The following is a 250,812-nucleotide window of genomic DNA, read 5'->3' as shown; positions in this document are numbered from 1 at the left end:
GAAAGGATTTTAATAAATATATAAAGAAAAAATATCAGATGAGTATTAGTTAATAGGAAATGTTAAAGTAATTATAAATTATTAAGAAAATATACTTTGTGGTTTTTTTATATATGTTACAGGTTAAATGCTGTTTCTGATGAGTTTAAATTACAGCAAAGAAATATATATAGACCAATGAATAAAAAAGGACTAATTTATGAAGCATTTCTGTGTGGACCAGTTATTTCAATAATTATGGTTTAATTATGTTATAATAGTGATTGTGAAAGCGTTTGGTGTATATACACAAAGAAATTCTATTATAAATTAATAATTATATATAATAATGTGTTGATTCCTATTACTATAAATTAAAGCTAGTTCAATTAAAATACTCGTTCTCTTTCTTCCTTATCCAAATTCTATACATACATAGTAATTAGATATTCTCATAGAATCTATCCTTTAAACTAATTAAATTGCAACTATTTGAAATGTGCAAGTCATAACTATTTGCTTCAATTATTTGTATTATTCAATGCGAGACAAATTGCATAAAGACTCTTCAAATTTCTTATTGATCTGTCACATTCTTTCACATCTTGTGTGACATTTATTTGCCTTGTTTGTTCCTTCTTCTTTTAGTTTTCAACATATACCAATATTTCTCTAGATATTTTCAAATACGCTGAAGTATGCTTATTCTGCTGTCTAATTGATTCTATCAATGTGAGGATGATAGGTAAGCTATTGCTCTATTAAATTTGAAGAATCTAGACACTTCACTTAATTTATTGTACTTAAATGTAATGTTTGGTACTTCATCTACATGATATCTTTTCTTTACATTTGACAGGATATTGTCCTCCAATACATTCATGTATACTGCTGAGTTAATCTTGTTTTCAGCTTCAAATAATTTTCCAACTACATATTTGGATATCCATTCCTAATATACAATACTTATTTTGTTACTCCTATTTGTTGTTGAGAATTATCTGTCTTAAATCCTTAATTTATCTAGTCGCCATATATATATTCTATTATTTTCAGATGATTGATATATCTTACTACCAATTCTGTCAACATTATAATAGGAGTAACAAAATAAATATATTCTATATTCAAAATGTATATCCAAACACGTAGTTGAAAAACTATTCGAAGCTGAAAGCAAAATGAACTCATTAGTATACACATACCTTCTAAAGAACTTTATCTTCCCAAGTACTATGAGAACATATCTCACAAAAGAGATACCAAATTTAAATAACATCATTCAAATGCCTATTTTTCAAATTTAACTAGACAATGGTTTATCAATGATTTCAATATTTATAAAATTAATTAGAGATCAGCAGAATCATCAGATCTGCGTGTAATAATTAATGATTGTAAAATTATTTTTATATGTTATAGACTAGAAGAAAATAGTGCAAAGGAGGCATATAAATGTCATAAAAGATAATATGTAGAAGGATGTGACATATTAATAAGAAATTTGCAGAGGCTCTATGCAATTTCTCTTACAATGAATAATAAATATCATTGAAGCAAATAGTTATGACTTGCACATTCCAAATAGTTACAATTTAATTAGTTTAAAGAATAGATTCTACGAGAATATGTAATTACTATGTATGTATAGAATTCAGATAAGGAGGAAAGAAAAAGAATATTTTAATTGAACTAGCTTTAATTTATAGTAATAAGAATCAACACATTATTATATATAATTATTAATTTATAATAAAATTTCTTTGTGTATATACACCAAACGCTTACACATTCACTATTAGAACATTACATCATAATTATTGAAATGACTGGTCCACACAGAAATGCTTCATAAATTAGTCCTTTTTTATTTATTGGTCTATATATATTTCTTTTCTGTAATTTAAGCTCATCAGAAAACGCATTTAACCTGTAACAGAAATAAAAAAACCACAAAGTATATTTTCTTAATAATTAACAATTACTTTAACATTTCCTATTAACTAATACTCATCTGATATTTTTTCTTTATATATTTATTAAAATCCTTTCTTTCTTTCTTCTTATTTGTTTTTTAAAAATATTTATGTTTCTGTATTTCTTCAAAATACAGATTAATTTAGCTTTTGACAGCTCTTTTGACGTCAAAGGGATAGCCGATCAAAAATTTGACGGTGTCCACTAGAATTCCCTAGATAACCCCTTGCCTCTCTTATCCCCACTGCCCCTCGCCTGACGCAAGATTATTGAGCAATAGTGTATGTAGTAGTATCAGATGAAACGGGAGATTGCTCATGCGAGGTCCCGACTCTTGGCAACTCTGGTCCCGAGGCAATCCCTACCGGTAGGCGGCGCTGGTGTTGGCAAACGCGTCTCAGGTCCATCTAACCCCTAACGCCATCTATCGGAAGAGACCACGAAGCACGAGCGTTAAGCTTAGAATAGGGTAAAACAGATATGCATTGTTGCCAGAAAGCGGACTAAAGAGAGAGCGGAGATATTTTCTCGGACCTCTCTGTCTTTCTCGCTGTTAGCGTCTAGCAGAAGAGTCGAGGCAAAATCTTTCCGTTTCGCTTTGCCGAAAATCTACCAATATTCGATGTTATTTGCATTTGCAGCCCAATGCCTTTATACATGATTTTTTTAGCATATTTATTTATGAGCATTAACTTATTTAAATCAATAATCAATTAAGGAATGCGTATTTGATATATAATAATTATTTTAACTATAATTTCATCGTTATATTTCGCTTATTTCCGTAAAATCTGCATTTCTTTAGTTTATTATTGATTATTGTAAGTCAATGGCCATTAAAAAAAATTTAATCTTAAAAAAAAAAGAAAAGTACCGATCAGGAATCGAACCCGGACCCACGAATCGCCACGCGATTACCTTACCGTCTAGACCACGAGGCTTCTTCAGTGCACCGTAAACAGATAGTCTTCTTAAGGGCTTGAAATCTTCTTTTAAACCATATAAATAAACGAGCAACCGACAGCTTTATTCATTATTATTCTGTCATAGTGGTACACAAATTAAGGAATAATTATATTTTGAATAGTTTTCAAAAGCTTTTCCAATAACCAAGAACGGAAACTGCGAGCGTTGATTATTTATCTTCGTTCTTGGCTATTGGAAAAACTTTTGAAAACTATTCAAAATATAATTATTCCTTAATTTGTGTACCACTATGACAGAATAATAATGAACAAAGCTGTCGGTTGCTCGTTTATTTATATGATTTAAAAGAAGATTTCAAGCCCTTAAGAAGACTATCTGTTTACGGTGCACTGAAGAAGCCTCGTGGTCTAGGCGGTAAGGTAATCGCGTGGCGATTCGTGGGTCCGGGTTCGATTCCTGATCGGTACTTTTCTTTTTTTTTTAAGATTAAATTTTTTTTAATGGCCATTGACTTACAATAATCAATAATAAACTAAAGAAATGCAGATTTTACGGAAATAAGCGAAATATAACGATGAAATTATAGTTAAAATAATTATTATATATCAAATACGCATTTCCTTAATTGATTATTGATTTAAATAAGTCAATGCTCATAAATAAATATGCTGAAAAAATCATGTATAAAGGCATTGGGCTGCAAATGCAAATAACATCGAATATTGGTAGATTTTTGGCAAAGCGAAACGGAAAGATATTGCCTCGACTCTTCTGCTAGACGCTAACAGCGAGAAAGACAGAGAGGTCCGAGAAAATATCTCCGCTCTCTCTTTAGTCCGCTTTCTGGCAACAATGCATATCTGTTTTACCCTATTCTAAGCTTAACGCTCGTGCTTCGTGGTCTCTTCCGATAGATGGCGTTAGGGGTTAGATGGACCTGAGAGTCTGAGACGCGTTTGCCAACACCAGCGCCGCCTACCGGTAGGGATTGCCTCGGGACCTCGCATGAGCAATCCTTGCCGGTAGGCGGCGCTTCGATCCCATCGTTTAATTCGTTTAGCTTCCTGCAGCTTCCAGATGATTATGCCCTCGCGCTATCTATAGAAACTGATGCGAAACAACACGGCAGAACTTCGAATATGGTAAAACAGATCTACATTAGATAATTTTATATTTTAAGAAAATATTTTTATTTTAGCGTAGAAAGATACACGAAAATAGCATTAATTTGTTAACAAACGAAATTAATAAAAGTATTATACATATACCCTACATTATTAATACAATATCCTTCTTAAATTTAAATATATGACTTCCAGATGATTTGTTTGATATATATATATATATAGGTATCATTATTGCATTGTAGTAATAGATTTTATTGACAATATTGTATTTCTTTCTTATTAGGCGGTGGAATGTCGGAAGCTCCAACAAATGATTGTTTCTTGGAGGAAGTAGCTTCTCTCATAGCGAAGTCAGCTGTGGGCGTAATTTTAACAAAAATAGAGACAGCGACATGCTTCCCCCCACAACGCCAATCTCCACTGTGGGCGATTTATTCACCGAAGAAAATTTAAACCAAGAAAGAGTAGATGATCCCGAGGAAGTTTTTACTGTACGGCTATAAATTTAAATACATACATTTATAGCCACATTATGTCACAATCAATATTCGTGTTTTCGGTTATAGGAATTACTACAAAACGATAAAATACCCTCTTGGGATAGTGGAAGCGGACCGGCTGTGCTAAAACATAGGCAAAGTATGCTTCTGCAAGAAGTTATTATAAATGCAGGCTCCACCGCCTCCACCAGTAATCCCTCGCAGCAGCTTTACAATTTATACCTTAAAAAGAAAATAGAAAAAGAGGAGAAAAAAATAAAAATTTTAGAGCTGCAAGAAAAGCAGATCCAGCTGCAAATCGAGGTGTCAAAAGAAAAATGAAAAAAAGAGAGGTAGTTAACAATAGAAAAAAAAATTAATTGATAATGATAAATATATATATGGTACCCGGCCTTTTGTCCTATAAAAATTTTTCGTAGAGGCATACTTTCTACACATTTCATGAATATGGCTGATCTTCGATAGTCGCGCAAGCGCACACGTCTGACAGAATTAAAGAGGCGAATTTCGTGTTGCTAAATTTAAAATTCATGTTTACAATTATGACAGAGCAATGACAGATGTTTGTGACGACAAGGTTATAATATGAATATCAGATAAGTATTTGATTTTCGTAATTAATATAAACGTTGTTTAATGTAAAAGAAGTTGAGTCTTTGTTTGAAATATGTTACAGGTTTGCTTCTGCTCGTCTTATTATATAGGAATAGATGGAACATGTATACAGGGTGTAATGAATCGACCGCCTTTTCTCGTAACTGGAGGTTCGGGGTGACAAACTGAGTGCACGTGTAAAATTTCGTTCGAATCGTTCAAGAGGTTTAAAAGTTATTTCTATTTAAAAATCATCGTTTTTCAGTCCTTTTCGAACGACTTTAATTGCATAATGGAAAGTGGAGAAAGTGAAAAACAATTGATGAGCACCCAGCTAGAATGTAAAAATTATCGATTGCGTGCGATAATACTTTTGCTATTTATTTCTTTAATCTGGCTATTACATCAATTTTAAAAATAGCAAAATCCTTTTCATTACATTTCCAATTCAATTCAGTACAGTTATCATTGACTGAATTTATGGAAAGAGCGAGAAGACGCAATGAAAAGGAAAGTATCAGAAACTAAGATGTCGCGCGAACCCACTGATAATTTAATAGGAAACGCATGAGGGCATTCTCTTTCTACTAACGAAGCTAAAGGGAATGATTCAAAATCAATACATTGATGAAGGAGAAAACTAAACTCACCCATTAAATGTTCTGCAAGTTCCTTTAAATCGAAGTTTTTGAATAGCTTCAAACTGGCTCCTCGATGATTTCCAGAAAGCACACTATCACTGATTTTGCATTTAAACACTTGTGAATTTAAACAAATTAGGTATTAACCTACGTTTCTTCAAAACACTGGTGAATTTGACACTTTTGAACTGTTTGAAGTAAGGTGATTAAGAAAGTTCGAAACGAATTATTGATTATTCTATCTCTCTGTGTCTCTCTTTTCAGCCTACTTCAAACAGTTCAAAAAGTGTCAAATTAACCGGTGTTTTGAAGAAACGTAGGTTAACACCTAATTTGCTTAAATTCGCGAGTTCTTAAATGCAAAATCAAAGATAGTGTGCATTCTGGAAATCATCGAGGAGCCAGTTTGAAGCTTTTTCAAAAACTTCGGTGTAAAGGAACTCAGCTTTTTATACACAATGTTCAAAGATTACCTGAAAATAAATCATATGGTTTGTGCATTGTTGATTTTCCATCTACAGGGTCTTTTCCTAACAGCGAAGCATAGGAGATTCGTGTTAGTTGACTATAGCACTCGGAATCATCGAATCTGAGAGCGCTGATTGGTCAATATTACGTAGTACCAACAGATAATAGGCCGTTACCAATAGTTGGATACAAAAAATGAGATTCATCCGCCATATTGGTGTGGAGAATGTTTACATGCTGATCGTAGTAGCAGAAAGAGGTGTAAAATGGAAAAATGTCAAATGTTGTCGTTACTAAAGTAAAAATTGAATACTTTGAATGAAAATGAAGAATATTCGTAATTTTCATTCATTATTTTCAATTTTTACTTTAGTAACCTTACCATTTGACATTTCTCCATTTTACACCTCTTTCTGCTAGGATTAGCATGTAAACATTCACCACACCAATATAGCGAATGAATCTCATTTTTTGTATCCAACTATTGGTAACGGCCTATTATCTGTTGGTATTACGTAATATTGACCAATCAGCGCTATCAGATTCGATCATTCCGAGTGCTATAGTCAACTAACACGAATCTCCTATGCTCCGCTGTTAGGAAAAGGCCCTGCATACAGCTTGGCAAAGCACAAATTGGTGTCAAAGTATTGCAGTAGCTTTATATGTAAAGGCAAATATTTTTGTAGACTATCCTTTAAGGCAGTTTTGGAATCTGAGGCTTTATCATCCAAGTCATCATGTGCCTGTCAAAAAGTCTCCAATTTGTTTAGTTTTCAAAATTTTGTTTAGCTGTTAACTCTTCAAATTGACAATGCATAGAAACTAAATAACCAAAGTATCTGTAACAGATAATATTTCTCACAAAGCATCACGTGTGTATTGTAATACATTTTATCCATATTGATAACTTTTTACTTATCTGACACAGATGCGAACATGACCACCGAGTCGACCTCTCAAATTGAAGTTTACAAGCATTCTAATTCTTAATCACACAAGTCAGCCTCCTGAAGCTACTCCACAATGCTGCCTGCCCAAATCTTTCATTTTCAATCAACTTTATTTTTTTGGAAATGCTTCTTGTCGTCTTATTCACAGCTCGATATTTCAGATGCTCCAGAATTATAATTCAAAACAATGTTTGGACCACAATGTAATAATTAGCTGTCATCCATCGAGAGCTCCAACCGACACAGCCAAGCTATATGTAACGCTTCCTGCAAAACATAACGGATTTGCTATTAAGGGTAAAGCAACAGGGCTCCCTCCATTGCAGTAACATAATAAAAATCATTTGTAAGATCGCATACCAAAATAGTCATGTCTTTAGAGCTGGTTTCGCTATAGATTCAGGCCATACATATGGATTTTATAGCAGTATTAAGCTGTATCGCAATAGCCATTCAATGCATATTATTATATGGCATGGAAATTGCTCCTTCCTGCAGCTATACTCCAACAGCAAAGAAATATTTTCCCAGCATTTTGAATTACACGTACCAATTGCTAAGCATCAAAGATCTTTCAGCACTATAACGCTTACTTAAATTTTAAATACAATATTTAAAAATTACTTGACTATGATCCATATACAGCATCTGGACTCTTATCAGTTTGCATCAAAACAGCTTGGACAGAGCAGAGAAAGAAAACGGATATAACCGAACCTCGTATGTAGATATACTCCCTTGGATGAATAAATATACCCGACGTACCTGTAAATTATATTTCTCACAAAGCATCGCATATATTGTAACAAGTTTAACACATAATGATCAATTTATACTTATCTGAAATAGATTCGAACACAACCCCTGAGTTGACCTGTCAAATTTGTGTTTACCTAAACCTTATACTACTTAATCGTACAAGTCAGCCGCAATCAGCCGGCAGAACTTGTAGCGTGGCTACTTTGCAGAACTGCCAACTCAAAATGAACATTTTCAGATTTTTTGTTTCTTATTTGGCAATCCTACTTTCCATCGTAAAATGGCCCAGAGAAGCAGCGATATTATCAGCTGAAATCAGCTATTGCTGCGAAAAAACTGAAAAAGTTAGAGGAGGAAAGGTATAATGTAAATTATAAATTGTTTATACGTATTATTATTTATAATTTTAAATTATTGTTAAAAGTAACCTAACTTTTTATTTACAGAAGTTTTCTTGAATAAAATTATATATTTAAAATTTCAATATAAAGTCACTAAAATTCCATGTTTGTTTTTTATAAATACGTGTTTAATGTGAAAGTTGTTAAATAAAAATAATGTTCATGCCCATTTTAATAATATTTCTCATTTATTTACTTTGTAACTTTACATCATTTAATTGGTACATTTCTTCTCGATTAATTAATATCATTATAATAACATTCTATAAAACATTGAAAAAATACACAATACATATTTCTTCTTTTAATATAAGCTTGATAAAATTTATCTAACTTGAATTTAAATTATCTTGAAAATGACGTCATTTCCTGGATGGTTTCAGTGCTTTCAACGCAAATTTCTGCTTTTCAAATTTTGCCCCGTTATGTTGACTTTTAAACGATTCTGAAGTTGTCTGTGACAACGGCCCTTAAGGAGCTCGTGCTCGTAAGTAAGGGATGTATTCCGAACCAAGCTGCTCGGCTAATGATTTGTTTTTGAAGGTTGGTAATGGTAAGCCAAGCCGAAAGGTGTTCCGAACCTTGCCTGACCCGGCAAAATGATTATGCTTTAAGTTAAATTTGTATGTTAAATATGTCTGGAAGTTCTGGAAAAGTGTTTATACAGCTTATGGAAGAAAATAATAACGTTGTATATGATTTTTTAGTAACCGAAGAAATTTATTCTTTAATTTGTAATGGTAAATGCCTATATTAATTTTTTTGCAAAATTTGTATGTCATTTAATAATTTTATTTTGTTTTTAAAATACTCTTGGTTTAGATCCATCATATGCCAAACAATTTTTACAAAAGCACAAGAAAATGGCAATTTCCAAAAGTCAAGAGGAGAGTATGTGCCAATTTTTTATTTAACAATGTTTACAAATATATGGAAGTATATAAGTTTATTTTTGTTTATCGTATTTCATATTTATAGATTTAGCAAGTACATCTGAAAAATCAAATACAGAGGAGGTTCAAAGCACAGAGCTACAAGAGGAGATAAATAGACAACAAATGTTTTGCATATCCACTGATATATCTAACCAAGAAAATGAGGAGGAGAATGTGGATGATCCGGAACCCAGTTGCAGTAATATTAGTTCAGGTTTAAACATTAAAAAAAAAATATATATATATATATATATATATATACAGGGTGTATCTCTAACGGCGGCATATAGGAGATTCGTGTTAGTTGACTATAGCGCTCAGGACGATAGTAACTGAGAGTGCTGATTGGTCAATATCATGTAGTGCCAACTTGAAATGGTCCGTTACCAATAGATGAATACGAAAAATGAGACCCATCCGCCATTTTGGAGTGGAGAAGTGTTTACATGCTAGTTGTAGCAGAAAGAGGTGTGAAATGGAAAAATGTCAAATAGTGAGGTTACTAAAGTAAAAATGGAAAATAATGAATGGACAGTTCGAATATTCTTACTTTCCATTCATTATTTTCCATTTTTACTTTAGTAACCTCACTATTTGACATTTTTACATTTCACACCTCTTTCTGCTACAACTAGCATGTAAACACTTCTCCACTCCAAAATGGCGGATGGGTCTCATTTTTCGTATTCATCTATTGGTAACGGACCATTTCAAGTTGGCACTACATGATATTGACCAATCAGCGCTCTCAATTACCATCTTCCTGAGCGCTATAGTCAACTAACACGAATCTCCTATATGCCGCCGTTAGAGATACACCCTGTATGTTCTTTAATTAACGCTAGGCTGATTCCATGTATTTGTTCATGCTTAGATAGGAATGTTAGACATCATTGGTCACTAAATGAGACAAAATTATTATTGCACATATTCTCAGAAATTAACGAAAAGATACAAACTAAAAAACTTACTTATTCTAATGCATGGAAAAGTGTTGCAGCACAGATGAAAGCATATAAATATTTTTTTACACCATCGCAGTGCTGTGCTAAAATTGAAAACTTAAAAAAAATGTATAAAAATATTGTTGACCATAACCGACAAAGTGGAAATTCACGTAAAACAATGGAAAATTTTGACGTAAGTTCTATAAAAAGTAAGATAAGGTGTGTATTGACATTTTAGTATTAAATGTATTCTTTTTTACAGATATTAGATAAAATATTCGGTAAAATGCCATACATCAATCCTGTTTCGACTGCTGGGACAAGTATTCCTCTTAGTCAACATTTGGAAGATAATAGATTCAACAAAGGTAATTAATGATTATATTATTTTGCTGAGCGCTTAATACTTTCTCTGAAGAATTTCAAATGCAACTAAAGTTGTTGATAAATTTTCAGGTTGTAAGCGAAGCTCAGTGAATGATCTATTAAGTGAAATCGTAGAGCTTATAAAAAAGAAACTTGAAATAGATAAAAATTACAAGCAAGAAAAATTAAATATACTAAAAGATATTAAAGATAAATTATAGGTAATTTTAAGTGGACCAGGATACAAAATACAATTTTACTATTATGTTTAAACATTAATATTCTATTTTCAAATATTATAAAGTTGTTCTAAAACAAATTATACATTTCTCAAAGAATACAAATTACTTTTAATTTCATCACGCTTACAAACACCTTCTTCTTTTTGCTCTCTTGTAATTTCTAATGGTCCTTGATCTTCAACATCATCCATAACCAGAATTGGATAGCTTATTTCATCGCCTCTTAATAGACATACATTATGAAGCACAGTGCAAGCAATAATGTAAAAAGGTATTAGGTCTGTCCTCCTCATTGGTAGTTTATCCAGAAGAAACCTCCATCGTCCTTTTAAAAGACCTATTGCTCGTTCTACAATTATTCTACTTCGAGATAACACATGATTAAAATGTGTTTCTTGAAGAGACAAGTGGCCATTATCCTTGTATGGGACCATTACACATTTTTGGATTGTATAAGCTGAGTCCCCAATCAGGTGTTTATTACCAAAATAATTATCCATGCATCTTTGTTGGACTCCAGAATATTTAAAACTTCTCATGTCATGGACTGAGCCAGGCATACCAGCATAACAATGAATAAACTCCATTTTTTCATTACAAATTACCTTTGGAGAATATAATTTCAACAAATATAACAAAATTACAATATGTTACTTTCAAATATGTCTTACTTGTAGTTGTATAGAGTGAAAGCCTTTTCTGTTGACATAAGCATTTGAATTTTCTTTTGGAGCTGCGATTCTCACATGCGTTCCATCGACAATTCCAATTACTCCTGGAAATCCATATTTTACTGCTATAGCATTAGAAGTAGCCTCTACTTCTTCTAATGTTGGCCAACGAATAAAAAAGTTTCGTAGCTGACATAAGGCTCTGACCACTCTTTTCACAGCTCGCCAAGCTGTTGCATTACCAATGTTAAATTTGGTTACTACGGACGTAAATAACAATAAATAAGTAGATTTATATATAAATTATTAACACATTAATTATTTAGTGTAAATACTCATCTGTATGAATCAGGAGTTGCTAGTACATATAAAGTTATGTAGAGTTGTTTCTCTGCTGAAATAACTGGTCCATCATTATTTATATTTTTTAAATGTGGCTTTAAAATATCCAATAAGAAATAAAAAGTAGACCGGTGCATTCTGTAATTATAGGGATGTTTAAGTTATTAATAGCAAAATATCTTTCATATATCTATAAATTACCGGAAATGTCTCTTAAACTCTTCATCATGGTAAGCATAAATTACATTCTCCATGAGATTAATTACTCTTGGTCTACTTTCTTTAGGATAATTTACGTTTTTGAAAATAAATTCAATTTCTTCCATGTCGCTGTCACTATCATCAGAGCTTGATAAAATAGTGTCAAGCAGTACAACTTTAGCTCCTCTGTTCATTTTTATAATATATCTGAAAAAAAGATTTTTTAAAGTAAAATATTTTATTTTTTTATATTATTTGTTTACTACCAGACTCCTTTGTAAGGTTATATTAGCTTAAGTGTATTTTGTCCAGTTAGGTTCGGAACACCTTTCGGCTTGGTTTACCATTACCAACCTTCAAAAACAAATCATTAGCCGAGCAGCTTGGTTCGGAATACACCCAAGGTTTACTGGGGGTGCGTTCACGGAGACGCTATCAACGCTACTGCGCACATATAGGACGTTTACGTTTGTGATCTGATCCAGATCACACTCCAACCTAACCGCAGAAATGCAACGTCGAAAAGAAATTACTAGATGGATCAGAGGCTTCCGCGTGAGCTCGATCCGATCCGATCAAGAGATTCAGGGGGTTGGTGATCAGACTGATCAGACAGATTTGGCTACTGCATTGGGGTATTACTGACGTACCAACAGCGAACGGCATTAACATAATTGAAGTGACAATAACTATTATCCAAAATAATTTTAATTTAAAAATATATAAAAAAGATAAGCTGATATTATAGAAAGCAATTATATTTAAATTGACATAAGCTTAAGGCATATTTTTGAAAATTCTTTGATATGGATATTGTACAAAGTGATAGAATTAATATTGATTTTTTTCTTTAGATTTATGAAATAGAATAATGAATAGAAGTTGACAATATAGCATAGGTATATTAATGATATAGAATAAATAATATCTGAAAATATTTGCTTTTTTAATTACTATTTATATGTAACACATATCAGATCCATGTAAAAGTGTAGATTTTACTTGTTATAATAACTTAATTGTATAAATATGTTTAACGTATGATACAAAAATAAATTGCATTTATAATACTTGAAACGACAGTATAGACTTAGCTAATACATACTATGTGTCAAATAACAAATTACCCACTTTATACATTTTAGTAATAATTTAAAATTTTTCATTATTTGGAAAGCTTATAATATTTCTTTCTGAAGTCATATTTGAGCAGTGTCTCCTCTTCACAAGTGCCTTATCAAGAATAAGCATAATTAGTGGAACCAATTGTTGAAGGCATATTACATATGTAAAGGACTACGCATGGGGTAAAACCTTTTACGAAGAGGTGATATGACTATATGTATGAGCTACCAGAAATAAGGAAATGTACTATTTATGTCTTCGTAAAAGGTTTTACCTCAGGCGTATTCAGATTACATGTATAATATGCCTTCAACAATTAATTCCACTAATTATGCTTATTCTTGATAAGGCAATTGTGAAGAGGAGACACTGCTCAAATATGACTTCAGAAAGAAATTTTATAAGCTTTCCAAATAATAATAAATTTGTAATTATTACTAAAATGTATAAAGTGGGTAATTTTTTATTTGACACATAGTATTAGCAAAGCTTATACTGTCGTTTCAAGTATAATAAATGCTATTTATTTTTTTATCATACATTAAATATATATGTAGAATTAAGTTATTATTATAACAAGTAGAATCTACACTTTTACATGGATCTGGTATGTGTTACAAATAAATAGTATTTAAAAATCAAATATTTTCAGATATTATTTATTCTATATCATTAATATACCTATGCTATATTGTCAACTTCTATTCATTATTCTATTTCATAAATCTAAAGAAAAAAATCAATATTAATTCTATTACTTTCTACAATATCCATATCAAAGAATTTTCAAAAATATGCCTTAAGCTTATGTCATTTTTAATATAATTGCTTTCTATAATATTAGCTTATCTTTTTTATATATTTTTAAATTAAAATTATTTTGGATAATAGTTATTGTCACTTCAATTACATCAATGCCGCTCGCTGTTGGTACGTCAGTAATATCCCAATGCGGTAGCCAAATCTGTCTGATCAGTCTGGTCACCAACCCTCTAAATCTCTTGATCGGATCGGATCGAGCTCACGCGGAAACCTCTGATTCAACTAGTAATTTTTTTTCCGACGTTGCATTCCTGCGGCTAGGTTGGATCGTGATCTGGATCGGATCACGAACGTAAACGTCCTATAATGGGTGCGTTCCGAGTCACGCATATGCGCGCAGTAAGCACTTAAATTCTATAATAAATGTGACATAAACTGTACATTCTATGCGCTTCATGCGTGATTTGGAATGCACCCAATAGGCAATTTTCTCTGCGCAGTAGCACAAATAGCGCTAAATAGCGTCTCCGTGAACGCACCCTGGGTATCTCGTATATTTTACTAAGGTGGGGTGGTAACCCTGACTACCGATGTTATGTAGACAAGATGGAGCAGCCAATGAAATATTGCGATAAAATTTAAACTTGTTAATCTAGTAGAAAAACTGAGAAGAAACCAGTACAGTGCATCGTCAAATCGATGGAAGTAATTGCTACTTTATAGTCAAATTTTTTAAACAAAAATGATTATTTGTGATGCATACATATAACTAGAAACTGTATATTGCATTATATATTTCATATCTAAAAAGAAAGTAACATACATATATCAAGTTTGATCCAAAAGCAATTACAATACTTATACTTTGACAGGTGACCAACGATGCTCTTGATTGGGCACTGTGAAAATAAAACAAGTTTTCGCTTTTTACAAAAAGAGTGCCAACGAAGATTATTACACATATTAAAAATTGGCGTGTTCGGATAGTATTAAAATATGAATTTTAAATTAGATTAATCCATTTTATAGACTAATTTGGGCGGCGCCTAATTTAAATAAATATCATTTTCACTTTTTCAAATTTACACAAAGAATGGAGGATTCTTTGTCTAACTATAGATCAAGTATACCGGGTAATTTAGGCTTGCAAGGTTCTGCTAATTTACGGCCAAAGTTTCAGCCAATTCGTATAAAAGCTTTAATGCATTTTGGGGAAAGCGATGATGATGAGAGTGAAAAGAATGCATCAGACTCCGACCAGGTTGAAGAAGATGACCCACAGCCTTTGGAAGATAATAGCTCACTTGAGGATGCGCATGAAATAAGTATTGATATTCCTCATAATAACTCTGATAAAACATTGAACAATTTGGAAAGCATTCCAGAAGTGTCTCATAGTGATACTGCTTCTCCAGATACTATCAAGTACTCCAATAAGATATCAAATGAGAAAGAAGTAAAGCAAAGCAATCAAAAGGAAAAATATAATGTATTTTCTACTGCAACATGTATTTCAAATCCTGTATTGCACGAGTCTTCCATACCCTTTGTACAGAATAATGTGAGCAATAATAAAAATGAAACTAATGATTCCATCAGTAGCTTACCGATATCACAAGATAAAAAAGAGCACATACAATCTGATAATTATGTAGAAGGAAGCATGCCCAATTTTGCTATTAAAAACAGATTATCATGTAACAATCAAGAGCATTTGGAAGATATTAAACCAGATGTAATCGAAGAAGGGGCTTTTACTATGCAGGAAAAGCAAGGGTACAATAAATTATAAATGGTAAAAAGTATATAGTCTATAAGTAACTGAAGTTTGCTTTTAACTTCTAGGCGTTTGGTAAACGAAACTCCAATGAAAAATACACCATCGATTTCATTACGCCCCCAACCATGTTTATCCCATAGAAGCCTGTTTACAACACCCCAAGATAAGGAAAAATGTACTACTTCTGGGAATATTGTGAATACTCCAGCAACAATTCTTTCTCATTGGGCGCAACATAACATGAAACAAACTCCGCTGCAAACAAAAAACTTTATTAGTAAAGAAAATGAAAAGACTCCACACATATTTGCTTCAGGATCTAAATTCTCATCTCATTGTGGTTATTCCAGGTTCGGTTCTTTACTTTATATGAGTATATTTATTACCATTATTACTACTAATAAAAATGTATTTGTTAGGTCTGCAACTAAAGATGTGAGACGACCATTAACAGATTCAGTTGGGTTTTCAAAATCAACAAGCAATTCTAATTCAATAAATAATTCCTTAGGATCAAGGTTGCATATTTTACATGGTACTCAGTTGTCAAAATTAGAGGAATCATCGCCTGAAGCTGTAACTATTGAAAAATGTAATGATAAAAAGGAGGAAAATTATACAGATGCATCAAAATATCAACCAACGGATAATGGGCGAAAACAAGAGAAATATTCAAATTCGGAAGAGATAAAAGAAAACAGGCATCCAAAGGTAGCTGATACTATTGAGTTCAATACTCAATCGAAAGGCGATAAAATTTTGATGCCTAAAAATGTATCAAACTGTAAAGTTAATTTAAATTCACAATTTGATACACAACAAGCGTATAAAAACAATAGCAATGCTGTGCAGATGTTAGATTGTAAGAAAATAGAAAGAGAGCCTTCTGTGCCTTCTAAGGTACATTTAGAGCCAGATATGAAAACTGTTATAGACAAAATGTCAGCTACATCATTCCCAACACCGTTTACTGCTGCGAATTCGAAACAAAATAAATCTATATTGATAAAGGGAAATGAATATTTAATACTTGGAGTGCTTGGACGAGGAATGAGTGGGGAGGTTTACAGAGTTCAAGATGTGATGTCTTCCGAATTACGAGCTGTTAAATGTGTAAATCTGAATTGTATGGATAAAGAAGCAGCTCAGGGTTGCTTAGAAGAAATTTCCATGCTTAATAAACTGCAGGCATCATGTGTCGTTAAAATGTTCGATTAGTAAGTAGGAATGTTTCAAGCTTTTTATTTATTCCTCATAGTAAAATTCATAAATAAAAGCAAATAAAAAAATTTTTACAGTGAAATAAAATTTCCTATGGTATATGTAGTAATGGAAATGGGTGATACTGATTTAAGTAGATTGCTAAGGTCAATGTTGCAGCATAAACAGTTACCACTTACAATGATCCTTTATTATTGGACGGAAATGCTTACTGCGGTGAAACATATTCATGATAATGGTAATTTTTAAGCTAATTAACGATATTCGATAAACTTTTAGATATAAGTTCTACTACAAATTTTTACATTTTAGGTGTAATTCATTCAGATTTAAAACCAGCAAACTTTCTTTTAGTCAGAGGGCGACTTAAATTAATAGATTTTGGTATAGCTTCTAGCATGAATGCGGATATGACATCTGTCATAAAAAATTCTCCAATTGGAACATTAAATTATATCAGTCCTGAAGCTTTACTGGATATTGGAGGAAATGATGATTCCCCCAATCATAATCTTAAGTATAAGGTAAAAATTTTCTTAAAATAAAGCAGGGTAATCTTAAGCAAATAATCTTTGAAACTATCTACAGCAATTTAACTTTTGACAAACAGATAACGTTTAAGTCAGATGTCTGGTCATTGGGGTGTATTTTGTACAGTTTAGTATATGGTTATACGCCATTTCAACACATTCGGTCGCAGTACGCTAAAATAAATGCCATTACCAATCCAAAGCCAAATATTCAATTTCCTGTGTCATTTCAAGATGGTTCTAAGCCTCCACCTCCTATTTTAATCAGCGTTATGCGAAAGTGCCTTCAACACGATCCAAAAGCAAGACCAACTGTAGGGGAGCTTTTACAAATTCAATATGTACCGACTACGTCAATCGTTGCTCCTGTGCCTCAAATTCCAAGTAATATTTTGGTAAAAATAAAAAATGCTTTAAGCGAAGAAGAATGGCGACAATTATTAGAGGTAGGATTAGCTCACTGATACTTTTATAAATTTATAATTGTCAAAGGGAATAAGGATTTAATGATTTTATTTCAGACTCTGGAACAAAGGAGACAAGTTTAGTATACACTGGTATAAAGTATGTATATACATATAGAAATCTATATCCACTAAATAACTTATATATAATAATATTCACTACAAGCATAGAGCTTTTGATTGTATTATAATATGATATTATGGTTTGAAATTAAGGTTTATTATGAAAAATAAAAAAGTACAATGTAACAATAGATAGAGTATTGCTCTAAAGTATTTTGTACAACTCATTTTTAGATTGGCTAAGATAAACTTTGTATGTAACCAGAGATATAATTACAAAATACTTATGAGTGGCACCGTATGAAATTACTGCTTTCTTCATTAAACTTCAAGGACTAGTGACTAGTAGTTCAAGTATCAAATACTTGAACTATAACTAAAATAATATCCACGTGATTTAGACAGTAAAATTAAATATTTTTATTGTATAGCTGACGATCATGTGTACAAGTGACTTGCTGTATGACAAGATCAGCTTATAGATTGTAGCTATAAGCTATTAAGCTGCCTGGCTACTAAAACTGAAGTATGTAAGCTTTTTTAACATTTCTCATACATGTGTGAGACTTTAAATAAAACATTGCTCTAATTATGCCCAAAAGATAATACTAAGTACAAAAGTGTCAATTCTTGAATTGTAGATATACAATATAAAAAAATTACAAAGATGCGTATGCAATTTTTTTCATATCCGTGTGTATTTATATATCTTTCAGTATTTAGAATCCTGGTTTTTTACTTCAAATACACATGATCATATAATTATTGCACAATATTTTGGCAATGAGCATACGCAGCTTGTACATATCAATGCATAGTCGTCGTAAGTTGCCAATATTGTAATAATCGTTCCCCCCTAGGTAAAGCCATTGTACTTGGTCTTTCAAAAGTAAACATAATATCTTGCACTTTACTTTTCAATTCACGGTCAAAAATGTGGCCACCTGTACGTTCTAAGGCAGATGCCATGTCGTATTCCACGGATGGCAAAGGGTCTCGTATGAAACGTGCTGCGGTAGCAATACTGGGTAATATGTGCAACTGCAAGGCCCGTATTTCCCATAGGCTACTGAGTAGCGCATTGCTTAATAAAGGATCCCGCTCTTCCATAAGAAAAGGATCTCCAGCACCCTCGCCTATAGCTTCGTTCGACATTACTTCTCCCCCTTGCGGATGATCGATAAGTCGCTTTAATCCAGGATGCCTCAAAAGAAGATTTCCGACAAATAATAAAATTATTAATATATCTTCCGGAGGCGCAACTAAGGTAAGCCGTGAAAGTCTTTTGGCAAAAGCAGCTACCAGAGTTTCTGGTAAATGCCTACAACATAAAACCATGATAAATATTAAAAATTAATATCAACTTCAACGTCTTTTCGCTATTTCAAAGGAATTACTTACGTGGAGCTCAAAAAAAGATCAGACAGGTAAAACAATCGAGCTTTATATTTTGTATGAAAAATTTCTGGCTCAAACATAGAGTAGAGCTTTGTAAATATATTTGGATATTCTAGATTATGCTTGGTAACTAATAAAAATACTCCTTGAAGTGCAAGCAAACCGATAGGACCATCTGCATCCAATGAATCCATTAAGAAGTCTGTTAATAATACTGGCTTTTCTAAATGAGGCATTACACGCTCAAGTAAGACAACTAATAATTGTTTGTGTAATTGTGGTGTAAGCTCCCAATGCATTATACAACCCCAAATTTTGTTTAGTGCTTTTTTGGCACTTACTTGATCCCATTTAAAACCATCTGTTAGAAAATAAAGATCAAATTATAATCGTAGAAAAAAAATAACTTTAAAGTAATATATAACTGTTTAAATATCTTAGAATGAATACTTTTATACGAGCCGCATAATAGTTCCACCACATTATCAGGATTTTTATGATCTTTCTCCGTTGGCAATTGTAATTTATGGATGAGTTCAAGTAGATTATGTATATAAATCTCCTGTGGCTGCTTTTTAGGAGTAAGCGAAGGTAGACATTTCCAAGTATAATATAATGCATCCATGTACCCAGTCATTTCTTGGAAACGTGTGATAAGATTTGTTTGGTTTTTTTCAGGTGACAACAGAGTCATAAGAATAAGTTTTAAACGATGCAATGGAAAATAGTATTCAAATTCTCCTATTGGTTCTATTGGTGCTTTGCCTTCTTCTGCCATTAGTTTCATAGCTGTTGTAAGAGCCTGCAATTGAACTACTGGTTTCCCATTTTCTATGGTCCACAGTAGTTTTGTCCAAACCTCTTCATAGCAGTTTCTCAGCCAGCCGATATAACGTAGTTCTGGGCTAGGTTCTACAGAAAAGTGGAATGCTATTAACTTGCATAGAATGAAGGATTAGTAAAGGATTTATTCGTTCTATAGTAATTAACATTGTTACAATCAATGTTATATGATAAAAATTACTTAAAATGTGATGCTTCAAAGAAGATTTAATTTTGAGAATTAGCGAAGCGATCATAGAGTTACTTTTTGACTTACCTGATATAGTGAGGCTAATTGTTTGTTCAAGATACATATCCCCTCTCTTTAATACTTCAACAAATATTGTTTCTACAGTAAGAAGGCAAGACATCATCAATTCCTGAAGAAACAAAAATTTTAATCAGTGGAAAATCTATTCCATATATTAAATTTGAACTAAAAGTTAATAAGTTTGGTTATCAAGACATTAATAGTATTGACTTCTTGACTTCAGTGATATAAGATTGTACCCGTTTCGGGGAAAACATACACAATCAGGTTCCCACACACGCACATATAATGTGCGTTTCGATGCATGTACGCAACCGCCTCCACTTGTCTTTCTGCTAAAAAAAACGGCTGCAATATTGTATCACTGCTTGTTTATCGAAAACTCAATTTATAATTTCCATGCCCAGTATATTATGCAAAGAAAAAAAAAAACAACACAATTGGCTGTCACAACACTGGCGTGATTTGACGTGCCAAGGCCCAGAGGTATTGGTGTGTTTTTAAAAACGTTACCCAGGTGCATTTGTAATAGCATTTTCCCTTTTGCTAAACATTCTGCGATTGTTACATTATAGAGCGCCAAGTGTAATTAAAGATTTTCTAAGCAGTTTATACTATATTACACGATGATAAACAAGTGTAACCAGGTGTTAAGTTTAAAGTTGTATAACATCGAGTACATTGTGATTTGAACGTTTTACGATGACATTTTTTTGATGTGACATCTACAAACCGGAAAGCCGATCGCGGTAAGCGCATTCACGAATAACCAATCGATACGGGAAAAAACGTATTACTAGACAATGCTCTGCACAGACGAATACTGGAAACCTAAACGTACCTTAACAGTTGAAGACTATAAAATTATGTATATCTCTCATAGAAAAAACTATTAGTTGATGCAATATACGAAGTTATATTTATCAACAGGTTTTTGTTTCTTTTAACTAAACACCTTTGAGGGATAGTTTTTCTCCTCCTAATGGTAACATTTTTCTGTTTAGTAAAACTTTTTACGCTTTTGGGGTATTTCTGTCTATATCGGCTGTATAAGTTGATACTGTCAGAAGTATAATGATTCAATCTTATGAAATAAACAAGAGCGTATATAGCGTTGTTCTTCATTGTAAATAGTGTAGCAAATAGAAAATACTATAAGCAGTAGTTGGCAAAATTTCGGGTGTCACCTAGAGCCATGTCAGAGGAACGTTCGGAAGTTTCAAGTCAAGTCATTCGAGTGCACCTTCGAGCACATTTTGCTACTTTGGATTTCTAAAGCAGATGTAGCTAATTTTAGCTCGTTCCGGGATTTAAAACTACTGGTAGGAATACTCTAAAACTCGTTATTGATCATTGTCGATTTTTTAAGTTATTTATACCCCTCTGCTCTGGTTTATTAATCAGTCAATAGGACAAAATTAGTACCTTGAAATCAATAACATTCAAAGTCAAAATTAGGTTACCTTTGCCCAATGCAAACGATAATAAAAATTCAAAAATATTTTAAACTGTTCCAGTAAAAAGACAACTGATTATTTCATCAACCTAAATGTTATTTATATTTTTAGATTTTTGAGCTTGAATAAGTATACTACTTTCAATTAGAAGCTGTTTTTGTTTGTTTTTCTATTAATTATTGCATCTCATCGTCACCGCTTTCGCTGTTATGGAATAAACTCATAATATAACTTTTATTAATTTGAAGTTATAACGGCATAGCTACGAGCTAGTTTCTTTTTTATAAAAAATCAACATCAAAATTTAAATTAATTTAAATTTTTATCAAGACCTAACGAAGCTGACGTGTTACATGACACAAGTGCTAAAAATAGGGAAATCTGTGAAAAAATCCGAGTAGCTGTTCCGAAACTTTTCGCATCCAATAAACTGCCTAAACGCCATACTATAATGTAATAACCTAACTCGTATCCAATTACATCCACAAAACAGTTTTCAAACACAGTCTAGCTCATTTTAATCGGCGACGGGCAGAGCTAGGCCGCGGTTTCCTAAAGCACGTGGAGAGGACCTGAATCCAGGAACATTTCGGAGACAAAACTTTTAACATATAGAAATGTGTGTGTGTGTGTACATATATATAGACGCATCATGCAACAGATGTGGCGTAAATTGTAGCAAAGCAATTTGGTACTGGAAGTTTTGAGAACTTGAAATGTTAAAAGGTCTATGAGTTGAGAATGTGTAACTGTAAATATATGAAAAGAGTCCATAAAAAATAACCAGTTACTAATAGATAGCGCTGATAGTATACATATGTGCACCATTGCACACTCACATCACTGTATTGTATTGGTATATACAGAGCAAATAGACCTTATTATTTCAGAAAAAATATAATTGTAAGTTTTTGAAACGTAAAAGAAAATAAAATAGTAACTGTAATAACTACTTATTCTTGTCTTAGCATTCCTATACTATCCTTACATTCCATTGACTGAGGATATCGACTAAATTATTGGCATGTTTTCTCGATGCCAAAAACTCCTGAGCTTTTTGTCTCAAGAGTCTTGATGACATTTTTTGCCCTGAGAATGCGCCGGGAAGATCCGAAGTTTCCACCGTCGCCATGATTGCTTATAAGTCAAGCTGCTATTAATGCTGTGTTGCTAAAACTTTGCAATTGCTGACTTGGATATTGAAAATTCAGACTTGATTCCGCTATTGTATGCTAATATCAATTTCAATACTCTGTAATCGATTTGGCTTTTGTACCGCAGATTGTAATGTTTTTCTCAGTTTCTAAATCCGACCTGTTCAACTTTGTTTTAGCTTATTAACATATACAGCACTGGCACAAAAGAACAAAACTCGCAACAAGGTCGTGCACTCTCCGCAGTACATTAGTACAATAATTTCACTGAATTGACTGATTAATTTCACTCTCCATTGCTATCGCCGTCAGCCTGGCGGAAATGCCGGAAATTGAGTGATACCATAAACTACTTAGGAGGTAGTGTCTTCTTCTTCTTCTTCTATCTTTATGAACTTTGCTACAATGAGCAATTATTCACTACATGCACTATGGGTGCGTTCGTTTTTGTGCTGGCAGTACTGGCAGTACTACGTCATCACAGTGTATTGCAATCAACGTTCGTTTTTTAATAAGCGTGCTGCATTGCGTACTGCATACTGTATTTTCGAACGGTTGACAGCAGTTTAGTGCCATTTACCGTGGGGTGGGAAATAGCAGCTTATCACATCGAGTATTTACGTGAGCTATCAGAAAGGAAGAAGGGAAGAGGTCTGTGGCAGCCCTGGCACTGCTCCAACACACCTATGCACAGGTTGGCGGCCCTGACGCCACGTAGCGGGACAAAGTCGCAACTCACGTCCTCGAGAGGCGCGAAATTCAAAAAAGCATAAATTACAGGAGACGTTTAAACGAAGCCCGGAACTTCCGTTCATGAAGGTAGTCCTCACTTTTTTCCGGTTCGCTCGCTAAGGAGTTAGTTCTTGAGGTGAAGCGTGTGCGTGAATATCGAGGTACAACGTGAATCTTCTCAAGCATCGAAAAGATCAAAAATTGCAGAAGTCATTGTGATACCATGGTGCATGAATAAAAAATCATAAAAGACCATTTTACGAATACACGATTTTATTATAACCCACAGGTCTATAGTAATTCGGATTGATCATTAGAATAGATCTTTTTTTTTACTTTGCTTGAAAAAAAAAACTGATAACATTTGTTGTATTCAGTGTGGTTAAAGTAATACTGAAAAAGTCTGAAAAAATTGGGAAATTAATAAGTTAACGGGATCCCTCATGCCTACTTTACCGACAGTGCAAGTCAATAAACAATTAAGTTAATATAATTCAAATGCGAAGCAAATTGAACAATCGGGCATTTGTAGGATAATGTGCCAGTCCTATAACGAGTCAAACGAACTTAAAAACACTCAAATTAGTTGAAAAATAACGCTGTACCATTGTGCCGCGTTCTTGAAGAGAGGTTACTTCTGGTTATTTCCACTTCAAGAACGCGGGACAGTGGTACAGCGTCATTCTTCATCCGATTTGAGTTTTTTTAAGCTGGATTGATTCGTTAGAATTGGCACCTTGTCATAAAGAAGCCCGTTTTTGCAATTTGCTTCGCATTTGACTTTTATTAAACGAATTGTTTATTGACTTGTACTGTCGGTAAAGCACGCGTGAGGGATCCCGTTAACGGGATCCCTCATGCCTACTTTATCGACAGTTCAAGTCAATAAACAATTAGTTTAATAAAATTCAAATGCAAAGCGTATTGAACAATCGTGGGTTTGTAGGACAATGTGCCAGTCCTAACGAGTCAAACGAACTTAAAAACACTCAAATTAGTTGAAAAATAACCCTGTAATATTGTGCCACGTTCTTGAAGAGAGGTTACTTTTGGTTATTTCCACTTCAAGAACGCGGAACAGTGGTACAGCGTTATTCTTCATCCGTTTTGAGTTTTTTAAGCTCGATTGACTCGTTATAATTGGCACCTTGTCATAAAGAAGCCCGTTTTTGCAATTTGCTTCGCATTTGACTTTTATTAAACGAATTGTTTATTGACTTGTACTGTCGGTAAAGCACGTGTGAGGGATCCCGTTAACTGAATATCTTGAATACTGATATTCTGATCGATTGGAAAAGACTTTACATTTGTTTAATGAAAATAGTTTGAAATAAACTGTATTCCACACCATCTTGCGAATAAATTTGTAAGCACAGTTTTTTTAAAAAGCATGGTATTCTTGCCTAGATGGTATATAAGTAATCCTTGGTAACCCATATCATTTAGCTTTTGGACAATTATCATACGTATTTTATTTATAACTTCGTATATTAATTGGTTATTTGAAGAGGTGTCAGTAGTATGTACACAGTGGGAAATTGAATCGTGTGTGGTTCGGCTAGTTTCACTCTGTAATTTAACATGGAAAATGATATACTACACTATAGTTAAAAGCACTGTATGTGTATACGTGATTGAACAAAATCAACTTAAGCGCCCTATGTCCATGCTCTATTTGCGTAAAATTATAGAATTTAATTAATCAAACTGTTCTAGTAAATTATGAGATGTATAAAAACCATATGAATATTTGTCCAATCAAAACCATTTTAGCTTAAGAGATTGTAAATTAAATAAGTTAACTTATACAAATTTTTCGCATTTTGATTTATAACTTTTTAAATAAAATTTTTAGATATTTTTTTGAGTAATATAAAAAATAAAAAACATATTTTTCAGTCAACAGAAGTCGAGATATAATTATTTACCCTTCTTTCATCCCACCGTCGTTCATATTAATGAAAAAAAGTAGTCAAAAGCAAATTTTACTTATATATCCCCCCTAAGCTCATACCTTAAGACTTCAAATTTTGCGAAATTTATTTTCTTAGGTAGACCGTCGTTAAAAAAAAATTAAGAAACGTAAACTTAAGTATTTTTATACATATATATTTGAGCATTTTAACCTTAATTTGACTGGAGTAGCCTACAACTAGAAATCAAAATGAGCGGCAACATACACATTAATAAGAAGGTCTGCGTTGATGGCATTTATTTGCGTGTATTGCCGTGTATGTAATGCCCTTTACTCGTATTTTGGCTGGTGTCGTCTGCTGTACTGCAGCTACACTACCTTTTCAGGCACAGTATTCGCAGTAGGAAGTGACATAAAAAGTTATAAAAACATTGAAGTTTTCAAATGTTGAATATCTGCGACTAAGGCCCGATTCCACAAGACTTGTTTAAACTAGATTAAGTTAATTATGCTATATTCTATGTGACATAAAATATAGCAAAATTAACTTAATCCAGTTTAAACAAGGCTTGTGGAACCGGGCCTAAGCGGTTCTCATTGGCTGCAGTACTCGCAGTAGGAAATGACATCAAAATCATTACGTCATAAAAACTTCACAGTACCGTAAAAGCGCACTGCAATGTATAAACGAACGTTACCTGTTATACTGCTGATACTGGCAGTACAAAAACGAACACAGCCTATATGTATAATAGCCAATAGTATACTAGGTGTCCGTTAAGTTGGCCGGACATAATTGAATAATGGAAAAAAAACTACAGGAGTTGTTTGTTAAGCGTTTGTAGATGTTTGTTATATCAATAAAAGCGTTTGTTAGTTGCTAATTTTTGAGAAAATGCAAAAATAAAAACCAGCGTTAAGTTGGTCGAACATTAATTACTTTTCTTTAGATAGGGTGTTATATCGATTCAGAATCGTTTGTAATTTCTACATATAAAAGAAAAAATGTTTGTTAGTTAATGGATTTGAACGAAAATGAAATTAAAAAATTCACAATTTAGTTCGAGAGCAAGTATAGGTTATATATATTATTCTATTTTACGATTTTTCACCCATATTTTGATAATAAACGTTTGTTAGGTGTTTGTAGATTCTTGTCACACCAATAGAAGCATTTGTTATGATTGACAATTTTTGCAAAAATGCAGAAAATAAAAATCGCATCAGTGTGAGGTTGACTGGACATTAACTAAATTTTGCCTTAAATAATGTAATCACATCGATTTAGGATCGTCTGTAGTTTCTGAAAACATAAGTTACGTTTGTTAAATGTTAATTATGAAGAAAAATCAAATTACAATCATTTCCAATTTTGTCCATAATAATGTAGTATATATGTAGTACATACATATGCATGGACAAAATTGGAAATGTTTGCAATTTGATTTTTCTTCATAATTAACATCTAACAAACGTAACTTATGTTTTCAGAAACTACAGACGATCCTAAATCGATGTGATTACATTATTTAAGGAAAAATTTAGTTAATGCCCAGTCAACTTCACACTGATGCGATTTTTATTTTCTGCATTTTTGCAAAAATTGTCAATCATAACAAATGCTTCTATTGGTGTGACAAGAATCTACAAACACCTAACGAACGTTTATTATCAAAATATGGGTGAAAAATCGTAAAATAGAATAATATATATAACCTATACTTGCTCTCGAACTAAATTGTGAATTTTTTAATTTCATTTTCGTTCAAATCCATTAACTAACAAACATTTTTTCTTTTATATGTAGAAACTACAAACGATTCTGAATCGATATAACACCCTATCTAAAGAAAAGTAATTAATGTTCGGCCAACTTAACGCTGGTTTTTATTTTTGCATTTTCTCAAAAATTAGCAACTAACAAACGCTTTTATTGATATAACAAACATCTACAAACGCTTAACAAACAACTACTGTAGTTTTTTTTCTATTATTCAATTATTTCCGGCCAACTTGACTGAGGTTAGTACTAGAGTGGGGAACACTGTTACCAACCTTCGCCTGATAACTTACTAAACCATGGGGCACCTATCCTATAGTCGTATCAGAGATGAACATGAAACGGGAGATTGCTCATGTCGTGTCCCGAGTCCTGAGAGCGCATCTTGAAATTCTTGAATAAAAGGCTTCATACTCTCAGTTGTGCCAACCTCTCATAATAAAATTATCTATAAAGGGTGGTAAAGTTTCGCCGTCCCCTGCCACACCTGCCACCATTCTTATCTTCCATTTTTCCATGGCCGTGACTTCCGTTATTGACTTGAGTACTGAAAATCTATAGTTTATGTCACGCAAACTATAGATTACTAGTACTCACAGTCAATAACCGCAATAACGGAACACGGCCCATGACTTCAGTCAGCACTTACGCCACTTACGGCTGCTTACGGCTTAGCATAATCAGCAAATGGCGGCTTTCATACGAGTCGTTGGTCAAAAAGTGACAGAAATGCTAAAATGTTCTTTCCATATTTATTTACTAAACTATACATAAATTAGAGACAAATATATTTACAACTAATCACGCAGGCATCAATTGATGCAAATCGTCCATCGTTTACTACGTTCCATGAAATGCTTCTTGTTATATATGTAAAAGAAAGAATAGAGAGAAAATATAATAAAATTCTCAATGGTCTTCTGAGTTTAGTTATTATAATGGGTTTAAATTTTTAAAATATGTATGTTTAGCTGGTTTGATTGGTAATGTATACTAGTAGGTAATAAGTGGGATAAATTTTCTCGTATAATGTATTATTCTCTTTTAAGAATCTTTTAATATTGTTAAGTCTAGTAACAATTATATTATATGTTATTATTTTAATTTGAATATTTCTATTTCTTAAACTTCTGACTGTAATATTTATATACTATTCTAAAATATGCATTTATCCTTTTTTTTTAAAGCTTATTAAAGATAATAAAAAGAAGTATTAAAAAGTCATAATTATTACTCTATTTTAAATTGAGACAAATAAGTTTACCAATGGATTGATAGAGCAAATTATGAAAAATCCATTAGTTTACATAACAGTAAAGGCAAAAAATGTAATTGTACTCACTAGTTTTCCATATCAAATAATTTATATTAACTTTTACACAATTAGCAATATTTAAAAGTTTCTAATAGAAGCAAAATTTATTTATTTAATTAAATCAAAAGTATTTAAGCTCATTGTGTTTGACAGAGTATAAGCTAATAATAATTAAAAAATTGCAGTTTATTGAAATGGCAGAAGAGATCAGAGATAATTTAACCCGAGATGATTTCGATGCTGGGCCATGTAGTTACAATGAAGTAGAGCCTGGTTTTTTTTTAGGAAATCTTACAGCTGCTACAGATATTGAATTCCTACAAGAAACTAAAATAAGTCATATACTTACCATTGATTCTTGCCCTTTACCACGAAATATTCAAGAACATTTTCCAGATATTAGAATGAAGTATGTCCAAATTACTGATATGCCAAGAGAAGATCTTTTAACTCACTTTGAAGATTGTTATGAATTTATCGAGCAAGCTTTAAGAACAGAAGGAAAGGTATTGGTTCATTGTTACTTTGGTGTATCCAGATCTGCCACAATTGTTATTGCCTTTATTATGAAAAAATATAAAACAAGCTTTATGGAAGCTTTTGATCGAGTTAAAGAAAAGAGGCGCTTTGTTGGCCCAAATCCTGGATTCTTAGCTCAATTAAAACTGTATGAAGATATGGGGTTTGCAATAGACAATACAAACATACAGTTTAAGATGTATAGATTGCAAATTGCTGCAGATAAAGTTAGAAAGGCAAGAATCTTACCACAGAGCTGCATTGACTTGATTAAAGCAGATCCTGCATTAACCACTATAAGGCCAGAACCAACTGTTTATCGGTGCAAAAAATGCAGGAGAATCGTCGCTAGCGTTAGCAATGTATTGCCGCATTCCACTCATGAAAAACAAGTTTGGAGACATATAAGCACCAAGCGTACTACAAAGGAGAAATTAAAGGAAAGTCCTGCAGCAGTTGAAAAAAAAAAGGAAGAAAAGAAATCGACCGAGCTTTGTAATAAAACGTATTTTGTTGAACCACTGGCATGGATGCCTGACATAACGCACAATGTTGAAGGAAAACTAAATTGTCCTAAATGTAATACAAAACTGGGTTCATTTAGTTGGGTGGCTGGCTGCCAATGTCCATGCGGTAGTAAAATAGCACCTGCGTTTTACTTGGTACCCTCAAAAGTTGATTGGAGCAATGCTGTGCAGAATGTACAAGTTACCATATAACTATCCCAAATAGCAAGATTGTCTACCTGTAGTGTATTTAAAAAGAGAACTTCCATTTTATAAACTCTAAAATTAGTAACTATATATGAGCGCTCGTATCTCGCTCAAGAAGGATGAGTGTTGTAACACGACCAATTATTGACTACATTCTAATTTTGTGCCAATATATACTTGTGTTGACATTAATATAATCATTCATTCCATTTGAAGTTTGTAATCTTTTATACAGTCAGATTAATGGCAAAAAGTAGCGAGTTCTATGTTGTATATAGAAACTATCATTTGTATGCATGCATTGGTATCTCTCTATGAAATATATATATATATATATATATATATATATTAGGGTGTCCGTTAAAAAGGCATTATTTTTGTTTGTTTGTTAACTATATCTAACTTGGTGTAGAATCAGATAAAAATGAGATTTGCAAGAGTCCAGCCGATTTAGGTAGTAAAAACCCGTGCCACTTAAGGATTTAAGTTAAAAACGGGATTACGCATAGAAAAATGAAATTTTGTGACAATTTGGATGTCATTTCTTCATCCTTCAAACATTGCACACGATGATGTAGCTTTAGTTAGTTTAAGGGTCTCTGAATATGGATCCATAATGAAATTTATCTTTTGACTTGTTACAACCATTATTTCCCGTGTTAATATTTTTTAAAATAACGATTTGCAATAAACATTCGTTATAGCCGCATCTTAAATAATTTCTTCTTTTATACATCGGTATCTCCGCCCCCTTTCGTTCTGACATATCTGAATATGATAAGATTATGTAAACATTTTTTCTATTTTTTTGTAACATACACACTGCCGGTCAAAATTTTAAGACCACTTGAGAAATTTGGTTCGAAATCAGTCACTTCTTTAAACGCGCATAACTTCGTAATGAGGAAGGATACAATAAAATTCAAAAAACCGTTGAAAAGCTGATAAAATTCTACATATAGTGGAATTAACTCAATGCACGGAAAACGTGTATTTATGGAATTACAATTAAATAAAAATGCTGCTAAATTAAAAATTTTTATTTTTTCGTTACTTCAATATAACTTGTTGTAGCACTTGCAATAATTATGGTAATTATGTGAAACTTTGGTGACATAAAGTTCAAAGTTTCAGCTATAATTTGAACCATCAAACGTCACGATATTCATTGTATTTCCTTATTTTCATAACTTTTTTCAGAGTAATGCCGAGAAAAATTTTTGACCAAAAAACAACTGTCCAAGCATTTGAAACAATTTCAGACTGAAGAATCCGTTGGTAATAAACGACCTATTCTACTTGTTTCATATTGCACTTTTATTCAATTAACATAAAACACCATTAATTTTTAAATTAAATCAACAAAAGTAGAGTAATGATTAATCAAATCTATTTTATTAATTCTAAGATTTACAATTATCATATTCCTTTTAACTGAATAAAAGTGCAACATGAAACAAGTAGAATAGGTCGTTTAATACCGACGGATTCTTCAATCTGAAATTGTTTCAAATGCTTGGGGAGTTGTTTTTTGGTCAAAAATTGTTCTCGACCTTACTCAGAAAAAAGTTATGAAAATAAGGAAATACAATGAATATCGTGACGTTTGATGGTTCAAATTATAGCTGAAACTTTGAATTTTATGTCACCAAAGTTTCACATAATTACCATAATTATTGCAAGTGCTACAACAAGTTATATTGAAGTAACGAAAAAATAAAAATTTTTAATTTAGCAGCATTTTTATTTAATTGTAATTCCATAAATACACGTTTTCCGTGCATTGAGTTAATTCCACTATATGTAGAATTTTATTAGCTTTTCAACGGTTTTTTGAATTTTATTGTATCCTTCCTCATTACGAAGTTATGCGCGTTTAAAGAAGTGACTGATTTCGAACCAAATTTCTCAAGTGGTCTTAAAATTTTGACCGGCAGTGTGTATGTTACAAAAAAATAGAAAAAATGTTTACATAATCTTATCATATTCAGATATGTCAGAACGAAAGGGGGCGGAGATACAATAGCGACATATGAAATTGTGTTATTTCACTAAAAAAATTACACAGTTATTGTAGAAATGAATATTTTTTATGTTGAAACGTGGAAATATCTCGAAAAGTATTTAAATGAAAATATTTTCAGACGAAAAATGTTTGTCTGACTTCGGAAATTACGCCTACATGCGCCCATAGAAAGTACGGTTCCTGTCATATTTGTTATAGGATTTAAGCGTTTTATGTGCGCGCATATGCGTAATTCGGGAATATACCTTTTGACTCGAAACAATAATATATATACTGTAGGAGATTAAATCACATAGATTGAATGGTTACCTTTGTGCTATATTATTGTAACATATCGATTTTGCCTAGAAAGTATATACAGCGAGACAAGTTAGCCGGCGTGTTAACGAATGAATTTATCGAGATGTACAAAGATATCATTGGTTTGACCTTGAAAGCTAAATTATGTGTCATCTTGAGAGTATTTTTATTGGAAGCCCCTTTTGATTCTTTCCCATTTTTTTTTTGCATACTTTTAGAGCAAACGTCAAACAGTTTGTCAGAGCATTGCATCAATTTATCGTTTCATTCAGGGTGAGTTTCACCAGTAAGGTCTAACTTAGAGTGATATAATTCACGTCACAGGAACTATACCACTTTAAGTCGGCAGGCAAAAATTCTATCTTAAAATGATATAGTTCCTGTGACGTGAATTATATCACTCTAAGTTAGACCTTACTGGTGAAACTCGAAACTCACCCTCGGTCGTTCCCTATAGACACTTTAATGTGAAATACCATAAAAACGTGGGTTCAACTCAGTTCAACTCATTATAGCTGCGTGGTTTATGGAAACGTTATGCACGTATACACACGTATACACACGTATAATCACTCAACAGCTTCCACTGGCTTCCACTGCTTCTAATTTTTTTAGAGAAAAGATTTGAAAAACGAGTAGATGAAATGACAAATGCATGTGCAGTATTTTAGTAAGGCCTCGCGATAAGCTAATGCAACTACAAAAGTGCCAAGAGTGGGCAATATGAAATAAGTAACGTCATTGAAAAGTTCAAAGATCTAGATTACGAGTAGCCTGGAAATGACCTTTCAAAATCAAATTAGTAGGATTGTTGTGTGCTCTACTAGAATCGAACATATTTCCTCTGAAATACTCACTTTAAGATATTTTAATGTGTTTCGACAGAAGAAATTCCTCCTGCAGTATATCATCATTCAATTTTCAGTTACTTTCTTATTACTTCAATCACTCTCACTCTGTCACATTATAAATGTAATTATTTTCTCAAATAATCTCGCTCACTGTGTCTCGTTCTAAATGAAATGAGATACGAGGTAATAATTGAGTGGAGGTGGTTAAATAACACGAAATCTCTTGTATGCCGCAGTTAGACAAACACCTTAGCAGTGTACAACGTACATAGTACGTAGTCCACATAAACGTGCATGTTTGTCCTAAATAACTTACAAAGAGTATATGGATTGCACAAAATTTGTTGTTATAGGAAATAAGTTATTTGGTTGCGTATGCAATTAATTTACAATCTTTTTAACTAAAAGTGCGCGCGTGTTTGCTCACTTTGGTTATTCAAAGTTAAATATAAAATATATTCCATAAGGTTAAGAATTATTTAGGATAAACAAGATACGTTGAGCACTCTGTATGCTATTTAGTTGTTCAATTTTGACAAAGCTCGTTGATCGCTTCGTTTTCTCGTTATTACTTTATGTTTCGATTAACAAGAAGCGTAATTCATCGTTACCCTGCTTTTATCATTGACTATCTACAGAGTTTTTTTTTTTAAATATTGCTTAAACTTTTTCTGTTACAACAAGTTTACCTAAGTGCTTGTGTATATACGGGTGTTCCACTTAAAGTGACCCACAGCATAGATGAGCATAGATACAAAAACACGCGTATCTTTTTAACTATTCAATTTTTGCGTAGGACCTTTTCTGAGCCTCTTGTTATTTGCTTTGAAAAAAGTTATATGCAAAAATTGAATATCTCTTATAGTTAAAAAGATACGCGTGTTTTTATATCTATGCTCATCTATGCTGTGGGTCACTTTAAGTGGAACACCCATATGCATATATATAAAAGAATTGCGTTTAAATTGTATTAAATTTATCGAGAAAAAAAAAGAAGATAAAAAGTAGGCGATTTGGTGTAAACTGACTCGAGTGCAGTATAATAAACTACGTAAACATTCGAGTTTATAGAGAGATGACTGTCGATAATTCGGAGTGACATTAAGTTTTTGGTAAATTGCACAAAACGTTGGGTTTTCGGCGTTACATACTGGCATGCATAGCCGAATAGGTAGCGCCATAAGGATGTGTTCTTAATCTAAGGGTATTTAAACTCGTTATCGTTGATTCTTCCAAGCTGCTGTGAACGTCCGCTTGATGATAAGAAGGAATAGCCATATTACTTATATTGCCATTGACGAATCCATGGCAGCTAGTAGTGGTCTGTATGTTCGCGTAATGCTGTGCTGATCTCCAATAATCGTTGTAAGCGTACTGGGTAGTAATCTGCGCCGGTTGTACAGACTCCGAATTATTATCATTAGCGTGCATCACTCTGATTGGCCTTAAGGGTAGCGTGGTCTCCATTTCTCTTGTAATTGGGACTCCTCGATTCATAGCAGAGTTCCTCTCGTTTCTTCGAAATTTTGCACGACGATTTTGAAACCATACCTACGGACGAAATTGATCAAAAGAAAAGTATAGTTTTTTTGCTTTTTCTGGGGTAATTCGGTTTACCAAGCGGGTATATGTATGGTCGACAAAAAATTTCATCACGCGAATAACGCTATTCTACTTTTTATAAAAAAAATTATAGACGATATATTTTGCTCTCTATCATGTAATAATTGGGAAAAAGGGCCTCGCTGTACCGTCCTAAGGCAGAGCTGAACAGCCGCGCGCGTGAATGATTAGGGATGAAGAAAAGAACAACTTAAACTAAAATTGTAGAGAATTTTCTAGAGTATAGTTAGCTTAGACGGGCCACGAAGACTAATTTCGAAGCGTTTATTTACCGACAATATATAATATAAGATATAGGAAGAGAAGAAGTAGGCTAAAATATCGGTGAGGGTCCTCCACTGCTAAATCATCATTGGAATCGTTAATTCCGATTGACGCACGAGGGCTGCCAAGCTCTGATTCTTAAACTGCGTTGGTAAAAAAGTGGATTAGTTGAGAAAGAATTGTATGCTGTCTACATACGTTGGATATAGATAGAGAGAATTATAGGGGGAGTGGGGGAGGGGAGGGGGGGGGGGGGTAGCCGGAAGTAGTTGGTACATAGCTCTACAGTACAGGAGGATTGGCTCTAGGTGGATGATGGGGAAACGAAGAGGGCTGCACTGCTCCGCGGAAGGCAAATAGAGGAGAGATGGGTGACTGTGGCTGTGACAGTGACGGTGATGGTAACGACTACGGGACGGCGTGACGGCTCCTGGCAGGCGTGCATGCGTATATAGGGTGAGTCGCGCGCGGCTAGTGCGGTCTTGCGGCACCGACTTACTCTGCACAGTTCGCACTGCACCTAAAATCTTCGCTTGGGAGGAGTTGGAGTGACAGAGTTTTAGGTTAGGATAAATCGAGTTGGAGGAGGAGGGGGAAGGGGAGGAGGAGAAGGAAGTAGAAATACTGCAAAGAACGACGGCGACAGCGACGAATCGTGCATGCGTACATACGTGCATGCACACGTGCTGGATATGCCATGCTCTATGCCAAGAGCAGATGCTGCCCGGTGCCCCCCTCTGGGCTTTTGGTACACGCAACGATCCCGCCAGGCTAATCATAGCTCCTCTCTCTGACAACCTGTCTCCTTCGATTTTCTGCCCAACTGTCCACGCGCTATACTTTTACCATTCCTCTCCACGTCCTCGCTTATACTTCGATCCACCACGACGTACAATGCCTGCAGAGGAGGGAGGGTTCCATCGTTCCAAATCTTTCTCGCTCGCATCCCGAAAAATCTAAATTTACACATCTCCTTATATATATATATATGTGTGTGTGTGCAATGTGTGTAACCGTCGGCACATAGATACGTTTAATGGTTGGTCGAGATGAAGCAATAATTTTACCTGCACCCTAGCCTCGGAGAGAGATACCCGAGTAGCCAGTTCTTCCCGGACAAAGGCATCAGGATAGTGGGTTCTCTCGAAAACCCTCTCTAACGCAGCCAACTGTTGCGCCGAGAACGTCGTTCTGCTCCTTCTAGGTCTCCTGCTTCCCGCCGTTGAAGCACCTTCGTTGCATTCTGCGAGTGAAACGAAATTTTCGCTAATTCAGGTACACAAATACATACACATAGTAAGTCCTTAATTCCCTTATACGATTTTCAATCGGCTAATATACCGGACCAATTGCAATCACGGTTAAAAAAAACATTCCATTATAAAATCACACGCGCGTAATTAAACTATTAATATATAGTACCTATATATACTCACATAAATAAATACAATTATATAAAAATGATAAGGAACTTCCATGACCTTTCGTCAATCTTAAAATAAATATATATCAATTGTGGAAAGTTGTTGCAATTATAATAATTAACATATATGCATGCTAAAGAGCTCATCCGACTCCGTAATTCAATAACATATCAAATTAATTATATATCCCAGGGACGGAATCGGGAACAGTGACTTGGGATACGACGAATTAGAGAAACGGCGGCTCTGCTGTACGAAGCATGTATACGCAGCTTCGGATCTTGGATATTGTATGCATGCGAAATGGGTCCTGCACGAGGCAGAAGAGAAAGGGAGGGGGGGGGGACATCGATAGATAGGATGAATGCGAAATCATTGAGGAAAATGTGTGCAGGCTATATATATACAGTGTCTGAAAAGAGATGCCGCCGAAGATAGAGCGAGGTTCTGCGTGAAAAAAATGATAAAAAAACGAGAGAGAGAGAGAGAGAGAGAGAGAGAGAGAGGAAGGAAGGAAGAAGCATGGCATGGCAATGGCACAATCCCGACGGTCAGGTCAGTCTTGAATGAGTCCTCTGTACTCGAAGGTTCATCAAAGCGGCATAATGCGAGCAGCGTGACTAGCGTGACTGGAGATATATCGTAAAACCTACCACAGATTTACCGCTAAATCATTCCATCGTATGTCAAACTATGAAGAATTGACAAATTTCCAGATTTCACACATTATACACTGCAATATAATATATTTCTATCAGGGTGTTACAATATACCCTGTAATATGGCACTTTCTTGATGCAGTATTGACATATATCTATATATATATATATATATATATATATATATATATATATATACTATCGCTCCTTTTCTCTACCACTATCCTGGCACCAAAATATGTAACTTTTAGTTATTAAATTTCTTAAAGCGCCCGTTCGCGCTAGTAAAATTTTTAATGATGAAGAGAGCACATTGAGAACTAGTCTAGCATGCAGCGATCGAGTAAGATATTTTCGAAAACCCTGAGTGTACTGTAACACCCAGCTTATATACAAGCATATTATCTCGTGTAATTTCAAGGATCGATATATATATATATATATATATATATATATATATGTACACGTAAATGTGAAGGTTATTGTCGTTTTACCCAAAGTGTCTGTAGGAGTAGAAGACAAGAGGCGGGAAACGGTGAAATCTTGAGGAGCATGAGAATTGGTGAGTTGCGCGACTACCGAGCCATTCTCGCCATTTTGATCAGCGTTCCTGCTCAACATTGTGCCTTCGGCTAAATCCGAGCATCGATCATCCCTTCCTCATTCAATTGTTGGCCATCCCAATCTCGTAAGCGTCAAATTAGCCGACGCTTAATTAGCAAGTGTCTCTCTAAATTGCTGCAATTGAAATAAGACGATCAATTATTAAGCGCTCCTTCCGTTTTCTATTCTCGCTCCGATTAAATTTCCGCTCTTGAAATTAATCTCGATCGTTCGTTTATTAGATACGGACAAAAAGTTTTTATCAAAGTAATAATACTCTGCCAATATAACGAAGCCAAACCGTCTCTTAGTTAATTATAGATTGTTCGAACCAACCGACCGCGCGCACGGCTTTAATCACACACACACACACACAACGCAGCCGTTTTTTATTATTTATTTGCTTTCGCGCTTCGCAGGATATAGGGTCGATGAAAAATTTCTGGCCAAAAATGCTTCGATTATGAGGGATCGCGCTAAAGCGCACCACTTTATACGAAATTCTTACACTGCATAATTATTTTTTTACTATTACATATATACCCTGATAATAGGAGAGCGCACACATAAATTTTAAAAACCCTATGTATATGTACATGTACTAAAGGAGAAAAATAGGAGTATTTCCGAGATTAAAAAATCGATTAAATTTATTACACTTGTTGCGATGAAACCTCCACAAGCTCCACAGTGCTCGCGCTTTATTATATTTTTTACTTATACAAACACACATAAACAACTAAACATATAAATAGTGATAAAGGAAGGAGATCGCGCATAAAATTAGAAGGAAAACTTACTTGTCGTTTTAACCCTTTCATTTTCACCGTCTATATATCCAAACGAGTAAGTCATGCAAATTTTTACAACAATTACATCAAAATATGAAGTGATTATAAACCCTCTCAGGTCTTTACAAATGTAGAATACATGAATATTTTGTTAAGTAAAACGGTAAGTTGTCTTAATTTCCAGTTTTTGTTAATCGTTTTAAAAAAGTAACTACATACATATATGTATATATTTTTCTTCCCCCAAACTTCATACAATTATCTTGTAAGTGAAAGGGTCATGATTGAAACAGTTGATTTCAGTGGTGGTGAATCAGTGCATGGGTGCTCTGGGGCTAGAGCCCCCCTTGTGTAAAATATATGAAACATCAAATATATATATATATATATGTATATATAGATTAAAGCCCCTAATGACACGTTAAAAGTTCACCACCATTGGTTGCTTTATAAAAAATTATATGAGTAATCAATAACTTGAATAGCAGTAATGTGCTGAAAAATTATTGCGACAATATTTATAATTGAACATTCGATGCTTTTCATCAATGTTCCCCAATGGCAGAAATATCCCCAGGGACATCCTTAGAACGTTCCGAAGATATCGATCAACACGTACAGTGGATACGCGCAGGACATGCCGAACATGTTCCTTTAACATCGCGTGCTATCAAACATTTTTACAATGTATAAAATATAAACCTGTATGCTATCCAAGGGAGATGAAATCTTTTGCACAAGTTGTGTCAAATTGCACGGCCTCTTATTTCACGCCCTTATACTTATAGTTTGGTATATCCCTCCGAACCTGACGATTTAAACGCTCGCTCTAACACTTTAACCACTAAAAAATTATCATTTCTGTATATGATTCTTATACATCATAGAATAAATTAATGAAAATATTTACGGCCCCAAATTTACTAGTCAACAAATTGAATAATTTTTATAATCGATTAAAGCCTGCCACGCGCTTCTTTCATCAACAAGCTATAATTTTATACACTTTGCACACCCTCTTGTTCGTTTAACACACACACACACACACACACACACTTATTTCCACCTGGATTTTGCCTCTTTACTCTACATCCGATCACTTTACTACATATGAAATCCTCACTAGACGAAATTTAATTCATTTTCTCATTGCAAGTCATACTTTGGCAGAGAAAGAAAATCAGAGAGAAACGGCGTTCTATAATAATTATAATACGATATCGTTAAATCTCGACATAAATTGCGGCAAATAAATCTGTTGTTAATGCGTGCAATCAAAATTACTTTTACATCCTTTTATATACATATATATTTAGAAGATATTGAACGTCTTCCCTCAGTGAACCGCTTGATCGAGTTTCGTAAATTCCCGAGTGAATAAAGATATTTTCGTAAAGAAATAAATCATATTTACCCGCATTACGTTCTCGCCAGAAAATCCAATTATTATTATTGCTCCGTGTTGAAATGCTTTTACCAATCACATTGCTTTTCCTATAATCATGAAAGAGATAGATACAAATATTTCACTAGTTTTGTGTCACTTGGTTCATTGACTTTCACCTTGTGCAAAGCCTTGTCGATTGTACACACAAATTCAGCAAGACAAAAATACTAGTAATAGCAGTGAAGTAGTATTACGGTTTACTTGGGCCAAAAATATTACGACAATCGTGTTTTTTCTTTTCTTTTTTTTTTAACATTGAACATGAAACGCGCGATTTTGGAAATTAGATGGAGAGAGGGAGAGAGAGTAGTTTCAGGAAAAACATCATTTGACTTTGGCCGACGGTATGCCAACTGCCAACTGACTTGGCGACTTAGGATGTATACTTAAAAGCTCTTCGCTTTCTTCTCTTCTGCATCATCCTTCTTCCTCCGTCTCTTTTCCTTTGCCCCTTCCCATTCTTCTACTCACGATATTCCCTCCTAACTCTTGAGCGGTACGGTGCATCGCAAAAGAGAAATAGAGCGTTTTAAGAGTAGGTGGAGATTTCTCGGCAGGCTCCACCTTCATTAGTCGCTCATTGGTTTTCAAACGGTTTACTGTAATTTGCACATCGCGTCCTTCTTTAACCAAATCAAAAGGTGGCATACTTTTATCCCCGCACATTCCTGTTTTTCCAAATCAATTATTTACCAGAGGAATATTATTTCAAACTAATAGCGTTCATTCTCGATCATTTTGCTATGTGAAACTTTAAATAGATATTATATATACAAATATATATGTATATGTAATCTCTCTTTCAGTATCCTCTCTACATTTCATAGGTTAATATATATATATATATATATATATAATTCAAGGGCTAACAAAATTGAGCGGAAGAAAATAAAAAATTTTCTCTAATTAATTCAATATAAACTTTGGAATAAAAAGAAGAAAGAACAAAGAGAATGATCTAACGAATTGAGAGAAAAAACGACAGGCGCTAAAGTTAGGTAGATGGTTTAAATTATCAATGACATTGATAACTATTCTCGTATATAGTACAGATGAAGTTTCACTTTTTTTCTCTTATATTTAGCGGCAAAGATCCCATTACACAGCGCTGAGAGCTGACTACTTTGTACATTATATCTGCCGGGGTCCTCCTGCGGGGCCCGGACGCCGGTTGCCCTGCCGAGTGCCGGGTGTCGGGTGCCGCGCTTCTGCACAAGAGAAAATCCCACCCCTCTCTCCACCTCTTTCCATCCGCTTGTAAAAAATTTTCAACGAAACGTAAGTTGGTATTCTCAGAATATACACTTATTAGTGTATGTTTATAGAGATATGATGAACAATGGGTCTGTTTAAGAATTAACTGCGTTGGTCGACAATTTTTCTACGGATTTCCACGAAAGGAGCTCGTATTATTCCAGACACGTATTTTTGATGACAATTTTCATTAGTGCGATTAATCTTCTTCCTACTATATATAAAGCTTTCGGTGTTAACATGTTTTTTCTCCGTAAATACTGATGCACGAATGTCGCGAAGAAGAAGGAAGAAAGAACATGTGAGAAACACACGAGTGAAATATTCTATGTCATTCGGCAGATTCTCGATATTAAAATGACATCTGAAAAGGTGAAAAATTCGCATTCGACTTTTTATGTACCTATTTAGAATTGATAACCAACTGCACAATATTATAACTATAAAAAATATTTCCCATCTGCTATTTCATTACTTACCTCTTATTTGTCCTTGCCTGCTTTGTCACTAATTTCAACGAATTAATAACAATAAAAGGAGAGCAAAAATGTAAATTATATCTTTTCTTATATTGTTTATTAAAATCATAACGAAAAAAGGAAAATACATAAATATAGGTACCCATGGAGAACCATAATCTGTGTTATTGACTAAAAGAGATTTTTTGTGTAAACTTTATATTGCAATAATGCAACATTTTTCTGACGAGTGTTACATGTTAATATTTTCTAGGCCTGAGGGAAAAAGGCTGCAAATTAAAATGCATTTGAAAAATCAAGGGACATATGTATACTATACAACGCTGTAGCAGCAACTGATAGTTAATCAAATTAGACAGATGTCTTGCCTTAGCTACTGGCATGTGACACATCGCATGGTCCTTTCCTATATTACCGTTGTCATAGTTTAGATATTTTATAATTTTATGTTTTCCTATGACGCAAAAGCTCGGGCTCAACTGCACTATTGACATTCGCACTCGAATCGTCACAACAACTTATATTTATTAAAGGGTGAGCCTCATCTAACACCACGAAAAATTAGCAGATTTTGGGATTTGTTTTCCGGGGTAAGGGACTATATAATCGAATCACTCTTTTTGCTGTTAATTGTATGTATTCTCAAAAGTATTATCATATTTTTTTTTTACTTTAGTTGAGTTGCAAAATAAGTTATTTAACTTTAATGTTAAAGCTTCCGCATAAACATCCTCAAACGGCTTGACGTGTAGTTTCCCTGAGTCAAAAATTCATGTTTTTCTTTTTTTACTACAATCCTAATAAAATCCCCCTCTGGATGAACCTCGTTTTATTGAAAAAAAAATGATAATTTAAACATAAGTATATATCAACTGTGAAAAATAAAGTCTAATTTTGACGATTTTTTTGTTCATCTTTAAAACAGATTATTAAATACTGATTCGTAAAATATTTTTAATTTAAGGTTCATCTATAGGGGAATTTTATTACCTTTAAAACAAAAAACAATTTTTTAAATCGGTTGAAAACTTTTCGAGTTATGCGTCACGCCAATTCGGAAAAAGTGGTTTTGAGAAAAACGCGTTTAAAGTTTCCAGTAGGAAAGAGACTCTCAGCTGACGGATGATAACAGGATCGATAACTATTGACTATAACAAATATTTTTACTAAACTTATATGAAATATAGTCTCAGACAATGTATGAAAACAAGGTTTGATCATACACAGAAATAATGAAAGCTATTATTTCTAGCGGAACAATACGCTCCGCAAGCAATATTATTGCATGACGCACAACTACAAAAATCTCTATAACTATATGTACTCAGTCGAATTTTAATGTAATATTTTAAAGGTAATATCTTTGGGCTATGTCCTATCCATATATAAAAAAAAATCGATTTTAAAAACTTATTAACCCTTTTCGGCCCAAATGACCACTTTTTTGGCACGTTTTTCAAGCTTGAAAATATTGATGAAAAAAAATGTTTGTAAATTAATTAACACATGTTTTCGATGTATTTTTTTGCGCTCTATCCGATGATTTTATTCAAATTTGTGTAAAAATTCATTTAAAAAAGTTATATACTAATTTTTACCAAATCGGCTACGTTAAATTCGCCATTTTAATTTTTTGACCACGGATTTATAATCAGCAGCCTCAAAAACTAGTATATACTAATTTTCACGAAGATTCGAGGCGTTCATGACTCAAAACGGCGATTTTGTTAATAACTTGAATAAAAAATAAATTAAAAATTTCTCCGAAAATGCTGAAAAAATTCTGACCCATTTTTAGGTTAATTATACACATATTTTATTCTGTAACAATTTTTCGTAAAGTTGATGTATTATAACCTAAAAATTTTTGAAACCTTAATATTAAATTTCGCTTTTCGGCCGCCATTTTGGGACCGCCATCTTGAATTTTAGCAAAAAAAAAATACATTCTGAAAGGTTAGACATTCCTGCCACGATATATGTGTGTGAAAATCCATCCCTAGACAGTTTTCTCTAAGTAAATATTCATTTTAGAAAGTACAACGCAGAAAATTTTGCGTTTTTTGGTAAAAATTAGTTTATAACTTTTTTAAATGATTTTGTACACAAATTTGAATAAAATCATCGGAAAGAGCGCAAAAAAATACATCGAAAACATGTGTTAATTAATTTACAAACATTTTTTTTCATCAATATTTTCAAGCTTGAAAAACGTGCCAAAAAAGTGGTCATTTGGGCCGAAAAGGGTTAAACGAGGCTCCCCCCTTAAACGTGGATCATTACGGCATACAGCCGTAAGACACTATATATATTAATATATCATCTAATCAACAGATTTATGAAATATTTAATTTTAAAATAATATGTATATATGGTCAAATAACACACATGTATTATGTATGATACAAATCAAACAGATTGCTTTAGCATACACACAATGTACAAAAGACGTGTTGAATATTTTGTAATTTAAATTTAATACTATGTTAAAATCTCTTAAATTTCTAAAAGTTTTTGAAAGTTGCTATTAAAAAAAAATTATCGAAACAGGAGCAGAGAGCTAAATGTTACAGGGGTAGAAAGTAAAGCTTAAAAAAAATAGTACAGAAACGTATCATAGGGAAATATAAACGGGAGATAAGAGCATTTAGAATAATATGTAAGTTAACACTATAAGCGTTTAGTCACGTTATTAATATTCATCTACCAATAGTAAAAGCAGTAGGTACTTATTTTTACCCGTGTAACATTTAGACTCAGCTTACCTTGCAATAAAAAAGCAGGCTTCCCCAATTAAACAAAAATAGCTATGATCGCCACTTATTCTAACCTTTTAACAAATCAAGGTCAACTTATTTATTATAATTAAAAATATTTGTTCTTAACGCTTTCTTCTGAAATACTTAAAGTTTAAGATATTTAGATGTTTCTCCAAATTTTTTAAGTACACCGTATTTGTAGCAATATTACTGAAATTTGTATACTGAGTAATGCGTTGTGTGTTGTTTATATGGAGTTGAGCTTTCAAGAAGAGGGTAAGACGAACGGTGGCGTCGCGGCGTCTTGACAGGTACAACGTCGCATAGGGCAGCGTCGCTTTAAATGAATTATTATGCGTGCCTGATGCCTATCTCTAACTATATACCAGTTTCTACAAAAATTCTTGTACTTCGCAAACCACTTTCATTCCCTTCTCGCTGCTTCTCTTTGCAGATCAAATTTTTTGCATTTGCCTTATTTACTTAGGCCGGCCGATTTTTTCATTATTTGTGCAATCTACTAGTTAAGGAGAAATTATACGTAATTTTCTCTTTCTCCTTATAAGCCGGTCGCATACCTGCAACACAATGATATTCAAATAAAATATATAACTCTATACGTATATGAAAAAAGTTACCCCACAAAAATGACAAAATATACCGATAAATAATCATATATGTTATAGGCTGTACATATACATTATTTAGCTCGATAAAAATTAAAAACACGAATTAAAACAAATTATGACAATGTTTTACTGCCTAGTATCCCTTATTGCATTACTATAAAAAAACTATTCTGCACTATATTTACTGTATTGCTCATATTTAACGTGTATAATTATTTTTGTAGGCTGCTATATATATATATCAATCTAACGAATTTACACCTACAAAAGAATTTCTTATATTACTTCAAAAATATTAGCAATAATATGAAAAAGTATTATTATACGTTTCCTTTATAATTATTATCGTATCTATAAAAAACTTTTATAATTTCTTTTACTTTTATTAATATATGAGAAGTTACATAACTAATATTTATTTTCATCACACGTGCATGGAAAGTGGCTCTTTTCAGCGTAGTTTACCGGGCCGAAAAAGGGCTGTTTTCACGCCAGTCGCAGCCGCGCATGCGCACTAGAGTTTTGCTTCATTTTCGACCCTTGGGAGGAAAAAAAGTCTTTTTCCCTTGTGCCGAAAGTGAAATCAAACACTAATGCGCATGCGCGGGTGATACTGACGTGAAACAGCCGTTTTCGGTCCGGTAGTTAACGGGATCCCTCACGCCTACTTTATCGACAATACAAGTCAATAAACAATTCATTTAATAAAATTTAAATGCGAAGCAAATTGAACAATCGTGGGTTTGTTGGACAATGTGCCAGTCCTAACGAGTCAAACGAACTTAAAAACACTCAAAATTAGTTGAAAAATAACTCTGTACCATTGTGCTGCGTTCTTAAAGAGAGGTTACTTTTGGTTATTTCCACTTCAAGAACACGGGACAGTGGTACAACGTTATTCTTCATCCGATTTGAGTTTTTTTAAGCTCGATTGACTCGTTAGAATTGGCATCTTGTCATAAAGAAGCCCGTTTTTGTAATTTGCTTCGCTTTTTACTTTTACTAAACGAATTGTTTATTGACTTGTACTATCGGTAAAGCACGCGTGAGGGATCCCGTTAAGGTACACAGAGAGGCAAGATCTGGTTTCAGTCAAATTCACTGCTCCTCCGCAGTGCTCAGCAGAATGTGCTGATTACACGGATATGGCGTAAAGTAGTGTGAGTAGCCCCTACCTTCTCCTCTTGACTGGCGCAGTCAGTAGCCACTTCACACTCATAGGGGCTTACCAGCGATGCCAACCGTAGCATAATTATTCTACGGTAGCATCTCCTTATGCATTTTTCATGGCCATTACCAATAGTTTGATACAAAAAATGAGACCTATCCGCCCAGGGGGGAGACACTCTCATAGGCGAAGTGGGGCAGCGTTATAGTTCCTCAAAAAATCTCAGAGTTCCTAGGTGGCGCTGGTGTCGCTACTTTGACGACGCCGATATCCCGCCATTTTCCGACCGCCATATTTCTGGCTGCTTGAAAGAGTTGAAAGTCTTTTACCGTAAATGTGTATAAAAATACTCTTAAAGTAAAGTTATTTCGACAGTAATTTTAAATACTGAAAGATGTTTGAAAGTTGTTTTTAAGTGTCAGGAGCTACAAGGGCAATTATATAATAATAACTTCAACCTGATTTTCTTTTTTTTGAAGTAAGTAAAGTTCAATGTTATCGAAGGTGTTAGGTTAATTTCAGCATAACGAAATATTAAAAAATGATTTAATTTCTATTTCTTGTTGTATACAGAATTTAGAACCAATGGGCGTGACAAAATCAACTAGGATGTCTAAGAAAATGCCCTAAAACTATTTATGCATTGTGCCAGGATGATCAAACAAAAGCAAGGAGCGAGAACACTTCATTTCAATGAATGTAATTGGACTAAAATGAGTCAAACAAATTAGAAACCAGGTTTGTAAAATCTATCTTTGAATGGTTTAAATAAATATAAAGTATTTTATAAACAATTTGATAAAAATGATGTGATGATGGATTCTTCTGTTTGTAGGCTAAAGAAAAACACTGTGCCACCTTGAAATTTACCATCAGCGCAAGCTTATGAGGATTTGGAAGAAATTATCAATGACCCTCTTGCACTGCGAAGGGATGAAAGTGAAGTTCATCAGGTTTTTAGTAAATGTAGGATGTAAGTGATATAATTTAAAACCTATTTGAAAAGATATTCCATCAATTTGCTTTAAAACCAAAATAATCGAAAGTAGTAAATAGTTTAATTACATATTTCTTTAGAACATCTCATTAGTAATTTTATTATTTTTTCCTTTTTAGCATGAAATAGCACAGTATATTCAATGTGGTATTTTAACATAATTTTCGTGCTTAAATTACTATATAAAGAAAAATCTAAACGAATATTTAATAAAAACAGATTATCAGCTCTTTTTATTTTAACTTTGGTTAGATATTTCTTAATTATAATAATTTAAGTATCAAAAAGTCATGTAAAATCACTACATTGAATATACTGTGCTGTTTTTTGCTGAGAATTAATAAAGTAATAAAATGACTAACGAGATATTCTAACAAAATGTGTAATTGAACTTTCTAGCAATTTGCAACAGAATATACATTGTAGAAAATTGTTTTGTATACCAAAACCTATTTAAATAAAAATTGTCTGTGTCAATGTTATGGAAAAATCAAATGGTCGTTCCGTGATTTATAGGAAGAAAAACGTAAAATCTCTATGTTGCGGGGAAATCATGTTAAAGATAAAATTAAAAAATGAGGCAAGTGGGATGTAAGGTACATTAAAAAATATTTTAAAATTTGAGACGGTCTAATATATATATATATATATATATATATGGTCTCAATAAAATTAAAACAAAATTAACTTCATATATTTGTCATTTAGTAAGTAATACAGAAATGTTCATTATTTCAATCAAAAGCTGAATCATTTTAAGGTTTTTGAATGAGACGAAGAAGATTATTGTATAATTTTATACGAGAGGAATAAAATTAAGATTTAGACTGTTTTTACCTTCATATAAATCTATAGATATATATTTTTATACTTATGATCGATTATGTTAATATTAATATGATAAGTGTAATTTTAATTGTGTAAACTTTTATTTATTAATAGGTTCTATATGATTTAAAGCACCTCTCATGATTTGTTTTGTATTATAATTTTGCTTTAAATTGTGAATATCCACCTAATAATATATACGTTATGTTTTGTATAGGTATGTTAATTTATGATTTTATAATTTTTTCCTTTATACTATTTAATTATGGTATAATGTATGATAAATAGTATATTAAACTTGTTATGTTTGTTTCATATCTATTTTGTCAAATTATTTTATATAATAAAAAACTGTTTAACCTTTATATAATTGTAATTATTTATTTTTAGTATTTTCCTTTAAACTTTAATTTTGAAATTAAATGTGACTGAAAAGCCCGGTTAGTTCCTCCAAAAAATCTCATAGTTCCTAGGTGGCGCTGCAATCACGGCCCCACTTCTTAACACGGCAGTGTCACCCCCCCTGTATCCGCCATTTTGGTGTAAAAGTGTTTACACACTTTTCGTAAATAGAAGCAGAAGGAAATGAATGAGCTGTCAAAAGTAGTGATGATTCGGATTAATTTGTGAAAAGTGTTACTTTGGCAAATAAAAGTGATGATTATAATAAAAAGAGGAGATAGGGAAAAACTTGGTATTCATAAAATTTGTTATTTAATTTATTAACCATGACTGACTCAATGAGAACTTAAATATGTTTTTCTTTGATGGAAATGGATAACATCTGATAGGTCATTGTGTCCACTGGTATAACAAGAACTTTGAATTTGTTGTTACAAAAATACACTTGATTGTTAACGAAGATGGAAACGCTGTAATGTAAGGCTTTGACTGAACTCATTGAGTCAGTCATGGTTAACACATTAAATAACAAATTTTATGAATACCAAGTTTTTCCCTATCTCCTCTTTTTATTATAATCATCACTTTTATTTGCCAAAGTAACACTTTTCACAAATTAATCCGAATCATCACTACTTTTGACAGCTCATTCATTTCCTTCTGCTTCTATTTACGAAAAGTGTGTAAACACTTTTACACCAAAATGGCGGATACAGGGGGGGTGACACTGCCGTGTTAAGAAGTGGGGCCGTGATTGCAGCGCCACCTAGGAACTATGAGATTTTTTGGAGGAACTAACCGGGCTTTTCAGTCACATTTAATTTCAAAATTAAAGTTTAAAGGAAAATACTAAAAATAAATAATTACAATTATATAAAGGTTAAACAGTTTTTTATTATATAAAATAATTTGACAAAATAGATATGAAACAAACATAACAAGTTTAATATACTATTTATCATACATTATACCATAATTAAATAGTATAAAGGAAAAAATTATAAAATCATAAATTAACATACCTATACAAAACATAACGTATATATTATTAGGTGGATATTCACAATTTAAAGCAAAATTATAATACAAAACAAATCATGAGAGGTGCTTTAAATCATATAGAACCTATTAATAAATAAAAGTTTACACAATTAAAATTACACTTATCATATTAATATTAACATAATCGATCATAAGTATAAAAATATATATCTATAGATTTATATGAAGGTAAAAACAGTCTAAATCTTAATTTTATTCCTCTCGTATAAAATTATACAATAATCTTCTTCGTCTCATTCAAAAACCTTAAAATGATTCAGCTTTTGATTGAAATAATGAAAATTTCTGTATTACTTACTAAATGACAAATATATGAAGTTAATTTTGTTTTAATTTTATTGAGACCATATATATATATATATATATATATTAGACCGTCTCAAATTTTAAAATATTTTTTAATGTACCTTACATCCCACTTGCCTCATTTTTTAATTTTATCTTTAACATGATTTCCCCGCAACATAGAGATTTTACGTTTTTCTTCCTATAAATCACGGAACGACCATTTGATTTTTCCATAACATTGACACAGACAATTTTTATTTAAATAGGTTTTGGTATACAAAACAATTTTCTACAATGTATATTCTGTTGCAAATTGCTAGAAAGTTCAATTACACATTTTGTTAGAATATCTCGTTAGTCATTTTATTACTTTATTAATTCTCAGCAAAAAACAGCACAGTATATTCAATGTAGTGATTTTACATGACTTTTTGATACTTAAATTATTATAATTAAGAAATATCTAACCAAAGTTAAAATAAAAAGAGCTGATAATCTGTTTTTATTAAATATTCGTTTAGATTTTTCTTTATATAGTAATTTAAGCACGAAAATTATGTTAAAATACCACATTGAATATACTGTGCTATTTCATGCTAAAAAGGAAAAAATAATAAAATTACTAATGAGATGTTCTAAAGAAATATGTAATTAAACTATTTACTACTTTCGATTATTTTGGTTTTAAAGCAAATTGATGGAATATCTTTTCAAATAGGTTTTAAATTATATCACTTACATCCTACATTTACTAAAAACCTGATGAACTTCACTTTCATCCCTTCGCAGTGCAAGAGGGTCATTGATAATTTCTTCCAAATCCTCATAAGCTTGCGCTGATGGTAAATTTCAAGGTGGCACAGTGTTTTTCTTTAGCCTACAAACAGAAGAATCCATCATCACATCATTTTTATCAAATTGTTTATAAAATACTTTATATTTATTTAAACCATTCAAAGATAGATTTTACAAACCTGGTTTCTAATTTGTTTGACTCATTTTAGTCCAATTACATTCATTGAAATGAAGTGTTCTCGCTCCTTGCTTTTGTTTGATCATCCTGGCACAATGCATAAATAGTTTTAGGGCATTTTCTTAGACATCCTAGTTGATTTTGTCACGCCCATTGGTTCTAAATTCTGTATACAACAAGAAATAGAAATTAAATCATTTTTTAATATTTCGTTATGCTGAAATTAACCTAACACCTTCGATAACATTGAACTTTACTTACTTCAAAAAAAAGAAAATCAGGTTGAAGTTATTATTATATAATTGCCCTTGTAGCTCCTGACACTTAAAAACAACTTTCAAACATCTTTCAGTATTTAAAATTACTGTCGAAATAACTTTACTTTAAGAGTATTTTTATACACATTTACGGTAAAAGACTTTCAACTCTTTCAAGCAGCCAGAAATATGGCGGTCGGAAAATGGCGGGATATCGGCGTCGTCAAAGTAGCGACACCAGCGCCACCTAGGAACTCTGAGATTTTTTGAGGAACTATAACGCTGCCCCACTTCGCCTATGAGAGTGTCTCCCCCCTGGGCCGAAGTGTCCAAAGTGAACTGTAGCCAATAAAACTCAAGAAGAAGAAGACAGCGTAGCATAATTCAAAATGGCGGAGTTGGCAACGCTGGGGCTTACGGCTTTGTGTGCTTGTCCTCCCTGTTCAACTGTTTCTGTTGCAAAAAAGGCCATTTCTGACAACTCTGCTCGTGACTCGTGAGAGAACTGAGTTCTCCTTGTCTCCCGTATAAAGAATATACATACAGATAGGTGGACCAATCGTACATACAGTATCCTAAACCCGAAAGAGAAAACAGAAGTAAACAAATAATATTCCATGCAGTAGAATTTAAAATGGCAGATTTGACAACAGTAGGAGCTACTAATGAGGATAAAGACATGCAGCCTGGAGGAATATCTAAGTCAATAATGATAGGAGAAGTCGAAGATGTAACGCAGGAGGAAACAAATCCAACCATCTCAAGTATATTTAAGAAGAAGATAAAAACAACACCATGCATGAGAGATTCTCTAATCTATGGCATTAATGGCGGTATCGTTGTTGGTTTATTAACGTTTTTGTTTACTAGCAGGGCGCAATTCGCTTGTCATTGTGCTTTCGGAAGTTATATGTCTATTGGAATGTCTTACTTTTGCGGTTGCCGCTATTACAGAAGTACTCAAGATCCATTTACCGACGTAAAACTTGAATGAGGAATTTAGATACAATGTTAATAAATGCAAAAAGCCATAGACTCTTTTATGTAATAAAAGTTGTATGAATAATTATTATCAACTAATTAAAAGGAAAGTTATAGACAAAATCTGCTATATATTATTATTAGAACAATTAAAACTAAAAATATTAGGCAGGGAGCGAACTGAAATAACCGAATAATAACGTGCTAATATAATAATTAAGCTGAGTTCGTTTATATAATGTCAGTACTGAAAACCTATATTTACGCGAAATATATTGTAGAATTTTAGCACTCGTGGTTAATAGAAGCTGGTAAAAGAGATCCTATATTTTGAGGGACGTTTATAAAATACTGCATTAGTAGTGGCATTCAACAGAAGATGAGTTAGGAATTAAACTCTTTTCGCTTCGACGGAGCTTTCCCTAGAATTCCCTATTCACTCCGTCTAGTAATTCTGCGTCCGGGAGCAAATTAAAGGCAGACTGAAGGCAGACTAGGGTCTATTTGTCTAATAGTTAAATTAAATAGTAACGAATAGTAACGATAATAACACAAACATCTATGCTATCGATATTGAACAAAAATTTTATATCGTATTAATTATAGTATCTATTCAACAAAATTAAGAAAAAAAATAAAAGATATAAGATAAATTATTGAAACATAGTTATCTGATGAAAGATTTACAAAAATACAACAAACGAAAAATTTTAAAATCATGGATGAAGTTAATTCACGAATGAATAATATTTTTAATGTATTGACTGGCTTAAATCCTAGTCATGAAAAAGCACTGAAGCATGGAGTTTATAATGCGGTGGCACTTTTCCTTTTGTGTATTATTTCAGCTGCTGGATATGGTTTATATATTGTCTTAAATCCTTTTGTGAAGCCTTTAATATGGGCCTTGCTCTGTGGTGCAGTTTTGTTTCCTTTTAAGTATTTCTTAACAACAGTAATCCAATCATGGTTTGCTCAAATTGAAACATCGTCTCTTCCATTCATTATTAATTTTGTAGTACTACCGATACAAATAGTTAATGAGTCTTCAGAAATTTTAGGTACTTTTTTAAGAACTTATATTAAAACAATAATAGTATCTATATCATTGATATTAGTATCAATGATTCTATATAATTATACACCAAATATATTAACATGCCTTATGTGGAGATTATTTTTATTTTGCAATGGAATAGTGGATCTTTTTATATCAGCATGTAACATCTATATGGTAAGATTCTACAAAAATTTTTTTAAACCAAATATACAAGCATCTTTTTACTTTTAGATTATTGTCATTCTGGTTGGCTATGTGTCCATCATATATACTTATTGGAGCCCAAATAATTCTATTCATTTTCATTATTTATCATTTGTCATCTGGTTCTTATTGAGTCTTTATATCTCAAATATAGTAGGATCATATCCAGTATTTATATTTGTATTACTGCAATCTCTTTATGTAATTGGCTTTTTTTACGAAGTATTGCTAATTATGGAGAATCAAAAATTGCCTTTGATAGAGTCAATATATTTCACCTTAAAAAATAGTACAATATGCACTATCCAAGAAGAATTTGATTCAACAGAAAAAATTAATGACGCAGAGGGGACAAAGGATATATTTAGTCAATCTGAACTAAAATCAACATTTAAGGCCACCATCCCCTCACGCTTTAAAATGGGAAGAAGATCTTTAACATTTGACGCGAATACTTTTCCTCGTATGTTGCAAAGCTCGCAATTAAAGAATAAAGAACGTTATCTTTTAAACAAACTAAAAAAAGAATTTATGCTGTCAATAGATACTGAGCAAGACGAGGTTGATACAAATAAATATATGTATGGAGCTTTGTATGCTTGTGTTGGAATGATTTTCTGGAAGCATAGATGGATGTTGCACTTACTGATAATACCAATATCTTATTATGCAATAAGACAATTTGGGTCCTGCGTTAATCTTTGGAAAGTTACTGGAGATCAACTTATATCCGTTGGTAGAATAGTACAAAATTGGTGCATAGACAGACATCGGGCACTTATACCTGCTAATATTAGAGGTCTTTATAAAATTTGCATTATAGTAGATCAAAAAGTGACATCAATTTTAAAAGGTTCAATTGATGCAGTAGCAACTACTGCCGTAATTTTAGCTTTATTAATTTTCACTATTTGTGCATCAATTTTTATAACAATACAGGTAATTTATATATATGAACTGGTTTAATAATATCATCTTTCATTTTCATATATATATATAAATATTTCAGATTTATGCGGAGGGTATGCATGTTATTCGTATAACCGGAGATATATTGAACACGTCCTTGATGAATAATCCCGACATTGATTGGGTTCCGGAACAATGGGAGCAATCCGTGAACAGCGTATTAGATAATGCTTACACCTATGGAAGGAGTGCAATATCTGATGGCGTAAGTATTAATACAATTTAAAATCAAATTTGCAAAGCTATCGCGTCCTCTTTCTATTGTGAGCTGGTTTATTATTAATGAAATAGTTTGTGTTTTCATATATGATAAATTTACAAACAACTAAATTGCTTTCTATAAATCCATTAAAGTTCTATTTTATTTAAATAGGAGAAAGTAAGTAACTCGGAAGAGGGGTGGGAGGCTTTAGAATTTTTTTTTGTATTTATTTGGAGTGGATTTGAAGAAGGAGCGCCTTGGTCAATATAAAAAATTATCCTTTGTAGTAATCACTCCAATGTGTATATATGTATGAGCGGTCTTAGGTTTTTCTCGACCAGAAGTGGATTTAAACAATCGATATGGAGCGCAAATTCAAATACTTATTTTTATAATTATATTCACTTTGAACATAATAATAAATAAAGAAAAACGTTTCTGCTTAAAATGAAAATTTTGTAATTCAAATTATAACATATATAAAAATTATTTAGTAAAAAAAAATAAATTATTCAATTAGGTAAAAAGTCTCGTGAAAGATATTGAACCAGCTAAAGCAGAGCATATGGAAAAAAAGGTATTAGAATTGTGGGATAGGCTTTACCAAGCATGGATGATGTCAAATGAGCCCGTAGATAAAATTGGACCAACAGTTGATGCTACAGCAATTTATTCAGTATGGGAAAGTTTCAAGGACAGTTATGGGAATACACCATTTCGTACGTAAATTTTGAATGTTCTTAAAATTATCTCCCGTCATACCGATATTACGGCGTGAGCAGGCGTATTGAGGATACAACCTTATTTAAAGATAAATTTGAATTTAATTATAACATTTTCGTGATATAGCGAGAATGTTTTAAGAAAATTCAAATTCTTCTAGGAACGACGCTACACCGTTAATACGCATTTACGTTCTGTAATACATTGTTGCGATCTGAAGGGAATATTTTGTTCAACCACTTTAAATCCAAGCACTATGTTGGTAACTGTCTGGGAGTCGTAGTAAAGAGATGAAATTTCCATCAGATTGCATTACTACTGTAATTTCGCTATGAGGAATCTATTTAAAGCCCACCCGTGTTTTCTTACACTTATTCTTTGCCTACTTTTAGAGCTATTCAATATGACCAGCATTCAGAACTTTGCCAAAGAAAATGTGGTTATCTTAATGTCTGTTTTGGACTCTGTATGGAGTATAGTAAAAGGAAATATGTCTGTAATTTTAAATCTTTTTACGGAATTATTTTATATAGTCTTGATGAGCGGGACAGCAGTACTTAATTTTACACTTTCTATGGTAAAATTTATTAAAATTCATTTAAAATATAAGTTGATTGAATTAACTGCATATTAAACAATTATTTAATAGGTTGTCTTCTTCACTGCATTATTTTATTTATTAAATTCAAGCAGTAAAATATACAAGCCGATTGAAATGATTACGCAATTTAGTCCTATTAGTTGCCACAGGTAATTATTTAAATTAGAACATCAATGAAATAAGATTTGATCAACAAATATTATAAATATTAATTTATAAATCGTGTCATAGGTTTGTTATGGCTCTGCAAGAAGCCGTTATTGGTGTATTTACGGTAACTTTTAAACTAGCATCATTTTTTGGAATGTGGACATGGTTTATCCACAATTTATTTCAAGTTAAAATTGTTTATCTGCCATCAGCATTTGCTGCAATGCTAGGAGCTGTACCATTTTTGGATGCTTATTTTGCTTGCATCCCTGCTACTATAGAACTCTGGTTTACTAGAGGATCAATGATTTCAATATTATTCTTCCTATGTCACTTTCTTCCATGTAATATCGTCGTTACAGAGTTTTATAAAGAAATCAAAGGGTATGCCTTTTCTACTCTTGATCCAAGCATTATTTAGACATTTGTATACTCCTTTTTCATTTTTACAGAGGGGGTCATCCATATTTAACTGGTTTATCAATAGCGGGTGGAATCTTCTGTTTAGGCGTTGAAGGAGCTATTTTTGGCCCATTATTACTCTGCTGTGTAATGGTTGTGATTAATTTAAGTCGTCGTTATTTGCAATCTCCATCAGAGGAGGTTGAAGCTACTTAATGAAAGATACGTTAAAACTTTACATATTCGTCCATCAAAAAAATAAAATGAAATTCTTTTTTAGTTAAGAGTATATAGATTAGTATAAGAGCTATTATTAACATATTGAATCTCGCGATTTTTTTTATTTTCATAATATTCATTATTTATTAAGTAAAATAACTAACAATCTAAAATACTAATGATAATAGCTTCATTTTTGAAAATAGCAGCCGCAGGCGGCATATTAATTTGGCTTAAGCTTTTATGCCAACATTAAAAATTGCTTTGTAAATGTGAATATGTTGATAAAATTTTAAAGCTATAATGTAAATAACTTGACAATGTTGTAAATATAATGCATATTTATATATACGTTTCAATCGTGATATTTTGATATTATTTTAAGATATATTGTAATTTATACAATTTAATGAAAACTGATTTTGTAATATGATTTGATTTTTAATTATGAGAAGTAAATTGTGTGTTCTCTTAAAATAACTGACTTATATACGATTTAAAGCTTAATAGAGGGTATATTTATTTTTCAAATTCAAATATTTGTAAAAATGTACAACAACTCCAGAGTGCATAAGCTGAAAAATAATCTTTAATATTTATTACAATAATTTTTCTATAATGATAATGAATATTTGTATATTCATAAGTATAAAGAGTACATTCAGCGCCCTAAAATTCAATGGTAAGTCATTGCTTTAAAAATTATTTAATAATTATGCAGCTTCTCTTAAAACGGGTAAGTAAAATTTAATAAAGCATTAGTATAAACTGGTTGTACATGTTCAAAAACTTGAAATTATACAAAGATTCCATCAATAATTTTAATACTCTTTCCTATAAAAAATCTTTAACAATTTCTTAATTTTAATTAAGACTATCTTAATTTCTATTTTAAACCTGAATTTTTGTGACACATACTTTATATATTTAAGATTATAGTACAAAACACGTAGCAGTAATATATTGTTGTTAAATTTAAATGTTTATGAAAAGTAAAATGTTATTATGAGAATAATGGGTAATGTTTAGATTCAAGTTTATTATATTCGTTTAAATATAAAAAGAATAAGTAGCAACTTGACACAATTAACAACAATATACAAATAGAAAAGTTAAAATCTCTTGTTCATATTTCTGCTTTATAACAAAAACAATTTTATATGGCTTAACTTATGTAATACCATTTAAAAATGTAGCACCAGTAGTATTTAAGTTATATGTGTCCTTTTCTATCAAATCATAAAATATTTATTTGCACACACAAATTGAGTTTCATTTATTTATGAAAGTAATATAACTGGTATATTTGCATGATTGCTGCCATAATAATTGGTCTTTGATATAAAAAAGATTGCTAAAGGCCAAGTTTCATTAATTTATAGTGTTTTTATCCTATAAAAATAATAAGTTATTTAGTTTAGTGTATTGTTCTTATTTAATAGTTTAGTAGTAAAAATGCCTTATTAAAAACGATATTGATTAAAATGATAAAAATAATGATTGGCAGATCTATAAATTTTATAAAATTAGGTGGACACTATATACTACATTGACATAGTTTGTTTCTATTGATAAAATTGCCTTAAATTTAAACAGAAACAAAAAGTATGATGATAATCCTAGATCCTACTTTAGCTTTCATGTCAGTCTACATTATTGTTTTTTTAATAAAAGGCTAATGCTAAAACATAAAATTGCTATAAACACTAATTATACAAATGCAAAGATTAACCTTTTAAAATAACCAGCACACATAGGATATTAATTTATGCTAATTATTTAGGCATAATTTTTTTAAAATTTTATTGTAAAATCAAATATCAGCTATTGCTTTAATTTATACTTATTGTGACAATAACAAGACCTCAATCACTTCTGAACTTTTTCTTGCAGCCACTAATATGACTATTCAGTATCCTATTTTTAGCTATCTAATATTTTCCTATTTTAACAATTTTTATAAAACATAATTTCCACTACATCGTGTAACCATTTGATCACACTATATAATTACAGCACCCAAAGTTATTTTATATATGTAATGTTTTATAGTAGTAAAAAAATCTTAATACTTTACTTGAAGTTGTAAAAAAATTTATACTAACCTACTCTTATAATAATATTATTAAGTATACATTTGAACGATAAATGCTCAATATTTAAGCAGTCATATGATATTCTAAATTATCTGACTATTAATAATAGAATGCATTTGCCTTTTCAGTCATACTTTTATATGCAGTATAAATTGAAAATTTGATTGTTTAAAATTTTTATTTCAGGCAAGCATTCAAATACTGAACTATTTATTAATTTACTTGAATAAAACAGGAATAAGGAATCACTCCAAATTAATTCCTCTAATTAAGCCCAATCCAAATAATTCATGTATTAGTATTGGGACCTTCCTAAGCGATATTTAAACAAATTCTTTGGTCGCTTATGAAAATAGACTACTTTATGAAACTGAAATTTATTTTTAGGTCATTTCTATATATATATTTATATATATATATAGCAAATTCTCACAGTTCATAAATGTTTCAAGTTTAAAAATTTAAGAACAATTCTAAAAGGAATTAACATGACATGTGTTTACAAATCTTATTTTTGGCTAACTGCAAAAATATTTTTTTTTAAATTTCAACATCCTTATGGCTTACTATGTACATTATCCTGATCATGAACACTATCATGTATTGCTCCACTACCTGGTTTTAAATCTAAGTAAAACATACAATTTGTTCATTAAATTTAATACTAAAATCCATAAAAAATGCATTATAAAATTACTTTCTACACTTACCACTTATGCCTGTCTGTTGAAGCAATGCCACTGCTTCTGCGTATGTGGGTGGAGGAAGTTCGCTAGGACCTTGTCCTTGGGTGATAACATCATAAGGAGGTGGCCCTATATTTCTGATACCTGAAGTACTTGCATCATGTGCACCTGCCAGCTCTTGCAAATGCTGTTAATTAATAAATATATAATCTTTAACCAATCTTATTAGTACAATGAAAATAAAATATTTATCAGAATCCAAATTGTTGAAATTTTAATATTTGCATAAAATACAGAAAAGGAGCAAGAAAAAATAATTTTAATTTACTCTGATCAATCTCCGTTGACGTCTAATCATTTGGAGAACAGACTTTCTTCTAAGATAAAGCATACATTTGACAGCAACCATCAATCCGGAGCAAATAAAAATTGGTCCAATAAGCCACATGTGGCCCAAATTGGAGAATATGTGTCCATCGAAAACATCACCAAGAGCAAAAATTGTAATTGCTGTACCAACAGTAAATAAAACAATGCTTAATGCAAGATAACTGTAGCTAGTGCAGTCGCACCTGCCAAAAGTAGTTGGTTCTTCATAATGTTCATCAATTTGGCGCAAACGGGTACGCACATTTGGAAAGAATGGGCTTTCAAATACTGTAGCCATATTCCATCCGGCGTAGCCATACGAACTTAAAGACACTTCAGAAATTTAACCGAAGAATATCTTTTTTACTTTTGACCAATTATCGCGTATACATATAAATACAGCAGATACAGTATTATCTACCTGTATCTAATCATCATCAAAATTTATTCATCTTGAAAAAGATGAATATGCTTTCTTTTGTAATAAAGGCAATAGGCCACCTTTTTGCTTTTTGCTTTCAGGCACTATACATACATTAGTATACATATGTATACATACATGCATATGCCTCCCACCCCCGCACACAATTCTTTCCATATATGTATACAGGGTGTTTTTTTAACGGTGGCATATGTCTCGAAACCGCCTAGACATTTTTTATCTAAAATTGAAGATTATTTCATAAGCAATAACCTAAACATATATATGTAATATTCATATGAATCAAAAAAGTAATTATAACATTAAGATAAAAATAAAAATTACGAAAATTTTAATTAAAGGTCAATTCGACCAAGTAGGCTAGCTAGAGCCCAAGTCTGACTTAAGTTGGTATAGTTAATGTGACGGGGACTATACCAACTTAAGTCAGACGCTCTAGCAGTAAGTATGCAGGAGGGTTTAGTAATTATACAAACATACATAGAAAAGTTGTCCAAGTATGTACATACATAGTAGGGTAAACGGGACATCACTGGTGACTTGTGAGCCAATAGAAATCCAGTTATTCCCACCCAATTGCTGATCTTGTATCTCTAAACTATAAAAGAAAAAAAAACTACACAGTTTGTGTTACGCAAACTAATACTTTTAGGCTAAGGTTTTCTAACAATTGTCAAACAGTCAATATTTTCGAATGTATTTATCTAGTCATAATCACTCGTGTTTAATTTGTGTCACATAATAATAATTTTGCGAAAAATAAAAGATTTTTTGTTTCCTCTACATTTAAGATGCCACTCTCACCAAAGGATTTAACAAAACTTTTGAAAATATTAGATGAAGAAAATTTAGACACTAACTTGGAAAGCCTCTGTAATCAATTACATCAAACATTTTCAAAAGAGGAACGTTTCAAAGTTGGAACAACGCTACTTTTGCTTTTACAGCATACTGATCTATTGCCAAAGTATGTGCAAAGAATAATAGCAATCACTTTGCTTTTTGATCTCTACAGAGGTGAGCCTCTGGCTTCAACTCCATTTGCCTCTATTTTTGTGCAGATTTTAAAGCCTCAGGGAGAAAACAGTGATGCCATTCCAAAAAGTAATTATTCTGGACATATACCAGCTCTTTCTCAGTGTGAAAAAAGTTTATTGGTTAATTTAATGGGATATAATCACAAAGATATCATTAAGAAGACCCCTCATCAAATAGTGGATGAGCTTTATTTTGCTACAACTCCTGAGATTGATTTAACAAACTTACAGTTGCAGCTGGCTGAACGTCACTCTGAATTGCCAGCTACTAGTAAATGTGGAAATCCTTTAATATTGCCTGATATGGATAAGGCAGCAGAGCCTGATAAAAGCATAGTAAAAAGTATTATTGAGGATATAATTACTGGAGACCCGCCATTGTGCAGTCAAAGCTATTGCCCAGAGTTCCTTAGACTGGCACCTCCATTATTTCATTCTGTGAATGAATTGGAATGGCTTGATGTGGAAGAGCCTTCTCAATTTACAATAGAATATGATACTAGTATGTGCATTTCCAATTGTGCTGGAGCAGAAGCTAAACGATTAATGGGAAAAGCATTTAAAAGTGTTTTAACACTGCAACAACAGCAACATTTAGTGAACGAGCTAGATAGGGATCCAAAGCTAGTATATCATATTGGACTAACTCCAGCAAAGTTACCAGAATTGGTAGAAAATAATCCTCTCATTGCTATTGAGGTGCTGTTGAAACTTATGCAATCCAGTCAAATTACAGAATACTTCAGCGTATTAGTGAATATGGAAATGTCTCTTCATTCTATGGAGGTTGTAAATAGATTGACGACTACAGTTGACTTGCCAACTGAATTTGTTCATTTGTACATTAGCAATTGTATATCTACTTGTGAAACTATCAAAGATCGTTACATGCAAAACAGATTGGTTAGACTGGTCTGTGTTTTTCTTCAGTCACTTATAAGAAACAAAATAATAAATGTACAAGAGCTATTTATTGAAGTTCAAGCTTTTTGTATCGAATTTAGTAGAATCAGAGAGGCAGCAGCATTATTTCGTTTACTAAAACAATTAGAGTCAGGAGATATTGGTGGATTAAATAGGGTATCAAAAACTGAAGATGAATATTGTAATAGAGTATAGAAATACTATTATTTAAATACATTTAAAATAATTATCATGTAAATATACCTTATACCATTCTTTTTCGTTAAAAAATATACAAATAAATGCTAACATGGTGAATCAATCCCAATTTTACTGATAACAAATATTGTATAATATTTATGTATATTCACGCGATAAATTTTTCGCTTATTTGTGAATAGATAATGAACATATCTTTCCAATAATTATAGATTTATTGACTCATGTATAAATTTTATTGCAATACATCAAGTTTTTAATAAACTATCTTTAGATCATAATATAGGACTGTATATGAATGCATACATAATTATAAATCTTAATATAAATATAATAAATTATTGAAGACTTTAAAATTAGATGTACATAAAAATTATACCATAGTAAATTTTATAAAAATAGAAGAGACAAGCAGAGACTACTTCATATAGATTTGTACTATTTTCTAGTTTTATGTAGAGAATAAATGTATGCAATTTTTTCAGATCTTTGTTGATCATTGTATTAATACCATCAAACGTTAATAAATTTCTTACCTGATTTTAAAATCATCAAAATTATACTCCCGTATTATTGAACAAGAACTCGTCTTATTATTCACGAGTCTTTAATAAATGTCAGACATGCAGTATTTATAGTGAATGAAATTGTCTTTGTAAATATTAATTAGTTTCTTAGATAGTGAGACAAGACTGACGTGAAAAATAAATATACAAAAAATGTGTAATTAACAATTGTTTTATCATGAAATATACTAAATCTTTTAATTAAATACATACATGTTACACGCGTATATGTATACATCAATCAGATCATTTTTTATGATGCATTGTATACAAAATCGTAGTGTACACAAAAAATAATTTAAAAAATTTGAAAATACATTTTTTTAATTAATCAGTATTTGATTTTCCATGATTGTGTATATTCCATGGATGTTGAAGAAATACCATATTTATATATAAATATATGTATATATACATATATACATATATGTATATTACAATAATTGTTCCTAATATATTATTTTTTCCTTTAATATTATACAAATTATGAAAACAACGCATTATGTACGGCATTTCAAAGTATTAACAATATCGAATTTGTGAAAAAAAATGGGCTAAACTCAATTTCCGGTATATTTATAAACGCTCCTTATTAGACAATACCACTTAATTGCTGTTGTAAATATTACTTTAAAATCTTCTATACTATACAAACAATTTTTTAATTATTTCTTTCTTTTCGATATTCCATCTTCACATTAATTACGCACACGCTCATTACCTCTTAAAATCTAGCTAATTGATTAAATTTACACAATCAAGTTACAGTACTGGCTGTTTAGGGAAAATATACATAAATTACAATGCATTCTCAGTTCAATTGGATTGCACAATCCTTCAAATTTTTAGCTTTTTTTACAGTTTTTGCGATATTAATCATATTTCGCTTGGTTTTACTCTTAACGGCAAGCGACTTTCTTTTTAAGGATTTTATCTGTCCTTTTATATCTGTCTTCGATAATTTTTTTGTTTTTACAGCTTTCATATTTAACTTGTCCTTTAATTTAACTTTGGTAAGAGATTGATTGTGAAGTGCACCGGGTCTGGCCGACCCGGCTAGCTTATACTAGGCATTCACTTTCACTTTTTTCTTCCTCTTCTTCTTCTTTTTATCATGATGTTGCTGTTCCTGTTTTTTAGCAATGCAGAATCGACAATACCAATTTTCAGTCGTAGCTGGTGGAACTTGCATACCGACACAAACCCTATGATAAAATAAAATTCAATTCGATATTTTATGCTGTTTTGTATTTTGGGTAAAATGTTGCGTAGAGCTCACCAATGATACCAAGCATCGCAAGCGTCGCATCCTACCATGGGAGATCCATCATCCTGGTTTCCGCAACCAGGACATATCCATACTTGGTTTCCTTCTTGATCCTGTAACACTCGTTATGTGAAAAAAATCATATAAAAAACAAAGATAACCCAACCCATCAGTGTTTACTTATGTCCTATCCTCTTGTATAAAAATCAAAATGCAAATATGTGCAATGTGTGGGTGGTTCGGTGTGACATGATTCTATTATTAGACTATTAATAATATATCATTTATGAATAGATATCTTTATCGTTAAATGTTTCAATGAAAAATAAATGATTGATGATTGATTGAAAGGTGACGGTATTACACTTGTCTCTTCTTTCGAGTAATTTTTAAAGTCAATGGAATAGTTTCTGCGATAATACTAATTACTTACTATAATTATTTCATATATTCTTGTTAAATATTACTCTAATATTATCATTGTGATACAACTTGCTGCATTAGAGGTGAACATAGGATAATTTTTCTTTTTCTTAAATTTGAGTTATTTCATTATTTAATATACCTTCTTTCATTTTTTAAAAGGGCAGTGAATTTACTCACCACAGTGGTGGTTGGTACTGAAGCCCCTATAATCTTGCCGTTTTCTTTGTCTTCTTTAGCATCATCCTTTTTAGGAGCTCCGTCCGCTTTCATCTCTGCGTTGTTAAAACCGTTGGTTATATTCCTAGCTGATTTCTACCGAGCTTAATTGAACATGCAATTGCATGCAATAAATTTAATATTCTCCTCTACATTTGGATTATCATGATCTCCTTACCACTTTTGCTTCTTCATTTCCTTAATCACTTAATTATTTTAATACAAGAATTTCTAACATGCACATTCAATTTTTTACAAAATCTATATAGATCTAGTTACTCGATCTTATTTAATCTAATAGAGTAATTTTTTGTGCAGCAAGTGCTAAAGGAAAATAAACCATGCATTCCATGAAAACTCTAAATGAGACACTTTAAAGTATTTTTCTTGTATCATCATGAAACATTACATATGTAAACAAAGAATTATTTAAGTGAATCTTAAAAAAATACTGTCGAATATACTGCTCCTTTTGTATTCTTACCTTAAAATTTGTTATCAATTACATTTAATTGTTAGCAATTTAGGAGTAATTCGAGTTGATAAAACAAAAGAAAATATTATGCGAATCTAACGTTTAATGCTGTTTTAAGAAGAGACAAGTACATTTTATGACTTTTTGTTCTGAATATGAATGATATTAATGTGATGAATTTGTGATATTTGATTGCTTCAAATATACGCTTGATTCTTCATAAAAATACAGAAGAACATAAATTGAACAGAACTATTATAATGTTTCATAATGGAAATAAAAAGCATATATAAACTAAAGAGTGTAAAGCAAAATAGTGATTTTAAATATATAATGAGACTAAGTACGAATAAAAATACTACATTAGTATATTTTTGATCAATCTAATTGAAGCATTGTTTAAAATCAAAGTTATGCCGTCACCACAAATCATAAATGCATATATGAAATAGTATATACAGGATATTGGATTTTCTGGACAAGGTGAAACTTTTGCGTTTGATGGGCTGGGTCTATCTTTATGGAATAATTGTTTCTTTTTATGAAAAGTAGCTGCACATTATAATGTTTTTCTAACAGTGAAAATTTGAAAACTTTTAAACATCGTCAAGTTGATATTAAACATTACTAGTTGCAGAGATAAATTATAAATGTTGTAGATTGTTTATTACTCCTTTTTGAAGATTCTAAAATTAAGGCAAATGTACTTACAAAGTAATACGGTGCTTGTTGTTGCACTGGCAGAGAATTTGATATTTTGATAGGGTTTTCGTATTGAGGAGGAGAAGACTCTCTATAGAGGAGGCCCTTAAAGAGGGATTTCTTGGTTCGGGATACTGGAAGAGGGACACTAGTAAGATTTGTAGAGAAAGAAGTATCTGTAGAAAGAGCAGGGCTTCCATCTAATGTTCCCTCCTCTGTTTTCTTACTTGTTGCCTTTTGCTTTGGCGGCCTCGTTACTAGTGCAGAGATCTTTGCTAATTCTGGACTAGGTTCGCGTTTCGCCTCATCCTCTGGCTTCTTCAGTAGCGGCTTTATAGTACTGAAATACATATCACTCGGTAAAATATTTTGACCTCTTATTTTAAACATTACGACGACTATTATTCAAAAACATCCTACATTTTTTTCATTGGAGCGCTATCTGGTGTTGGCGGCCTTGGAGAATTGGGGCCCAGCTTTAATGTAATTTTAGGAACAGATTCAATATTTTTGTTCTCCTTCTGTAAAATTTTATGCGTTGCGTATAATATGTTAAGAGAGTAACAAAATATACAATTTTACCATATTCTTTTTGTTCACATCCTTCTCTTTTTTCTTTTCTTTCTTCTCTTTCTTGTCCTTAACCTTTTCCAGCTTCTCCCGCTTTTCTGTCTTTTCTTTTTTTTCCTTTAGCTTCTCCCCTTTCTCTTTATGTTTCTCCTTTTTGTCTTTCTTCTTCTTCAATTTATCTTTTTTCTCCTTTTTGTGCTCCTTTGATTTCTGAAATTAAGAAATAATCAAAACTGTATAGATTACTTCCAAAACACAAAAAATAGTTTTCCTTTCCCCTCTGCCCATAAGATTAGTGTGATAAAATGGTTATGTGGGGTTAATTTATAATGCAAGTACCTTATCGTTTTTCTCCAATTTTTCAATTTTTGAGATTTTTGAAGGTAATAATGATAGAACTGATGGAGGTGCATGGTTAATAGTGTGCGCGACAGGTGCAGTTACGATAGGTGGTGCAATCGAATTTCCAGGAGTTTGTATGAGTATTTCTTTGTCTTGCTTAAGAACTTTTCCCATTTTATCAACCTTTTCTTTATCCGGCTTATCGAGTTTTGTAGTTGGAGGATCCATTGTTAAAGATGTCACTGGTTTATCCTGAAGTTTTGGTTTTAATGAGAAATCTTCAGTTTTCGGAGGATTCAAAAATCTTGGTGGTAAAGGCAAATTAGGTATTACTGGATGTGGCCCAGGACCTTTGCCTAGCGGCAATGGATAACCTTGGAACATGGGGTAAGGTATGAGACCTGGAGCAGGAGGAAACGGAGGGAACAAAGGAAATGGTAATGATGGAGGTAGAGCAGGCTCTTTGTGCAGCGGAGTTTCAAGAGCTTGAGGTGTCTTTGGTCGATCCGGAATATCCATCTCCGATGTATCATTTGTTACTTTTGTCTGTAATAATTTCGTTACGCATTAATTTCGCTAATAAAGAAAATTAAAAAGGCATAAAACTAATAAAGAGAAATACCTTTTTTGGACTAACACAATGCTTAGGACTCTTTAGTTTTGGCTCCCTCTTCTTATTAGCCTTCTCTTTCTTTCTCTTCTTTTCAGGAAGAGGAACATTAAGCTCTGGTGTTTTTGGTGTGCTAGGAGTACCAGGGGGGGACATATCATCAAACATATAGACATCAGACGACGGACTATGCAATTCTACCATTTCCCCATCAGGCTGTGCATGAACGTGAACGTCGGGAGTATGCGGAGTCCTTTTGTCTTCTCGTTTAATGTCTCCTTCATTTTTATGGAAGTGTTTTTCGTTATTTTCATCGATAACCAAGCCAGGCGAGCTTTCCCGAGAATCCAATTCTTTAACTTTATGTTGATCAGGTATATCTTTATCTTTGTCCTCCCTAGGTTTCGATATTTTCTTAAAAATATTCAATTTTTGTTTATCAGGCTCCGAAGGTAATTTTGCAATATCTTCCTCTTTTTTATCCAATCTTGAAGGAGGACCATCTGGCAAATCAATTGTTTTATCTATTTTAATCTTCGACTGTGCAGCCTTGGAAATTTTAGGACTGCTTGCTTTTGGTGGTATAAGTTTTGGAGTGGGCGGTCTACTAGAAGGGCCTGCTGTGTTAGCTTGTACTTTTCCACCACCAGGTTTTAAGGCTTTCAATTTTGCTAATTCTTTCATACCAGCTAGTTTCTTCACTTTGCTATCATCAATTTTGTCTGGCTTAAACAAATCCTTAACTCGATTTTTCTTTTTGTTTTCCTTATCAAGTTTCCGATATTCTGGAGCTTTCTTAACAATTTTCTTTGGTTTCTTATCATTTTTTAGTTCCGGTGGAACCATCGGATATGAACTAGGTTGTGGTGAATCTGATCTTGTTTGATGAGGAGTTCTTGCCTCAGGCAGTTTTCCTTCTCGAGCAGGTGACAAAAAACCTGAAGTAGTCATCATAACACTATGAATTTCTCTCAAAGGTCTTCCCTCTTCAACTACTTTTACTCTTTTAACCATAGGACTTTCAAACGACACAGGATCCCCAGGCCGCTTAAACACAACTTGTGGAGAAATCTTGTGAGGGGAAACATTGACGGAACTGTTTCCTGGTGTTCCATTACTAGATCCATTGTCTGGTATACCATTAGTAAGATTTTCAGTTTTCTCAGGTACATATTCCTCTGGAAGAAAAATTAATAACTAAAAATATAAGCATAAATCTTATTTTTCAAGAAGTCACACCTTCAGTATCTGGATACATCGCTGGTAAATGTTCGTGAACATGCACTGGCCTAGTAACTACTTCCCGACTGCCAGGTTTCAGAAAGTTTAAATGATTTTCTCGTGGAATAGGAAATTTTGGAACTGCAATTGGACATGGAGCCATATCCACATTTTTAACATATTCCACTAATTCCTGTACATCAATATTCATATGTCGAAAAGCTAAACCCAAATCATCAAGATTTGGTTCAATTCTTCCTACTAAAATACAAATAAATGGAAAACTTTCTCATATAATATAATTATTCATTACTTACAAACTTCTGCATATTGATGGGTAAGTTTTGACACTCTCAATAAATATTCCTGCATAAGATCGACCATAAATTCCAAAGGTGTTGAATTTATTGAGTGCCAGCCAATGGTCTGACAAATTTGGGCAACGACAACCCTCAAGATACCTCTACTGTATTCAGATGACATTTCCACTTTTGATAATAAACTGAAAAAAGATAATAATGATTTTCTAATTAATTTAAATACTTTAACATTAAATTTAACAAAAAAATTATTAGTTTCTATAGAAAATATGTTTATCAGTAATGAAAAATCAGAATAAGTAGTAATTTGGTTTAACAAACTAAAACCTGAAGAATGTAGTGAACTAACTGTAATGTAACACCTTTTTTACCTTAATTTCAAACGGATTATGCGAAACTTATTTTGATTTAATTATTAAATAAATTTTGCATCGTTAAACTTTAATTTCAATGAACAGTGTGTTTGTATAATTTAATGTAATTAGAGTACTGACTACTCGTAAAAATAGCAAGATATCTGCCACTACCACATCAAACAACAACACAAACGGCACTGATTATGGCGTCCATCCGTCCTGTTCAACACACTTCAGCAGCAGTTCAGGTTCAGAGTAAATTTCAGTCGGAGGATTTCGCCTCAGTCAGCGGCGTCAGCGGCCTCAGCGTCCTCTCCTCGCGCTTCTCGACTCGTTCTCGTCATATTAGGGTCGGTGAAACGTTCGCAAATGCAATGCTGGAAACTTAAGAATTTGAAGCCAAAACAGCAGTTTTCATGTTCGGGATTACTACGTATACAGAGATGAAACGGGAGCAGCCCCCTGACACTCCGTGGCTCGCATGAGCAATCTCCCGTTTCATCTCTGTACATACATACATAAATAACCAAAGATAACCATGTGATTTTCGTCTTTATTATAATAGTTCATGTTCACAGTACTGCCAACCCAATAATATAAAAATAACTACACTGGGTGGTAAAATGTCGCCGCACCGGCAACTGTGCTGCCAACGCTACTGCGCATACACATTTCAATCATTTTTCTATGCGCAGTAGCGTTGGCAGTGCTAAAAGCGTGCTCCGTGAACGCGCCTTTAGTATGCAGCGCAGTGATGCCAGAAATGACTTATGGGTGCTTTCCATCTATAAAGTTACTAGACACAATTTCACACAAAATGTTATCTGGTGCTTTCCATCAATGAATTTATACGACTATTTTTTACACAAGTAGACACAAATGAAAAGCAGAGTTGATTTGGGTTTAACACAAATTCTAGTTTTGCAGCGTTATAATGTTGGTAAGTAAATAAAAAAAAATGTTTTTGTGGCAGTATGGACAGTTATTCAAATCTTGAAATTTGTTGTATGTTACATGTGGCGATGTCAGTAATAAATGATAAGGATTAATTATTATTTGTCTACAATTCATCATATTTTGCATATTAGTAACAATAACTAATAATGGATACATTCACTGATATTGATTTAGAATATGAAGATATAGAAATTCTAGACGATGCGTTGGTTAGAGAAGGTTAGATACTGAAAATAATTTATTAATAAAATATACTTTTTTTATTTGAGTGTCTTCCTCTTTATACGAATAAAATATCATTGATTCTCTTACGCATTCTGTAGTGCCTTTAATAATTGGACCGGAGTATATGCATTGCATGTCAATATGTATATAATAAAATTAATAAAAGTATAATTCCTATAACATTAACATAATATTTTAATCTTTAGTGTCTGTAGTATATTCATTTATTAATAAGTTCTATATGTACAGCTCTGTAGCTAGCTTCAATTTTTTAAATAAAATTACTTTTTATTTAATTATAGGGACGCATGATTTAGAAGAGAGTACAACATTCGAGGATGACTGTACCAAACCAGAAAATTGTAAAAAATGTAAGAAAATTTAGGATTTAATAATAATAATTACTTTAAATATTAAAATAGCATAATTTAATCAGTTCTGATTTTTACAATAGCTGCTAATTGGACAGATAGTGCAATCTTAGCATTAATAGCTCTATACGAAGCAAAGACTGAAATAGGAAAAAGGAAAAGTAGTGCTGTCTGGAAGGATATTTCAATGGAATTGAAAATACTCGGACATTTTGTAAGTAAACCTTTAAAAAATGTTTTAATTAAAAATATTGTGTTACTGTGTGTGTGTGAAATAATTTTTCTATAAAAATTATATATAAAAATGTTTTAAACTGGGGTTAGGTTATTGCTATACTTAATAAAAATGGTACAAATTGTTTTTAGATGGAAGCTGATCAAGTGCGCTGGAAAATGAATGCATTGATAAAATGTTATAAGGAAGTTGAAGATAACAATAACAAAAGTGGTAGAGGGAGGAAAGATTTTAGATGGTATGAACAAATGAAAAATTTATTTGGTCATCGTGAAATTATTAACTGCAGTCACACTATAACGTCAACATTTCCTACAATGAGATTAAATTCTACAGAAAAGCTTTTAAGCAATGAGAAGTTAAAACAAAACGTAGAAACTATGCTACTTCAGAAAAATGACTATACCCACTTGAAGAATAATGTACTACGAGCTAATAATATTAATGCCCTTAGTAGTGGTTGTAATAAAACTATAGCAGTAAGAAAACCTAAAATTGAAAATAGTTCTACTACAGAAAAATTAAATGAAAATGTAACACAGGAGAAAAAGAAATTGCATTCAATGCATGGTACTGGCTCTTCAGTTGCAAGAAAAAAGATTGTTTTGGAAGAGCAGTGGATCGATTATTTAAAAAATAGGAGTCATAAAGATAATGAACAGGAGAAAGTTAACAAATATATTTTAGGAAAGCAAGATGAAAAAATAATTTTACAGAAAAGAATGATTATGTTAAAAGAGAGAGAAATGGAATGGAAAGAAAAAATTGAAAGGCGTAAATATGAATCGAAAATGGAAAGGCATAAAGAAAAGTTAGCCGTTGAAAGAGAGAAGTGCAATCTCTTATACGATATTTTGAGAATTACAAAGGATAATTATTCAGATTCTCTTTCGAAACTGTAGCTTATTTTTTAAGAAATTTTTATTCCTGCATATTTCAAGTACGTTTATATGTATTTCATAACTGAAACACTAGTTCTTTCATCATTTTTTAAGAATAATTTTAAATTGAAATACTCATTTTGTGATATTAAAGATATGATAGATCTCAAAGGAAAACAAATATTTATTTCTTTTTAACAGCTGTGATTAATATTATTTTCCAAACATTTATATGTTTAAATAAAAGTTATGTCTTTGTTTTTAAAGAATTACTGTTATTTTTTATAGTAGGCAAATGTTATATGCTTATATAGAAATAAGTAGAAATTTATATAAAAATTATATGAATGTATTACTAATTATGTACTGTTAAAAATCTAATAAATGCAGCTTAATAAAGATTGATTTAATATATACTATCAGTCTATTCATATAGAAACCAAACTGAACTTATACCTTAGTCTTTATTAGGGCAGACGACACTTATTGATTTACTTTTTTCATAACATTCAACAGTCCAGAATACGTACATAGCACATACTGGTTTATTATTTATTAATTTAAGGTAAGGAATTAAATTAATCAAGTAATTTGCTTTAAAAAATACTATGTGTGTAATTGTTATATATTATAAAATAGTAATAAAACACTATAATCTTTACTGTAAGAACATTTCTTGAAATAGTATGGCTCTACGATCATTATTATTAGAATTTTCATGTATATTAATATTTTCTTCTTCATAGTTTCCTTGCTCTTCTTCTTGCATATATAAATCATCTACAGCTTCACCTTCATTGATGCATATATTGTGTAGAATACAAGCACATACAATCAACTCTGTTACAAATTGCATATTTCGCAACTCAGTGAAAAATTTGATACGCCTAAACCTGCCCTTTAGAACACCAAAAGCTTTTTCTACAGCCATTCGGGTTGATGAATGTAAATAATTAAATTCTTTTTGTTGTAATGAAAGGTGCCCATTATCTCGAAATGGAGGCACTAACCATGGCAAACTAGGGTAAGCAGAGTCTCCAATAATATAAGTATCGTTTGGAAATAAATCTTCTTTACTTTCCTGGGCATGTTGAAATAACGCAGACTTTCTTAATACTCGTGCATCATGTAATGAGCCTGGTTCTCCACAATATATATTTCTAAACACCATTCTCGAGTCCACAACAGCTTGCAAATTTAAAGAGTAAAATTTTTTTCTATTGTAATAGTCTTTTCCGTTATGTGGTGGTTTTTCAACTTTGATGTGGCAACCATCTATTGCACCAATACAGTTGTTTAATCCTTTTTTACTATAAAATCCACGTTTTATGCTATTTATTCTATTTTCGCTTGGCCATTTGATATTATTAACTAATTTAGATAATAACCATGACGTAACTCGTCTAATAACACGGAATACTGAAGATATTGAGACATCAAATCTGTCAGCAATGGTGCGGAGTGGTTCTGTGTTAGACATATACCATAAATATATCAAGAAACTCCATTCAGCAGTAATAACTCTTCGCCCAAAATTATGCTGTGGTAATACTTCTGACGATTCCAATTCATCTACAATACATAAATATGTATTAATTATTAATTAAAACTTTCCAAATAGTAATTATTAATTTTTGATACATACGTATTAAAACATATGCTGTATGCCGTCTTAATCTCAGATGCTCCTTAAATTCTTCATCAGTCCATTGATGTACAGTTTCAATATAATTATCAACGCGATGGCGTCGTCTCCCATTTAATAAAAATTGCAATAAAGGAAACAAAATGTCATCCCTTTCCTCAATTACAGACGACGCATCCGACGATTCGTCATTTATTGCAAGTATATTATTACTGTTACTGCTACCACTGCTATTACTGCTACTACTGCTTCTGCTGCTTCTGGTTTAAATTATTCAATTTTACATTGTATAACCAGTATTCTAAGTTGCTTCTTAATTTAATATTATTTACCAGATTTTAAATATTAAAATAATATATATATAAGATAATATCAAAGCACATATATAAATATATAAGAATTAGTATACCTTTCTAAAGTTATTAAATAACTATTTAAATTATCTACCATAGTGTGTATAATAATTTTTTAATTATTTCATAAAATTTTGTAGCAAATTATAAAGTTCCTCCTGATTGTTCTTCCCGGTGTTTTCAAAAAGTTAACGACACCTATATTCATAATTACTATAGACAGTAAACTTGCATCTAAATTTTGGTTTGAAGAAAGCACAAATTCGCCTATTGAGAGTTTCAAATAGTTTCAACTACAAAACACAACAGACACAAAAGCGTCACGTTGTGATGATTTGTGTCGTGTAGATGGAAAGCACCCTATTTTTTCCACAGAAACAGTTGAACAGGGAGGGCAAACACACAAAGCCGTAAGTCCCTATGAGTGTGAAGTGGCTACTGCGCCAGTCAAGAGGAGAAGGTAGGGGTTACTCACTCTACTTTAGGCCATATCCGTGTGATCAGCATTCTGCTGAGCACTGCTGAGGAGTAGTGAAGTTGACTGAAGCCAGATCTTGCCTCTCTGTGTACCTTAAATGCTGCGTTTACCCAAAAAGTCGAAGCAAATAAAAATCCTTTTCCTAAACTAGTTTTTAATTATTATATAATGCTTATATGTAGCCATTAATTTAGTAGTTTTGTTAATAAATGCAACAAATGCGTTCTTATAATAATAAATAAGCAGTTGAGGTACAGTAAATTTAATGTATTTATATTAACCTGCTAACAAATGCATTTTTTTATTTATTATTTAGTCAATTAAGTTAATGGTTATTAAAAAAACATTCCATGTGTAATGAAAAAATATTAAAAAATTTTAAACTTCGTCAAGACTCGAACACGAGCCCGCCGTGTGACAAACGGCAATCTTACCGTCTATGCTACAGAGCTCATTTGTTATACCAGAAGCAAAACAGCCTTTTAAAGACTGACTACAATTCTTTCACTAACTCGTCATAAACGATCAAGAATTAGCTGCAATAATAAATACATTTATCTCCACAGCATTATTGCACTAAATTTATTATGTTTTTAATTTGAAGCATACATTTTACATGAAGATACGATACTTTAAGGGTGTTCATGCAGTACTCTTAATACAAAACTATTCATATGCTCGATTATCATAGTTATTCGACTACATATAACAAATATTATAATATTACTTAATTAATTTATGATAGTTGAGTATATGAATAGTTTTGTATTAAGAGTACTGCATGAACACCCTTAAAGTATCGTATCTTCATGTAAAATGTATGCTTCAAATTAAAAACATAATAAATTTAGTGCAATAATGCTGTGGAGATAAATGTATTTATTATTGCAGCTAATTCTTGATCGTTTATGACGAGTTAGTGAAAGAATTGTAGTCAAATGTATTTATTATTGCAGCTAATTCTTGATCGTTTATGACGAGTTAGTGAAAGAATTGTAGTCAGTCTTTAAAAGGCTGTTTTGCTTTTGGTATAACAAATGAGCTGTGTTGTGCAGACGGTAAGGTTGCCGTTTGTCACACGGCGGGCTCGTGTTCGAGTCTTGGCGAAGCTTAATTTTAAAAAATTTTTTTTTATTACACAGGGATTTTTTTTTAATAACCATTAACTTATTGAACTAAGTAATAAATACAAAAATGCATTTGTTAGCAGTTTAATATAAAAACATTAAGTTTACTATACCTCAACTGCTTATTTATTATTATAAGAACGCATTTGTTGCATTTATTACTAAATCTACTAAATTAATGGCTACATATAAGCATTTTATAATAATTAAAAACTAATTTAGTAAAAGGATTTTTATTTGCTTCGACTTTTTGGGTAAACGCAGCATTTAAGGTACACAGAGAGGCAAGATCTGGCTTCAGTCAACTTCACTGCTCCTCAGTAGTGGGATTCTGTAACTCTTAGCGACAACTTTCGGTATCGTTAAGTCCAGTTACCGACAGAAATCGCTAAGTGCGATTCTGTAACTCAGAGTCAGTGATGATTGTCGCTTGTAATGTCGGTACTGTCGGTAACCTACCGAATCCTACCGAATAAACGTACCTTTCCTTTTTAAGAAAACTCTCAGTTCAATCTTAGTTAAGCGACGGAGTTACGAACAATTGAAGTTAATATAAATTGTACTAAACCGAATCATTTAGCTGAAAATTGATATTTCACTGAGTTTTTTATTGAAAGGAAAACTAATAATATCGTTATAACTTAACAACGACCGAGATAGATGTCGCTAGAGGTTCAACGGTACTAATATAAAATTTATCCGACGAATAACTTTAATAAACCTTTGCTTTTCCTTGCACGTATTCCACCAAAAACTCACAATGCTCGTAATAAATAATATATACCACATCAACTATTATATTGTGAGTGTTTTTGGCCTCAAGTGGGTGAAACCCCTTAACGACAGCTGTCGGTATCGCTAACTACCGACAGTTATCGCTTGCGCTAACGAACAAGGTTGCCAAGTGTAGTACTTTCGGTACTACCGTAGTACCCAAAAGCGACATATCCTATAGCGTAGTACTATTTTGGGTACTACGCTATAGTCGCTGCTGATACTACTGGTCGGCGGAAATACGTCAGAGGGTAGAGACTGTAGAAGGACCGCAATATAGATATTTCTAATTACTAATTTCAAAATACATAATGCATGGTCCGTGAGCCAAGACAAATGTTAGTATATACATACCACAAGTTATAAAGTAATATAAAGAAATAAAGTGACAGTTTTAATCTTACTGACAGCTGATGTACTGATGGTATAAGTGAATAAATAAAGTGACGAAATTTGTAAAATGTACATAAAAATAATTTTTAAAAGTATATAAAGGACTGAACATTTTAGATAAGTATAACAATAAATTTTATAATATAAAATGTAAGATATAAATATTTTGTGGTACTTTGTGGGATTTTATTTCAGATTAAATTATAGTAATGTGTTTACTACGTCACTGTGCTGAGGATGGAGCTATGCAGATTTTCAAAATTAAAATAAAGGAATAGACTAAACATAATGTGGTTATTGTGTCATCGTTGAGATTCAAACTATGTTAATTGAGACGGATAATAAAATAAACGAGTGAAAAAACTGGGTAAATACAATAATAAATAAAGAAGCTGACAAATTAGATATATAATATAAAATGTAAGATATTTTATAGTACTTTCTGGGATTTTATTTCAGATTAAATTATAGTAATGTGTTTACTATGTCACTACTGAGGATGGAGCTATGTGGATTGAACATTAAAATGAAAGGAATAGATTCACCATATTATGGTTACTGTGTCATCGCTGAGGATCAAACTGTGATAATTGAGATGAATATTAAAATAAACAAGTCAACACATTGGGTAAATACGATACAAATAAAGAAGCTGACAGATTACATTTGTAATTTCAAATGTAAGATTTTATATAGTACTTTTTGGGATTTTGTTTCAGATTAAATTATTGTAAAGTGTTTACTATGTTAATGCTGAGAATGGAGCTATGTGGATTGAACATTAAAACAAAAGGAATAGATTCACCATAATGTTGTTTCTGTGTCATCGCTGATGAGGATCAAACTGTGTTAATTGAGACAGACATTAAAATAAATGAGTCAGCATTTTGGGTAAATACAATAATAAATAAAGAAAATGACAGAATAGATATATAATATAAAATGTAAGATGTTTTATAGTACTTTGTGGGATTTTGTTTCAGATTAAATTATAGTAATGTACGTGTGTTTACTGTATCACTGCTGAGGATGAAGCTATGTGGATCGAACATTAAAAAAAAAGAATAGATTCACCATAATGTGGTTACTGTGTCATCGCTGAGGATCAAACTGTGATAATTGAGATGAATATTAAAATAAAGAAGCTGACAGATTAGATATATAATATAACATGTTAGATATTTTACAGTACTTTGTGGGATTTTATTTAAAGTTAATATATGTAAAATAAAATTTTTGTTTTCTTTTTACAATTGTATCTATATTAATTACTATATGTTGCAATCTCTTAAAATTAAGCCTCTGCTTTTATTAGCAAACTAATAGTTCCACACGGCAGTGATGCCAGAATCAAGCTTTTAGCAACAAAAATGAAGATAAGCGCTAGCCAGCAGGAGTATAGAAAATTTAAAGGGAAGCGGTACAAACACAACTATGCCTGGAGAGCATAGGTGTGATTTGGACTTCAGGCAACATTGGCTTTAGAAGAAGAGCGACTACCGCTAACCGTGACATTTTTACGTGTTATCCGTGTGAAGTGGTGCTGCGTTTACCTGAAAACTCAAAGCAAATAAAAAAGCTTTTCCTAAATTGATTTGTAATATTGATAAAATGGTCAAATGTAGCCATTAATTAATTAGATTTGGTAATAAATACAGAAAATGCGTTTTATTATAACAAATGAGTTGAGGTAAAATAAACTCAATGTTTTTATATTAATCTGTTAACAAATGCATTTTTTTATTTATTATTGAGTCCAATAAGTTAACGGTTATTAAAAAAAAAATTCTTTGTAATGAAACAAAAATGAAAAAATTTTAATCTTCACCAAGACTCGAACACGAGCCCACCGCTTGATAAACGGCAACCTTACCGCCTGCGCTACAGCGCTCACTTGATGTACCAAGAGCAAAACAGCCTTTTTAAAGACTTACTACAATTCTTTTATTAATTCGTCATAAATGATCAAGAATTAGCTGTAATAATAAATACATTTATCTACATAGCATTATTGTACTAAATTTATTGTTTTTAATTTGAAGCATACATTTTGCATGAAGATATGATAATTTAAGGGTAACCATTTAGTACTCTATATACAAAACTATTCATATGCTCAACTATCATAAATTAATTAAGTAATATTATAATATTTGTTATATGTAGTCGAATAACTATGATAAACCAGCATATGAATAGTTTTGTATTTAGAGTATTGCATGAACACCCTTAAAGTATCGTATCTTAATGTAAAATGTATGCTTCAAATTAAAAACAATAAATTTAGTACAATAATGCTATGTAGATAAATGTATTTATTATTACAGCTAATTCTTGATCGTTTATGACGAGTTAGTGAAAGAATTGTAGTCAGTCTTTAAAAGGCTGTTTTGCTCTTGGTACATCAAGTGAGCGCTGTAGCGCAGGCGGTAAGGTTGCCGTTTGTCATGCGGTGGGCTCGTGTTCGAGTCTTGGTGAAGTTTAAAATTTTTTCATTTTTTTTTCATTACAAGGAATTTTTTTTTTAATAACCATTAATTTATTGGACTCAATAATAAATAAAAAAATGCATTTATTAACAGATTAATATAAAAACATTGAGTTTATTTTACCTCAACTCATTTGTTATAATAAAACGCATTTGTTGTATTTATTACCAAATCTAATTAATTAATGGCTACATTTGACCATTTTATCAAAATTAAAAATCAATTTAGGAAAAGCATTTTTATTTTATTTATTCACTTATACCATAAGTACATCAGCTGTCAGATAGATCAAAGCTGTCACTACTCCTTATTTCTTTATTACACTTTATTTTTCCGTATAAAAAACATTTGTCTTCGTTCACGCCGTTCACGGTGACAGGCTGAGAATATAATATATATAATTTTTGATATATTACGTTCTGCATTTAAGATGGCTACTGACGTATTTCCGCTGGCAGTATACTTTGTGCAGTCTGCATTCCTTATATCAAAATTCACTTACTATAGAGCGTAGTACTATTCAAGATGGCGGACTTGGCAACCTTGCTAACGAATGAGCGATTCTGTAACTTTAGCTTTACGACAATAGTCGGTGCAACTCATATTTGTACGATAACGATAAAATTCGTTAAGGTTCTAGGGAAGTTGGTAATATTGGTGTATTTAATACCAACCGAAATATGAATTTTTGTGTTACTTGACTATATCAATTTTGACTATAGCAATTCTTACTATAGCAAAATTATCATATTTTATTTAAAAGAAGTATTAAAACGTAAGTATATTTTAATTAAAATAAGTATTAAAAATTAATGTTTTAACATTTTTTTTAGTTAGACAATGTACAGTTAGTGCCTGTGTGCTATAGTTAAATAATACAATTAATTCTATATTTTAGAGAAAACCTCTGCATATATATATATATATATATAGTTATTTTTAAATATAAAAATTAGAAAAATATTAAATTTTATTTCCTACGATTTTTACTGTAAGCCTTAATTTATAAAGAAAATTTATTGTAAGTACTTTTTTGTGATTTCTGAATATTAATTTAAAAAAAATATTTGTGACATTTATTATATTTACTTTCTCGGTAAACTTCTACCGACGCCTATCACGGTCGTCGTTAAGTTAACGATAGAATTCGGTAGCGACCGCCCTTTATAACGACAATTATCGAAAACTTTGTGTTACAGAACAAGGTTGCCAAGTGTAGTACTTTCGGTACTACCGTAGTACCCAAAAGCGGTAGAGGGTAAAGTGCCATAATATTTTCCTATAGCAAATTTAAGGAACTTTGGGTGAGTAGTTTATATTATGCAGCACATGCCCTCTACCGTCTCATCAACTATAAAATAATATGATATAGTAATGTTCATCCTTCCTTAAACATTTATGTACTGTATGAGGTTAATTTGGAGATTATGAAATCATATATTTTTTCTTTCAGTTACAAAATGTTGACTGTATAATAGTTTTGAAATGCAAACTATTCTTATTTTTTATTGAAATTAAATAAAACTTATTCAGAAAACATACAAACACATTTTGATTATGCATGTCTACACAATTTAGTGGATACATTGACGTGTTTAATATTATCCTTTACTAAGGAGCGAACTCATAAATAGGTAAAACTTGTATGCATGTTTAAACAAATATTTGTATTCCTTTTTTAGTGTTTCTTCGTCTTCAATAAAATAATTTTTTTTTCATAAATTACGTAATGCTTTACTATTATTTTTTATGATACCATATAATCGTTTACAAATTCCCCTTTTCATATTACACAATTTTAATGTTTTCTACACTAAAGCTGAAGATATTTTTGATGAAGAATAATAGTTATAGCCTTTCTAAACACTCGCCTTTGAGAACCTTATAATTTCAGCATCACTTATCTACACCCAGATTTTAACAGTCTAATCTCACTAGTGTTATAGCTGTTACTTATTGTATTTTAAAGTTGCTTTTTATATTCCTCTTTTTTATAATATGAAAAGTAATTAATACACTTTATTTTAATAAATATTTACACAGACGTGCCAAATCTCATTTTCCTCATTTTTAAAAATGGTCGGAGACGATTCTTGTAGATCTTATTGTGTTGTAAACGAACCTGATTTTGAAATTACTCCAGTACATCAGATTTTTTTTTAATTTTTAGCTTAAATAGTACAAAATGGCTTTTTTCGCCATTTCCATTATTTTACTTCAGAGAACGAATTTTGTTTAAATTCCACAATTAAACCATATAGTATTATTCGTTAGCTTTAAAATCCATTTTCAAAACTTATTATACTAGCAGGATGCGATGCAATAGTGGTAATTTACAAAAAGAAAATTTGTTCTCTAAAATAAAAATCATAAACTGAGGAAAACAGCCGTTTTTCAGCCATTTAACTGATATTTCAAAACACCTGATGTGATAGAGAAATTTCAAAGCCATATTCATATTCAGTAAAAAAAATGGAAGAATTGCCCCTCCCCCCCCCCCCCCCTCCTTCCCGTCCATTCTTGAAACTGAGAAAATTGAATTTTCCAGGTCTGTGTTATTGTTGAAGATATAAAGTCGTAGCAAACTATACATATTACAATAATAGCATAGATACCACACATGCTACCATAGGAGTTGTTGAATTGTTCTCATCTTTTCACACCGTTCAGAAAATACTTGTAAAATTTCCTTTATGGCTGCTGGTAAAAATTCCTCCATTTCCTTATCTCATTCTTGTATGACAATTCCAAATATTTTCTTCTTTTATATATAAGTTGAACTTCCTGTAATCATTAAACACGGTATGAGGATCTTAATTGCAGCTTCGAAACTCGACATATAATAATAATATGAAAAATACATTAGAATATTACAAATAATATCAAATCAACAGACCTATTAAAGACACTATCTCAACTAGACCTAAGACTGTATGATGAAATTTTTCTAATTAAATAGTCAAGAGTACTTTCGATATGTAAAGTATTAGTGTTAATCAAGCATATAAACACAATATATAACATGCTATTGTTAGACAATATGTCAAAAATTACTAAGTTGATCTTTCACTCTTTGTCGAAGGGTATGGAAATTATTCTGTGGGAGATTTCCATTCTATGTAAACTTTAGATCAATAAAAAATTGAAGATGGCTTACAATAAATAAATGATTAAATCTGTAAAATAAACAAAATACATCCACAAAGCATACAAAAGATTTATTCTTGAATATGCACTTATTATATACAAAAGATATACTTATCTAAAAGTATTTTTGTTATATTCTTTGTGCATATGCCATATGGCATCAATATGTATAGTGAATGACAGGCCATTTCTCTTTGGTTTTCTTACAGAGATGGTTATTATACTTTTAATTCTTTTATGCCTCAAACTTTCTATATTACTTATTATAATCTTTTAATTTCAGCTGTAAGTATCAATGCACACACATTTACATGAAAACATTTTTGGATTACTTGTGTTCGTAAGTTTCTTCTACTCGCACGCATGCGCACAAAATACATTATAATATAGTCTACTCATCGAAAGCTCCATCCCTAGAAAGTAACTATAAAATTTTATGGCACTTTACCCTCTACCCCCAAAAGCGACATATCCTATAGCGTAGTACTATTTTGGGTACTACGCTATAGTCGCTGCTGATACTACTGGTCGGCGGAAATACGTCAGAGGGTAGAGACTGTAGAAGGACCGCAATATAGATATTTCTAATTACTAATTTCAAAATACATAATGCATGGTCCGTGAGCCAAGACAAATGTTAGTATATACATACCACAAGTTATAAAGTAATATAAAGAAATAAAGTGACAGTTTTAATCTTACTGACAGCTGATGTACTGATGGTATAAGTGAATAAATAAAGTGACGAAATTTGTAAAATGTACATAAAAATAATTTTTAAAAGTATATAAAGGACTGAACATTTTAGATAAGTATAACAATAAATTTTATAATATAAAATGTAAGATATAAATATTTTGTGGTACTTTGTGGGATTTTATTTCAGATTAAATTATAGTAATGTGTTTACTACGTCACTGTGCTGAGGATGGAGCTATGCAGATTTTCAAAATTAAAATAAAGGAATAGACTAAACATAATGTGGTTATTGTGTCATCGTTGAGATTCAAACTATGTTAATTGAGACGGATAATAAAATAAACGAGTGAAAAAACTGGGTAAATGCAATAATAAATAAAGAAGCTGACAAATTAGATATATAATATAAAATGTAAGATATTTTATAGTACTTTCTGGGATTTTATTTCAGATTAAATTATAGTAATGTGTTTACTATGTCACTACTGAGGATGGAGCTATGTGGATTGAACATTAAAATGAAAGGAATAGATTCACCATATTATGGTTACTGTGTCATCGCTGAGGATCAAACTGTGATAATTGAGATGAATATTAAAATAAACAAGTCAACACATTGGGTAAATACGATACAAATAAAGAAGCTGACAGATTACATTTGTAATTTCAAATGTAAGATTTTATATAGTACTTTTTGGGATTTTGTTTCAGATTAAATTATTGTAAAGTGTTTACTATGTTAATGCTGAGAATGGAGCTATGTGGATTGAACATTAAAACAAAAGGAATAGATTCACCATAATGTTGTTTCTGTGTCATCGCTGATGAGGATCAAACTGTGTTAATTGAGACAGACATTAAAATAAATGAGTCAGCATTTTGGGTAAATACAATAATAAATAAAGAAAATGACAGAATAGATATATAATATAAAATGTAAGATGTTTTATAGTACTTTGTGGGATTTTGTTTCAGATTAAATTATAGTAATGTACGTGTGTTTACTGTATCACTGCTGAGGATGAAGCTATGTGGATCGAACATTAAAAAAAAAGAATAGATTCACCATAATGTGGTTACTGTGTCATCGCTGAGGATCAAACTGTGATAATTGAGATGAATATTAAAATAAAGAAGCTGACAGATTAGATATATAATATAACATGTTAGATATTTTACAGTACTTTGTGGGATTTTATTTAAAGTTAATATATGTAAAATAAAATTTTTGTTTTCTTTTTACAATTGTATCTATATTAATTACTATATGTTGCAATCTCTTAAAATTAAGCCTCTGCTTTTATTAGCAAACTAATAGTTCCACACGGCAGTGATGCCAGAATCAAGCTTTTAGCAACAAAAATGAAGATAAGCGCTAGCCAGCAGGAGTATAGAAAATTTAAAGGGAAGCGGTACAAACACAACTATGCCTGGAGAGCATAGGTGTGATTTGGACTTCAGGCAACATTGGCTTTAGAAGAAGAGCGACTACCGCTAACCGTGACATTTTTACGTGTTATCCGTGTGAAGTGGTGCTGCGTTTACCTGAAAACTCAAAGCAAATAAAAAAGCTTTTCCTAAATTGATTTGTAATATTGATAAAATGGTCAAATGTAGCCATTAATTAATTAGATTTGGTAATAAATACAGAAAATGCGTTTTATTATAACAAATGAGTTGAGGTAAAATAAACTCAATGTTTTTATATTAATCTGTTAACAAATGCATTTTTTTATTTATTATTGAGTCCAATAAATTAATGGTTATTAAAAAAAAAATTCCTTGTAATGAAAAAAAAAATGAAAAAATTTTAAACTTCACCAAGACTCGAACACGAGCCCACCGCATGACAAACGGCAACCTTACCGCCTGCGCTACAGCGCTCACTTGATCTACCAAGAGCAAAACAGCCTTTTAAAGACTGACTACAATTCTTTCACTAACTCGTCATAAACGATCAAGAATTAGCTGCAATAATAAATACATTTATCTCCACAGCATTATTGCACTACATTTATTATGTTTTTAATTTGAAGCATACATTTTACATTAAGATACGATACTTTAAGGGTGTTCATGCAATACTCTAAATACAAAACTATTCATATGCTGGTTTATCATAGTTATTCGACTACATATAACAAATATTATAATATTACTTAATTAATTTATGATAGTTGAGCATATGAATAGTTTTGTATATAGAGTACTGAATGGTTACCCTTAAATTATCATATCTTCATGCAAAATGTATGCTTCAAATTAAAAACAATAAATTTAGTACAATAATGCTATGTAGATAAATGTATTTATTATTACAGCTAATTCTTGATCATTTATGACGAATTAATAAAAGAATTGTAGTAAGTCTTTAAAAAGGCTGTTTTGCTCTTGGTACATCAAGTGAGCGCTGTAGCGCAGGCGGTAAGGTTGCCGTTTATCAAGCGGTGGGCTCGTGTTCGAGTCTTGGTGAAGATTAAGATTTTTTCATTTTTGTTTCATTACAAAGAATTTTTTTTTTAATAACCGTTAACTTATTGGACTCAATAATAAATAAAAAAATGCATTTGTTAACAAATTAATATAAAAACATTGAGTTTATTTTACCTCAACTCATTTGTTATAATAAAACGCATTTTTTGTATTTATTACCAAATCTAATTAATTAATGGCTACATTTGACCATTTTATCAAAATTAAAAATCAATTTAGGAAAAGCATTTTTATTTTATTTATTCACTTATACCATAAGTACATCAACTGTCAGATAGATCAAAGCTGTCACTACTCCTTATTTCTTTATTACACTTTATTTTTCCGTATACTAACATTTGTCTTCGTTCACGCCGTTCACGGTGACAAGCTGTGAATATAATATATATAATTTTTGATATATTATGTTCTGCATTTAAGATGGCTACTGACGTATTTCCGCTGGCAGTATACTTTGTGCAGTCTGCATTCCTTATATCAAAATTCACTTACTATAGAGCGTAGTACTATTCAAGATGGCGGACTTGGCAACCTTGTTACAGAATCGCTCTTAGCGATATCTCTCGGTAACTTGATTCAATTACCGAAAGTTGTCGATAACTAGTTACTGAATCCATATAGACGGAAGTTACAGAATCGCTCTTTTCGTTACTGCAAGCGACGGTGGGTAGGAGAATGGCCTAAAGATAAAAAGTCCTAACGATAAAATGACCTAAAAACGCTAACTTCACATTGGTTAAAAGCCGGTATTGCAGATTACCGACCGAATCGTCCGAATTTCCTAAATTTGAGTAGCTGGCAACGCTGGATTGTCAAACGTCAGTAAATAGAGACAGAGGTTATGCACAGTAGGGAAAAATTCTGGATCTGTCAGATAAGTATTTTAAATGAATAAATGAAAATGAATGAATTACTTTGTGGGTATTTCTTACATTTTACAGAAGAGCTACGAGAGGAAACATTTAAAATATTATGATGTCATGGAAGATCAGGAGGTATTCAAAGAATTTGCTAAGCAACATATTTTGAAATATTTAAGAGCCGAACCACAATAGGATTATTTGTTATCCACACTGACAGTCTTTTGATAAACGAGAGAGAGAAGGTTATGCTGCTCGAATAATGTTAGGATATTAATACTGTGCCTGGATTGCATATTGCTGCCAAACAGTTTTTGCTTTAGCAGCCTTCGTGTTGAATAATGCCTATAAACAAGGCATGTTTTTAAGAGGTCTAGTATATAGGGGAGATCATTTTTCTCGTGTAATTTTGGTAGTGAGTATAAACTTAAAACTTTTCAATCTGGAACAAGCTTATGCAGGATTAACGCAAATTACTTGTATAGTTATTTGAGCAAATAAATTCTTTTTAGAAGCTCTATCAAACATATACCTTTTGCTTGGATATAATGTTATATGTTTTTTGTAGATTTGTTGAGAAGAAAAGATGTGAGATTACCTTTCGAACAGTCTTTGGAAACTGCAGAAGCTACCTGACTAATATGGTTGCAATCTCACTGAAGTAAAAGAATGAGATGTCTTGGTGAATTTTGTAAAATACAATTCTACAGAAATGTCTCAGTTACTTTTGATAAGAAGAAAGACCACTTAATTTTATTGAAACAATCTGTGTGTGTGCTATAATATTTATTACTTTTCTTAGATACAATGATGAAACAAGTTTTTGATTACCTGGCCTCTATTGTGGAGAACCTGATTGAGAAATGACTACTACTAGACTCGAGGAATCGAATATAAACCTTACTAGAAGAAATTGGAACATTAATGTAAAGTATTGCATGCTGTACATTTCTCTCTAATAGCAACTATTCATTCTATCATGATAAATACTTTATAATTTTAACTAAACTTTGTTAAATGACTGTTTCAATTTATCATATTATTCTTTAGATTTCACAATTTACCTGATGGAAGAAAAATATGATTAAAGGAATTCTAAACTACTAATTGAAGCATTATAAATTACCAGTGCTATTATTACACGAATTTCCTGAAATAGTTGCCTATAATAGAGGATATACTGAGTGTCCACATTTTAAATGTTGAAAAATCAGGAATTTTTAGTTCCAAAGTAATGACTTAAAGAGACCCTTGATCAAAAAATATATTTTGTGCATTAAGTGGAACTTAGAAGAGTGTTTACAGGTTAAATTTAAACAACGCATGTTCCAATATTTATAATTGCGGTGTGGCAAATTTATGGTCATATATATATGAAGGTAAAAGACACAAAGGTTCTTATAGCATCTGATCATGAATGCCATTCTTAAATATATATATATGTACATGTAGTATATGTATGCATGACTGTTGCAGGACTGCTAATAGGGAATATCCATTCAAAAAAGAGCAATATTTGGATTATTACAGCAAAGCAAGTGACTCCAAAATATTGTGAAATACTTATGGATTTTGGGAAGATAATAGAAGCATATTATTTTGTAAAAACGAATAATTTCATTTTGTTTATTTCATGATGATATTTGTGGAACAGCTTATCAATCTATAATGTCTAGTGACTGCAATTTCTTATTATGTAATTATATTTCGTCCTCTAATTCTGAATCATTTATTTCCTCGACCACAATTATAATTTCATTTGGAATGTCTGGCTGATAATGAAATCCATTGGAGATTGATTGTTGCAGGAAATCGAATACATTCCTTTCAACATTTGGATTATTTATGTCTATCGCTATTAGTTTGTTTAAATTTTCCCATGCGGGGAATATCCAAAGATCCAATTTATTGATTTTAGCCTTTTTTTTATAGGTTCCTCTTTTGAGCTGGTCATATATGACCAAGTAATTTTTCAGGATAATTACCATTCCACCTGTAACATTATTTCTGTAATTTTATAGTTTGTACTAGAAAGCGAAAGCATTATTGTAAGGTATAAAGAAAACAAAATAATTTAATGATACATTAACACATTTAATGCTAGTAAATTAACATTAAATGTGAATTTTTTTTGGATAGAATAATGAAATCTATATTTCTTTAAATCTACCAAAATAATTTTTGGTCAAAGTATAAAGGATATAAGTATATATACTTACAAAAGAAGTTAATACATGTCGGATGGACTCCTAAAGTTTGCTTCATGTATAAATGATAGCGCTCTTGCGCATTGTTTGTTCGATTCGTTGATTGGTATACAGACATAGCATTGGCCCCAGTTTTTATAATCCATTGCCGATTAAAATATTGTAAGAGAGGCGATAGAACTTCAAATATTTCTTCGTCCTCTTCTATTTTATTTATAATTTTTAGAAACGCCAACTCTATAAATTTGGCGGGCAGCAAAGATATATTGGCCATCATTTTAATATAATTTATAGCCAATTGCTTTTTTTGCGGATCTAAGTCATTATTGATGGCTTCATTTATTTTCAATTTTTTAACTTTCTTATTGACACTCTGCAAAAGATCATAAAGAGATACATATGTATATGTAATTATACAACCTGAAAATAAAAGGCGGCTTTCAATTTTGAAAACAGTAATATTAAATTCCTAATGTCGACAATTTTGTAAGGAAAGAGAATAGCAAAACTTGCAAAACATGGAAGTAAAACTTAAACTCTCTATTTAAAGAAACAATTCATTGAAGCATATATGTAGGGATGTGCTTATATTTAACATGGCAAATGACAAAGCGCGAGCATGCACATTTGACAAATATTAAATTTTGTTTCAAGTTTTCGACGATGCCAAATAAAAATAAAATGGTCTAAAGCTTTAATTCCTTGGCTCCTTACTCCAATGACTTTTTTATCCTCATTCCTTACGCATTTATCGTCATATGAAATTCAATGATTTTATTACAAATTAGGTCTAAGGTAAAAGATGAATATTTCTTAGAATTCCGATCGTAAATGACAGTTTACGTTGCTATTTTGAGGTGTATTACTTAAATGTCGCACACTACAATCTGTATAAGATTTTCTATTATATATTTGAAATAAAAAAATTACATGGTGCAAATGAAAATAGCATCCATGCACGCGACACTGTGGAAAAATATTCCGAAGGGCTGAAGTTAGGGCAACTTCATAGTCTGCCATAAAATTAGCAGGCTGCATGTTTGGAGCTATCTTTTGCATTATTAATGAAATTGTCTTAGAATAATTTTCGCAAGTCTTCGATTTCATTAGAGCCCAAGCAAATGGAATTATCTCAAATTTAATTAAAATTATTATAGATGCGTGCAATTACTAATTGTGTCTAATGATACGTGAACTGTATTAATAGGTACAATATACTTTACTTTATTAAATCTTTCGGTCATTACTGATAATATTTGGTACACGCCGACTATCTGCGGCGTTGTTTGAAAGGTGGCATCTATAAAATATTCGGTTGCCCCTTCTGTTAATTCGGCTGCAAAACTCGGGTCACCAAATATTACGGATATAGTTTCCTCATTTTCATCATTGCAAGTAAAAAATTGCAATTTATGTACGCTATTATTATAGGCGAAAGTAAATAATTTTTCCATTTCTCATTTTTTAGCGTTTCCTGCAAATCTGTCAGCTCTTTAACATCAGGTGGATTATAAATTTGTACCCATTTTCTTAAAGAGCTTTGTATTTCATTTAATGGCAAATACTTAATTTCATCTGGAAATCTAATATAATAATTGAAATTACTCTCTGGATATTAAACAATTAACTGATATCTTACTTTTTTAAGCATTCATCGTAAATTTCCTTTCCCGTTTTCAATGAATTTTCAGCCATTTTATGAGCAAACTCTCGTATTGTTGCTTTTTGCAAATATTCTTCCTCTGGTGCATGAATATGTCCCCTCGTTTCTTGAAACAAGCCGTTTTTCAGTGTTGCTTTCCCTAGACATTCTTTATCTTTGCAACGAAGATAACTAAAAAACAATCAAATGGAAATATTAATTAATTTGTCGGAAGAAAATTGCTAAAAATGTTAAATAACATACTACGTACGTCACGATTTCCCTTGAACTATTGGTATATTTTCGGACTGTATGGTAAATGAATCCATTGTGAAATACATTTTTCAATTTTTTAGCATTCACATTTTTCTGTTTAAAAATTCTGTTTGGTCTGGTTCTTTCCATAATTATTTCTGGTGTTTGACACTCGCGAAAAATTAATGAAAAGAAAACAAAAAAGGATAATTGTTATATATTTATTTCGATAGGTTTCTTATTCAAAATTGTATCGAAATAAAGAACGGTATCAATAAACCAAACTTAAAACTCAGTACGGGACTCGCTAAGGATGATATAAACAAACAGAACTCTCTGTCTCTTTCTCTCTGTTCGTCATTACTGAATCGCAAGCTCAGACCTCTGTTTGTTTATATCATCCTTAGCGAGTCCCGTACTGAGTTGAAGTTTGGTTTATTGATACCGTCCTTTATTTCGATACAATTTTGAATAAGAAACCTATCGAAATAAATATATAACAATAATCCTTTTTTGTTTTCTTTTCATTAATTTTTGGCGAGTGTCAAACACCAGAAATAATTATGGAAAGAACCAGACCAAACAGAATTTTTAAACAGAAAAATGTGAATGCTAAAAAATTGAAAAATGTATTTCACAATGGATTCATTTATCATACAGTCCGAAAATATACCAATAGTTCAAGGGAAATCGTGACGTACGTAGTATGTTATTTAACATTTTTAGCAATTTTCTTCCGACAAATTAATTAATATTTCCATTTGAATGTTTTTTAGTTATCTTCGTTGCAAAGATAAAGAATGTCTAGGGAAAGCAACACTGAAAAACGGCTTGTTTCAAGAAACGAGGGGACATATTCATGCACCAGAGGAAGAATATTTGCAAAAAGCAACAATACGAGAGTTTGCTCATAAAATGGCTGAAAATTCATTGAAAACGGGAAAGGAAATTTACGATGAATGCTTAAAAAAGTGAGATATCAGTTAATTGTTTAATATCCAGAGAGTAATTTCAATTATTATATTAGATTTCCAGATGAAATTAAGTATTTGCCATTAAATGAAATACAAAGCTCTTTAAGAAAATGGGTACAAATTTATAATCCACCTGATGTTAAAGAGCTGACGGATTTGCAGGAAACGCTAAAAAATGAGAAATGGGAGAAATTATTTACTTTCGCCTATAATAATAGCGTACATAAATTGCAATTTTTTACTTGCAATGATGAAAATGAGGAAACTATATCCGTAATATTTGATGACCCGAGTTTTGCAGCCGAATTAACAGAAGGGGCAACCGAATATTTTATAGATGCCACCTTTCAAACAACGCCGCAGATAGTCGGCGTGTACCAAATATTATCAGTAATGACCGAAAGATTTAATAAAGTAAAGTATATTGTACCTATTAATACAGTTCACGTATCATTAGACACAATTAGTAATTGCACGCATCTATAATAATTTTAATTAAATTTCACAGATAATTCCATTTGCTTGGGCTCTAATGAAATCGAAGACTTGCGAAAATTATTCTAAGACAATTTCATTAATAATGCAAAAGATAGCTCCAAACATGCAGCCTGCTAATTTTATGGCAGACTATAAAGTTGCCCTAACTTCAGCCCTTCGGAATATTTTTCCACAGTGTCGCGTGCATGGATGCTATTTTCATTTGCACCATGTAATTTTTTTATTTCAAATATATAATAGAAAATCATATACAGATTGTAGTGGGCGACATTTAAGTAATACACCTCAGATTTGCAACGTAAACTGTCATTTACGATCGGAATTTTAAGAAATATTCATCTTTTACCTTAGACCTAATTTGTAATAAAATCATTGAATTTCATATGACGATAAATGCGTAAGGAATGAGGATAAAAAAGTCATTGTAGTAAGGAGCCAAGGAATTAAAGCTTTAGACCATTTTATTTTTATTTGGCATCGTCGAAAACTTGAAACAAAATTTAATATTTGTCAAATGTGCATGCTCGCGCTTTGTCATTTGCCATGTTAAATATAAGCACATCCCTACATATATGCTTCAATGAATTGTTTCTTTAAATAGAGAGTTTAAGTTTTACTTCCATGTTTTGCAAGTTTTGCTATTCTCTTTCCTTACAAAATTGTCGACATTAGGAATTTAATATTACTGTTTTCAAAATTGAAAGCCGCCTTTTATTTTCAGGTTGTATAATTACATATACATATGTATCTCTTTATGATCTTTTGCAGAGTGTCAATAAGAAAGTTAAAAAATTGAAAATAAATGAAGCCATCAATAATGACTTAGATCCGCAAAAAAAGCAATTGGCTATAAATTATATTAAAATGATGGCCAATATATCTTTGCTGCCCGCCAAATTTATAGAGTTGGCGTTTCTAAAAATTATAAATAAAATAGAAGAGGACGAAGAAATATTTGAAGTTCTATCGCCTCTCTTACAATATTTTAATCGGCAATGGATTATAAAAACTGGGGCCAATGCTATGTCTGTATACCAATCAACGAATCGAACAAACAATGCGCAAGAGCGCTATCATTTATACATGAAGCAAACTTTAGGAGTCCATCCGACATGTATTAACTTCTTTTGTAAGTATATATACTTATATCCTTTATACTTTGACCAAAAATTATTTTGGTAGATTTAAAGAAATATAGATTTCATTATTCTATCCAAAAAAAATTCACATTTAATGTTAATTTACTAGCATTAAATGTGTTAATGTATCATTAAATTATTTTGTTTTCGTTATACCTTACAATAATGCTTTCGCTTTCTAGTACAAACTATAAAATTACAGAAATAATGTTACAGGTGGAATGGTAATTATCCTGAAAAATTACTTGGTCATATATGACCAGCTCAAAAGAGGAACCTATAAAAAAAAGGCAAAAACCAATAAATTGGATCTTTGGATATTCCCCGCATGGGAAAATTTAAACAAACTAATAGCGTTAGACATAAATAATCCAAATGTTGAAAGGAATGTATTCGATTTCCTACAACAATCAATCTCCAATGGATTTCATTATCAGCCAGACATTCCAAATGAAAACATAATTGTGGTCGAGGAAATAAATGATTCAGAATTAGAGGACGAAATATAATTACATAATAAGAAATTGCAGTCACTAGACATTATAGATTGATAAGCTGTTCCACAAATATCATCATTAAATAAACAAAATGAAATTATTCGTTTTTACAAAATAATATGCTTCTATTATCTTCCCAAAATCCATAAGTATTTCATAATATTTTGGAGTCACTTGCTTTGCTGTAATAATCCAAATATTGCTCTTTTCTTGAATGGATATTCCCAATTAGCAGTCCTGCAACAGTCATGCATACATATACTACATGTACATATATATATATTTAAGAATGGCATTCATAATCAGATGCTATAAGAACCTTTGTGTCTTTTACCTTCATATATATGTGACCATAAATTTGCCACACCGCAATTATAAATATTGGAACATGCGTTGTTTAAATTTAATCTGTAAACACTCTTTTAAGTTCCACTTAATGCACAAAATATATTTTTTGATCGAGGGTCTCTTTAAGCCATTACTTTGGAACTAAAAATTCCTGATTTTTCAACATTTAAAATGTGGACACTCAGTATATCCTCTATTATAGGCAGCTATTTCAGGAAATTCGTGTAATAATAGCACTGGTAATTTATAATGCTTCAATTAGTAGTTTAGAATTCCTTTAATCATATTTTTCTTCCATCAGGTAAATTGTGAAATCTAAAGAATAATATGAAAAATTGAAACAGTCATTTAACAAAGTTTAGTTAAAATTATAAAGTATTTATCATGATAGAATGAATAGTTGCTATTAGAGAGAAATGTACAGCATGCAATACTTTACATTAATGTTCCAATTTCTTCTAGTAAGGTTTATATTCGATTCCTCGAGTCTAGTAGTAGTCATTTCTCAATCAGGTTCTCCACAATAGAGGCCAGGTAATCAAAAACTTGTTTCATCATTGTATCTAAGAAAAGTAATAAATATTATAGCACACACACAGATTGTTTCAATAAAATTAAGTGGTCTTTCTTCTTATCAAAAGTAACTGAGACATTTCTGTAGAATTGTATTTTACAAAATTCACCAAGACATCTCATTCTTTTACTTCAGTGAGATTGCAACCATATTAGTCAGGTAGCTTCTGCAGTTTCCAAAGACTGTTCGAAAGGTAATCTCACATCTTTTCTTCTCAACAAATCTACAAAAAACATATAACATTATATCCAAGCAAAAGGTATATGTTTGATAGAGCTTCTAAAAAGAATTTATTTGCTCAAATAACTATACAAGTAATTTGCGTTAATCCTGCATAAGCTTGTTCCAGATTGAAAAGTTTTAAGTTTATACTCACTACCAAAATTACACGAGAAAAATGATCTCCCCTATATACTAGACCTCTTAAAAACATGCCTTGTTTATAGGCATTATTCAACACGAAGGCTGCTAAAGCAAAAACTGTTTGGCAGCAATATGCAATCCAGGCACAGTATTAATATCCTAACATTATTCGAGCAGCATAACCTTCTCTCTCTCGTTTATCAAAAGACTGTCAGTGTGGATAACAAATAATCCTATTGTGGTTCGGCTCTTAAATATTTCAAAATATGTTGCTTAGCAAATTCTTTGAATACCTCCTGATCTTCCATGACATCATAATATTTTAAATGTTTCCTCTCGTAGCTCTTCTGTAAAATGTAAGAAATACCCATAAAGTAATTCATTCATTTTCATTTATTCATTTAAAATACTTATCTGACAGATCCAGAATTTTTCCCTACTGTGCATAACCTCTGTCTCTATTTACTGACGTTTGACAGTCCAGCGTTGCCAGCTACTCAAATTTAGGAAATTCGGACAATTCGGTCGGTAATCTGCAATACCGGCTTTTAACCAATGTGAAGTTAGCGTTTTTAGGTCATTTTATCGTTAGGACATTTTATCTTTAGGTCATTCTCCTACCCACCCAAGCGACAACTATCGGTACTCGGTAGTTAGCGATACCGACAATCATCGCTGGGAAGTTACAGAATCCCAGCACAGCAGTGCTCAGCAGAATGCTGTTCACACGGATATGGCCTAAAATAGTGTGAGTAGCCCCTACCTTCTCCTCTTGACTGGCGCAGTAGCCACTTCACACTCATAGGGGCTTACGGCTTTGTGTGCTTGCCCTCCCTGTTCAACTGTTTCTGTTGCAAAAAAGCTCCGAGGGATCCCGTTAACGGTTCTTGCGGGATCTTGCCGCGCCTTTCCTTGTGTTTAATTTTAACCCTACTGATGAATGTGTTTCCTTAATGGATTTATTGTTAACAATTGACAGATTTATCGTTAATACTAGGATATTATATTAAAACATTGTCAAAATGACAACGTCTAAGGATCTTAGCGTAGCTAGAAAAAGTCTAATAACCTCTTTGGGTGATAATGCCAAAATTTATTTTGAGAAAATGAAATTATGGTTTCAAATGAAGGTATGTTTTGATGACAGTAGCCTTTTGAAAGATCTAATCAAATATAGGTTTTTAGACCACGAAAGAAGAGTTTGACTGCGAAGCACGTAACATGATGACAGAAGAACAAGTGCGTCTCCATAATGAATTTCTTTTATGTCTATTTAATAAAGTACAAGGACTAGCTGCCACTGCTCCAATTCGTACTAGTAAAACAAATAACACATGTATATATTCTGAAAGAGACAAATCTATAAAAGAAAAGCGTTTAAGGTTAAAACGAAAATATAAGACTGACAGCTCTAACTTTGAGGTATGCAGTATTTGTAAAAGTATAATGTCTGTGTAGTAATGTTAAATGGTAAAAATTAATTTTTATATTAAAGCCAGCAGATGTTTATGTGGAAGTTTTGAGTCAAATTTCATCACCAGTAGGAGATGAACCTATTGGGGCTAATCGTTCAAGCGCCCAAGAGCTAGTGCTGCCAGACCGTACCTTTGTTCTAGCTAGATTAATGTTAGCAGCATGGGAAAATAATATGGATGGAGCTGAAGAAAATACTGCTCACATTGTGATTGCTGCTACTCAAATATTTATTAAAAATATACTTACTGCAATATTTACGAGAAGAAAAGGATTTAACGTTCGGGATCAATCATTTGTTTATAATATTGGTGAACCTGTACCAAGCTCTTGGAAAAGGAATACTATGTTTATACCACAGTGCTCTAATTACAAGTAGGTAAAAATTTGAAATACTAATTATATAATTAAATATTTCTAGAACTTATAGATTTTTTTTGTATTTTTAGTAGCTTAACTAAAGTAGTGGAGCCAGATGGACAAATACCTGTATCAAAACTTAATATTGAAGATGCAGAGCAGGCAAAAGCTTTTATGTTAGCTTGTTCTGTACAAAATACTCCTTTACCTTTAAAGCCTGTAAGTGCAGCTGATCTACAGCATACTTTAAAGGTATGTTATGCAACAGTTTGAAAAAATGTCTCCTTCATTTGTAGAAATCTGAAAATATTATTTTGTTTAAACCAGGTTCATAAAAACCTTATTGACAACCATACTATTTATGCTACAAATATGGAACGTTCGTATACATATGCTAAACATCCAACGTGGGAAGATATAGAGTCTAAAATGATGTCCGAACATTCAGTCAAATAAGAAAATATTTTTTATGGTAAAGATAATTAAATTATGGTGCAATGACAGCTTAAATTTTCAAATGAAACTTAGAGAATAAATATAGTATGCTTAAAAGCGATTGTTACTTAGAAGTTTAAAATAATTGATTAGATTATGGCAGTTAAGGCCCTAAATTCTAAATAAGTATATATATATATTTTTTTCAACAGAATTGTAAAGTAAGTTTTATTGAAGATATTACAATCGGCAGCACTCTTTACCGATTTTTCTTTCCACTGACATCACACGTACCAACAGTTTCGTTTAAAGAATGGCTGATACATGTAAATATAGGCACCGTGAATATTTCGTACCCACTGAATGCAAAAGGATCGTTCGTCGTGCGCGTGCGATGTTTTCTATAGAGATCTGTTAAAAGCATTAGCATAGCGGTCTTATGCTCCGAGAAGACGACATTGATAATAGTGCCATTATATTTACTTTCAAAATGATACATTAATTGATTGTAAAAAAGCAAGTATTTTATTTATGATCTTGTAGTTATAAGTGACATAAATTAAAATTGTAAATAAATATTACATTATATTTATTTGGTTAATTTATTTCGGTATGCATCTATTTGTTTTATGCGTTCTAAGTTAAATTTTAAATACATGATGTTTGCGATAGAGAATAAATGTACATTATAATGGATTATATGTACTACACAAAAAGCAAAAAAGGCGTTGTACGCATCTTTACAAAAATTACGTTTTGAAATAACCAAGGCGGAAGGAAGATTTTATCTTATGATTAATCGTAACATTAAAAAATGAGTGAAATTATTATAACAGCTATTTTAGCCAATTACAAAGAATATTTACAAACGTGTTTAAGCGGACTTGACGTTATCTCGATAAAAAAGAGATTACAAACATATGATAATAGTCGATACTTGAATATATATTACATCTCATCCTTGAATCAATACATAATCAAGTGCAATATCAAATAGCATAATATTTAGAATGCTACCACAATATTTCCATAATTTTGTAATAATAACATTACAAAATCTCCTTTGTACAATGAACTTATAATATGTACACATGATGCCTTTTTAAATCCTAAATTAAAGATTTGATAATTTGTTTAAAAATGAATATTTCATATGTATTTTGTACGTGTCAAAGCGCTTCCTCCTTTTGTAGGATCCATCATACGATCCCAATTAGTATGGCCCACAACAAAGCCAACAGCGCGTAATTTTTCCTGCTGTTTGCGTTCCTCTAAGTCCGCCCAGCGCACCTAAAAATAGAAGGAAGGGAATGAAGGGGGATACGAACAAACTGATACAAAAAATCTTGACCGTTAACACGTACTCTCTTTTTGCCTGGGGTATCTTCCATGTTGTAATAATCAGGAATTTGTAGAAAATCTTCCATGGTCTGAGGTTTCCCTTCATTTTTCCTTTTCGCCAATCCATCCAATCGATCTATATTGCAGTTAAATTAGTTGTTAATTTTATTGAACTATGATTATTAAATTTGATAAAAATGAAATAAAATAGCAAGTCTTTACTTAATTTATCCTCTGTTTCCATACGCTCCCATTTACTGACGCCCTAAACAGAATTTCCAAATGAAAATTTGTTAAACGACAATAATAATTAGCAAGTTAGGGAAAAACTTGAGTTTAATTATACCGCCGTATCGGAGTTTTCTTCTTGGCTGTCTTGACTATCCTCATTGACCGACGAAGTTTTATGAGTAGCTTCTTGGCTGTCCTCCATCTGAACCTCCGCAATTGTATATTCCTGTAGTATTGAGTTTACATCCAATTTTTGATGATAGCTTGGAGTAGGCTCAAAGAAATCGACGATTTTATTAATTTCATCTTCAGTCCGATTATGAACATTTCTCTTCAAACATAGTTGGACATCCATTTCCATTTCACAGACATACACCTGTACGAAAGTATTAATTAATATCTACGATATAAAATGGTGAAAAGGAAAAGAAAAAAAAAACGGTTGATTTAGAAACTTACTTTAAATCCCTTTGTTTTAGCAAAGTTCCACATTTCTTCATAGTCAGATATTTTTTCGTTAATCGAATCTAAAATAATAAAGTTGAAAAATCCATCAGTAATATTTTTCTTAAATGCTTTAATCAATGATGCTGCATAGCTTTGTTCCATTGCTTCTTCATATTCATAGACCATTTCCTGTAATTACATAGAGAATATAGATTTTTATTATATAGCACATATTTACCAGCATAATTTTCTGATAGAAGGCATAGATTTGATTGAAGAAAATTTACCTTGACAATTGTTTTCTTGCCATTATCATCCACAGTTTCTATTTCTTTCTCAGTAAGGAAATAGTCATCCAAGCTTAAAATCCTGGGTGCTGAGCCGCCATGCTCAACTTCTTTATCCTATTAAGAAATAGTGCGTTTCGTAGAAAGAGCCATTGATTTTAAAAGGAAATTTATATATTTGTAGAAAGCATAAATACTTTGATCAACTTGGAAAGAAAGGATTTTCCACTGCCAGGCGGACCCCTCAAAATGATCGCAATTTTCGAGGGACGATTGAATCGTGCCGGAGGACACAATAAATCCTCCAAAATTGTATAGCTAGGTATTTTGTCCAAATCTGTAGTCTTGGGTTGAATATTATCGGCCACATTATGTTGGCAATCTGAAACACTGCAATAAATAAAATCCCATTACTAAACTCATTAAATTTACAAGACACGTTTCAGCGCAGGTATATATTGGCAAACTCATATAATCCGAATAAAATTTAAATATCTTTTTATATCATTAGACATGAAACTGAGAAAATAACATTTTTGGAAACAACGATGCCACAGACAATTCTCATAAGAAATTAAATTGCTAACAAAAAACGTGATTAAAGTTATGTTACTTTTTTCAAACTTGATAAATAAGAGTAGACGAGAAGGAGGTTTAAGTATTGCTAAACAATTGTAAATGTAATACGATATGCAAAGGTTAATGCAAACATATTTAATTTGTATGATCCTAAGCTTCCAGTATGAGGAAAGGAACAATCGTTTTTCGAGGCTTAGATATGCAACATATGTATATATGCATTCGTATGATGCTCGATAACGAGTTTTCAGTCGAATTATTTTTATTGACGCTTTTAACAAGTATAGAGGGATTTTATAAATAATACAAATAGTGTATTATATACACACACATACATATACTCCATTTGACAATATTTCATATACAAGTGTATCTAGTGGTAATGTAAAGATCCTTCAAGTATATTTTGCTATGGTTTGTCGTGTTTAAATTATTTGCGTATTTAGGAGAAAAAAAAGATTATTCATTTTTCACGTATAGATCGATAAATGGTGAGCATTTAAACTTGAATGTTTCACAAGTTTTTAACAGTTAATAAAAGGGAGCCAAATGAAATAATGGAATTTGTTTCATCTTGGAGAGTGACATTTTTTAAGGGCTTATATGCCGCGTGCGCACTATCCTGCAGCAATTGAAAATGAAAGTATATATTGTCTTTTCTTTTCTTTTTTTTTATTCTTCTTTTAAATAGAAGGAGAAGCAATGAGAAAATACTAGTATTCACCTGTGTTATTAACCAAATATCGAAGTAGAAAAACAGAGTTGTTATTGACGAATATTGCAAGAGAGTGGGCGCTCTCTGCATGCCACGCAACATACCTCATGATACTTCCATGCAACAATCATCAATATTTTTTTATTTGGAAATTTTAATCTCAAACTTTTAAAAAAAAATATTTTGAAAAGAAATATTTACGACATTTTCCACAAGTTAATTAAAGCATTTTCTCTGATCGAGCTGTCGTGCTTTTGTTAGAAAACTGAAAGTTTTACTTGAGAAATAAACGCCAATCATTAGAAAAGTTAATTTTGGTAAAATCTTGTAAGTGTATGTCTCTCTCGAAAAAATGTTTTTTTTTTCAAGACATGGTTAAAATTTCAATTGAAAGTACTGAAAATGATTGGAGCCAGTGCTGCCATGCCTTGGAAATATGTCAACGTGCACTTTCATGGAGAATCATCACTTTGGGGCGCGAGTCGGTTATTTTTTAATATTCATGCACCAACGAGAATCTCTTATTATTTTATACTTCGATATATGCTTCCTAATAGTATAGGTATGTGTGACTACAGTATATTCTCTTATTTCTTTTCTTTCCATCCGAAATTTGAAAGAGAGAGAGAGAGAGAGAGAGAGAGAGAAAAGAAAAACGCTATTTTTTTATCTTTTTCGATGTTTACAGAGGTCTTGTAGGCCCTTGAAAGAATAATTTACGGATGGCTTTAGACTATTAAAGTAAGTTTATCAGCCGTGTAACAGATTTACCAGTATTGAAATAAATCTACATATTTTACTAGAAAATATGAATTTCGTGATGCATTCCTAGGTAAAAATGTTTTATTTGAATAAATGATCATTAAAGCTTTGGGTCTGACTCTATTGTTGTTTCTCGGTTTTCGAATATCAATAATTTCTTATTTCTTGTCTGCCATTGCCACGAGATACTTGATTTATAGCCAGATGTACTTTTGGTAAGCTCTAACACTTTTAAATAAAGAATTTTTGCCTAAGGGTAGTTAAAGAAATCCTTATTTTTCCAATAATATATATATATATATATATATATATATACAGGGTTATTCAGATAAAACGAATCAGACCATGAATATGAAATGTTGTTTAACTTCGTAATTAGAAGAGATAGCAATTTTTGTTATAAAACCTTTCTGAACGCAAATCAAAAGACGCTTCAAAAAGGTCTTATAGCAAAAATTGCTATCTGTTCTAGTTACAAAGGTAAACAGCATTTTATATACATGTTCCGATTCTTTTTATCCGAACAACCCTGTATATAAGACTCTTATTTAAAAATACTTGTAAAAGTTTAAAGTTCAGCTTGATATTTATCATATAGGGGAGACCGGGGTAAAACGGTACCTATAAGGATAAAGGCTTATATTTAGGTTATTATTAAAAAAAAATTGAAAAAAAAACGACTTTGATTTAATATAAATCTTATTTAAAGTGGTGACACAAAATTAAATAATTATTTTTATATTTGATCAATCAAATCTTAACTTGAAAAAAAAACAACAATTTACGGTTTTACCCCGACCCATGGGTAAACTAGGGTACTCCACAGATACAAATTGGATACAAAAAATTGATACAGACTTAGCATGTATTACATGAGAAATTATGTAAATCTTCAATTTTCTAGTCAGTTCATCCTTCATGAGCCCATTTTAAATTTTTTATGCATTGTACCCATCCTTCTTATAATTTTGTTAATGCGCATATTTCTTTACAATAAATACATTTATTAGGGGAAACCCAGGTAAAATAGGGTACCAGGGTAAAACAATAACTCATTAATATAACAAAAATTATATTCCTGATTCAATCATTAATAAAGGTATGAGGTCCGATTTTGCCCCGTACGGTTTTGCCCTTTAACCATACAAAGTGTATTTAAATATTATACAGACATATATCGTATGTAAATTACAAATACGACTAACGAAATTATAGTTAAAAATATTACAAATTAAGTGACTTAAGTGAAAATTTACTCTATTAGTCCAGATTTTGTACTGAACACTTCGAAATTATCGGAAACTTTTAAGAATTATGTGCAGAAATGAAAAATAAAGCGTTTGGAAAGTAATAAAGCGCCAATGTTTACAAATTTTTGCTGACAAATATCTTTAAGTAGCACCATTACATACCTTCATTAATGACTGAATCAGAAATGTAGTTTATGTTATATTAATGGGTCCTCATTTTACCCCGGTACCCTATTTTACCCGGGTTTCCCCTACGTAGCTCAAAGATCATACAAACCATTGCAACTTGACGTCACGCCCCTTTAGAAATAACCTTTAGGTTTTGCCAAAAAAAAGCCTACTCTCTATCTTTCATAATTTTTCACAAATATCTCTCCGCACAAAATCAATTAATTTATCTTTCTCGCATATATACGTAAATATACAGTATATATAATAATGGATTAGCGTATATTTACTAGTACAAGACTGTAGAAAGAATGCAAGTATTCAATAATAAAACTTTGCTGAAAGATAAAATTCAAGGTAGTAGCTAAAATAATTGAGAGAGGGAAGGGCTCCAGTGAACATTTTTTAATCAAACAAGGGATATTTGTTAAATGTAAGTACTTTTATTCCTTTGTGTACATGTAGCTTGAAAGCCAGTTGGAAAAAACTGTGTGTGAGTGAGTGCGAGCGAACGATCTCTTCAGTTTTATATCTCAGCTACGGCAGTTTATGAGAAATGGCAAATATTAGGGGGGAGTTTTGGATGCATATAGCAACATTAATCGGTATTAGGTACTATTAAAAAGTGGCAGGTAAGAATAAAAGATCGCAATCTCTAAAGAATAGATCTGTAATGATGTTAGCTTCGTCGAGAATTCTTCTCTGTGGTTAGTATAAAAAATATGATTCGAAGGGATGATTGTTATTATTATATATATATATATATATATATAAATGGGTCTGGACAAGCACACACGCGCGATAGAATCTAAAAATGCGATCTCACGACCTGAAAACTGTCGCGCCGGGCTTGTGAAACGTAGTAAGTGGTACACGTTTCGACTGTCAGTCGCGTCGTGTTCCACTCACTACGTATCACAAGCCAGGCGCGACAGTTTTCAGGCCGTGAGATCGCACCTTAACAAAGCTGCACGATTCTTGTTTGTCGTTCCTTCGACGCTTTTACATAAATACATGCAGGATTACGCGCAAAAAAATATAGGCTCCCTTTTGTGGTAAACCTTAAACCTATAGGGAAAATTTCTCGTGCACGTGGGTTCACACATTTAAAAATTAGGGTTTCTTCAGCACCACACGAATGTTAGTATAGCTTCGTAGGTGCTAAATGGATGGTATGTTGTACGTATAATAGTGCCTCGAAGGCGGTATAGACATGTCTTTATCTACTTTTATATGTACTTGTCGTCGAGACATTACCGTGTCTCTTGATATATAACGTGAGAAGAAAAAAGCTCCTCCGTTGCGCGTGTGTATCGTATATTTCTCGCAAAGTCCAAAGTCGCAAGTATCATACGCTTAGTCTCTTGAACGAACCACGCACCATCATTTGTCCATTTAATCCAGAATATCTCGCGTCATACTACATACGTAAAGTGAAATTTCAAAGTTTCACGAGGATAATTCATTATGGAATATTCCGCGGTGTCTGGGTGTTTGAGTGTATCTTGTTGGCTATATATAGGACCGACCACGGAAAATGGCGAACCATATCCGAAAGCATGCAGGAACACATCTGTAACTCGTGAAGGATCGATATATTTCGCTTTGCTCTCCTCCTTTTACACGGACAATAGGGGCAGCACGTTTACGCGGTAGGATAAAATAAAAGAGCATCGCTAAAAACAGATTGATTAATACATTTACTCCTTCTCCATTTTCCCTCTATGTATATAGGTCTAATCGGGGAGCGGGGCCTTCTCGTTATACAGGGTGTAACAGGGACCTTGGGACAAACTTTAGGAGGAGTTAGGGGATAAAGAAACAAACATTTTTTGTCGATGTACCTGGGGTCCTAGTGCTTTCGCTGCCAAGATACGAACCGTTGATTTTCTGCGGGGACTGTCCAGTTGATCCATAGGGCCGGGCGGGTGACGCTTTTCTCCCTCGTTTTTCACCGCGGAATTTATTTTGCCGAGATATTGTATAATCTTTCTTCCTTCATTTTGGAGTAGCGATCTTTCCTAAATAATGCACCAAACATGAAAATAGCGCATTCAAGACTTTAATGTGAAGCTAACCTTTTCTTTCACTTCACCGAATCACTTAGCTAGTGCAATGTTTATAATAAATGCTCGATATGTTCACCGCGATTCGAGGCACAAATTACACATCGTTTAATCATGTTAAAAGGTTAGTTTCACATTAGTCTTTAATGCGCTATTTTCATGTTTGGTGCATTATTTAGGAAAGATTGTTAGTCCAAAATAAAGGAAGGAAGGAAAATCATACGACACCTCCGCAAAATAAAATCCGCGGTGAGCAACGACGGAGAAAAGCGTCACCCGCCCACCCCTATGGATCAACTGGACAGTCCCCTGAAAATCGACGGTTCGTATCTTCGCAATGAAAGCAATAGGACCCCAGGTATATGAACAAAAAATCTTTGTTTTTTCATCCCCTAGCTCCTCCTAAAGTTTATCCCAGCCTCCCTGTTACACCCTGTGTATATATATATATATATATATATATATATATATAGGTAAAATAAAGAGCGCGCGCGTTGTACACACGTTGCTCGAGAAAAATCAATGTAGGCTTGGGTGAGAATGATATGGACGCAAGTGGATTTGGGTTGTTGAAAAAATCCTCCTTCCCACCCTTCTATATAGTTTTAGGGTCCCTTCGATAAGAGTAGGAGCGACCACTGGCCAGTGCTCTCGCCGCCACCTACAACTGGTCTAGCTGCTACTATATCACTCTCCGAGGAAGCGTTCGAGAAGCTTCCTCCCCGGTGACCCTGATGACCTCGGTGACCAAGCAGAGCATCGCAGTAAAACACGGGGAGAATGACGTGAAAATCAATTCTGCACGGTTCGATCATATAAAATTTCTCACGACTCTTTTATACAACGTACACTCCGATACGGTTTCTGCACCAACTACAATAGTTTTATCGACAGCACAACCTCTCTATTCTGTATAACTGTGCATGGAGGAAAAGTCAAGAGGGGTTTTCGCCGTCGCGAAAACCGCGGCGCGAGGGCAATTATTCGGACAACCTGGTCCACGACAAAGTACTTGATATCTCAATCTAAAGACTAAAGTCGTGTATATATATATATATATATATATATATATATATATATTAGGGTGGACATAAAAAAATAAAATTTTTTCCGGTGCTTTCATTTTGTTAAGAATGATAAAAAAATAGAAATCAAATTTTTTTAGATTTTTTTGAAGCCGTTAAATGGTGCCGATATCGTTTTTAAAATTAAAAATTTAGATTTATTGAAAACGATTTAACAAAATTATAAATTAATATTATGCTGGATTAATGTTTTTTTTATTACATTTTCTTGTAATTTAACTAAAGGACTTTTCAAAGCACAATATTAATTTATAATTTCGTTAAATCGTTTTCAATAAATCTAAATTTTTAATTTTAAAATCGATATTAGCACAATTTAACGGCTTCAAAAAATTCTAAAAATTCGAGGATCTCTTTTTTTCATAATTTTTGAAAAATTAAAAGCTTATTGGAATTTCGGTTTACATCTAACCTCGAAAAAGTGGAAGAACATCGGATTTTTAACTTTAAAAACGATATCGGCACCATTTAACGGCTTCAAAAAAATCTTAAAAAAATTCGATTCCTATTTTTTCATAATTCTTAATAAAATAAAAGCACCGGAAAAATTTTCTTTTTTTATGGCCACCCTAATATATATATATAAGAAGGAAGACAATTATAGATCAGATTTTCCTCAACGTATCCTCTCCAAAGGGCAAAATAAAGTTTTCCTTAATCAATTTTTTATTGCACCATTTGACAAAATTAAATTAAGTTTTCTTTTCTTGTCTTTTGGAAACCGCAAACAAAAGTTTCATTTAAGGACATATGTCTCGTACATATTTATTTCTCTCACATCCGCTGCCTATGTGTACACAATATGCATGTACATTATAGGACTTGTTATTTAATTAGCGCTCAAGTGCACGAACGTACAACATTGTTTATCTGCCTACGGAAGTAGAAGAGATATCGAATCTTTTATTTTATTTTCTTTTGCTTTTTCTCTTTCTCTTTCTCTTTCTCTTTCTCTTTCTCTCTTTCTCTCTTTCTTGCATAAAACCATTCTGAATATACTCTTCGCTTTCTTAGACTCAATAAGGTAATATGCCATAAAAAAAATTGATATCTCTTATAGTTACGGAGGGAGAGAAGCAATTAAGAGTTTTACGTCGAGCTCATTTGCAGGAGATTGAATTAACTGACAAACTCTCTGTGCGTATATATAGTATGTAGAAACTAATTAAAGAAACAGTGTAATATGGTGGGGAGGGGGCGGGGGCGAAATTAGCTCGTATATATATGTGCTAAAAAATCTGGCGATGTCGCTAAAATGTAGGCTAATTTCTCTTCAGTAGTATAGTTAACATTGACGTTTCATAAAAAACATCATAGTAATGGTTATGACGTATCAATGGAATCACTACCTACTACGATACTAACGGTGATGCGATGAAACAATTAGAAAATATTGTCTAAAGGTCTTTGTCATTCGATATGTCTCTTCGACACTGGTGGGGGACACTTTTAGAATGTCCATTAGCCTCAGTTAAGCAATACTATTGTTCCTTTCTCGCGCTACTATAGTATCATCCAACAAGGTCGACGCTACAGGCGCGCACTTACTCGGCAAGTGGTCGTTCCAAAAGTACCTCCTATCCCTATCCCTATCCCTATTTCTCCAATCCCCGAAAAAGTATAATCTTGGGAAAATTAAAAAAAAAAAGAAAAGCTCATTGGATATTTACAAAAGGGGGCTTCGTCTTTAAATGGCACACAGTCAACCTTCTTTATCAATTTTTCTCGCTTCTTGCGTGGATTAGACAGAAAAGATGAATTGTAGAAAAAAAGTTGCACATATATCCAATGATAAGAATATTAATAGAGATTTTCATGTACTAGGCTAATATAGGATTAATTGTATTTTTCAGTAGTCTCGGAGAGAGTCTGCCGGTAGATTACTTTTTTCACCAAATGTTTTCTTTAGAGTATGTCGCATTAACTTTTGCAAAATTATCGGCTGCAACTATAAAGTTTCGTTTACAGTGCGCACTTTTGTCAACGAAAATTTTCATTATAAATGGAAAGAAATATAAATAATATATAGATTTATAACTATTAGGGAAGAGACATTTATGGTGTAGAGAAACATATATAGAAATGTTGCATACCTGGTTTCCTGAAGGCTTTCTACCGTGCTCTTGTTAGCGTTCTCCTGCCAGTTAAATTTTCCTTTCGATCTAAGAAAATTTCCATTTTAAAAATGATTATAGAGAGTGATATGCGATAAAATAATTTACACACACACACACACACATGCACACGCTCACACACACATACTTTTGTTTTAATCCCATCACTTGATAATTTTATATCGTGATTCTGGTACGGAAGTATACTAACGTTGAAGAGAGAAAAAGAAAATTTTAGTAACAATATTTCACCTTTCATCATCTTTGTAATTTTCTTTGATATCCTTTCGCGACTTGTCCGGCTTGTCCCATGATTTGTCTGTATTAAAAAAAAGAAAAATGGATGAATAAAAAAATTTATAAAAATCTATGAATTTGCATATAGTCACGTAAAGAGAAAAAGTGTACAATGTGTGCGCATTACCTTTATTATTTGCATCGTGATATCTGTCACGCTCTTTCTCATAATGTTCCCATTTGTTCTCCTCTCGACGATCCTTCTCCTTATAGTCCTCTCTAAAATCGTCCCATTGCTTGTCTTCGCGACGTTCTTTCTCTTTATAATCCTCCCTATTGTAACTGTCCCACTTGTTCTCCTCGCGACGTTCCTTTTCCTTGTAATCGTCTCGCTGCTCCTTTTTGCTTCGCTCCGCGTATTTTCGTTCATCGTGTAGCGAATTGACGCGCGAGGAGTTTTGGCCAACGTCCTCGTACTTGCCCATCTTTTCCTTGTGGGTATTGGGGGCCTCGGTGTCTATCCAATGGCGCTTGTTTCTTTGCGGAAGAGGATTTCCGGCCGACGTTACTTCGGAAGCACCGGAATTGTCGAGTTGGTCGTGTTCGGAAAAGGAGGAGGACAGCGGTGGCAACAACGAATCCTTATCCTTGCCTTTCTTACTCCCGTGTTCGTAATCGACCGTTTCACCGATACTTAAATTATCCTCGAGGAACATGCGAGAAATATGAGCATATTCTATGACCTTGGCAGGTACGTAATCCATAAAATCGTCTTGAACGACAGATCCTCCATGGTTGTAATTGAATTGTTTCTCGATGCAAAACTCTTGATTCGGGTTGGGTTTCACAGGATGTCTGACGTCGGTGTTGGAGTTAGGACGCGCATTAACGTCGACAAATTTATTAGGTATGGGAGGGTTGTGAGGTTGAGTCGTTCCTTTCGCGGCTTGACTAGAGAAGGAGCTTTCGGATATGTCGGATGCATTGGATTTTCTGTCCTTTTCAGTTTGCTGCTGATCGCCGACTCCTATCGTTTCGTTGGGTTTGTTCGGGTCTTGGTTGTCTGGAGGAGGAGCAGCTTGTCTATCGAGACCTAGCTTCTCCTTAAAGTTCTCCACATTAGCCATATCAAATTTAACGCTGAGCAACGATGGGATGTTACCGGTCCTCTTATTATTAGGATTGAAGGCTGCTGCTCCTCTGGCATCCAATGGTCCAGGTGCATCGTGAATCCTCATTGGATCGTTCAGACATAACGGTACTCGTGGTCCGAGATTGGACAACGGCCCTTCTTGCGGCCCACGTGGCAGGCCTGCCTTCTGGAGTGGTCCCAGCATACTCTCCGAACTCCGCGAATCGAAAGGTCTGCCAGAGGCGAATGGTCCGGGTCCGAGACCACCGGCACCTGGTAATCCAGGTGCCGGTGGATCCGGATTCCTATTTGCGAATGGTAAATCGTTGAGTCTACGATTACCGAATCTATCGTTGATACGCGGGCTGAATTGACCATCGTCGAAAGGTCGAGGGCATGGACCGAAAGGATCGAAGGACTTGCAACCACTGGTAGACATAAAACGACCACTGTCGTAGCAAGTCGATCGAAGGGACAAATCGAAATTCTTGAATGGTAAATTGTTGGCGTCTCTGGATCCGAAGGGTCCTCCTATCGACGATGCTGCTGCTACGTTTCTCTTTGGCATATTGCGCTGATCAAACTGATGATGGTCCTCGGGACGTGGCATGAGCTTTGAGCCAAAGGGACCATCCTTTCCTTGGGGATTGTTGCTCATCTGATTGAGCGACAAAGGCGTTTTCAAGAGATAGTCTTTGATGCAAGGTCCCTTTGGCTCGTCGACGAAACAAGAGTTGGGAGGTAAATTACACAAGTTGGGAAATTCCGGTGGTGGTTCCATGTTCAAATCTTCCGGAGATGGATCGTTCTTTCCCATAAATGGCAAATCTTCAGTTTTCTTCGCGTTCTCGTTATCTTCCCTATTCTCGTCATTCTCCCCTTCCCTCCTCTCGTTATCTCTCTCGTCATTAGCTTTATCGGCAGTATTCTCCTTGGCTTTCTCCGGCTCGTCGCACAGTTCGTCGAGTTGTATATCTTCGGCGAATTCTGATTCGACCCAAGCAGTAGGTGTCTCCAAGGGGGGAAGAACTTGAGTGGAGCCGGTCAAATCCTCCTTCGAGGATCGTTCCGTATCAGCAATGGCGGCCGTTGTTGAGGAATCAGCCTCGGCTCTGTTAATTTCAGGCTTACTTGAGTCGCCCGGAGTAGGATGATCGGCTTGGTTCCCCTTGGCTTGCTCGAGCATCAGCATCTCGGTGTTATTCGACGGATCGTTTGGTGCGTCAGAAGAAGGAACAGGAGCCATATTCGGTGGTGGTGGACGTTGTTGCGCAAAGTCGGGCGGTGGACCAACTGACAAGTTTTTCGGGCCTTTGTCCAAGGCGTCGATGCGCGGAGGAGCTGGACCAGTGACATCCGGCGGAAATCGCATATCGGGTCTTCCGGGCAACCGGAAGTCTCCGAGCGGACGATTCGAGTCTCCTCCTCCGTCAGAATTTCGAAAGATGCCGAAGCTGTTGGGTCCTCCTCTAGGAGCGAAACTGTCCCCCCTTCTGATATCCCCGGGAACACATCCTCCTCGCCAAGCGAAGGGGGAATCACCGGTGATTCTCTTGAAACTTTCGCTCAAAGAACCGCCACCAGCTCCTCTGCTTTCATAGTCGCCAAAACTTGGCTTGAACACGTTCATAGCCACGCGTCTCTTCTCCATCAGTTTCTTCAGTTCCGGAGACATCATTTCTGCATTACTGAAATCGTTGTTTCGTCCAAACGGCCGTGCATCGCCGGCGGCCATATTGGTTCTCTTATCGTCGAAACGGTCCAAATTACGAGGAGGAAATCTCTCCATGTTCGGAGCGAATCGATCGTTGTCATTGGCGGCAGGACCGCCGAATCTGTCCATTCCCGGTCCGAATCGATTGCCGCCCCCTAAACTCATTCTCTCCGAGTTGGGATTAGATCGTTCGAAGCGGTCGCTGCCACTGCCACCGCCACCCTCGTAGCCTCCACCGAAACGATCTCTCTCGAAATTGTCGCTTCCCATCGGGAACCGGTCACCACCACCACCACCGCCAAATCCGGCACGATTGTCCTCGAAACGATCCTTCCCAAAATCACAGCGATCGTTGCCAGCAGCTCTGGGCCGGTCGTTGAATCCAAAACGGTCGCCGCCGATACGATCGGTACCAGGACCAAAACGGCTGCTTGGAAAATCGGCGCCTCGACCACTGCTCGCTCCAAAATTACCAAAGTTCGAGCCTAAACGATCGTTCCCTCCAAAACGATCGGGCATGCGATCCTTCTCGCTCATAAATGGACCATCCTTACCGCCGAAACGACTGTAACCTGGTCCTGGGCTTTCTCCGGAGACGCCGACACCGCCTCCCCCCTTAAATCGATCGTTTCCTGCACCTAAACGATCCATATCCGGTTCGTATCGGTCGTTACTCGGGCCGAAACGATCGCTTGGATTGAATCGTTCATTTTCCATCGGACAGTACCTGTCTTTTCCTCCGGGTTCCATGAAATTACTGTTTCTTCTAAAAACATCTTGTTCGCTGTTCCCGTCCATCCTACAATTTTCCGGATCTCTCAGAAGAGTCGGTCGTTCGCCGCAACGTCCTTCGAAGGCATCATTCGGACTCTTAAATTGATTCCCCGCTTGATTGAATTGATGACTTCTCGGATTGTTGTAGTCATGGTTGCTCGTTCGAAAGCTATTGTCCATACTAGAAAAGGGACCTGGCTGGCTCATAAGCGGCCGTGGCCCATCCCCGCCGCCGCCGCCACTTTGACAAAATTTATTATCGTCGGGACCAAATGGCCGATTGTCCTGAGCTGGATTTACATTGGCGTTGGCCAACCCTCGTCGCTCGTTATTACCAAAATTCGGGGGTGGTTGGGAGAAATTGGGTTGCGCCATGTTAGCCCCGGCCGGGTTACTCATATTGGGTGGTGGTTGAGTAAAATTTTGTGGAAAGACGCCAGTGGGAAGGTTGGGCGCACCCTGTTGTTGTTGCTGTTGTGGTGGCGGTGGTACCAATTGTGGAGGTGCATTGGAAAAATTCGGCATAGCCATTCCTGGATATTGGCCCGACCACTGTGGATTGTTCCATTGAGTTTGAGGCATACCGGAAGGTACCATAGGAAGATTCTGCATTGGTAGCATCGACTGCATCGGTCCTACTCCTTGCTGCTGTAACGTTGGTCCGGTCATAGAGCTCCCTGGTACAGCGCTGGTAGTAACTTGCGGTGGAGGAGGAGGGGGAGGAGCCAATGTAGCTGCAGCAGTCGCAGCATCTTGCTTAGCATTTAACCCAAGGGTTTTACCAATGCCTAACAAATTATTGATCAAGCCTTGATTCTCGGTGCTCGACAGTATATTCAAGATCTTGTCGCCTCCAGGTATATCTTTCTTCGCCGCCGGTTCTGTCTTTGCAGTAGCTTGCCTCTGTTGCTCACGCTTTTTTCGCATTTGCTCTCTACGCTCGATCAGCTTCTCACGCCACGAAGTCCATTTGGCTTCGTATTGCTTGTACTGGGTCTAAAATATAAATATCATTTAGCGTCTAGCTAATACGATGAATCCGGTTAAGACTAAGTCGGTTGATACGATAGAAGGGTAGCATCGGGCACGCTCCCCTTAAACGCGCGCGACAGTCTTTTCATTAACTTCTATATGCGCACTTACCTTATCCGGATGATTAGCATTTTGTTGCTTCCATTTGTTAAACTGTTCTTCCCACTGTTTAAACTTAGCATCAAAAGTTTTCTCTGCGTCTGTTAATTCATCGCCGTCGAATGTTGTTTTCTTTGCACTACTAGGATCACTCGCGTTATTAGCATTGTGCTTGTCATTCGTGTTCCTCTCACCATCGGGAGGCGGAGGGGGTTGACTAGTGGGCAGTGGTGGATTTGCAGGATAGTTCACATTAGTTTGTGAATTATTTCCGGGCTTAGAGGAAAACATTGAGAGGTCATTCTGATTTGGTGGATGTAAGTGAGATTGTTGATACGGGTAACCTTGATTTGGGGGTAGAGGTGGTTTTTTTGTGTCTTCTTTTGGAAGTGGAGGCGGTAAAGGCGGTGCTTGAGGTGCCAAGCTTTGCGAAGACATTTGGTTCATGGTCTGCTGATACTGAAAAACACATTAATTAGAGATTAGTTTTTAGTATAACCATGCTTTTTAATATAGCCTCAAAATCGTTTATCCCAAATCTTTTCTCCTTTCGATTAATAGTCAAATTCTACTGTCTTGAACAATTTTTCTTTTGTAAATCTTTCGGGACCTACGACCAATGGGAGCTTACTTTTTCACCGTATTGCTGCTGCCACTGTTGATATTGCTGTTGCCACTGTTGCCATTGGGTCCAGCTTTGCTGTTGCGCAGCAGCCCATTGCTCTGCCGTATATCCGCTCGGTGCCTAATTAAATAATATTTTTTATGTCGAAAAATTTAAGAAATTTTACCTCTTTCTATTTCAATTATTTTCCTTCCAATTCTAGTTAAGCAAACAACCAATCATTTCTAACATTTTTTTCCTAATAACGGTTATTCAAATATATACTTACAGGCTGATTATAATATTGCATGTAAGCCTGCATCATAGCTGTAGGGTCTGTCCCTGGAGTTACATAGCCAGCCGGGGGTTGGGGCATTGCTGTTATTGGTGCCCCTGTTTGCATTTGCCATTGATTCCAATTTTGCATTTTCTAAATCCTTTGAGACTAGCAAATAACCCGCTAGTACTTGCTTTTCTCTGTTTAAGGTCCGCAGTCCATTTGGACTCTAGTTTATATTTAAAGAAAACTGTTATGGAATAATATATTAGGTACATTAACATATTATGAAATATTTTAACTATATAATCACACAAGCATATTTTTAACATTGTTTAATATACATTATATATATTTTTACCAGATCATTCCAATAAACAAAGGTATTTCATTCGCACAAATTCTTATTTAAGAATCATAGGAATAATCATTAGTAATATTCACTAATAAATATCTTAATCGCTATTTAAGGTAATTCATAACCATGTGTTATGTGCAATTTTGAGCAAATCTATTGTTTCTCCAGAAAAAGGTAAGTTACCCACGGAAAATCATAGAATAGTATAATTTATTTAACAGTCTCTATTTCTGAGACAATTTGAAATAGATAAGCTAAGCTAATTTGGACGATGCGCTACAACCAGAGAGTTTATTTTACACGTTCTACCATAACTTAAGAATTAAAGTAATACATCTGTATACTTTTATAAGAAAACTTAAGAGCCACATGTTATTAGATTATGCAAGCGTATCAAACATTCTTAGCAGGTAGAACTAGTCTTATCTCTATAATATAATATAAAGTAAACAAAATGTTTCTTGAATTTAGACTTTGAGGAAAAATGATGAAGATTGTCTTAATTTAAGAGCTAAAAGTAGCACCTGGTTATTTTAATAAAAATAATTACTTGCTAATCTTTCAGTCTTTTAGTTGATATTATCCCATTGAAAGATAATTATACCTTTCATAGATAACAAAAATTTAAGTATATTTTCATTTAAAATAATCTTAATGTTTTTTGGGATATAGAAATCCTATGTTGTAACATAATCAATATTAAGCTAGGGAAAATCTTAATTTCACTTGCTTAAGTTAGAGAAATTATTTCACATTTTACAAGTACTGCACAAGTATAAATGCTGATCATTAATTAACATAAGAATATGCTTTAATTTGCAAGTAAAAAATGTAGATCTTGTTTGGTTTATTTTTTTTTATATATAAATATATATTTATATATATATATAAACAATATTATACATTATTTTCAACTTTCAATTAACAATAAATTTAAGATAATTCTAATTTAAAAGAAGAAAATAACATATAATATAAAATATCTTCTACTCTGTAACTTTTTAGTTTTAGATTTGGGAATAAAAGCCAATTCCATTAAATAAGTTTTTTTATTTAGGGGAAAATTCTGCTATTCCTATTATAAAATTATAAAGTTACAGAAAGCATCAGAATTAAATAAGATAAAATTAAGAAGAATAAAATAAAGGAATAGAGCTCTGATAATTATTGTTTTATAATTAAAATTAACAGAAGCTATATTCGCTCTGCAAAAAGATAATTGAAGCATGTATATTTGACGATAATGATATGTATTGCTTATAAAGCATAGAGAATCAATTGGGTTCTTTTGATGAATATTCATTATAATTTGTTGCTATATCAAATATACTTATATACTCTAAGTTTTTATCATATAAATATATACACATATAAATACACACACATATATATATATATATATATATATATATGATAAACAAAAAAGTTAGCTTTGTATAAGTTGTAAAATAGTAAGTAGATTATTTTATGATTATCATATATATAAGGCAACAGCATATTTTTGTGTGTGGTAAATAAATGTATTGATCATTCTCCACTAATAGTCCTGTCAGACATCGTTACCGTGTCGCAGAGCGAACATGGATAATTTTTTGTTTTCAATTTTGGTAAGATATAAATAAATACAGCCATAAATAACGCTAAAAGTTTACACAAAGTAAAATACTTACGAATATCAATGTTGATGATTCTCCGACTATTCGAAATGTGGCAGTGGTCGTCTGAGAGATCTAAAAGCTCAATCTTCCTTCAGCTGAAGATATTCTAATATGGCGTACCCGGAGTGATCAATTTAACCTACACTATCAAATTCTTAAAATGTACTATGAATGCTCCTTGCTCTGCTTTATTGCAAAGATATTTTTAACAGCACAGCAACTCTCTCTTTCATCAATGTTATACAGCAGTACTGCGAATTATTAGATTAAATAAGACGCCGTTCTTCTATTCAAGAAATGCATACAATGAAATGTGATAAACAGCAAGTTTAATCACGGTCGCGTTCGGTCGTGTTCAAAAGTGGAGCGAGTGGAGTACAACACAACTAGCAAGTAACAAAATCCATAACCGAACCGGCTTGCCCTGTGATTTGTGAATCCTGTGCAGTCAGCTCAGCAGTGTGCAGTTCTGTGTGCCTGTGTCAAATTACCACTACCTACCCCAAATCCACCTATGTATATTACACTGACCCACACTGATCTACAACCTACACTAGCCAACTTGACTGCCACTACCGTCATGTCATGCAGGTATTAGGTGGATTAGGCAACAGGACGGCGCGCCACGCGGTCGGCGCTAGTAATTGAGCTTCGGCTAGTAACAGCTAGTAACCTATGTGGCGCTGCTGCTGAATTGCCTTCCGTGTAAAGTGGGTATGGTGATTGGTGGGACAGTCCAATCAACGATGCCCAGTGATGCCAGATTTCCAACAAATCAAAATTGTCTATTTTTTAATTTCATTTTCGTTCAAATCCACCTAACAAATGTTTTTTCTTGTATACATACATACTATATCTAGGCTCAAATTTGTAAACGAAACTTAAGCTTAGCACGGTCTTAACTAAGCAATTAATTGTCTCACTTTTAACCTTCAATACAGTGCTAAGCTCGATCTTCGTCTTAAGAAAATGCTAAGCTGGAGATTCGAGCTTAGGGTGAGTCCGACCAAATCCTGTAATCTAAAATTTTACAATGTAGGATTGCCAATTTGCTGTGAATTAGCCAATCAGCATACGTATTTTCGAAAAATTGGCAATCCTACATGGTAAAATTTTACCTTACAGGTTTTGGTCGGACTCACCCTTAGTTTGGTTTATCAATTCGAGCCCTAGAAACTTACAAACGATTTTGAATCGATATAACACCCCATCTAAAGAAAAGTAATTAATGTTCGGTGCTGATTTTTATTTTTGCATTTTCTAAAAAATTATCAACTAACAAACGCTTTTATTGATATAACAAACATTTACAAACGCTTAACAAATAACTCCTGTAGCTTTTTTCCTATTATTCAATACATGTCCGTCCAACTTGACTGAGGTGCGTTCTCTCAGGGCGCGTTCAGATTAGTTCAGACTTCAGGCTACTCGGGCCGCGGGCGGAGGAGGCATTTCTGGGGAGTGGGACATTCAGTTCGGAGTTCGGACCAGTTCGGACTACTTCAGAGTTTGGACTAATCGGATATCAGACATAATTTGGAGTCTGGCTGGACCGTCTGGACTAGTCTGGGCCAGTCTGGACTCTATTCGGACAAATGTAGTGAGAGTCTGAGAGTGCCCGGAGGCCGCACCGAGAGGCGGGAGGAGTATGTAGTACACAGTGGGAAATTGAATCGTGTGTGCTTTTAACTATAGTGTAGTATATCATTTTCCATGTTAAATTACAGAGTGAAACTAGCCGAACCACACACGATTCAATTTCCCACTGTGTACATACTTCGTTCGTAAGTCTACAACAGTCTACAAAAACAGTGCACAGGAAACTAGAAAAGAAGGAAAATTCTTTGGCTACCTTTATTTAGTTTAGGCGTTTATACTGTTTATAGGACTCGATTGACTCAACTCATTTAATTAATAGACTTTGGATTGGCTTCAGTTGTAATCGTTAGAATTAGCTAGGCTGCTAGGCGCTAGTCGTTAAACTGAAAATAGTAGAATAGACTGCATTAGTCTAATGCACGAACCTCTATACTTTTAATCTAAATTACCAGTAGGGAAATGAGGATGAACGACTTGAAAGAAGAACCCATAAACGAGTGAAATGGAAAAAAAACTTCTTGAAACCCATGCCCTATATAACTATCGGGTTATATCATTGAAAAATTGACGTATAAATTAACATTGAATTCTAACAGAAGCTAAAGTTGAAGCATTTAACACGTTGATTCTTTTGATCTTGTTTATACATTGCTATTAACCCGTCAATGGGCGCGCGGGGTGTCCAGAGCACCCAAAGAATAGAAATCTATCCGTAACTTAGCGAAAAATTTGTGTAGTCACTTACAAGCATTAGCTTTTAATTAATAGAAATAACTTAAAGAAATGCAATAGCTATTATATACCAAAGTGAACATCGCATAGATGATATTTATTGAAAAATGAACTTATGAACTAGTAAATATTTTACATCAAGTAACGAAAAACAAATGGGGTGTTCGTGGAACCCTACGTTCCTATTGGCGGGTTAATTATTGCGTAATAATTATTTTACAAAGAGATGATAAGATCAGTATATACCGCTGTTACAACCTTCAGAGGCAATTGATCACTGTGACTCTAATAAGAAAATGCATGAATGATACATTTGTTAAATTATATTTATTATTCATCTTCTATTTTATTAGGGATGAAACGGAATTAAACCGAATGTCTAATATCATATTATTTTGTGGATATTTCTCTAAGTGTTATTCATAGACAATGTATAACAAGGAGAATAAGAATATATACACGCATCACTTAGACGTTATTCACTCCGAATCCGATAATGTATACGTATATACAGGGTTAATTTTTTTATAAATTATCGTATAAGTCGGTATAAATGGCCGGACCAGCATAACAAAAATTGCTATCAACTCATGAGTTTTAAGAGATCTTACCATGTGGTGGTGCTATTTTTTTTTTTTACAGTTTTCATTATTATTTTATGTAAGCCATTAGAAACTGCAGAGGCAATCTAGAAATTTTTACACGATATGTTTATTGAAACTATCGGATAAGCGGCCATTCTGAATTTTTGGAAGTTAAAATGTGTATGTAAGGAAAGATTTTTTATAGCATACGATAAAGGTATGCTATATATATATATATATATAATAATACGAATGTCATATGGCTATCTGGCCGATACTCTGCAATAAATAATGAAATAAATTAGACGGTAATGTATTTTAAAATTCTATTTAAGTTATGGCGGATACCGTGTGGTTCTAATTTGAAAATGTGTTTTACCAATCATATAGGAATATTTGTGCTACTTGAATTTCAACTACATGTTTGGTGGTATAGCTACTGCAGGCGCGCTGTGGGATATGATATTATGTATTGCATGGTTTATCGAACTCTTTGCGCAAAATTTATGTAAACCTACCAAACAATATATAATTGATTATTTTGAAGACTATCGATATTTTCAATTTCGAAAACTTATAAGTTAGAAGAAAATGTATATGTATATTTTAGGATATAAAAGTGAGTCGCGGCATATTTGGATTCTATATGTTAGCTGTTGAAAATACACAGCATAAAAGAATGACGGGGCGCAAAATGAGATGCAAAGGAAGAAAGAGAGTAGGAGATGGAAAGGGGGAAAAATATATATATATATATAAATAAGGAAAACTGGAATGTATCGCTTACAAGCATCCAGTGTTTATAAGATCGAGCGGATGACTCACAGTCACAGTTTGACTTTTGGAGCATAGCTATCCTTAAGTAAAAGAGTCTCAGTACATTAAGAAAAACATGGTTTCTCTTTTATATTTATCAAAAGTGTCTATTTATCGATTTTATATATTTTTAATTATCTTATTAGCTATTAGTTGTGTTTTATCCAACGCAGCTTATTCACCACCAAGAGCAACTGTAGAACCTTTATATCCGAAAGGAATACGAATATCAATCCCAGGTATATATATATATATATATATATATAGATATTTCAAGTATAACGATATATACATATTTAAAGTGTGTGAGAAATATTTAAGATATGTCAATAAGTATTTTTCTTCAAAATTACAGCAACATTATCGCGTGATAATGTGGGGTATTGGGTAAACTATAATGATAAGAGTCTAATGAAAAAACTTTTTCTTTTATACGATAACAAGTAATGATACTCTCTCTCTTATCTGCCCCTCGAGTTCTTAAAAATGTTACTTTAAATTAGAATAGCAATGAATTTGATAATTTCAAATAGAATTTGTCCTTTGAGAGAAATGAGCATATTTTGTGTTGTTAGGGGGAGGAAATAATTTTTACATAAACTAACAGGTGTGAACCGTTTCAGATGAACATGGAATAAGTTTAGTCGCATTTCACGTAAATTTTAATCAAGATTTTGAAGGATTGGAAGCAGGAACAATCGCCAGAGATATTGTAAAGGTACGCAATGGTCGGTGGAAGTATGAGGATCGAACGACCGAGCTCAAAGAAGGAGATATCGTTTATTATTGGGTCCACGTTGTTTATAACGGACTTGGATATAATTTGATAGATCAGCAGCACCAAGTAACCAGTAGGTTTTTAGCATCTCTTTGCACTACTGTGAAAACTGCATTAATATATATATAAATATAATTGTGCATGGCAAAAATAAAATTCAAACTTGATAAAATCTGCAAAATGTTGTGCCATGTTGCAGAGAATTTAAGTTACTGTATGATTATAGCATGCTATATATACTTTTTCGACAGATTTCTACAACCTGGATGGCACTATCGCCACAAAGCCAACGGTGGCTCCTACCAGTTGCTCCAGAGCTTCGGAAACAACGTGGAAATCAGGGGCTAGAGAGACTGAAAATGTCAATCAGGCCTGTCCTGGAGAATTAATATTTGAGGATACTTTTGAGACGATCAATGGAAGCAGATGGAAGATACTGGAGATATTCCCCGGTGTACCGGTATTTACATTTTTGTCAATTTTACCGGTATAACCGGTTTTGTCTATATATATAATCAGCAAGAATGTACAGGGTGTAATTATATATATAAATGATCGCACCGTTTTGAGCAAAAGGTTTCACGAAGGCTGTAGTCGGGTCACTGTTGCAACGCTTAAAAAGCTCCAATTGATATCGGTATATATATATATATATAGTGATTTTCGAGTGGAAGACGTTTACAAAATTAAATTGTTTCCTTGAACCGCACACCACTATAATAGAGGAAGTAATCAAGTACCCTGTCGATTGATATCTCGATCAATTGCCTCCCCCCCCTCTCTCTCTCTCTCTTTCTCTCTCTCTCGGCTGCAGCAATTCTTGTGGAGACACGCATTCGCAGGTACATGTTCGGAGATCGAATCCTCTGCAGGAAGTTGCATGGTCATAAAATTGGTGCAATGCGAGTGCGATTATTTCGTTACACCTTGTACATATCTTGTGTATAAATGCAACTACATTGACTTTTTTTATAACTTGCGCGTGTGTATCAGGACTACGAGTACGTCATTTATCGGAATAGCAACGCCAATATTAAGATCCAAAATAATCAAATGAAAATAACACCGACTTTCGTGGACGACAATTTCGGCGAAGGATTTTCACGGCGTGGAACAATTATTCTTAGAGAGTCCGTATATTTTTTTTATAATATACTGTATTTGTTGAGATATTACCCATAAATGTATATTAAGGAATGGAAGAAAAAGCACAGATAGAAGAATATGACAGGTCTTTCATCCTTGCAAAGTCTTCGATCTCATTTTGATTAATCCGCCAATAGGTGTGTGGGTGGGGTTCCATGGACACCCTACTTGTTTTTCGTTATTTGACGTAAAATATTTACGACTTCAGATTTATTTTTCAATAAATATCATCTATGTGACGTTCCCTTGGTATACAATAGCAGTTGCATGTCTTTAAGTTACTTATATTAATTAAACGCTAATACTTGTAAATGATTGCACAAATTTTTCGCTAAGTTACCGATAGATTTCTATTCTTGGGGTGCTTTGAACACCCCGCGAGCCTATCGACAGGTTAAGCATGATTTTGTTTGGCTCTTATCGCAAGGATGCTCGATCGTTCTTCGTTGTGATGTATAAGCACATAGCAAACGTAAAGGCTCAAACGAAACTAATTTGTTCACAGCTGTACTGGTGAAGCTGGTACGACGGAGTGCAGGAGGGATGCGCGTGGCTCTTACATCCTACCACCTATAATGTCCAGTCGAATGAATACGAAGGAAAGGTTTGCTTTCCGTTTTGGACGTGTCGAAGTTCGCGCCAAATTGCCACGTGGCGATTGGTTATATCCTCGTAAGCTTTCACTATTATATATACCTCTATGACGTCTCTTCGTAAAAATCCATTAATTCTCTCGCTATTATAATATATTATGTAATCAGTGATCAGCTTGGAAAATGTCGAGAACAGTGGACAACCCGGGAAACAATCGAGCGAAATAAGAATAGCTTCGTCTTCTGGTAACGAGCAACTGACTTCTCTCGAAGGAACAGATTTGAGTAATCACATTTTGTGGGCTGGTGCGTTAATAATCGATACTGTCAATCGACAAGATCCTCGATATACCAATAGAACCAGTTTCCCAAGGAAATACTCGAGGTCTTTCTGGTCGGAAGACTATCATGTCTTTGAGATCGAGTGGAGCCCCATTCGCATCGTATCCAAAGTCGATGGAATAATTTACGGCCAACAGGAATCACTATCACCGTTTGACTCATACGTGAGAGAATTCATTATGTTCTCGTCGCTATACTATCCCATTGCATTAATATATATTATAGAGATTTTTATTCGTAACTTCAACCGCACTCTAAATATTGTTTCCTTTTGCAGTTTTATCTCAACGTAGGCTTGGCCGTTGGGGGTCACAACGAATTTCCCGATCAGTGTAGAAGTGGCGATTATGTCAAACCGTGGCGCAACATAGGATCAAAGGTACGGAAGATCCAACTTGAATAATTAATTTAACGGAACTTTAAGAGAACAGGAATTTAAGTCGAGCAATAGAAAAATATTAATCTCTGCGTTGATTTATAATGTTTCAGGCTCTCTTTGATTTTTACTGCGCTCGAGAAAATTGGTCGAAAACATGGACGAGCGATGATTCGACCCTTAAACTCGATTATATTAAAGTCTTTGCGTTGTAATTTATTTTACACAATCCAATTATCTTTTTCTATTTTATATTTCTCAACAATGTTCCACGTGTGTTTCTTCGTTTAAAATCAAATTATAATTACGATTAATTAACGTAATATCTATCTACATATATATATTTATATATACATATATAAAATGTAATGGAGCTTTGGCAAAATAATACGAGGACAACGACGACAACAATAATTGAAACAATGGCGCGACTCGTATCAATAAAAAGGAACGGAGGATTTCACTGGCGGTGCAAGTCCAAACGATGCTGACGATTGACGAAACTGTTGAATTTTTTGAGCAGCTTGATCTCGTTGAAGCTGTGGAGAAAGCACTGGTTTCCATTGAAATTGGCCTGGACTTTGATTCAGGTGTGTTTTCTCATTGGATCCTAAACCAAGAGAATCAATTAAATTCTGCCCTCTGAATCCAAACTTTTGACGATAGGCATGAGAAGCACGAGGCCCATCCTCTGGCCCGAAAATAAATGACATTTTTTCATTATTCGGATATGCCACCAATCGAAGAAAACTTTGCACTCCACTCGTTGGCAGTTGAAAAATAGCCATTTTTCCTTGCGTCACGAGCGAGGACAGCCTTTCCTGCCATTTTGATGGGGAGAAATCAAAGGACAACGTTCGTCTCGTTCTTCTTCCAGCGTAAGCCTCGCATATTAAAACCTGGAAATGGATGAAGCACTTTAGATCTAAGAGAAAGAAAGGATCTGTATAAATATATATGTATTTATATATAATTATTACGTTGTCTATATATACCAGATTAAAAATGATTGGCTATAAAGATGTGTCAAATGATCAAGTTGAAATTGAATTATAACCTCGCAGTAGTAGTAATGAAGAAAGAGATATAAAAATTGTATCACTCACCAAGCAGATTATAGCGTGAAAATGCAGTTTTAATAAACGCATATCTCTGGAGGCGTCTTACCGATAGAGAAATCAACGGAAAAGTAAGGTGTATCCCATTTGGTTGAGTTGACTTTATGCCGCGCGTACCCCTTTGCTCTACCCCGAATAGTTTCGTGGAATGAATAATAAAACATTGTTCTTTCTCCCCTCTCTACGCTATTGATTTACTTTTGACGAATCGATATTCGTCGAACGAGACAGTTTAACATATATAGGAATAATTATCTATTTGTCAGGCCTCGGGCCAACTGTAAAATTGCCTTAAACATTTCTTATTCATTCAAACGAGAAGCTTGACGAGACATGAAACACGACACACTCTGGCGGTAAAAATATGTGCATGTGTACATATGTTAAAGACGTCAAACGATTGATGCAATTAGTCTCGATATACAACAATTATCCTCTGAATAATATACCGAAAAAATTGCTTGTCTTTCTTGTCACGTTATTATCACGATTGTTCAAAGTGAATATATATCCTCAAAAATCCAAAGAGATGAACAATTTATGCAGATATATTCGATACATATATGAATATGTTTCAATAATCGTGCCATTTTAACCAGCGCGCACGCGCAACACCATTTCATTCGCGATATATATCGAGTTTTGACAATATGCAATCGAACGTAGATACAAACGATCGATGAGAAATGATGTTTCTTGATGAAATGGATCTCGACCCTCGAGGAGTTAGGTTCTCGAACGTTCGAATGATACAGGGCTAGGGTTCAATGGAGATTTTATGGTTAGGGTATGTGCGAGAGAGAGAGAGAGAGAGAGAGAGAGAGAGAGAGAGTGTATTTAAAAAGGCCATGAATAGGAAGGTTGATGTATGAAGCTGAAGGCGAGTATTCTCTGATTTGTTTCCCTTGGGTCAATATGTGTCGCAGGTAGCGTTCGCTTTTTTTTCTTTTTTAATTCACTTTCACTGGCGCGTGTTGCGCCAGGCCAGGCCATGGACGTGGCGAGAGGAGACGATTTCTTCTTGACGACTGTGACGTGTATACATACGACATCACGGCATAGCCCTGCATGTGCGGACTGCGATGCGACTTCTCCGATCGCTATTAAGACGCTGCTTAGTTGTTATTCCGCGAGCATCTCTCTTGGGACCTGGCTCCTCCTATATACTATTTCTATTAGAGTGTGTGTGTGTGCGTGCGTGCGTGTGTTTCTGTCGAGAAAGAAAAGTTCAGTATACTCAACTTTTGCACCCTCCACCATGAACAGTTTATTGTCTCACCTTGTAAGTACAGGATCTACATAATTTGATCTCTTACGATTAAATTTACTTCGGATTCTCTAACAATTACATCTTGTGAAAGCAAAATACAATCCAAAAGAAATATTTATAACTACTAAGTTGGTCTCGCTCAACTTTCATATATGTATATTTAACATTCTTAAATTTATCAAGCGTTATAAATTGACGATTGTTCGCAGGTCCTGCTAATTTCTCTTCTGCTAGTTTTAAACGGGGGAAAAACTAAATCGCAAGCGGAGGCTGGGTTACTCTACGGTTTTATTCACGATCTGGTACAATACAATGTAGCCGGTGTACCTTCTATACACGAGGTATCATATTATTCGTTCAAAAGAACAAGACGCATACTTTCAATGTTTTTCTTTTTTTTCTAATCTATATATATGTGTGTGTATCTGGGATAGAAAACGGAATGGTCGTTTGATCCAGAACTGGGCCAAAAGAGGCGAGAGAGGTACGAGTACGAGAATGGACGAAAAGGCGAAATAGCGATAGAAAAACTTGGAATGGGAATCGGATATCAGGGACCGTGGGGTGTGCCTGTCAAGGAGTCTACCAATCACATTCAATCGTAAAATATATTCCAAAAATGTACTTTCTCTCTACCAAAAATTTCTTCATTCTACCAATTAAATTTTTCTGTAACTCAAATATGCCAACGAACAGGCAATTACAAAACAGTAATAATAACAAAATGCTAAGATATCAACTTAGATAGAATAAATCTATTATTGGTTTTTCTTCCCGAAATCCTAATTAATTAAGTGTCCGGAGAGAGGCTGGAGGAAGATTACGAAAACGTTTCTTCTTCAGCAGTCTCTCGCGGTGAGTTTTGTCAACAAAATGAAACCAAGTGGATAGCCATTGCGTTACGAGTGAAAGGATGCAGCAGCATTGTTTTTGCCTATGCCTTGACTCGAGTGATAATTCGATCAAGGACTCTTCGATAAGAATGTCATATAGGAGCAATGGCTGCGTGTAATATAGTGCAACTCTGTACTGTATACGTGGCTCGGCCCGGGTGATTCTTCGCTCGCACCGTAACAACGTCGTCGTACACACGCTCGATGCCTCGCTGCGCCTTCGGGGGAACTTTCACTTTAAGGCCATCAGTGAGAAAGATCAAGAGGGAATGGTAAGTGGTAACGGAACAGGTGAGGAGGGGGGCGAGGGGGGTGGGGCAAAGAGAACTCGATGGAATATATGTTATTGGACAGATTCAGTACAACTTTGGTGCAGCAATCGTTAGGAAACAGTTGAGAAGAGCCAGTCTTCCTTGCTGCTTAGCACGCTTACGTTTTCATTAAAAAAAAAAAAAAAAAAAACTACGGCTCGAAGAATACGAAATATATAGAATATCAAAGAATAGTGTCGAACACTTTCCCATCCCCGTAGAAAGATTCTCAGTATTCGAGCAATCAACTCACTTACGCAAATCATGGAATATCTCTCTGTGAGTAGCAATTGACTTTCTTCGTGAACATATATACGACGTTCGTTTCTCTAAATCTTATATAACAATTAATTGTGTGTTTCACGATACTACTATACATGTACTATAACTTAAATCAAAGTCGCATAGCAGAAAAATGTCAAGTGTGTTTTCTTTAACGGGTATATACTAACACCCATGCACCACAACTGTTAGACTTTTGTCGTTGAAAATACTTAATTTTTCGCGATAGACTTAAAATTAACAATAAAAATTGAATAATACTCTTCTTTAACGGTCGATCCTATCACCACCCTGTCATTGGAATACCGTCTATCGTGTATGGATATGAAAATTAAAGCGACCTCTTACGCTTGCTCTATTGACTCTCGGAGCTCTCCTCCTTAGCTTCATTGCCGAAAGTTCCGCAACGATTGCGCAACCAAAAGCGCCCAACTTCCAATATTTTGAAAGGTAAGTTGAAAGCTATTATATACAGCCTTAGATACAATTTTCTTCCAGCTGAGGCTATGAGGCTAAAGTTGGAAGGTAGCCCTTCTGAAATAAAATTATGACAAGGATGTAAACGAATTCGTTTCTTTTTCTAGACCGAAATATCGTTATCCTTACTACGATGAAAATGGCAGAGGGAAGCTACTGTACGGCTATGGAGGTCCTGATCTCTATCAATACAGAACTTACAGCGCTCTAGAAGGCATTCATTAGTGCCACTACCACCGATATTTATCCATCTAGTGCTTAATAGAAGATTTCTCCTCTATTAAGGGATAATCGTAAAATTCATGCACAAACGCCTGACAACATTTAATAATGTTTTTACCATTTACTTTTATGAATCGATGAAATTTTAATGAGTTTAAAAGTGTATATAGCAAGCGTGTCCTCACGGAATTAAGTGAAACGATACAAAAGAGTCGGTGGTATATATATAAAAGACATAAGAAAAAACCTCTTTGATAATTATTCAACTGTTAAATTCTCTTCCTCGGTTGCTATTGTAATGCAATATACCTATATTTACTAAATTCACAATAGAACATTTAAAAGAGCACTTAATATATTTAATTAAAATTAGTTAAATCTATAAATGCAATAAACTTTTATTAAGTATTTATCTCTCGATTCATTTTTGTTATCCTTACTCTAATCTACTGCTGATATTGCTCTCTTAAATAAATTAATGGCGGATCAACATATTTTATTAACAAATGTAATTTTATTTTGAAAAACTTAAAAACACGCAAAATTCTTCCTAAACAGAAGCAAGGTGCTCGATGCTATATTGATAGCTACTTCCCATGCGGACACCACTCAAATAAGTATAATCAAAGTGATATCTATATGAACAACAATAGTCATAGAACCAGTCATCTGTACTCTTAAAGTGTTTGGAATGTGAATAATATTGCTGCTAAACGCTATTGTGCTTACAAGTTTTTCCAATCTAAAACTGCACTCTAATAAGTGATTTACTTATTATTTAATCATATATATGCAGTATCTACGAATGGGAGTCATAAAATTTATAAACTGTAAAAAAAGAATTACGGTTATAAAGTGGTAGGTGCATACGTAGATTGCGAATGTAAAGCGACAGCAGACCATTCTAAAGTTTAAAGAAAGCAAGATAACTATGACAAATAAACGACTGTACGAGTCGCATATTATTCCTTTGTTATTCTCCATGATCTTTGTCCGCCTTATAACCGGCAGACTGCAACTGTCATACAAAATCCATTTCCGAATTCGTGTAGAATTGTCCTTCGGATTGTCGCCTTTGCATCTGCCTTTCGAATAACTTCTTTATTTCACTGATTATAAAGACGCTCGATGTAAGGGCAACCAAAAATAAAATATCTGTAAATAAATATTATATCTGCGTGATAAACATTGATATAACTTTCTTAACTAGGCCATCATCACCGGTCCAAGTAATCTTACTTTCCAAGATGTTTCTTTCACGAGACACAAGTTTTTTAAATCTACATAAACTAAATAAACACTTAAATATTTAATGTATATACATTTTCCCTTTTTGTTATAAAAGTTTCTAAACGGCGCTATACGGTGCAACAACTGCTTAACCTAGATCAGTGCTTTGCAATGCTAAGTGCGCTCTGACTAACCACAAATTTATGAAAAATTAAAAGCTTAAACACGGTTTTTTCCGATTTATGCGTGATAAAAAAAAGCATCTTTTTTTTCAAAATCATTCAGATTTTTTTTTTTATAAGATGAAATTTTTCCTTGCAATGTACTTTTAACGAAAAACTACTTAAATTTTTATTTCCGTTCATTGAAACATTCCAAGCGAGGGTGTTTCAAATCTATAAGGAATTAACTTTGAGCAGTTTTTCGGCCATCGTCAATATTTTATAAAATGAAAGCGAATAGTTTCTAACACACTTAATATATTCAGGTTTATTATATAATTTTTCCGCATTTAAAAAACTTTTCCATAATTCCCAAAAAAAAAATCTTGAAAAAACTGTCTCAATTACACCAGACGACGGCCCCTATAATCGATTAAGGGAATGCATTGAGCGACTTAAACACTCATTCAAGTTTATCTTCCAAATTATTAGGAATATGAACTTTTTTGTAGAGATTAAATTTACTCTTTTGACTGTACTGAAGCGGGCTACAAACTCGGTTTCTCAAAATTATAAAAAATAATTTTCATACAAATTATGAATACTTGTAATTTTGTTGGTCATAATAATATTGAAAATTAGGCCTTGTAGCGCGCTAAAGAAAAATTCTATGACTAATTTGAGACCAAGAAGAAACAAATATACCTAAAAATGTGGAAGATTTTTTTGAAAAACTAAATTAGCTATTGAAAGACAAGTTTTACACTGTTTTACCGACGGAGAAGTTCCACACTGCGTTAGACAAGCCGTTTGTTTCTTTTCGCTGCACTATCGAACTAATGCAATTAGTTGAAATAAGACAAACATATGTTTTCTCCACTCTAACTTATTGCACTAGTGCAGCAAACAGCGAAAAAGAACAGACCTAAGGACAGGCCTATTAGCTCTCCTCGCTTTAGAAGGAGTACCCACTCTCTCCCCACCATTCCCCGCTAAACAAACCAACTCTCCTACACACAGCAAGACGGCTGGCTAACGCTGCCTGTCGGTGTAAATTCGTAGCGTAATGCAACAATAAATCATTATTTCTAGGTTTTAGGGTTAGGTTTTCGCAAAACCGACCTTGTACCGCCCTTCCATATCATTTCAGGAGGCTACAGTAAAATTTTCAAAGTATTTTGTCATCTACAAGTATCAAAAAACTTGAATTAGTTGACTAAAGCGTGACTCGTAGCAGCCGACGCTGATCACTAAGTTGTGTAGCGCATCAGCGTCGGCTGATACGAGTCACGCTTTCCTCAACTAATTCAAGTTTTTTAAGACTTGTAGATGACAAAATACTTTGAAAATTTTACTGTAGCCTCCTGAAATGATATGGAAGGGCGGTACAAGGTCGGTTTTGCGAAAACCTAACCCTAAAACCTAGAAATAATGATTTATTGTTGCATTACGCTACGAATTTACACCGACAGGCAGCGTTAGCCAGCCGTCTTGCTGTGTGTAGGAGAGTTGGTTTGTTTAGCGGGAAATGGTGGAGAGAGAGTGGGTACCCCTTCTAAAGCGAGGAGAGCTAATAGGCTTGTCCTTGTCTAGCGCACTGTGAAACTTCTCCGTCCGTAAAATAGTGTAAAACTTGTCTTTCAATAGCTAATTTAGTTTTTCAAAAAAATCTTCCACATTTTTAGGTATATTTGTTTCTTCTTGGTCTCAAATTAGTCATAGAACTTTTCCTTAGCGCGCTACAAGGCCTAATTTTCAATATTATTATGACCAACAAAATTACAAGTATTTATAATTTTTATGAAAATTTTTTTTTATAATTTTGAGAAACCGAATTTGTAGCGCGCTTCAGTACAGTTAAAAGAGTAAATTTAATCTCTACAAAAAAGTTCATATTCCTAATAGTTTGGAAGATAAATTTGAATTAATGTTTGAGTCGCTCAATGCATCCCCTTAAATATTTGCTTCTTTACGTACCTGATGCGTTAAGAGCTTCAGTTTGAAAGACCCTTTGTAAAGGAGGAAAATAAATAACTAGCAATTGACCTATTACAGATAATGTTACAGCAACGAGAAACATCTTGTTACTCAATAGACCAATGGTAAATACCGATTTTGTCTGAAACACGATCGGAAAAAAATACATTAATTAGAACTCTTAAATTTTCTCTAATGACTTATTTTAACGATTGTATTTTATGGCTTTACCTGTGAACGACAACTAAGAGCATTAAACATATCGAAGAAGACGAAGCACGTAAATGTCATTGTAGTATCTCTAGCAGTAGTGCCATCAGTCGTCATCTCACGATTATACACCCAAAGAGTACCAAGAATGATAATACAAGCCGAGAGCAAAACATTAATTATTAGATGCTTTGTTATCATTGGTTCCTTCGTATTCCGTGGCTTTTGTTTCAAAACATCCTTATCTACCGGCTCAACGCCCAAACTAAAAGTTCAACAAGCGCAAGTTACAAACCATATTATAAAAGGATAAATTTTCGTCGCTAAAATTCTACGAAAATTGTATAACCTTTGCGCGGGTGGTCCATCCATAATAATATTGATCCAAAGAATTTGCATTGCATTTAAAGGATTAGGTATTCCCATCAATGTGGCAAGCGCGATCAAAGAGAGTGCAGCTATACTTGTACTTAATTGAAACCGCACAAAGTTTCGAATGTTGTGGAAAATCCCTTTGCCTTCTTCAATGGCAGCTCTGTAAAATAATAATAGTACAAACAATCAATAGGATTTTTTACATCTTTCTATCATCAATATTTGTGAATGTTAGCTTACATAATTGTGCCAAAATCATCATCAACCAAGATCATATCAGCTGCTTCTTTACATACATCGGTACCGTTCTTCCCCATAGCTATGCCTATATCTGCTTTTTTTAAAGCAACCCCATCATTAACACCATCACCTGTCATGCCAACAATATTGCCTTCCCTTTGCAAAGCTTTAACAATGCACAACTTGTGCTTCGGCGTTACGCGATAAAATACGCTTACGCTATTGATCATCTGTTCCAATTGGTGTTCCGACATTAAATCAATTTCATCCCCAGACATTAATCTTGTGTGCATTGTATCCAACCCGATCATATTTGCTACAAGTTCAAATATATTATAAAAAGTGTGTGCAATTAAAGATATAATAAAGTGTGATATAATCAAAGAGTCACTTTCATCCATACCAATTGCAGCAGCTGTTTCCTTTGCATCGCCAGTAACCATTTTAACTTTAACGCCACTGTTTATAAGAGTAGTAACGGATTCCCGAACATGTGGTCTTGGTGGATCGCATATTCCTACAAGCCCCACATAAATAAGATCTTGAAGCGAAGATCCACGGGCTAAACCAATTACTGAAAAAGACAATTGAAGCAAATATCAGCAACCGCAGTTAAATTACCGTAGGCCATCGGTCATCGTACTTAACGAACAGCACCTCTCAACCCTTGCTGACCAATTTCGTAAGCCTCTGTCAAAAATTCCTGATCCTTTTTTTGATTAAGGGGATAAACTTGTCCGTTGGCTGAATATTTTGTGCACTGAGGTAATATCTTCTCCACCGCTCCTTTTACAAAATAAGTTTCTTGCCTATCCTAAGTAACAAAAAAAGGAAAGAGAAATACATGAAATTTGTATACAATATTTTACGATACAAAAAAGAATCTTTAAATAACTAGAATAATTGTGAGCATACCTCAGAATATTTTGGAGTACATTTTACGGCCATCATTTTTTGCTCCGACGAAAACGGATATTCTTGTAATCGTAAATATTTATCGCTGTATCCATACATGCCATATTTCATAGCCACAGCTATCAGAGCACCTTCCGTTGGTTGTCCAAGTAACGTATCATTTTGGATAATAGCGTTATTACAGACACATCCTACTTCTAGCATATTACTGATAGCAGCACGAGCCAGCTCCATATTTTCACATTTCCGTATCCGTAATTCGCCCTTATCATTGTATCCAGCACCAGTAACATCGGCAATGTAACCTTCCGATGTTATAAGAATAGTGGCTGTCATTTCATTCTTAGTTATTGTACCCGTTTTATCAGAGCATATAACGTTCACGCAACCTGTATAAATATAACAAAAGTCAGAAGTTACTTAATTAGGTATGCATAATTTTTTTGCATAAAGTATTAGTGACAAATAATTAGAAAACACACCTAATGTCTCTACAGTTGGTAGTTTCTTTACAATTGCTTTTCGTTTAGCCATCCTCATTACTCCCAAAGCCAAAGTAACAGTTACAACAATAGGTAATCCTTCTGGTATAGCTGCTACTGCCAAACTTACACTTATTGTAAACATTTCTAGTAGCGCTTTACCTTGTATCCATCCAATTAGCATAATAATTCCAATTATACAAAACGAATAAAATGATAGCTGAGTGCCCAAAATATCCATACTTCTTTGGAGAGGTGTTTTTGGAGCTTCTTCAGCTTGCATCATGGTAAAAACTTCTCCAAATTCGCTTTTAGCACCAGTATTAACGACTATACCCTTTAATATATTAAGACCATAACTTATACAATTACAGAAGAGAGCAGATATAGGGTGGTGGTCCCATTTTAAACACAGTATAGCTGACAATTTCGTAAAAACCCAATAAATATGAAAAAAAGTATTATACCTATGAGAGGAACATAAGATGGTACTGTTGCTTTGACATTGAAAGATCGATCGTTCAAAGATCATACTAAGAAAACTTTAATCCCTTCTTTAATGCAGGTCTCGGAAATTTTTGCACATTTCAGTTGTTTACTGTAGTCATTAATAGGAAATCTCTATTAGTGACTATAGTAAATAGCTGAAATGTGCAAATAATTCCGAGCCCTGCTTTAATGGCATCCTCTTTCTATTTAAGAAATATATATGTCCCTGTAACTCATTTTGAAAGCTGTCCGAAACACTCTAATGATCTACCATTTGATCCACTTCGTTTAACAGAGATTTGGATTTTACTGTGAAACGCTGACACAGTCACTACACCCTAACACTCGTATTCTCTCGTTCACTTGGTTAATATTTTAAATCCAAATACCTCCTAAACGCTTGGATGGATTAAATGGCGCATCATTGCTCAGTGGTTTGGCAAGCTCATAATGTAAACAAAAGGAATATTTAAAAGAAAATACAGGTGATGCCATTTAAATAAAGTAAAGTGACCTTGACAGGATCTTCAAATTACCTCTTTCAACATTAAATAAGAAATAGCGCCACCCTATGTCCCCTTCGAAACAATAAAACTTTTATTTGAAATATTTTTTCATTTCTATTTTCCTTATTTTTTTCGTTCATGTATATTTACCATACACTGTTTGAAATGGTTCTACATACATACATATATTCGTCTGTTTCATTTAATTATTGGTACGTTATTACAGTATTTTCAGCCCTTGAAAGTAGTTACGAAAGTGTGCAGTAAAAACATAAACATCGAATAATAAAAATTAAGACGGTACACCTTCCTGGCGCTACGCAATAAATAACGTACAAAACAAACATTTCATTTCAGGCAGTTATTAAATATATGTAAAGATATTCTTGTTGTACACATGTACATTGAAGTTTTGTGAACAAAAAACATTTACAAATGGCAGAGGTATGGCTCGTCGAGTAGTATCCTTTTTTGGAAATCCTCACTGATGCTTTACAAGACATCTCAAGATCTACTTAACCGATTTTTATCAAATTTAAATATTATATTCTATACAAGATTATATACGGCGTAACAGAACGGAAATGGCTCTTCTTTTTTTAACACTAAATTTACGGACTGAGCCAATTTGACTCATTCAAAGGTATTTCAAAATCATAATTTATATGTTAAAAATGTTTTTAATAAATTTTTTAGTAATAAATCTTTAATTTAATTTAAAGTAGAACTAATTTCTATAAATAAAGTTTCAATTTTCGTGTATTATACAAATTATCTCACTTTAGTAAAAATAGGTATAATTAACGTCCGTAAATCTAGTGTTAATTTGGTAGAAATAGCAGCTGTTTGAAAAAAATAATTTGATATTGATAAAAACAAAGGAAGAATTTAACACATTTTAAAATTAATTATTATAATTAGCGGGGTATTCAATCAAAATATCCTATGCTAAACCTAAGATAATCCTAGAAATAATGTGTAATTTCAGTTTTATAAGAATCGGTTAAAAGGGTCTTGAGATACCTTTTCCAGCATCAGCGTATATTTCATTACTCTGAATGATTCACGTATCTCTTTTATTTTTAAATCTTTTCTATTTTTTATTTTCAAATTGTTCATCAAACTTTTACATGTGTGAAATATTTTTTTTTACATACAGTTAACGGCTATGTCAAAAACAAAAAGTTTCTTTTTATATTTATATTTCCAAGGATCATGCGTCAGAATGATGTAAGCCCTTTAAATAATTTTTGCGGAACCATAGCAATACTATTCCCAAGGCTATACTCATATGTATAATTATAGGGTCCATTCGTAGCCCCAGATACATAAAATATATCGAAATAATGGCTAATACTATCAAAAACGGGTTTTACAAAAAAAGAAAAATGTAATTTATTAGAACATTTTGTATCAAGTCGTTAAAACCAGCAGATCTGATCATTTTTAATTTTCCGAAAAATTCATAAATTTCTTAAAGATTAATGAATCTTTTTAAAACTTTACAAACTAAAGCTTTTCAATAAGTCATAAAAAATAAAAAGTGTTTTAAAAAAGTAGAAGATGATCGGGACTCTGTTGACATGGCCTAGAATGCCTATAAAGGTGTATATCAACGACTCGTTTCGAAATTTGAAAGGATTGTAGGAAGATTAATTTTTAGCTACTTTTGTCAATAAACCATAGGTCGCTGAGCTATGAAACATTTTTAATGAAGACTTTAAAAATTCTACGTTAACGATATAACTAACTGTAATCAACACTGTATGTATATATATATATATGTATATAAAATTTAAGTCGTCAGCTTGGGAAATGAACACGCTTAGACGTGCATGGTGCTGATTGGGGCTCTGCCATACCGAAAATCGCAGAATTTTAATATTTCTCTAATAAACTTACTGTAGGCCAGCGATTCATTGTTCACGAACAAAAGTGACTCAAATTTATTATCCCCCACCCTCCCCTGGCCACTGCTGCAACACTTTAAAGTTTTAACATGTCTGATCGTTACATCCTTTGTCAAAATTATAAACACACAAATTACATTTTCTTAAAATTCACATGAAAGAGGAAGGGGGTGGCAAGTCTATTCGTAAAGTTATTCTCAAAATCCCACAAATTTTGTACGAAACATTCTTATCAGTGAATCTTTCTCTTTGACATAGCTGACTGGCAAAAATGACAAAATATATATATATATATGTCCACCCTATACATAATTAAAACTTGCAAAATTTAAAATTAAAATTTAATTACCTTGCCATTTCCACAACGAACTAGAGTTCCCATAAATGCAATATTTCTTTTACTTGTTAATCCATTTGTTTTAAGCAATGGAGTAGTGGATTTTTGGGCAGGCTCAGTCTCCCCGGTAAAACTGCTCTCATCAATAGCTAAATCTATTGCTTCAAAAATTCTAATATCGGCAGGTACTCTATCACCAATATTTAAATAAACAATATCACCAGGAACTAAATTACGAGCAAGGAAAGTTTCTAATTGACCTTCCCTTAAACTAATAGAAATAAATTAGTATAATGAAGTTTAACTTATAAAGCTTATAAAAAGCATAGCTGTGTTACAAAACTTTACAAACCAATGGCAAGTTGGAGGAACTAGTTTATTTAATTCTTCTAATGATTTTTCAGATCGATATTCTTGTACAAATGCAACTGTTACAACTATAATAATGGCCTAGAAATTAAATTATAGCAATAATAATAACAAGTATTATTAGTAGAAAGATATTAAAAGATTCATAATATCATTTAAATTTACTCACCACGGTTATACTAACTGCATCATCAAACTGCTTCATACAGATACTCACAAAAGCAGAACCCAATAATAAAAGGATTAATGGATTTTTAAACTATAAAAGGAAGTTTGAGGTATAATAAATATTTAATATAGATAGAAAAGGGGAAAGTATATATCTACTTGTTCAATATATTTCTTCCAGGTAGGCTCCTCTTCCTTAACCGTAAGTTCATTAAAGCCAACCAATCGTCTTCGGTGATCTGCTTCCTGCCACCGTAACCCTGTCCTTGTATCAACATGCAATTTAGCTGCTACTTCATCTGATCCGAGGCTGGCAGCCTCAGCGGTGGTTAACCACATTTCTGAATCAGGCTTATTGCCCTTAAAAAAAATTAATAAGCCTTCTTCATTACAATGAAATTTCTTGTATAGAACCATATTTGATGCACCATTTCCAAAAAACTAAGTATATTAATTCACCATAAAATGTCTCATAAGAATGTTTAAAAGGCATGTGTAATGTTTGATTTTCTTTTAAAACCAGTGAAAAAATTATTGTATAACATTATAGCTATAGTTCTGTTCTAAGCCAAATTGACAAACTGGTAAAAATCAATAAATGAATGAGCTAGAAAATGTAAAATTTAACAATCTGAGGTACATGTATATTCAAAAACAATAAGAGTGCAAATTTAACAGTATAATAACTACTCGGCATGAGTCTTCTTAACAATTAACTATGGGTATGTTGTCATTTATAGTATTAAATGAAAACAATTGAATTTATAACCTAAAACTAAGCTACTCTATCATTTCAGCAAGACGGAAGATGAATAAAAAAATGATTGATAAATGCATTGTGTTAATTAATTCTTTTCAAAAATATCATTTGTAATGATAAGACTACTTACAAGGAATGATGCAATTTTTTATATCAAAAACCACACGAATTTACCCCTTTTACGCATTTTTAAGATAACATTTAAACTTTAAATGCAACAATAAGCATGGCCGCATAAATGAAATAACTGTGTACTCATATAGACTTCATTTTTAAGTATTACAATGAATATTAACTATAATGTTTTCATCGATTGTTCCAGTAACTCTATTGCGTGCTTTTTCAGAAAGGTTACGCACCCCCTTTCCCAATTTAATCGAGAACTCATGGGGATAATTTATTATACGTTATGGCTCTGTTTTACTCATCAGTTATTTATATCCATCAGCAAAATTTCATAACCATACAATTTCTCTATTTACATTTCTAACTAAATGAATACTAATTAAGTCTTTATACCAATAATGTATCAAGAAAGGCAGATTACTGGGGCATAAATAATCAATAAATCGCAATGTATTTTTTTAAATGTGCTCAGTCAATAATAACTGTCAACAATTCACCTATATAATAGAAATTAAAATATTTAGGAAAATATTCTCGTAAATTTATTGTCAAAATCACTAAAGTTTTATCTTAAATTTAATTAAATATTCATATGTGTCGATTAATTACATATTTGTTACTTTTACTTTGAACTAGTGTTATATAATTATTATTTGCCAGAATAATATATAGAATTTTGTAGCAAAATCTTTTAGTACGGATGTGTCTTTTGAGTGTTTTACAAACGAATGAGACATCAGATCAATAGAATTATAAGACGACACTATATACTTCCTGGAATTGGAAGGATATACGTATATGACTCATACATACACACATACTCACACGCTTTAGAAAATATTATACTGTTCTGCATGCTCAACAATCCGAGACCGCTTTTCAAGTACGTTAAAGAAAAGTAAAAAATATACAAATGGTATAATTATGGACTTATATTTGTTCATGCAATCAGAGAACTATATTGAAATTACTGTATTGTCGTGACTTTGCGTGATATAGATAAATATAATCATTTCTTACAGGTAAGAAATATTCACTGAAACACGTTAAAATAAATAGTCTCACCTTATTTAATACTGTATCCTGGTAACTAAACTGCTGATTCGGCGGACTCTCATGTCCCGAATCCTCGTAAAGCTTTTCATACTTTCCGGTGGCGTCTTTCATCTTCCTCGTTGCTTAATGAATTATAAACTAATCGCTTTAAATATATAGCAATACTGAGAAAAATCGCGTTGTTACAAGTAAATTGACTTGTTCTTATCAGATCTTTCAATCAGGTTCTGGCGTTTCGTCGGCGTCAAAAAATAATCCGCTCATCTTACCATAATGGATTTGACCTAAATTATCAAAATGACATTTATTAACTACAATAATTGTTTATGGCACACAAACAATATTAAAAGAATTTTTAAGAATAGGAAAGAATTCTGTTGTAATATTATAAGAAAACAATACTTCGTCATTCAATAGCTTTTGGCACAACTTCTATATTAAAACTTAATTTTGGTCTAAAAGAAGTTTATAAGTTCGTGCGCCAGAATATTCTAGTAAAGAAACTCCATGTCGACTTCTCGAGGCAGATCGCAAAATCCATCTCTGTCCCCGAATAGCAGTGCTTGTATTTTTGACAATTCAGTAGTGAACGAATTTCCCGCGTGTTTTTACCGGTACAAATATATAGTATATTAATAATACAGCTGGCTGCTGGTAATCTGAACAAGTGTCAAAAGCATTTTATGGCCTCCTTAGGGAAATAGTCCTGAAGAAACATTCCCGAATTTAGATTCAGCGATTACTCTAATTTATACCTTATTTCGATCAATAAAAACAACAATATCGTACGTAAAAAGATATCAGTCGGTTACATTTAAAAAATACTTAAAAAGGCCCACGTAAGCCTACAGACATCAGGCCAAATCGATAAATGATTATAACAATTATTAATTAGAGCAGAAACCAACGCACAACAGACCGATCAAATCAAACAATGCATATCGTGGCCAATAGCAATGATAATATGCATTTCGAATCTTAAATGGAACACTCTTTAGTTTCAACACACTTTTAACACGACCGACGTTCGAATGGTCGAAAAAGTAGGCCGAGAAAAAACACAATTATACGCCACGTGATCCACTGTCATGCAAAACTCTATTCGTAATTAAATAAATCTAAAGATGACTTAAACACGGACAATAAGTGGTCTGTTCGTTTTAGCGAAAATTCTGCTGCACATTTTGCACTTTGTGCACTTTATTCGATGTCAGCTTATACAACGGATAAGGACAAAAATATGAAAAGTGTGGAAAGTGTAAGAATGTGTATCTAAAACGAACAAATCTAAGACCTCAAGCAACATCGGATCGTCAGAGACAGTAATATTAGCTTTTTGCACAGTGACTACCTTACGATCATTTATAGCTGCGAATGCACGACGACGAGTACGACCGACAACAGTGGAAGGAATGACATGACATGACGGGCGACACATACACAGGTCACAGACAGAGACAAGATGACTAGGTGGCGGGTGGCCACCAGTCCACTACTACCAACAATCAAACACACAAACTCAACCAACAATCAACTAAACACGTCCAACGGGGCTCTGTTAGGTTTGGAAGTATGTATGCACATATGTATTGGAAGACCTGAGAATACCGGAATACATCTCACACACTACTCACTTACACGTTACACGCGGACCTCGGCTATCTACATATACACGGCCTCGCGGGCCTCGCTTGCACCAACACATTTACACTGCTCGTCGCTCGATCTCATGAAGCATGTGAGACTAATAGACATGTTTTTAATTATATACGTCTATATGTTACACGCTATAATTACTATATTATATAAAAGCAGTGAAAAACTTTATAACTCGCTCATTACCCCATCCCCCCCTTACGATTTTGGTAATAACATTTTTTACTCAGAATTGCTCTACATACATGAGACTTGCCATCAGGATTTGACTAAAGCGAGCGTCGACCTCTTTAAATTAATTAAAACTCTTCCATCTGTACGTTTCCTTTTCTTTTTATCTCCCGAATTCGATTGTTTAACTGATTATTGCATACACAGAAAATAATGTATAATACCTGCTAATATTATTATAATTTTATTGTTTGTAATGACGAATAGCTACTATGGTTACCTGTCCAATAACGATATTTCCCGCACAGTATTGATTCTGCAAAATATGAGTATAATTTTTGTTGGCATTTTGTTCATAAATAATAGATTTATTAGTAGCTTAGAAAATAAATAATGTACTTATATATATGTATATATAGTTTTGACACACATCTCTCCTCTTTATTTTTTTATGTCAAATTAAATGTTAATGTTTCCCAAAAATTGACCTGGAGCCCCTGGAGGCTGGAAGGCAACCCTGCCATTCTCCTAAACCAAAATAAGTCGAAAACGTCGACAGATGACGCATGGATCGAAAATGATCTAGTAAACCGGAAGTTGTGATTTTGGCGCCGTATCCCGTATGAGTGCAGCGAGAGAAATCTACCAATCGCGTGATCTCTTCTTCAAATCTTTAATAGCACAGAACGTATATACGCTTGCTCATTGGATGAGAGCTATGAGAGTCAAAACATTTTACGGATCTTGCTCTTGCATTGGTTGGTTGCACTGTTTCAAACAAGAAGCAAGAGATTTGAGGCTGCTGTTTGAAAGATCTGCGATTTGCGTTGTGCGGTGACTGGCGAACGGACGGAACGCTTAAGTGTGTGTCCATGCATCTGTGGTGTTTTCCATTGCTTTATATTTAAAATACGGTTTACTATAACATTAATATAATACATCAAAGGAGCCGCATTAAAGCGGAAAAATGTTTCGATCCAAAAGTGGTGTGGATCGTCATGTACAAGAAATTTTTCGCAAGTTGACAAACGAGGACGAGGTAAGGTTATTTTTCTTAACGGACGAACGTTGAGCGCTATCAGCATCTAACCGGGTCCATGTTATCGATCTCTTCGAAGCTTTTTACAAATAAAGTAAAGCATGTATAAACATACAGCTAGTATCTTTGCAATTGAGGCGTCTCCATGATTTTTCCTCTCATAATTCCTATATTGCCAACGTTTTATCCAAGACCTTGAATGATTGAATCGCGCTAGGCGGTATATATAACCTATATAAAACTACTGTGTTGAATCAAATAACCGTTTAATCAGAAATGACATATTGCTTCTTTTACAGAAAATTTTACGCTCTTATAATATTGCAAAACTATATTATCAAGTGGGAGATTATGAATCTGCCAAAAGATACGTTTCTAGTTATTTAAAAGTACGGACAGGATCAGCTGCAGCCTATAAGTTATTGGGTCAGAGTTTGGAAGCTTTAGGAGAGAACCGAGATGCTCTAACTCAATATAAAATTTCTTTAGAATTGGATGGCAAACAAAGCGAACTTGTTCTTAAAGGTAATCGTAAGTTTTAAGGATTTCTTACAATGAAAAATATAAGGAACTGAATATTAAATGTAAGCGTAGAATCGGTCGAAAGTAATTCCTTATGTGAATTAGATCAATAACTCTCATGCGTTTAATATTTGGTTCGCTATGTTTTTCCTGCGAAGAGTCCTCTATTATTATTAATCGTATAAAGTTAGATATGGTTACTCATAAATGTATTTGAACATTGCCTACAGTGTGCGAATTGTTAACTAATATGGACCTACAGAATGATAGCAATGAGAAACTTAGTACAATAAAATATTGGATAGACAGAGCGGACAGTCACTTTCCTCATCATCCTACCATTTTTAAGCTGAAAGAAAAAATGTTAACAATGCAAAAGACGAACGAAAATAGCGAAGACCTCGAGGAGCTTATAAAATGTAAGTAATCTGGCAACTTTATTATTTACTAGAGATAGACGAATATTAATGACGAAAAATGTGATGGTTTTAGCGGAGTTAGCAGTAATGCCATTGGACGTTAATTTACACGTGAAGTTGTTGAAATTTTACTTAACGAGCGATAGGCTCGATGATGCCTTTACGCATGCCGTTAACACCGAAGTACATCAGATTTATAGAAATGACATAACTTGGTATAGAACTCTTTGTGAAATTTTAGAAAAATGCAAAGGTGGTAAAACTTATGATTGGACATTCTGGATATTTTATCTATCCGTGTTGGAGAGATTAGCAGCGTTAACTGTTCGGGAGCAGGGAACGAATGTTCAAAAGTCTTTGCTAGACGCATTGTTTCGGTTTGATCAATGTTTGAATCACGTGAAAGAGAAAGTTTTTACTGAAAATTCCGCATTTTCTTTGAAAATGTTTACACATATGTGGGGACAGCTTCACTTTCATCTGGCTTGCTTATACTTGTGGAAAACAAAACGTGAACAAGGTAACTGGAGCGAGGCAGGACGTATATGCGCGCCTCTCTTTCTTTGGGCTTTAAATACACCTCCGATAAATGCAAACGCTGCAGTTTCGTTGCATGTAAAGGATTCAATAATGAGAGATTTGTTGAAATCACAAATAAATACTTGGCATAGAGAAGCGGCGTATAGATGTAGTCAAGCTGGTCATATTCTTCAAGAACATGCGAAAGGCGACGCAATGAGATTTATGGATAAAGTAAATAAATTTTGCATTGGATCATGGAGAGACCGGATCTACAAGCGAGTTTTCGATAATATTTCGTATCAAAAGTTGATCGGGAATTCGTACTTTGTAAAGCACGAGCCAGATCCTTCGATAAGCCCAATTCTAAGACTTTGCACGAAAAATGAATTAATCGAATACGACAAGGTTGCTGAATTGGTATATCCAGATTCGTTGCACCACCATGTTTGGATTGGCATAAATAGTAAGGTTTACAGTCATGGCAAGGATACTGGGTGTTACTCGCACTACTTCTCAAACGTTTTCACGAATTTACAGCTGACAGTGTCCAACTTGAATCAAGCTGCTCCTGAAAGCTTGAGTCGTCTGGATATCGACGCTTTTCTCAATGCAACAATTGTGTGCTCTTGCGCGGCTCTTCAAGATAAGCAATTGAGTGAATTTTTGTATCCAGAGAGATTTCAAATTTTGCCTGCAGATTTGACCAACACATTATGCACCACTGCGCAAGAAAGATGGTGGTCGTACGCTTATCAAATGTACTCCAAGCGTGAGATAGCTGAAGGGGCGCTCGGAGAGATCAGACAAGAGTTGCAGAGAGGATTGGAGAGCGTTCGTTGCATAGGTAACCACGGCTTACACCCGACGATCTTAGTTCACCTGGCCAGAATCTTTTATCATAAAGTACGATCTCTGAAGGACAAAGATGGCGAGCACAATGATATCGCTGCTTTAGAGGCTCGCTGTGAGCTTTATTGGTCAAATGCCGTCTCGCTTCTGGAAAGATTACAAAACAATCAAGCGATTCGTTCGACAGGAGGTAAACTATTTCATTACCAGGGCAAAGAGATGAACAATACGGAATTAACAAATGCTTTGGAGGAGGGACGATTATTTTTGGCGCAACGCTTTTTAAAAGACAAACAGTACGAACAAGCAATCGATGCTCTACAGGCGCTAAAATGTCCAGAAGCGTCTTTCCAGCAAGGATTGATTTATAAAACTCTGGCTGTAGAATCGGTAGATTCTATGCCCAGAGATAGTTTAACTTCAGAAATGCGGTCGCAGCATGCTATCATGCTTTCGAAAGCTCGCAATTGCTTTTATCTTACGCTGGATCGTTTGAGGAGCCCGGGAATGAATCCGAAGCACCCGTTAAACTCGGAGCTGTGCACCCATATATCCGAAATAGAAAACGAGCTAAGGAGGATCGATCCAGACTTGGGACGAAACGACTCCAATAGGAACGAGTGCGACGGGATGTCGGAGGAAAGCTACTCGTCGGCCCACAGTGGGGCCGAGCAGGCGATAACCAACGTATCGTTCGCGGGTCTAAACAGCTCGATTAATATTTCCAGTCTGCCCCAATTGAACTCAAATCGAGTATCGAAACAGTCGACTCCTTGCAAGCCGCTACACCAGGACATGGTGGAGATATCGAAAAACCGAACCGAGGCACGTCCCAGTCCCGAGAGACTCGACGCACAAATACGACAAATGATGCACACGAAGAACAACATGATGCAAACGATTCTCGAGCAAAACAGAGCTCTGATGGAAACGAATAAAACGATATTGGAGAAGATCGACGAGCTGACGAAGGATTTTGCAGAATTAAAGAAGGAGAGTCAGAGACAAAGGAACCAGCCAACGATCAATCTTAACAACGGTCTTGCGGATAACGATCTGAGGGTCGTTGGAGAGGAGGATTACAGCGATTTGGGTTATACCGTTAATCAAACTGGTGGACCGCCATCTTCCATATCTGGAAATATGTTTGTAACGGCAAATAGAAATCCTTACTCACAGCTCATGTATCCTTCGGCTCCCCCCAATGCTTTCCAAGGCTACTATCAGGGAGGATTAGCATTTAACGATCCAAATGCTCAAACTATTCCAGGATTGTATCCTCCGCACGTTTATCCCATATCACCGATGTACCCCAACAAGTCCAAGATACCGGATAACAATGTACTTCAGCTGGGTCTGTTTAGAGGGCATAACGTGATGCCTCAGTTATCCGAACTCGTAGCGCCACCTACTTGTGGTTTGGTTTCTATGAATCCACTGCAGCCTGCTCAAGGGCCGCCTCTTCAGGCACCTCCTCCTTCTGGCCCACCCGGTCCTCCTGCACAAATACCGGTGCAAATACCTGTGCAAAATATTGAGAAGCCAAAGGCACCGATAGAGACCAAGGTGAAGGATGCTCCTGTAACGAGGGCTCCACCGCCCCCACCACCTCCCGTCAATGTGGTCATCACCGGTTCAGATGCTCTAACTTCCGTTACAGCAAATGCTCAACCACCACAACCACCTACCTTGAGCGTTACGATACCTGCTCAATACAGAGTGGGGGCTGGTGCTACCGCTTCTTCTGTACAATCTCCGTCCATGGAGGAAACCAATTCTCTCCCTCCTCACAGCTACCAAATTTCCATGCCTTTGCAGGCAACCATACCAACTACTGTAAATTTACCAGCTTTACCCACGTCGCTCCTAACGACATCCTCCAACATGACAATTTCTCAAAGACATAATTCAACCACCGCCACTTTTCTTCTCAATTCTAACTCTCCCAACACATCCGGCGAAGCGGAACCACCGGAACACGATCCTATTCCTGATTTCGTCCCAGTGGTACCATTGCCAGATGAGGTTGAAATTACTACCGGTGAAGAAGGAGAGACCACTTTGTATTGCGAGAGAGCAAAGTTGTTCCGTTTCGTCAATAAGGAGTGGAAGGAGCGCGGAGTTGGCAATGTCAAATTGTTGAAGAATTCTCAAGGAAAAGTGCGTTTACTCATGCGAAGAGATCAAGTGCTGAAGATATGCGCCAATCATATGCTGCGTCCGGACATGGAATTGACTGCCATGCCCAATACGGATAAAGCTTGGATGTGGGCGGCGAATGATTTTGCCGACGAGGAAGTGAAACTGGAAAAGCTTTGTATCAAATTTAAGAAGGCTGAAGAAGCGCGAGCGTTCAAGGAATGCTTCGACAAAGCAAAGAATAGCATGGCTCTTTCTACGGACCAGCCAACTACCGTTGATGCGAGGGTAGAGATTGGTAGAGTTGGAGAGAAGTCGGGGGAGAAAGGCTCAAGGACGATAGGATCATCACCTGGAGGAATCGGCAGCGGCACCTCGCTTACCTCCGAAGCTAAAGACTCGGTAAAACCACCGAAGGCTGGAGCGAAAGAAGAGAAAAAGACAGAGGAAGAAGCAAAACCCAATCCATTCTTCAACTTTTCGTTTGGCAAACCACCAACCGACAAGTCCTCCACTTTGGGCACGACGACGACGGTACACTCCAATAATTTTAATTTTACAAGTAGCCCTGGTACCACAGCCGTAACTTTGGTGAACTCGGCGAACAAGCAGGCGACATTGGTACCTGGTCAAGGTGAAAGTAACTCGACGTCGTTTTCATCGTTGAGAAGACCGCACACCCCTTCTCCAGCGACTTTGGTCTCTTCTTTGAAGAAGGAGGGGGAGGGGGTGGAGGAGAAGAAGGAAAAAGAGTCGTCACAGTTACTGTCTCTCAAGGACCAATTTAAAGCAGCACCAGGTTCCTGGACATGCGGGGATTGTTACTTGAGCAACGAAGAATCCGCAGTGAGATGCGTTGCATGCAGCGCCGCTAATCCAAAGGCTCCGGTGCCAACGACGCAGCAACCACTGAGCCAACTGTTCAAGCCAGCACCAGGTTCATGGGAGTGCACGGTTTGCTACTGCAGAAACGATTCGAGCAAAAGAAAGTGTGCCTCGTGCGAGGCACCTTCTCCACTTTCTCGATCGAACGACCAACCCACCAGTGATAAACCATCAGCATCGATCCTGGACAAATCCAAAATGGCGTCTGCCGATTTTTGGAAGTGCGCCAATTGCCAAATTTCCAACTCGGCGATCAACAATTATTGCGTGGCTTGCGATGTCCCGAAGGACCCGTCAATGCCGGTCAAGCCTAAAACCAACAATTTCAGCTTCGCCTCAAACTCCTCCTTGCTACCTACAACCTTCTCTTTTGGAATCCCTGCAGAAACGGCCAAAGACGCTGGAAACGCCTTCAAGTTTAACGCAACGGCACCGTTTACCTTTGGGTCACCTGGAAAATCTTTCGACTTCCAGTTCTCTGCTATAACCGACGCCCAGAAGCCTCCCGTTGCGAGTTTCACAGAACCTGCCACGGAGAATAGTGAGGGTGATGAAGAGGTGGAGGAGGAGGAGGAGGTGGAACCTGAGAGCGACGATGTTTACTTTGCACCGGTGATTCCAATGCCTGACAAAATCGACGTTAAAACCGGAGAGGAGAACGAGGAGATCCTCTACAGCCACAGAGCTAAATTGTTTAGGTATGACGCGAGTACGAAGGAATGGAAGGAACGAGGACTAGGCGATATTAAACTATTAAAGCACGAAGAAAGCAGCAAACTGAGGCTGGTGATGAGAAGGGACCAAATATTTAAGCTCTGCCTCAACCACTTCGTCACGGCTGACTTAAATATTACGGCGAAGGACGAGAAGACCTGGTGTTGGAACGCGGCTGATTACAGCGAAGGGGAGATAGAATATATGCAGTTTGCTTGCAGATTCAAAACATCGGAGATTGCGCAACAATTCAGAAAAGCGGTTGACGATGCTCGGAGGAACCTGAAGAGGGACTCTAGCGACGAATCGAAGCCTCCAGGTGGAAAGCCAAAAGAAAAATCTCAATCGCCTCCGAGGGACATTCAGGTTCTCTACGAGTTGAAGGTGACACCGGAGGAAAAGGCTGCTGCTCTGAAGTATCAGCTTCCGGAGAATTTCTATGCTTATAAACAGAAGGAAGACTGTACTGGTTGCATAGGATGCAAGGAGCCTGCCATACAACTCTTTGAGAGTTCCAGCGATTCCAAGAAATCTCTGAATCTGGCAAATCAGGACAGTCGTGTTACCTCAACGACTACTACAAAAGCTTCCGGCATATTCTCCAATCCTGTCACATCTACTTTTTCCTTCGGAGGAAAGCCAACCTTTGGAAATCCGCCAAGTCTCAACATGTCATTCGCACCAGCACCTCTTGCTGCTGCCAATACGCCAGTCTTTGCGTTTGGTTCCATTCAAAAGGGTAATTCTCCCAATAGTTTCGATAAGTATCAAATGTCCTTTGGGGACAAGAGTCCAGGCTTTGTGTTTGGACAGCACAGTAGTCTTCCTGCTGCTGCTGCTACTTCTCCTCCTCCTTCGACCATTATCAACCAAGATCAATTATTGGATAGCTTGAAATTGTGCAGTCCAAGGACTACGAACAAAGACCAACAATTGGATTCTCCGAATAGTAGCTTGGATTCTGATGAGCAGCAGTCCGTATTTGGTACACCAATAGCCTCACCTTCCATATTTCAAGGGGACAAGAATAAATCCGCCTCCAGCGGCAGATTCACCTTAAGAAATCCAAAATTAGTTCTAACTTCACCAACGAGTGAACAATCAACTACAACCACGTTGTCCGACACTAGTTCTACTGGCACCTTTACAAATATGTTCAGCGGACTAGCGAAAACCACAGTAGCTACCAGTGGTTTTCCAAGCACCGCAACTTCGACATCCGTCAATTCCTCGATATTGCCACCGATATTTGGTACGCCTTCTGGAAAATCTCTTTTTGGAGGCACCGCGACTCAACAATCTGTCAATAATTCTTCAGCAACAACGGCGGTATTTGGTTCTACAACTGCAACTACCACCTCTGCTCCCATATCATTGCCAGCGCTAGGCTCTGCGTCTAATATATTCGGTGGTGCGGGGAAAACAACAGCAGCGACGTTTCCTTCGTCTACTACTGTCTTCAAGGGAGCAGCAACGTTAGCCTCTAACACGTTTGGCACTCAAGCGAAACCTCCGGAGTCAATCTTTGCAACTTCAGCGGCGGCAGTGTCACCACCTTTCGCCAATAAATTGAATTTTTCCAATTCTGAAAATAAACCTGATAACAAGTTGTTTGAAAGCAATACGAATGACAGTAACGTGTTTAGTGCTTTTGCCACTGACGCATCTAAGAAAGAAGGAGAATTGAGTTTTCTCACCAGTGACGTAACATTCTCCTCGCTAATGCCACAAGGAGACCAACCGGAAGGCTTTAAAATAGGTAGGTTCATCCATTTTGTTTTAAATCTTCAACCTCAGTTTATATCAAACCTTAACATTATTTATTAATCTATTGCTCCATTGGCAGATCCAAATTTCTCATTCGCTGGCGCTGGCACGTCTGTTTTTGGCAATACATCTACGACTAAGAAAACCAATGACTCGGGAGAGTTGAAGAAGACGGATGATAATGAAGAAGAGGAAGATTATGATGAAAATGAAAATGACCAAGAGCATGATCCGCACTTTGAGCCTATCGTACCAATGCCAGATGCGATCGAAGTTCGAACTGGCGAGGAAGATGAAGATATAGGTATCAATTTCATGTCTTGATACTCTTCGATTGAAAGCAACATTTTTATGTTCGCCCTCTCTCTCCCTCTTTTACTCAATTAACATTATTTTCAGTATTCTCTCAAAGAGCCAAGCTGTATAGATACACTGCCGACACTAAAGAATGGAAGGAAAGAGGAGTTGGTGAAATGAAGCTTCTGTATCACTCGGGTCGTGGAACCTATCGATTGTTAATGAGAAGGGAGCAGGTGCACAAGCTTGTCTGTAACTTTTTGTTAAAACCAGATATTGACTTTCAACCATTAAAAACGTCCGATCGGGTTTGGGTTTGGGCGGGTATGAATTATATCGATGATAATCCATCCGTTGAAGAATTAGCCATTAAGCTGAAAACTCCTGAAATGGCGAAAATATTTAAGGATGCGATAGATGACGCACAACAAAAATTGCGCGAAAGACAATTAACCCAAGGTATTTTAAAAATGATTTATATCGTTTGTATACGTATCTCACGGTTCATCGTACGTGTGGTTATTTGTGATGTTTATTGTTTTAGACAAAAACCTTGATAATCTTAGTTATGATGAGCAAGAGGCAAACAGTGCGGAAGATGAAGAAGACGACGAGGATGATGAGAGAACGCTAATGTTTGAAAAAAAAGCAACTTTATTGTACAAATCAAAATTTGATACAGAGTGGAACTTTATAGCATTAGGAACGCTAAATATTTATTATGATTCTGAAATTTTCGGTGAAAAAATTATTTTACGAGATGACGATGATAATGTCTTGAGCAATACCATTATTAGCATGGATACTTTGATGCAAGTAAGTACCAAAGGCATGCTTCGAGTATATGCAGACGAAATCGGTGTTAATATGATTTCATAATCTTTTAAAAGGTCAATGAGAAAGAATGCATTTGGACAGCAACGGATTACGCATTAGATCCACCTGTAAAGCGTACGCTAAAAGCCATCTTCTCATCGTTACAAGCTGCGGAAGAAATGTACAGATGTTACGAGGAGGTAAAGGAAAAACAAGCTCAAATGTTTCGTATTTTTGTCTAGTTCCTTTGCTAGTACAATCTCATCTTATTATATCTAATGTTCTGTAGTCAAAATCATTTACATTAACAAGGATATCGCTTAATGATTTTTATAAGTATATTCGCATTTATCGCTGCTTTCAAACTAATTCGTCAATATTTTCAGGGTTTGGACTGTGCGAAAAAGGCTGATATCAGTGATCCAGAATATTATAAGTAAAAAAGATAGCTAATATTAAAGTATGAATTAAAGAATTTCTTGCTGCGTCTGAAAACAGGAAAAATTGGTATTCCTTTATCTTTTTATGTCACATTTATTATTACGATCTGTGGGGCAGGTATAATTGCCTGTATTCTTAAACGTGATTACATTTTACTAGACTTTAAAGAGAAAAGTATTGATATTTAGATGCTATAGCTTAATTGTGAATGATTTGTAATTTATAACTTGTAGCACACTTTTAGTTAATATTGATAAAGACTCATATGGTGATGCTGTGGCTAATGTGTATAGTAAAAGATCAACAGGACTATAGGTTATGTTCTATAATTAATAAAAATATGATAAGTGCCAAGATTTATAAACCATTCTTTGGTCTGCCTTTTTATGTTTTTAAATATTTGTGCATCTATATTCAATTTTTTTTTGACCATATGTTAAATCAAAATAAACTTATTCATTAAAAATGGGCCTTTTTTTCTATTTTTAAGCTAATATGATTAATTTACAAAGAATAATTATTGAATGAAAAAAAAATTGCTGCCATGATTGACAAATTCTTCTGGCATATAGTATATTTTGTATTACATTTGACTGACAAATTGAAAAATATGAATAGTTATAACATTGTTATAAGGAGAGATTTTGATAATTGACTGAAGGATCGATAGTGCAGCTATACCGAAGAAAAAGAGGTTCCATTACTTCCATTAACGGGCCTGATACACGGATAAATTCAATACGATGAGGAAAGGGCTACCGATTGTCATTGTACAGTTTTTTTATTCGAAATGACTGTTCTTAATGATATAGCAAAATGCACTGTGATTCGTGTGGTGTATATAAATGACATTACGCACACATTACAGATACATCGATGCGAGATAGTGTGCAGTACTGCATATGGATATTATCAATGTATATATTATATCTATCGTTAAATTTTATAATTTTTGGAATAAACTTTTTTATTTATGTATACAATTACACACAAGGTTGCGCTATCATTGTGTTGATATTTACAGAGCAGACTCGTACCAATACATACATAAATAAAGCCCAGACCGCCCAAACCGGCGGAACGTGGTTTCCTGCAGGTTGTCTGGGTTTGTTGGTCTCGCACATTTACTCACACTCACGAATCACAGGCATTACTCGCCATTTCTCACTTCTCAGCAGTATAGTACTTATAGTAGTAGTGGTGTCAGTCTGTGTCAGTAGTAGCATTGCAGCAGTACTCCAGAGCAAGACGCTTCAGTCGCTTCGCTTGACTCATCAAGATATCATTGTAGTCTCGTGCTTAAATACGTTAAATAACGCAGCGGATTGGATCTTGGCTTCTAATCTTTCAATTATAATAATAAAAGGAGTTTTCCGTTTATTTAAAACGAGATAGATTATTTTTTTAACAATGTCTGCCACAACAAAAGGTACGCAAAAATTAAATAATATATCTACGTGTCTTACTATTTTTCAAATTTACTACTTCCACATATAACTGTACATTCTAGAATAAATATATATGTTTAATTATTCAAATTGGAGTATATTTAATACATAATTAATGATTATTTAATTATGTATGTATTAACAATGTATCATAATTTCGCAATTTTAAATTCACAAAAGTGACTTTAAAAAAAAGAATATTGGACTTTGATCTTATTTGCAATACGGTATTCCTACAGGGAATGTGTATACCAACACCATGACAGTGAAAACAGTTAGTAAATACTGAGCAGTGAGCACACATTGCGTACAATCAGCGCAGTCTATCGGTCAATTTTGTAATATTTGGCAAGCACTACGTATGCATAAAGTCACAGTCACACATTTTCGCGCATGAATATCGTTATGCTGATGTGACGATGTCCACGATAATACAGTCATGGAACTCTTTATTTAAAAGAAAAAGAAGAAAAGAAAAAAATTATTATTTCTTAAATTCTTTATACGAACGCTTTAAAAATTCTAAACAGATGAATTTCATGACAGCGCACGAGAGTTGAAAAAGAAATCATTTTTTATCCTGAGAAAAGGTTACTCGGAAAGAATATTTCTCGTTAGCTGCGGGATTCAAATTTATAAAACGATGTTTCTAAATATACAGTATTTCTAGTACGTGCATATCGAGAGTATGAATATGCAATTGGGTGTATATTTTTGTAGGTATTTTCATCGTCGCTGCAAAGCGTACACCATTTGGAACGATGGGTGGTGTGTTTGCCAATAAAAGTGCAGCAGACTTAGCAGTAGTCGCGGGAAATGCTGCTATACAATCGGCAGGACTAAAGCCCGAAAAAATTGACAATGTCATATTTGGTCATGTATTGCCCGTAAGTATATACATATATACACATATATAGATCGAATAAGGAAAAGAAGAGATTTTCGTTAATCGTTTATTCGTACAATAGATATCATCCTCCGATGGCGCATTCCTTGCACGCCATGCGTTGTTAAAAATGGGAATCCCGATGGAGAAGCCCGCGTTTGCTGTAAACAGACTCTGTGGATCTGGTTTCCAATCGATCGTCTCCGCAGCTCAGGTAAAATACCGAAGACAAAAATATGAGTCTATATATTTATGTATCAATATTTTATGGAAGATTGAACAAATTTTCAGAGCATCTTGACGGGAGAATCTAGAATAGTTTTGGCTGGAGGAGCAGAGAATATGAGTCAAGCCCCGTTCGTTGTTAGGAGCGTTCGTTACGGTACGACGTTAGGACAAAAACACGAATTTGAGGATTCACTGTGGTTAGGATTGATAGATACCTATTGCAACTCACCTATGGGCATCACTGCTGAGAAACTCGGTGCCCAATACGGTCTCAAGAGGGAACAGGTCGATGAATTTTCATTGAGAAGTCAACAATTATGGAAAGCTGGTATACATATATATATATATATATATATATATACATATATAATTATAACATTGCACGTACTCTTCTTCCGTTCTCTTATGCTGCAATCGCACGTGCGGCCTTAGTAACAAAGTTTAACATTAAAATTTTCTTTCATCAGCCAACGACTCTGGTCGTTTCAAGGAAGAATTGGCAGCTGTAACGGTTAAAGTTAAGAAGCAGGAATTAACAGTTTCCGTGGATGAACACCCAAGGCCTCAGACGACATTGGCAGGTCTTACAAAGTTGAATCCTGTTTTTAAGAAGGACGGTTTGGTCACTGCTGGCTCCGCATCTGTATGTTGAAATTAGCAGTGGCTCGATCACTGTACGCTTCTCCACGGCCTTGACATTATAGGCCAATAAAGTTATCGCAGAGGCTTATTGCAGGGGGTATGCGACGGTGCAGGAGCTTTGATACTGGCTAGCGAGGAAGCGCTCAAGTCAGAGAATATAAAACCTTTGGCACGTCTAATAGGATACAGTATTGTAGGTGTTGACCCCACAATCATGGGTATTGGTCCATCTCCAGCTATCAAACAATTATTGCAAGTCACTGGCAAAAAAATTGAAGATATCGAGCTGGTAGAGGTAATATAATTCTTTACATGTACATATATATAAGTAAGCCTGTATGTGTGTATGCCAATTCCACACATCTTACTTGCGTAAACCCTCTATATATATAGTTTTTTATTTTTTCTTTTATTTCTTACAACACTGTGAAATTTTTGTTAAAATTTATATCTCTTAACGCTCCAATGTTATTATTCGATATAATCAAACATAGACAGTTCAAAGTTTCTGATAGTAAGTGATACTGATTGCAAACTAACAATCATATCATGATTCTCTTTAAATATACTTGGCTTTGAAAGTAATATTCTCTTTAATATTAAAGTAACGAGTGTTTCTCTTTTTCTTTTATATTACCAGATAAACGAAGCATTTGCAGCTCAAACATTATCCTGTATCAAAGATCTAAATTTGGACATTAATAAAACCAATGTAGATGGAGGAGCTATTGCTCTTGGCCATCCACTTGCTGCTTCTGGTAGCAGAATAACAGCTCACTTGGTTCACGAACTTAGGTATAATTATCTTGAATTTAAACAAGAGAGAGAGAGAGAGAGAGAGAAGTCGAATAAAGAAAGATTTTACTATGATTCCGTTTATCGATTCTTTTCCAGACGAAGAAAAGCGGGCGCTATTGGAATTGGATCTGCTTGCATTGGAGGAGGTCAAGGAATAGCTGTTATGGTGGAAGCCCTTTGAAAAGGATAATACACTAAAATAATACTTTCGATCTTCATGTGTGCTACTACTCGTCTATAATATGAATGAAACGAGTGAAATAATGTTAGCTGTAAATAAAATTTTTTAATGCCGCATGCTTCTGAAGGAAATATATATTTTTCTATCTATTTTATATTCTTATACCCCGAGTACTCTAAAACTTTTGTAGTTGTTATTACTTTTTCTTAAATGTTTATACATTTTGTATTTTGCAAGTAATAAGATTGTGGAATAAAAAGAATTCTATATTGAAAGAGTCCGAGGTTTTTCATTATACCTATATACACACATATATGTATATATATATATACATATGTATCTATTGATGCCCTACATGGTACTCTCTAGAAAGACCTGTATTTCGTAAAGTTAATTATTCGTAGAGCTTTGAAGAACGGTGAAAATTGAGTAGGAGGTACGTATAATCTAAAAAATTAAATTGCTTTAATTTCTCACTTTAACACATTATAATAATTTTTAATAATTAAGTCTTTCTCATCGTTTACCCCCATAAATGTATTTAAATTAAGCACCATGATATTTCCTGCGCTTAATCTAAGTGGTCGTTGGGTTCTTATCATCATTATCTGCAAAGCGCGTTTGAATTCATTAGTACTTTCGAACCAATTACACGAGTAATTTGCCAAAGCTAAGTCCATTGCCTGCCAATGAAATACCATTATTTGCAATATGCATTGAACCGCGTGTATATACGTACAGTGACTAATAAACATAAAACAAAAATAATATTCTGTTTAAATACTAGCTATATATAGATATATATCATACGCTAAATACGAACATGAAGATGAAGCTCATTTCCGTGCCAGCAGTAAATAAATATTTGATAAGTCATGCAGCACATGTAAGTCAGCATGCCGATTAAAACGGAAGGGATATAAATTTTCATCTGAAAATAATTTTAACGCGAGGTAAATGAATAGAAATATTTCGATATTTTTTTCGCGCGCATAAATATTCGTCGCGTTATATAAATGGAATAAAACAAAATAAAAGGAGCCTGTAGAGAATAAAAAATTATTATAAAATGTAATATCCGATGTGGTATAGTATACCTGGGATATATGAAAGGCTATTAAGCAGATAATAATACAATTGACGAATAATTGGATAAAAATGACGGTACCAAAGGTGCTCTGTATGTTTCTCGTAAATCTGAATGAAAGAATAATAATATAAAGCATATATAGGCTTCTCTAAATAATTGTCATTATATATTTATATAATGAGGGTATACTCACTTGTAAATAATATTGCTATGCTCGAGACATTTCTTAAACTTGTTATAAATAATTTGTCGACGAACACGAGGAGCGACGAGAAGTTTGTTGACGTTTGACGAGGGTGGCTCCTGCTCCTCGTCGTCGTGAACGAGAGTCAAATTCCATTGGAGCAATTTCAACTGACAGCAAGCCACCGTGAGCAAGCCCGTTACAAAAGTGTCTATGGCTACGTTGTGAAAGCAGGCGATGAAGACACTGAGGCCCTGATGCATCGAGATCACCTCGTAAGCCGGGCTGGCCGTAACGTTCAGTGGGTACCATCCTTCCATCGGCAGTCGCCTCGACCTTCCGGATACCAGATTGGCAACTGGTGCGAAGCCCCAGCAGAGGACCGCCACCGTTCCGAAACTTTGATAAGCAACGTGATGGAAGATCCCTTTCCATGCGTAAGAATCTATTATTTTCTCATACTTCAAATTGTCTCGATTGAACATTTCGCATCTGGTTATATCGAGCAGCCTCCGCAATCTTTTCTCTCGTGCAACGAGAATTATAAACTGTAAGAGGATATATAAAAACTTTCGCTTTAATTATAAATATCAGCTATACCTATATAGGCTACTATATATAACAAACGATTATAAATTAATAAATAATATTATAAAAGTGCATGGATGCATATTCAAATAGCGTCGACTCGACTGCAAAAGAAAGTGCGATGGCCGGGAATCGAACCCGGATCAACTGCTTGGAAGGCAACTATGCTAACCATTACACCACCATCGCGCACTTGTATACATACATCGAGTGGCGGGATTTTCTTCTATTTATCAGCCTGCAACTAACACGTGCGCGCCGTTGAGCGCGATTAATACATAAAGTAAATAAAAGGCTGACCTTGAGAGCGTGAGCAGAATTGGTCATTAGCATGGTAGCGACTGCCACCATTTTCGGCACATCGCCCAGATGTACGAACAAAAATATTATCTCGGACAATAAGACGATGCCCAATAGAAAAGCGAAGCTGAACGCCGTGTAGATGAAGTATAACCAACGGTAGCTTCCTTCCGGTGCAAATGTACCGCTGTAATGAATTATTGCCAGACTGACTCTTAAATGGAAATTCCTATTCTTCGCTTTGCCATCGTCCATTCTTAAATTATAGGTTATATTGTTTACAATCGATCAATGTAAGAACGCACACACGCTTCTTTCGGTCTCTGATTTCGATGCTTACTGCACTGTTATGCTACGCAAGCTCTCGATTCTTAATTCTTATACGCGCGATCCAATTATTCCCGATATATTCCTATATATATATATATATATATATAGGTTATTATTGCAGGTGATTTTTTTTGCCAGGATCTAATCGACGACACGCGCTTCTATCTATGCAAATTGAAGGTTCTATGCACGAGGTTTGGTTCCCTCTCGATCGCTGCTGAGTGCGGCAGCTATTATAGAATATCTATACTGCAACGCTTGTCATTAGCCAGGATCACAAGAACCGCAAGGGTGCAGGCAGAGTCAACTGCAAAGCGAGTGATATATCACAGTGAGAGCCGGAATGGCCGGAATTAAAGGAAAGCAACGCTCGAACGCAGCTTTCATTCTCGGTTAATAATATCATACCTTACCTTAACCTAGCTGTCGTGGTCAAACATCGATAGCTCCTCTAAAATCCCTAATTATCGGAATTCGAATCAAGCTTTGTCATTACATTCGCTTGCCGTAAGTTAATAATGGACTAGGAATGTCTGTGTCTCTATATTTGTATACACATATAACGAAAGACTGGCCATGCAACGTACGCTGCTGTGATGTTTACATTATTGAGAGAGAGAGCTCGTACATTGTTCATTTTATAGTGTCAGTTTATTCGAGTCAACGGTAAAGCTGTTGACGGTCTATACACGCATTTCTCATCGAGTGTACATAAAAGCTTTAAACATGAAATTTCGATACGATACACGATATCATTGTTTTCGTTGATGTTAATGAAACTTCTTAATAACATACATGGGGACCGAGATAAGCCGTGCAAATTACTCGCGAATGCTTCTTTGCCAGTGATTTCTAAACTCATCGTTATATAGATATATGAATACATGCAGTTCTGAATAGAGAAATTTATCGAGTGACTATTGTATATATACACTGAAGAAGCCTAGCGTCCAAGAAGATTGAAAGATTTTCTCGGGGAAATGGAGCAAAACGATTAAACTTTGATCTTTAATCTCTTCCTTTTCGAACCCACGCGTCATATATATATATATATATACCTTATCGATAAATGTACCAGCACAGCACAGCATATTATGTATCGTTGCCACGCAGCGAAGAGCGATAAAATTCAATTAGAAAGTAAATGTTGATCCGAACTGCTACTTGCTAGCAGGGCCACTCTGCCCAGTGATAAGCTCGTTCCCAACGCAAATGCGATCCGTGCGAGTTGTTTCGCTCTAAAGCTGCTGGGATTCGAGTGTTGCACATTTGTAGTCGTTCTATAGAAATCACTCAACTTTTTCTTCCCGTTTCTTCCAATTATTCGCCTATATCGATCTTTTTACTCCTATCAACCGTTACTACATATATATATATATATATATATATATATATATAGGTGAAGATGCATCGCGTCAAGTTTGAAACGGAGACTCGCCTTGCAGCGCGTGCTCGTGCGCACGAGAGATAAACTGAAAGGCTAATCGTAAGGCGATTGGACGTTTATCTCTGATCAGTCGTGCCACTCGTACCACTCGACCATTCGTGCCCCGCATCTCGAAAGCAGTAGCAGTGAGTGAACGAAACATCGTGTACCACTCGCATCGAACGAAATACGAAAGTACACAACCGTTATACTTTAGTTATTCTCTGCAGTCACCCCGCGGTTAATCCGTTCCGACCCCACAATTGTTTACATACAACGATCGCGACGAACAGGTTCGGCTCGATTGCTTCGCGCTCCTAACTCTCTCTTCTAGCAAATATTTATCTCCAGCTGGATGAATTGATATCACTGACGTATAGATATACATATATATGCACTCGAAAATCAAGCTCACTCCATCAGTAGCTCGTGCGTCAAATTCGTTAGAATTTTCACGGAAATTCCAAAAAAGTGATCAAAATAATCATTAATCGTCGATTTATTCCAAATCGTTAAGTTTTCGGATTAGAAAAGAGAATGGCGGATACAGTTCTACTCAGCAAGGATATCCCTGACATTGAGGTAAGTGGTCCTGCACTTATAGTTTTTCTATATATATATATATATATTCTCGGAAACGTTCTCTGGAGAGTATTTACGTTTTTTCTAGCTGTGTATCTTGCCAACAATATTACACAGTTGAGCAAATTTTCTACAAAAACGTATACAACTCGAGTCTTTGAATGTAAAGCTAGGTGCATATATGGTCGAGTGTCGATAAGAGAAAGATCGCGAGCTACGTATGCATGTATATATATATATATATATATATATATAGTTGACGAGATAAACGGCTCTCTTTTCGCATATATGTTGGAAGCTCCATGCGAACTCCTTGTCTCCCCTTACTGCATCATCCCTCCTCTCCTTTTCACATAGGATCGACTAATGGAGTCTAGCTCTCCTGTTTATAGAATATTCTCATTCTAAATCCAAAAGTGAGACCTTACGCCAATGCAGTCCCGTCGATCGTGACGAAGAGAAGCAAAGAGCTGTGGAAGAGGAACGCAAGGGATAAGTGTGACGTAAGTTATCGAACAAATCACAAAGTGCCATTATAACGCCAGTAAAGGCTGGAGTGGCTCAATCGAGATAACAGTAGTGCACTTATGAATCGAGATACTCGTTGGTCGTAAAAAGCCCAGTTATTGCAGCTAAAAATGTAACCTTTCCGCAGAGCTGCTGCGTGTCGTTGACGAAGAATTTCGAGGACATAAAACCTACGACTCTTGGCGAACGCGGAGCCCTGAAGGAGGCGGCCAGATGTTTGAAGTGCGCCGATGCACCCTGTCAAAAGTCATGTCCGACGCAATTGGACATCAAGTCCTTCATCACTTCGATATCGAGCAAGAATTATTACGGAGCCGCCAAAGCGATCCTCTCGGACAATCCACTGGGACTCACCTGTGGAATGGTGTGTCCGACCAGCGATCTCTGCGTCGGTGGATGCAACCTCTACGCTACCGAGGAGGGACCGATCAATATCGGCGGCCTTCAGCAGTTCGCCACTGACGTATATATATATAATTACACGAATAATTTTATTTCTACATCTCTCTACTTTCCTTTCAATTTCTAACCATATAGACCGCTGTCTAACATCCTCCCGTTCAAAGAAACAGGAAATGCACACACTTACCCGCTGCGCACAGTTATCCCGAATTTCTTTATACAATATCAAACCGCCATGATATATATATATATATATATATATACATGTTTCAACGACACAGGTGTTCAAGAGGATGAAGATACCACAAACAAGAATACCAGGTCAAAGCGTGGATCATCCGGAAACAAAGATCGCACTGATAGGATGCGGTCCAGCCTCCCTCTCGTGCGCCACGTTTCTCGCACGTTTGGGATACCTCGACTTGACCATTTTCGAGAAGGAACGTTACATCGGAGGTTTGAGCTCATCCGAGATTCCGCAGTACCGATTACCTTACGACGTGGTCAATTTCGAGGTGGACCTTGTCAAGGACCTAGGGGTCAAGATCCAAACCGGAAATGCATTATCGGAAAGCGATCTAACAATTCAGGTTCGAATAGGCTTGGATTTACCATGATCGAGATACTATATATATATAGAGAAGGGGTTAAATTTTAATATTTCACATTTTACACGCACACTCTGTACAGAAATTACTCGATGCTGGATACGAAGCGATCTTCCTGGGCATCGGACTTCCGGAAGCGAAGAGGGAGCCGATTTTCGATGGCCTCTCGGAGGAAATGGGATTTTACACGTCGAAAACTTTTCTTCCGGCCGTTGCGAGGGCTAGCAAGCCAGGTTTCTGCGGCTGCACCGCTAAACGGTCTCTGCCCAACCTTCGCGGGACCGTCATAGTTCTCGGCGCTGGGGACACTGCCTTCGATTGCGCTACCTCGGCCCTCAGGTGCGCTGCCAGCAAGGTCTTCGTGGTTTTCCGCAAGGGCTTCACCAATATTCGAGCCGTTCCCGAAGAGGTACGTACCCCCTCCCTTGTATCTCACTCAATTTCTTATACGATTATTCGCTATGTGCACACCTACACGTTGGCAGTCAGATAAAAATGTGTAGCAATATACATAAACAAAAAAAGTCCGGCAAAAATGACAAAATTTACCGACAGTCAGCGCTGATATTATGCATATGCATCACTACACATTCTTACCTGACTACCAATGTGTAGGTGTGCACATAGCGAATAATCTGCAATAATGGAACCAATGCACGTGTGTGCCTCACAGGTGGAACTGGCACACGTTGAGAAATGCGAGATGATACCGTTCCTGTCGCCGAGCAAGGTCATCGTGAAAAATGGAAGGATCGTGGCGGTTGAATTCTTCCGAACGGAAAGGAACGATCAGGGGGATTGGATCGAGGACGAGGAGCAAATTGTCAGGTTGAAGGCTGACTTTGTCATCTCGGCTTTTGGTTCCGGGCTCTACGATCCAAAAGGTCGTTGACCTTCCTCTTTCTCTTTTATTTCACAATAATTTAAGAAGAGTATGCCTCTCTCTCTCTAATATACAATAGCAACAGAAATAATAGATAAAAAACGACTTTCAGTTCGGAAAGCAATGGAGCCGATTAAACTGAACAGGTGGAATGTACCGGAAGTGAACGATCGAGACACGAGCACCTCGGTTCCCGGAGTGTTTTGTGGCGGCGATCTAGCTGGGGTCTCGCAGACCACCGTCGAGTCTGTCAACGATGGAAAAATAGCAGCTTGGTACATGCATAAATATATTCAAGTTGGTATATCGATCTGTCTATTTCACCGTGTATATATATATATATATATATGTATACATTAATTGACATGTAATTGTACCGCAATGCGATCTATCGATCGAACCGGCGCCTACCTGACGCGGTATACATTGTTTAATCGAGTGCAGGAAAAGAGTTACATAAATATATATATATATATATATATTTTTTACGATGGAAATAGGAGAGGTATGGCTCGATATTAGCGGACCAGCCTGAATTACCAAAATTCCATTCGCCGATCGACGAGGTCGACATTAGCGTGGAATTATGCGGGTTAAAATTTGCAAATCCATTCGGGCTCGCCTCGGCACCACCCACTACCACCAGTGCGATGCTACGTCGTGCCTTCGAGGCTGGCTGGGCCTTTGCCGTGACCAAGACTTTTGGTTTGGATAAGGCAAGTTTCACTCCTGATAAGTTCTCTCTCACACACATATATCATTTTGCACAAACCACCATCTTAAGGCGAATACAGAAAGCTCGAAAGATACCAACTAATGCTCACGTCTCTTACTCCTCTTTGTGCATTGCAGGACCTCGTGACCAACGTGTCGCCAAGAATCGTCAAGGGTAGTACCTCTCGCCACCATTATGGACCGGAACAAAGCAGCTTCCTGAATATCGAATTGATATCGGAGAAAACAGCCGCCTATTGGTGTCACAGCATCCAAGAATTGAAGCGCGATTTTCCTGAAAAAGTAGCAATTTCTTGCGAGTACACATATATAATATAGATTGAGAGAAAATTCTTGTACAATCGCTCCCTAATTTTCCCTCCATAGATCATTATTGGCAGTATCATGTGTGCGTACAATAGGGAAGATTGGATAGAATTGTCAAGAATGGTCGAAGCTGCGGGCGCGGATGCCTTGGAATTGAACCTCTCGTGTCCACATGGAATGGGAGAGTCAGGAATGGGGTTGGCCTGTGGACAAGTGAGTCGAAAATGCAAAATTTACTTTGAGACTCGTGTGAAAAGAGTAAATCGACCAAAGGTGCGAATATATGTACGTCGAACCTTAACGAGAAATTTCTCAATTTTAGGATCCTCGGTTAGTCAAGGATATTTCCGGGTGGCTGCGAGAAGCCGTTAAAATACCATTTTTCGTCAAATTAACGCCAAACATCACCGATATTGGCTCCATCGCCCAGGCTGCCTACGAAGGTGATTAATCAAGAAATATTATTATTTTGCTTTCGCATCATATATATATATACTTATATATACCTTTGTACCGCTATTATAAAGATATAACAACTGAATCACTCCTTCGTCGAAAAAAAACTATATATCATGGACAAATCTGCTTTTAGTGAAATATTCATCTCGCTCGAACAATCATCGATCGTTGCATTCTTACGTAAAATCGGAGATTAGATCTATATATGGAAATGTGCACGTGTATATACAGGGTGTAACATTGAGGTAGGTCAATAATTTAAAGGGTTATTGGAGAGGTCATTTACACCAACTTTTGTTAATGAATATAGGGTCGCTGAACCCTGAATGAATTTCTACTAGCATTTAAACAAAAATTATGTTAAAAAAATGATACGTCAAATTAAGACGTTTTCAATACTTACGAGCAACTTTAGATTCATTTCCTTCTTAAAACAAGAATATATAAAGATCAGACAATTTGAACATTTATTTTACTTTATAATTAATGTGTGTATGTGTGTGTGACCAGGCAAACGAAATACAGTGGTGAAATACTTTAGTGTAGTGTATATCTAGGATTGCGCATGTGACACCGGGCATATGAAGATATTTTTCCTTTAAGAAGGAAATGAATCTAAAGTTGCTCGTAAGTGTTGAAAACGTCTTAATTTGACGTATTATTTTTTTAACATATTTTTTTTTTAAACGCTGGTAGAAACTCATTCAGGGCTCAGCGACCCTATATTCATTAACAAAAGTTGGTGTAAATGACCTCTCCAATAACCCTTTAAATTATTGACCTACCTCAATGTTACACCCTGTATATATATATAATCAGGGGGGTTGAAGAATAAACAACTGTGCTTTGACATTTGAAAATTTCTTCGTCCCTCCATCAGGTCCGCACTCGATGAATTTTCTTATACATTGCAATTATGTACGGATGAAATATTATTGTTTTGAGCGCAGGCGGAGCTTACGGAGTGTCGGCGATAAACACGGTTCAAGGCTTGATGGGTCTGCAGGCGAATGGGACACCTTGGCCAGCGGTGGGCACTGCCAAATCATCGACCTACGGTGGCGTCTCAGGAAACGCGACGAGGCCACAGGCCTTGAGAGCTATCTCTCTCATCGCCAAAAATCTACCAAACTTTCCGATCCTCGGCATAGGCGGCATAGACTCTGCGGACGTCGCTCTTCAATTCTTGCATTGCGGTGCATCTGTTCTTCAGGTACCTCCCCCCCCCCCCCTCCAAATTCACATGCACCTTTTCTCAACTGTATAATACCTTACGTATATACACATGTGCATGTATATAACTTTGAAATTGTGACATTTTGAATTTTTGAACGACGCTTTTAATTTATGGACGCGTATGTACGAATGTCACTCGATAACCTTGAGACTTTCTCTCTCTCTCTCTCTCTCTCTATATATATATATATATTTATATGTAAATGTATAAACGATTTAAAGGTCTGCAGTGCCGTTCAAAACCAAGACTTTACGGTGATCGATGATTACGTCACTGGGCTAAAGGCACTCTTGTATTTGAAGAGTTTGAATCAGACGAAGGATTGGGATGGACAAAGTCCTCCGACGTTCAAGCATCAAAGAGGGAAAGCAGTGTCTCTGCAGCATGCGCTCGGCAAGGTAACTATAATTGTCAGCTATATAGCTGTCCAGGGAGTCCAGGGGACGCGACGTACGGCTCATCGAATATCAGTTAATTGCTTCCTTTAAATTAAGATAATTAATGTATCAGCTGTTTATTATAGGCATGCAGTTGTCAATCGAACCTGCATGCTTTCGATTCCTCCAGATATGTTTCTCCATTTTTTACAGCACGTGCATGCCAAGAGAATATAATAGTGATGCATCTTATACTGAAAAAAATTGTTCATGGATATTACAGATTGTTCATGAATTTTTATCCCATTAACAGTTGTTCGTGATAACAATAAACTAAATTTATGTATATTATGAATAATTAGAATTATTCATAATATACATAAATTTAGTTTATTGATATCACGAATAACTGTTAATGGGGTCAAAATCTATGAACAATTTTTTTCAGTGTAACTTGTTCTAAAAGTTCTTCGATATCGCTTTGGAATGTATCTTCATTTCTTGCATGGGAAGGGGAGCATCCTATACCTAAATTCATCTGTGAAAATAATATTCTACAAAGATTTTCTTCTTTATTAATTTCATGTATTTGCCATCATCGATCATCTATACGTCCTCTATATATCTATACGTTATTGTTAGAATATTAATTTATTTATATATATGGGGCGTTCCATGCCAAATCTAACACCTTTGGACTTTTGCATTTTTGATTTTTTCGATAATTTTTTTCCTGCTAGTATAGATTAAGGTTAGCCTCCATGATTTTTTTCAAATTTTTTCATGAAGCCATGCGGGAGATTTGAATTTTGGAAAAATTATGGTTTTCGTCAACACTTTTTTTTTAAATACTGATAACTCCGCGAATTATTATCGAAATTGATTGTATTTTTTTTAATATCTTCGTTTTTAAACGTACTTTGTAGTAAAATTATTTCAAAATTAATTTCTTTAATATTGCTATGATATTTTCCCGTATAAACGTAATATTTTCATTTTTAACAATGTTTGTATCGATCGATTTTTTTCAAACTTTTTTATAAAAAACTGTATTTTTTTACAAATTTCAAGACTAGTCTCATAATAGGCAAACTTTGGGAACAATTTTTTTTTCAAATTTTTAATTTTTATTTTTCAATTATTCGTGCTGATAAATACCTGAAAATAGAATTTTATACTGAGCAACTATTATTAATAATCATTTCTCTAACGCCTAGCGATTATCAATTATTTATAGTGATTTGGGATAAAAGATGTACAAAAATAAAGCATTTATTATACTTCGTTGAGTTTTTCTTTTATTAAATATTATGACATTTTCCACAAATTTATATAAATAGTCAATTCGAAATTCAAAGGATACAGTAGGAGGAGCACTATGAGTCTATATGAGTCAGTATCGTCTTTCGTGATCGGTAATCAAATTTGAATTTAAATTAATGTAACTGTAATGATGCAACCAACGCTGATGGAATGTAAAAAATTCCCTAGATATAAAACTGAACTATGTGTGGGAGATTAACTTAAGTTTTATTCAATATTCTTTACAGTTTAATCAGTAAAGATCACTGTACAAAACTTAAGTTAATGTCGCACAAGTAGGTCAATTTCAAATGTAGGGAATTTTTTACATTCCATCAGCGTTGGTTGCATCATTACAGTTACATTAATTTAAATTCAAATTTGATTACCGATCACGAAAGACGATACTGACTCATATAGACTCATAGTGCTCCTCCTACTGTATCCTTTGAATTTCGAATTGACTATTTATATAAATTTGTGGAAAATGTCATAATATTTAATAAAAGAAAAACTCAACGAAGTATAATAAATGCTTTATTTTTGTACATCTTTTATCCCAAATCACTATAAATAATTGATAATCGCTAGGCGTTAGAGAAATGATTATTAATAATAGTTGCTCAGTATAAAATTCTATTTTCAGGTATTTATCAGCACGAATAATTGAAAAATAAAAATTAAAAATTAAAAATTTGAAAAAAAAAATTGTTCCCAAAGTTTGCCCATTATGAGACTAGTCTTGAAATTTGTAAAAAAATACAGTTTTTTATAAAAAAGTTTGAAAAAAATCGATCGATACAAACATTGTTAAAAATGAAAATATTACGTTTATACGGGAAAATATCATAGCAATATTGAAGAAATTAATTTTGAAATAATTTTACTAAAAAGTACGTTTAAAAACGAAGATATTGAAAAAAATACAATCAATTTCGATAATAATTCGCGGAGTTATCAGTATTTAAAAAAAAAAAGTGTTGACGAGAACCATAATTTTTCAAAAATTCAAATCTCCCGCATGGCTTCATGAAAAAATTTGAAAAAAATCATGGAGGCTAACCTTAATCTATACTAGCAGGAAAAAAATTATCGAAAAAATCAAAAATGCAAATGTCCAAGGGTGTTCGATTTGGCATGGAACGCCCCATATATATATAATTTCACAATTCACTCTATAGATCCTACCTCGATTCCTCGATTTTCGTCGCATGTCGGATAAACCTCACAGATTTTTTAACAATAACATACATATATTGCACATTTTCTAGTTGCCTAGATGACCCTACGAATTACTTAACCCATTCGCTGCCAAGCCTAAATTATATGAAGTCATTCCTATTGTCATTTATATTTTGAGTGTTATTGTTTACCAAAACCCTGTTATTTCTTGGTAAGTGCACATATATTATCATACATAATCATTTACAAGCAGAAAACTAAAGACGAGTATACTCGTCCTTGGCAGCGAGTGGGTTAATTGTATATTTTATCTAGGATACTTTTTGTAATACCTCAAGCTTATTACAATGGGCGAAATCCATGCCCATGCAGTGTTGAAAGTTATTTCTTATTACGGATTACGATCAGGTGTAACGACTCTTGGTGTTTTCTATATATATATATATATATAAATTTCTTATATATACATATATTTATGAATAGAGTAATTCTTATAATAACATAACTTGTTCGTACAGCGTGCGTTACCTACTACATAAATATAATTGACAAGTTGTTATACACCGTGCTGAGAGTTAAGACTAATGCACGTGTGTACGGATCGATAGGATATTTCGTCGGACGATAAGCTCTCACCGCGCAATAGAGAAAAAAATGATTTCTCTATTACAGCGAAACTTACTTACTTTCTTTATTTCGTTACAAGGTATCTAATATTTGTAATGTGGTTAACGAGACAATGGACAGATCTGACGACAGAAATTGGATATTTCGTTTCGAAAGAGGAAAGAAAATAAGTGATAATTACATTATTGCATATATATATATCCTTTGTTGCATTACCTTTGCAGAACGTACCTTACTTTGGAGAATATCAGAAGGAGCGAGAGAGGAAGATGGCAGAAATTAAAGCAGCGTCGGATCCGTTGGAAGCGGTACCGGAAGTGACGAGACCGGTCCCCAAGGCGATCGGTAAAGTTCCTGCTGTGAAAGACGTTATAGGGATGGCGGTAGAGAAGCTAAGCTCTCATAAACAACTGGACAAGCAGAAACAAGTGGTTGCTCTTATAGACGATGCAAGTCTTTTTTTTCCTCCTTTATAATTCATTATACATATATATATATAAAGAAGTTGAGTGCTTTTAAAAAACTGTCAATATAAAGAGCACCTCGAACGATTTGCAGGATTTGTGCATAAATTGTGGAAAGTGCTACATGGCTTGCGCCGATTCTGGCTATCAGGCGATCGAATTTCATCCCGAGACACATATCCCAAAGGTCACGAACGATTGCACTGGCTGTAATCTCTGCTTATCCGTTTGCCCAATCATCGATTGCATCACGTAAGACTAAAGAAGCATACGTATAAATCTGCCATAAAACTAACACCAATGGGATATATCTTCTTAATTCCTTTTGCAGAATGGTACCCAAAACGATTCCACACGTGATAAAAAGGGGAATCCCACCTGCGCAGATTTCAGCCTGAATCTTGGAGCTATAGCTGCAGCAAATAGCATATATATATATATATATATATATACATATAGGGAAAGGATCGATCGTTTCTCAAAGTTTTTCAATGTTTTTATTATTATATAGAATGCATGCGCTATGTGAATAAAATTCATCTGCCTACAGCTTGCTCTTTCAATTATCCAGCAATTCTTTTAACAACTTAAATTTGTTAAGAGGTACATATGCAGCTGGGTTAACGATACGCATACTCCGAGTACGTGCATCATCAGTCTTATATTTGCACGCGTCGCGTCATGAGACTTGAAAAAATTCATTCATTGGATTTATTAATTTAAAGTAGCCTTTGGTATATATACAATCAGTGTGATGTAATCATAACAACTGTGCTTGTAAAAGCAAAGGAGCCTGATCATTGTTTTCCAACAATGGGGAAATCAGGATTGTCGAACCACTGTAGACTCTTCTGCTTGCCATAGTCGAAAGTGTATTCCTCGCACTTCCTCTCGCCCAAGATCGCTCTAGAAAAAATAATGCAACGAGAACTTATTGGTACGTGCCATAATACATATATGTATATAGTTTATCGAACAAACTGCAAAGTGCATTTTAGAAGAAATCAATGTTCACTTACTTTCCTTTCGAAGCGCATCCTGTCACCGGATATTCGTTCGAGAAACACTGGGGTCGTAAAATGTTGAAGTAAGTCACTCCAATCTTGTGAGAGATTACCGAATTAACTTTCAACAAGCAACTGTAGAATTTCGAGTCGCAATCACAGCTCGATCTGCATAAATCAATCAATTTCATATATATATATATATATACATATATAAATGCCATGTGCCAAGAGGCGGACCATTATCAGATGGATGATGATGATGATTATTCGTAAGGAATAATTTTCATGTAACTATATATAAATACCTGGTGAAAAGACCATTATTTATCAGGCGACCGCGTTGCTCACCGGTGAGAATATTCTGCTGGCAATTGTCGTGTTCCTTGCAGCAGGCGTCTGTCTTTTTAAACAATCCAAGAGAATCATCGCTAACGGCACCAGCGCCGCACCAATAAGTTCCTGAAAGAGGCAGCTTATTCGATTAGATTGGCTCGATCGACGATCCCTCGCAATATTACTAAATGATAATATTTCTTTAACATTTCGATGCATGCTTTCGATATATATTAATATTATAACTATAACGCGAACGCGCATGCGACAAGTGGAGAAAAGATCAATGCCGGATAAAGACTCGTTAAGGTGAAACCGGTTAAAATGTGCGCTGCACTTGAGAAATACTGTCCTCTCGGCTCTCGGCTGCCTAGTAAATTGAGTAATGACGAGCGAATAGCGATCCCTATATATATATATATATATATATATTATTACAAACATAGCTACATAGTGCAATTATTATGCAGCTGATCAATGATTCCGGAAAGTCTCCCCATACAAAATATAATCCTAATTAATTATTATACTCGCTGCAAGATTCCTATCAGCAGCACTGCAAAGGATCTAAGCAATTAACAGGCATAATTACCCATACTTAAAGACCATTCATTACTACGATTCGAGAAAAACAAATGCTAATCGCGAGGTGCACTATATATATATATATATATATATATATATATATATATATATACTTGTATGTATGACCTACACCCATACCGTTCATACTATCGTCCAAAAGTTTGGAAACAACCAAGTTGAAACTTTTCTATCTTCGCATGGCTGACAAGATTGTGGGATTGACACAGGTACGGGCCTCCTTGCCTCCTTGGCAGCATTCGAAAAGCTTATTTTCAAGGCATTTCCAAACCTCTTTGTGGTTAAACTAATTTAACTTTTCCTTTCACCTTTAAAATGAGCAAAACCTGTACATGATATTGTAATTACTTGAAATATTTATTCACCTTGCGCAGTTGCGTCTACATTCTTCCCATGCACTAATATTTGCAATTATGGATTTTCAATAGTTTTCGATCGAGACACGTGCATAGAGGGAGGAAATCGCTATCGTTTGATCGTAAAACAATTTGTAGCAATTTTTATGATAAATGGCATCATTAAATACTGCGAATAGCTTGGAGATTTCAAATACATCAGGGGGATATTCCAAATGGAATAATTTGAGTTTTTGCACGAGTCTTTGATAAACAATTATTGTTACCAGTACTTAAACATACATTATTTATTATGTCTTGCGTAGAGTTGATAATCTATACTGTCTTATTCGAGTAATATGATCAACGTGTTTTGTGGCATATTTATCGCATACTTATTAGCATAATATACCGATGCTATGTAATTTATCTGTTCTAGTTACAAGATATCTATAGAAAAGACAATCAATTTTCAAATGCTTCGAAAAAAGTATAACATTTCCTTTTTTATCATTTCTCTATAAATTTTTGGAAACTTGCGAGTAACATTTAAGCATTGAAAATACCATAGTTTTATAATGACACTTTTATAACTGTATTTTTTCTGTTTTTTTTTTTTGGTCAAAAGACAGAAATTTCTTCCTATGCACGTCTCGATCGAAAAAAACTATTGAGAAAATCGTGTTAAACCTTCTTGCTCATTGAAACGTACACGTCATTATTCCTTTTGATGATGCATGTAATTGTAAAATGGACAAGTATTTGACATATTTGCTTCATAAGTTTTTGCACATTTAAAAAGTGAAACAATTAAACTATATATATATTGTTAAACCATATGCCACTGGGGAAAAGCCTTGAAAAAATATCTTTTCGAATATGCGTAACCGCATCGACATGCAGAAATCTGTAAAAAAATTTGATCGAAAATGGAAAAATTTCAAGTTGAATCTATCTTCACTTTGGTGTTTCAAAACCTTTGAAAGGTAGTTTGTATTTTAATTATATATGATTTGTGCAAAAAGCGATTACGCAGGACACACTGCAATTTATTTTATTTATAAATTCGATGAACGAGACAAGTCCACCATTTTTTTTTAAGCCTTTACTACAGAGTTATTAGAAATAATAGAGAATTACACAGTTGCCAATCTCTCGCGAGTTACTACACAAATAAGATTATTTCCAATTGGCGAAGCAGAAATTGCCAAAGCAAGACGAATCGGATTAATGGGCAATAAAAGATGAGAAACTGAAAAGGAACGACGGGCCAGCTACAAGGATCGACGCATGCATGATTAACGCGATAAGAGAAAAGGTCGTTCGAGTTTACTCCGCTAAACAACGATTGGGGAGAAAGGACCAAGAGAGAGAGAGAAGAGAGAGAAAGTTACCTGGGTAAACTGCCTTAAATTTGTCCTTGACCTTGTTCAAGAGTTCACCAACTCCTCCGGAACGACCTTCACCGGCAGGCGGAATAATACGATTGACCCCGGGAATCTTGGAAAAGAAATCTCGAACGCCATTCCCAAGGATGTTCAGAGGAATGACGAGGGCTTTCAATAATTTCTCAGCGTTGGAAATCCCAGTCCTTTCCAAGTCGATCGAATTGTCCACATAGTTGTCATTGCTGCTGTTATCGTCATTATAGTCATTCCCCCCGTACTCGTATTCCGCACATTTCGTATATCCGACAAAGGCACATACTATTAAATATACAAATAGTCCTGTTCGAGGAAGATTCATCTTCAACCTTCTGTCGAGTAAAAGCAAGAAAAACCAAACGATTAACAAGAATTAGTTATAACGGTGCTGTGTGTATTTTATTGTCTACACTGCCGGTTATTTTCGACTTTTCGTCAACGTCTTCCATTGGTCGGACGTTCCGCCCTTGTGATAGTTGTGATTCGTGTAGAGGCAGTGGTGGAGGGGGAAAGGGTTCGGAACCAAATAATTATATCAATTTATTACAGCCTATATATTTAAGGATTGCGAGAAAGGGTGGGAAAAAAGGGAAATGCAGAATTTATTGCGCAGATTATATCGCGTTGATCAAAGTTACAATTAGGGAGAATTGCTATATATATATATATATATAAGGACGTGGTATGGGGGTTAGGAATTTTGGCGCGCGGGTGCGCGCCCTCTTAAACAACCTGAGAGAATACCTGTTTGATGTTCGATTGTTAATGGAAGTTGACCAATGCCGACAACCCGAGTGAGTTCTGCGCGTACTGAGAACTTTGGCGCGTCTCGCGGATACTTTATTTCTTGGAGGTACGAGCGCGCGCGCGCGCGTGTAGCCGGAAAATAATCACCCTCGCCTCGTCTCGCCTCGCCTCGCCACACACGCTTAGCTTAGCCTCGCTTCGCTCACATCTGCGTAAATGTCAAGGACACCCCAATGATAAATTGGAAAATTACCGTTTCCAGATCATGTAACGCGAGTCAATATTAATTCATCTACAAATAGATAGTACAAATGAAGTGAAAAACTTGACGATAAAAATTGCACGACAGAGATCGATATAACATTTATTAAAATGCCGCACACTGCCAGCTGCCCTCCCAAAAAGATACCCGACACACGCGGTGTATAATTATTTGTTGCAGTCAAAGAAAAAGATGTCCATAATTCCATGCAACTATGCGCTTAACGTGTTTCTCTGTTACAATATTTCTTTCTAATTGGACACACGTGCGCGCGCGCATGCACATCAATATACAATTATTTTGTCATTTCAATGTCTCACAGCTCGGTAAGAAATAGCTGTTGGAGCTATCTATATTTCCGAAAAATCATTCAACGTCGAGAGAGCTTCGACAAGAAAGTTCGTGTATAGATTAACAGTTTTCTGATACATGAGTTGCGATGATAAATTCAAATCTGTCCGGCCTCTCGGGTAACGCTCAGTTCATTTTGACAATTTTCGGCACGTCCCCATCAAGATTGCGCTTAACGTTCTACAAGCAACAAATGTATACAATTTAACAAAACGTGACAATTGTTCCATTTCAAACTTCAAAATATTCTACGATCAAACGAGTAATATCATGTTTAAGTAAATCATAAAACAACTTGTGGCTTGACAATGTTTCATTAGTTCAAATAATCTTTTTAAATAAGATATTACAATCCTTCTTAAGAACGACTCTCTTTCGTCACTCCTTTTTCCATTTAAATATACGATTGATTCGTGCATTTCACAAAACCGGCGTTCATCTTCTACCAATAAGTAGTGTCCTTGTTCTTAATTAAACTCATCGTTATAATCATGGCCACCAAATCTCTCAACCGTTGCTCAATTCATTTTTGAAAAACTGACCAGTCATTCCAATCGCGATTATTTTCTATTAAGAAAAACTGGACAATTTTACTTATTTTTGCTTAATTTTTAACTCTTTCATTCTTCCAATCCCAAATTTACATCCACTTGGAATAATTGAAGAGAAAAGTTTATTCATGATAACGCTCGAAAAGCTCAAGTTTTACAAACGCTATACGCTTATAAATAAATGCTTGCATGTTAAAATCATTAATAGAAATTCCAATATAAAAGAGTTATCGCGGAAAAAATTATTGCAAAATATTACAAAAAATTGCACTACATCGTCCTGTTACAAATGTATAAAGTATCAGTACCTCATCCAGTACCAAATTTTAATGCCGTTTCCTTCTCTTTTTTTTCTTTTGTTTTTTCCGTATTTGCGTTTATTGCAAAATTGGATTTTTTACAAACAACGTATAAATATATGTACAAGTGTATTATTATTATTATTATAGAGTAAGCAGAAAAAAGTGATACAACAATTCGGAGGTTTGTTCGCGTATAGTCTGTACAACACACGCATCATCCTTCACCAAGTTCCAATATTAATGCGTCCTCACCTTCTGCGATTAGATTCCGCCTTGCACGTCGCTCCTCTAAACGCAGACATCTTAAACAATTTTGATTTTTCTTCGACCAGCAAGCACGATGATGAATAGCTAAACATTTCGTACATGTTATTGCACAACCATCCCATGGAAAAATAACTTCGTCATTGCCACATAGCTCGCAGAGGTGTCCCCTAAATATCGTTTAAAATCAAAGGATTTCTTAATCAAGCACTTTTAAGCGAGTAAGTAATCAAATGCTATTTTATACATTACCTTCCTCGACATAATTCACACTTCTCGGTGATATGACAATGCATGGCTTCGTGCACTGTTCGAATTTCTTCTAACAATTTGCCACTTTGCAGATCAACGAGATCTTTGATCGAGTAATTTCCTGAATTTTCAATCATATGTGATCTCAAATTGGTTTTCCATGGAAGCCCGTTACTAGTAGCTTCTGGGCAGAGAACTAAATATTGCTTCATTAGCTGTAACTCCTCTCTCATTCGCTGTAAATAACGACGCCATGTAAAACAATTTTAACTTTTATTCACTTAAAATAAATGCTACAATAATAATGTACAAATAAAGTACTTACTTTTACAAAAGATAAATCTGGAACTAATGTGAATAACATTGGATTTAGAGTCTCTAAAGACAAAACTGGTCGATTTTCAAGCAATGCTAAAAGCTGAGCAGCTGCTCTAGAAACACGCCGAGGTTCCATGTCCCAGTTTCTAATTACCCTTGCAGGTATGATACACATTGTATTCCAATGACATTTATGACAAAAGTATAGTCCACTATAATCACAAATTCTTGGCTCCGTCCACGTTGATTCTGTTTAGATGAAAGAGGCAGTATATTGATACAAGCTTTTATGCTACATTCAAAAAATTGCTATCGATGAAAAAAGAAACTCCTAAACGCTTTTGGATAAAGCACGACTATATCAATTAACTCTATTCTTTACCTGTATATTTAAATGGGCTGCCAAAGCAGTATAAAGATAATCCTTTAGAGGCAGCTTGCAATTAGAGTAGTAATTGTCAATTTGCATGCGCAACTGTATATAAGATGGAAAATATTTAAATCATAAGTAACTTACTGAATGTTATACGTCTCCTACATTCTGCACAACGATATCCTTGTCCTGAAAGGCCCTTTTCTGGACATATGTCTTTGGTATATGTATAACCATTGGCTTCGCTAGCAATAACATGAACACACATTCGACAAATTGAACTTAAACATTTCCAATGACAACAGAATTTACAATCTATGGAAATAGAATTTAATCGAAGAGTCAATGTTGACAGCCAGTATTATAATTGTATGGGTTACATACCACTACACATGTACCATGATTGAACCACAGTCCAGATGGCCCCGCTGCAATGATCGCAATAAACAGGCCCCGTAGGTGGTATCATATACCTTTGTGGTATTAGATGATGTCCAAAAATTACTTGGGTCTCGAGTAAGCTTTCATCAGGTATTTCTTTTAGTTCTTGCAATCTTAATCGTAATTCAATTAAACGCCTGACAAGCCACCTACGTTCTTCTGAGCATTCGGAACTTTCTAATACCATGCTTTTACACTTCGCTATCATTTCCTCGAGATCAGATGAGGTACAACCCTGATTAAATAATAACAAAATGATAATAGACGATATCTAATTTTTAATCTATTAATTCCATCACATACCTTAGATAACATGAGAAGATGCTCCATAGATTTTAAACTAGCTGGTATTGCACTTTTGCCTCCGGTATTGTCATCTGTTTCTCCTGTTGTGTAATCGGATGATGAAGAATGTGTTGATGGAGAGGATTCTTTATCCTGAATATTTGGCTCCAAAATTAAATCCTGACTGTCATTCATATTTTCTTTAACGTCCACCATATTTCTCAATTATAACAGATCACAACAAAAACAATAATCTTAACTGACATGATACTGCATAAATATCAATAAATTAAACTATATTGCGATCATTGGTTTATTATTTTCTTTATAGATCCAGGCGTTTGGATTGATAATTAAATGGCTCTTTACATGTATGTACGATTGCAATAATTTATTTTTATATTGCATGTAACAAACGGTGCCTATTTTTACGGCATGGTATGTAGATATGTGTATATATAGTGACAATAGGTATGTGGGGTTGTGTAGGGTATGGTGTGTATCGGTGTGCTATCGGTGCATGCATGGTAGTACTAGTATCGGTCGGTGTTCCACACCATTCCACACGGACATTGCTCGGCCCAGCTCGGCCTGCTCGACAATCAGCTGTGAGAATAAGAATTAGCACAGAGAGAAGAGGAGGAAAGAAGAAAATAGTTTTTTTTTGGTAGTTTTCTGCGCTTTGCAGTTGCTTGGGGTGCATTCCAAGGTTGCCAAGTCCGCCATCTTGAATAGTACTACGCTCTATAGTAAGTGAATTTTGATATAAGGAATGCAGACTGCACAAAGTATACTGCCAGCGGAAATACGTCAGTAGCCATCTTAAATGCAGAACGTAATATATCAAAAATTATATATATTATATTCACAGCCTGTCACCGTGAACGGCGTGAACGAAGACAAATGTTAGTATACGGAAAAATAAAGTGTAATAAAGAAATAAGGAGTAGTGACAGCTTTGATCTATCTGACAGCTGATGTACTTATGGTATAAGTGAATAAATAAAATAAAAATGCTTTTCCTAAATTGATTTTTAATTTTGAGAAAATGGTCAAATGTAGCCATTAATTAATTAGATTTGGTAATAAATACAAAAAATGCGTTTTATTATAACAAATGAGTTGAGGTAAAATAAACTCAATGTTTTTATATTAATTTGTTAACAAATGCATTTTTTTATTTATTATTGAGTCCAATAAGTTAACGGTTATTAAAAAAAAAATTCTTTGTAATGAAACAAAAAATGAAAAAATTTTAATCTTCACCAAGCCTCGAACACGAGCCCACCGCATGATAAACGGCAACTTTACCGCCTGCGCTACAGCTCTCACTTGATGTAACAAGAGCAAAACAGGCTCTTTAAAGACTGACTACAATTCTTTTATTAATTCGTCATAAATGATCAAGAATTAGCTGTAATAATAAATACATTTATCTACATAGCATTATTGTACTAAATTTATTGTTTTTAATTTGAAGCATACATTTTACATGAAGATATGATAATTTAATGGTAACCATTCAGTACTCTATATACAAAACTATTCATATGCTTAACTATCATAAATTAATTAAGTAATATTATAATATTTGTTATATGTAGTCGAATAACTATGATAAACGAGCATATGAATAGTTTTGTATTTAGAGTATTGCATGAACACCCTTAAAGTATCGTATCTTCATGTAAAATGTATGCTTCAAATTAAAAACATAATAAATTTAGTGCAATAATGCTGTGGAGATAAATGTATTTATTATTGCAGCTAATTCTTGATCGTTTATGACGAGTTAGTGAAAGAATTGTAGTCAGTCTATAAAAGGCTGTTTTGCTCTTGGTACATCAAGTGAGCGCTGTAGCACAGGCGGTAAGTTTGCCGTTTGTCATGCGGTGGGCTCGTGTTCGAGTCTTGGTGAAGTTTAAAATTTTTTCATTTTTTTTTTCATTACAAGGAATTTTTTTTTTAATAACCATTAATTTATTGGACTCAATAATAAATAAAAAAATGCATTTGTTAACAGATTAATATAAAAACATTGAGTTTATTTTACCTCAACTCATTTGTTATAATAAAACGCATTTTCTGTATTTATTACTAAATCTAATTGATTAATGGCTACATTTGACCATTTTATCAATATTACAAATCAATTTAGGAAAAGCATTTTTATTTGCTTTGAGTTTTTAGGTAAACGCAGCACCACTTCACACGGATAACACGTAAAAATGTCACGGTTAGCGGTAGTCGCTCTTCTTCGAAAGCCAATGTTGCCTAAAGTCCAAATCACACCTATGCTCTCCAGGCATAGTTGTGTTTGTACCGCTTCCCTTTAAATTTTCTATACTCCTGCTGGCTAGCGCTTGTCTTCATTTTTGTTGCTAAAAGCTTGATTCTGGCATCACTGCCGTGTGGAACTATTAGTTTGCTAATAAAAGCAGAGGCTTAATTTTAAGAGATTGCAACATATAGTAATTAATATAGATACAATTGTAAAAAGAAAACAAAAATTTTATTTTACATATATTAACTTTAAATAAAATCCCACAAAGTACTGTAAAATATCTAACATGTTATATTATATATCTAATCTGTCAGCTTCTTTATTTTAATATTCATCTCAATTATCACAGTTTGATCCTCAGCGATGACACAGTAACCACATTATGGTGAATCTATTCTTTTTTTTTAATGTTCGATCCACATAGCTTCATCCTCAGCAGTGATACAGTAAACATACGTACATTACTATAATTTAATCTGAAACAAAATCCCACAAAGTACTATAAAACATCTTACATTTTATATTATATATGTATTCTGTCATTTTCTTTATTTATTATTGTATTTACCCAAATTGCTGACTCATTTATTTTAATGTCTGTCTCAATTAACACAGTTTGATCCTCATCAGCAATGACACAGAAACAACATTATGGTGAATCTATTCCTTTTGTTTTAATGTTCAATCCACATAGCTCCATTCTCAGCATTGACATAGTAAACACTTTACAATAATTTAATCTGAAACAAAATCCCAAAAAGTACTATATAAAATCTTACATTTGAAATTACAAATGTAATCTGTCAGCTTCTTTATTTGTATCGTATTTACCCAATGTGTTGACTTGTTTATTTTAATATTCATCTCAATTAACACAGTTTGATCCTCAGCGATGACACAGTAACCATAATATGGTGAATCTATTCCTTTCATTTTAATGATCAATCCACATAGCTCCATCCTCAGTAGTGACATAGTAAACACATTACTATAATTTAATCTGAAATAAAATCCCAGAAAGTACTATAAAATATTTTACATTTTATATTATATATCTAATTTGTCAGCTTCTTTATTTATTATTGTATTTACCCAGTTTTTTCACTCATTTATTTTATTATCCGTCTCAATTAACATAGTTTGAATCTCAACGATGACACAATAACCACATTATGTTTAGTCTATTCCTTTATTTTAATTTTAAAAATCCGCATAGCTCCATCCTCAGCACAGTGACATTGTAAACACATTACTATAATTTAATCTGAAATAAAATCCCACAAAGTACCACAAAATGTTTATATCTTACATTTTATATTATAAAATTTATTGTTATACTTATCTAAAATGTTCAGTCCTTTATATATTTTTAAAAATTATTTTTATGTACATTTTACAAATTTCGTCACTTTATTTATTCACTTATACCATCAGTATATCAGCTGTCAGTAAGATTAAAACTGCCACTTTATTTCTTTATATTACTTTATAACTTGTGGTATGTATATACTAACATTTGTCTTGGATCACGGACCATGCATTATGTATTTTGAAATTAGTAATTAGAAATATCTATATTGCGGTCCCTCTACAGTCTCTACCCTCTGACGTATTTCCGCCGACCAGTAGTAGTATCAGCAGCGACTATAGCGTAGTACCCAAAATAGTACTACGCTATAGGATATGTCGCTTTTGGGTACTACGGTAGCAGAGATGAAACGGGAGATTGCTCATGCGAGGTCCCGAGGCAATCCCTACCGGTAGGCGGCGCTGGTGTTGGCAAACGCGTGTCTCAGGTCCATCTAACCCCTAACGCCATCTATCGGAAGAGACCACGAAGCACGAGCGTTAAGCTTAGAATAGGGTAAAACATATATGCATTGTTGCCAGAAAGCGGAATAAAGAGAGAGCGGAGATATTTTCTCGGACCTCTCTGTCTTTCTCGCTGTTAGCTTCTAGCAGAAGAGTCGAGGCAAAATCTTTCCGTTTCGCTTTGCCGAAAATCTACCAATATTCGATGTCATTTATATTTGCAGGCCAATGCCTTTATACATGATTTTTTCAGCATATTTATTTATCAGCATTGACTTATTTAAATCAATAATAAATTAAGGAAATGCGTATTTGATATATAATAATTATTTTAACTATAATTTCATCGTTATATTTCGCTTATTTCCGTAAAATCTGAATTTCTTTAGTTTATTATTGATTATTGTAAGTCAATGGCCATTAAAAAAAATTTAATCTTAAAAAAAAAAAGAAAAGTACCGTTCAGGAATCGAACCCGGACCCACAAATCGCCACGCTATTACCTTACCGCCTAGACCACGAGGCTTCTTCAGTGCACCGTAAACAGATAGTCTTTTTAAGGGCTTGAAATCTTCTTTTAAACCATATAAATAAACGAGCAACCGACAGCTTTATTCATTATTATTCTGTCATAATGGTACACAAATTAAGGAATAATTATATTTTGAATAGTTTTCAAAAGCTTTTCCAATAGCCAAGAACGAAGATAAATAATCAACGCTCGCAGTTTCCGTTCTTGGTTATTGGAAAAGATTTTGAAAATCTACATTATATAATTATTCTTTAATTTGTGTACCATTATGATAGAATAATAATGAATAAAGATGTCGGTTCTTCGTTTATTTATATGGTTTAAAAGAAGATTTCAAGCCCTTAAAAAGACTATCTGTTTACGGTGCACTGAAGAAGCCTCGTGGTCTAGGCAGTAAGGTAATAGCGTGGCGATTTGTGGGTCCGGGTTCGATTCCTGAACGGTACTTTTCTTTTTTTTTTTAAGATTAAATTTTTTTTAATGGCCATTGACTTACAATAATCAATAATAAACTAAAGAAATTCAGATTTTACGGAAATAAGCGAAATATAACGATGAAATTATAGTTAAAATAATTATTATATATCAAATACGCATTTCCTTAATTTATTATTGATTTAAATAAGTCAATGCTGATAAATAAATATGCTGAAAAAATCATGTATAAAGGCATTGGCCTGCAAATATAAATGACATCGAATATTGGTAGATTTTCGGCAAAGCGAAACGGAAAGATTTTGCCTCGACTCTTCTGCTAGAAGCTAACAGCGAGAAAGACAGAGAGGTCCGAGAAAATATCTCCGCTCTCTCTTTATTCCGCTTTCTGGCAACAATGCATATATGTTTTACCCTATTCTAAGCTTAACGCTCGTGCTTCGTGGTCTCTTCCGATAGATGGCGTTAGGGGTTAGATGGACCTGAGACACGCGTTTGCCAACACCAGCGCCGCCTACCGGTAGGGATTGCCTCGGGACCTCGCATCAAGGTTGCCAAGTGTAGTACTTTCGGTACCACCGTAGTACCCAAAAGCGACATATCCTATAGCGTAGTACTATTTTGGGTACTACGCTATAGTCGCTGCTGATACTACTGGTCGGCGGAAATACGTCAGAGGGTAGAGACTGTAGAGGGACCGCAATATAGATATTTCTAATTACTAATTTCAAAATACATAATGCATGGTCCGTGAGCCAAGACAAATGTTAGTATTATTGTATCGTACATACATACCGCAAGTTATAAAGTAATATAAAGAAATAAAGTGACAGTTTTAATCTTACTGACAGCTGATATACTGATGGTATAAGTGAATAAATAAAGTGACGAAATTTGTAAAATGTACATAAAAATAATTTTTAAAAGTATATAAAGGACTGAACATTTTAGATAAGTATAACAATAAATTTTATAATATAAAATGTAAGATATAAATATTTTGTGGTACTTTGTGGGATTTTATTTCAGATTAAATTATAGTAATGTGTTTACTATGTCACTGTGCTGAGGATGGAGCTATGCGGATTTTCAAAATTAAAATAAAGGAATAGACTAAACATAATGTGGTTATTATGTCATCGTTGAGATTCAAACTATGTTAATTGAGACGGATAATAAAATAAATGAGTGAAAAAACTGGGTAAATACAATAATAAATAAAGAAGCTGACAAATTAGATATATAATATAAAATGTAAGATATTTTATAGTACTTTCTGGGATTTTATTTCAGATTAAATTATAGTAATGTGTTTACTATGTCACTACTGAGGATGGAGCTATGTGGATTGAACATTAAAATGAAAGGAATAGATTCACCATATAATGGTTACTGTGTCATCGCTGAGGATCAAACTGTGTTAATTGAGATGAATATTAAAATAAACAAGTCAACACATTGGGTAAATACGATACAAATAAAGAAGCTGACAGATTACATTTGTAATTTCAAATGTAAGATTTTAAATAGTACTTTTTGGGATTTTGTTTCAGATTAAATTATTGTAAAGTGTTTACTATGTCAATGCTGAGAATGGAGCTATGTGGATTGAACATTAAAACAAAAAGAATAGATTCACCATAATGTTATTTCTGTGTCATCGCTGATGAGGATCAAACTGTGTTAATTGAGACAGATATTAAAATAAATGAGTCAGCAATTTAGGTAAATGCAATAATAAATAAAGAAAATGACAGAATAGATATATAATATAAAATGTAAGATGTTTTATAGTACTTTGTGGGATTTTGTTTCAGATTAAATTATAGTAATGTACGTGTGTTTACTGTATCACTGCTGAGGATGAAGTTATGTGGATCGAACATTAAAAAAAAAGAATAGATTCACCATAATGTGGTTACTGTGTCATCGCTGAGGATCAAATTGTGATAATTGAGATGAATATTAAAATAAAGAAGCTGACAGATTAGATATATAATATAACATGTTAGATATTTTACAGTACTTTGTGGGATTTTATTTAAAGTTAATATATGTAAAATAAAATTTTTGTTTTCTTTTTACAATTGTATCTATATTAATTACTATATGTTGCAATCTCTTAAAATTAAGCCTCTGCTTTTATTAGCAAACTAATAGTTCCACACGGCAGTGATGCCAGAATCAAGCTTTTAGCAACAAAAATGAAGATAAGCGCTAGCCAGCAGGAGTATAGAAAATTTAAAGGGAAGCGGTACAAACACAACTATGCCTGGAGAGCATAGGTGTGATTTGGACTTCAGGCAACATTGGCTTTAGAAGAAGAGCGACTACCGCTAACCGTGATATTTTTACGTGTTATCCGTGTGAAGTGGTGCTGCGTTTACCTAAAAACTCAAAGCAAATAAAAATGCTTTTCCTAAATTGATTTGTAATATTGATAAAATGGTCAAATGTAGCCATTAATTAATTAGATTTGGTAATAAATACAGAAAATGCGTTTTATTATAACAAATGAGTTGAGGTAAAATAAACTCAATGTTTTTATATTAATCTGTTAACAAATGCATTTTTTTATTTATTATTGAGTCCAATAAATTAATGGTTATTAAAAAAAAAATTCCTTGTAATGAAAAAAAAAATGAAAAAATTTTAAACTTCACCAAGACTCGAACACGAGCCCACCGCATGACAAACGACAACCTTACCGCCTGCGCTACAGCGCTCACTTGATGTACCAAGAGCAAAACAGCCTTTTAAAGACTGATTACAATTCTTTCACTAACTCGTCATAAACGATCAAGAATTAGCTGCAATAATAAATACATTTATCTCCACAGCATTATTGCACTAAATTTATTATGTTTTTAATTTGAAGCATACATTTTACATGAAGATACGATACTTTAAGGATGTTCATGCAATACTTTAAATACAAAACTATTCATATGCTGGTTTATCATAGTTATTCGACTACATATAACAAATATTATAATATTACTTAATTAATTTATGATAGTTGAGCATATGAAGTTTTGTATATAGAGTACTGAATGGTTACCCTTAAATTATCATATCTTCATGCAAAATGTATGCTTCAAATTAAAAACAATAAATTTAGTACAATAATGCTATGTAGATAAATGTATTTATTATTACAGCTAATTCTTGATCGTTTATGACGAGTTAGTGAAAGAATTGTAGTCAGTCTTTAAAAGGCTGTTTTGCTCTTGGTACATCAAGTGAGCGCTGTAGCGCAGGCGGTAAGGTTGCCGTTTGTCATGCGGTGGGCTCGTGTTCGAGTCTTGGTGAAGTTAAAATTTTTTCATTTTTTTTTCATTACAAAGAATTTTTTTTTTAATAACCATTAATTTATTGGACTCAATAATAAATAAAAAAATGCATTTGTTAACAGATTAATATAAAAACATTGAGTTTATTTTACCTCAAATCATTTGTTATAATAAACCGCATTTGTTGTATTTATTACCAAATCTAATTAATTAATGGCTACATTTGACCATTTTATCAAAATTAAAAATCAATTTAGGAAAAGCATTTTTATTTTATTTATTCACTTATACCATAAGTACATCAGCTGTCAGATAGATCAAAGCTGTCACTACTCCTTATTTCTTTATTACACTTTATTTTTCCGTATAATAAACATTTGTCTTCGTTCACGCCGTTCACGGTGACAGGCTGTGAATATAATATATATAATTTTTGATATATTACGTTCTGCATTTAAGATGGCTACTGACGTATTTCCGCTGGCAGTATACTTTGTGCAGTCTGCATTCCTTATATCAAAATTCACTTACTATAGAGCGTAGTACTATTCAAGATGGCGGACTTGGCAACCTTGCCTCGCATGAGCAATCTCCCGTTTCATCTCTGACGGTAGTACCGAAAGTACTACACTTGGCAACCTTGGTGCATTCCCAATCACGCTTGAAGCGCATAGAATGTACAGTTTATGTCACATTTATTATAGAATTTAAGTGCTTACTGCGCGCATATGCGTGACTCGGAACGCATCCTTGGCAAGGTTGCCAAGTGTAGTACTTTCGGTACCACCGTAGTACCCAAAAGCGACATATCCTATAGCGTAGTACTATTTTGGGTACTACGCTATAGTCGCTGCTGATACTACTGGTCGGCGGAAATACGTCAGAGGGTAGAGACTGTAGAGGGACCGCAATATAGATATTTATAATTACTAATTTCAAAATACATAATGCATGGTCCGTGGCCAAGACAAATGTTAGTATTATTGTATCGTACATACATACCGCAAGTTATAAAGTAATATAAAGAAATAAAGTGACAGTTTTAATCTTACTGACAGCTGATATACTGATGGTATAAGTGAATAAATAAAGTGACGAAATTTGTAAAATGTACATAAAAATAATTTTTAAAAGTATATAAAGGACTGAACATTTTAGATAAGTATAACAATAAATTTTATAATATAAAATGTAAGATATAAATATTTTGTGGTACTTTGTGGGATTTTATTTCAGATTAAATTATAGTAATGTGTTTACTATGTCACTGTGCTGAGGATGGAGCTATGCGGATTTTCAAAATTAAAATAAAGGAATAGACTAAACATAATGTGGTTATTATGTCATCGTTGAGATTCAAACTATGTTAATTGAGACGGATAATAAAATAAATGAGTGAAAAAACTGGGTAAATACAATAATAAATAAAGAAGCTGACAAATTAGATATATAATATAAAATGTAAGATATTTTATAGTACTTTCTGGGATTTTATTTCAGATTAAATTATAGTAATGTGTTTACTATGTCACTACTGAGGATGGAGCTATGTGGATTGAACATTAAAATGAAAGGAATAGATTCACCATATAATGGTTACTGTGTCATCGCTGAGGATCAAACTGTGTTAATTGAGATGAATATTAAAATAAACAAGTCAACACATTGGGTAAATACGATACAAATAAAGAAGCTGACAGATTACATTTGTAATTTCAAATGTAAGATTTTAAATAGTACTTTTTGGGATTTTGTTTTAGATTAAATTATTGTAAAGTGTTTACTATGTCAATGCTGAGAATGGAGCTATGTGGATTGAACATTAAAACAAAAAGAATAGATTCACCATAATGTTATTTCTGTGTCATCGCTGATGAGGATCAAACTGTGTTAATTGAGACAGATATTAAAATAAATGAGTCAGCAATTTAGGTAAATGCAATAATAAATAAAGAAAATGACAGAATAGATATATAATATAAAATGTAAGATGTTTTATAGTACTTTGTGGGATTTTGTTTCAGATTAAATTATAGTAATGTACGTGTGTTTACTGTATCACTGCTGAGGATGAAGTTATGTGGATCGAACATTAAAAAAAAAGAATAGATTCACCATAATGTGGTTACTGTGTCATCGCTGAGGATCAAATTGTGATAATTGAGATGAATATTAAAATAAAGAAGCTGACAGATTAGATATATAATATAACATGTTAGATATTTTACAGTACTTTGTGGGATTTTATTTAAAGTTAATATATGTAAAATAAAATTTTTGTTTTCTTTTTACAATTGTATCTATATTAATTACTATATGTTGCAATCTCTTAAAATTAAGCCTCTGCTTTTATTAGCAAACTAATAGTTCCACACGGCAGTGATGCCAGAATCAAGCTTTTAGCAACAAAAATGAAGATAAGCGCTAGCAAGCAGCAGTATAGAAAATTTAAAGGGAAGCGGTACAAACACAACTATGCCTGGAGAGCATAGGTGTGATTTGGACTTCAGGCAACATTGGCTTTAGAAGAAGAGCGACTACCCCTAACCGTGACATTTTTACGTTTCATCCGTGTGAGGTGGTGCTGCGTTTACCTAAAAACTCAAAGCAAATAAAAATGCTTTTCCTAAATTGATTTTTAATTTTGATAAAATGGTCAAATGTAGCCATTAATTAATTAGATTTGGTAATAAATACAAAAAATGCACTTTATTATAACAAATGAGTTGAGGTAAAATAAACTCAATGTCTTTATATTAATTTGTTAACAAATGCATTTTTTTATTTATTATTGAGTCAAATAAGTTAATGGTTATTAAAAAAAAAATTCTTTGTAATGAAAAAAAAAAATGAAAAAATTTTAAATTTCACCAAGACTCGAACCCGAGCCCACCGCATCATAAACGGCAACCTTACCACCTGCGCTACAGCGCTCACATGATTTACCAAAAGCAAAACAGCCTTTTTAAAAACTGACTACAATTCTTTTATTAATTCGTCATAAATGATCAAGAATTAGCTGTAATAATAAATACATTTATCTACATAGCATTATTGTACTAAATTTATTGTTTTTAATTTGAAGCATACATTTTGCATGAAGATATGATAATTTAAGGGTAACCATTCAGTACTTTATATAAAAACTATTCATATGCTCAACTATCATAAATTAATTAAGTAATATTATAATATTTGTTATATGTAGTCGAATAACTATGATAAACGAGCATATGAATAGTTTTGTATTTAGAGTATTGCATGGCCTTAAAGTATCGTATCTTCATGTAAAATATATGCTTCAAATTAAAAACATAATAAATTTAGTGCAATAATGCTGTGGAGATAAATGTATTTATTATTGCAGCTAATTCTTGATCGTTTATGACGAGTTAGTGAAAGAATTGTAGTCAGTCTTTAAAAGGCTGTTTTGCTCTTGGTGCATCAAGTGAGCGCTGTAGCGCAGGCTGTAAGGTTCCCGTTTATCATGCGGTGGGATCGTGTTCGAGTCTTGGTGAAGTTTAAGATTTTTTCATTTTTTTTTTCATTACAAGGAATTTTTTTTTAATAACCATTAATCTATTGGACTCAATAATAAATAAAAAAATGCATTTGTTAACAAATTAATATAAAAACATTGAGTTTATTTTACCTCAACTCATTTGTTATAATAAAACGCATTTTTTGTATTTATTACCAAATCTAATTTATTAATGGGTACATTTGACCATTTTATCAAAATTAAAAATCAATTTAGGAAAAGCATTTTTATTTTATTTATTCACTTATACCATAAGTACATCAGCTATCAGATAGATCAAATATTTCTTTATTACACTTTATTTTTCCGTATACTAACATTTGTCTTCGTTCACGCCGTTCACGGTGACAGGCTGTGAATATAATATATATAATTTTTGATATATTACGTTCTGCATTTAAGATGGCTACTGACGTATTTCCGCTGGCAGTACACTTTGTGCAGTCTGCATTCCTTATATCAAAATTCACTTACTATAGAGCGTAGTACTATTCAAGATGGCGGACTTGGCAACCTTGATCCTTGGTCAAAAATGCTCTATGCATAATACATAGATAGGGTGATTCTCTAACGGCGGGACATATGAGATTGGTGTTAGTTGATTATAGCACCCGGAATGATGAAATCCAAGAACCCTGATTGGTCAATATCGTATAGTGCCAACTTAAAATAGGCCATTACCGGTAGTTTGATACAAAAAATGAGACATATCCGCCATTTTGGTGTAAAAGTGTTTACACACTTTTCGAAAATAGAAGCAGAAGGAAATGAATGAGCTGTCAAAAGTAGTGATGATTCGGATTAATTTGTGATAAGTGTAACTTTGGGAAAGAAAAGTGATGATTATAATAAAAAGAGGAGATAGGGAAGAACTTGGTTTTCATAAAATTTGTTATTTAATGTATTAACCATGACTGACTCAATGAGTTCAGTCAAAACCTTACATTACAGCGTTTCCATCTTCTTTAATTATCAAGTGTATTTTTGTAACAACAAACTCAAAGTTCTTGTTATACCAGTGGACACAATGACCTATCAGATGTTATCCATTTCCATCAAAGAAAAACATATTTAAGTTCTCATTGAGTCATTTGAGTCAGTCATGGTTAATACATTAAATAACAAATTTTATCAAAACCAAGTTCTTCCCTATCTCCTCTTTTTATTACAATCATCACTATTATTTGCCAAAGTTACACTTATCACAAATTAATCGGAATCACTACTTTTGACAGCTCATTCATTTCCTTCTGCTTCTATTTACGAAAAGTGTGTAAACACTTTTACACCAAAATGGCGGATGGGTCTCATTTTTTGTATCAAACTATTGGCAATGGCCTATTTTAAGTTGGCACTATACGATATTGACCAATCAGGGTTCTTGGATTTCATCATTCCGGGTGCTATAATCAACTAACATCAATCTCTTATGTCCCGCGGCCCGCCGTTAGACACCCGTATGTACGTCACTGTTACGTCATATCACATGGATAGACCCTTGAATTTGTGTAGGTATCCCCATCCTCATCAAATGAAAGCCGATCACACCGATGTGGCCTAAAGTAGTGTGAGTAGCCCCTACCTTCTCCTCTTGACTGGCGCAGTAGCCACTTCACACTCATAGGGGCTTACGGCTTTGTGTACTTGCCTCCCTGTTCAACTGTTTCTGTTGCAAAAAAGGCCGTTTCTGGCAACTCTGCCGTGGGGGTTGTTCAGTTACTGGTAGTAAATATGAATTCGAAAAAGATAACATTTGGAAACATATCAAAAAATTTACAAACAAATAAAAGTGAGCCAATACCTCAAACATCCAATGAGCCTAGTACTGGTTTTGGTACATTTGGAAAGAAACCTGATGAAAAGAGAGTGACAGAAATGCTGGTAATACGACCAGAGGATGAAGAGGAGTCTCAAAATTTGGAGAAAATTATGGGAATTACAAGTTTTGGAAAAAAAGCCAAGTCGTTTGATGTTGAAGAAATGCTTGCAACAATCACAAAAAAAATGCATAGTAATAAAGCAATGATGCCTGAAGCAGAGCCTAGACTAATAACTCATACAAATATTAATAAGGATGAGAAGAGTGATAACGATGAGCCTGAACAAGAAAAGGGAGATGATGATTTTATTGGTCCTTCCATTCTGAGCACTCCAAATATACAATCAAAGAATGATAATGTAGCAAGAAGCAAATCTTTTAATGACACGGATGACGACGATGATGATAACAATGATAATGAAGAATCAGATAATGAAGATATTTCATTAGCAGATAAGATTCCATGCAGTCATGAAGTGTCTATGACACATGGGCTAAAAGCAATAACAGCTATTGCAGCTGATCCATCTGGAGCAAGACTGGCTTCTGGGTCAGTTGATTATGATGTCTCCTTTTGGGATTTTGCTGGTATGGACACTTCTTTAAAGAGCTTCAGAACTTTACAACCATGTGAAAATCATCCAATTAAATGTTTGCAATATTCAATTACTGGGGATGTTATATTAGTTGTATCTGGTGCAGCTCAAGCGAAAGTTTTAGATAGAGATGGTTTTGAAAAATGTGAAACAGTAAAAGGTGATCAATATATCACTGATATGGCGCGCACCAAGGGGCACACAGCTGGATTAAACAGTGGTTGTTGGCATCCATTTACCAAAGAAGAATACATGACATGTTCCCAGGATAGTACATGTAGAATTTGGATTTTGTATAGACCACGTGGTCATAAATATATTATCAAGTGCAGAGCCAAAAATGGAGTTAAAACGATTCCTACTACATGTAGTTATAATAAAGAAGGTAATGTTGTTGCCTGTGGTTGTATAGATGGCTCGATACAAATGTGGGATCATAGAAAGAGTTTTGTAAATCCTTCACTGATTTTAAGAACAGCCCATGCCGAAGGTAATGAAATATCCAGTTTAAGTTTTTCATATTTGGGACATAAGCTTGCAACAAGAAGCTGCGATGATACACTTAAACTTTGGGATTTAAGATCATTTAGGTCACCTATATTCCAAGCAACTAATTTATTCTCTAGATATGATACTACAGATTGTATGTTTAGCCCAGATGACTCAATAGTTGTTACAGGAGAGTCCTTAAGTAAGGGACAAGAAGCTGGCAGGGTTTTATTTTATGATACAAATACTTTTGACTTAGTGAAACAGATTTCAGTAACAAACTCACATGTTATTAAAACTTTGTGGCATCCTAAGCTCAATCAAATATTCCTTGGTTGTGGCAATGGCATAGTCAAAGCATATTATGATCCAAAGAAGAGTATGAGAGGGGCCAAACTATGCGTTGTTAAAACCCATCTCAAACAAAAACATATAGAAATTATGTCTACCCAACAAATAATCACTCCCCATGCATTACCATTATTTAGACAAGACAGGCCAAAATCAATTAGAAAACAAATGGAAAAAGATCGCCTTGATCCAGTCAAATCTCGTCGACCCGATTTACCTATAACTTCAGGTCAAGGAGGAAGAGTTGCATCCTCTGGAGGAACTCTCAGTTCTTATGTAATTAGAAATCTTGGACTTAGTAAAAGAATAGAAGATGATCAAGATCCACGACAAGCAATTCTAAAATATGCAAAAGAAGCTGAACAAAATCCTTACTGGATAACACCAGCATATAAAAAAACACAGCCAAAAACAATCTTTGAGCACGAAGGTGAACCTAGTAATAAAAAACCAAAAACACAATAAACAAAAGTGAAAAATTGTAAATATTTTAAAATAACTTATAATAAAACACATGTTCAATGAAAATACACTCTGCGAATATAACTTTTATTCTTTATTCCATACTATATCTAACAATGATTTTTTATATTTTCAAATCTTCAGTTACAATATCATTTGGTATTTGAGTAGCATATTACTGAAATTTCTACGTTATTAATACTTGTAAATTTTGATTTTATTTGTTAGGCTTTCGAAAAAAGATACAAAGTTGTTTCAATAATTGCTTGCATATTATATAAATATGACTAACAAATTGGAAAGCAAGTGTTTTTTATATAGAAATGAATTTTTAAGAAGACGGAAAAGAATGAAATGAAACAGAAACGAATACCACATCTTTGATCCGCGTTTTCGATCTGTTTTTGAGTTTTGAGGGTTCCCGCCGTTAAACCGTATGTACTTACTCATCTGTGACTGGTGTAGTGGGGCGGTAGCCGGTAGAGTACATATTTACATTACCAGACATACATAGGCTGTGTTCCGTTATTGACTGTGAGTACTAGTAATCTATAGTTTGCGTCACATAAACTATAGATTTTCAGTACTCACAGTCAATAACGGAACACGGCCATAGTTATGTCCTACCGGCTGCGTTCCTTTAATTAACTGTAAACGCCCGTAGAGACATGCCGGCTAGGGAATAAAGTCTTTCCGACCTGTCCCTATAATCCCCTACAAGCACTTACAATTGAAATTGGCGGAGTTGGCAACGCTGGTGAAATTGATAGATACATACATACCGGATGTTTTGTTACCCAACCGGCCCTCGGGATCCGGATTCCAGTTGCTCTACGTCCTATAAATTTGAAATTTTAAACGTTGCAGTTTCAACTATGAGTGTCACGAATAATAAGAGTATTAAGTTTGATATAAAATACTCAGGGCACGAAACAGATAAAGGTGATAGTGAAAGTTTGAAAAGTGATATAATGTTTACACTAAAAAAATGGAATGCTGTAGCAATGTGGAGCTGGGACGTGGAATGTGATACTTGCGCGATTTGTCGTGTACAAGTAATGGGTAAGTTATTTTCATAAAAATTATAATAAAACATTTAAGTATACCTATTCGTATAATGCTCTCCAACGATTATTTATGGAATACGAATGATATCCTAATACAACAATGCTCACTGGCTGCAATAGCTCCAAAATAGATATGTCAACATTTTCAGATATAAACAAATTAAAGATGTTTTAATTGTAGTAAAATAAGTTAGATCTAGCAGACAATTCATATTGTACAGTTTATTATAGTAGTTATTACTATTACTAATAACTTTTGTGAGCATAATACATATTTATTTTCATGCTGAAAAAGACACTACAATGTAGTTGTGCCATTGTGGATTTTACAGAAAATATTTCATCATAAAGGACAATATTCCACTGATAATTGTATAGGTTTGCCAATACTAGATTTAAAGTTATCGAACTATAAATCTTATGTCTGATATTTCTGTAGTATTTATTGATAATAGGTATAAAGTCCCATGCATAAAAGTAAATATTTCTAGTTCATTCTAAATGTAATTATGGCATTTCTTCAAACTACAGTTTTGGCCATTAATCTTGAGTCATGTGAAAAGAAGTTGGAGTCAGAGGGGTATAATTTATGTAGGAAATTTGTCAATATGTCAAAGGACTCAGTTTAACCTGCTTTCTGTAATGTAAACAAGAATAATAATTTTGAGAAGTGTACTGCGATAATGACAAAATGGATTTTAACAAACAGCAAGAAAAAACAGTATATTGAATAAGAATTAATTAATAACAAAATGTGAAAGCTATTGTACATTTTTTAAGGAAATGTATATTTGGAGGTTATTCTACTTTGGTTATGCAGTTGTTAGATAGTACTATGAACACAATATAGTGAGAATATGGAGCTGTATTTGTAAATGAAAAAGTCACCTCAAAAATACTAAGGCTCAAATTTATAAACGAAACTTAAGCTTAGCGCGGTCTTAGCTAAGCTCAATTGTCTCACTTTAACTTTCAATACAGTGCTAAGCTCGATCTTCGTCTTAAGAAATTGCTAAGCTGAGATTCGAGCTTAGTTTAGTTTATAAATTCGAGCCAATATGTTGCTAATTGATAGCGCTACCAGTATGCATATGCATATTAGTATACATTAATACTATGTTATTTGTACTAGTACTTAACTAGCGTATAGAATAAGCCCTCTTTCTGATAAGCTTTGATCATAGCAAACAAAGACTTATCTATCAATGAATGAGAAAGCATTAATTTATCAAGCATTTTTAAGTAGATAGTCACCTCAATGCTTTTAACAAAAATAATAATTAGTGAATGTTTCAGCGATTACTGTATTTAAAAAAAACATGTATCATAAATTAATAAAGATGTATGGTAATATTTTGCTTCTTATTAGAAACTAAAGTTAGTTCAATTCAAATATAAAATTTATTTTTCTTTTTCAGACTATATATGCATAATAATTACATATGCTCAGTTTCTATATATGCTTTCAATTATGAAAAATTGTAGTTATTTTAAATCAACAGGGCATAACTATTTGTTGCAATGGCTTTAATTAATTAATGATTGACAGATTGCATAATTTTTATGTAAATACCTGGCTGATCTCCTAATTACTTCCATATCTTTTTATATAAGATTTCTTTACCCCCTTTTTTCAGTATTATTCTAGTTTTCAACATACAACAATGATTCTCTAGATATTTTCAAAGACATGAATCTAGTGATTCCACTGACTAATTATTTTTTTCCATATTAAAATGGTTGGTAAATTATTGCTTTATTAAATTTGATGAATCGTCACTTGAATTATCTTATTTAAATATAACGTTGTAGTATCTCTTGCATAGAATATCTTATTACATTTGAAAGGTTAATGCTCTTCAAAAGGTTTGTGTATACTGCGAGTTCATCTTGATGTCAGATTCAAATAATTCCCTAACTACATATTCAGATATCCATCACCAATATACAATACTAAGTTTTTACTCATATTTGCTGGTAAGTCAAATCTGTCTTCAAACTTTAGTTTATCCAGTTGCAAAACATGTATATTCTACCTTATTCAGAGAACTGAAATATCTTTCCATCGATCGTGATAGCCTCATCCTAGAGGTCATTTTCGCTGCTCAAATATTCTGAAATAAATTCTATTTTTTATTACTACTTATGTTTGTACACTTTGATTTTACCAGCAGCACGATGACAATATATCCAAGCCTCATTTAGTCTTTTACGCTCAATTTTTTTAATATTTATAAGTTTAATTGTTCTAATACACTAAACAAAGGTTGGAGCGGATGTTTGTTCAAAAAATCAAATATCCGCTTAACTCCTGCACAATTTTTTATTCTTATACTATTATTTTTGCTTTTATCACTCAGTTTTATGCTTTCGCCAATGTTCTTTTAAGAACATTTATTAACACTTTGCACTCTGCTGTCCCTTCTGAAGGGACATAATGCTCTCTGTATAATAACAGCGGAGTGCAAAGGGTTAATAATACGCTTGTGGAAATACAACTTTTCAGTAATATTTTATGAATTTCTTTCTGCCTTCCACAAAAAAATAGCTTCTCTTTTTTAATTAACGTTTCATTATTATTTGATAATATTTAGCAATTTAACATTTTAGATAAACGCTTTCGAAACTTTTTAAAGTACAGATCAAAAGAATGAAGGACAGCTGCAAATAGTTTTACATATATTTTGCTGAAACACTCTAAAGCGTTGGAGAAGATTTTATCTAAAGAGTAAACCTACAAAGTATGTCGTGTATTGAAAGAATTGTAATTAAAGGAAAGAAGATAATGGTCGATGGGGGGGGGGGGTGGACAAGAATAAGTTCAGATAATATTATTGAATAGCTGTAGATTAGGGTGTTCTTTAACAAGAGCCGTTTATTTTGTTACAAACAATAAAAATATTAAGATGTCAAGTCGAATGACAAATGCTCAATTTTAACACGTGCCCCTGACTCTCTTATTTCCCACCATTTAACGTTAGATTGCCCGAAGAGGATATTTTGACTTCCAAACGCTCTGCTATTTTCGGTTATATTTTGCGCGCGTTTTTCACCTATTTCGTAGAATATTTTCGCAAAAAAGATGTAAACGTTCTTTACGCTTAATTTCTTCTTTTCTAATCTTTTTGTTATATTTAAATACGACTATCCAAATCGATAGGAGAACTTTCGCAAAAGATCCCCCTTAAAAATTCAGGCTGCAATTGTGCAAGAAATAATTAGCAGACAATATACAAATTTATAATACATAGAGCGAGGAGTGAACCGCTAGTTAAAATTGTGTACACCAATTCCTACATATGGGAATTACAGAGGGAATTACTAAGAAACCTATTTGTATTTCCTAATTTTTGTAATTCCTTACTAATTCCTAGTATTTCACCAGAATTCCTAGTAATTCCTGTTAGAGTTTAATAATTCACGTAATTATGTCAAAAACTTATATTTTCGACATTAATTATTAAAAGCATTTAATAAGAAATAATATTTAACGTTACTTTTCGCATCATGGTAGGCAATCAAATAAACAATTATGAATATTTTTTTATATCGCACTCATTTATTTGCACGTTTTATACAACAGAATCTTACAAATTATAAGTAATAAACAAGTGAGTGGAAAATTTGAAGTTTGTAACAATTTTTGTTTACATACGTTGGCAACTGAAAATACAATATATAAATTCTTTATATTTTTGATAAGTATTTAGTAATAAAACTTATTTTTATATAATTAATAAAGCTAGTGTATCTTAATCATCTAAGAATTGTGGTACAGGGAGCGCATTAACTTGTATTGCTTATTAATAGCAGAGAGATTACGAAAATTCAGAAAAAAAGGACTAGAGCCTAAAATTTCAATAGGACCATAAAAAAGAAATTCTTTATCAACAATAGCTATATCGTCATCGCGTGGCCATTCGAAATGATCCAGCTCCAATTTTAAAAATTTCAACTTTATTTTTTCATCCTGCATATCAATAACACGACCAATATAAAAAGTGTCGTCGTAAAAAACAGCATAATATTTTTTTAATATTACATCCAGTTTTTTAGAAGTATTATCGAAATTATTTTCGGGAAACACACTTTCATGTAGTTCATTTAATTGCAAATTTTCTTTAGAAGAATCTAGACTACACTGATACTTGTCTTTTTTCCTTTGTTTGGTTACATTGCAGTTTTTTCCTCTTTTAGCCGTGACTTTTGTATTACCAACGAATCTTCTCAATCTATGTGTACTAACTTTTCCTTTACAATCATCCAAAAACCAATTTTTCCATTCAATTTGAGTTAAATGTTTTTGCATCCAAGATGTTCTTTTTATTTTTACATCTTCCATTAATAATATAGCTGCCATAGATTCTGATGCATTAGGTGCTATACCATTAATTGGTGTGTATGACTTATTTTTATTAATATTTTGTAATGTTACTTGACTAGAGTTTTGTTTTGCAGATACCACTCTTTTAGATTTTTGTTTGACCGATACCTGTTGCTTATAATAATCTGATAGCATATGTATTATACGCCTATGACCAGGTATTATTTCAAAAATAGTTGCATTGTTTGAATAAATACCATAATATCTTGGTAATTCTTCTTTGCTTAAAATGTGATGTAAATGAGTTCTGGTAAATTCTACAATACCATCAATGTCAGAGTCTTTTATGTTTGACATGATAATTTCATGATCAAAACCATTAATTATTAATAAATTCTTTAATGTTTCGGGAATTTGTAAATTCAAGAAATCTTCTGCTTCATTAAAGAAACTAACCACTGAAGAGATACATTCATTCGATTGAGCTGTGGATTGAACCTCACTAGTTCGAGAATCTTCCATCCGAAACGTGGTTTATAGGTTATCTTGGTTACTTACTTAATTCAAAAGGTATTATAATTATGAATAACCTTTGTAGTAAATTTAATTAGCACTTACTTTAATACCGTAGAGTTATTAATGAAGCTAATGGAGCCGAATTTCATTTCTGAAAATTTAAAACTTTAATATCTTCATCGTTTTGATTTTGTTACGTCTACATTGCTACAGATCTGCTTCTCCTGTGCCGCGCAGCACACAGAACAGACGCACTAGATTCTTTGATGCACATTGCGCCCTCTACGCCTCTACACAGCGCGCTTGAAAACAAAAATTAAAAACTCATTTTAAGTGTTGTAATTGTGTACAGATTAAAACCTATAATGGGGATCCCAAACTCCCACTTTTTTTTACTACGCATTTTCGAATAATTTTTTTACTATTTTCTTGTAATTCCTTGAATTCCTTATAATTCCTTGCAATACCTTATAATTCCTTGCAATTCCTATATAATTCCTTGGCAATTCCCCGAATTTGTACACCAATTCCCGCAGCGGTTTACCCCTCGACATAGAGTAGATATAAATACCTACTTTCTTCTCGAGTTTCAGCTCTTAATTTTAACGAATAGCGGAGTTATGATCTTTTAAAAAAGGTACGAATTTTTTCTAGTTCCAATTTATTTTTAAATAAGTACCAGCTGAATAATGTTCTCTTGGGTATATAAAATATCTGCAGCTTTTTAAGTTAATTGTTTTAATTAAACGCTGGAAATTGTTAATCACACGCACACATTGTCTTGAAATTCCACAATAGTTATATAATGCACTACTGTGTTTACCCAGTAGTCGATCTGTGGACGAACGGACTCTCTACCATCGGTTCGCACACTCACAGACACGTAAAGCGACGTTAGCGTGCGTGAGACAACCCAATAACGGATGGCGGGAAGTCCGTCCGAAAATCGGCTACGCTGCAACTTGGGGTATTCAGAGGACACCTTGGGCAAAGTTGCCAAACATTGCTGCTTTCTTGCAGTCAATTTAAATAAAAAAAGTCATCTATCACAATTTTTTACACGGAATTCATGATTGTTTGTTGATGGGAAAATAAAATTTTTTGGGCCAACTTCGACCCCCCGTGTCCATTGATGCGCGCGGGCTAAAGGAATTTATGAAATAATATTATATTAGTAAGGATACTATTTTTATTAGGATTTCTGTGCATGTGCCGTATTTTTTATACAGGTTATATTTCTTTTCCAGGGTCCTTTATATATATGGTTCCCAAAAAATACATTAGTTCATACTTTGCTAAAATGTGACTCGACATCTTCATCCACTCTAATGTCTTTAATTACCAATTAACTCTATAGATTAAAACTCGCTTTATTTAATTAACGTCTGTTTGATATTGTCATTTCAGTCTCAGATTAAAAGATTAAAACAGAATTCGGACATTTAAAATTATTTTATATAGCAGTTCCGCTTTAGCTATAGTTTAAAGCTGTGATTATATTTTAACAGGTGATTTAATTAAAACACTTAATTTATGTCTTTATTAAATGATTTCTGATTTAATTATAAGTTTATGTTTAATTATATGAATAATTAAGAAATATAAATTATCATGTTTTTTAAAAAAAGTATATGCATTGAGATTTCGAAGGGAACTATTTTGTATACACAATCAATATACGTTTCACTGAACATAACCAACTGAATATCTGCTCTTAAATCATTAAATAATTCATAACTAGCCGCATTAATTATATTCGTGGCGTTGTTGACTATAATGCTTAAGATAATCGACTTGAGGTAGATACTACTAGTTTATAAAATAACAAAAACAAAAGCTATGCATCTAGTCAACAGTGGTCAGTTTTAGACTACGCATTAACAGTAATATTTAACCTTTAGAGGATCGGTCGTTTCAGTCACAATAACAAGTATTCAGGATCAATCGAGCGTGCTGAATAAATCTTAAGTATGTCTATTTAAAGGCCAATTTGTGTTAGTGCCTATTTTTAATTTTCCCGCATCTCTAAAGGTTAATATTTCTCACTTATGTATATCTTTAATTTTGTCTAATATATTGCAATGAGTACCATAAATAAATTCACGCATAATATAAAAGTTAACCGCTACTCTCGCTCGCGTACGCTTTACATTTGGTTTAACTTCTAATTATATTATTTCACATGATCCGTATAAAATAGAAATCTCTTGAGCTACCATATATAATGCTGCTGTACAAGTACGTAATAGGAACTGATCTAATGAAAGAAAGAGAAAGAAAGTAAGAGAGAGCACGCATTATGTTCGATTTTGGTCAAATAATTATACTGCTATAATTTAAACAATTTTTCGAGGTTTTTGTAGCAATGAAACTATATACAAGATGTGTGATTTAAGGATACCAACTGGAAAAATCCAGGAGGAGAATGTGGTTTTATTACAAATGTTCTAAAAAAGGATACGGGTCCACGGTGAAGACAATGCGGGTCCCAATAGGGATCCCCCAACCCTGACCTCCCAACTCGTATAAATGTATAAGCTTGGACGCGTCAAAGTGAGGGGACTGTTTAGGCCCAGACTGGCTTCTCAGTGCGGTCTATAAGGCTTTTTCTTGTTCCTACAAATGGAGAAAATATCGGATTGATCACACGTATGAAATTATTGCAGTTAATTTTTTTAGAACATACGTATCTTAAGTTCTTATCAATATTATACCATTCTATTAACTGTATATTTCCCAATAGCTCAAACATTTATAATTTTATATTATTAGCCAAAATCTTTTGGGTTTGTTAAAGTTTGATCTACATTTTTATATAGGTACGTTGTCGCAATGCTTTTACCCTTATGTACGATTTCAAACATAGAATACTTTTTAATATAATTTAACTATAGACGAGGTAGCGACATTGCGGTGGTATAAAAACGTAGGTCAAACATGAAAGAAACTGAAAATTTTGCCCAGAAATGAAAAATTATAAGTCTGCGCTTCTGGAAAAATTACAATTATTAGAATAGTATAAATAATATTAATGAAACCTTTGAATACTTTTTTTTTTCTAAAGTTATTCAAAACAAAATTTTCACAGGAGTGAGCAATTCAATATTTTCTTCATTTTTAAGGAAAAAATTCCTTGTTGACGTTTACTTTTTTTCCAATAGGGACCGTGCATACCAACACAATGACAGTGAGACGAAAAAGTGTAATGGTGTAAATACATATTATCAGCACAAACTATCAGTGAATTTTGAAAGTTTTGGGGTACCAATTTATTTATATGTATATAGTTACACATTGACACTTCGCTATCATTGTACTTGCTGCACTCTCCCTATATCCCTTAATTTAGAAGCAATAATACATTACTTTTATTATTAAGCAAGTTTATGGTCGGTCGATAATAATTTATGAAAAGGTCCGGTAGGTTGGCATATTTAATACTCGACGGTAAATGTAGAAATAGTCAACACCCCCTTCAGTTTGTATTAGTAACCTAGCGCTAGTGTACGACAGACCGATACCTGATTATAAAAATTGAAACGTTTAGAAATTTAGAAAGTGTAATAAATAAATTATAAGCTCGTAAAATCAGAACTTGATAATTGTAAAGTGTTTACTTATGAATTATGTACATTCTTACGAATAAAGTAATTCTTAACGCGACACAAATATAAGTGCTACTAGTATCGTTAATTACAGCAAATAGCGCTACTAATAATAGTTATATTTACGTTATGCTTAAATTATTTTTTTCATAAGCAATAATTGCGAGCTTGCAAAAGCACATTATTGTGAGTCTTTAATTTATTTATCATATTGCTTACGTATCTCATAATTTCAGTAGTTTTTATAGCCGGAGTATTGAATGTTTGCACACTGACGGTTGATTACTAGACAAACAAAGAGGTGATTACTATTTCCACGTTTTTCATCGAATATTAAGGGTACCAACCCACAGAATGTTTCCACGGATTATGGGCCAATCATAAGCTTTGCATACAACGCCAAGTCGCTTAAAGACATCTTTTAAAAGTCTTTTAGTCAATTGAATGATAAAAGATGTCTGTAAGACAACTTTTAGCCATTTGTGCTTTATGGGCTGTTTAATTACTAAAACAATTAATGGTCACTACTAAGTTAACGGAAATATGAACAAATTTCCTTAAACCATTTATCTTATAATCATCTCCCCTTTCTAAAATTATCTGGTTGGCAATCTTAAAATACCTAGCCTGTACGTATAAGCAGTTTGGATACATGTTATTTGAATATTAAATTGTTGCAAATAATTTTTTTTCTTCAAAAACATCTTTAAATACGGTATATCAATTAATGGCATATTCAGATAGTGTTGCTGTGCTTTTTGCACATGTTGAAGACAATATAATGATCGATTTAAATGATCTTAATCCTACATGAAAACTAAAAAATACTTTTCTATGTGAACAGGAAATACAATCTGAAATTAATTTGGAAATCTTTTTGTTTTCGACAAAAATGTCAATTTTTTTCTTCGAACTTGATTAAAATTTATCATTTTTAATTTTATTACAATTCATCTAGAAGGTATTCATTCTAGCTTCGAGATGAAATATTTTTTATTCTAAAGATAATATAATGAGTACTATCTTTACGGAATATTTCTATGACAGCGATGAATCAAGAGAACAATTTCATTAGTTAATAAGTTTTCTTTTAATATTTGTTTATAAATTCTTTTTTATAATTTAATATGTACATATCATGTATTTACACTGCTCACAAACATAATGTCATTTTGTCATTAAATAAATCGATAAAATTGAGCTACTTTTGACCTAAATGAGATTCCCCTTTTAAGGAAGTTCTTTTCAATAAATATTATTTGCAGTACCATTCTGACGTGTTTCAAATTTGAAATCAATAAATTTCAATTGTGTGTGTGTGTGTGTGTGTGTGTAATTGCATAGTATTTAAATTACTTATACACAGTTAAATAATTGTAGAAAATGAATTATAAACTTGTACCTTGAACAATGATACATTTCTTATTATGTACGTATGTTCCCTTTTACTTTTTAACTTGGTTCTTCTAATAAGAAAATTGTTCTTTTTTTCTTTGACTTTATTTTGATAGGCTTCATTTTAATTGTTTATGTATATTTTAAAACTCAACTCTTTCATTTATCTAGATAAAAAATAAAGTACTATTGTTTCTTATCCAGAGTTAATCTTCTCTTTACTAAAAAGAAGTAACTGTTTTTTAAATACGCTAATCATTATTTTTAAAAATAAAAACGTTGATTTAATGGAATATAATAAGTGTAATAAAAACAAAATTACTTGTCATAAATTGATATTAAAGGAATCTGACAAGTTTTCAATTAATTTGTTTTATATTTAAGACTTTAAACTATTTTATCATTAATTTGCTCACTAATAAATTGGATAGAATCTTATTTGTTTGAAATTTGAAACACACCTTATTGTAGTACAGCAACAGACATCTGTAGACAAAACTGCCCTAAATAGTACTCAACATGCCATTGGCATGGGTTTCATATTAGCAACAGCACTCATTCTTCTCACAGGTCCAGCAAACCTCTTCTCAATCTCCTCGAGAGATCTCCCTCTTGTCTCAGGAACAGCTATTACTACAAAAATAAATCCTGTTAGACAAACAGCACCGAACATCCAAAATGTACCATATGTCCCAATTGCATTAATAATATCCTCATAAGTCTTGGTAACGATAAATGTGCACATCCAGTTAAAACCAGTTGCGACACTAGCTGCTGATCCACGAATTTTGGCTGGCAAAATTTCACCCATCATTAGCCACGGTATTGGTCCAAACCCAAGAGAGAATCCAACAACATAAGCAATCAAACTTATCAGTGGAACCCATCCAAATGATGATACGTCCGTGCTGGTTTCCTTCAAGTAGAAGAATGTGCCAAGGGACATCAATGTTACACTCATTGTTGCTCCACTGATGTAAAGAAGCATTTTTCGGCCCAGCTTATCAATTACTGCAGCTGCTACAAATGTAGATATGAAATTCACGACTCCTACTATTATGGTTGACACATTTTCATCCACACTACTACCTGCATCCTATTAACAAGCAAATTGTAATTATTAATAATAATTTAGATGCTTAAACAGAAATATATTATATGTTAGCTGCTTAATGTTAATCCTTCCAATCCAATATTTCGCACACATTAAGGAAAGGGTAGAAAAATCGTCAAAAGTATTATGGCATTTAGAAGTATTAAAAAAAGTTCAAATACCAAGACTGGACTTATTTTGTAAACTTAATTTTCTCGTTAATGCTAATGTAAATAAATTCGAACAAATTCAAAAAGTATCATTCCTTTTAAAGAATAAATGAAATAGTTTTAAAAAATGTTGATACATCTTTTATCACAAAAAAATAAATAATTGATGAAATTGATTAAAAGTTGTTTTAAATTTAAATAGTTAATCTTTAATAATATGTGCAAGATTCACTGATCTTTACCTGTATTTTTCATCTACACCGTTCATCGTTTACGAATGAATGAAACTTGCAACATTTATATAAGGTATTACGAGTTTATGTCTAAAAATCGCATATTATTACGTATACGATTTTTTCATGAATGGTGTTGTACAAATTTGCAAGTAAATATCTCTTGGAACGAGGAAATGACTTAATGTTAGTAGTTGCTGTAAAATGTTTAAGTTTCTATATCCAGCGTAGGTAAATAGTTGATTTTATTGTTACAATGGACAAAAATTGAAATCGTTAAATATTTGGTTTTGCGAAAAACACAATATTGTTTTTCTATAATTGTATTCCAAACAGCTATCAATATAGGGGAGAGTGGGGCAAAATGATCCCCCTAAGGCAAAATCCATCTTAGTGACGCTATTATTGATTTTAACATAGCAAAAATTTTATGTAACGAAGATCACATATTACTTTACATTTCTGCGTAGTCGCGACAATTAAATTGTTAAAGATGTTTTGTACTAGTCAATTTAAAGTGAATCTTACAAAAGGATCATTTTACCCTCACCCGTGGGGTAAAATGATCCCATGCCGAATAATTTAAAATAATGACTTTATATTTATAGAAACGATAGACAAAAGCTATAATACTTTCAATAAAAAAGTAGAAAAACATATTTTAGTGCTAACATTATGAATTTTATGAAAAGAAAACATGTTATTCAAGTATAATCGCTAAAATCGCGAAAAGCGTGAAAAAAGTACACTGGATCCAATCTTCTCCATAAGCTTCGTTTTTAAACCGTTTGTTGTATGAAAAATACATTCGTTATCATCATCGTTACTACTTTTTGAGCACCGGCTGCTTCCTACCAATGAAACCACTATGAGATCGTTTTGCCCCAAATGCGTTGCCCATCTTTCATTGAATCTTAAAATTTTACCAAAGCCGATTTTAAATTAATTTTAAGAGGAAATAAAAGTTCATACTTATTATTATGATTTACCTAATTGAGCGATTTGAAATGTATCCCAACATTTATTTCCTATACGATTCAAAAATCGCTTATCTTACAGAAAAATGATGAAAAACACATAAATGCCGCTAACAATTTTTTACGTATTCAAGATAGACATTGCAATATTATATTGTGTATTTAAAAGTTTATATTTTAATATTGATTAATTTTTAAACGAATAGTATCAATAGTTTTGATAAAACGCTGAGGGATCACTTTACTCCGAGGGATCATTTTGCCCCACTCTAGCCCCTAATACTCTTCTAAGGCAGATAACTAATGCAGCGTCCGTAATGGTAATCGCATTTTTTCCATCCTAAGGTCGAAAGAAATTTTTTCCTTACATGAAATATTTTCTAGGATATGAAAATTAAATAAAACGAAACAGTATTGCTGATGCGAAAACAATATTAATATCAGAAAACAGAAATTTCGGCCCTGAAAAGCTACAGATAAAATAGTCGTAATTTTAAGCACTTTTAAACAAAATTAGTATTTTTGCTAACGTATATTCCTACAACTGTTTCCAAAAAACTTACTACTTGAATTCTTATGTTAATGACATTGAAGTTTACGAAGAAAATATTCAAAAGAAATTTTACTGTGCCTCCATAGTTGTAGTATCGTGTCTCTACATTCCAAGTAAAACTCATTTAATTTCGGTAAAATTTAAAAATTTCTATAGTACTTTTAAATATAATTTCTTTAAAAGCAGAAAGTCAAACAATTTGTAATAAACTTAGGGATTAAATAATCTTTACATTTTAATTTTTACCGAAGCGCACAGGAACAATTGGGAAAAATAACACTGGAAAAATAAAAAATACTTTTCACGGAATAAACCAGTAACATTTCTTCTAAAGAAATAGGGATTAGAGTCGAAATAAAAATAAATTAGAATTCGTATTAGAGTAAATGCATGGCAGCTACAGTAAAATTATTTGTGCTTGGATTTTCTCTTTAAAAGAAAGTAAATAGAGAAAAACATCAGCCATATGCTGTTTATAAATGTATTGTACTTTGGTATATAAGCCCAGAGAGGATCTCGCTGTTGATTAGTCATGATTGCTCCATCACCAGTCACTATCCAGATCGAGCCTACAGCTACCTGTCAATCGTCTTTCGGCATATGTGCGTTTCTCGGTTTATATTTGTTCGATCATTTTTGCTGAACGGCTTCGATAAATACATAAAAGTGGATCCACACTAGAGCAATTTTATGCACACGATCGCCAGTCGCGCGCGCTAATACTCTAATTTTTACAAGTATTTTATGCATAAAAAACAAAAGAATTCTAGAATATTAGTACACGAATAACTTTCGCGTGTGTGTTCAAAAATGCTCTTGTTCGGATCCACCCTAATATGGCACTATTTTGTTTAACTTAGAAAATCGTTTAAAGGTCATGTGTGAAGTTCACTTAAATTATCCTAAATGATGATCTCTTTTGTTTATTGCACATTTTGTAGCATTATGTGTGAATAACTTTTCTCATATATTAATTTATCATTTCGTTTAGTGATTCATTATGTATTTCGAGTTGAAATTGTATATAGATATGAGTTTAAATGAAGTATTGTACGTCACCAAAACAGTTACGTGTATACGTACGTAGAAAGTGTCACCTAATTTCTTAGAATTTAAAATCGAAATGTCCAGTGAGCCACTAATTTAAATAATAAATTAATATAGAGTTTTGAAAATCTCTCGCGATAAGCTGTAAGAATGTGTAATAAAAAGTATGGAATATTTAAAAAATTGAAATGAACTTGACGTGACCATCACATGGCTTTCAAGGTCAAATAAATAATTCTATTTTGTATTCTTTTTAAAGTCATTCAACTTTTATTTAACACTAGATATACCAGCGATTGAACCAGTCATTTTGACTGGTACCAGTATAAGTGTCAAAAACGCAAATTATTTTTACTAACAACATATATACAGTAATATAAACTTTATAAAATTAATTCTTTTGTTATAACTAGAAAAGTCATGATATTATTACGAAAAAAAAATATTACACGTAGTAGGAATTTTAAATTGAAATACCGAAAACAGTCATTTTGACTGGTCTGGTATATCTAGTGTTAAAATACATTTATCTGCGGAAGTTTTGTGGAAAGTTCGGGGGGGGGGGGTGTCGGATTATATATATATATATATATATATATATATATAGCTCTTTAGGGGTATAGGTAGATTAAATCGTCCTGTTTTTTGCTTAGCTTTTTATGCATGGTGGGATTCTATATGTCCCACCCTATAAAAAAAGACTTATTGAAGCGTTATTAATTTTTTTATTATCTGAGTAATAACTTATGTAAAATAGTCGAAATGAATGTATATTTCTATTTTTTTATAATAAGCAAAAAATCTGTATAACCAGGGTTTCTATTTCCTTTAAAATCGTATACTTCAAAAAGTTAAAATATTGATCATCTTTTATAGTGTATTATATCACAATATATATATATATATATATACGCGTTATTAATTAATTAACTTCACAATTACTGATTAGAAACTGCTTTAATATTTATATAAACTTGCCTCGAAGAGATTGAAAAACTTTTCAGATTTCTGATCTTGTCCACTAGTACTTTTAATAATCTAAATTTCTATATATTAACGAAGCTTGATATAGCGAGGTGTGTATTTGATATGTATTCTTGTCGATATAATTATTTAGTTTGTATGTACCATCAAATGAGGTAATTAGTAACAGTGATGGGGTAATAAGAACCACACTTATAATAGTACGTTTTGGCATTTTACTATTGTCGAGTTGCTTGCTGACCAATGTTAATTATTAAACAAAGATCATATTAATAGAAATTAGTAAGCAATCAGATTACAAAACGTCAAAAACAAACTATTATAAGTTTGTTACTTATTACTCCTCACTGTAATTAATTACCCTATTAGACGGTATGTACCTATACCCTACCTTAATAAATGATCTTAACAATTTTAAGTTATTTGACTATATACAGAATGTGTATCAGCAATTATGCTTTTAATTTGAACCACATATTCTTGAGGATAAACTAAGTCGAAGGGTCATGTACCATTACATTCGTAAATGCATCATTGCTGAGATAAATCAATTTTAAACCGATAAATCGGTACTTCGATTCAACGGAAAAATTACATTACTTTCACTTTCATCGACATTTCCCTAAATATTATCTTAGTTCACCAATGAGGAAACTCATGCATAGTTCTATATGGGAATCGCCGTTCATCCGGACGATAAGCGGGCCAACGCTGGCTTTTGGTTATCGTCTGCTAAGATTGAGCCATCGCTCCGCCAACCATTGGCACTTGTTTTTCGGGAAAAGTCGCGCGTCTGTCTTATCCCGATACTCGGCCATCGATAGGCAACTTTTAACGGGATCCCTCACGCCTGCTTTGCCGACAGTATAAGTCAATAAACAATTAGTCTAACAAAATTCAAATGCGAAGCAAATTGAACAATCGAGCGTCTTTAGGACAAGGCGCCAGTTCTAACGAGTGAAACGAGCTTAAAAAAACTCAAATCGGATGAGAATTAACTCTGTACCATTGTGCCGCGTTTTCGAAGAGATGCCACTCTTGGTTATTCCCACTTGAAGAGCGTACAGCTTTTTTCTTCATCGAATTTGAATTTTTTTAAGCTCGTTTGACTCGTTAGGACTGGCACCTTATACTAAAGACGCCCGTTTGTTCAATTTGCTTCGCATTTGAATTTTATTAAACTAATTGTTTATTGATTTGTAGTGTCGGTAAAGCAGGCGTGAGGGATCCCGTTAAGCCGTGTCTACACTTGCAAGTGAAGAACGAAGTGAACCTCGTGTTGCAAATCCTATCTACATGTCGATGTCTCTACGTGGCACATTCGACTAAGCGCTAACATTATCGACGAATGGACAAGTATTGACCTGATACTTGGATAACGATTGATGCATATCATCGGATCATTTGCCATGTTCGACCTAAAAATACAGAAGTACCACAGGACCAATCTAATTGAACGTGAGCCAATCATGGGCCAAGCGTGGCCCGATGGAGAAAATCCTAAGTGGTGTGTGTGTGTGTGTCCAATTTTATAATGTTCCTCCTTAAAAAACTTTTAATGCCAACTCTGATGTAGAAAGAAATATTTTAAAGAAAAGTTTTTTTGGTTTAGAGTGAACAAAAGACGGTATTACATTGGCTTAACATTTAATTTAGTCATTTCATCAATATATATATATATATATATATAAAGGTAAATTTGAATATTTAACAGAAATCCGTATTTTTGCTTACATATTCTTGTAGCTTAACTCGAGAGCTTTCCACAACACTATTAATTTACAATTTTATTTAACCGTTCACTGAATATTACAGCTGCAAATTGGACAAAGTTTAGCTAATTTTTCCGGACTAGAGTGTGCGTGACCTCTATGGATGTATACGCATAATCGCTCAGCTCTGCATACAATTTTAAATCGAAACATCTAGCTAACAGCTAGATGAAATGGTTTCATATTTCCATATAAGACTTGTGGAAGCTCTTGCTATGAATTATACGAATATGCAATCACACATATGAGAGGTTCCATTTAAAAAATTCAAATTTACCTTTGTAAACGCTTCGAGTGAATCTTCAAGATTAAACCAATCGTACCATCTTATGTCTCCCTCAAAAGTCAAAAAGAACTTTTGTCTCATAAGTTTCTTTCTACAATCAATAATAATTGTTTTGGTACCGAATATTTTTCTAAATATATAAAAAGATAACTAAATTATAGTTATTTTTATAAGACACTTTTGATATTTTATTTCGCGCAAATTAAGATACGTGCTGAGACTCGAAGGTCGATGAACTTGTTGCGCTGAAGGTTATTGAGTACACGATCGCCCTGCATAGCAAATTTAAAAGAGAAAATAGTTCATTAAGACAGGACCTTCGAGCTAAAGCTATAATTCGGTGGTCAAATGACCGTTTTTAAATGTAAACACGCGTGTATAAAAAATCCAGGGTACTTTTTACGTCAAGATGGGACACCTGGCATAGTTATTATTTAATCATTCAGAGGTGATCTATACATGGACGAATTAAAACTGGTAAAATAGGAGCGATGCTCTTTAGCTGAAGAGAGAGAGAGTATAAACCGAGAGAATTTTTGCAAAAGTACTCGTCTTTAGTTACGTTTGTTACCCCCCCCCCCCCCCCCCCACTTTTTCATCCTTTTTTAAGCGAACTCTAATGAAAATTAATAGGTATGTTTGTGATTATATCGAATATTTAATGAATTACATTGTTTCTATTGCATTGTTTCCAATAAAGTTAGCCTTTATATCAATATATGTACAGGGTTAGCGAGATATAATGCCTCAGACCATGGACATGAAATGCTGTTTAACTTCATAATTATACGAGATAGCAATTGTTGCTATGAGACCTTTTTGAACGCAAATCAAAAGACATTTCAACACTTCAAAAAGGTCTTATAGCAAAAATTGCTATCTCGTATAATTATGAAGTTAAACAGCATTTCATGTCCATGGTCTGAGGCGTTTTATCTGGCTAGCCCTGTATTATGTATTCGAGGTTATAAATAGCAACCCTATCTTTAATAAGTGGAAAATGGTAATAACGACTGCATTTTCCAGAGATACATACGTAAAGATTCTCCTTCGCAGAGGTGCAAAGTAATCATGCAAAAGATATTTTAGGCATAAGAATGTAAAATTATAAAGATGAAACAATTTAATTTTTTTTAATGGAATCCTATATTTTTATTGTACATTCTTATAGCTTATCCAAGGGTTTTCGAAAACCGTGTATTGATTTTCACTTTCATTCACGCATTTATAAGATACTTCGAATTGAACTTGCAGATGGCTGTGAGTTTGCTTGAAGTAATAAGCGGAACCGTTACGCATACATACACATAATTGCTCACACCAATGTATATTTTCAAATTTAAATATCTGATAAATGATTGGATGAAATTGGAAATTAGTACAAGGTTTTGGAAATCTATTCATATAAGGTAGAATTTGCGGTAAAAAACCTAGTGATTCATTTAGACAAGCCAACGTGGCCTTTATAACTTCTAGATTCCTCTTCATTTAGAACACTATTAAATGTTTATTTAAAGTCATCTTCGAAACAAAATTTACGTGTTTTTGTAAAATTCTATATCTATTAATATTTTTCATTTATTCATGGTTGATACTTTTGAAAAGTTCATCCAATATAAAAAATGTGCAAAAATACTTTGCAATATATTGGAATTTTCGCGGATATTTTGACATTTAAATAACATTGAAATAAATTATTTTATAAATTTATCGGTCTGCCTAAGAAACACAAATCCTACAATTTCCACTTTGAGCCACCATTCCTGTATACATTTCAATAATTTTACGAGAACTTTGGAATATTGCATAATAAAAGTTAATTATGAAGATTTGGAAAAATTCGTACATAATACTTTTTCCACGACTTACAAAGATTTCACTACTTTACACGCGCTATTTTTTATCAATTTCCTAAGAACGTAACAAAAAAATTAAATAAAAAGAAAAAAATATCCTAGTCCACGTGCTTGGTAGTTTTACGTGGAAACCTTTACGAATAAAAGTAGGTAATAACAGAAAAATTCATGATGCACTTACCCTAAAAATTTGAACCGTGTAAAAGATTACAGCGTTAATACCAGACATTTGCTGGAAAAACATAAGTCCCAATGAGATCAGTAGAGGTTTGATATGATTGCGTTTAAACAATTCACCAAGCGCTCCTTGCGATGCATTTCTTTCACTGTCAACATGCATTTTCTCAATCATGGTAAGCTCTTCTGTAATGTCCGTTTCCTTTCCACGTAACCATTGAAGAGATTTTCGGGCCTTCTTTGTTTTTCCTTTGGAAATGTACCATCTTGGGGTCTCAGGAATCATAAACATCAAGGCTAAAAATGGTATAGGCAAACTGGCACCGAGCAAAGCAAGAATTCTCCAATCTAAGTACATGCCGGCAGCAAAACAGAGTAAAATACCTGTAAGAAAAGATTAAAAACATTATTTTATTATTGCAAAATGTTCAACTTTTTACAGGTGATTCCTAGTATGAACTCTTTAACATTCAAGTATTTTTTGCCACATTGTAATGATTGTTATCCATTATAATTTGCGGGTACACATAGTGCTACATTTGAATTGGGCAAAATTCTTTTTTATACCCAAAATGACACATAAGCGTTGAAAATCAGGATAAGTAGTGACGGTACCGCGAATCATGGCATATCGCACGATTGAACCTCGTAGAATGGTTTGCAATAATATAAAGAAAATAAGTTTTAATGATAATATGCTCGCAGTTTGTAGTGAACAACTTAAAAAAAAAAAAAAAAAATGAAATAATGGATTGAATAATATTTTTTAAGTTAAAAAGACGACAACAATTTTAGGGACGATTTTGTTCAATTTTGTTGTTCAGCATTCCCTATAATTTGATTTTATCCTTTTTTTTTTTTTTTTCATGTTTACTATGAACAAAATATCTTAGAAACTCATTTTAATGAATTTTTTAACCGATCTACGAGATTCTGAGGTGCACTTTTTTGCCAACTTTTCATTTGCGAAGCCCTAACTAATTCACCTGTTTTTCAACACTCATGCAGATTTATCGACTAAAAAATTATTTTGTGCAGTCCAAATGCACAACGATATACCAACAGACTATGATAAACAATACTCATTAATATACTGTGGATCTTTATGCAAAAATAAAAATATTGAGAAAGTTCTTCCTGAAAGTTGTTGGTTTTACGAATGTAATATTTGGTTAAATTGTGTTACAAACTGATGCAGTTGAATGAAACAACTGGAGATACTAAAATTTTATTATTTATTTCGAACCAATAAATTAAAACCAAATCCATATTTGAGAATGTATTCTGGGAGCCTAAAAATTACTCTCCCTTATCAAATAAAAGTGGAAACTACCTTAGTTTTAACGCGTAGCGGGATTCCCATCGATAATTAAAAACATCACTTACCCGTATTACCAAAAGCAGTTGGCATTAATCCAAGTGTTCCACGAACTTCTGCTTGTATCGTTTCACCCAAGTAAACAGGTAACGATAAAGATGCAATTCCCACGCAAAATCCACACAACGCTCGCCCAATTAAGATCATTGACACATTAGTTGCCAAAGCAATTAATAGCCAAGCTAAAATATTTTTGATTCCATTAATTTTTCTACGAATTAAGGAATATGACGAAGATTGATTTTGGATCTCACCTCCAATAAACGGAAGAGCCGTCGCAAGGATTGTATTTCTTCTTCCTAAATATTCTATACATGGACCACCAGCTATGCCCCCAAAAAGAGCACTCAGAGGCATGATAGAACCAATCCACATACCCTAAAATTAAAATCACAATGTTGGAAGGCAAATTCAAAATTTACAACGATACATCGTTGAATCACATTTTCGTAAGAAGGACGATACTGTCTCGTCGATATTTTATGAATGATTAATGACACATGAATTTTAAACAACAATAAACTGCTACAAATTACTCAAAAGATCAAAATAAGTAAAATTGTTATATTCCTATCCTATTCATAAATATAGTTAAATGATACTTAATTTTATACCTTTGCCAAACTTTTAATTTTTAGAAGCTTTAGGAATTTATAACGTAATATCCAAATCTGTAAACTATTTCAAAGATTATTGATATGATTTTAATAAATGCGATGTTAAATTTAGTGACACAAAGAACTATTAATCATTGACGGAATCGAGTTTTAAACGGATGAATTGAGAGTTAATCTTTAAACTTTTTCTATAGAATTTCATGTGGACGCAAATATTTTTTCAGATTTATATAGAAACGCTTCACCTTGTATTATCAATAGCAGCGAAACAAACTTTCATGTCCGCTATAGAAATTTATATTGATGATAAAACAGTGGCGTGTCCTGCGGCCCGATGAATTAAAACCGTTCTCAGCAAGGTTCAGTAAATGACCATCAATCAGATAGTAATCGGGCTATAGCGCCCCTGACCACGCACCAATGACGCATGTGAGGTTAAATTTTTAACCATCCATTGACCCTTCCTTGTATATTAGTGTATTGTACCTTTTCATACAACTAATTTATTTTATAAATTTTCCAAAAGTGCGAAACTTGTACATTTTTGTATATTTCAATTTACAAAGATATTGTATAAGGCGATATTTTTTTTGTTATAATTTTTTATAAAATATCATTACTCAACAAGTAGTTGATACTATTTTCTACAACTTTGTAGCAGATTATTGAACGTTCGAGTTTTTCGAGGAATTAAATATAAAAGCTGAATATGCAAGCAATAAATATTTTCAAAAAATGAATTTCGCGACTGACAAGCTGTAATCTTTTGCAATCGACAAAAGTTTTCAAAACAAACGTGACTGTCTTAGTATACTATTCGGAATATTTAGTATTCCAATGACAACGGAATGTGTTTTTAAGAAGAATTCAAATATTTTAGATTATGTCAATTATCAAAGCACGTTTGTTTAGGAGCCTCTCCTCTTTCTCATTTTCTCTCGTAACTCTAATGAATTTTCAAAAATATTTCTATTTGCCACTTACTATATATATACATATATTAATATTATGTTGATATTGTAATTATGATTAAATTTTTATATTCACAGGATAACGAGGAAAATATTTAAGTTTAAACTCTTCTTGTGTATCATTAATTCGTAAAAGGAAAACAGTCCTTTAAATTAATTTAGTATAATAAGGCTACATGTGTGTGTCGAAAAGGAATTAGATTCTTATAAGGAATTTCTTATCGTTGTAAAACCTGTCAAATGACATTCAACGATAACTAATTATTATTCAGTGCGTGTCTTTGATGGCCATCGTAAAAAATGATTCACATTCTAAGGACAGGCTTGAAACGGTTCAAGTACAGAGTAACAATATTTTAATCTTGTCCATACAAATGAATCACGAAGAAACGACGGTACGTCAAAAATGTTAAAAATTAAATGAATAATTTATTTCACTTGTGTCACAGTGTTAAACTAGACTCACAATTTGATTGGTAACCTCGAAAGTCGCTGTAGCATTATTTTGCATGGAGACGAGACCAGGTGATGTGTACGAACTTGCATAGCCGACCACCATGGAGCCCATTGACACCGAAAGTGCTGCAATTACCTAAAATTATTTAATAATTATAATTGTGATCTCGCTACATGGACGATAATGACGAACATGAATCGTTGTTAATCTCAATTCCATCGTCGTTCTCTTTTCTCTTGTACAACTTCGAAAGTTACACTACGTACAAGGAAAGTGATATTTGTAATGTGTGATGTTAAATCAGTGAAGAAGAAATGTCGAAAGAACAGGGAATTTTTTATATGTTATTTACTTGTTAATCGTATTTCAAACATTTGGAACATGCTGCACCAAAAGCTGTTAAGATAAGGACCAGAGGTTTAGATTAATTTCGCAAGAATAACATTTTTCGACTGCGTTTAATAATAAAAAATTTAAATTCTACATAAATCGTGCAGTGCTAATTTTCAAGGAAAATCATGCTCTTTGATTTAGTTGTGAGTGTATTTAAACCAAAACGATCCTTGACTGGATTTATTGGGGGGGGGGGGGGGGGGGGAAACAAAAAACAAAAAAAAAATAGAGAGAAAATGTTGCAATCCTTCGCTCTATTCTCGTTCGTAGCGTTAGTTTTACAGTTTTCAGCAGCACACTCCACAATTATAATCATGTCTCGATACGAACGAATAACACAATCATTCGTTCTACCCTTCAAAGTTACCTGTGACAAAGTACATTTAGCGACCGGTACGTTTCCAGGTACTTCGATGTTGACGTGAGTGTCCGCTCGCATAAGAATCTTCATGATTAACGCTTATAATTAATCGGTTCAGAAGGAATGCAAACAACAACTTGTGCAACTAGCTATAAAATCTAGTTTAAGAGTCGATCACATGGAATAGTCACTGTAAATGTTTAAAAAATGCCCGGCGATGATTGGTGGTTTTATTCGGAGCAGTTAACTGCACAGCAATAGTAATAACAAACATTAATAACAATATTGTTGATAATAGAGAGATATTAAATTGTGCCGATAATGTAGTAAGAGTAGAAGATAATACTGAACTATCAATTGTATCTTTATTGGATCAATGCGGATCGCGAATCGAATGGAAGTTTTCGGTGTCACAGTATAATATAAGCTATTGACATTAGTGGTCCGGTCCTCTTATATAGGGAAGAACACTGGGGCCGGGCATCCCTTCCCTTACGATAAATTCTCAAGATATTCCGTCAACGATGAACCACCTCGGTGTCACAGTGACGTAGCGACGTTTCTTCGCTCTCGTACGCTTACTCTATTACCTCAAAGGCGCAAGCATCTCGCACAGCTAGGCTCCTTATCGCGTGCTCATCTCTTTATTGCTTTTGTCTACTTCCAAAATATTTCCCTCCGATAAATGTTTGCTGCCCATGATATTCGTATTTTTTTCAGGGTTTTCTTTTTATCGTTAGGTTACAACTGCTCCTGCATTGATTAGTTATGTAGAAAAAGTCATTTCAACTGTTTATTTGCTACTATTATTCTTGTTAGAATATCTTAGTTTTGTTTATTCTTTAGCGTCCTTTTTGATATTTAATTTCTCTTTATCTTTTTACTCATGTATCCTTTTTATAAAACGGTGCTTTTCGTTGAAGTTTATTATTAAATTCACTTTTTTGAAACGATAGCAGTTTGCATTTAGTTGCTGCTTTAAAAGAGTATTACGCATTGTAGGTTAATTTTTTTATTATCTGAACCTGCTGCAGATGGATTCGATTCTTACAGCTGATGCAATTATCGTTATCGCATTTGCGGTTCAGCTATTCATGGATATCACATATGCGTGGATGTTTAGTGGTTAGGTAGTTATGAATGCGCGTATACAACTTGCGCAAATTGTTGTAGACTTAACTTGATTAGAGTATTATTTTGCTACTGCGTGCGAAGAAGGAATTAAGTAGAAAAAGATGGTTTTATAGGGGGTAATCGAAGTAGAACATTGATCCTATATCTTGATTGGGTTATTAAAATCGTATTGAATGCTTGTCCGGTGTTATTTTTATTCCTAAAATTTTGTTTAATTGATATTGAAGACAAAACTAACATTATTTTTGCACGAGTGACGTTAATAGCATAATTCGACGTATCCACTTTTTCGCGCTGAATATGACGATTTAAGAGATGAATTTTTATATATATTTAATTCTATAATTTAACATTTTTATATAAGTTAGGTTTCCCATTTATTATTTCAGATGGATTAGATATTTTGAGGCAAACACTATTATTATTATCAAAATTGGTTTGGTATAAAAATTGTACTTTTATATATTATTTAAATATATTAGAAAGAAATACTGCATTTCTTCAAAGTTTATTTAAAAGTGTACGATAACCGGCAAAATGCGGGGGGAAGTCAAGTCTAATTTAAACCTACCTTATTAACCCGTTAATGTCTAAAATTGAACATTCTTTTACATTCCTTTTAGGACATTCCATTATTTATTAAAACTCGAGTGATTTTATCGTAGATAAGCAGGTATAAAATATACGTTTATACAAAGTGTGACTCTTTTGAAACGTACAACTCGCCAAAACTCACTTAAGTTTGTTCACGATTTTTTAATGCCAAAAAGTGTAAAGTGCCAATTGTTGCATGATGTATTATAAGTGCATAAGAATCATTTATTTTTATAAATACATATATGTATGTTTAGATATTTCTCGATATTCATCATTATGGCTGCAAAAATTTCGGCCAAAACGAGAAAAATGGATTTTTTTCTATACCCTTCCAACATATGCATATATTACTATAATGTACACAACATTATTGTACGTTATCATAAAAGTAAAGTTTCCCAATATGTACGCGAATCAATTACCTGAATTATACGTATCATTATTACAAGAATCACGTTGACTTTGATCTAGATAATTATAGGTAAAATTTAAATTGTAAGGTACCTAAACTAATATATAATCGTGTATAATATAGCCAAAAAACTTTTTTTTTTTGTTTCATTTATTTTTAATGTCTGGAATTTTATTGGTTTTTTTAATCCAACTTCTCGATATTTGCTTAATTAAAAATTAAATGGATTACGAATAATGCGTGTGGTGAAATTACTTATACTCCTACAAAATTGAACAAATAGTTTTTTAAGTATTTCAAAAACTATTCCGCAATCTAAAAAGTTAGCCATATTAATTGCAGAGTTCTTAAATATTCGTTATAAAATGAACAAGCACTTCATAATCGAATTATTTTCATTTCGCTCCAATTTTTAAATCGACTTGAAAGTTATTTTCTTAACAGAACTCCATTTTTCAGGATTATTTTTATATATTTGATCAAATTAAAGATATTGTCATTGAACGGAAGGGAAAACTTTACGTAAAAATATTATTTTCAGCGAATAAAAATAATTAGAATCACAGTGAAAAATGACGTTTAAAGCAATCCAGTTGAAATGTTGAGATTTATTCCTCTAAAAGAATGAGAGTAAAAATTTGAAAATTATCAAACTGCGTCGTAGATCTGATGAGAGGTCATTTTTATCCAGTATATGACAAATCGTAACAATGACCCTGGTTTTTGTCCTCGTTTATTATGAAGCAACCTATATATACAGTGGTTCCCAAAAGTCCATGGCTATGCAACTACCTCGAAAATAAATGTTTTTAGAAATACATTGTATGGTACTCTCTTTCCTTGCTTAAAAAAAATATGTAATGGTGACATGAACTTGACCTTGAGCATAACACTGAAGGTCATAAAACGTTCCATATTTTTTTTTTTTTTAATAAAGGGTTGATCCATATATTATTTGTATTATACACATATTCTTATAGTTATTTTCAACAGCTCTTTATATTAATCCAAGAATTTAATATTTCGTGCACTCGTTCGATATTTCAATTTAAAGATATAAACAGGTGAGTGTGTGTGAATGTGTAGTGGTCTTGCACACTATTTCAGCTAAACCCATATTCGTATACAATTTTAAATTGAAACATGTAGTGAACTACTGAATGAAGTGAAAAATTCATATAGTTTTTGAAAAGTTCTCGAGTGCAACAGTAAGGATATATATAAGAAAAATTATGATTAGCTTTTCAATAAAATGTTAACCTTCCTATAACTCTATTTCAGTGTTATATATACAAGGTCGAGTTATTATCACCCTTAAATGCGTTTTACTTGGCAAAAAAAGAAAGTATTGCACAATTTTTGTCTAAGACAAATTATTTTCAAGATATCTAGGTGAGCCCGAACTTTTGTAGAGCACTGTATACTAAGTAACTATATAAATGCGTATCTTTGGAATCCTTGGGCATTAATATTCTACAGCAAAATGCTTCAAGCAATTCAACTCATGACTGTCTGAATTTTGGTACCTTCTTATCATCAAACGATCTGTGAATTGTTTACTGCGTTTAAAATTCCTACGAATCGTAACTGCCCCTCTCTCCTTCTATTCAAAATACGACAAAAGTCAAAACTTGATATTTTCCCCATATTTCTTGATAATAATGTTTAATTTCTTTATTATCTTCAATTTCTTATGAAATTATTTGAGTAATTTCCTTTGATGACTTTGAAAGTTCTCTGCTATAGAATATTTAATGCTTTATAATTCTAAATTTACAAATTGATAGAGTTGTATTGTAATTCATTTATGGTTACCTCCTGTACTTTATAATAAAGTAGTTTACACTACTCGAAAATATTATTCTTTATGTTTTTTGAACATCAAGTACGCAAAAATCATTATTTCTGTGCAACATAAAAAGACATGCACACAAAATGGATGTTTCATCTATACTAGCTGCATAGTTAAACATTTATCCTTTTTCCACAAATTCCTATATTTACTTGATTCCACTTTTCAAATAGTGGTAACGTCTCATTTAATACGACATGGTTTATTACAACATTTAAAAGAGATGACCTATGAGAAAATGCTTCAAACATTAGTCTTCTAGTGAAAAAAATAGTACTAAATTATACTATTTATTGATTTAACCTAGGTAGAACAATTGAAGATCACGTTTTAGGGTTATATTAATAATTTATTCAAGTGACCCGCCTTATTTTTTCATTACATATGTGTATATATATATATATACATATATATTGTTACATTCTTTTTCGAGAGCTTTCCAAAACGTTATCATAGCAAGTTGTTTAATCCAGACTTTTACAAAATATTCACATTTTAAATTGTAAGTATGGTTGACATTGATAGCCTCATACTAAGAAAAGTATTTCTTTACTATAAATGCATCATATTTTAATAACTATTAGGCGAAATTAATACATTACTATTTAACTTTGATTACGATTTCTAGTTTGTACATACGTAATATAAAAATCAAAATATGAGTATTGTTAATCAATATAACTACATCCGAATTGCGTAAATCTATAATTGATCAAGATAAGATAAATTGATATTTGTTTTCAGGTTGGAGCGGCCAGAATTGTTCAATGTGTTATACGGCATTGCTTGACATTAAGTGCTTGCCGTCAAGACACTACCGTGCCTCTTGATATTAGTGTACAATTTTAATGCAGTCGCGTTCTGTCCGAATAGATTAAAAGATTGCCAGACTTTTTTCTCCTAACCCATTTGGTGTCTGAACACAAATATATTTCAGTTATCGACTAGACGATTGTGTTTAAATTATGTATTAATGTTAAAATTACTTTATTCTACATTATTCTTGTTGTACGCACTGAAAAATTAATTCAAAGTTAAACAATAGTGAATTAAGTTTTGCTTATTGACTGTTAAACAATTATGCATTTACAGTGAAGAAACACTTATTTCAGTGGGATGCACTGGATGTATCGAAATAAAGGCTAATGCGATTAAAAACAATTTAATAAAAAAATATAATTTTCTCAATATGTAACAATATTATAAACGCATAATTTAAGTTGTGTTAAAATTCACTTAAAAGAGGACAGTATCCGGGAAAATAGGACGGGATGGCAGGCCTAATTGTAGGTAGGTGTGGGTTTAGCGGAAATTGTGTGCTCGAACACTACGTCACACATGGTAGTTGCTCATTTACCTCTAATTTTAGATCCAAATATCTCTTGAATGCATGCTTGCGTCAAATAGTATATTATTATAGAGTTTTAGCAATCTCTTCTAATAAACTACAAACACATACAGGGTGCCCCACGTAACAGAAATGGACTGAACCTCCTAGAGTAGGGCTCGGAATTTTATTTGCACATTTCAGTTATTTACTGTAACTGTACTGCAGTCACTGATAGGGATTTCATATTAGTGACTATGGTAAACGTTTGAAATGTGCAAAAATTTCGGGGCCCTGTCCTAGAGGGTTGACGAAAATGTTGTTATTCAAGGTTGAATGGCGATAATTGCAACATTGCGTGCAATTAATTATATGCACTTTGCATCGACGTATCGTAAAAATTCATCTGTATTTCTTTTTCAAACAAATTATATTTTTGTATATACGAACTAACGAATGGTTAAACTTTCACTCAATATTGGCACTGACCCTTCTACCTTTGGCTTTTACTTGTCAAGCAATGTTGAATCAGTGCAAAAATGATAATATCCGCAATAACTTGGATACCAATTCTGATCGAATTAGCATCAACCAGTATTGGTCCAAAACTAATCTCGAAGCTGCTGGCCCATGTATGGACTAATGCTGGCCTTTCGACAAAAAATTATATCTTGTAAAACTTGGCTGTTAAATTTCATTGTATATTATTATTTTTGTAAAGGCCCAGCATTATTTATGTAGCATGAATAATAATCATACAGAAAAACATTGTCATTACTGGGTCAAAATTGAACCAATTGTCTATTTGTGTATGTGATGAGATTCTATGTAGTGTGATTTACACACACAAGAGTTGTAATAATAAATCTATCTTCTTCGTGGGTCAAAAGGTTTAAGTATCATCTAAGATACACGTAATAACACACGAAAGCTTAGTTTATTATACAGGATCTTTTACTTGATACGTCCCAGAAGATGGATGTAAAAATCTACATGTCCCACTTAACCATAAGACGTTTCAAGCTCCTCATACAACCTTTTTGTATCTAAATAGAAAGTATTTTCGGTAAGGTTTTATAAAAGAATTAGTATCTCTAATATTCTTACAAAATATATTAAGTTTTACATCCACGTTCTGGATCGAACTAAGTGGCACAATCTTTGAAGGAATAAGATTTGTAATAGACGTACTAGCAAAAGACACACATATTTCCCTCTATAATTTGGCACCAAGTGGTAGAATCGAGATATTCAAATATTGAGGCAGATGATACTGACAAACTGAAACCCTTCGAACTATTTCACCTTTAATCCAATTCTGGAAGCTGGTGATCACCATTAATCATTTTGCCCAATTTATACAAGATTTGCTGCCAGTATTTTGCTTAATTAAAATTTAGCCCCTTTTTAACATCAACAAAGGACAATGACCCGTTCAAATCTTACAGATTGCTTCAACATCGGAGCTAATCTGGAACATAGTGACAGGCAATCCTTAATACGCCAATGTTGTGTTAGATTTGCTGTCAGTATTGAGCTCAATTAAAATTGGATTTTGCCTTTATATTGGCAAGCAATATAAGTCTGTTGAAATCTTATTGCCTGGATAAAGAACAAGGAATATCTGGAAAGCAATAGTTAGCACTCAATAATTTCTCAATGTTGTTTTAGACTTTTTGCCAGTATTAAATTTCATACAATTTTCATGCTTGTTTGAAAACTGATTTCAAGCATGGTCAATGATTGCCTCATTATTGTGTCGAAACTGGAAACAGTGTTACAAAAAAATGCTTGGTTATCGAGATTGGGCTAGGTAATATTATTGTCATTATTGGCAGACTACTGCAAATCGCGAACATTGATTTATTCTTGAAGTGTATCTCTCACAAAAGGTTTACTAAATATTATATAAATATATTTTTTAATCAAGCCATTTACGAGATACTTTGATTCAAAAATTATTTCATTAGGTGCGCCAAGAGAAAAATTCAGCTGAAATCAATTAAATCGTATTTTATAGAGCGAACGTTAAATATTACATTTACAGCGACATTTCTTCAAAATTTGCTATTCGATGAGAAGTTATATGATAGGCTTCACACACACAGACAAAGCCGTTTCGAGGAAAAATGATGAAAACCAGTGCCTCAATGGCTTCAAAATGCATTTTTTTTTAAATTTGGGTGTGTTTCGAAGATAGTTTTTTTATGCATGTATTTTGTTAAAAAGGTGTGTAGAATCTCATTTCTTTGAAGAATTAAATTTTACTTACAAAAGTTTGTTTATATCTTTTACACTAATCTCATATTTATTGAGATAATTTAAAAATTGTCAGTATAATTGACAAACTTATCTATTTTTATAAAATTAATATTTGAAATATGAAAATCGATTTTTCAGGCAAACCTGTAACGTTTAAACAAAAAATGGAAATTTTTACATAAAACAGGCCGTATATGCTACATTATACCAAAGAGGTAAGCTTATACCCTAAACCTCTCATGTATCAGTGTACAGTTGCGATAGCCACACACAACAGGGTAATTCGTAAATTATGGACAAAGATGGTGAACACGTACTAACTTAAATTATCACGTCTTCTATTTTCGATGCTGCGAACTTTAATCGAATCAACACATCGACACACCAACACTAAACAAACATTTATACGTTATACTATTGTATCTAAGGCTCCATGTTACGTGTCAAAGCTATAATTACTGGCAACTTTAAAAATGAAATCGAAAAAGCAGTTTTCATGCCACAGCTAAAAATGCTGATAATTTAAAGAGATGCTAGATAAAATTATCTCAAAAAAGTCGTTCTGGCCTTCGTGTAATTTTCAAAGCACTTTTCAATGTTATACAAATATATTTTTGGCCTTACTAAACTTCTCACGAGGGAATATCAATAAAAAAAATATATATATATGAGCAATTCCAGCAATTAGGGAACTGGTTAACGGGATCCCTTACGTCTACTTTATCGACAGTTCAAGTCAATAAACAATTCGTTTAATAAAAGTCAAATGCGAAGCAAATTGAACAATCGGGCGTTTGTTGGACAATGTGCCAGTCCTAACGAGTCAAACGAACTTAAAAACACTCAAATTAGTTGAAAAATAACGCTGTACCATTGTGCCGCGTTCTTGAAGAGAGGTTACTTTTGGTTATTCCACTTGAAGAACGCGGGACAGTGGTACAGCGTTATTCTTCATCCGATTTGAGTTTTTTTAAGCTCGATTGACTCGTTAGAATTGGCACCTTGTCATAAAGAAGCCCGTTTTTGCAATTTGCTTCGCATTTTACTTTTATTAAACGAATTGTTTATTGAGTTGTACTGTCGGTAAAGCACGCGTGAGGGATCCCGTTAAACCGACGTACACCCCACATTTTTTTGATATTCTCAGATCTTGTACTCTTTATCGAAAAATGTTTCTCTAATTTTTTTCAGAATTTTTTATCCATTATTTACGACGTGGTTATATTGGAAAGTTTTTAATTTTAAGTACGTCCTATCTTTTAATTAATTTTCTATACATTTTCAAATAACTTAATAAATTTTTTTCACACATGATTTCCATGTAAAAAAATCTCACCTTTCCAGTGGAATAATTGTTTTTCTAGTAACATCACTTTATACCGAAGAAATTAGCGTTTAAAGTATAAAAATCAATTTTTCAGGAAATGCGTATTTTTTTCATAAAGTTGAGAAAATTTCACATGGAACCTGTAACTTTCAAAATGGGATTCCTATTAAAACTCGTCGAATCGATAATAATAAAATTAAAAATAAGAAATAATAAATAGTTTACCGCAAATATTATGGACTACCTCGATTCTTAGGGACGTTTTTTCCAAGTGTGACACTAGAGCCTGTAATATTTATTCGAAATGACTTAATTTTATTATTGTAAGTGCCGGTGTCTTTGCGTAAAAGTCGAGATTACGTAGGAATATCAATCTAAATTTTTTCTTCCCCAACCCTAAATATACTCTTGTTTTGAAAGTTTAAAGTTTAAATTTCGTAGGTTTGAAGTTGATTTAAAAATAAAAAATGATATACAGAGTAGAAAAAACACATTGGGGGAGCTATTACTACAATTAAAAAAATTTAATCTGGTACTCCTACGTAATCCTGACTTTTACGCAAAGATACCTGCACTTACACTAAAAAATTTAGTCATTTCGAATAAATATTACAGGCTCTAGTGTCATACTTGGAAAAAACGTCCCTAAGAATCGAGATAGTCCATAATATTTGCGGTAAACTATTTATTATTTCTTTTTTTTTATTTTATTATTATCGATTCGACGAGTTTTAATAGGAATCCCATTTTGAAAGTTACAGGTTCCATGTGAAATTTTTTCAACTTTACAAAAAAAAAACACATTTCCTGAAAAATTGATTTTTATACTTTAAACGCTAATTTCTTCGATATAAAGTGATGTTACTAGAAAAACAATTATTCCACTGGAAAGGTGAGATTTTTTTACATGGAAATTATGTGTGAAAAAAATTTATTAAGTTATTTGAAAATGTATAGAAAATTAATTAAAAGATAGGACGTACTTAAAATTAAAAACTTTCCAATATAACCACGTCGTAAATAATGGATAAAAAATTCTGAAAAAAATTAGAGAATCATTTTTCGATAAAGAGTACAAGATCTGAGAATATCAAAAAAATCTGGGATGTGCGTCGGTTTAACCAGTTCCCGAATTGATGGAATTGCTCATATATAAATTTTTTTTAGCCTAGCTCTTTTAAGTACTCCAAAAGTATTTTATATATTACTTACGAAATCTTAACTTTCTCACGATATTTAGTTATTTCTACACTTCTGGCTCATCTTCTGTCTAGTCAAAAGTAAGCTTGCATTTCATACAAATTAACATGCAGGATGTCAAAAATTTTACTTAAAAATATGGAGATTATTTTTCAAAAAATTTGGTTCCTCCCACACACAACGGATCATTTTACGGGATTTTTCAAAGCTCTAAAGGGTTTTTTTTTTTGGCAGCGATCTGAATGATCTGCGAATATTTTCTCTTTCGCTTTAAATAATTGCACATATGTTCTTGATATCCAGAAGGCAAGTCCCAATACCCATAAATACTCAAAAATCCTCGTTTACAAGTTATGCTCCTCTACACGCCTTCGATATGGGAACAAAGATCTTTAGAAATTTATTAGATTCGATGTGATCTTTCAAACGTCATCGAGCTTTCGCACAGCTTTCTCATATCTTACGACTATCCTGGATCTATTCTGCTGTTTTATTAGTCGCTGGCTAGGTAGTATATGGGATTTTAAATTGTACGATTTTGGAAAGTGAAATGCCCAGCAACCACACGTTAAGCATACATAAACGTATATCAGCATCTTTCTATACTCACAGATAGAAATTTTCCATGGTCACACCAGCTATGACACCTATTGATTCGGTTCTTTGGCGAACCTTGAAAACAAAAGTTTAGGTGTGTGCCGACTAATTCAATAGAGTAATTGAACAACTAAATTATAGATCGTATGCAGCAAGTGTCGCTGGAACAATGTCTTGCTGGAAATAATGCAGCTAATGCCAGATGTAATATTTGCAATGCTTATAGAAGGCAGTACTTTTAACAACATTTATACTAAGAGAAAAAGCACGTAAACAGAATCCTAGAAAATAATTATTTATAGTTCAATATAATACAAAACGTATTTGATGAAAATTGATGGTTAAATGATCCTTGAAAATTGTATCCTACAAGTTAATTGAAATATTTGTATTAAGAAAACTTCTGAAATTATAAGGGTTTGGGCAGATAGGTAATAGGTATGTGGAAAGTGCACACAACGATTTTTTAAAGAACTTAAAGCGATTTACCAATTTATAAAAAAATCAATAATTTTTACTCTTATATCTAACTATGTTCCCTCCACATATCAATCATGATTTTTTCACGAGACATTCCTTACGACCTTTTTTGTGCAGTGATCTACTTGGTTTTACCATATTGAAAAAAGACACAAGTATGATTATTTTCATATTTATTTCCTAATTTTATAAATCCATTTTAAGGTTTTTATCTTATCTAGTATTAAATTCGTCTATACATATCTATATAAGGTATCGCGCGGATTTAAGAGTGGCAAACTGGAAATTCTCTAGATAGAATTATCAATTCTGAGAGTGTCTTTTACATTTTTGTAATGTTTTTAATATTTTCCGAAAATTATATAAAAATCTATTTAGGTGCAAATTTTTTAGATTAATAGCCTATACGAGAAATTCTCTAGCACAGTAAATATTAACAATATTCAAAATAGAATAAGGATGTCTTAAAATCTACGGTTACTTGATTAATCCTAGATGAAAGATCTGATTCTGTTGATAAAATTTTTATAGAATTTTTGTATATAGTTAATATTATCCGAGGTACATTAAAATATGTTTAAGTCAAAAGGGTACATAAATTTTCATTCAACTTAGTAAAAATAAAAAATTGTATGAGATGTTTTTAAAAAGTTTTGTACATATTCTAATAACGATAAAATTGTTTAATAAATCTCCTTTATTTTGTTAATATTTTTCAAATTACATCAGAATCTGTGTAGGCGTAATTTCCTAAACTCACGAGTCGATGGACAACTATAATAAATTGGCTGTAATGAATTTCAACCGAAACACCATATCGGCGTGCATCAATCTTTTTTTTCCAACTCGATCATTCATTACGACACACCGATTGACTCTTTAAATCCGACAATCGTTAGGTTAATAAACTTTCAAAAGGATCTTATTGATTTAGAAGACAAGAAATGATTAATTGTACATAGTGTTATATTAAAATTTAAAACCATTTTAATCTCAAATTTATGGTAATTTTATTTTAAATTCAATTAATTTGTTTGGTAATTAAATCGTATCTGATACACCGTAGATTTTTAAAAACATGCATCAACTTTCTAAATTTCTGATATTAATTCGTTTCTTTTTATCCAAGATACTTGCAATAACTTTACCAATGTATTATGAGAATAATGCAAATGCAATATTTACAAAAATTTCATTGGATTCTTAGTTATTTATTTTACGTATTTTTAATCAACAATTTTTTCAAAGCAAATAAAAAGATTATCAATTTCTTTAATAATTTTTTATTGACAATCCAAATACATATTCTTGTACCTAAAACCTGGTGAAACATGGACTTTTAAGCTAATAAAGTTTATCATATATTTCTTGGATTGTGGATGTGTAAGTTTTGCAATGTATAATATTCACGCGTTTACAGGTTTTGCCAAGTTAAACTTAACTTTTGAAACATAGTATCTTTTTGAACCTAAATTAATAAGTTATTCGAAAATCAATAGAAAGTATCCCGAGGATGCGAGAAGTGAGGGTTATTCATCGACAACCAGTGAAGCTAATCTGGGCCTGAACGGTCTCCCAACTTTGATATCCAAGCTTAAACAATTATATGAATTGGGAGATCAGAGTGGGGGATCCGTTTAGAATCGAGCTGTGGCTTCACTGTCAATAATAAGCATCCCTAGTTCCCCAGTGTGAAAAGCAACATTTTCATTTTTAGCAATAACCTATCTCTTTCTTAAAAATTAAAAAAAGGGTTGGAGAGAAAACTTTTATATTTTTCTTTATACATTTCCTATCTCTGCAATGAAACACGAGCATTTCCAGTGGAAAACCACATCAGTGACCTTTGATACGACAGTCAAAGCTAATATCACACATTTGCATAGTTTATTCACCTCAAAATCCTACAATTTCTGCCTAAAATATTTTTCCCTTCCTTTCATGTTTTTTTTTTTTATTATTTGTTATTGGCAATTAAATTCAGATAGTTTATATATGACAATGATAAATTAATTCTTCGTGAAATTGAAGAACAATTAGATTGGAAGAAACTCGACAGTGTCAATAAATAAAAAATTAAATTGATAGATTACCTGCGTAAGGAATCGCTTTGCTGAAGATCCTGCTTCTTTCTTAGATTCGGTCATTTCTATTCCGAGTTTATTTTGGTTCTTTGATTCTTTGAGCTCTTCGGAATCCATCATAAAAATTCTAGCGTTTTTCGTAGTCCAAAAGCTCCAGCTGTTTGCAATAGAGCTTAGAGTCTTTGATTAAAGGATCATATATTTCAAAGCTCTAGAAGTAATTGCTTATGAAACTGGTCGCATAATATCTGTTGAGACCACCACAAGGCGTTACTTCTTTTTTCGTTATGAAAATTATTTAGCTGTAGAATGAACTTTTGCTTTTTGATAGGACTGCATTGGACTTGCAGTAATTATTTGAGCTCGTCGTCGACTACCTAACGTTTTGATGGCACTAAAGTATATAATATTGTTCTACGGTGTTTTTTCCTGAAAAAAAAAATGGTTTTAGATAGGAGCAATTTTTGGTTTCTTTGATGAAAAAACCCTGTACTAATAACGTTAAAATAATATCTGGATAATATCCGTTGACATTTTAATTTTTAATAGTTTATTTTCTTCTGTTGAAAATATATAATAGACTCAAATGTAAGTAATGGATATTTTTTAAGGTAAACCTAGTAATTTGTGAAATATTCGCAAGCTGATCAAATTGATGGCATGATTAAGGATTAACCACATGATCGCGGCAAAAAAAGCTGGCCTCAAGTATTAATATGTTGATGCAATGGGGAAAATGTATTCGTTCTAAATAAAAAATTGGTTTTAAAGGACCTTATTCCGCTGGCAGAGAGAAAGCTTGTCCACATCGTGCAGCTTATCTGAATTAGCATTAAGTCCAGAATAATAAACAAATAGCCACAAAGAGTGCATAATCAAAGAACCCTTATATCACGAACACATCAATCATTAATGCAAAATTATGATTTTTCTGTTTTTAAGATGAAAATGAGACAAAACTCGCCTTTAATCAAACAATTATTTCTATATTAATTATATCTTGCAATGGTCATTTTTCATTACATTACAATAAAAATTCAATTTTATTTCGTATCATTTTTATATATCGAACTAATATAATATTTCTTTTTTTGACCACCGTATTTTAGATAGAGCAGTTTATACAGCGCGTCACCGAAAAGAAAAAACGACTTGAAAATTATCTATATAAATAACATTGTTTAGTTGTCAAAAATTTTCAGCTTAAGGGGATGCATCGAGCATCGAAAAAATGCTTCCATATTACCATCTACAATTTTAGAAAATTGAATATTTTTTTAGGACAAAAATTGGCTCGTATTGATCTGTGTTTAATTGACGTGAATACTTATTTTTTGAATTATAAAATAAAATTGGATATTAACTATATTTTATTTCCCCCTCCATCAATAATTTCGAAAAAGGGAAGCCTTTGCGACACTGCGCCAAACTTCAACGAGTAATTTGAGACTAAGGAGAAAGAAATATTCCAAGAAATGTAGAAGATTACTTGGAATATTTCTTTCTCCTTGGTTTCAAATTACTAGTTGAAGTTTGGCGCAGCGTCGCAAAAGCTCCCTTTTTCGAAATTATTAATGTTAAATAAAATATAATTATTAATATCCGATTTTTTTTTTAATCCAAAGAATAAGCCTTTGCGTCAATTAAGCGGATCAATACGAGCCAATTTGGCCCCTAAGTATATATTCAAATTTCTAAAATTTTAGAAGATAATTTGGAAGTACTTTTCTTCGACGCTCAATACATCCCGTTAACACGTCGCTGCCAGCGACGCGCTGGTGCGTCTTATTTAAACCATTAACGCCCAAGCGTCCCGATTTTGAAGCACATTTTCAACGCGATTATTTTATGTGTTATTGACATTGATACAATTTTATTTTTACATATTTTTACGTAGACTTTTATGCTTTCTAATAATCCGGGATCAAAATTTTGATGACACATCAGGGGAAAAAAATATGGCCGTTTAATCATGAAAAACGTGAAAAATTTCGACACAAATGTTCTTTTGGAATTTTCTTGACTATATTACCGCAAAGTAATTGTGTTGCAATTAGGATCAGTGGTGATCGGAATAGTTAAAGTATAATTCAGAATTTTTTTGAAATTTTTGAATCACCCTTTTTTACAATATGGCGGCCAGAACACGTAAATATTCCAGAAAAACCTGAACTATTTTTTTTCTCGGAAACTATTTAGTTTAGCACAAAATATCTAAGAACAAAAATACCTTAGAATCGATCAGAGAATACACACCATTTTTTTTAATTTTTTAGAGGAAATTTTTGATTATTCCAAATATCAAAAAAATTGAAATTTCTCAAATTTGTTTTTCTAGTCTGCAAACATTTGCTTCCAAGTATACGATCTAAAAAATAGACGTGGGTCATTTTCATGAGACTAATCCAAGCTTCTATTGCAAATGAATTTGTAATATTTAAGGCTGTCAGTGCTGAGGAAAAAAAAGTTGGAAAAAAAAATATTGCTCTCTCAATAGCCAAAACTTACATATACTATAAGGGAAAATGAAACGAGAAGTATAAGTAATGACTAATGTAATGAATCTAAAACCCTGTTTTCATTGTTCCATCAGAACTAGTAGTTTCTGCAAATATTGTGGACTTCCATTTTTTATTCAATGTTTCAAAAAGAAACATTGAAAAAATTTACATGTTACTGAAAGGCAAGGGCACTCACTCTAATCAAGCACCCCAAAAGAGACAGAATTATACCACGTCCTCGTCGTTGTCTCTGGGTCATGCAAAGAGTAGAAAATGATTTAAGCTTGAATAATTTTTTCCTCAGAAACTGTTTAGCTTAACACAAATTTTCTAAGAAGAAAAATATCTTAGAAACGATCAAAGAATACCGTCAAGTTTTTGCAGACTAGAAAAACAAATTTGAGAAATTTCAGTTTTTTTTATATTTAGAATTATCAAAAATCTTCTCTAAAAAATTTCAAAAAATATGTGATACTCTCTGATTGATTCTGAGGTATTTTTGTTCTTAGATAATTTCTACTAAATGAAATAGTTTCCAAGAAAAAAATTAGTTTAGGTTTTTCTAAAATATTTACGTCCTGGCCGCCATATTGTAAAAAGGGGTGGTTCAAAAATTGCAAAAGAATTCTGAGAATTATACTTTAACTATACCGATCACCACTGATCATAAAGCAACACGATTACTTTGCGGTAACATAATACAAAAATTCCAAAAAAACATTTGTGTCGAAAATTTTCACGTTTACGTGATTAAAACGGCCATTGTTTTTTCCCTTTATGTGTCATCAAAATGTTGATCCCGGATTACTAAAGAGCAAAAAATTCTACGTAAGAATATGTAAAAATAAAATTGTTTCAACGTCGATAACACATAAAAGTAATCGCGTTGAAAGTGTGCATTAAAATCGGGACGCTTGGGCATTAATGAATTAACTGGCTAGAATGTTACCGACGCTCCAGCCCGCCTAGAATTAAATTTTAGGTTTCTGGTCATATTTTGTTGTAGATATGTAAACAATCAGATATTTAATCATTTTTAACTAAAGAAAAAATGCAAAACACGAAAAAGGGTTAGTGGCACAAATCGACAGTGCATTGGCAGCGAACGTGTTAATAGGCGCTTCTGAGTGTCACGTTAAAAATATGCAGATCATAGATTTTATAGTGCCAGGATCAGAAAATAAAACGTTTAAAAGTAATATCTATAATTGCTGTCGCTTCACATGTGTATACGTATGACGGCTCAAAATAGTAAAAAGTACAAGCTTCATTCGTTTTTTCAAACAGAATTGTCAATGAAACTGAGAGTAAAGTAATTTTTCCGTTAAATCTACGCCCTGATTTCTCGGTTTAAAAATGAGTCATCCCTCGGCAATGATGCTTTTGCAGAAGAAATAGTGCAGGATTTTTCGACTTGATATATCCTCAAAATTAACTGATTAAAATTATATGCATCAAATTATTGCTGATACATCCTGTATAGAGCACAAATATAAAGTTGTGGTACTTATTTGTTTGTTTTTTGTTTTTTTTTTCAACAAATTTATCCCATATTGTAATAAAGTGATTATGCAGAAAACTTATTTCATTCGAAAGGGGGTGGCGGTGATGTCGTTTGATAGATTATACGGTTAAGCTCATTTAGCAATCTCGTATCTTTGACAAATGATAAAGGTAAAATGTTTTGAAGAATAAAGGGAAATATTTAAAAATCACCTTCCTTAATTTCGAAAGGATATATTTGGAATTTTATTTGAATGGTCGTGCGAAAAGAACTTAAGGGCCTTTTCTAAAATCAGGCAAAATCAAATTCGCGCCAGAGGGGATATTCGCGCATACTGCGAACTTTCTTATTACACAAAACAAATCTTTTCTAATACATATATATAATATCTCTTATGGAGAGATTACAGCAATAAACAAAAGCACTTTCAGAATTGAATGTTATCAAAAGTTTAGTTAAATATTGCTTGTCGATCCAAATTAGTTATAAACAAATTTAACGGGTTACAAGCAAATCGCTAATCTTGAGGAAATTTACTTATTTGACTTGAGTTACGTGCTTGTCTCGCATCCTTGTAAAGTTGTAAAGGTAAAAGTATTCCAGCATTTTTGAATTTCGTCAGCTTTTGGGGGCAATTTAGTGCATTGAGATAAAAGCGTGGAGGGGGGGGGGGGGGTCTGCTATAATAATGTCGATACTGCATCGATACTTCGATATTTCGAATATGTGTGAGCACGTGTGTACTTCGGGTATAAACATCTTCAAGCATCTTGTTTACATTGCATCTGTAGTGTGCATACATATACGAAATAATTATGCAACAGTAGAATATTGGCATTACTATTCGGCACTAAAGTGCTGTTCTACAGGTATATAGTAACAAAAAAAATATTGAATCTCAGTTCCTAAAGTATCGCTATTATTTTACGCTCGTATTGACCTACACAGAGCGACAGTTTTGTATTTAGGCTTTCCTTCTTCTATTCCTCCTCCTTATACCAACACTTCAATGCGCTAACTAGTCATCAAAGGTTTATCGGATCAAGTCACGCTCGGACTTGTTGACCTTTAACTTCGGAAGGATACGTGACCACCAAGTCACCTCGACGGTTTTAACGACCTTGATGTTTAGCCTTTGAAGCGATACCAAAAATTCTCTTGGAAAACGATAAGTTTTTCTGTATAATTTCCCAAAAATTAATATAATTCGATAGTAAATATAACATTGTTTTGAGTACCATTCTTACGGAGTATACTTGTGGCCAATTTTATTGAAAAATACGTACATTTTACTATTTCATCCCGCAAATGAAGTTTTAACGGGAACTTCAGGTCTTCGAATCGTATATTGTTAAAAAACTCCTAACGCTCCAAGTGTGCATCTCAAGCACCATCGATTTGTAGTGTTTTACTCCAAGTGTACTCGTCAATCACCTCTAATTTGAAGCATGCTTCTAATTTTGAATAACTTTAAAATTATTATTTACACATCGTTGTAATATTTACAGTCTGATAATTAAAAACTTGCAAGTCAAAGTGTGATGGGATGAAGTTCGTATTGTGGGTCGATATTTAAAATTAAAAGGCGAAGCGTGCGCGTCAAGGGTTAACTAATTTTGTCGTAACAAATTTTATAACCCATGTGTCCCAATTAATTGAAAATAAATTAAATTACTGTTAATCAAATTTGGTCGAAATATTGTATATTTGTAATATACAGGGTTTAACAGTGAGATGCATAAAAAGTGAAAGAGTGGATGCAGCATATGACTGACTATATTTCGTTAACAAATTTTTGGTCTCCAGCTTCATATTAGTTTCTTGAAACCTAATTTGTTAAATATTGAACAAAAATGATTGTACCCTTTAAAGGGTTCCCTCTTACCGACATTACAGAGGGGGAAATTCGAAAACGCGTGTCAATTTTATGTCGTAACCTCATGGCTGGTTTACAATTTTTTATATCATTTTAGAAGGGTCGCAAGCTGGTTTTTCTATTAAAACAATTAAATTTGTAAGAAATCAAAACCAACTTTTTTTTTATTTACTTTTTTTGTTTTTTCAAAAATCTGACAATTTTACCATAAAAAGAGTAGCTCGCATCGTCACTGAAATGGTGTAATAAATTTAGAATCGGTCGTCAAATAACGTTGTAACGTTAATAGCAATTTGCTCGATAATATCGCTATGAGGTGTCCCGTTAATTATAAGCAAAAGTGTCTGCGACGAAGTATGATTATATTTTAACTTAGACAAGCAAATAAGTTTCGTTTTCTCATTTTTCTCTTCGTTTTTAAGAACCATATACGAGCTTTATATATGAGTTAAAATACTTTTATTAATCTTTCGAAGAATGTTCCATATATTCTTCGAAAAATTAATCAAAATACTTTAGCTTATAAAAATTTTTTGATTTTAAGAAGAGCCGGAGAAATCCCTAAATAATTGCTTGTGGTTTATTTAAACTGTAAATAATGTTCGTTGCAGTCGTTTTTACTCCTTCCAAAAGAGTAACATCATTTTTGAAGAATCGTTGAATGAGAAAGTGTAATCATTTTAAATATTAAAAAAAAATCATTTTTTTAAATTTAAATGTCAAGTTTGTCTTCAAAATGAAGTCAAGTAATACAAAAAAATGTCCCAGTATTTTTTAAACGGATGTGAAAATTGGGCGGCTTTCTCAAGAAAATTATATTCGATATCCAACTCGCATTTAGCTTACTTTTACTACTTGACGTGGGATTCTACTCATTATCCTGATTATTCTGATTATGTTTCATGCAATCCTTAAAACTCTCGTCTGTAAACTTCTTTAACGTCTTTCATTTTTAAACACCTCTTTCCCTTTCCATCCATTCTCACCCCGTCAAATAAACTTAAAGATTCATACTCATGTTCCAAAAATTATTGATGCATATATCAATCATATAGTAGATGAGACCCCTTCTAAATCAATTGCTAAGATATTTTACTTCTTAGCCACGAGGAAATTGTTCAAAATCAACGTTCTTAAACCAGTTTAGTTGATATAATTTCACAACCAATTAAATCTCAAGTCGAATGAAAGATGGATAGGTCCGAACTATATAACTATTGGATCCTTAATACAGACGTAAAAAAAAATCGCATGTTTTTTCTTTTGTCATTATATGGTAAGTGTTAATAAAAAATTATTTAAAACGCTGACTGCCAACCACGAGATAAATCGCAGTTTACGTTATTGTACAGGAATACAGTTACGACGAATTATGTTCTTGTTGCTTCAGGAACGAAAACTAAAGATTAGAATTGACCCTTGCATTAATATCTTGTTTTAAATTAATTGAATATATAATCGTACAAACTTTATTCTCCAGATGAAGAAGCAAAATAATATTTACACACATATTATTCATGATTAATTAAAAATACCGTAGTTGTGTCATCGCGTTAAATAAATAATTATAAAATGTACGTTTTTTAATCAAAATTATTGCCAATTAATTCTTCGTAAACCATGAGTATTGCCACTCAAATTTTATTTTTAAACAATCATTTGTTCATAAAATGTCGTCATGAAAATTTATAACATGATAGACGATATTGATCTTACTCGCTTCAAGTGTTATGTAAAAATTGAATTTTTGAACTCAAAATGTAAAATGTACTTAAACCAAATCGTCTCTAATTCTTGCGAACGAGTTTGCATCTTCCTTGCTTATATGCGAGTAGAGAATTGGCAGGGTGCATTTGACTTCTCATACTTGAATTTTCCATGACAACTTTTTCAAATTTAATGGTTGCTTCAAAAAAAAAATAAAGGATGTTTATACACATGATTTTTACGTACAGTTGGCATATTTTTTCTTCAAAAACCAAATTTATTGCAATATGTTTACCTGACGTCTTATAAATACTTAAAAATGACAGAAAGAAAAAACGTGAATCTTATTTTTTCGCTATTGTCATAGATCAAATTGTTTCTTTAAAATTATCCAACTCACATTCGGTTTGGGATTTGATGGGTTATTTTAATAAAAGACCATATTACTTCTATATATTATTTCTATTAAATCTTCGTTATTCTGGTAGAAGAAATTCCGTAGAAAAACCATCAACTATTCATTAAAAAATTATATCAGAGCTACTACATATACACACACACAAATAGACATATGTTTATTTTTTTTATCCACACTCTCATGTACATTTTAAAGTATTAAAAATATATGTACAGAATTTTCACAAAACTCTTTATTTTCAACGTATTTAAAAAATTTAACTTTCACTAGATATACTATATATTTACTAGAAGAGAGAGAGAATGATGTTTAACACATTTATGAAGGTTGCATTATAGTATCTCTTTTTACTGATTTTCGACAATGTAAGAAGAAGAAAAAGAGTCAGTTGATCAGCGGGAAAATACGTGTAACGATGTAACTAGCCAACAATGTTTTTTTACATAATAATTAATAACTATTATCTATATAAAGCAACGACATATTTTTAACTGTATCAGAAATATATCATTACGTAACTATAGTTTCAAAACTGAAAGACAAGATTTATTCAGATTTCGACAAAACCAGACTTAACCAGTAGTTCAAACGTAAACTGGACGTCACCAGACCTCATTTCTTTGTTTGCTCTATCCGATGAACTCTGAGAAGTTAAGCATACAAACAACAGAAAGGGCAAATATTCACGCTCAAAACAAATTAAAAATTCTGGATTTAGAAAACAACTTCTGAGATACAGGAAATGAATCATTAATTTCTAATATTGAATCGTTATCACAAAATTGTATTAATAAATTAGAAAGAAAATAAAATTTGACTGAATTGCAAACAACTTATGGAATAAATAAATAGATTTCTAATATTTTTATCGAAATTCACCAATCAACGATTTTGTATTATTGAATTGTCATGACGTTCAAACGTATATGAAGAAAAAATAGCGAAATAGTTATTCTTCGAATCTTTAACCCTATCGTTTAAATTATATTCAAGCTGAATTTACTCTTGACACAATTACTAATGGCATGAACACTTTAAAGCAAAAGTAATAGATCCAATTATTTTCGAAGCTCGTATCACGGAATAGTATGGTATTACCATAATTATGAGGACAACCGGAAATAGAGAGACGCCCGCGCACAGTCTCTTCTTACTTATTTTTGTTAACTAGATCCACTTAATTATAATTACTGTGTATATTAAGAAGCTCATTGTATACATCTTGACAGTAGATGTCTCCGAATTTATATCGTCGGTAATCTGTTATGCAGAGTTAGTAAAAATTTCCATGTAACGCATCAATTTAAACTTTGCATCGTTGAAGCAGCTCTCCTCCAGCGTATGCTTAATTTTATTATAACGAGTGTAACTTTATATAAGAAAGCGTCGATTAATCTTTACGTTGCAAAGGCTAGAGCCGAGACACGCTTGTTCACGAGATTATTAAATATCCAAATGACGCCAGACCACGGGTTAATATCTTTTTTACATTATAGTATATCTAGACGATATCTCCTCCTTGTTTCACGCATTTACTTCAGCTTGGCAAACTTTAAATAATAAAAATTGCAAATATATATATATATATCTTCTGTGTGTGTGGCGAAAATATATAGATGCTCGATTAAAGAAAATTAAAATTTATAAAAGGTTAGAAATACTATCAAGAATATTAACTATATATTATTTTTAGAAATTATACTTTTCGTTGTGTGACATTTAATTATTTTTAGCTACATTCTTTAACTTGTTGATTTTATATTTTTATTCACACGCGGTTTTTACTGGTTTTTACTTACTGCAACCAACCAATACACACTGTACACACACACACATCCACATAACACTATCTATGTAACAATATGAGTAGCCAATAAATTTTTTCTGAATATAAATAAAAAACTTAATGGTATAAAATCTCTAGCAATAATTTTTTTTTCCTAAACAGTAAAAATAAATAATCTGCTCACGCAATATCGGCTAATTATGTTTCAATTTACACACTGATAAATTTATCTTTTACCTTTCTTTCGAATAATCAGTATTCGATTAATCTGAGCTTTTATCCAATACAGACTGAGAACTATATGAATAAGGTGAGTAGGACAGTGAGAGAAAACCACAAATACTAAATAAAATGAATTATGCTGTTTGATGTTTTTACGATGTGCTTAATGCGCGTGTACTATACTTTAGTTATTAAGGGATGAAACGTTCTAGTTAGAGTATTTATATGAGCTCCTTATCGTAACGTACGATAAAACTCTTATGGGTGAATTATAAGGAAGAATATAGAAGTTAGGAGAAGAGGGAGTATTTTTATGAAAGAAAAAAACTACACGGATTATCGCGAGAACCAATACAAGTACTCTTTGCAATAGATTAGATGACTTTTACCCCCGAAGTAGATAACCCTGAGTGAACTTTGCTTGGTTAAACTTTGATTACAATATTTATTAGCAAATATCTCAATAAAGATCTGTATAAAAAGCGGCCGCCTTGCTTAAGATCTTTAATGTTACCTACTTCTGTTTGTTTGCACCACGTGTGATAATTTCTTAAGGCTACTGTCACTTATGTTTTAAAATCTCATAATAGTATCGATGTTTTATGTCATTTTTTACAAAATTCAACCCTTTGATGCATGATTTTTTTTAAGAGACGCATAATTCTTGTTTTTTTTTTAGTGTGTAATTAACGCCCCAATTGTTTATTAAAAAATTCATACCTCCATGCTACATGAAATAGTAGGTGTATTAGGAACACATAAACACAAAAAATAAAAAAATAAATTTCAGGTAACATATATATGCCCTAGCACATATATAGATACAAAAAGACGTGTATCTCCAACTATAAGGGATATTCAATTTTTTCATATGACCTTTTTGGAAACAAATAGCAAAAGGTTTCGAAAAGGTCCTATGCAAACATTGAATATCTTTCGTAGTTAAAGAGATACGTTTCTTTTTGCATCTATGCTCTGTGGCGTATTACGCGATATACTCTGTATATGCAAGAACGTCTCGAGCAACAATTTGTTAAGGAATGCCTGATTTTATTGTGGGCCGGATCAGGCAGACAAGCGGTATTCATTATTAAAAAATTTCCTAGGTGGTCCTGACCTGGCCCTGATAAATAGATTCGGCTGTAAATTATTTATCTACCATATATCCTAGCTTTATCTTATTCCCGGAACGCAACCATTATTAAGAATTGTCTGATCCTGTACTAATCCGACATTTGTGTGAAAACCCTGATCTGTTTAACTGTATAATATTTGATCCGGATCTGAATTATTTCCCTGAATTAATTGTTAAGTATGGTAGAAGTCACGTGTGCCGTATTGAAGCCCGAAGAGGGATGAAGCAGCGAAAACCAGGTATATTCCTCATTGTTCCTGCCTGACCTTAGCCCTTTTATGGTTTTATGTATTTCAGTTAACTTGGCCCTATTCATCTTTTCCTAATATTCATCTGATCGAATTTGTCTACTTTAAAGTTTGTCATACAGTCAAATTGGAACAAAAGAAAGCTGTATAAAGGGGCATAATCGAAACTACGTTTCATTCATTCACATCTCTTGCTTAAGTTGTTCAGTGTCTATCCATTTTAGAGGTTAAAAATGGATGAATTGATAAAAAAATGAAAAAGAGAAGCTGCACGATTACGTGTTCAACGCTTTCGAGAACGTGAAAAACTTAAAAAACAAGCAAATTTGTAACAATTTAACTGTGCCTGATGATGTTCCGGAAAATCCTACTACGGGCCTTTTCTTAACGGCGGGACATAGGAAATTTCGTGTTATTTGACTATAGTACTTTTTACTATAGTAAAATTACTATTTTCCGTTTAATTTAAGTATTAAACGTAGTCACCAACATTAATTAAGTAAAATAATATTTATAATAAATAATAGAAGCAATTAAACTAAAGTAACCATTAAAACTTAACTATCTACGCTTTTATTAAATATGTTAATATATAGTAAGTGCTACAATGCTATAGTCAAATAACACAATCCTATGTCCCGCCGTTAGGAAAAGACCCTGCACTGAGAAAAATAATCGTTTGAATCTAATAAATTTGATTCAATTCAAAGGAATTAGTCTTTTAACATGGTGCCAAGGAACTGGTGCATTAAAATTTAACGAATACATTTGAGGCAAATAAATGACATCAAATAAATATTTAATAAATTAAAATAATTTTTATTAGAATCCACCCATAACTTATTTGACGGTAATAAATTTTTAATTAATTATAATCGATAGACATTTAGTGTGAACGAAATTAACTTCGTTGAAATATATATTTGTTAGGTGTTAACTTCCTGTATTTTCTTTTAACTACATATTGTATTGTTATAAGTGTATATTCTTTAAATTGACGCGAATATACAGTAGTTGTAATTAAATAGGCGTTATTTTTTAAAACCCATTTGTTAAAAATTAACATTATACGCCTCATTTCAGTTAGGGGTTTTTTTAGAACAAGTATATATTCATTAAATTAACATGAATATACACTTATTTTAAGTATCTGTGCGTTTCTTTTAAATTTTCATTTAGCGTGTACTAACGAATAATATATTGAACTTATATGAGTTTTCATGACGTAAGTTCCATGACGTCACTGAAGCTTCATTCTTTCATAAGCTGAAACGAATTTATATTTGATACAAACAAATATTGATTTGAATCAAGCGAATAATTTGTTGGATAAACTATTTCTCTATTTAAAGTAAATGAGAAAAGTATAGTTTAATGACGTGTGAATGACGTAACAAGAAAATACGTCATTTCAACATCACACCGAAAATAATTCTGACGTCAAATTTATTTGCAGTAAATTAATATTCATTCAAATAAAATATATTTTCCATTCTATTAAATAGCATATATATTGAAATGAAATTTATATTGAATATGTTTAAATAGTACATAGATATGTGCAAATAAAATATTTATTCTTTTCAACAAATATTTATTTGTTTATCATAATATATTAATGGTAATCACATAAATACTTATTTAGATTAATGTATAAAATGAAAATGATTGAAATTTGATATTCTTAAGACATTTAATTACACTGTCACATTTCATACCCATCTTTCTTCCATGTCTCATCAGTACACTTGCCGTATTTTATAATTTGAATCGCCTAGAACTTGATGAAATCACAATTATTTTGCATTCATCTTATTAATATATTTTGTATCCATATGATTAGCTGATTCACTTACCTAGAACGATTCGTATACATATAACAAGCACTACACATACACAAATTAGTATAATTCACTATACTTTATAATACATTAAAAATTGAAATACATATATATTCACTTACCTGTAATACATTCATTATATCACATGAGGTACGTCTCATTGATGCCTTCTTATATACGAATTTAATTTTTATAGACAACTAGTGAGATAGAACGCGCCACGCGCCATCTATTGGTCGGTAATTTCGTTGATTTACTAAAAAAGAAACCATTTATTTGATCCAAATAAACTATTTGTTTAATAGTATTATATACTTAATATATTAAAAAAAGTCACGCAAATTTAAAAAGTGATGCATTTTATACAAATATCTGGAAGGGGCTTCTAAAACTACTCTTTACAAATTTAAACATATAGGTTAATAAGGAACATATATTTCATATTTTTCACATTTAATACGATCTCCAACGAATCTGCTTATAATCAGTGATGTGCACTTGTGGGAATTTGGTACCCCCACCATATGTCACCGTACCGCTATCTAGTGCGTGCTACGGGCTAGCTAGCGGTGACGTAGTGGGGGTACCAAATTCCCACGAGCTCACATCACTGCTTATAATTAGAAAGGCAAGGAAACATAGTAATCTCCGTATGGTCAGAAGTACATTTGCTGAAAGTCAGGGTAAGAATGCTAGAAAAGTATTAATCAACGTATATTATATTCTGTTTAAAGGCTAGTAGTAATAATAATAAATACATAATTTTAAAGATCACAAATATTGATGTTCCAAAAAATGAATATTTTATTTGAAACTTCATTTCTTTGCTTTACAAGACAAAATGACGAGTTTTATACTTAATATATATTTGTCATTAATTGTGTATTTTCAAACAAATAAACAGGTATCAAATTATATGTATAGACATAAATTCAATCATTACTTAATTAATAACGTTATCAAAAACCAGTTACAAACTTTTTGCCATTTGCAATTGTGTGAACGTTATAAGGAGTATAATCAAGCAAACATTTTTGATTAATAATGTTCCATGCAGAAGATTCTTCAATTTCATAAGCAAAAATATGGTTATTAAATGAAATAGTATTCAATTTTAAATATATAAAATAAATGTCATCATTTTTATGTGAGATTATATATTTAATCTTTCCAAATAACATATGTATATCATTTGTATCAATTACTAGCACCATTTCAGGTATATATTTAGTTCCAAATGCGCTTGCCCAACTGACAAAATTATAATCTCCATTATCTAAGTTAGGAATATGATCATTAAAAAACCTTCTGCATTGTTGCAAATCGCATAATTTTGTTACTTTTACTGGTCCAAATTGAAAACGATTAACATAAAATCCTACGTTACATAAAAAACGATCATTCAGATGTAATTGGTGTTTGATAGCCATAGTACGCGGTGGATTTACACGCGATGTGACGGAAGCACAAATTTCTTTTAATTGTTTGTGTTTCCCTTCAAAACGAAAACAAGATATGAATTTCAAAGGACCGTTTTTTTTTTATTAGTCGAGGGTAATGTAACATAAAATGGTGTTTGGGTTTCAATTTTTCATTCAAAAGATTAATATATGATTCGTGATGTTCTGCTATAAGTACTTGAAGAAAATGACAGGTTTCATTACTAATAGTGGGTGATATAATTATAGAAATAATTTCTGCCAATGACGTATACAATTTCCACATTTTGCTATTGGTGGGTACTAAATCACCAATTATCAGTCCTAAAAACCTTACTAAACACAACATTTCAGATGCAGATATCACTATATAACGTTTTTTAATAGAAATTTCTGAAATAAAAGGCAGAATGTTTAGACTATGTTTAGTTCCAAAATCGAAAAATTTTCTTCTACGATTTAAAAGTTCTATAGTAAACAACTTTTGAATGATTATAAGTTCATACAGTAACTAGCCTATTTCGTATCTCTAGATACCCTCGAATAAATCATGCATAATGTCACACGTTATATTTTCAGTGATATGAAAACTTTCTAAAGAATTAAAAATGCATTCTTCAACTACTCCATTGAAACACTGTTCTAAATTTAACGCATAATTTTGTTTATTTCGTAATAATTCAAGCTTTTCGACTACTTGTGTCTGTCTGCTTATTTTGTCCACAAAACATACTCTACAACAGTAATCGGAATTAAAACTAGTCGTAAAACCACAGATTTCGTTTAAGCCTAAATTGTCTCCAAGAATAGCCAGCACAGTAAAGTAAACTTTAGTTTCATTTCCGAAAATATTCAAAGTAATACCTTCTTTTTCAAGACTTCTTAATTCATTTAACAATTTCTCAAAAACAACTCTATTTCCTAACTGTTTGTAGTCAACATTTTTTTGCAATTGGGCGAGAAATATATTATCCAAACTACTGTTATATCTGTACGGAAGACCAGCTATAATGTAGTAGACAGCACCAATCTTCTTTAACCCAGAGTGTGAACCTAAAGGATTATTCACTTCGAATTCATCGTAATATATCACCAGTGGTAAAACCGTTTTTCCACTAAACCGTTCCTTTACATTTGTCCAAATTTCACCTTGTAAAATAGAATTAAGGATTCTATTATTATCGTTATTTTTAATTTCAGACATTATATAATTAAAAATATTAGGTAGTTTCAAAAATTTCCCTAAAACACGTGTTAATGGTACATATTCTATTAAACTATCTTTTACAACTGTTAAACCATGTCGTCGTTTCTTATCGAATTCTATATCACTGCTAATTGCATAAGAAATTGGTGAAATAAAAGTCGTACTTTCTTCGAAAATCTATAAAGTTAAATATTCTGAGTTAAAACGATCAAATTCCTCTTGAATTATACTGCGTAATGTAGCAGCATCTTCTAATACAGCAGTATTTGACACAAATATTATTTGACTAGTAACATCAGTAAAAGTAGTTATATATGAATGTTGAATAGTTTTCAAAATGTCGTGTGCTAGCTTTCTGGGTAAATTAAAATAGCTATATAATTTTGCAACGATCAATGTTATGCTAGTAGCAACTGTACTCCGGAAGTAATTCAAATCTATTTTAGGTGAGTGTAAATTTCTCATAGTATTAGATATGGTTGATACTATATCTATATTTATTTCTCGGAAGACAGATTCAAAGGTATCATCTGGAATTATCGTTTCATTTATATTATTTTGATGTACTCGTTGGTCAACGTTTTCAAAAATGTTTACATGGGTATTGGTATAATGTTTAAAATAGGTGTAGAAGTTATGAAATACACGTTTGAATTTAGGTACATCACAACAACACGACGAATTTATCATAAACTTGTGATAAAATTTGACATGTCTTCTTAGATAATTAAAATTCTTAAGAATTTCTTTGCAGTATGGACACGTATGCATTTTCGAAAATTAACACAAGTCAAGCACCAGCTTGAATAATTTTAACTTTATTCTAAATATATTTACGTGAATATATAATAATGAAACACCTAAACTTATAAATTCTAATTATATGCTTTTCAGTTATAGATACGCTCTATTAAATAATATTCGTACATTTATAACTATATGTAATCGCAAAATTATCCGTAATATTAAAACTAAAGCCGATAGTTTGAGCTTGTTCAATGTTTTCTCCTAATCAAATTACACTCTACGACTACAAAGTTTTTATGATTGCATTGCTAATTTGAGTTTATGATAGAGTAGCAATATTTACATTATCCGGTAAGATCGAATATAACGAAAATAAAGCAGGCTCTTATTCCCACCATTTTCAAGTTTCAGAGTTTATTGTCAGATTGCTAAAGTAATGTGGATAGCTGCCTGTCTACCACTTTCGTTGCACTGAGTAAAGAGAAATTGAAAAGACAATATGAAGATTGGAGAAAGAAAGGAAGAGATGAAGAATATATCAATGTTCATATTGCATTATTAATGAAGCTTAAAATGTAGAGCTGCGAATAAAATTTCCTTCAAATGTAAGTGAAAAGTAGATTAATAATTGAATAAAGCTCTAAAGTAACTTAATAGTCGAAGAAAAATACATTAAAACATATTTATACCAAATTAACTTTGAAATCATTCAGTATTTCTGCCGTAAAGGAAGTGTACTTATCGAATGCAGTTCTTATATTATATAAATATACTTGTATCAATTCCCAAATATGTGAACTCTCAGGTGGATACATTAAGTTAAAAACATTGAAAGATTTAAAACAAATATCAATGCTATTTACCATAGATCTAGTTTTGTATAAAACATTATCAATTGATACGAAGGTAGACTGTATATTGGTTAAATTAGGTCCCACTGCAATAATATAAGGCTGTAGCGTTAGTCCCAGTGCTTTCATAGATTTTCTTCTTTCTTCAGTCACATTATGTATATTACCTGGAAGCTGAAATCGATATATATTTTTAAAATTGAATGCTACAAGTGACAAAAACAAAATTAATAATAAGAGATAATAGACTTACAAACACATAATTGATCAAACTATCCTTTGTGTCACTTATTGTTGGCTTCCAATGATTTTTCCCTCTAGCAGTCCTCCCTTTACAAGGCAAAATATGTGGCAATAATAAAAGATTGATCATTAATTGACTATCTGTGATAAAAGAAATTTATTATTTTAGTGGTTAAGCAAATAAAATAGCTAATCAAACTAAATAAAGGCTTTTCTTCTACTAATTACTAATTTTCCAATGTCATACATTTCTTTTTAACACTAGATTGCGCGAAGAAGTCATTTTGACTGCTTTTTAATTTCAGTTCGGAAAAAAAGTATGTTTATATTAATAAAATTTCTTAGGATTTTAAGACTTTTCCAACATGACTATGTGTAAAAAGTCTTAAAAACCTAAGAAATTCTTTATTTATTATAAACATTTTTTTTTTAACTGAAATTAAGAAGCAGTCAAAATGACTTCTTTGGGCAATCTTGTGTTAAAAAATGTATTCCATATGTTTACCTTCACTTAAATCTGGTAATTGTAAAAGTTCATATAAAGCATTTGCATTTTCATCTTTCTTTGAATACTGTCTCACTTTTATAACATTGGAAAAAAACACTTTCAGCTTATCAACAGTTAGACCAGAACTACTTAAATTCAATTGTTCAAAGTCAAATGATATCAAGTGCGAACTCTCAGGCTGTTTTAAAATAGGCCATTCTTCAAATATTTCCCATACAGTGCCCTTACAGTTGACAATATCTTTCTGCTTCAGATTACAAGTGATTTCCCAATGACGCATAACAAGTTCCCATGGCATTCTTGTATTCTTCTGCAGCCAATCTTTACTCTCCATAAATTCATCTAAAATAGAAAAATTGTTGTAACAAACTATCAATGATATAAGTCTTTTACAGATTAAATTACTTTTATTAAACTTTTATATAATTACCTTCCATAGAACTTGTCACATCATTTTCCTTGATGACATTATCTATATTGTCTTGAAGTATTTTTAAATCGTGGAGACAATTCCTGTATTTACTTAGCAATTTACCCTTTGCTATTATAGATTTATTTCTGCGTGAATCTTTTTTTCAAATAGGAGATATGTAATATATGTTCAAATCTTCTGTAGGAAATACTTGAACTATTTTCTCAGCTAGCGAATATAAGTCCCTATTAGACAATCTATAAGATAAAATTAGTGGTATTAAAAACTGAAGAAGTTAAAAAAATTACCTGAAAGCTAAATTTGCAATAATTCACATGCTGAATAAGATTTTATATATACCTTTTTGAAATTTTTATTGCTTCGGGGATTAAAATGTCCACAAGAATGTTCCTTGTTTTCCTCGATAAGTAATTCTGCTTCTTATAATTTTTTAATATTGCTCCTCCTTTTAAAGTCTTGTTTAAAATTTGCTCCAAATTTAAGTTTCTAATTAGATATTCGTTCCCATCTGTAAAACAAGCTTGCTTGCATAGACCTGTACTTTGAGATGTAAAACTGTTTTCTTTATCATCTAATTCCTCCTCTTCGTTGTTTGAATTATTAGTGACTTCTCTCAATTCCTAAAAGTTATAAGAAAAGTAATGGTCATTTTATAGCACAATTATGCTAAACATATTTTTACTGCGATAATAGTATTATTCAAATTTTGCTTACTATAGCAGGTTCTGTATCACCCTTCTTACTATCTATTCCAGATTCTTTCCTCCACAATTGTATAAACGTTATTCTCTTCCCAATTTTTGGGATGAGTTCTTTGATAAGATCAGAGCTTATCAATTTTATGTTACTATCATTTATTTCATTTTCTGTTAAAAATTATCATAATAAAATAATTAACTACCATCAACAGTTATATTAAACTTGATTTTCCAGTTTCACTTTATGAAAGTAAAAATGAGTTCTTCGTGGCCAAAATTTAGGACAAATATTTTCGAAAAGATTTTAAGTTCTAGAAGAACATTTTTAACTCGTTTTTTGTATCATAAAATCAAACTTTAATTCTATAAACAGCTTTCTTACCTACCTGCAAAAGTTAAAATTAAATCTTCAAATCCCTAGTCTTGTAAGAGTTTTCTTGTATAATCATCAGTCATTCTAGATAATGCAATTTTAACAATAAGGGGAATCGAGCAATAACGAAGGAACAGGCAGGTCAGATGATGAGTAATTAGCGATGCAAGCACTTTTCTGCACTTCAATGCACATTTTGGCCCCTTAAAGCACTTCCATGCACCTTATTGCACTTTAAAACTGTTTAATACAGTCTAATGCACTTAATAGCACTTTATTAGTTCACTTTACCGTGTTTCAAAAGAAATTTTTCTGTACCGTATTTCCAGTCGTAAATACTTAGTACTGATTCACACAGTATCGTCAGGTCAGTATCTCGCACTGCAATAGCAGATAGCAACCAGTTAATCCAACTGCCTAGGGCCTGCTTGTGATCTTCACTTGTTCGAAAACAGAAGCATATAGAACATTATTTTATGTTCTTAGAAGTAGTTTGCAGAGGGGAGGGGGCTCCGTCGATGTTTTTCAATGTTTACAGTTTCAAGTGCCACTGCATAGCGAATAGAGGAAGATTGACAGGCCGCGCGTTTACACGCGTTAAAAAAATCAGAGTTGGAGATTCTCGCACTACAAACTTATGTACGTGTAGCTTTGTATATGTCGTAAATATTAGTATACAAATGGAGATTTTTTCTATTATAGATATATCAGCTATTGTGTACACGACACAGAAGCTTTAGGAATTAGTTATGCTCCTTCTGTTTTGATAAAATAAACATATGAAAGTATTTATTTGAGCTGTTTCTTCAAATTGTTCATTTTAGATATTACTTAGAATAGATTAATAATTGGAATTAGCGTAAAGCTATATTGAATTGAGTGCACACTTCTTTTGTACCATATACTTCAAGGTATTAATTCAAACAAATGAATTCTTT

General features: G+C 33.2%; 25 protein-coding genes, 7 long non-coding RNA genes and 1 other non-coding gene across 56 annotated transcripts; 16 read left to right on the top strand and 17 right to left on the bottom strand.

Moving 5' to 3' along the window:
* Positions 1-8,960: 8,960 nt before the first annotated feature.
* LOC136774651 (uncharacterized) lies at positions 8,961-10,795 on the top strand. The gene is made up of 6 exons (XM_066729067.1): positions 8,961-9,066; positions 9,149-9,217; positions 9,305-9,475; positions 10,136-10,401; positions 10,471-10,576; positions 10,665-10,795. The coding sequence occupies exons 1-6, from the start codon at positions 8,961-8,963 to the stop codon at positions 10,793-10,795; spliced, it is 849 nt and encodes a 282-aa protein (XP_066585164.1).
* A 98-nt stretch (positions 10,796-10,893) lies between these two features.
* LOC136774650 (uncharacterized) lies at positions 10,894-12,224 on the bottom strand. The gene is made up of 4 exons (XM_066729065.1): positions 12,031-12,224; positions 11,827-11,967; positions 11,488-11,755; positions 10,894-11,421 (listed from the first exon to the last, which is right to left on the bottom strand). Exons 1-4 carry the CDS (start codon positions 12,222-12,224, stop codon positions 10,894-10,896), a joined length of 1,131 nt encoding a protein of 376 aa, XP_066585162.1.
* A 2,346-nt stretch (positions 12,225-14,570) lies between these two features.
* On the top strand, positions 14,571-18,227 carry Mps1 (Monopolar spindle 1). 2 transcript variants are annotated; one of them, XM_066728591.1, is made up of 8 exons: positions 14,571-15,242; positions 15,333-15,693; positions 15,763-16,047; positions 16,117-16,914; positions 16,996-17,156; positions 17,231-17,442; positions 17,529-17,894; positions 17,970-18,227. In XM_066728591.1, the coding sequence occupies exons 1-8, from the start codon at positions 15,011-15,013 to the stop codon at positions 17,994-17,996; spliced, it is 2,442 nt and encodes an 813-aa protein (XP_066584688.1). In that variant the 5' UTR covers positions 14,571-15,010; the 3' UTR covers positions 17,997-18,227. The 2 variants fall into 2 exon arrangements, with proteins under 2 accessions (XP_066584688.1, XP_066584687.1); XM_066728590.1 differs by having other exon boundaries at positions 14,571-15,693.
* A 144-nt stretch (positions 18,228-18,371) lies between these two features.
* Positions 18,372-23,442, bottom strand: LOC136774358 (nucleolar complex protein 4 homolog B). Of its 2 annotated transcripts, none has more exons than XM_066728592.1 (5): positions 22,912-23,442; positions 20,473-20,575; positions 19,824-20,285; positions 19,377-19,734; positions 18,372-19,296 (listed from the first exon to the last, which is right to left on the bottom strand). In XM_066728592.1, exons 1-5 carry the CDS (start codon positions 23,053-23,055, stop codon positions 18,783-18,785), a joined length of 1,581 nt encoding a protein of 526 aa, XP_066584689.1. In that variant the 5' UTR covers positions 23,056-23,442; the 3' UTR covers positions 18,372-18,782. The 2 variants fall into 2 exon arrangements, with proteins under 2 accessions (XP_066584689.1, XP_066584690.1); XM_066728593.1 differs by lacking the exon at positions 22,912-23,442 and adding an exon at positions 20,726-22,881.
* Positions 23,443-28,191: 4,749 nt separating this feature from the next.
* On the top strand, positions 28,192-31,047 carry LOC136774146 (dual specificity protein phosphatase MPK-4-like). 2 transcript variants are annotated; one of them, XM_066728262.1, is made up of 2 exons: positions 28,192-28,500; positions 29,005-31,047. In XM_066728262.1, the coding sequence occupies exon 2, from the start codon at positions 29,014-29,016 to the stop codon at positions 30,055-30,057; it is 1,044 nt and encodes a 347-aa protein (XP_066584359.1). In that variant the 5' UTR covers positions 28,192-28,500; positions 29,005-29,013; the 3' UTR covers positions 30,058-31,047. The 2 variants fall into 2 exon arrangements, with proteins under 2 accessions (XP_066584359.1, XP_066584358.1); XM_066728261.1 differs by having other exon boundaries at positions 28,192-28,504.
* A 941-nt stretch (positions 31,048-31,988) lies between these two features.
* Positions 31,989-40,376, bottom strand: LOC136774187 (paired mesoderm homeobox protein 2-like). The gene is made up of 5 exons (XM_066728334.1): positions 40,156-40,376; positions 40,007-40,086; positions 37,693-37,936; positions 36,183-36,358; positions 31,989-34,779 (listed from the first exon to the last, which is right to left on the bottom strand). Exons 3-5 carry the CDS (start codon positions 37,817-37,819, stop codon positions 34,372-34,374), a joined length of 711 nt encoding a protein of 236 aa, XP_066584431.1. The 5' UTR covers positions 37,820-37,936; positions 40,007-40,086; positions 40,156-40,376; the 3' UTR covers positions 31,989-34,371.
* Positions 40,377-46,593: 6,217 nt separating this feature from the next.
* On the top strand, positions 46,594-48,277 carry LOC136774256 (uncharacterized). The gene is made up of 3 exons (XR_010822763.1): positions 46,594-46,806; positions 46,902-47,066; positions 47,164-48,277. It is a non-coding gene; the product is annotated as an uncharacterized lncRNA (long non-coding RNA).
* Positions 48,278-49,724: 1,447 nt separating this feature from the next.
* LOC136774399 (uncharacterized) lies at positions 49,725-51,769 on the bottom strand. Its single transcript, XR_010822801.1, has 3 exons — positions 51,140-51,769; positions 50,880-51,044; positions 49,725-50,782 (listed from the first exon to the last, which is right to left on the bottom strand). It is a non-coding gene; the product is annotated as an uncharacterized lncRNA (long non-coding RNA).
* A 367-nt stretch (positions 51,770-52,136) lies between these two features.
* LOC136774398 (transmembrane protein 245) lies at positions 52,137-57,118 on the top strand. Of its 3 annotated transcripts, XM_066728669.1 has the most exons (9): positions 52,137-53,350; positions 53,408-53,843; positions 53,925-54,319; positions 54,390-54,554; positions 55,072-55,270; positions 55,667-55,851; positions 55,924-56,024; positions 56,107-56,409; positions 56,478-57,118. In XM_066728669.1, exons 1-9 carry the CDS (start codon positions 52,835-52,837, stop codon positions 56,641-56,643), a joined length of 2,466 nt encoding a protein of 821 aa, XP_066584766.1. In that variant the 5' UTR covers positions 52,137-52,834; the 3' UTR covers positions 56,644-57,118. The 3 variants fall into 3 exon arrangements, with proteins under 3 accessions (XP_066584766.1, XP_066584765.1, XP_066584767.1); XM_066728668.1 differs by having other exon boundaries at positions 53,408-54,319; XM_066728670.1 differs by lacking the exon at positions 56,478-57,118 and having other exon boundaries at positions 53,408-54,319; positions 56,107-56,149; positions 56,238-56,389.
* Positions 57,119-57,278: 160 nt separating this feature from the next.
* Positions 57,279-60,313, bottom strand: LOC136774193 (uncharacterized). The gene is made up of 3 exons (XM_066728346.1): positions 59,757-60,313; positions 59,453-59,615; positions 57,279-59,369 (listed from the first exon to the last, which is right to left on the bottom strand). The coding sequence occupies exons 1-3, from the start codon at positions 60,093-60,095 to the stop codon at positions 59,299-59,301; spliced, it is 573 nt and encodes a 190-aa protein (XP_066584443.1). The 5' UTR covers positions 60,096-60,313; the 3' UTR covers positions 57,279-59,298.
* A 555-nt stretch (positions 60,314-60,868) lies between these two features.
* On the top strand, positions 60,869-62,402 carry Not11 (CCR4-NOT transcription complex subunit 11). The gene has a single exon (XM_066728499.1). The coding sequence runs from the start codon at positions 61,031-61,033 to the stop codon at positions 62,393-62,395; it is 1,365 nt and encodes a 454-aa protein (XP_066584596.1). The 5' UTR covers positions 60,869-61,030; the 3' UTR covers positions 62,396-62,402.
* Positions 62,403-64,017: 1,615 nt separating this feature from the next.
* Taf3 (TBP-associated factor 3) lies at positions 64,018-69,910 on the bottom strand. Of its 2 annotated transcripts, none has more exons than XM_066728498.1 (10): positions 69,641-69,910; positions 69,111-69,295; positions 68,812-69,015; positions 67,585-68,750; positions 66,960-67,508; positions 66,633-66,830; positions 66,471-66,571; positions 66,060-66,390; positions 64,244-64,344; positions 64,018-64,169 (listed from the first exon to the last, which is right to left on the bottom strand). In XM_066728498.1, the coding sequence occupies exons 1-10, from the start codon at positions 69,643-69,645 to the stop codon at positions 64,031-64,033; spliced, it is 2,979 nt and encodes a 992-aa protein (XP_066584595.1). In that variant the 5' UTR covers positions 69,646-69,910; the 3' UTR covers positions 64,018-64,030. The 2 variants fall into 2 exon arrangements, with proteins under 2 accessions (XP_066584595.1, XP_066584594.1); XM_066728497.1 differs by having other exon boundaries at positions 68,812-69,054; positions 69,641-69,909.
* Positions 69,911-70,327: 417 nt separating this feature from the next.
* Positions 70,328-72,171, top strand: LOC136774411 (uncharacterized). The gene is made up of 5 exons (XM_066728683.1): positions 70,328-70,409; positions 70,499-70,645; positions 70,954-71,022; positions 71,106-71,236; positions 71,389-72,171. The coding sequence occupies exons 2-5, from the start codon at positions 70,573-70,575 to the stop codon at positions 72,157-72,159; spliced, it is 1,044 nt and encodes a 347-aa protein (XP_066584780.1). The 5' UTR covers positions 70,328-70,409; positions 70,499-70,572; the 3' UTR covers positions 72,160-72,171.
* Positions 72,172-72,618: 447 nt separating this feature from the next.
* LOC136774649 (uncharacterized) lies at positions 72,619-74,233 on the bottom strand. The gene is made up of 3 exons (XM_066729064.1): positions 74,193-74,233; positions 73,784-74,043; positions 72,619-73,710 (listed from the first exon to the last, which is right to left on the bottom strand). Exons 1-3 carry the CDS (start codon positions 74,231-74,233, stop codon positions 72,797-72,799), a joined length of 1,215 nt encoding a protein of 404 aa, XP_066585161.1. The 3' UTR covers positions 72,619-72,796.
* A 2,716-nt stretch (positions 74,234-76,949) lies between these two features.
* Positions 76,950-77,994, top strand: LOC136774455 (uncharacterized). Its single transcript, XR_010822810.1, has 4 exons — positions 76,950-77,275; positions 77,368-77,536; positions 77,628-77,799; positions 77,892-77,994. It is a non-coding gene; the product is annotated as an uncharacterized lncRNA (long non-coding RNA).
* A 5,282-nt stretch (positions 77,995-83,276) lies between these two features.
* Positions 83,277-84,321, top strand: LOC136774454 (uncharacterized). The gene is made up of 4 exons (XR_010822809.1): positions 83,277-83,602; positions 83,695-83,863; positions 83,955-84,126; positions 84,219-84,321. It is a non-coding gene; the product is annotated as an uncharacterized lncRNA (long non-coding RNA).
* A 2,353-nt stretch (positions 84,322-86,674) lies between these two features.
* Positions 86,675-87,766, top strand: LOC136774355 (uncharacterized). The gene is made up of 3 exons (XR_010822793.1): positions 86,675-87,011; positions 87,165-87,522; positions 87,647-87,766. It is a non-coding gene; the product is annotated as an uncharacterized lncRNA (long non-coding RNA).
* A 4,899-nt stretch (positions 87,767-92,665) lies between these two features.
* Positions 92,666-95,533, bottom strand: LOC136774225 (uncharacterized). The gene is made up of 4 exons (XR_010822757.1): positions 95,107-95,533; positions 94,596-94,953; positions 94,143-94,471; positions 92,666-94,045 (listed from the first exon to the last, which is right to left on the bottom strand). It is a non-coding gene; the product is annotated as an uncharacterized lncRNA (long non-coding RNA).
* Positions 95,534-95,947: 414 nt separating this feature from the next.
* Positions 95,948-97,709, top strand: LOC136774260 (transcriptional adapter 1-like). Of its 4 annotated transcripts, XM_066728438.1 has the most exons (6): positions 95,948-96,223; positions 96,279-96,515; positions 96,589-96,941; positions 97,016-97,178; positions 97,254-97,398; positions 97,574-97,709. In XM_066728438.1, exons 1-5 carry the CDS (start codon positions 96,116-96,118, stop codon positions 97,380-97,382), a joined length of 990 nt encoding a protein of 329 aa, XP_066584535.1. In that variant the 5' UTR covers positions 95,948-96,115; the 3' UTR covers positions 97,383-97,398; positions 97,574-97,709. The 4 variants fall into 4 exon arrangements, with proteins under 4 accessions (XP_066584535.1, XP_066584536.1, XP_066584534.1 ...); XM_066728439.1 differs by lacking the exon at positions 97,574-97,709 and having other exon boundaries at positions 97,019-97,178; positions 97,254-97,431; XM_066728437.1 differs by lacking the exon at positions 97,574-97,709 and having other exon boundaries at positions 97,254-97,431.
* Positions 97,573-116,768, bottom strand: ZAP3. Of its 2 annotated transcripts, none has more exons than XM_066728436.1 (14): positions 116,304-116,768; positions 114,288-114,525; positions 114,026-114,139; positions 113,407-113,853; positions 108,831-113,259; positions 108,659-108,725; positions 108,386-108,454; positions 99,865-100,057; positions 99,668-99,784; positions 99,393-99,569; positions 99,049-99,309; positions 98,925-98,967; positions 98,726-98,838; positions 97,573-98,651 (listed from the first exon to the last, which is right to left on the bottom strand). In XM_066728436.1, exons 2-14 carry the CDS (start codon positions 114,423-114,425, stop codon positions 98,511-98,513), a joined length of 6,309 nt encoding a protein of 2,102 aa, XP_066584533.1. In that variant the 5' UTR covers positions 114,426-114,525; positions 116,304-116,768; the 3' UTR covers positions 97,573-98,510. The 2 variants fall into 2 exon arrangements, with proteins under 2 accessions (XP_066584533.1, XP_066584532.1); XM_066728435.1 differs by having other exon boundaries at positions 114,288-114,504.
* Positions 116,769-119,944: 3,176 nt separating this feature from the next.
* LOC136774742 (beta-1,3-glucan-binding protein 1-like) lies at positions 119,945-123,683 on the top strand. Its single transcript, XM_066729197.1, has 8 exons — positions 119,945-120,261; positions 120,646-120,873; positions 121,052-121,260; positions 121,794-121,930; positions 122,452-122,618; positions 122,708-123,045; positions 123,159-123,260; positions 123,371-123,683. The coding sequence occupies exons 1-8, from the start codon at positions 120,099-120,101 to the stop codon at positions 123,470-123,472; spliced, it is 1,446 nt and encodes a 481-aa protein (XP_066585294.1). The 5' UTR covers positions 119,945-120,098; the 3' UTR covers positions 123,473-123,683.
* A 4,527-nt stretch (positions 123,684-128,210) lies between these two features.
* Positions 128,211-141,443, bottom strand: SPoCk (secretory pathway calcium atpase). 7 transcript variants are annotated; one of them, XR_010822838.1, is made up of 15 exons: positions 140,493-140,750; positions 139,151-139,425; positions 137,359-137,559; positions 137,201-137,290; positions 137,015-137,112; positions 136,675-136,933; positions 133,421-133,757; positions 132,939-133,327; positions 132,681-132,837; positions 132,024-132,597; positions 131,758-131,943; positions 131,430-131,673; positions 131,199-131,340; positions 128,731-128,985; positions 128,211-128,658 (listed from the first exon to the last, which is right to left on the bottom strand). XR_010822838.1 is itself a non-coding variant. In XM_066729194.1 (15 exons), the coding sequence occupies exons 3-15, from the start codon at positions 139,250-139,252 to the stop codon at positions 128,852-128,854; spliced, it is 2,913 nt and encodes a 970-aa protein (XP_066585291.1). In that variant the 5' UTR covers positions 139,253-139,425; positions 141,249-141,284; positions 141,368-141,443; the 3' UTR covers positions 128,211-128,851. The 7 variants fall into 7 exon arrangements, 6 of the variants coding, with proteins under 6 accessions (XP_066585291.1, XP_066585292.1, XP_066585289.1 ...); XM_066729194.1 differs by lacking the exon at positions 140,493-140,750 and adding exons at positions 141,249-141,284; positions 141,368-141,443 and having other exon boundaries at positions 128,211-128,985; XM_066729195.1 differs by having other exon boundaries at positions 128,211-128,985; positions 132,024-132,339; positions 132,427-132,597; positions 140,493-140,741.
* A 371-nt stretch (positions 141,444-141,814) lies between these two features.
* LOC136774400 (E3 SUMO-protein ligase RanBP2-like) lies at positions 141,815-152,446 on the top strand. The gene is made up of 9 exons (XM_066728671.1): positions 141,815-142,007; positions 142,307-142,532; positions 142,760-142,948; positions 143,022-149,816; positions 149,904-150,128; positions 150,224-150,580; positions 150,666-150,937; positions 151,012-151,137; positions 151,324-152,446. The coding sequence occupies exons 1-9, from the start codon at positions 141,936-141,938 to the stop codon at positions 151,375-151,377; spliced, it is 8,316 nt and encodes a 2,771-aa protein (XP_066584768.1). The 5' UTR covers positions 141,815-141,935; the 3' UTR covers positions 151,378-152,446.
* A 202-nt stretch (positions 152,447-152,648) lies between these two features.
* On the top strand, positions 152,649-155,839 carry yip2 (yippee interacting protein 2). Its single transcript, XM_066728676.1, has 8 exons — positions 152,649-152,807; positions 153,547-153,713; positions 153,795-153,926; positions 154,004-154,268; positions 154,408-154,583; positions 154,677-154,877; positions 155,223-155,377; positions 155,477-155,839. Exons 1-8 carry the CDS (start codon positions 152,789-152,791, stop codon positions 155,559-155,561), a joined length of 1,200 nt encoding a protein of 399 aa, XP_066584773.1. The 5' UTR covers positions 152,649-152,788; the 3' UTR covers positions 155,562-155,839.
* A 70-nt stretch (positions 155,840-155,909) lies between these two features.
* On the bottom strand, positions 155,910-159,448 carry LOC136774405 (odorant receptor 10-like). Of its 2 annotated transcripts, XM_066728677.1 has the most exons (7): positions 159,112-159,448; positions 157,724-157,910; positions 156,845-157,383; positions 156,659-156,758; positions 156,385-156,492; positions 156,089-156,244; positions 155,910-156,008 (listed from the first exon to the last, which is right to left on the bottom strand). In XM_066728677.1, exons 2-7 carry the CDS (start codon positions 157,772-157,774, stop codon positions 155,952-155,954), a joined length of 1,011 nt encoding a protein of 336 aa, XP_066584774.1. In that variant the 5' UTR covers positions 157,775-157,910; positions 159,112-159,448; the 3' UTR covers positions 155,910-155,951. The 2 variants fall into 2 exon arrangements, with proteins under 2 accessions (XP_066584774.1, XP_066584775.1); XM_066728678.1 differs by lacking the exon at positions 157,724-157,910.
* Positions 157,541-157,612, bottom strand: TRNAG-UCC (transfer RNA glycine (anticodon UCC)). Its single transcript has one exon. It is a non-coding gene; the product is annotated as a tRNA-Gly (tRNA).
* A 169-nt stretch (positions 159,449-159,617) lies between the features above and the next one.
* On the top strand, positions 159,618-169,720 carry su(r) (dihydropyrimidine dehydrogenase su(r)). Its single transcript, XM_066728672.1, has 16 exons — positions 159,618-160,061; positions 160,454-160,564; positions 160,717-161,052; positions 161,273-161,581; positions 161,682-162,008; positions 162,273-162,483; positions 162,595-162,779; positions 162,983-163,198; positions 163,335-163,499; positions 163,584-163,736; positions 163,846-163,966; positions 164,933-165,195; positions 165,441-165,617; positions 168,932-169,156; positions 169,266-169,423; positions 169,503-169,720. Exons 1-16 carry the CDS (start codon positions 160,017-160,019, stop codon positions 169,567-169,569), a joined length of 3,069 nt encoding a protein of 1,022 aa, XP_066584769.1. The 5' UTR covers positions 159,618-160,016; the 3' UTR covers positions 169,570-169,720.
* A 145-nt stretch (positions 169,721-169,865) lies between these two features.
* Positions 169,866-173,894, bottom strand: LOC136774406 (phospholipase A2-like). Its single transcript, XM_066728679.1, has 5 exons — positions 173,618-173,894; positions 172,844-173,205; positions 170,484-170,637; positions 170,191-170,343; positions 169,866-170,077 (listed from the first exon to the last, which is right to left on the bottom strand). Exons 2-5 carry the CDS (start codon positions 173,193-173,195, stop codon positions 169,969-169,971), a joined length of 768 nt encoding a protein of 255 aa, XP_066584776.1. The 5' UTR covers positions 173,196-173,205; positions 173,618-173,894; the 3' UTR covers positions 169,866-169,968.
* Positions 173,895-174,888: 994 nt separating this feature from the next.
* DEF8 (differentially expressed in FDCP 8 homolog) lies at positions 174,889-177,766 on the bottom strand. Of its 2 annotated transcripts, XM_066728673.1 has the most exons (7): positions 177,038-177,766; positions 176,678-176,969; positions 176,438-176,608; positions 176,303-176,356; positions 175,928-176,169; positions 175,603-175,838; positions 174,889-175,520 (listed from the first exon to the last, which is right to left on the bottom strand). In XM_066728673.1, exons 1-7 carry the CDS (start codon positions 177,233-177,235, stop codon positions 175,301-175,303), a joined length of 1,413 nt encoding a protein of 470 aa, XP_066584770.1. In that variant the 5' UTR covers positions 177,236-177,766; the 3' UTR covers positions 174,889-175,300. The 2 variants fall into 2 exon arrangements, with proteins under 2 accessions (XP_066584770.1, XP_066584771.1); XM_066728674.1 differs by lacking the exon at positions 176,303-176,356 and having other exon boundaries at positions 177,038-177,765.
* Positions 177,767-190,556: 12,790 nt separating this feature from the next.
* Positions 190,557-192,686, top strand: LOC136774188 (gastrulation defective protein 1 homolog). Its single transcript, XM_066728335.1, has one exon. The coding sequence runs from the start codon at positions 190,648-190,650 to the stop codon at positions 192,634-192,636; it is 1,989 nt and encodes a 662-aa protein (XP_066584432.1). The 5' UTR covers positions 190,557-190,647; the 3' UTR covers positions 192,637-192,686.
* A 4,572-nt stretch (positions 192,687-197,258) lies between these two features.
* LOC136774270 (uncharacterized) lies at positions 197,259-199,022 on the bottom strand. Of its 2 annotated transcripts, none has more exons than XM_066728456.1 (2): positions 198,643-199,022; positions 197,259-198,581 (listed from the first exon to the last, which is right to left on the bottom strand). In XM_066728456.1, exon 2 carries the CDS (start codon positions 198,544-198,546, stop codon positions 197,461-197,463), a length of 1,086 nt encoding a protein of 361 aa, XP_066584553.1. In that variant the 5' UTR covers positions 198,547-198,581; positions 198,643-199,022; the 3' UTR covers positions 197,259-197,460. The 2 variants fall into 2 exon arrangements, with proteins under 2 accessions (XP_066584553.1, XP_066584552.1); XM_066728455.1 differs by having other exon boundaries at positions 197,259-198,691; positions 198,744-198,758.
* Positions 199,023-200,070: 1,048 nt separating this feature from the next.
* LOC136774071 (facilitated trehalose transporter Tret1-like) lies at positions 200,071-240,318 on the bottom strand. 5 transcript variants are annotated; one of them, XR_010822711.1, is made up of 8 exons: positions 240,167-240,318; positions 230,147-230,566; positions 216,121-216,246; positions 214,321-214,444; positions 214,075-214,248; positions 212,693-213,072; positions 204,002-204,636; positions 200,071-203,761 (listed from the first exon to the last, which is right to left on the bottom strand). XR_010822711.1 is itself a non-coding variant. In XM_066728144.1 (7 exons), exons 2-7 carry the CDS (start codon positions 230,255-230,257, stop codon positions 204,055-204,057), a joined length of 1,497 nt encoding a protein of 498 aa, XP_066584241.1. In that variant the 5' UTR covers positions 230,258-230,566; positions 240,167-240,318; the 3' UTR covers positions 200,071-204,054. The 5 variants fall into 5 exon arrangements, 2 of the variants coding, with proteins under 2 accessions (XP_066584241.1, XP_066584242.1); XR_010822712.1 differs by having other exon boundaries at positions 200,071-203,707; XR_010822713.1 differs by having other exon boundaries at positions 200,071-201,156.
* Positions 240,319-246,986: 6,668 nt separating this feature from the next.
* Positions 246,987-248,500, bottom strand: LOC136774424 (uncharacterized). Its single transcript, XR_010822806.1, has 3 exons — positions 248,368-248,500; positions 247,873-248,003; positions 246,987-247,793 (listed from the first exon to the last, which is right to left on the bottom strand). It is a non-coding gene; the product is annotated as an uncharacterized lncRNA (long non-coding RNA).
* Between the last annotated feature and the right edge of the window lie 2,312 nt (positions 248,501-250,812).

Source organism: Prorops nasuta, unplaced genomic scaffold (genome assembly GCF_024137725.1).
Source record: "Prorops nasuta isolate Cenicafe-Biocafe unplaced genomic scaffold, Cenicafe_Pnas_1.2 PNAS00006, whole genome shotgun sequence".
Taxonomy (NCBI): domain Eukaryota; kingdom Metazoa; phylum Arthropoda; class Insecta; order Hymenoptera; family Bethylidae; genus Prorops; species Prorops nasuta.
This window is presented reverse-complemented; position numbering and strand designations above follow the sequence as displayed.

Coding starts and splice junctions, on each gene's coding strand:
- LOC136774260 (XM_066728438.1), top strand. CDS start 96,116: ATGACAACGTCTAAGGATCTTAGCGTAGCTAGAAAAAGTCTAATAACC. Junction 96,516..96,588: donor CTGACAGCTCTAACTTTGAG/GTATGCAGTATT, acceptor TTTATATTAAAG/CCAGCAGATGTTTATGTGGA. Junction 96,942..97,015: donor CCACAGTGCTCTAATTACAA/GTAGGTAAAAAT, acceptor TTGTATTTTTAG/TAGCTTAACTAAAGTAGTGG.
- LOC136774406 (XM_066728679.1), bottom strand. CDS start 173,195: ATGAATCTTCCTCGAACAGGACTATTTGTATATTTAATAGTATGTGCC. Junction 170,638..172,843: donor ATTTAAGGCAGTTTACCCAG/GTAACTTTCTCT, acceptor TGCCTCTTTCAG/GAACTTATTGGTGCGGCGCT. Junction 170,078..170,190: donor GGATGCGCTTCGAAAGGAAA/GTAAGTGAACAT, acceptor TATTTTTTCTAG/AGCGATCTTGGGCGAGAGGA.
- DEF8 (XM_066728673.1), bottom strand. CDS start 177,235: ATGGTGGACGTTAAAGAAAATATGAATGACAGTCAGGATTTAATTTTG. Junction 176,357..176,437: donor TAGGAGACGTATAACATTCA/GTAAGTTACTTA, acceptor TCTAATTGCAAG/CTGCCTCTAAAGGATTATCT. Junction 176,170..176,302: donor CAGCCCATTTAAATATACAG/GTAAAGAATAGA, acceptor TCATCTAAACAG/AATCAACGTGGACGGAGCCA.
- LOC136774193 (XM_066728346.1), bottom strand. CDS start 60,095: ATGGCTACAGTATTTGAAAGCCCATTCTTTCCAAATGTGCGTACCCGT. Junction 59,616..59,756: donor GTCAACGGAGATTGATCAGA/GTAAATTAAAAT, acceptor ATTAATTAACAG/CATTTGCAAGAGCTGGCAGG. Junction 59,370..59,452: donor TCAACAGACAGGCATAAGTG/GTAAGTGTAGAA, acceptor TGTTTTACTTAG/ATTTAAAACCAGGTAGTGGA.
- LOC136774411 (XM_066728683.1), top strand. CDS start 70,573: ATGGATACATTCACTGATATTGATTTAGAATATGAAGATATAGAAATT. Junction 70,646..70,953: donor CGATGCGTTGGTTAGAGAAG/GTTAGATACTGA, acceptor ATTTAATTATAG/GGACGCATGATTTAGAAGAG. Junction 71,023..71,105: donor ACCAGAAAATTGTAAAAAAT/GTAAGAAAATTT, acceptor TTTTTACAATAG/CTGCTAATTGGACAGATAGT.
- LOC136774400 (XM_066728671.1), top strand. CDS start 141,936: ATGTTTCGATCCAAAAGTGGTGTGGATCGTCATGTACAAGAAATTTTT. Junction 142,008..142,306: donor AGTTGACAAACGAGGACGAG/GTAAGGTTATTT, acceptor CTTCTTTTACAG/AAAATTTTACGCTCTTATAA. Junction 150,581..150,665: donor CGAAAGACAATTAACCCAAG/GTATTTTAAAAA, acceptor TTATTGTTTTAG/ACAAAAACCTTGATAATCTT.
- LOC136774358 (XM_066728592.1), bottom strand. CDS start 23,055: ATGGCGACGGTGGAAACTTCGGATCTTCCCGGCGCATTCTCAGGGCAA. Junction 20,576..22,911: donor ATATCCTCAGTCAATGGAAT/GTAAGGATAGTA, acceptor TTGTTTCTTCAG/GAATTGATGATGTCTTGCCT. Junction 20,286..20,472: donor AATTAGCCTCACTATATCAG/GTAAGTCAAAAA, acceptor ACTTTTCTGTAG/AACCTAGCCCAGAACTACGT.
- LOC136774649 (XM_066729064.1), bottom strand. CDS start 74,233: ATGGTAGATAATTTAAATAGTTATTTAATAACTTTAGAAAG. Junction 74,044..74,192: donor TATTTAATAACTTTAGAAAG/GTATACTAATTC, acceptor AATTTAAACCAG/AAGCAGCAGAAGCAGTAGTA. Junction 73,711..73,783: donor TACAGCATATGTTTTAATAC/GTATGTATCAAA, acceptor TATGTATTGTAG/ATGAATTGGAATCGTCAGAA.
- Taf3 (XM_066728497.1), bottom strand. Junction 69,055..69,110: donor CCATCAATATGCAGAAGTTT/GTAAGTAATGAA, acceptor TTTGTATTTTAG/TAGGAAGAATTGAACCAAAT. Junction 66,572..66,632: donor ATGTGAACAAAAAGAATATG/GTAAAATTGTAT, acceptor AAAATTTTACAG/AAGGAGAACAAAAATATTGA.
- LOC136774187 (XM_066728334.1), bottom strand. CDS start 37,819: ATGTTGAGCAGGAACGCTGATCAAAATGGCGAGAATGGCTCGGTAGTC. Junction 36,359..37,692: donor TACTCCTACAGACACTTTGG/GTAAAACGACAA, acceptor TTTCACTCGCAG/AATGCAACGAAGGTGCTTCA. Junction 34,780..36,182: donor TCTCCGAGGCTAGGGTGCAG/GTAAAATTATTG, acceptor TTTCGTCCGTAG/GTATGGTTTCAAAATCGTCG.
- Mps1 (XM_066728590.1), top strand. CDS start 15,011: ATGGAGGATTCTTTGTCTAACTATAGATCAAGTATACCGGGTAATTTA. Junction 17,157..17,230: donor GAAACATATTCATGATAATG/GTAATTTTTAAG, acceptor TTTACATTTTAG/GTGTAATTCATTCAGATTTA. Junction 17,443..17,528: donor ATCATAATCTTAAGTATAAG/GTAAAAATTTTC, acceptor TTTGACAAACAG/ATAACGTTTAAGTCAGATGT.
- yip2 (XM_066728676.1), top strand. Junction 153,714..153,794: donor TATTTGGTCATGTATTGCCC/GTAAGTATATAC, acceptor TTCGTACAATAG/ATATCATCCTCCGATGGCGC. Junction 154,584..154,676: donor TCACTGCTGGCTCCGCATCT/GTATGTTGAAAT, acceptor GGCTTATTGCAG/GGGGTATGCGACGGTGCAGG.
- LOC136774188 (XM_066728335.1), top strand. CDS start 190,648: ATGAATTCGAAAAAGATAACATTTGGAAACATATCAAAAAATTTACAA.
- LOC136774651 (XM_066729067.1), top strand. CDS start 8,961: ATGTCTGGAAGTTCTGGAAAAGTGTTTATACAGCTTATGGAAGAAAAT. Junction 9,476..10,135: donor TTGCAGTAATATTAGTTCAG/GTTTAAACATTA, acceptor GTTCATGCTTAG/ATAGGAATGTTAGACATCAT. Junction 10,577..10,664: donor AGATAATAGATTCAACAAAG/GTAATTAATGAT, acceptor ATAAATTTTCAG/GTTGTAAGCGAAGCTCAGTG.
- Not11 (XM_066728499.1), top strand. CDS start 61,031: ATGCCACTCTCACCAAAGGATTTAACAAAACTTTTGAAAATATTAGAT.
- SPoCk (XM_066729194.1), bottom strand. CDS start 139,252: ATGAAAGACGCCACCGGAAAGTATGAAAAGCTTTACGAGGATTCGGGA. Junction 132,598..132,680: donor TGGTCAGCAAGGGTTGAGAG/GTGCTGTTCGTT, acceptor TGTCTTTTTCAG/TAATTGGTTTAGCCCGTGGA. Junction 131,674..131,757: donor GATGGACCACCCGCGCAAAG/GTTATACAATTT, acceptor TTGAACTTTTAG/TTTGGGCGTTGAGCCGGTAG.
- LOC136774146 (XM_066728262.1), top strand. CDS start 29,014: ATGGCAGAAGAGATCAGAGATAATTTAACCCGAGATGATTTCGATGCT.
- LOC136774650 (XM_066729065.1), bottom strand. CDS start 12,224: ATGAACAGAGGAGCTAAAGTTGTACTGCTTGACACTATTTTATCAAGC. Junction 11,756..11,826: donor GCAACTCCTGATTCATACAG/ATGAGTATTTAC, acceptor ATTGTTATTTAC/GTCCGTAGTAACCAAATTTA. Junction 11,422..11,487: donor TTCACTCTATACAACTACAA/GTAAGACATATT, acceptor TATTCTCCAAAG/GTAATTTGTAATGAAAAAAT.
- LOC136774071 (XM_066728144.1), bottom strand. CDS start 230,257: ATGATGGATTCCGAAGAGCTCAAAGAATCAAAGAACCAAAATAAACTC. Junction 216,247..230,146: donor CAAAGCGATTCCTTACGCAG/GTAATCTATCAA, acceptor AAATAATTTTAG/GTAATTGCAGCACTTTCGGT. Junction 204,637..212,692: donor ACACGGTTCAAATTTTTAGG/GTAAGTGCATCA, acceptor GCTTGTTAATAG/GATGCAGGTAGTAGTGTGGA.
- LOC136774405 (XM_066728677.1), bottom strand. CDS start 157,774: ATGGTGGCAGTCGCTACCATGCTAATGACCAATTCTGCTCACGCTCTC. Junction 157,384..157,723: donor ATTCTGCTCACGCTCTCAAG/GTCAGCCTTTTA, acceptor ATCCTCTTACAG/TTTATAATTCTCGTTGCACG. Junction 156,493..156,658: donor TAGCCTTTCATATATCCCAG/GTATACTATACC, acceptor AATTATTTTCAG/ATGAAAATTTATATCCCTTC.
- LOC136774270 (XM_066728456.1), bottom strand. CDS start 198,546: ATGGAAGATTCTCGAACTAGTGAGGTTCAATCCACAGCTCAATCGAAT.
- LOC136774742 (XM_066729197.1), top strand. CDS start 120,099: ATGGTTTCTCTTTTATATTTATCAAAAGTGTCTATTTATCGATTTTAT. Junction 122,619..122,707: donor TGGCGATTGGTTATATCCTC/GTAAGCTTTCAC, acceptor TTATGTAATCAG/TGATCAGCTTGGAAAATGTC. Junction 123,046..123,158: donor TATCACCGTTTGACTCATAC/GTGAGAGAATTC, acceptor TTCCTTTTGCAG/TTTTATCTCAACGTAGGCTT.
- LOC136774398 (XM_066728668.1), top strand. CDS start 52,835: ATGGATGAAGTTAATTCACGAATGAATAATATTTTTAATGTATTGACT. Junction 54,320..54,389: donor CAATTTTTATAACAATACAG/GTAATTTATATA, acceptor TAAATATTTCAG/ATTTATGCGGAGGGTATGCA. Junction 54,555..55,071: donor GGAGTGCAATATCTGATGGC/GTAAGTATTAAT, acceptor TTATTCAATTAG/GTAAAAAGTCTCGTGAAAGA.
- ZAP3 (XM_066728436.1), bottom strand. CDS start 114,425: ATGCAAAATTGGAATCAATGGCAAATGCAAACAGGGGCACCAATAACA. Junction 99,570..99,667: donor GCAAGAAAACAATTGTCAAG/GTAAATTTTCTT, acceptor ATGTAATTACAG/GAAATGGTCTATGAATATGA. Junction 99,310..99,392: donor CTAAAACAAAGGGATTTAAA/GTAAGTTTCTAA, acceptor ACTTTCGTACAG/GTGTATGTCTGTGAAATGGA.